Source organism: Armigeres subalbatus, chromosome 3 (assembly GCF_024139115.2).
Source record: "Armigeres subalbatus isolate Guangzhou_Male chromosome 3, GZ_Asu_2, whole genome shotgun sequence".
NCBI lineage: Eukaryota > Metazoa > Arthropoda > Insecta > Diptera > Culicidae > Armigeres > Armigeres subalbatus.
In genome coordinates, this window is record NC_085141.1 from 71,989,291 (window position 1) to 72,277,648 (window position 288,358).

General features: G+C 39.1%; 9 protein-coding genes and 2 long non-coding RNA genes across 12 annotated transcripts in view; 5 read left to right on the plus strand and 6 right to left on the minus strand.

The window, feature by feature from the left end:
- The first annotated feature begins 15,445 nt into the window (after positions 1-15,445).
- LOC134221720 (uncharacterized) lies at positions 15,446-17,755 on the plus strand. The gene is made up of 3 exons (XM_062700908.1): positions 15,446-15,457; positions 16,523-17,521; positions 17,661-17,755. Exons 2-3 carry the CDS (start codon positions 16,570-16,572, stop codon positions 17,753-17,755), a joined length of 1,047 nt encoding a protein of 348 aa, XP_062556892.1. The 5' UTR covers positions 15,446-15,457; positions 16,523-16,569.
- A 7,638-nt stretch (positions 17,756-25,393) lies between these two features.
- On the minus strand, positions 25,394-125,186 carry LOC134226163 (protein neuralized-like). 2 transcript variants are annotated; one of them, XM_062706758.1, is made up of 3 exons: positions 124,710-125,186; positions 27,191-28,788; positions 25,394-26,977 (listed from the first exon to the last, which is right to left on the minus strand). In XM_062706758.1, exons 1-3 carry the CDS (start codon positions 124,732-124,734, stop codon positions 26,642-26,644), a joined length of 1,959 nt encoding a protein of 652 aa, XP_062562742.1. In that variant the 5' UTR covers positions 124,735-125,186; the 3' UTR covers positions 25,394-26,641. The 2 variants fall into 2 exon arrangements, with proteins under 2 accessions (XP_062562742.1, XP_062562741.1); XM_062706757.1 differs by lacking the exon at positions 124,710-125,186 and adding an exon at positions 31,581-32,335.
- Positions 125,187-126,538: 1,352 nt separating this feature from the next.
- Positions 126,539-130,982, plus strand: LOC134228007 (small ribosomal subunit protein uS10m-like). The gene is made up of 3 exons (XM_062709761.1): positions 126,539-126,681; positions 126,739-126,998; positions 130,650-130,982. Exons 1-3 carry the CDS (start codon positions 126,673-126,675, stop codon positions 130,897-130,899), a joined length of 519 nt encoding a protein of 172 aa, XP_062565745.1. The 5' UTR covers positions 126,539-126,672; the 3' UTR covers positions 130,900-130,982.
- An 801-nt stretch (positions 130,983-131,783) lies between these two features.
- Positions 131,784-132,307, minus strand: LOC134227311 (uncharacterized). The gene is made up of 3 exons (XR_009983651.1): positions 132,204-132,307; positions 132,054-132,145; positions 131,784-131,998 (listed from the first exon to the last, which is right to left on the minus strand). It is a non-coding gene; the product is annotated as an uncharacterized LOC134227311 (long non-coding RNA).
- A 988-nt stretch (positions 132,308-133,295) lies between these two features.
- LOC134221721 (uncharacterized) lies at positions 133,296-139,385 on the minus strand. The gene is made up of 5 exons (XM_062700909.1): positions 139,359-139,385; positions 139,209-139,300; positions 134,346-139,153; positions 133,474-134,284; positions 133,296-133,385 (listed from the first exon to the last, which is right to left on the minus strand). The coding sequence occupies exons 3-5, from the start codon at positions 138,749-138,751 to the stop codon at positions 133,296-133,298; spliced, it is 5,307 nt and encodes a 1,768-aa protein (XP_062556893.1). The 5' UTR covers positions 138,752-139,153; positions 139,209-139,300; positions 139,359-139,385.
- A 1,476-nt stretch (positions 139,386-140,861) lies between these two features.
- On the plus strand, positions 140,862-142,434 carry LOC134228031 (interleukin enhancer-binding factor 2 homolog). Its single transcript, XM_062709793.1, has 2 exons — positions 140,862-140,991; positions 141,087-142,434. Exon 2 carries the CDS (start codon positions 141,109-141,111, stop codon positions 142,300-142,302), a length of 1,194 nt encoding a protein of 397 aa, XP_062565777.1. The 5' UTR covers positions 140,862-140,991; positions 141,087-141,108; the 3' UTR covers positions 142,303-142,434.
- Positions 142,435-142,804: 370 nt separating this feature from the next.
- LOC134228032 (uncharacterized) lies at positions 142,805-144,350 on the plus strand. Its single transcript, XM_062709795.1, has 3 exons — positions 142,805-142,964; positions 143,031-143,328; positions 143,394-144,350. Exons 1-3 carry the CDS (start codon positions 142,959-142,961, stop codon positions 143,963-143,965), a joined length of 876 nt encoding a protein of 291 aa, XP_062565779.1. The 5' UTR covers positions 142,805-142,958; the 3' UTR covers positions 143,966-144,350.
- A 3,487-nt stretch (positions 144,351-147,837) lies between these two features.
- Positions 147,838-148,891, minus strand: LOC134227415 (proteasome subunit alpha type-2-like). The gene is given in 4 exon segments (XM_062708863.1): positions 147,838-148,108; positions 148,111-148,253; positions 148,315-148,647; positions 148,702-148,891. Coding segments are annotated over 4 exon segments (702 nt in total). The 5' UTR covers positions 148,743-148,891; the 3' UTR covers positions 147,838-147,923.
- A 13,707-nt stretch (positions 148,892-162,598) lies between these two features.
- LOC134221253 (uncharacterized) lies at positions 162,599-164,792 on the minus strand. The gene is made up of 4 exons (XR_009982291.1): positions 164,660-164,792; positions 164,451-164,603; positions 163,979-164,386; positions 162,599-163,914 (listed from the first exon to the last, which is right to left on the minus strand). It is a non-coding gene; the product is annotated as an uncharacterized LOC134221253 (long non-coding RNA).
- A 7,477-nt stretch (positions 164,793-172,269) lies between these two features.
- Positions 172,270-288,358, plus strand: part of LOC134227932 (RNA-binding protein Musashi homolog 1-like) — a 145,303-nt gene continuing 29,214 nt past the window's right edge. The window contains exons 1-3 of the mRNA XM_062709643.1: positions 172,270-172,848; positions 194,677-195,057; positions 252,272-252,292. Of these exons, the coding sequence (XP_062565627.1) occupies positions 194,960-195,057; positions 252,272-252,292 (119 nt within the window). The 5' untranslated portion in view covers positions 172,270-172,848; positions 194,677-194,959. The remainder of the gene's footprint in view (positions 172,849-194,676; positions 195,058-252,271; positions 252,293-288,358) is intronic.
- The window catches only part of LOC134227800 (uncharacterized), a 37,452-nt gene continuing 10,749 nt past the window's right edge, over positions 261,656-288,358 (minus strand). The window contains exon 4 of the mRNA XM_062709479.1: positions 261,656-262,324. Coding sequence (XP_062565463.1) covers positions 262,235-262,324 — 90 coding nt within the window. The 3' untranslated portion in view covers positions 261,656-262,234. The remainder of the gene's footprint in view (positions 262,325-288,358) is intronic.

Consider the following 288,358-nt stretch of genomic DNA (forward strand, 5'->3'; position numbering starts at 1 on the left):
GATTGAAACTCGGTAATTCTGCTCGATACAACATGAAAGAAATGTACATAAAGAACTAATAGGCGAGTATCGGCAGTATAAAGCCCTAGCAAAATGTATCTAATCAAAGCAAGATAATATGGATCTTTAAACTGAAATTCTGCAAAGATTCTCCACTAGTATTCTTACCATGTCTGGTGGAGCTAAGTTGACGAACAAAAAATTACAAGTCTGCCGAAAACAAAAACTCTCCGTTGAAACTGACATCACCATGCAATAATACTTCGGCCCTTCGGGATGATATTAGCTTAATTTGTTAATTGGTAAATTGATTATCTTTATACTCGCATAATGGCATGGAAAAAATATAAGTCAAAAACGTCTGAAGAATAGAACTTTCTAGAAACAAAAAGTCTACTTCACAAATAACTTTTTAGTAACTGAATCAAGGTAACGATCTGATGCGTTAATTCCGAGACACTCTTCATAAAATAAGTAAATCGTATGTTGATGTAGATTTGTTCATTCAGATAATTTGGATCAGTGAAGATGGGTAGGGCGGAATCCCTGTTTTTTGGGTAATTTTCAGATTATTTTTATATTTCGATTTATTTGGTGAAGACACACGAGTTTATTAAAGGGAAAACTTAACTTGTCAGCCTTCATGGACTCTCATTTTCTCGGGTAGTCATGCGGCTTCGACTGACAGCAATTATGCACGCAAAATAAACTAAAGAATTAAACAATGGCCAAGTAAACTTCAATTTAACAAATAAAATAAATCAAAATCAACGATCATTTATGGTTAACTTTCTCCTTTGCTATTTTGTTTGACAATATTTAATTTCAACAGTGGGAATGGGACCGTAACAAACCGACAAATGGCAACTAAGCCTAATCACGGTAAATTACTTTTACTAGAACTAAATACCGCAGAGTTTACCTTGCAAAATTATTTTTCGCACACATATTCTCAAACGAAGCAAATTAGGCTGTGTACCAGTGGCTATAGTACCAGTTGTCGCACTAGTGCTTTATATGCCAAATGGCCAATCACATCACCACAAAACAAGTTCCGATCAAAAAAGCATATTCATATGAAACGACCTTTGATCTCCCCCAAAACAAGCAAAGCGTAATTGTAAAAATTGAATTTGCTTAATTTTTGACGTCCTTTGCACCAGTTGTCGCACTAGTGGTCCCAATTTGGCCAATCCCATAAGAAAACAATGGGATTTGCCAAATTGGGAACCAAAATTAAGAATAGTGCCACAACTGGTGCATGCGTTCCTATTAGTCAATTTTTAGGATTATAACAAATTGTATTGTGGGTTTCACAGCTGTTCTAAGGAGCAGGAAGTGAAACCTTTCGCTTGATATATAAAGTCCACTTATTTAAAAAAATAGTTGTTCTCATGTATGACAACGATTGGTACACCCACCCTAACTGATTTTTTTTATTCATCGAAAATGCAAACCCGATTACGTCGTATAAAAAATATCGAAAAAGTTTTCCGACAAAAATCGTTCTCCTGTGGTTCTGATTCTGATTATTTTTGCCTTTCTCGTATATAAAGTATACGAAGAGGCTATAGCATCACTCTAAAGCCGAACTTTTGATAGAAGGCTCGGAAATCCATAGTGTTATATACCAATCGACTTAGCTCGACGAATTGAGGTGATGTCTGTATGTGTACAAAATGTAAGACACACTTTTTTTTATTACTAAGCATTATCCGATTTGATCGCAACAAGTTTCGATCGACGCGGAATGTGGTCTAGTTGTTGATTGACTCGATCAGCTAATTAAAAATTGACTCGATCGGCCATTGCGTTCCAGTGTTCTTGAAAAAAACATTTTTTTTTTATGCCAAAGGTCACCTCTTTGAAAAAACTTCATTATCGAAATTTGTTTCACAGAAACTGCTCCAACGCAATTAGATATGAATTGATGGAAATAGTAAAATCCCCCTAAAGAGCTATTTTGGCCTCTCTTATTTGTTTTTCTCATTTTTATAATGCACGAGAAAGGCACCACCAATGCTAGGTGGATTAATCTGGAATTTTTCGTTCTATAAACGTTAACCCCAATTTTGTAATATGTCTTCACCGATTTTTTTCCAGATTTTTTTTTTCGAAGTAGAACCGTTCAGTATTTGCGTTGCTCATCTTTTAACCAGTAATTATTATAAGAAAGTGAACCTTAAGCGTCAAAATCAAAATCGTCAAAAGCGTAATCGTATCGATGTTTAATAAAAAAGTTGTTTTTGCCTTCAATTTTGATTAAAAAAAAGCAGAAAGTTGTATCCGAGACACAACCGCAATATAATTTGACGTAGGATTACGTAAAGTTAAAAATATTTAATTTTGTAAATTCTGAATATGTTTACTCAAGCATTTCCACAGTTATTAACTGACGCTAATCTAAGGTGAATTCATCGTTGCGGTGGAACTGCTGTCATTAGTCGTACCATGTGGCTTTTCAGTATGAATTCCAGACCAACATTTGAAAAGGGTGTAACAGCCAAACTTTATTCCTTCTGATTCTTCGTCTATATATAAAACTATATATGTGGACGAAGAATCAGAAGGAATAAATTTTGGCTGTTAAGCCCTTGTCAAATGTTGGTCTAGAGATTATTATAAGAGAACGAAAACGTTTTTCACTTTGTCTGGTATGTAATAGTGGTCCGAAAAAGGATCGCTTTATTTCCAATTATGCGCAACCACTGGAAACAGTAAAACCAAAATCTGAATTGTGTTCAGCCATTCGATGATTTGTGACTGGAACGCTACAAACGCAACTTTCTGCCCTCATCAAGCGTTTATGTTTTGCAGCATGGTAGGCTCGTAAGAAAAATCTGGGAACTTTTTTCAAATGGGCGTAATTGATTCTGAGCTTGATTTTTGGAATGATGATTGTGCTCTTAATTCAAACTATTTTCGTCAACTAACGTACCCAACAGAAAGAAAAGGTTGCGATCTGTAACGTCAGTCGAGCGAAATATGCTGAATAGAGAGAGTTAGCATTTTTTCTGGGTTTTTCAACCCCCATCACCCCATGTAAGATTTCCTATTCAAATATTTTTTTATTTATATGCAACGTAAGAAAATGGCAGACCCCCCTTCCCCTCATAAGTGCTTACGTAATTAGTGTACAACCCCTTGGTACCTGGACGAAAGCTTTTAAATATACTGAGGGTATTGAAATGGATATTGGTTTTAAATTCACTCTGTACGAAACAATCAGAGTAAAACACAGATGCGGCCCGCGGGCCGCACTGTAATTTTACTTTGATCAAGCCGTACGGAGTAATTTTAACATTAATATTTGTTTTAATATCCTCAGCTGTTCAAAGCAGAAATCAATCTTCCGTATTTTGCTATTACCCCTGTGAAACTTCAAACAGGCCTTATCCTCAGGCCAAGTTATTTTTGATCATAACTTGATGCAAATATGCTATCACTGGTATGCAGAATATTATACAACTTTTTTTGCACAACAGGTTTAGTCACAAGGAGTTGTTGAAACAATAATGCACCATGCGTCTCCATATGCCTCTATGCTTATATGGTGAAAATGTGAAAAATGTGTTACTTACTTTTACTTATGGATCCTGTACACCTCCGGTGGTGCAAAGGGCCGACTTGAAAGATCTCCATCCTGAGCGATGCCCGGCTATCGCTTTAACCTGTTGCCAGGTTAGATTTCGGTCGACTTCTTTTATTTCTTTATTGAGGCTTCTCCGCCATGAGCCTCTGGGTCTGCCTCTGCTGCGATGTCCCGCTGGGTTCCAGTCTAATGCTTGCTTACAGATTTCGTTTCCGCCCCTACGTAGAGTGTGGCCGACCCAGCCCCACTTCCGATCCCGAATTTCTGTTGTTATCGGCCTCTGGTGACAACGACGATGGAGCTCGTTGTTTGAGATCCAGTTGTGAGGCCACCAGGCCCGAATTATATACCGCAGGCATCTGTTAATGAACACCTGCAGCCGTTGAGTGTTCTTCACTGATACACACCATGTTTCGCTAGCGTATAACAGCACAGATTTCACGTTAGAGTTGAAAATTCGTATTTTGGTGCGTTCACTTATCTGCCTGTTTTTCCAGATATTTCTTAAACTCGCAAAGGCAGCCCTTGCTTTCTTGATCCGTGCGCCTATGTCGATCTTGGTACCGCCGTCTGACGCCATTTGGCTACCAAGATATTGGAAGCTTTCAACATTCTCCACTGGTTGCCCGGCTACTGTGAAACTGGAAGGAGTCACCGTGTTTACATCCAACGATTTGGTTTTGTTGACGTTGATGACTAAACCTGCCGAGGAGGAGCGATCAGCAAGGTCGTTGAGCTTACTCTGCATATCAGAGCGCCGTTGCGCGAGTAGTGCAACGTCATCCGCCAATTCGAAGTCGTTTAGGTGCTCCATGGTTATAGGCTGCCATAACAGCCCGCGATTTGGTTCACGGTCAATCGCATCTACCAGAATCTCATCGATTACGATGAGGAACAGTAACGGTGATAGAATACATCCTTGCCTCACACCAGCTACGACCCGGATAGGGTCAGACAGGACCCCATTGTGCAGCACTCTACACGAAAAGGCCTCGTACTGTGCTTCGATGAGGCCGATGATTTTCTCAGGAACCCCCTTGCGTCTCAGGGCGCCCCACATATTCTCGTGATTGAGACGGTCAAAAGCTTTTTCGTAGTCAATGAATACCAAGTAAAGGGACTCTTGGAATTCGTTGACCTGCTCCAAAATGATGCGGAGCGTGACAATATGGTCCACACAGGATCTTCCGGCACGGAATCCGGCTTGCTGCCGCCGGAGAGTCGCATCGATCTTCTCCTGAATCCGGGCTAGGATAATTTTGCACAGAACTTTGAGAACGGTACACAGCAACATAATGCCTCGCCAGTTATCGCATACAGTCAGGTCACCCTTTTTGGGCACCTTCACTAAGATACCTTGCATCCAGTCGACCGGGAAAGTTGCGGTGTCCCAGATATTACGAAATAAACGATGCAGTAGTTGAGCGGATGTCATGGGGTCGGCTTTGAGCATCTCGGCTGATATGCGGTTGACCCCTGGGGCTTTATTCGATTTCATGCTTTGGATGGCTGTTTGAATCTCTAGCAGTGATGGAGCTTCGGTATTGACACGTGTTATACGTCGGATCCTAGGCAGATCATGCCGAGGTGGTGATGGCCTGGTTGGCACTTGAAAAAGTTGTTCGAAGTGCTCGAACCAGCGTTTCAGCTGGTCAGTTGGGTCGGTCAATAACTGATCATTCGCGTCTTTCACAGGCATCGTTGCATTCATCTTCGCCCAGCTTAAGCGTCGTGAGATATCGTAGAGGAGGCGAATGTCCCCGGTAGCGGCGGCTCTCTCTCCTTCGTCGGCCAGAGAGTCTGCCCACGCTCGCTTGTCCCGTCGACATGAGCATTTTACTTCCTTCTCAAGAGCCGTGTATCGTTGACGGGCTAAGACTTTGGCTCCTCTGGTTTTCGATCGCTCTATCGCGGCTTTGGCTTCTCTTCGCTCCTCTACCTTCCTCCAGGTCTCATCGGTGATCCATTGTTTTCTCTGGGTGCGTAGTTCGCCCAGATTGTTCTCGCTGGTGGCGATGAAGGCATTCTTGATGGCGGTCCGTTGGTCTTCCACGCTGCCACCTTCCGGAATATCTGCAGCACGCGTCTCCAGTTCTTCAACGAAGGACCGTTTCACCGTGGCATCTTCCAGTCGGCGTGTGTTGAATCGTCGTCCAACTCTTTCCTCCTGCCGACGAATCCGCGCAATGCGCAGGCGTATTTCGCCGATGAGGAGGTGATGATCAGACGCGATATCGGCACTACGTTTATTCCGTACATCAAGAAGGCTCCGTTTCCATTTTCGGCTGATGCAGATGTGGTCGATTTGATTTTCTGTAAAGCCGTCACAGGAGACCCACGTGACCTTGTGAACCGGTCGATGAGGGAAGAGCGATCCCCCGATCACCATGTCGTTATTACCACAAAATTCTGTGAACAGCTCTCCGTTTTCGCTCATTTCTCCGAGACCATGGCGTCCCATAATGCGCTCATGGTTCGAGTTGTCGGATCCGATCTTCGCATTGAAGTCGCCCAAACAGATCTTGATATCACCCTTCGGAATTCTATCTACGACGGCATTGAGTTGACTGTAGAAGTTCTCTTTGTCTTGCAGATCAGCAGCATCGGTTGGCGCATAACATTGGATTATAGTAAGGTTTCGGACCCGTGTTCTAAATCTGGCAACGATTATCCTTTCACTTATAGGTTCCCACTTCATAAGCGCAGAGTGTGCCTGAGCGCTTAGTAGGAAGCCAACTCCGCGATGCCGGGGAGCGTGTTCACCTCGTAAACCAGAGTATAGAGACGGCGTTCTGTGTTCTCCAAAGTTTGGCCAACGGACTTCACTCAGTCCCAGGATCTCAAGCTTCATGCGGCGTGCCTCATTGGCAAGTTGTGCCAATTTACCCTGCTGGGCTAGGGTTAAAACGTTCCATGTTCCTATTCGTGTCCGTTGTTTCGCGCTAAGAGTCGTCGCCGTAAAATCAGTCCGTATTCTTTCATTATCGGATTCTCGAACAAATTGATGTTTCGGGAACAGTAGGTTGTTGGCCCAAGGTTCCCTATCCACCGGGATGGGGCTGCCATCTTAGGTATAGCTTCCGGGGAATAGCATTTCATACTCAGCCGCTGGATGCCAGAACAGACGCTGTTGGAGCCGCACCTCCTTGGTGGACAGACGCTCGATCAGTCGGGTCAAATTTGTTTAAAGTCCCACCCAACACCAGGACTAGGCTAGTGCGCTTTGAGCGGCACACGGTCGCTTTGATAGGGCCTGCTTGGGGACACATGCAGCTTTTTATAGAAGTTCAACAGAGCCCACTGTCGAACCCCACCACATCCTAGGCAGACCCCACAGTACGCACCCTCTCACTCTAGCTGATGTCAGAAGGACAACAGTGCCCAGGCTGCACTACCAGCTAAGTACGCAACCCTTGGCTGGCGGTCAATTGTCATCGGAAGACCCGTGGAAGCGTGAGTATTGGAACTTGTGAGGACCAGAGCTATGTTAGGCGCCCCTTCCCGGATGTCAACTCACCATTTCGCAGCCCTGAAAAATGTGTTGGCATAAAAATCTCATAATCTCCAAAAGTAACAAAGTTTTCTTCGACAAAGTTTTCAGGAGAAGTTTTGCTACAACATTTGTGAAAACACAAACCTTGTAAAGCAGAAAACATATTTTTTCAACTCACTTTTATGAGGATCGATCATTAAGGGGTGATTCAAATATGACATCCACTACTTTTTGATATTTCTAGACGATGCTGGGTCATTAGGCCGAAGGCCATTAGGCCGAATGGTCATTAGGCCGAACGGTCATTAGGCCGAATGAGAACTGGGGAGTGAGAAGTGAGTAGTGCGAAATGAGGAAGAAGTAGAACGTAAGAAGAAAAAAAGAAAAAGGAGGAATAAGTAAAAGGGAAGAAGGAAGACGGAAGAAGGAAGAAGGAAGGAGGAAGGAGGAAGGAGGAAGGAGAAAAAAGAAAGAAAGAAGAAGAAAGAAGGCAGACGGGAGAAAGAGGAAAGGAAACGGGAGAAAGAAGAAAGCAGAAGGAAGAAGGTAGAAGGAAAAGAGGAGAAAAAAGATGAGAAAAGTAAGAATGAAGAAGGAAAAATTAAGAAGGAAGAAGGAAAAAGGAAGATGGAAGAAGGAAGTGGAAGAGGAAGAAGGAAGAAGGAAAAAGAAAGAAGAAATAAGGAAGAAAGAAAAAGTAAGATGGAAGAAGGAAGGAAAAAGGAAGAAGAAGAAATGAGGAAGAAGGAAGAAAGAAGAAGGAAGAAAGAAGAAGTAAAAAAGAAGAAGTAAGAAGAAAGAAGAAAGAAGGAAGACGGGACTAAGAACGAAAAACCCGGAAGAAAGCAGAAAGAAGAAAGAAGAAGGAAGAGGGAAGAAGAATGAAGAAGGAAGAAGAAAGAAAGTAGAAGGAAGAGGGAAGAAGAAAGAAGGAAGAAAGAAGAAGGAAATATAAAAGAGAAGAAGAAAGACGGAAAAAGAAGGAAGACGAAAGAAGGAAGAAGTAAGAAGGCAGAAGGAAGAAGGAAAAAGGAAGAATGAAGAAGGAAGAAGGAAGAAAGAAGAAGGAAATATAAAAGAGAAGAAGAAAGACGGAAAAAGAAGGAAGAAAGTAGAAGGAAGAAGAAAGAAGAAATAGGGAAGAAGAAAGATGGAAGAAAGAAGAAGGAAAAAGAAAGAAAAAAGGAAGAAGGAAGAAGAAGGAGGAAGAAAAGAAGGACGAAGGAAGAAGGGAGGAAGAAGAAGGAAGAAGGAACAAGGGAGAAAGAAAAAAGAATAAGGAAGAAGCAATAAGAAAGACGGAAGAAGGAAGAAAGAAGCAGGAAGACGGAAGAAGGGAAAAGAAAAAATAAAGAAGGAGGAAGGAAGAAGGAAGATGGAAGAAGGAAGAAGGAAGAAGGAAGAAGGAAGAAGAAAGAATGAAGAAGGAAGAAGGATGAGGGAAAGATAAAGAAGGAAGAAGGAAGGTGGAAGAAAGAAGAAGGAAGATGGAAGATGAAAGATGAAAAAAGGAAGAAGGGAGAAGGAAGAAAGAATTCCTCCTGTTTCACTTCTTGCTTCTTTTTGCTAATTCGGCCTAATGACCTTCGGCCTAATGGCCTGACACCTTTCTAGACCCTCCCTCTCCCCTCTGTCGCGCTATTTTTGTATACCGAGTGTATGCACTGTCACAAAATCTTAGACCCCTTTCCCCCCTAAAACATGTGACATCATTATTGAACGATCTCTAAGCTGAATATCTCAAAAGAAGCGCATTAACTTACTGATAAAATGTCTGGAAGGCACCATTACGCTAAATCGCATAATAAAAGTACTATTAAATAAACGCGCTAGAAGAATGATTTTCGCCACTGTGCGTGGGAGCGTCGTGTACTTTTCTCCCCTATACTGCAGCTTACCGCAAGTCAGACTTATCTGTATATTGACACCATATCCAGATATGTCTGACTTGCGGTTAGCGGCAGTATAGTCACTGGTGTTGCGGGAATGCAATCGATGCCATTAGTCAACAGTGGTAAAGATTAGCAAATATCCTACTAGAATTCAATTAGAGCAATGTTATACACTTGGCGAACAGGGTGGCCCGGTTATTTCTAAGCGGCGTGGCCAGAGTAGGGGAAGGGGAGGCAATATGCCCTAGCTAAGCAAACACTGCTTTATTGTCTTATTTGTAACGCTATTCATGGGTATTTTTACATTATGCATCAGTTAAACAAGATAGCTAGTTGATGCCATTCAAAAATTGTCAAAAATCTCAATCATATTGATAACATTCACATTTCAAAAAAGTGGTGATATTCTGTTGCCGGAAAACTCATGAGGCAAAACGCCTTTTAGCTGGCAGCTCCTAGGGAACAAAGCACCACGCGTCGGCGAATCAGCATTCTGGTATGGATAGTGCGTGGAGACGCAAGTACATTGTAGGTTAATGCCACTAGGGCGTTTTTCCTCGCCAAAATGTTAGATGTTTCTTCAAAATGTGAAAATTTTCGGTTTTTCCCACCTTCCCATACACTATTTTGAAACTTTTTTGCCTAACCTACATAATTTTAGATCTAGTTTTGTTACGGACATTTTAATGACAGTAAATATGAGGGAAACCACAAAAGGCGTTTTGCCTCGGGGGTGGTGGCGGCGTTCTGGGGGCCTCTTCCCCTAATACTTGTACTGCTTTACAGATCTAACATTGCAAGATCGACTTTTTTCATAAACTTTGTCAATATTAAAATTTAACGTCAAGGAAAAAAAACTACCGCTTTTCAAATCACCGAAAAATTTATATGAGCAAAATTAATGTATCTTTAAAACAGTATGTTACTGACTGTCAATTACCAACCAGAGCTCTACAAGTTACATCTTGTAATATCTACGTCGAAAATGAAACGCAAAAAAATTTAAGTACCTATGTTTTTGAAAAAAGCTAAGCACATGAGTGAATTCGAATGCGATTAGTTTAGTCAAAAACTAATAGGACATAGACCAATGCAAACTCTAACTTAACCTTACTTATTTTGACAGTTCACAGAGCTTGTTTACAAGGTTTACAAAATCGATGAGGGGAAAATTAAAATTCTAGAGTGCTTTGAGAATAGGTCGTATGTGCAAAAGAGAGTCTCTCTTTGGTTCCATTCTCTTGTGATTATTACAAAACTATACAAAAGTTTACTTCGGATTTTTTGACGGATATCTAAAGGCAATAACTTTGTCTAGCGTGCTGTAGTGAAAATGTAGCAGAAAATTCAAAACTAGCGGATCTATTAGCGAAAGAGAGCGTGACCAAAGAGAGTCTCTCTTTTGCACATACGACCTATTCTCAAAGCAATCTAGAATTTATGTTTTTAGTTTCAAAATTGCTGTGTTATTTTAATTGCTCCGAATATTTCAGTTATATTCTTTGCATTCAGCATGAAATTAATCGCAAAGGACATCTACATGCGAATAAAATGACGAAACAATTTTATCAAAAGCTTCGCCAGAGGCTAAGTCCCGGTGAAAAAGCTCTGTGAATTGTCAACCTACGTCATCATGCACTGGTCTATTGTGCGATTTGTTTTTGCATAAAAACTGATTTTCGTCAAACCTTTAAATTCGGATATGATGATAACAATATTTGATTTTCAACTTTGCTGGAAAAGAAAAATGCTTTTCTCAAATCTGTGAGAGAAATAAATGCGTAGGTGTAGAAAAATGTAATTCCGGCAATATATACTTTGGAAGTAGAATAAATATAAGTTATTGTTCAGCAAAAACTTCAGCAAAACACTTCAAATCGCACGTCCGATAGAAAATTTATTTTTCCTTTACTCGGGTACGTTCCTGACGAAGTTAAGATTTCATTGAGAGTGGAATTTTGCGGCACTTTGCTTGCAATTTCAGTGCGTTTTTTTTAACACAATAACCAATTTTGCGAAGGTATTTATTAACGACCTACTTTTTCATACCAAGGAAATGATTGCTTAAATGACCATTATGCAACCCAAATGATTTGCATAAAATCCATTATAACACTCATTCGGGTGTTATAATGGAAAACCAACATTAGAACAGTAGTTACTTGATTACATTTTATTCAATTCGCATGGGTGCTTGTTCAAATATTGTATTATTTGCATCACGTAATAAAATAAATAGATTGATGAACATTACATCAAAATTCTTCAAAGGCAAGTTTATCTATCGCTTCATGGTTTGTCGAGCTACTCAATGTGGCACGATAACAAAGAATCTGATTGTTTCCTTTAGCTACATGTTTATTGGTAAAAAAGATCACGTGAAGTAAATCCAACGGTACCGTTTTGGTCCAGATTTATGATATTAAGGCCCATTTTTCGTCGTTGCAATAAAAAGTGTGCAACTCATGCTGAAAAAATCATCTTTCTGCAACTAGTTGCGCAAACTCCTATTAAGCAACCATTTCATTGGTATGGAAAAGTAGGCCGTTTGATCACTTTTACAAGAACTGTTGAATCAGGTATTATGATTCGGAATTGCAAAAATATTTTTTTTGCATTTCCTGATCATAATACCTGGTTTACAGTTGACATTTGAGTGATGAAACGGCCTACTTTTCCATACCAATGAAATGGGTGCTTTAATGAACATTATGCAACTCAAATGGGTTGCATAAAATCTATTATAGCACTCATTTGGGTGCTTTAATGAAAAACCATCATTAGTACAGTAGTTACATGACCTTATTTAGCTCAATTAGCTTGGGTGAGTGTTCAAATAGTGTATTCTCCGTGTCACATAATAAATTAAATAATTTGATGGGCATGACATCAAATTCTTCAAAGGCAGGTTTTTCTATCGCTTCATAGTCTGTCGAGCATACAATGTGGCACGATAACATGGAATATGTTTGTTTCCTGCAGCACCATGATATTTTAGCAAGATTGGTCATGTAAATTGTACCATTTTGGTACGGATTTATCATATTAAAGCCTATTTTTCGTCATTGCAAAAAATAGCGTGTGCAACTCGTTGCAAAACTCGATTTTTTCAGCACTCGTTGTATTTATCCAACTCGGCAAGCCTCGTTGGATAAACGTACAACTCGTGCTGAAAAAATCATCTTTTTGCAACTAGTTGCACAAACTACTATTTCAGCATTTTTCCTAACACAAAGTACGTCACGCTTTTGGAGTTTTAGGGCATGAAGAATGACAAGGAAAAAATAGGGACTGAGTGAGGTTCGTGTGACATACCTAACGGATCTTCACTAAATAATTAAAATCCTTTCCTAATTGAGTTTCCTAGTATTCTGTTTCGTGCTCAAAATAAGATGAAGGGCACTTCGATTTTGTGGTTTTTGCCAAAAACTTTTTGGTCACAGGTAAAAATCAAAGTTATATAAAAAAGTTGTCTTTATTATGCGCAATTATTATTTTTCCCAAAAATGTCTTCTCCAAAACATTGTGTAAGAATATGCGGGATGTGGTATTTATTTCGGCTTCTTCACAATTTCAGTTTATCATAGAAAAATCCTTATTCAGAGGTTTTTGAAATATTTTGTTTTGTTTTTGACAAACAAATTTGACTTATAAACTTGATGAAATGATTCAAGAAATTGTATATATGTATACACTTTATCTCCAGCCTGAAATCATTTTTTGTACGGAAATTCATCATTTATTGATTAGGAGATCAAGGAATTCTGAGACTCTTCGGTTTTAATCTTATTATCTTCGTTCTAATCGTACTATCGATCCAAAAATGTTCTCAATATAGTACCATTATACAAGCAATTGGCCAAACATATGTATATTATCGAAACCATAAGCCAAGATATTAGCAAGCAAAATAGTTCAGCGATAATATTCGAAGTTTTAAATGCAGACAACCCAAGGTGTTGTTACAACGTTTGAGCAAAATACAATAGTTTCGATGTACCTGTGCAAGGATTAGCATAAAATTTCATAGGTCAACCTCAGCCAAGAAAGATCAAGAAAAGAAGCGAAATGGAACAAATGAAGAATAAAAATCCGCAGCAAATTACCAGGAATTTTCTCCCACCAACGTATATCTCTAAAGCGAAACAACAGAGTATGAAACAGTAGTGTTATTTTAGCACAACACAAGCAGTCATTGGCTTATATTGCAATGCTAGTAATAGTAAACATTCGTCTATACATTGGAGGTGTAAAGCAAAAATATTACTAACAAAACTATAGAACTACAGAAGAAAGTTTAAAATTATCTTCGATTGGCGGCTAAGATTATTTAAAACGGATAGCAGTACGAAACGAATAGAGTTTTGAGAAAGAGAGCGTAATAATAGGATATTTATTTTCATAAAATATAATATGTACAGTTTGGTTAATCATAAATTGTTCGATTTAATCTAGAAGAATAAAAAAACGAGAAAACTGATCCTGGCGGAAGGATAATCACAGAAGTGACTGAGAATTGTGTACATTCAGAAATGTAAATGTTACCTATTTAAGAAAAAGGAATGTAACGAATGCAATTGTTCCAATGAAGAAAAAACACACGCAAAGCAGTACAGAAATATATGTTTTTGAAAAATGAAATCATGGTATTTTTTTTCCTATTCGATAACTGGGCTAGCGTGCAGAGTCACAACTGTCGTGGGAATTCCCTAGGTATGGCTATGATCGGTGTTTTACATTTAAGGAATTCGCAGAAAAAAATAAAGTCTCAAAACTCATGAATGATTCAAATCAAGCATGGGAAGAATTTTCACCGAACATCTACAAAAGAAATCCATTAATGAGTTGAATCGGGTCAAAGATCATCCACCCCCCTTTAGAACAATGTTGGTCCTCCCCTAGAAGTTTCAAATTTTAATAGTAATAACCGTGGTTCAAAAAAAATTAAATAATTATCTACTGAAATAGATTGAAGACAATTAGCGTTATTTATTTATCATCAGACTAAGGCCGGAGTGGCCTGTGCTGCACATAAAAGACTTCTCCATTCAGCTCGGTCCATGGCTGCACGTCGTCCTCCACCTGATCGATCCACCTTGCCCGCTGTGCACCTCGCCTTCTTGTTCCCGTCGGATCATTGTCGAGAGCCATTTTCACCGGATTACTGTCCAATATTCTGGCTACGTACCTGGCCCACCACAGTTTTCCGATTTTCGCGGTGTGAACGATGGATGGTTCTCCCAACAGCTGATGCAACTCGTGGTTCATTCGCCTCCTCCACGTACCGTCCGCCATCTGCACCCCACCATAGATGGTACGCAACACTTTCCTTTCGAAAACTCCCAGTGCGCGTTGGTCCTCCACGAGCATCGTCCAGGTCTCGTGTCCGTAGAGAACTACCGGTCTTATAAGCGTTTTGTAGATAGTCAGTTTGGTACGGCGGCGAACTCTATTCGATCGGAGCGTCTTGCGGAGTCCAAAGTACGTACGATTTCCAGCCACTATGCGTCTCCGAATTTCTCTGCTGGTATCGTTATCGGCGGTCACCAGTGAGCCCACGAATTCTTCAACCACCTCGATTTCGTCACCACCGATAGAAACTCGTGGTGGGTGGCTCACATTGACCTCTCTTGAGCCTCTTCCTATCATGTACTTCGTCTTCGACGTGTTGATGTCTAGTCCAATCCGTTTAGCTTCGCTTTTCAGTCTGATGTAGGCTTCCTCCATCCTCTCAAAGTTACGTGCCATGATATCAATGTCGTCGGCGAAACCAAATAACTGGACGGACTTCGTGAAAATCGTACCACTCGTGTCAAACCCTGCCCTTCGTATTACTCCCTCCAAAGCGATGTTGAATAGCAGACACGAAAGACCATCACCTTGCCGTAACCCTCTACGGGTTTCGAAGGGACGCGAGAATGCCCCTGAAACTCGAATTACGCACATCATCCGATCCATCGTCGCCTTGATCAACCGTATCAGTTTATCCGGAAATCCGTTTTCGTGCATTAGCTGCCATAGCTGGTCCCGATCAATTGTATCATATGCGGCTTTGAAGTCGATAAATAGATGATGTGTGGGCACGTTGTATTCACGGCATTTCTGCAATACCTGACGTATGGCGAACACCTGGTCTGTGGTAGAGCGTTTACCCATAAATCCCGCCTGGTACTGCCCCACGAACTCTCTTGCAATTGGTGTTTTTTTTTTTTTGTTGTTGGGATTTTAACCACTGCGACCATTACGTTGATCTATTGTGGTATACCCCTTTTTAGTGTTGCATCTATTCAGAATAGCTAGTTACCATTTAGGGTTACCGCCATTGTCTGTCGATGCGAAGAACCCCAATCTGGTTATGCGGGGTGACTCGACATATTACCCGCCACTCTATATTCTAATGTATCTATGTCGACACATCCATATTGAAGCGAGGTCGATCGGAAGCAGGCACGGTCATAACGTGAGTTGGCATCCGAACAGGTAGGACGTGTTGCAGCAGAGTTCTTAGCGAGCGTAATGGGTGATTTCCTGATGGCGGCTGGCATCTTCACATCTGGCGACCGTGGCAGGTTGTTCGCTGCCTTATCACAGCGAAATTAAACGACCGGTTATAATAATCAAACGCCTAGTGAAAGGAAATCACTCATTGCGCAGGCCAAGTGAAAATACGATCCAGTAACATTTCTTTTCAAAATGGCTGCCAGAATGGCTATCAGTTTGAAGCGTACAAAAATGTGGGTGAAAAAAAAGTTGAATCTAAAGCAAGCAAGTCAAAAAAATGAGCACAGGTTTCCAAAAAAAACATAATTTGGTTTGAGGTGAATTTGTGTACAGAAGGCGTTAAATGTGGAAAAACACGGACTGCTGTACCTATCAGGATTTTTTTTGTAAACGGCTTGAATAAAAAAAAAGCGAGTTGGGAGGACCGCTGAATTGAAAGGAAAGCGAGTTGGGAGGACCGCTGGATTGAAAGAGAAACGTTGACTTGAATAGAAGCGAGTTGGGAGGACCGCTGAATTAAAAAAAAAAGCGAGTTGGGAGAACCGCTGCTTTCAAAGAAAAGCGAGTTGGGAGGACCGCTTGATTGAAATGTTAGGAAAATGAAAAAAGCGAGTTGGGAGGACCGCTGGATTGAAAGAGAAACGTTGACTTGAATAGAAGCGAGTTGGGAGGACCGCTGAATTAAAAAAGCGAGTTGGGAGAACCGCTGCTTTCAAAGAAAAGCGAGTTGGGAGGATCGTTTGATTGAAGAGTTAGAAAGTCCCCTTAAAATTGAATATTTAAATTATTCGTTGAATTACTGATAGCAACGGCATTGTTGAGTTGTATTGTGGTGCCAGGAAACGAATTTATTCGAACAAAAAAAAAATACCCTGAAGAAAACTACAGATTTTTTTTGTTGCTCTATTTATTCAATAATGTAAGCACATTTTGATAACATGTATGCTTTAGTTATCTCTAACGCAACGACAGATATGCCATTCTTGTAGCTTGATCACTTATATAATGTATGACAATCGACTGAAATATTTCTTTCGTCACCAGTAACACAGCTAATAAAATCAGCAAACGAGAAAGGATTAAAAAGGAAAATGTACTCTCCGGGAAAATATGTGCGTGCCCCACCAGCCAGTTCCGAAAGCGATACGGATGATGTGATGGAATTCAGTGATCTGAACGGACTGTACGTACGCCCTCGTCCCGACCGACATGCATCTTGTGAAGAAGAGGTGGCCGGTGAATCCGATGAGTTTGCGCATTACTCATGTGTAGCGCCGGATCCTGAGCTCGAACTGCGAGAACGAGTCAAAGAACTTGAAAACGCCATCAAGGAATTGTCTAAGGACCGTGACGGCCATCATGCGATTCTATCCAAGCACCATATCGGCCACCATAAGGAAAGCAGTCCGACCATACCATACATCGCACCACTCACGCCATCCGAGATCGCAGCTGAAGGGACTATCCGCTGGGACAATATTACTCATTTTCCGAAAAATGTTCCGGCCACAAAGATGTGGGAAGCTTGGACATGCTTCATCGAAGACTTCGAAATAGCTTCATCATTGTCGAACGTCAGGAACCCAAAGCGCCGAGTGGAACTTCTTTTGTTGTCAATGGGTGAGGAATTGAAAAGCGATGTCCGAGCTGCGAAGCTTCATCCCGATCCAGAAGAAGAAGGGTGCTACGAGATTTTTGTGAAAAATATCGATAATTACCTCAAGTCAATGACTGACCCTGCAGCGGAGCATGAAAGCTTTTCAAACATGCGCCAAGAGGAAGGTGAGTCTGCTGTAAACTTCCATGCAAGATTAACTAGGAAGGTACAGCTATGCGGTTATAGTCCGGATGACCAAGACCGTTTCGTTAGGACTCAGCTTCTGAGGGGACTTCGAAATCAAGAACTCAAGAAGGCTTCCCGCATGTACGGCCACGACTCCAATTTCATCGTGCAATCTGCCACTCGTGCGGAAGCTTTCCAGGCTGAGTCTGCATCGCCGGTTGTAGAGTCCAACGCAATAGCAGCAGAGGGAACCCAGAATCGTAGCGTCCCAGCTAGATTTATGCGCAGATCTGAAGATCAACGAAGGAATGGAAATCCACCGAAGAGTTTCCATGCTAACAGAATGCCATTCAGAAGAGATAGATATCAATCTCAAGCACAAGTGAGTCGACGTAACAGGTGCCCTAGTTGCTACCGTTCATTCCACCGGGGCGCTGAATGCCCTGCAAAACGGAAGAATTGTAATTCGTGTGGTGCACTTGGACATTTCGTAGTGGCTTGCCGTAACCGTCATGTCAACGTAGTCAAGGATGAGGAGCTTCCACGGAACACCGTCGACGAGAGATCCAGTGAACAGGTAATCGATCAGTAACCTATATGATAAAGAGAATTTAATAAACGCGTTTGTTTTGTGAATGTGTTATTTATATCTGTAAAATTATGTCCATTTTAGCAAATAAATGCTCTCTCGCTCCAAGATGTGTTGATCGATTGTAGAGTTGGTTCGTCTCGTCCGATTTCATTCTTGATCGATTCAGGAGCTGACGCGAATGTCTTAGGAGGCACCGACTGGGACAACTTGAAGTCGCAGGTCGACGCTGGGGATGTTCAGCTTATTCCGCTCAAGCGACCAAAATGTAATCTGCGAGCGTACGCCTCCAGCAATGCAATGGTGGTCGAGTTTGCTTTCACAACAATTGAAGCGATTGGATGTTCAAAACCTACTATCCCCGCCGATTTCCTCGTTGTCAGGGATGGAAAGCGATCATTGCTTGGAAGAACCACAGCCAGCGATATGGAGCTCCTGAAAGTAGGACAATCGATTAATAGTTGTGATTCGAGCATTTTTCCGAAAATGCCTGGAGTTAAGGTGAAGTTTAGTGTTGACGAATCAATAAGCCCAGTACGTAATGCGTACTACAATATCCCAGCTGCATATCGTGACGGTGCACGACAGAGACTCGAAGAAATGGAGACTCGAGGGATAATTGAAAAAGTTAGCACTGCACCCCAATGGATAAGTGGGATGTCCGCAGTTCCTAAGGGAAATAAAGACTTTCGCTTGGTGGTGAACATGCGGGCACCTAACAAAGCCATCAAGCGAGAGTATTTTCGGATGCCATCTATTGACGAGATGAGGATAAAATTGCATGGTGCTAAGTTCTTCTCTAAGCTCGATCTTTGCAATGCCTTCTACCATCTTGAATTGAGTGAAGAGTCAAGAGATCTGACGACGTTCCTATCAGAAAATGGGATGTACCGTTTCACCCGCTTAATGTTTGGTGTGAACTGTGCGCCGGAAATATTCCAGCGAGAAATGATGCGCGTTCTCAAAGACATTAAAAACAAAATAGTGTACATAGATGATATATTACTATTCGCCGACACCATCGAAGAGCTTAGAAAGACAGTTGCACGTGTATTGCAAATATTGCGCATGAATAACCTCTCATTGAATACCGATAAATGCGAGTTCGATAAAACGCATTTAAAGTTTTTGGGTCATGAGCTCAATGAAACCGGATTCAATATCGACGAAAATAAGGTCAAAGATATCCAAAATTCCGGCAGCCGACTACCGCATCGGAACTAAGAAGTTTTCTTGGGCTCGCGTCTTTTGTGAGTCCATATATTAAGGATTTCGCTGAGATTTCCAGCCCACTGTGGGCAGTAATTTCATCACCAAACTGGACTTGGCAGGAGGAGTGGCATTCGAGTTAATCAAGGATCGCATAATTCATTCCACAGTATCCCTTGGCTTCTTCTCGCAAAATGACAAGACCTTCCTATATACAGACGCCTCACCGCGTGCATTGGGAGCTGTTCTTGTGCAACAGAATCAAGATGGCAGTAATCGAATTATTAGTTTCGCTTCGAAGTCGTTAACCCCAACAGAAAAGAAGTACGCGCAAAACCAGCGAGAGGCTTTGAGTGCCGTATGGGCAGTGGAGCATTTCTCCTACTTTCTGTTGGGGAGACACTTTGTACTTCGCACAGATGCACAGGGATGGCATTTATTTTGAGACGGACTCGCGAGGAATCGAAAAGGGCCCTGACAAGAGCTGACGGTTGGGCTTTACGCCTGAGCCCATATAATTACGATATAGAGTACATTCGAGGCCATGAAAACATTGCGGATCCTTTGTCGCGTCTTTATGAAGGAGAAGACGAAGTATTTAATGAGGAAGTGAGTCCTTGGGAAATTTGTCCTTTGGAAACACATTCACCAGCATTTCTTACTGAGGAAGAAATACGAGAATCGACGAAAAAGGACGATGTTCTTCTCCAGGTAAATTTTATAATTATTCCCCCATGTAACGCATTATGCTATATTTTATATTTTATATAGGTTATTGGTTCAATCGAAACTGAGAAATGGTCGAAGAGTCTTCTGCGGTACAAAGCTATTGCAGACGATCTTCGCTATTCGGATGGGATAATAAGTAAAAATGGCTGTGCTGTTATTCCTCGAGATCTACAAGAAAAGGCGCTTCAAATCGCACATGCAGGCCATCCACTTGAAGCCAAATTCAAAAGTATCTTGAGGAAACGTGTTTGGTGGCCAGGAATGTCCAGTGACGCAGAAAAGTGGGTCAAATCATGTGTTTCGTGTGTAGTTAATGGCAGACCAGAGAGGCCGACTCCCATGCAAAGGTTATTCGCTCCCAAAGCAGTTTGGGAAACGATAGCCTTGGATTTTAACGGTCCATATAACAAATTCGGGAATGTGTTGATTTTGGTTGTAATTGATTTGAGGTCAAGATATGCAGTAGCACGGGTGGTAAAATCGACAAAGTTTGAACATACCAAAGCAGTTTTAGATTCCATTTTCGACAGGGAAGGTTTCCCCAGGGCGATAAAGACGGATAACGGACCACCCTTTAATGGAGAAGACTACGCAAAGTATTGTTCGGAACGTGGTATCCAAGTCATATTTTCCACACCCTTCTATCCACAGCAAAATGGATTGGTAGAAGGGTTCATGAAGGTTGTTAATAAAGTCATGTGCACCGCAGTGTCTGCAGGAACTAATTACCAACAGGAACTGCAGGCTGCAGTCTAAGCATATAATGCCGCGGACCAAACAACCACAAAACTACCGCCGGAAGAGGTACTTTTGGGCCGTAAAATTAAACGTGGATTATCACTCATTCATCACGGGAAGTCAAATTGCGATGACAATGTATTAGATGCACGTGATCGTGATGCAAAGCTGCAGTCGAAGCAACGTGAGGACGCTCGACGCGGGGCTAGGGCTTGTAGAGTAAAGCCAGGCGACACAGTGGTCGTAGAATGTCAATCGAGAACCAAAGGGGACAGTAGATTTAGTATGAAACGATACGTTGTTTTGGAGGAACGCAATAGTAGCTTGGTTCTCTGTGATTCCGATGGTCAACAACTTCGCCGCCATGTATCTCAAACAAAAAAAGTTCAAGAATGGCGGGATGAAAAGCCAGCGAGTGAGAAAGGAGCAGATCCGTACCTGGTTCCAGTAGCGCCGAGCATAGATGACCGTACTGAACGCCCAAAACGGGACAGAAGAACCCCATCTCACTTGTCGTCATACGTTCGCTCGATAGAGGGAAATCCGTAGCCTGTGGAAGAAAGAGATGCTCCAGGTGAAAAAACTTACAATTCATGAAATAATTAAATATTAATGTTAATACTTACGTTCGCTAAACACCAATTAAAATAGATAACTGCTTGATAAGTGCGTTTCATTTTTTTTCCACTGACTTTTTTTCCAGCTTGAAAAAAAACATCTTCTTGCTGTGGAGTCTACGGAGGAAATGATTTTCTAGCTGTTATTGCGTTACTATGCCAAGTCAATTAAGAGGCATGACATACTTTTTTCTTCTACAGCTACTTTGTTGATGATACCACGTACATTATGTGCAATCACGTGGTGATGTGCATAAACTTACATAAGGATATGTTCTTATAATGTTGGTCATCAATAGGTAACATAAATTTTTCTATAGAGGAGAAGGAGGATATGCGGGGTGACTCGACATATTACCCGCCACTCTATATTCTAATGTATCTATGTCGACACATCCATATTGACCATTGCACGAGTCAAATTCTCCATATAAAAAAAATTGTAAACATTGCCCTCATGAGAAGTCACTCCCATTTAAACACGGGTAAAAAAAATGTAAACATTGCCCTCATATGGTATCCGATGACGTCATGATGCAATCGTTAATTGAAGCGAGGTCGATCGGAAGCAGGCACGGTCATAACGTGAGTTGGCATCCGAACAGGTAGGACGTGTTGCAGCAGAGTTCTTAGCGAGCGTAATGGGTGATTTCCTGATGGCGGTTAGGAGGTTAGTTGGTTAGTTGGTTAAAGCACCAGTCTAGCGTACTGTAGGGTCATGGGTTCGAGTCCCATCGAAGGGAAAGTGGTTACCTCCAATACATTTTTCAAATCAATATCTTCCACATAACGTACATATTCACATATGAGTTTCCATAACATTGTAAATTAACGTCCAAGTCGGGTGGTTTAATCCCCGGAAATAGGCAATTAACTTTGATTGAACCAAAAAACCAGTTTGAATTTTTCACTTGCCTCACTTGTGGGGTAAGTAAAAAATAATTTTAAAGAAGTTTTTTTTTCAATATAAGATATTTTATGCAAATGATATTTAAACTGAATAGAGCATAACTATGATCTGTTGTGATGCTTTTTGACACTTGAAATCATGAAAGTCAAAGGGCATTAGAGTGCCTCCATTAAACGGTTTCCATTATTTTTTTTCTTCACTTCAACTTTTTGAAATTTAATATCTCATCTCCATTTGTGTCTAACACTACTTTATATTTCAGGTTTATAGTAAAATAATGAACGTTGGCGATAATGCAGAAAAAATATCTTTGAAATTTTCATCAAATTCATCAGTATTATGTTTCATTAACAATCCACTTAGGATTTCAGTAGAAACATCAACAAATGGCTAAATCTTCTAAATTTTGGCTAAATAAATCATAATTGTTGATATACTTGCAATAGTAGTGATTTTTGTATTTTATCTCTATAAATACCATTTTTTCACGAATTATTTATCAAACATAAATTATTTAATACACTGACACGCTTTGCATTGGTTTCTGGTTTAGTATTACCACGTATCACTGTAATAACCAAAAGCATTCGAATGAGTTCGAATTGGTAAATTTTCACTTGCCCCACCAGTGGTAAAAAAAACAGGCAAAGCAATAAAATATGTTTTTCAAAATGTTTGGAATTCAAAACTACAAGGAAACCCAACCTATCAATGCATTAATTGAATGTGTTATGGAAACCAACATAAAAAATATTTGTATTTATTGACACACAAAAGAACTTGAACCGTTTGTTTGAGAAACTGCTTATGTAACATTTGTGGCCAAAATGAGATTTATATATATTCTGAATCCCCGTCCAAAAATGCATTTTCTTCAAAAACACGCAAAAAAAAAACGAAAAAAAAATTGTTCAGGAATGTATGATTTTTTTTCGTTTGTTTGAGAAACTACATATGTCCACGTACTTTGAAGAGCAATTTTGGAGTACTGCTTAGATCTTTTGCACTGAAAATGCCCCAGAGTGTTGAGTTCTGCCAAAAGCTATTGATCTGTATCGAAGAAATCGAAAGATTCGGTGCAAATTTGCTCATAAAACAGTTTTTTGTTGTTTTCTCGAAATAGTGTGAAATGGACTTATGCAGTTTCTCAAACAAATGATTCACTTGTGCAAAAGATAAACTTGGAAGGTTAATAAACTTTTACTTTCGCATGTTGAAATGGTTCATTATTTCATGTTTCACTTATTAAATAATACGCATTGATTTAAATGGCCTTTTATGATTGTGAAATGAAATTGAATAATTCTGCGTTTCATCAGTGAAATACTTGCATTTTTTCGCTTACCCCGCTGTACCTTATATCCCTCTGCTTCTAACCCCCTCAATTATTAGGGGAAGGTTGGGAGGTGGGGAGACTTAATCCCCGGGGAGACTAGATGACCCCCTGTCTTATCTAGAACTAAACTAGTTTTGTTCTAGCGTATTTTTAGTACAGGTCCTCTAGACAAATGACCTTTATGAGGTAAGTTATTTTTTGGATTGACAACCTTGTTTATTCTGCAGGGCGATTTGTATGTTTTGACCATCCTAAAGATTTTTGTATTGGCCTCGCAAAATTTGAACAACTTTTCATAACTACCTAAACCAAATGCTTTCATTTTATCACTGCACAAAGCCATACATATGCTTAATGATCTGCACTGATGAAAATGTCAACATTCCATCAAAGTTTAAGGATATTTGGATAGCCATCACTCGAGATCAGTACAATCAAAGTTAATTGCCTATTTCCGGGTGTAAAACACCCGGAAGAGGTTCGCAGTGTGCCATGACTAGAGTTAGAAGTGTATTTTTTCGCTGCAACAGTTTTTTTTTTTTCGAGTTTAAGCCGATATGTGTTCCAACCTTCCAGGACTCGCTGGAGTCATGCAGTCTCGCCTCTGTTGTGCACGACAAGCGAACTTTTTTAGGTACTGTTGTACTTTTTACAACGGTGCGAGTCCTCGAGGGTTAAATAAGTGATTTACTAAGTAAAAACTGTATATATCTACATTTGGAATTTGGCAACATGTTCGACAATTGCACAAATCGAGTTACAGACATAGTAACATTCTAAGTAGTTAACCCTTTATAAGGCAGTGGCAACTATATTGCCACCAACAAATTATATTTTTTTCTACTTATTAACAAGGGCTCTACTTATTATTTCCCATGTAGTGGCTTTATTTGCTTCCTAGTAACACCCCAGATGAATTTGAGCCTTAAAAAATTGAAATGTCAATTTGAGAACAGTTTTTTTTACGAACAGATCGAGTGGAAGAAGGATTTTTAGTTATAACTCGTTAAAAAAACGACAAAGATATATTTTTTCCCGTTGGTATTAATTATTTTGAATCTCCTGTGTGAGATTATTACGTGATTAGCGTGAAAAAATCTTTGCCGTTCTGTTACTTGGTTTTTGGATTTTTGACGAAATTGTGTTTTTTTCCCAAGGGTCCCCAACAAAAGCGGGAACAAAAGCGCAAATTTTTTTTTCACTTATAATGCGTTTTCCAACTAGGACTCTTCACCAAAAAAAGTAACGTGCCTTGATTTGACTGGTTTTACGTAAAACCTAATTTTTAAAAATCTTTTATTTATTTTTTTTTGTTGCCTGTTTTCCCGCATGCCGGGCAGTGGCAACTATATTGCCACTAATGTTGTCCCGCTTGCCGGGAATTGTCAACTATATTGTCATTAATGTTGTCCCGCTTGACGGTCGCAACTATATTGCCACCAATTTTCCAATGTTTCTGAACTGTTTAGTGTATATCAAACATACATTTGACTTTAATACCATGTCAACATTGTGTCCTATTGTTGTTTTTGTTAATTTATTGTTTAGATTCGTCTGCCTTATAAAGGGTTAAAACAGTGACCCATTCTCACCCCCATTTGACCCATTGTCACCCCTGGCGACGGTAACGTAAAATCGGCATGAAACTTTTGAGCAAAGTTAGGCAGTATACAGATTACTCGGAATCAACTGTTTGACGCCACACTACTCGATTCGCAGCCATATCCCTTTATACCCAACAATCGCCAAGTCGTATTGCAGCTAATCGGTCCACCTAGCTCGCTGCGCTCCACGCCTTCTTGTACCAGTCGGATCTGGGCCAAACACCATCTTTGCAGGGTTTCCTTCCAATTTAGGTCAGCTTCTGAAAACAAGGTTCGCTGTGGAGTTGGACAAGCGTCACTCGAAAACTCCTAATACCACTGGTATTATGAGCGTAGACGTTGAAGATTTAGAAGGAACAGGGCAGTGATATCTGTTGAAATGATTCCACTCGTTTGTAAGTTAATTTTAGCACTGTCAAGACAACGTGTTATCTTGATTGTTGTTATTCAGCTAACTTTTTAAAAATATGTTTGTTTTTTCCTAACTGTAAATGCGTTCATAACAATAAATTAATAGAATGTGTCAACTATCTGTCTCCCGTTGCATTCCTAATCCTACTATACATAATATTGTTTTATCGAATAAAGTTTGTTCATACGAAAGATACCTACTATTGGTACATGCTTTCAATCTTCACTTCTGGCCTATTTGTTGACTTTTGTCAACTCTGTCATGTCCTTTGATATTGTATCTATATCTAAATTTGTATATTTGTTATACAATGCTGATAGGAGATTCAAGATTGAGAGATAAGTTATCATTGTGTAGATAGAAATGGACGCAAAATAATAAATAAGTGCCCTGGTAGGTCTGTAGCAAAACCGGCAGAGCACAGCCTCAGTTCCTCACCAGGGGGTTCTTAAAGTAAGTTTTCCTTTGGGGTTATCGCTCTCTGCTACAATATAATTCATTTTTATCTTGACTAGAAAGTATCAATTTTGCAGATTAGATATAGCCTTGTTTAATTTTACATAATGAAAATCTAGATTGGGAAATGAAACTGTTTTTGATAAGGTTTAAGCAGTGAAGAATAATTTGATTTCACTTCTCATTGCTATGCGATTTCTCACTCATCATTTTACTACCTTGTTCATTTATTTTATGTGTTTCAAACTAGGAAGTAATGTACTTTTTTGGCAATCTTCCAACTACTGACCTTCTGATTGCAACTTTTGTTGCTTGTTCTAATAACGACTATGCAAATTTTCAATTTTTGGTTTGATTAGTGTTTATTTTCTCCCTATGAAAAACAGATACCTTACAAACTAGATAATGCATTCGTCAACGATTTCGACAGAAAACGAAACTAAACAAAACCCATTTGTAGGGCTACAATTCCCATCTCGCACCACATCTTGGCTTCCTTTTTCCCACCCACTAATTTTGACTACTTGATAATTTACTTGCATAAAATATAAGTGTTTTAGTATGACCAGAATTTTTTCCGAAAGTCCACAGATGGTTCGCTTACCGAGTTCCGCTTGAATCTTTTTGTAAAGTTTTTGGATTATAAATCACATATATACTTGTTATGCCTCCTTCCCGTCATTCACATTGAATGAAAGGTAAGTTTTTTTGGTATCGTGACTGACTGATAATTAACGGTGCCGGCAAATGTCACCAACTCGCAACGGATTCCGCACGATTTTAGGATTTGTAGGTGCGAATCACGTCCCGAATGACAGCACGACATAGCGGACAGTGTCCACCTCCGATGCCGCGCCACTGTTTAATCGCACAATCATAGCACATGCACATGTGACCACACATGTATAGGACCGAGTCGATCGGCTTCTCGAAGCAAATGGTACAGTCTACCCCGGTCGAACTGTAGATCGGAGGGTTCACTCCGATGGACGGGGTTGGCACGGGCGTTGAGGAACAGGAACTGCTAGGCTGGCAGGAGGGGGCATTGTTGGTGACTGCTGCGGCAGCAGCCGCAAGGGTGTTATAGTTGGATGCATTGTTGTAAGCGGGCATGGGCTGCAAAAAGAGCGGAAGAATAAATTTATGATTAGATCGTTGAATATAGAGATATCACAAAACTAACAGAAAATCAGCGTTTTCATGTTCGAAACAAAGCATTCAATTTCATTCGATATTCAAAGTTATAAAAAACGTGTTGAAATAAATAAATGCTTATCGAACATTGTAAACCTGCTTCTACAGTGAAATGAATATGAAATAGTTATTTACCTCAGTGTAATTGTAAGCCGGAAGGATTTCACCCGTTCCAGTTGAACCGGAGTGCGAGGACAACGATAAAGTTGAGAGCGGGACCGACAGCGTTGAAGCAGAACTCGGAAGACCACGGGACACGATGGTGGCTTGGGCTTGTTGGACCGAAGGTTGCGAGGAGGCAGGTGAGATGATGTCTGTTGGGGGCAGATTCACCACCAGCACGGTTCCACCGGGGTTAATTTGAATCATATCAGGCCGAATAGTGGCCGTTGGCTGAGCTTGTTGGCATGTGGATTGAACCTGTAAACTACGTTGGCTGGTCGAAGCTGTCATTGCTCGGGATTCGGGATACAGAGCCGAGCAGGAAGCAGCCGCGATGGGAGTAGCAATTGCGTGGCTGAATAGGCGAACGCTTTGAGTTGATCCGTAGACGTCCAGGAAAGCCCACATCTGCAGGCTTTGATCGATATGCATGATCACAGATGGGGCGCCGCCATTCTTGCTGATAGAAACTTCACCATTGGCCGAAATCGAGAAGCATAATTCGTCTCCACGGACCAGCGTGGAAGCGACATCTTTGCTGACGACCCAGTATTCTGGACGATCTAATAACAAATCAGAGTCGTCGGGTAGATCGGAAAGCTGTAGGTTGGCTGGATCACACGACGTAAGCCCGAGTGCCAAAGAGCCGACAAACATGGTGTCGGTCTTCAGGATTTGTATAATTAGCTTTTCGCCAATCTTAATGGGACGGGGAGTGAATACGTATCCTTGGCAAAATTCCGTTTCAGCACGAGTTGCTACGGTACGGTCAGGCGAGAACTTAATGTTACGACCTCGGATTGGATGGAACGGAAGAGGTAGTAGTCCTGGTGCCGGACTGTTGTAACGCTGGGCGGCTGAGCTGATTACTGACGGCATAGGAACTGGACGTTCTTCCAGCAGCTGCTGGTTGTGTTGATTGATACTGAGAGATTCCAACTGAGGTACGATTTCTTGATCGGCAGAACGACGACCGCAGGATTGCTGTTGGTTATGATGGTGATGATGTTGGTGCTGTTGTTGCTGCTGATGGTGTTGTTGTTGCTGGAACATGTAAATACGCGAATCTAGGAACTCGATAGCCGTGGAGTTGCCGTACACGTCAATTACGGCCCACAATGGACCTCGAGAATCAACATCGGTGATGAACACCCCCTTTTCTTCTCCATTAATGCCAAAGTGAACATCTCCGGAGGGTGTGACATAGTAGAACAGTACGTTATTACGATAACAGTATCGCTCGTTTAGGGCTTTGGCCCAGAATCCGGGCTTGTTGGTAAGATCCGGGCATGCATACTTCGGCAGATTGCCACGTAGTGTGGCTGGGTCATTGCAGGTGAACCCGAAACGAATCACTCCACTCCAGTTATTGGAGATGTCGATAAATTTAACGCAAACTCGTTCGTTGACCCGCACAGGTCGAGCACTGAATGCGATTCCCTTGCAGAAGGATTCATATCGTCGAGCTACGGTACCATCGCGTGAGATCCTAATGTTATCGCCATGCACATTGTGGAACTGCAGCGGCGGTAGATTGTTTGGACCCGGACAGGACGATGCATTGCGTGGAACTGTAAAAAAAGGAAAAATACATACATTATTATAAATGGAAGACTGCTAAAGGCAGGTGATATGCTTTCAAATGAAGGAAACTAAGACAGATCTGCAATCTCTAAAACAGAGAAGCAAGAGGAGAATGTAGAAGGATCGGAAATGCTACTTCCGATTTCCTTTGACCTATGTTATAAGTGCTGGCACCGACCCTCAACAAGCGGATTCAAATTCCATTTTCTTTTTTTTTTTTTCAACATCCGCCGCAAGTCGATTGAGCACGTACCGAACGATAGCTTCAAGTGTGCGTTTACTCATTTCCCCTTGTCGTCATTTAGTTCTTGCGGTATGAACATCACACGTGCTTAATGCTTGAACCGTTGGCTTTCATTCAATTATATCTTAATAGCTTCCGTCGCCGTCGTCTTCTTCGTCGTTGCGGTCATATGATAAGAATCAACCATCATCGATGCTATTGGATGGTAACAAAACGCAAACATATCGCGGTTCGGTCACCGACACGTTCTAAATTTTAAGACTCTTTTAATTCCGACAAATCCCAAAAGTATTGATAGACATACTCTAATTACATACATCTGTACTTTTTCGCATCTTTACCCTCGTGATCCAATGCGGTGATTCCTATTACGCCCTCACATTCTCCCCGAAAGACGAAATCCATTACGCAAAAATCCCTTCGGAGAATAGTTCACTCTGGGCAAACCGAGAACCGAGACAGATGTTGATTGAAAATGTAAATAACCGAAACCAACCAAGAGACTGCCAGTCACTATCCAAGCAAGGCGAAAAGAAAAAATCGCATAGACGACGAAGGGACGCCTTTTACGTTTCTTCTTCATCTATAGATTCCCTTCTCTATTCGGAACCCCTCCAGGGCGAAAGGAAGTCTGTCTTCCGATGTTTGTGGACAGCTGGCTTTTCCATCATCTCTTAGGGGTTGGAATTCGGGAAATATAAAATTAACGTGAAGAGTGACGATCGGAAAGATCGTTCGATCGCATGTAACAGCAAGGAACCACTGCATCTTCAACGTAAACATCTGCGTCTCGCAGACCGAATACGGAGAAAGTTACCGATTATAAAAGAGGAAAAACTAATTCCAATTTCCTTTTGGTAAGTACTGACGAACGCGCGTGGAGCAGACCTCTATTATTGGATGAAAACGCCAATCAAAGAAAAGAAATTAAAGTTGCATTGGTTGCGTTTACCATTATTACTAAGTTACCCAAACGATCGCGCGCCACGCGTTTAAGTCGCCGCCACCGTCGCGTCAGACCGGCGGCGGCTAGCAGGCACGCGTGCGACATTTCGCCTTATGGCGATTGCTCCGAAGATGCACTTTCTCACTGCTCGACCAAATGGCGATCCACGGGTAGGCAGGTAGCTAACCTTGTTACAAGAACTGTAGAGTGCTTCGGTGTCGGAATAATAATCAGATTGAATGACGAAGACGATCGAGGTTCCCACCGTTAGTTCTGCTTGCTGGTCGTCGCCGATAGTCTTCGCCCTGTTGTCATCCTCCAAGTCGCCGTCGGTTCCAGTAGAAATGCAATAAAAATTTGATGTGAAACGGAGGCGCACATACCGGGAAACAAACTGAGCTGAGCTGAACTGAACCGGAGCAGAAAGCGAAGAGCGACAAGTTGAAGAAAACAATTTTATATCACATCGCATGAGCGAATTAATTATTTGATATTATTATTATTCAGCAGAGTTCAGTGACGGTGGCGACGCTGGGAGGAATTTTGATGGAGATATTCCTTGAGCTTGAGAGGGCGCTGAAGTGAGGAAGGAAGCATGGTTGAGAAACTCCAATGATCGTAAGTCGTCGAATGAATTGAGCTGAATGGTGGCGATTGGGACCGAGACTGGAGCTGGAGGATGGCGACGACCTCGTCGTCCACTTTACAAACTACCAGGAATGCCGGTGTCGTCATCCGGGACCGGAATCAAGTCTCGCCGAGCCAAACGTTTTTTATTTATCTCGGACTAACGTGCGATTGGAAGCGTAGCATAGTTTAACGTCCGGCCCAGAAACAAAGCAGGATGTAAAAAAAAAATTGGGAGAATGACATATAGTTTGTATTCTTTAGATTGTATTTCTGATAAATGACTAAAAAGTAATTGAATGTAATTTTTTTTTCGCAGGTAATGAATTATAGTTCATAGAAACTTTTGTGCTTATTTGTGCTAAAATCCCCTTTCTAGTTGAAATTATCTTCGCATGTCAGCTACTCGGCCATGCTACGCATAATTGTTCAATGATTGCTTATAACAATAAGATTTCATGAATTGAGTATTTTTCAAATTTCTGCATGTCCTTCCTATTAATGATAATGATATACATAGATATCAGCCTCATATTTAGTTTTCCATCAGTAGTATCATTTCGTTCTTTTGCAGTGACATAGGACAATTATTCGTAAAAATGTAGTATACCCCTTTTACCTACAAACATGCTGGGAAAAGGTAATGGTGGTAACCGAATCCAACGGGAAAAAGCATACAACGCTCAAGCGCGCAATAATGTTACAACCGAGCGAACACCCATCAAAGGGGGAACTACTCGCTCCGATAAGTATGAATGACGGCCCTTTCGCCGCGTACCTCACCCGCCCCTTGGAAAACCAACCAACTTAGCCAGACAGTTAACGAACTAGAACCGGCAGCACGATAGAGGGGAAGAAAAGTTCGTTACACACCGTTGACACAAGAGGCGCAGGCCACGAAAATTGCAGCTGCCGTTGCAGCGATGCAATGCATGAGGTACCAGTAAATCAAAGCTACTAACCTAGTCCCATCCGTTTTTTGATCTTCTTCAGGACTTTCATCTTGTTCTTGATGGGCGAGAAGATGTTGTCGTTGGTCTTCTTGCAACTCGGCTGGCACTCGACTGCTGCACCGGCACCGGAACCGATCACGACGTTCAATACACCCATAGGGGCCAAAGATATGGGGGCCTAGTTAGTGTCCGAGAGGAAGAACTTGGCGCTTCAGGCACTATATCTCACACACACTGTTCGCGTTCCGCGACTGAATTAATCACACATAACAGTTTCTTTTCCTGCAAGGTTCCCACATTCACAGAAACTCCTTTGGGGCAAAACTCGCGGGGGAGAGAGGGCTCGCGCACGTTCGCACACACGATCAATCGATCGTTCGTCTTGCGTTTTGTTTTTCCACGACTTTCTTTTAACTCTTCCTTCACGATTTCTGTGTACTCTTTGGGGCTTCTTGTTATTCCATGTATTCCTTTATGACGATAAATAGTTTCGCGTATACTGATGTTCCCACAGTCAGTACTCTAATCACTAAATGCACATTCACTTGCTCTCGATGATAAGCTGACGAACTGATAAACAACTTCCGGAGCACAATCACTTTCTTCTACGATCGTGCACAAAGTCCTTGATAAACTGCGTGTCGCAGGATACAACTATTTGCAACTTATAAACTAAATTCCCTCACAACCCAACTAGTCGGAGAGACGGAAAGAATAGTAGGTCTTTACCGTTGGACGGCTTGCTCAGAACTGATGATCGAAACACAACTCTCTTGCGTATTTCGACTCGAACCGTAGCATTATGCTTCACCCGGTTCAGCTGTCTCCCTTGCTCTTTCCCAATGACGACGAAAACGACGCTTATGTACAAAAGCAGATACCCAAGAGCGCAAGCTGTGGCCGGCTGGTTGCATATGCTCACTCATGCTTCCATCTGCTCGGTTTCCACCGTTTCGTCCTTCCTCCTCCTTGTTTCCCATCCCTAGGATCGGTCCTACCGGAGAAGTGCATCCCAAAAAAGAAAGACGAAAACAACATTAGACGACAAGAGACCGTAGGTGCGCGAACGTAGAAAGATTCCCCATATAGATCGCGCGCGGTTGGCTTTGGAAGAGCCCATCATAAACCCCCCTCGACAGCGGCAAGCAAACCATCGTATCACTTTGTCATGAGAAAAAAAAAGGTTCCCGCTGGAGAGAGTACTTCCCAGCTTGTGTTCCGCGCATCACACAGTCCAAAGAGAAAATACCTAAATGAACAAGTTCAAAATGTCGTGTGAACATCGGGGGATCATGTAAGGTTCCATGTTCCAACTAGACCTCCCCCCATCGACGATCCTCTGCTCCAACCGTTACCTTCAGCAACCTTATCAAGTAAAACCACATGATTTGCACTAGTAATTTGTTGTTCATAAGAAATAGTGCTATGATAATTGAAGCCCATTTGACTGTAACCAGTAATTCAAAGGAGCAGAATCTAGTTGATCGAAGTTATTTCATTCTTTAAGAGTTTTAATCAGTTAAATCCATTTTTTCACAGAATTGAATACAACAGACACATAAGGTCTTAACGATTTGAAATTTATTTTCTAAAATTGACTTTCAGTAACAATGCAGGATCTCTGCATGGTCAGACAGATACTGTGTGGGTCAATGTGGCTCATACGAGATGGTCGCTAATGCTTGACCGTAGCCCTTAAGTGAGTTGACTAAGGGCTGAGCGGTTGTTACGGCTTGCACTTGTGTTCTATTAAGATCGAAATGTTGTGGAGTATTCTTCATAGTCTCCCCTGATGTTTTGTTGAAAAGGGGGATAAAGACTAGTGCAAAGTGTTCTGGAATTAGTGAGTCGGGTTAGAATGTCTATGACACTCATCCCCACAGCATTTGAGTTACCCCTTTCAGGTGTCTACTTGCAGAGTTCCATTTTTCCCTTATCAAAAAAAAAACTTACTAGATTGTCACACGTTCCATGCTAAGAATATAAAATCGCTGCTTGCACAACAATGGATAGCACAGGCAATGATACAAACGGATGAGTCGATCCATACATAATTTGACCCTTGATAAATAGACCCTTGCAGTTTTTGTAAGTCATTTTTGCTTTGGATGTAATAATAATGGATTTATAATGTTCTTGAAGATAGAAAGTTACTCTTCAAGTGTACTATGGATCCATCGTAAGTGCAACAATGTACTATTGATCCATCATAACGATCCTAGTGATCCATCGTAAGTGCAACAATATTTTGTGCCTTGCAAAAGAATGACATCTTTCGTAATCATTTTCCACGGCTCTCATATAAGGTAAATTCTCCCATATTAATAACAGCCCGTATATTAATTCCAACCGTCAATGAACCGAATTGAAAATAAATTTAATTAAAATACCTCACATCGAACGTACACAAAAATGAATAAACCACATTCTTCAATGTTTGGAATATTTTTCAAAACTCCGTTTGAGTAATGTAATGTCAGTTCACAAGACTCAAATAATTAAAAACAAAATTATGAAACACATTTATTTTCATTTTCCTACCTCTGAGCTGCTCGATTGCTACTAGCAGATTCATCTGTTTTCACGACGTTGTTTTCCACTCAATTTGAAGCTAAAGCAAATGTATCCTTTCAAAATTCACTTCACAACACATAAATCACATCCAGGGTTTGCAGAAATCGCTCTCAATAGATAACGAACAACGATAAAAGAGAGGCAAAAACTGTTCCGAGTCATAACAACCCATGATAACAAATGTATCAAACTCAGGCATTGCATTTTATCCCATCATTCGATCTTCTGAGCAAAGATACTGATGATATCCAGGGATATCGATCTTAGTTATCTATCTGCTCAATAAACAAAGTGCAATGTTCGCCATGGAGAAACATTTTTTCACTGTTTTTGTTGTAGCAACGCCCTCGCAACGTGAACAAACCCCGAAACACGCTGGCTATCTGGATCATCATTGAATGCTCAAATGAAAATATCTTTCCAGAGTGCTCTTTGATTAGGGATAATAACTTTGCATAAGCAAAGATAATATCCTGTGCTCAGATGATATTGCAATGCCTGATTCAAACTTGTATACAAGTGCGAAAAACAAAATCGGATAGGCAGCCCCCACAGAAAAATGGTGATCCTCGCTTTATTTTCGCTCCTTTTGTGTTGGTTTTTTTTTTGTTGGGGCGTAGGACCACTGCGTCCATTGAGTTGAACTTTTGTGGTATACCCCTTTTTGCTATTAACTGCGCATCTTGTAAGTTGATCACCATTTCTCAAGTAAACAACCTGAGGCGCGTCTGTTCCCAGTCCGACAAAAATGAATTAATAAAACTCACTACCTTTCCAGGATTTGCGTTCCAAATTTCACATGGTTGCATAAAGCCACTATTTAGAAATTTGGATCTACATTTGTACAATGCATAACAACTGCAAAGCAGATGTTCCGAGGTTTCACGTTCCATGCTACAGAAACGACAGATATCATTCTGAACCTGGCCAATATTTTTCAAATGATATCTACTCGGGCAGTGTCCGGTTATTAGGCCAGTAAAGGTACAAAGAGCCCTCTTATTGAGCTCCAAAATCTTGTTGGTTATTGAAACATTTGGAATTATAAATCTCTTTGATTAAGCACACTTTTTGACGACCATCCAGTTGGTCATCAACCTTTGTGCTTCCCAGGATTTCAATTCCATTTTTATGGTACAGTATGATATACCACAGAAAGGTTCTGGGCCAATGAACTGTATGTTTGAACCTTGTTTCGCAAGCTCGTCTGCCTTTTCATTACCTTCAATGCCACAGTGTCCTGGAACCCAGTATAGGTTTACGGAGTTCTCTTGGCACACCTTTCGCAATGAAAGAATGCATTCCCAGACAAGTTTTGACGTACATTTAAAGCTACTCAATGCTTTGAGTGCCGCTTGACTATCAGAGAAAATACAAATATTTGCATATCTATAATTCCTCTTAAGACAGACATTAACACATTTCATTATAGCAAAAATCTCCGCTTGAAACACTGTTGGATAGTTTCCCATTGCAACTGAGATCGCTACCCCAGGGCCGAAGATTCCTGCTCCCGTTTTTGTTCCAATTTTTGAGCCATCTGTAAAGAATTTTATGGAACCGTCACGAACAGTGGGACCTCCGACTTCCCAATCCATACGTGATGGCTCACATATATTATAAGGAATGTCATAGTTCTCCACAGGTTTCATCCAGTCTCCATTCATATTCATTACTGGCCCATATTGGAAATTTTGTGAAATACTCAAGTGGCCAACTAAGTCTCCTGGCTTGAATAATTTCAATCGTTTGAGTTTTTGCATATTCTTTTCCGCTTCTAACTGCACGAATTCATGCAATGGTAGCAGATTTAGAATTGCATCTAACGATTTTGAAGGAGTGCTACGCATCGCTCCCGTTATAGCAATGGACACTAACCTTTGCAGTTTTGTCAGCTTCTTCTGTGCAGTAGCCTCTTTTGTTTTTGGCCACCACACAAGAGCAGCATATGTCAGCTTTGGACGAATAATGGCAGTGTAATTATTCATTTTTGGTCTTAAACCCCATTTTCTTCCAAATGTTTTAGAGCATACCCAGAACGCACTGGTTGCCTTATCGATCGCATACTCAATTTGAGCATTCCAGTTCATTTTGGAATCCAGAATGACTCCCAGGTATTTGACCTGTACACTAAGTTGAATTTCTAGTCCTAGTAGCCTAAAAGCTGTTAGACTAAATTTCCTTCTCCTAGTGAATGGTACAATCACAATTTTAGATGGATTAATGCTAAGGCCCTCCTGAATACACCATAAATGCGTAAATTTTAGGGCCCATTGCATTCTCTCTGAAATGATATTGTCAAATCGCCCCCTCACTATGATGACTATATCATCGGCAAAGCCTACAACCTCGAAACCTTTTTCTTCTAAGCTTCTTAAAAGATCGTCTACCACTAAGGACCACATTAGTGGTGAGAGGACTCCTCCTTGAGGACAACCTTTCGTTGCCCATACTGTAATAGACGAACTTCCCAGCTCTGAAGAGATTTCCCTTTTTGCAAGCATGGTGTGAATCCATTTGATAATGTTCGTGTCAAAGTTTCTTTTCTTCATGGCACGATCCATTGACGAATAAGAAGCGTTATCGAATGCTCCTTCGATTTTTATAAATGAACAAAGCGCTATTTCCTTTGCCGATAGAGCTTTTTCCACCTTAGACACCACTGTATGAAGTGCCGAAATTGTCGACTTACTTACCAACACTTACTTGTGTTGGTTACTGCACAGCTGTGTAGAACGAGTTGAAATGCATCATCGGAGCCAGTGCTCCGCGCATTTGGAGCTTTCTAAAAGAAATTTATTATGGGGTACAGCAGCCGAATTCCGAAGCTCCAAGAAAAAAATAAAAAATTTCTTTATAAATAGAGATTTATAAATTCTCTTTCTCTTTCCAAAAATTTCTTCTCTTCATACCGTATTCCGATAGACTGAAGAGAAAGAAAAAACTAAAATTTCTTGTGAAGAAAAATATTAGTTCACAAATTTTCCACTAGATGTCTTTTGACAACTATTTGCATACCGATTGTTCAAAACATCATCATATCGAAAATAAAACTTGCTTTCGCTTATCGTTACCAAAATAATAAGGGGAAAAATGATAAATATTCAATCTAGTGATTAAAAAAAATGTGCAGTTACAGCATCATTGTTGTGATTTCCAACTATATGAAAATAACGAATGCTCTAACTTTATCACCTCGCATACACCGAACCATCAACATTTAACTTAGCTTTAGCTTAGCTTTAGCTTAGCTTTAGCTTCGCTTTAGCTTCGCTTTTAACTTAGCTTTAACAACTTTAGCTTAGCTTTAGCTTAGCTTTAGCTTAGCAACACTCTGCCAGCCCCAGCACAGCTTAGCCCTGTTAGCTTTAGCTTAGCTGGCACCAGCTTTAGCTTAGCTTTAGCAGCACAGCTGGCTTTGAGCTTTAGCTTTAACAGCAGGCTGAGCCCAGCAGCTTAAGCAACTTTAGCTTAGCAGGCTTAGCTAGCAGGCTTTAAACAGCTGAGCAGCTGACAGGCTGAGCAGGCTGAGCAGGCTGCAGGCAGGCTGAGGCAGGCTGAGGCAGGCAGGCTGAGCCAGGCTGAGCCTCAGGCTTCAGGCCTGCAGGCAGGCAGCTCAGCCCTGTTAGCTGAGCAGGCTGAGCAGGCTGAGGCGGCTGAGCTGACCCAGGCTGCCGGGCTGTTCGCACCCAGCCCCGGGCTGGGCCAGCTGACGGGGCTGTGGCTGTTGAGCCAGGCTGACCCGGCTGGGCTGCGGGCTTTAGGCAGGCTGGCTGGGGCGGGCACGTTCCAGGGCCCCAGGAGCTCGCAGGGCTGAGCCAGGCGGGCTGGGGCCCAGCTGGGCCCTGGGCTGAGGCTGGGGGCTGCAGCGGCTTGCCCAGCGGGCTGAACCAGGACTGAAGCGAAACCACCCAGGCTGAAGCAGCTTTAGCTGAGGCAAAACTTTGAGGCTCCTGAAACCCCAGGCACTGACCCAGCTGTTGAACCCAGGCTGAGCTGCCTGACAACCCCGTGGCTGGTGAGCGCACGAGCAGGGACGCTGAAACCTGTCAAAGCTGGCAGCTGCTGGAGCCAGGCACAGGCGGGCACTGAGCAGGCTTTGAGCTGGTCTGAGCCAAACAGCTCCTGGTGAGCACCACTCCTGAAGCCAAGCTGTAGCACACCTGCACACTGAGCACCAGGCAGCTCAACTGAGCAGGCTGGAGCCCTGAGCTCCTGAGGCTTCCTCAGCTGAGCCAGCAGCACTGAGCAGGCTGTTCCAGGCCCCAGGCAGGCTGAGCGGCTGAGCAGGCTGAGCCAGGCACCTGAGCCCAGGCTGGGCGAGCTGAGTGGGCACAGGCCAGGCTGAGGCCCAGCTCAGGCACAGCCACTGGGCTGAGACCAGGCTGGAGGCAGGCTGAGCCCAGGCTGAGCCAGGCTGAGCGGGCGGGGCACCAGGCTGTTCCAGGCCCCTGAGCGGGGCTAAACCCACCCTGGTGAGCAGGCCCAGGCTGTTAGCTTCCCACCCGGGCAGGCCACCTGAGACGCAGCCCAGGCTGAGGCTTCACTCCAGGCTGTTCAGGCAGGCTGAGCCAGGGCTGGGGCCCTGGGCGCGGACACTTAGACGGGCTGAGCAGCTCTGAGCACCCCAGCTGGGGCTGAGCCACTGGGGCAGCTGACAGCCCCAGCTTAGCAGGGCTTAGCCTTTAGCTTCAGCTGGGAGCTTAGCTTTGGGCCTTTACTTAGCTTAGCTTAGCTTAGCCTAGCTTAGCTTTAGCTTAGCTTTAGCTAGCTTTGTAGCTGAAGCTTTGGCTTAGCTTTAAGCTTAGCTTTAAGCAACAGCTTTAGCTTAGCTTTATTAGCTTAACTGCTTTAAGCTTTAGCTTAACTTTAACTAGCTTAGCTTTAGCTTAACTTTAGCTTTAGCTTAGCTTTAGCTTAGCTTTAGCTTAGCTTTAGCTTAGCTTTAGCTTAGCTTTAGCTTAGCTTTAGCTTAGCTTTAGCTTAGCTTTAGCTTAGCTTTAGCTTTTGAAATCTGCGTACTTTTTATTATGATAGTTGATTGTGTACATATGTGTCATGATATTTGAATAATTCGGATGTTTTGGAATGTTTGTCTTGAAAAAATGTAAAATAATCAATCAAACACGATTCTTCTTCTTTCTCAATGGCTCTACATTCCATCTGCAACTTGGCCTGATTTTAAACTTAGCGTTCTATTAGCATTTCCACAATTATTTATTGAAATCTTTTCCATGCTTGCCATTGCTTGAGTATATATTTTGAGTATTTATTAAGTACAATGGATGCATACCCAGGGAACCGAGAACATTTTCACATTATTTTCCACACATTATGAGATTGGAGACTCAATTATACCGTCAAATTTCATCCCAGAAAAATCTCTTATCGAATTTCTCCCACCAAAAGTTGGAAGAAATTTAAATTCTCGTTTTCTTTTTCATCTGTCAAAAAATTTCTTCCACACTTTCGTCGGAATTCCAAAATAAGAAAATTTTGAAAATCTCTTCGAGAATCTCTTTTCTTACAAGAGATTTTTGACCGGAATTCGGCTGCAGCTTCCCGAATCAGTTCTTTATCATGACAGCTTGCGAAAAAAAGTCTCTCGCGGTATGCTATATATCGTATATGTATACAGAAATGATAAGTGAGAGACTTGCTCTTTCTCTTTAGGATTCAATCCCTGAGCACATCACATTTTTACTATAATTATAATTATATTTGAAAAACTAACGCGATTTCTTATAGGTTGATATAGGTTTATTTCGAACAACGTCTAAATTATCCTTGTCCGTATTCCAAACTGTTAACATGGCTTGCAGTATCCTCAAGGGTTGCCGACCTACATTTTTATTTAAAAAATGCTTGAAAGAACTTTCACTGTGAAATTCAACTCTTTTGTTTGTTAAACTAGGTATATCGAAAGGATAAATTATGACAAACATAAAATAAAACTGCAATAAAAACTATAATGTTGTAATTATATTTCTAATAATATTTCAGTTGTTCCTACATAAATACAAAACATTGAAGAATTCGGCATCACTGCAATCATATCGTTACGTATACACACGAGTAATAGTGTGCGTAGTTTATGTTGGAAATACAGTCCCATCCCGATTTTGGCAACACTCGTTTTTGTCTACCCCCGATTTTGGCAACACCCGTTTTTGGCAACATTTTCTTCCCGATTTTGGCAACAACCTCAAAAATATTTTTTTATTACTTTTTAGAGTTAAATCCTTTTTATAATTATGTAATAGGATAAACAAAACCAAAAGTGAATGTCATTAAGGTTTATATGCGTACTATGGGCTTTGAACGAATAGTTTCACTGAATTAATGAACCACCACTCATATGACCGCTCATTGCAAACAATGTCTATTAAAACTTTTCTGCTCTTTTTATTCACGTTTTCCATGCCCGTATTCACACTACCCTAATCTAACCAGCCCACCGTAGAATGTCGTATTTTTTGGCATTTCATTGATTTTGTCCTTATCTACGACAACACCTGTCCTTATCCTGACTAACACCATTGTACATAGTACAACTCCTATTAAGCCAAGTCCGCTGTTTACATCACAATGCAACCGATACTGCATAAGTGATCCAGGAACAAGCAACCCCCGTAGGTTTAATTGCTAGTGATTGGCACATTCGATTTTCTAAATGCGCTGTTTAGCCTGAAACTACTGTTTCCTGAATCGTCAACAATCAATAGCCAGACCAAGATGCTAGAGACTCTCCGGCAATCCCAGGGTCGGCTGACTACTGGGTAATCAAGGGGTTTTCACGGTAAACAAAAACTAACAACACAGGAACTTTCACTTTTCTTGTATAATTTATTGGTTCCTAATTGTGGCGTGTGCGTGTTGTTCTGTGTAATCAAATTATGTGTTAATTTTTTAAGTGTAACCTAATTCTAAAGATGGTACCGGTACATACCGCTGCTGCTGTTGATGACGGGGCCGAAATAACCGCCACAGCGACTCCAGTCCAACTGTGCGGCCAGAAATCTCGCCAGAATAGCGAGACAATCTTTGTCCGACGGGGCCAGCGGGCGTTGCTGGACGATGGTGGGTAGGCGTCTTCCCTCGTATGCGCGATCGGCCGGCCGTGGCATAGCCACCTTGGACGGCCGAGAGGGTAACTCCTCCTTGACGATTAGGGCTCTACGGCCCGAGGAATCTTCCGAAGAAGGACGACAGAATCATTTACGTTTTAGGCGCGGAAGCCTGATGGCTTCACGGGCCGAACCGTGTGCTGGACGGAAAGCAGTTCAAAAGATGTAGAAAAAGAGGTCCTAAAGGACAAGCTGGTATTAAGACCGGGTTTTGCAGTGCACAACGTTGAGTTACCTGAACACTTTCCCCCAATGTGTAATCAAGCTCCTGCTAGGAAAAAGGGGGAGGGGGGGGGGTTGGTCACTGCACTTAAAACACGTCTACAGCACACGGACGCCTGATATTAAAGAGGCCGAAGTTGGGCAATGGCTTCTCTTTTAAAACAAATTCCCTTCATAATTCTCCCGCTATTTTGCATTTTGCTTTCATCCAACATGACATTTGCAGAATCATGATGCCATGTTGGATATTTAGCAGCCTTATGTTTAGACAACCCTAACGCTTCTGTGGTAGCTCTGCTGTTTTTACACGAGAAACGTGAAGGCTCCGATACAAACAACAATAAACCTAAACAAAAATCTACAATTTGTAACCAAACGGTTACAAGCCATCAAGTCGTTTTGCTCATTGCGCGCCTCTTTTCTGGTATCAGCCGAGAAACCGTAATTTTATCATTTTATCTGTCTTTCTGCTAAATTCCCGTATAGAAAATAAGCAACAATTTTATTTCAAAGAGTCTTAATTTTTGAAAAATTACGCAAATTTGTTTAGCGATTAATATCAGAATACTGTTGGCTTTTCCATTTTCCTGATGTGTCAATTGCATAACGAGCCTTTTGATTCCAGCATGTTCGCCAACAGTTCAACAGTAATGATAAGAGTTTGGTAATATGCAACCGTAAGGCTCTCGAGCAGGCGTTGATTTAAATCAGATCATGAGAAAAATCGGGTAAATCTAAGCCTACTTGATGCTCTGCCGCGGGGCAAGTTATGAGCTTCCTAAGATCTTTGAAATTGAATGTTCGATAATTAATCGTTCATTGATCTTCAACGCTCACCAATGGGTGATTGAGTGAAGCGAATCACTTGGTAACACAACAATGAGCGACGTTCCGGTGCGCTGATAGAAGAAGTCACTCAAGCATTCCAAAAATGAAGACCTCCATGAGTTTGGAACACTAGTACACTAAATGGGAGGCGTTGGGGGCGAATAAATAAGAACACACGATGAGGTTTGATTGTTTGGTTTCATTGTACTAGAGGAAGCAGGGTACGAATTCAAAAATCGTTGCTAACATGGATACTTCACCACGGCTTGGCTTGTTAGACGGTGTTGCTCATTTGCTATGGATGTAGCATAGATTGCAATAGATCAATGCTCACAATGCTCACTCACACTTCCAATGCCTGCTCTCGCGTGTTCTGTTTGTGATGGCGAAGTATCAGAAGTGGAGTACCTCCTGTGAAGTTCCCATGAGATCGCTGGTGTAATTCTAGCTGCTTCGATAGGCGAGTGATGCGTCACATGTGGTTTTATTATTATTTATTCAGCCTAAGGCCGGAGTGGCCTCTGCGGTACATAACAGTCGTCTCCGTCTACTGCTGTACGTTACCAGTCACGCAGTCTACGGAGGGTCCGTAAATCGTCTTCCACCTGATCGATCCATCTTGATCGCTGCACACCTCGCGCGCCTTATTGTGCCTGTCGGATCGTTGTAGAGAACCATTTTTACTTGCTCGTTGGTCCTCCACAAGCATTGTCCAGATCTCGTACGTACGCAACGTTGCATCTCCGAATTTGTCTGCTGATATCGTTATCGGAGGTCAAGTGAGCCCAAGTCACGAATTCTTCAACCACCTTGATTTTGTCGAATAGCCGTTGTCTTCTCTTGAGCCCACTTCGTCTTCAACGTGTTAATCACTTTCATGGAGAACTGGAGTGCGATGAGCTGCAGCGAGCACCAGTAGGTTGACTGCTATCGAGTGTCAGAGGTGGCATGCCGCAAATGGTCTTCCAGCTTCCACTTGGCCACACTATCACTCGTCGTGCGAGGTGCACATAGTGCGCATAGATCAATCATTGCCGCCTGAAATATTCCTGGGTTGAGTGCTAGGAGACCGACTAGTGCAAAGGGATTTGGTTTTAGTGAGTCGAGTGTAGTTAACCCATACTCACACTACATTGGATACGCTTGACCAATGTGCAGAATGGAGATTTACCATTTTACCATTTTCTAAAACAATGGAACGTCTTATGCCTTGCGCTCGTTTTTTTCCATAATGTCAGCGAAAATTGTGCACAGAACTTTACTCTTAATCACACCGACCACAAGAAAGTTTGCCTCCATAAAAATTCATTATATAAGAATTCGAAATTTGTAGCACATTTAGTCATCTTGTATCCGTCGGATCGCTATTTGATTTATATAGTGAGTTATGATAAAAACAAGCATTTTCGGTGGACTAAAACTTATATGAGATGTCAGATTGAAATCAGCACTTCAATGGACTACTATAGAAACGTTTTTTTATTACTACATTTTTTGTAAGGACATGGCCGACGCTATTATTAATTTCAAATATTATTTATTATTGAATTTGTATTATGAAATTGGCTAATTAGTTACATTATGTTTTGATTACCATTCTTGAGTTTGTTTCAATTTTGTTTGAGCTACAATCTCCGAGTTATGAATAACATCGCAAAAATGACAATTATGATGCACGTGCATCACTTAAACATGCTCCACATTCTTTATAGTAACATATTCTAAGTATTTAGCTTCAATCAAGTAAATAAAAAAAATTGAAATTTTGTATGAAATTTTTTTCCAGTTTTTGGCAACATCTCCATTTGCCAACATTAAAATCCAGTCGTGTTGCCAAAATCGGGAAGGGACTGTAATATTAATGAAATAGGTACAGGCATAGGTTTAACTGTTTTTGAATGGGTGCATAGTGGTGATGATGTTTTTCAGTTAAATACTTCATTAACGTGATATTAATTACATTTTTGAAGTCACCAAATTGTTCTCAATTAAATATTATGTGAACGCACGGTTCCTGATAATTGGGTGAGAAATCAATGTACTTTATGTGCACATTGTCTTATTGTTATTGATATAGGAACAGATACCCTATGTGTAAAAATTATTTGGGGAAATGTTCCCATCTCCATCTCACTGTATGTAAATTCATCTCATCTTAAAACAAAGATATAAAACATCAATTTCATCGAATATTTTCGTTAACATGCGTGCTCACTGCTGAAAAAATCACAAAAATAATAAACAAACCAATTTTTTTTATCTTTTCGATTTTTCCCACTGTGCACTACTTTTGACGAATAAAACGCGAGAAAATAACGAAACGCAATGACCGATCGACCGATCGATAGATTTTAATAGCGAAAAATTTGACCGCATTCCGCATCGAATTCAACCTGTTGCAAACAAATCGAATAATGCTGAGTATCAAAAAGTGTGTCTCACTTTTTTTACACTCAGTCGGTTGATCCCATTTCCCGGGATATGACCCCCCCCCCCCCCCCCTCAGGCTTACTAATAGTTTTTATGATCACACACAATTTTTATTTGCATTGAACGCCCAACGCAAAGGGGAATTCGCTCACAAAGAAATCACAAGGCTAAAGTACTGACTGATACTTCTACCAGCAACTGCAGCTCTCTTATATTTAAACAACAAGTATCTACAATTTATCGCTAGCTAACAATATTCCTTGATATTACAAAAGAGCAGATACATCTAACTGGCGCATTATTCCTACTTATCTTTCGTCTACATCGGAGTCGCACACTATCCGATACATATTTCTGCATTTCTCTACACAGCCTGAAATATTTTGTAAATTTACATTCATTTTGATGCACATATTTGGAGCATAAAAAAGGACGCAAAAATAAACGTTTTAATTTTAAATCTTAAATGATTTAATTCATTGATTGATGTGAAAATAGTTTTAATACATCAAATAAAGTTTATATTTGCATTTCTATTTTATTTTACGCGTAAGGGGTCGTTCAAAAATGATGTCACAGGTTTTAGGGGGAAGGAGGTCTAAGATTTTGTGACAGTACATGTACTAGGTATACAAAAAAGCTAGACAGAGGAGGGAAAGGGGTCTAGAAATTCCAAAAAGTAGTGGACGTCATATTTGAATCGCCCCTAGTTTAATTTCCATTACATAGTGCGCACGCCCCCCGTTAATCTCCTCGGTCCTCCTAACACCGAGCTAGTCATCTGAGCTCTTCGTCCCCTATGTTTATGTTTTGCTCCGAGTTCCTTCAGGACTTCTACTGACCAGCTCTGAATGTTTTGAATTAAAAGCTGGTCTTAGACTTTTGCTGACCTGCCCCGATAAATGCGGTACGACGCTACCCATGATTAACGCAGTCAAATCATGATCCCACCGCGCTACGCGACTGTTACAGCCGATTCATGGATCCCGTACAGCGACTACGTGAAAGATTAGTTACCGTCGTAGAGGGTGACAATGGGTCACTGTTTCAACTACATAGAATACTTGTAGAATAGATTTAATGTATCTGAGGAAAAGTAAACTGAATTATAAGAAACCTTTTTGAACGATTTTGTCATCCGACCTTCAGACTGTCGGTGAAGGCGCTGATCCATTCTCACCCCCAGACCAAATGTCCCCCCGACGACGGTACTTAATTAATCTTTGATGAAGTCTTTGGGACTAGTTTATCGATACTAAGTTCAAGATCTGGAACCATTCCTGGGTCTATCGTTAATGAATAGGGGGAGCTGTAACTGCTGGTAGAAGTATCAGTCATAACCTGCAATGAAGTATAGTCTACAGCGAGGTGTCTGACACTACCTACCCGAGTAGACGAAAATAGCTCAATAATATCAAATGTTGATAAGATAGCAAAATGAGATATGGACATGATTGATATAAGAGATTGTGGGCAGCAGGGACTATGTCCAAGGGCTTGACGATCCCTCCCCAGGCCATCTGCGAGTTGTGGGGCTTGCCTAGGATGTGGTGGGGTTTGACAGTGGGCCCTGTTAAACCTCTATAAAAAGCTGCATGTATCCGCAAGTAGGCCCCACCAAAGCGACCGTGTGCCGCTCAAAGCGCACAAGCCCAAGTCCTGGTATTAGGTGGGACGCTAAACAGCCCTGACACGACGGCCCTCCGACGAGACAGGAGGTTTGCGCTGGCCCAATAAGCCGCCTAGAAAACCAATCATTACGAACAATATAAGAGATAATGCGACTCGATATAATCGGCAAAGACCTAGGCGACGAATACAGGATCACGATTGGAAGCTTGGAACATGGAATTGCAAGTCGCTAGGTTTCGCAGGTTGCGACAGGATGATCTACGATGAATTACATCCCCGCAACTTCGACGTCGTGGCGCTGCAGGAGATTTGCTGGACAGGACAGAAAGTGTGGAAAAGCGGGCATCGAGCGGCTACCTTCTACCAAAGCTGTGGCACCACCAACGAGCTGGGAACCGGCTTCATAGTGCTGGGAAAGATGCGCCAACGCGTGATTGGGTGGCAGCCAATCAACGCAAGGATGTGCAAGCTGAGGATTAAAGGCCGTTTCTTCAACTATAGCATCATCAACGTGCACTGCCCACACGAAGGGAGACCCGACGACGAGAAAGAAGCGTTCTACGCACAGCTGGAGCAGACATACGATGGATGCCCACTGCGGGACGTCAAAATCGTCATCGGTGACATGAAGGCACAGGTAGGAAGGAAGGAAATGTGTAGACCGGTCATCGGACCGGATAGTCTGCACACCGTATCGAATGACAACGGCCAACGATGCATAAACTTCGCAGCCTCCCGCGGAATGGTAGTCCGAAGCACCTTCTTTCCCCGCAAAAATATCCACAAGGCCACATGGAGATCACCTAACCAAGAAACGGAAAACCAAATCGACCACGTTCTAATCGACGGTAAATTCTTCTCCGACATCACGAACGTACGCACTTACCGCAGTGCGAATATTGAATCCGACCACTACCTCGTTGCAGTATGCCTGCGCTCAAAACTCTCGACGGTGTACAACACGCGTCGAAGTCGGACGCCGCGGCTTAACATTGGGCGGCTACAAGATGGTAGACTAGCCCAAGAATACGCGCAGCAGCTGGAAGTGGCACTTCCATCGGAAGAGCAGCTAGGCGCAGCGTCTCTTGAAGATGGCTGGAGAGATATTCGATCCGCCATTGGTAGCACCGCAACCGCTGCACTTGGCACGGTGCCCCCGGATCAGAGAAACGACTGGTATGACGGCGAATGTTAGCAGTTAGTGGAAGAGAAGAATGCAGCATGGGCGAGATTGCGGCAACACTACACGACGGCGAACGAGGTACGTTATAAACGGGCGCGGAACAGACAAAACTCGATTTTCCGGAGGAAAAAGCGCCAGCAGGAAGATCGAGACCGTGAAGAAACGGAGCAACTGTACCGCGCTAATAACACACGAAAGTTCTATGAGAAGTTAAACCGTTAACGTAAGGGCCACGTGCCACAGCCTGATATGTGTAAGGACATAAACGGGAACCTTCTTACGAACGAGCGTGAGGTGATCCGAAGGTGGCGGCAGCACTACGAAGAACACCTGAATGGCGATGTGGCAAACGAAGATGGCGGTATGGTGATGGACCTGGGAGAACGCGCGCAGGACATAATTCTACCGGCTCCGGATCTCCAGGAAATCCAGGAGGAGATTGGCCGGCTGAAGAACAACAAAGCCCCTGGGGTTGACCAACTACCAGGAGAGCTATTTAAACACGGTGGTGAGGCACTGGCTAGAGCGCTGCACTGGGTCATTACAAAGATTTGGGAGGAGGAAGTTTTGCCGCAGGAGTGGATGGAAGGTGTCGTGTGTCCCATCTACAAAAAGAGCGATAAGCTGGATTGCAGCAACTACCGCGCAATCACATTGCTGAACGCCGCCTACAAGGTACTCTCCCAAATTTTATGCCGTCGACTAGCACCAACTGCAAGGGAGTTCGTGGGGCAGTACCAGGCGGGTTTTATGGGCGAACGCTCCACCACGGACCAGGTGTTCGCCATTCGCCAAGTACTGCAGAAATGCCGCGAATACAACGTGCCCACACATCATCTATTCATCGACTTCAAAGCCGCATATGGTACAATCGATCGGGACCAGCTATGGCAGCTAATGCACGAACACGGTTTTCCGGATAAACTGACACGGTTGATCAAAGCGACGATGGATCGGGTGATGTGCGTAGTTCGAGTTTCAGGGGCATTCTCGAGTCCCTTCGAAACCCGCAGAGGGTTACGGCAAGGTGATGGTCTTTCGTGTTTGCTATTCAACATCGCTTTGCGTAATACGAAGAGCAGGGATTAACACGAGTGGTACAATTTTCAATAAGTCCGTCCAGCTATTTGGTTTCGCCGACGACATAGATATTATGGCACGTAACTTTGAGAAGATGGAGGAAGCCTACATCAGACTGAAGAGGGAAGCTAAGCGGATCGGACTAGTCATCAACACGTCGAAGACGAAGTAATGATAGGAAGAGGTTCAAGAGAAGAGCTACCCACCGCGAGTTTGCATCGGTGGTGACGAAATCGAGGTGGTAGAAGAATTTGTGTACTTGGGCTCACTGGTGACTGCCGAAAATGACACCAGCAGAGAAATTCGGAGACGCATAGTGGCTGGAAATCGTACGTACTTTGGACTCCGCAAGATGCTCCGATCGAACAGAGTTCGCCGCCGTACCAAACTGACAATCTACAAAACGCTAATTAGACCGGTAGTCCTCTACGGACACGAGACCTGGACGATGCTCGTGGAGGACCAACGCGCACTTGGAGTTTTCGAAAGGAAAGTGCTGCGTACCATCTATGGTGGGGTGCAGATGGCGGACGGTACGTGGAGGAGGCGAATGAACCACGAATTGCATCAGCTCAAATATACTCTATTACCAATATAGTCCACTTTGGCTGATTTCGAAAGACAACACAGTAGCGCCGCGGTGTCACAAAAGGCAAGCAATGTAGTGCGAGGACATAACGAGGGGTGCTCAAACGTATGATGCAATATGCAGTATGACATGTCTAAATAATGTGTTAGAAATCATCATATGATTGCATTTTGATATCTGAGTTTGCAAATAAAATATTGAAAAATGTAATTCAAATTGGTAAAAATTGTTATATTACTGTAATTTTTCCAATCATTACACCCCTTGGCTATCGTTTTCAGACGTTAGTTGCCTTTTGTGGCGCAAGATGGTGTAATTGTGCTGTCCGCTGCCTAATGTATGGGGATTCTCGAAGTGGACTATATTGTTAATCTACTATATTTGATCAGCTGTTGGGAGAACCATCCATCGTTCACACCGCGAAAATCGGACGACTGCGATGGGCCGGGCACGTAGCCAGAATGTCGGACAGTAACCCGGTGAAAATGGTTCTCGACAACGATCCGACGGGCACAAGAAGGCGAGGTGCGCAGCGGGCAAGGTGGATCGATCAGGTGGAAGATGACTTGCGGACCCTCCGTAGACTGCGTGGCTGGCGACGTGTTGCCATGGACCGAGCCGAATGGAGAAGACTCTTACATACCGCACAGGCCACTTCGGCCTTAGTCTGAATAAATAAAATAATAATGATATAAGATATAAAAGATCAGACGACAATATCAATATTTTGCACTAAAATATCATGAGGATATCAAGATATGTTATTTGTAATAAGTGATCGATATTAAGTGCCATTAGTTTGTTCTTATCCATATCATATCTTGATATTTAAATGATATTTAGGTGCAAATTTTTGATATTGTTGCTTGTTCTTTTATCTCTTATATCAATCAAGTCCATATCAAGTTTTGTTATTCTGTTCATGGCTTCTGCCCGGGTAGTATTGCCACAGAAAATACGCTGCTTGAATGAAAACATAGAAATGGTCCACATCCAAAATAAAATAGAAACAATCAAGCCTACTTCGACGGACAGCGAACGCGTCTTTTCAATTTTGGCGAACATTTCTCGCGCTTAGTTTCATAGGGGCGTAACTGTATTGATCGATTTCTCTTAATCGATTTTATATTTTGTTAATAACTCAATTGTTTCAAAAGCTACAACCGTGATTATTGATTCTGGTGCAAGATACATTCATCCTTTATCGCACCAAACCATTGAATCATCGACAAACTAGTGCAATTCGCTAAAATAATAATAAAAAAAGACGAAAAGATATCGATCAATACAGTTACGCCCCTATGAAACTAAGTGCGAGATTTGTTCCAGAAACCCTACACGGAACCGTGAAACAACACTTAACGGTTCCTTTCACTCAAATCCGCCCTTGCGTGGAAGAAGCCAAAAACAAGTAAAATGCGAAAAAATCCGGTGAGTACTTTGCCTTTACTCCCGTGTTGAACTTTCACCCACTATGAAGTTTCACCAACTCAAATTTATGTTATTTTCACTCACTCGAGACTATAGTGAAAACAACTCAAATTTGGCTTCTTTCACGGAACTGCACACGTTGAGTCGATGCAGCTCTCTTTGTTTATAATATCATTCATGAGAGGGAGTGAGAAAACTACCTAATATTGAGTTAAAAATTTGAACTTCGTACTCAAAGTTGAGTTCTTTAAACTTTTTTTTAGGTTCTTTATTTTTTCCGTGTACTTCCCTATACAAACGCAAATACTATTTGCTTTTTGAAATCAAGCCAAGGATCGATTTAAATTGAAAGTGAATTTAGTTTCAATTTGAATTCTGTATCATCTGCCCTCCTTAGCCGTGCGGTAAGACGCGCGGCTACAAAGCAAGACCATGCTGAGGGTGGCTGGGTTCGATTCCCGGTGCCGGTCTAGGCAATTTTCGGATTGGAAATTGTCTCGATTTCCTTGGGCATAAAAGTATCATCGTGCTAGCCTCATGATATACGAATGCAAAAATGGTAACCTGGCTTAGAAACCTCGCAGTTAATAACTGTGGAAGTGCTTAATGAACACTAAGCTGCGAGGCGGCTCTGTCCCAGTGTGGGGATGTAATGCCAATAAGAAGAAGAAGATCATCTGGCCTTTCTTAAATATGAACTTCAGCCCTAAACTCCGAAACAAACTTTTTCAAAACAAAAATATAATGTTTTCAAAACATCTCAAATTCCCGGGATCCCTTCTTCACAAAATTTAGAGGTCACATGCGGCTGAGTTGTGAAATGTACAGAATTTTCACTCATACTTAACCAAGCTTCTCAAACAATATTTTTTCCGGATAGATTGGTTGACAACTCGTAAGCACCGGCTCGCTGGGTAATTTAATTTTGCGCTGCTTATTTCTGCTTCTCGTGAATTCTCCGGATAACTTTTTTCAATCACATAAACAAAAAATTAGGGACGTGACGGGACTCGAACCCAATACAGTTTTGAAATTGTTTAGAGCATCAGATGCAATCAATTTGGACAGGGTCCCTTTTTAAAGCCCCAGAACCAGACCATTTCATCTAGCTGGAAACAGTCAAATCTACTGTTTTTTTATGAGTCATTTATAGAATTATCTGACATTATAGAAGCAGTATAAGCGAACAAAAAATATTTTTACACGCTATTTTTATAAAACACGATTTCTGTTACAGCCAATTCGTTTATAAATACTTGTGAAATTTGCTACAAGAAAATCGATTAAGAAAGTAATGTTTCAGCTTTCCGGACTTTTATTTAATGGGACTTGCGTTCAACTTTTTGAATGATGACTGGACTGGTTGCTTTATGCTTTATTAATGCTTTATTGAACGAGAAAAACAAAAAAAATAAGTTGTAATTAATGTAAAAGAAAGTCATTGTAAACGATTTGACTCATTTTCGACTTACGGACTTTAAACGCCATTTAATTCCATCCAAGTCCTTTCTGAGCTCAGCCCCAGCTCCAGTGATCTTCGCTGAACGCCAAAGGTCATGGGAGCTTCTTCGCTCGATTTCCCTTTGCAAGCATCAATAAATTCATTGGTGGTGTGCCTAATGTAGGTACGGTTTGCATTGCAGCGCCAGGCCAGCCACCACCGATAGGTAATAAGTGAACTCGTGCACGGTGCTGCTGCAATTGCTGAGCAGTGCGCTCAGCCCCGCTCTGGAGATGACTCGGGGAAGCAATTTAGCACTGAAATACAGTTACGATGACGAGTTTGTTGGATTCTCACGATTTCTTTCCAGTTCCGACGGTGCCGACAGCTAAAGGTTGGGAAATCTAACTACATACGGACTCACTCTAGGGTTCCGGAAAATATGGTTTGCGGTATGTTAATAGGTAGTTAATGGGTCGAATGATGGGCAAGTCCCAATTTGAGAATAAGAATAAGTCTAGAATAAGTCTGCCGCGCAAGCAATCGAGTTAGTTTACAAAATATTTTATTTTATCAAAATTGATCAAAGCTTTGAAAACCATGGAATCTTTTTTTTTTGTTCGTTTTGTTTTTGTACAATTATTACATCTATTGTTTTAGTAAGGTCTGAGATAGCTTAAATCGACAAAGCCTAAGAAGGTGAATTCATAGAGTATCATTGTGCACACTATACAAATTCATGCAGATGATTAGCATCGATAATTTCCAAATAATAGTTGCGGAAGAATATCTCTAAACATAAAAAATAAACTTTCACTCAAACGTAAGTCAAACAAAAATGTAAATGTAAGTATAATCTCGATCAACCCACATACATATAGTTATCGACAGCAATTATCGAGCAGCAGTGGCAGCAGCTTCAACATGTCAAATTTTGACAGATTCAGTTGATCCCACATGCATGCACAATTCACTACCCACGAGTACTACAATGTTTGCACGAAACGCTATAAATCAAATCAAGACCAATTAAAGAATCATTTGTAGCTCAATCACTCTCGCCTCACCAGTGCTTCCACTGTTTTTAGAGTCAATTTATCAGCTGAAGATATCTCACCGTCTTCGTCGCACAGACTTTCATTCGCACAATTCAGATGGCAAAAATAAGCATTCGTAAACAACAAAATTTTAAAGGTTACTTATACCTATGATAATAATATTTGTAATATTATTTTGCTTCGTATATATTACAACTCTTAGATTTGGAAAGAAAAAATTCAAACCAAACTTTAAATAAATTTAAATATTACCAAGCAAGAGGTGGTACTTTTTATTTCTTGCCTGTCAGAAGAAAATCTCTCGGGCTGAAAAATTTTACCATTTAGTCAAGACATAGTGTATCAATGTGATACGTGATAATTGTTGAAGTAGACCTCCAGCAATTTATTTTTTGTGACCAAATGTTTTAAAATTTTTACTGAACATTCTTTGCATATGAGAGGATTTTGTGACTTATTTTAATAAAATCAACGAAACTCTCTTTACAATAATTAGATCCAGGATTCAAGCTGACTAACATTTTTTTTTAATGTAGAAGTATGTTTAGCACAATTTAGTGCATCTGTTGAAATATCACAAAATATAAAATTCAGCGTTCTTGTGTTTTGTAACCAATTACAACTATTTTTGTATATTTTTTCCGCAAGATTGAAGAATCATCTCACCGTACACCTTTCGGCAAGCATTACATATATGAACAGAGGCGAACTCGCACAAATCCATATTCATACGAGCGGCCCATCCACACGTAGCTTAAAACAAAGACCTTCAGCACGACGTTCGTTTAATTGACAGGTAATGAAAACCAATTTCACCAATAAAAACGAGTGAGCGGGCGAAAATAACACCAGTCAGTCATCAGATAAAGGGTAGCCATCGTACCACAGTGAGGCGCAGTAGCAGATCGCGGTGCGGAATAAATAAAAACAACTTCACGGTTGGTACTCTACCTACACACCTCTTACCGTACCTTAGCCTTAGTTCAATCTCGGCGGCACACAGATTGCAACCACCAAGTGATCCAAGTCCAAGTTTCGAGCGCGTGGGAACCAAACTCTTCGCTCATGTACACAAACTAATCATCTTACATAATCATTGGTCGGGTCGGATCGTCCGTCGGGGGCTGTTTTACGGGGTAGTCTTTGATCAGGTAGTCTCACTCTCCCTGCCGTGTGTATCTATCGTCTGGTGGAACAAGTTCGAATGAACTGCGTCCAAGCTGCAAATATCGCGACTTGCCATCAATTATCGGACGAGAGAGACCTCTCCTAGATCTCCAACTCGTGTCGTCGTGGTGCAGCGACTACGTCAAAAGTTGAGTCATATACATTCGCACACAATCAGACGGGATCATGCGGATGAGGATCTGGCTGTTTGACACAAAACAGATCCCAAACGACCGAGATCGATTTGATATTGTTTGAAATTGCACGATCGTGGTAAAGATCGTTACCCAAGTTGACGCGGCTGGTAAATTTCATATTGATTCCTGGAAGTCGAACTGAGCGATTATGTTGGATTGCGGCTCTGCTTAGCGCCATGGGAAAAGATCTAGTCGGATGGCACTTTCGGTTTATGGATGCTTAGTGAAATTATTCAAAAAGCACCCAAATACGTCGTGAAGTGGAGACACGCTCGCACGGAATATTATGACAACGAAGACGGGTTTGAAAATGTCCCGGGGCTGCACGAGCTCTCTAGTGGAGCGAGAAGACGAAGTTCGAAAATCAATCACTTCACAGATTGCACCTCTAACTCGTTCATTAAAGTATTTTCCCATGCATATATTTCGCTAGCTAACTGACGACGGCGGGCTCCGCCATCTTTCTCCGTTCTCCTATTCAGTGCCAGGTCCTCAATCTGTAGGTTATTACGTGGAGAATACAATTTTCACAGTGGAGTGTTACTCCTGCAAAAGTTTAAGCGATTTTTTTTTACACCAAGTTGTAAGATGTAAGGTTTCCAGTAGAAATTATTTTCTCATTATCTAATTTCCCGATTAGAAGTACCTGCATAACTTTTGCATATCGCCATCTGGTTTGCGATTTGCCCAAGTCAAAGTGAAGTTTACACACTAAGTTTTTCTTTTTCAAGCTCGGAAAAATCGGGCACCGCCGTTGCTCAGTAAGTTTAAAAATTGAACTTCGCCAAAAAAGTCGTTTATTACTGATTGTTATCAACCAAACAAACTTTCGTTTTGGATTTCAAAGCCGCGCTCCAAATTATTGCAAAAATTTCTTCACTGTCGATCATAAGGGATCCCAAACTTCAGTTAATTTTTGGTTGCATCTTGAAGCGCGGTCCGGGAAAGAAATTATTGAGATTTTTCTAAACTGACCAATTCCTTCTGGAACAAACATCTCCAGGACTCCAAACAAACTTTCGTTTTGGATTTCAAAGCCGCGTTCCAATTTTTTTCAAAAATTTCTTCACTACTGATCATAAGGGATCCCAAACTTCAGTTAATTTTTGGTTGCATCTTGAAGCGCGGTATGGGAAATAAATTGTTGAGATTTTTCTAAACGGACCAATTTCTTTTGGACTCTATCTCCAGGACTCCAAACAAACTTTCGTTTTGGATTTCAAAGCCGCGTTCCATTTTTTTTTTATTTCTTCACTATCAATCATAAGGGATCCCAAACTTCAGTTAATTTTTGGTTGCATCTTGAAGCGCGGTCCGGGAAAGAAACTAATGAGATTTTTCTAAACGGATCAATTTCTTGTGGAACAAACATCTCCAAGACTCCAAACAAACTTTCGTTCTTGATTTCAAAGCCGCGCTCCAACTTTTTTATGAATTTCTTTACTATCAATCATAAGGGATCCCAAACTTCAGTTAATTTTTGGTTGCATCTTGAAGCGTGGTCCGGGAAGAAAAAGTGAGTAGGCTTTGAACGGAACGGAAGCATTTTTTCGCGTGTGACAGATTTTTTCCCGAAAAAAGTTATTTTTCAATTGTAGCACTAATAAGTGTAAAGTGTAAGTGTAAATCTAGAATAAAACCTAGCTGAAATAGGCACTGATGCTGTACAGGAAAACCGTTATTTGGAGTATCCTGGCATTTTGCGGGAACCAAAATGCCGGAGAGAAAGTGAATGAAGCATATTTACCCCGTTATGATCGCCCACTGCTGATTAGGACCTGCTGATAATCGCTGGAAGTGTGATATCTTATCTGTACAACGAACCCAACTGAAGCCCGTAGCAGAAAGCTGATCAGTGACAAACGAAACTCTTGAGTGCGTTTCAGGTTTCTTCTTTAGATGATGTTGCTGTGTATCACTCGGACTAAACTAAGTACCAGTTTTTATTTATATATTTATTCACATATTCAACCTCTGCGTTACCTACAGCTGTTTTTGTATGTTAACTGACCAAAAGATTTTTTCAAAGAATCGCAAACCCTTAAATTATATCTTGAATCTCATACACAGGGTGGTGGGTACCGTCAACTGGGGGGAAGATGATCATTGAGGTGAAGATGATCATTTGATGTGTCAGTCAAAAGTGCCAAATTTTTTTATGAAACGGTAGTCAACAATATTTTCCGTTCAAGTAATGTTTAGCGGTAGAAATCCGAGTTTTTCGATTATAATCATGAAAATGTATTTTGTGGAAGAAAGAGAGAGATAGTCATAAATGACACTATTTAAGTTTCAAATATTGACTTCGTAGACTTCTTTACGTAGTAAATTCAATATTCATACAAATAACCAAGAGTATTTTGACTACTATGTCATAATGATTTTAGTAGAGCTGTCTTGATCAACTTCACCCCAAACCAGATTACTCAAAAAATGTGTGATAATTTTATTTAATTTAATAAATGCGAACGCATTTCAAAAAACTAAAGCTGTTGATTATTGCAACGTATAGCAGTACATGTTTTGAAAATATTTGTTTCGATTTAAAATGTAAACACACATTGTTATTGCATGTTTTGTCTTAAAATGATCATCTTCCCCAGTTGACGGTATTAACTGTTTCCGCAAAATTTCAAAAATTTAAAACTATAGAAATTCAGAATTAGTCGAAAATTACGAAAGAACAAGAAATCGCTTTAATTTTGTTATTTAGTAAATCTATATTCTTTTTCGGGGAAGGGGAGAAACTTTTCCCCTGTTTTTCCGCAATCGGAAAAAAAATTGTTCTAGCATATTTCAGTAGAGTCCCTCCAGACAAGTGATCACTATGTAGTGCCTTTTTTCGGATTGCCAACTGTACTAACTTTACTGGCCGGTATGGGTGTTTGGACCCCCTAGAGATTATTTTAGTAGCCACGCAAAATTTGAATAATTTTTACTTCAGCCAATTCTACTATTTTGTTTACAGCTCAAAGACAAACATATACAACATGAGCTATTGTGATAAAAATACATTCCTTCACAATTTCAGGACATTCTGATTTTAAATAAGTCGTCAATTTAATATTGAGACACGCATTAGTCAGCAATATAAAAACTAGGCGAAAAAATATAACAAATAAATAAATTTGATCTCAGATGTGTAATTTTAAGTAGATTTGAAAAATTTAATGAAGTATTGGCTCGAACAATATGTATTGAGTAGATGTCATAGGAAGGAAGAAAAGTTTCCCTAAATTCATAGATTGCATGTTTTCCCCGAATTTCATAACACATTTCTTTCATAAATATGAACAGCAAGTCGAGAAATTGGAGTGCTTCTAACTATTAATTACAAACCAAATTTCATAAAGAGGGTTCAACATCTTCAGGAATACTCCTAAAAATAGAGTGTATGTCAAGAACAATAACATTTTCCAGATATACATTGTCTTCACGAGAGTATGTGCGATACCCGCATGATTTATCAATTTTTGACTGTGAAACACCAGAATGAGAAGATTTTACGATTCGGTTAGCATTATTGTTTAAAATTTGTTAACCTTCTTGAAAAAAGAATGCATCAGAACCCATATAACCTTTTTTTTTTACCAAAACAAAAGTCTTCATCTCGATGTGAAGGCAATATTCCCAATTAAAATTATACACTATTGTTCCTACACTGAATTTATTTCATAATGTACGAGGCATTCTGGCGTACTTTTAGCATCTAAACAGCACGACAAAGCTTTGAAACTATTTATCGGAAGGATATAGAGACTATAACATAATAATTTAACTTGATTAGGAAATAAATAAGGGGAAGGGGAGTGTAATAAACTTTCTTTTCTTTCTCGTTTCAGAGAGCGAGCATTGGCGCTTAAACCTAGGCTAATTAGCCAGGGCAAGTTTAATAGCTTTGCCCAGGCTTGGCATTGATCATGATAGTCATTGGATGCTTAGTTTTTTCTCCTACTGATCGTCATCACCAAACGCAACGTTAGCAACCATATCTCATACCCAAAAGCCATAACATCGCGACCAAGAAACCACTGGTAACCATAATAAGTTTTTTCATTCCTTGACCTTCAGTGGCTCTGACCGTTGTCAGTTTGATGGTCGCGACCAATATGTTCTCCACCTTTTATCTATCTATTTATAGCTTATGTAAACACTTTTGCCAGAGCTCGCACTAGTTCAATTCGTCAAGAAACTATTCAATATAAACTAAAACTAATATATATCAAAATAAGGATCAATTAAAAATTCAAATAATTACAGTAAAAAATATTGATTAAAAATATACTGTAGGATCGAATTCAGGACCTCAAGATCTGCTGGCTGAAACGCTAGCATTTGTGCCAATTCAGATCCGTGAAGGTTGAGCACTATAAAGCCATGATAAGACAAATAAATCACAGGTAACTTTGCCTTCATGCCGTTGGTTACCTATTCACTGCATTGAACTTTGCGACCGTCCTTTATCTATTCAGCGAGGGTCATTCTCTGAAAAACATCGTTCTCGCCATCCATGGTAACGAGACGGGCTCATTCAGCGAAGAGTCTTTTCACACATGGGCTGGGAGATAAACCAGAGACAAACAAATAATATTCCCGTCCTGACAACGCGGATTTGTAATTAAAGGAGCCTATTGCGATTGAATGATCCTGCAAGTGAAACGTTGATATTTATTGTTTGACTATGACTAAGGACGGTGATCAATCACAAGCCTGGCTTTGCCCCATCCCAGGGAAATCATCAATGGAGTGACATAAATTTCTTAGCATGGTCACTTCCAACGTTCGTTCAATCTTATTATATCATTTGCTTATAATGATATTCCTAAACTATATCCCTACCCACCATCCAACTCCTTGACATCTATGAGGGCGTCGGTGAGTCGCTGGCCTCTCGTTAAGTAGATGTCATATCAACATTTCCTTCCCTTCCCTAGTAACGGAGAAGATGGGCGTGACCAGTAATGGTAGCTTTCATGCTTTATCATTTTAGACCCCCAATCGGATTGCTATTAAGTCCCAAATATAATTCATAAGCAGCTGGGGTAAGAAAGTTAAAGAATATACATGACAGCTATCAGTATACAATCTACGAAATACTCCGCAACGCAACGCAACGCAACGCAACGCATCTTGAAGCGCGGTCCGGGAAAGAAATTTGTGAGATTTTTATAAACGCACCAATTTCTTCAGGAACAAACATCTCCAAAACTTTCGTTTTGGATTTCAAAGCCGCGTTCCATTTTTTTCAAAAATTTCTTCACTACTGATCATAAGGGATCCCAAACTTCAGTTAATTTTTGGTTGCATCTTAAAGCGCGGTCCAGGAAAGAAATTAGTGAGATTTTTTCTAAACTGACCAATTTTTTCTGGAACAAACATCTTTAGGATTCCAAACAAACTTTCGTTTTGGATTTCAAAGCCGCGTTCCAGTTTTTCCAAAAACTACTTCGCTACTGATCATAAGGGATCCCAAACTTCAGTTGATTTTTGGTTGCATCTTGAAGCGCGGTCCGGGAAAGAAATTATTGAGATTTTTATAAACGGACCAATTTCTTCTGGAACAAACATCTCCAGGACTCCAAACAAACTTTCGTTTTAGATTTCAAAGCCGCGTTCCTTTTTTTTCGAAAATTACTTCGCTACTGATCATAAGGGATCCCAAACTTCAGTAAAGCTTTGGTTGCATGCAGAAGCGCGGTCCGGGAAAGAATTTTATGGGATTTTTCTTCCTGGAACAAACATCTTCAGGACTCCAAACAAACTTTGATTTTGGATTACAAAACTCTGTTCCAACACGGCTTTTCAATGCAAAGCCAAAGTTTGTATGTAGTTCTGTGAATGGTCAGTCTAGAAGATGTTGATCGATATCGAACATTTCTAATTAATTATTTCACTAGCTTGTGCTTCAAGATGCAATAAAAAAATAATCAAAGTTTGGGGTCCCTAATAAGCCAAGTAGAAGCATGTACGAGGCATTGACAGGGCTGGTAGCGATGAATGCCGTTCAAAATAGTGACTTTAGTGACCAACGATGACAAAAAAGTGACCAAATAGTGACTTTCAATTGCAGAAAAAGTGACCAAATAGTGACTTTTGTATGAAGTTTTGAACAAGGTATAGAACTACAAGTTGCAGCATTGTTATGGTATAATTCGTAGATTGCAAACTAGTGTTTTTATTTTTGAAATCCTTATGTAGAATGCTATCAGAAATCAAGAAAAACAACAAAAGCATGAGGATTCCTGCTGGCGACGCCCATTTTTATCGTAAGGAGGGAGATGATGGAAACAAGAGGCCAGTGACTGAGACACTATCATACTTAAGTACCACGGAGTTGGATATTGAGGATGATTTTCATTGGATCAGCCACAAGCTAGCAATGTGACCATGTTACCTCATATCAAGAAACACACCATGAGATAGTACCTACCCGGCGTCACGGAAACGGGTAGTGAGTTCAAGTTGTGTCCCATAATTATGTCGATAATTACAACATCATTTGTTGTTTAATGTGAGCTCGAAGTTTTGTGTATACAGCTAAAGAATGATATAAAATTATCTAATTGATTTCTAGACGGTGTACTGTTTAGACTCTTCTTCTTCTTCTTATTGGCATTACATCCCCACACTGGGACAGAGCCGCCTCGCAGCTTAGTGTTCATCAAGCACTTCCACTGTTTTTAACTGGGAGGTTTCTGAGCTAGGTTACCATTTTTCCATTCGTATATCATGAGGCTAACACGATGATACTTTTATGCCCAGGGAAGTCGAGACAATTTCCAATCCGAAAATTGTCTAGACCGGCTCAGGGAATCGAACCCAGCCACCCTCAGCATGGTCTTGCTTTGTAGCCGCGCGTCTTACCGCACGGCTAAGGAGGGCCCCCCAAGCAGCACAAATTGTTTCACTACTGAACATTTCACTGTGTTGCAACTATTCGGGAAGAAACAATCTTTGCGTATGTGCCATCAAATATAACTCTCTTGCAATCTAAAAAGCGCAAGAGGTGGAGCCTACGGAAACATCCTTCGATTACAGTAAAATTGCAATAATGTTGCAAAATACCGGAAAAAATAAAATAAAATATAAAACTGGATTCGATTTATGGATTTTGTGATTGATAGTCCTTCACTCTACCACAGCACCATTCAACACTTCGAAGGGACTGCATGTTGACTCACAATAAAAACCATACGATTATGAAGTTTTGTACTCGGGTTTCTTGTTACTTGATTGCACCATCACAGGAAAAAATGTGAGTTGTCGAAACATTGAACGATGCTAAATTAAACATGAAGACACATTCAACTTTTCTGCAACTTAATTTAAACAAACAATTTAATTTTGAAAGACGCATTGAAGTTACATGGTAAAAATATGCAACTTAATGATTTTGTTTCGTGTTTGTAACATGAAGTGCAGTATTCTTTGTTTGTTTGTTTCCAAATGTCAAACACGTACTGCATTGCAATTTTAATGAAACATTGATCACAATTCGAACGTTTTTGACATCTTGATGCAACTTTTTCGTGCTTTGATGTTTTTCCAATGCCTTTAATGAAACTGAATAGAAACAAGGTGCTTTTAGGAAGATGTTGCGTGTGCTACTTGGGCCCTATTGTTTAGACTCACAAAGCTTTTAAATCTTTGGTAGGACCATTTGTTTGAAAAATATAAAGTGATTAAAATAATGAAGAAGTTTTAAAATTACGATTATACCTGTTATTAAGCTATATAGTTTATTAACAAATTTTAATGAAGTTTTTGAGATTTTGAACTCGACGTGGCATTTGGAGGAAAATTTTGAAAATCCAATAAAATCATGGTCTCTTATTAGAAATTCAAAAATTCCTATAAACTTTAATTTCTAAATGGCAGACTTTAGTATTAAAGTTTATTAAAAATGGGTGGCCAAATAATCTGGAGTTAAACAATCTGTTTAATCTAATTGGTTTTTTTTTTCGATCAGCATTTCAAATCCACACTAGTTTTTTGGGTATATTTTCTTAATTGCTAATAAACAGAATATTTTTATAGAAATGTGATAGGGTAACGGCTGTATTTTGAACCGGGCTCATATTTTGGACCACCTAGCTGAATTTTGCATTTATTTCACACAAAACTAAATAAAACATGCAACATTCAAGTTTTATTGCAAAAAGAAACTATCCATAAGGTATGTCCTACATTTCTTTCTTATAAAATGTAGCCATAATTAAGAATATTTTCACGCATTTACCCATTCCGGCTAGATTAGACCAAAACCAAGACGACATTGTAAAATGGAATTCATCTTTAAAAAGCTGTAAGTTTATTTGTTCATAAATTTAAAACATGTGAATGATGTTATTGACCTATAAGAACCTAATTGAAACAGTTTCAGACCTGGAGCAAAACATTACAAGTTTAAAAACAGTATTCTGAGGCATGTCCAAAATAGGTTCATTCTTCATTGGACCTTCATTGAACATATTTCCGACATATCTTCTTTTTAAGTTCTAGATCTCTTAAACTTTTTCTTTCTTGCTACTAGAGGTGAGCCAGCCAATAGCTGATAGCCTCTTAAATGGAAATAATAATAATAAAAACTTTTGTTTTTACCAAATCATTTTTTTCTCTAGTATCAAACCATTAATAAATGACCGTTCATACCCAATTTATAAATTACCGTTCATTGATGTAAGTCCTTGAAAAATGTCTTTTAAATCAACATGTAACTGTTTTTATTATTTCCATACAAAAATAGTCAAGAAAGCTCCATGACAATCTTTGCTAGAGCTTTCCGTCCGTGCTGCTTGCCAATGGAACAGAGTTCCGTGTTCTACGATTATGTTTCGTTTAGAAAAAAAAAAAATGCGCAAGGAGCAAGGAAGAAGCAACCCACTTCTATCAAGGACGCAAATGGAACAGATCGGTAAACTACATAAAAATATGGCAGGGCCATATGGGCCGCACGTTTTGCTTTGAAGATGCTGTACCGAGTGGTATTGAAATTGATTAGTTGGTATTGTTCTAAGCTTTTGAGTGCTTATAAAAATGTATTGCTTAACAAAGACTTTAATGATGAAACGTCAAAAATGCTGGGGAACACTAATTCAATCTAATAGTAACATAACTTTGCAAGCAATTAAAAATTATTCGAGTGGTCCAAAATATGTTAAATAGGTGGTCCAAAATAAAAAAGGTGGCCCAAAATAAAATCTTACATATCTTCAGAATTTATGAGATTTTGGTTCTTTCGGTGGGATTTACAAACTTTTTACCTACAAATCCTACCTAGCATTCACCACATTTTAGTTGCGTAGGGAACTGATCAAGAATTATTACAAAATCTAACTTTTATTCGAAAAATTGTTCGTCCATCTCCTAAAGTGGTCCAAAATACCTCCCTTACCCTATTTCTGACATAATTTCAATCAAAAAGTTCTGAATGACTTCTAATTTTTTTTTTCGAGACTGATCTCGAAGGGTCGCAAGATGGATTTAACAACCATTTAACAATCATAATGTATTTTCTGCCATCGACGCCGTTATCGCATATTATTCTTCCTGACGTTGAGAAACATCAAACATCATTGTCATGTGATGAAACTGAAGCTGCTCACTATATTTGTCACCGGAGGGAATTAACGCTCACCAGCAGACGTGGTTCTGGTACCAATACTCCTAAATTCTGTACTCTTTACTTGAGGTTCACTTTTCGCATTTTAACAAATTCAATTCGTGAAGGAAAAGATCATAGTTGAGATGCATCGGAATGAACCTCACGATTTTCACAACACACTTGGATCTTCTTGGGTGCCAATTTTTCAAATTTAATATATTGCTACCTGATTCACATTTGATTTGGTTGATGATGAGCATGATGACCGTGCATTTCCGTAGTTGCTACTCCAGAACAATCGCAATTCCACAGGGAACCAAGGCAAGGGATTTGCTCTCCAACCTCAATGTGTACAATCCGAGAGCTCTTGTATTTAAAATGGTTTTATCGAGGATGGGAAGGCATTGATGATGCAGTTACTCGCTCACTGGAACCGAAAATACCTCTGCGCACTTGCCACGAGTTCATGTGGAATCTTATTGGAATCTGGGGGTGCGGTTTTTATGGCATAGGTTCGTCTTGGTTAACGGGTTGCCACCCTTTCATATCTAAATTGGACGTGAGAAACGAGCTTTTTCGCTCATATTAAACCGCTAGAACTAGTCAAGATGTAGGTAGAACATAGAAGATGGAAACAGTATGAAAGCCCACTTCCAGTTCTAGCAATTGCTAGAAGATAAGAAATATATGGAAAGATATAAAGTAGAAGAAATGGAACGGGCCTGGGATTGAACCCACGACCTTCTTCCTAAGAGGCAGAAGTGGTAGCCATATGACCACCAAGCCCATTTACACATTTGATTTGGATGATCATAATAGGTACGAATGATTTTTATTTTGAGCTTTTTTACAACAGGTGTTGCAAAAATAGTGACTTTAGTGACCATTTTCCGAAAAATAGTGACTTTAGTGACTTTTGGATGCAAATAGTGACTTTTTAGTGACTAGACTCAAAATAGTGACCAAGTCACTAAAAAGTGACTCGCTACCATGCCTGCATTGAAGATGGCCTCTTTTGCTCTTTGCTGTGCGGCCCTTAATGGTAAGCATGCTGAAAACAACTGATCTAGAACATCCTTTTCGTGCATATTTGTAACGTATCAATCATATCTTTACTTTAGAACACATCGGCATGATGAGATGCTAACGGTTTAACCAGATGTAGTTGACTAACAACGATATGAACTACAAAACAATTTGGAGCGCCAGAAGCATTTGGGTAGGGCAAAACTGAATTGCAAATACTACTCTTGGACTAATGTCGTTTTCGGTTTTAGACCTGGGTCAGGTCCGACCCCGACTCTGAATAACCGAAAGAAAAACGAATCGGGATCGAGTCAGTATGATGGTGTTAGTGAGATCTCAAGCCCTATCATCTGTTTTGTTTTCAGTTCGCACTTTTATCAGCTGGCAGAAATATAAATATTTTATCAGATTTTATACAGATTTTATCTTTTGCATTTTGTTATTAGTGTTATTTTGTTTCTTATTATATAAATTGAATGGGGAAGTCAGATTTTTCTTCTGTTAATTGTTTATTTCAAAAATGACAGTTAATCCATCAATAAATTTATGTGATTAGAAGCTTGGTATGAATGGCGACGGCAATGTGGATTGCCGTGAAGGAATTTTGGCGCTCTGGAACACTACCGGTGATTATGCCAATCCGTGTTTCCCGATAAACTGTTATACTGGTTCTGTGTGGCGTTCTGGATAACAGTGATTGTGTTTCATTTGAATTATCAATTATGCCATTTAAATGCAATAGAACAAGAAAATATGGAAACACTTTGTAAAAAATCCAATAGAAAATTTATTGAGATTTGTGGCCTTTTATTTTAAAACAAAGAATCAAATCCCACAAGAGTTGACTAACATTTTTGTATTATCCTCCCAAATATACAAGAAAGGCAAATAATTTTTCTCTACATAATTTTCCACTACATAACAGGAGATTCAACATAATAAATATCAACGGGGTAAAATATGTCTTTGTCGTTTTTTTAACGAATTACAACTAAAAATCCTTCTTCCACTCTAAAATTATGCTCAATCCGTATAAAACTGTTCCTAAATTTACATTTGAATTTATTTTCTGGCCAAGTATCATCTGGAGTGTTACTGTGTAGCAAATATACGTATACCCTCTGCAAGGTGAATAATTAATAAAACTATTGTAAATAATCAGAAAAACGTATCATTTGTTGATGGCAATATAGTTATAACTGCCTTATTTAGAGGGTAATACATTATGTTTATATTCTTCAAATCCGTAACCTTAAACAAATTATTCACAGAGCTGCAATAACGAATAAAATAATGGTATGAACATTTTGGTATAAATAATAATCCGATACTCCGGTACGCTATTTTCCCATTGAGAGAGCAATTATACCTAAAGCATATCATCGAATACACAACGTAATAGTGAATAAATAGCAGCTACAGCTACCTTCTCGTCACTGCATTTATCAATCACATTTTCATCAAAATTTTTACATATATATATATATATATATTTAAAGTCAAATACCCTTCCGTGACTTTCATGTTTTCATTTTCCTTTAGCGTAAACATAAACACCTGTTTGACAGTTTGTGTTCGAATGTATTGGTGAACCTAGGTTCGATCTCGATAAATCGGCAGAGCGAACCTCATTCGTTTTGGGTCGGATCTGGTGCGGATCGCGATCCAACCTGAACGAATAACCGAACGTTTTGACAGCTGTTAGAGCGGATCCGGGGCAGAACTAGGTTCGACCCAGCAATAACCGAAAACGACATAAGTATGTAAGCCTGTATGGACATAAACAGTCCCATATAAGGTGTAGTTTTACGGGAAGACCAAACGATCGAAACTCCAGGATAATTTGGAGAAACCTAGAACATTTTTAGTAATACTTACTGTAGCATGCCTGTTCACATTTCTGAGCTTAATCCTAAAAAAAAAACAGAATCAACATTGATTGAAAAAACGACGATAATACTGAATTAACATGAATGCATACCCGTAAGTTAGGCAATTATTGGTCAACCAGCAACGTTTGATATTTCTCTTGGCTTGAACATCCCTAATTTTCCATACAAACTTGCGTCTTGGATTTTAATGCCAAGTTCTAATTTTTTTTTTTCAAAAATTCTTTCACCAGGGGTCACTAGAGATCCCAAACCTCAGTTATTTTTTGGATTCATTCTGAAGCAGTTTTTTTTCATAATTTGTTGCGCAGTGTAATTTACGATGCAGCTAGTTGAAATTGAACTTAAAGATGCAATTGCGGCTTTAGAGGAGTGTACCGAAGAGCAATAGCCTGCCGAGAATACCTGCCGATACTTTTTCTTTGTAACAAAAATGTATTCAGAGCATGAGTGAGTTGAATCAAAACGGTACCTTTCGTATAAGCATAAAAGACGAGCGGAAATAGTCATCTATTCATGGGGGTTGCACGAAAACAGATTTCGGGATAAACTGAAGTTACCAGTACTAGAGGCCACAACTGGTAGACTGATGTGCGTTGCGTAGATCATGTTTAAGGACAAACCGATGGCATAATCGTTCGTGATAGGCGGATTATTGTGATTTTTGTTGGATAAAAATACCATTACTACCGGTTAATAAGAAAGACTATATTCTACACTACGTCAAAACATGTTGACTTCATGTGTTCAAGAAAGCAAGAAACCCAAATTACTGTAGGCGAAAAACCTGTAATAACAGGCTAATGCGGACAACGCAATGGTTCAATAAATAGCAAAACTGAACTTGGCAGCATATTACACGTCGCTTGTACTGAATCTTTGTGAAAAAATTTCCGATCATCAGCAACCGAAATATAAGTTTTATTAAGATCTCGACCAAAATCAAGTATGGTGGCACTCGGAAAAACAAACAAAAATACAAAAAATAATACTTGAGAATCTTCTGAGCATGACGTGCTCAGACTGGATATCAATGACGGCATCATGCAGAGAAATCAATTCAGAATTAGGAATACAAAACTTGCGTTCATTGTGTAACATTTTCTATTCATTCCCGCCCCGTCATGGCTCTTACATTCGCTGTAAGCCATAACCGCACACTGTCTTCCTCTGTCAGCAAAACATTATCTTTCGCAAGCAGAACTTGCACAACCAACAAGACATTGCGGCCCGCTCAACTTCCTTTTGGCACAGCGAAATTGATTCACACGACACGGAGTCTTGGCTTTGATTGCAATCGCAATAGCGTCTGCTCACGGTGTGATGCGACTCGACCGAGTTAAATGACTAAGTTCCATCCAAACCCGGCACAGGCCAGCAATCGCAAATTCCGCAGAAGTGCTTTCATGCTCTCTCACACTTTTTCTGATTACCATTCAACCGAAACCGACAACTTTCGGTGGACTCTTGGAATACAGAGCTTCCTCAAAAAGTGCGTAGCAAAAGATTTGCTCATACAATTCGAAAAAAACAATAAGTTTCACCTAAAGATTTTAATTATTTGTAATTATCAATTTATTACAAAAGTGTCTTTTTTACATTTTTTCTCAAATCCGTTTATTTACAAAAGAAAGACTCAGATACATACATACGCTACGTTAGGGATCTTAGATTTGACACAACAGTGAGATGAATTGAATTTTAAATAAACATAAATCGTTAATCAAACATTCGAAAATACACTGCTTGAGAAGAATCTAACAAATGACGATAGAATCAATGGCACAAATCATTACCGCATATCAATGACCAAACTGTGTAACATAAAACTTGTGAGATTTGGGTTAGGATGCATTTCATTGGGGGCCTGATTGGAAGCGATTGCTCTCTTTCTCCCTCTCTGTTCATAACCAAACAAGAGACAAACTTCGGCGATGCAGGTCTTGAAAATCTCAACTCTATCAAATCACAACTCAATGAGCGAAAAACTTGGAGCAGAAAATACATACTGGAGGAGTTTTATAAGTGAGATGAAGCATTTTGATGCAGGGGTCTCCCCATTTCAGTTGAACAGCCCAGTAGATGTAGCTTGGTTCGTTCTCAGTGATACTGTGCTTTTATTTATTTATTAGAGAACCATAAATACAGCTCATTGTTTACAAGCTCTTTGGACGCTTCTTCTAGCTGTGGGAAAAAGCGAGAGGAGATACCTACCACCACCTCAACCCTATCTTCATTTCTTCCTCACAATCAAGGAGAAGCTCAAGCAATCCCACGAGCCAAGTTCCTCATGCCACCATCACCATCAGTGACAGGCGAGTATCGAATGTGGGTCTCGCTGATCATCGCACCGTTGTTCCTAAGTAATATAGTATTAACAATCGTTTAAAAGTGAATCATCCTTCTCATTCATGGTTAGACCCTTACGGTTTCAGGTGGACGCAGCAACGATAAAATTGATGGCGCAACGAAGAATTTGGAATAAGTCTCTGCCATATCCCACTGTCTTTGAGACAGTGTGTTGCTGAGATATGTTGAGTGGTTTCAAAAAGCGAGTTGTGGAATTAGCGTACGTCATAACAGGCAACGATGAGTTTGAAGATAGGTTGGTGACTAATGTATACAGGGACGGACACAATTCAGAGAAAGGGGGGATATAGCCTTTCCATGCATAATTTATAAACAAGATTAAATCACCTAAGAGATGATTACAGATTGTTTGTATGTCAGTTTGCACATTGCCTGTGGCACTTACAAATTAGCATAATCGTGGTCATCAATTAAAATATCATATAAAATCTTGACTTTTATAATTCAGTAAGGTTTCAATACAAGAAATGTACAGACACTGTATTTAAATGATACAAAATTGTAAGATTTCAATACAGGTTGAATTGAAATCTTCCGCAATTGTATATGCTAAAATTTTATAAAGGTTCTCTATGGTTCTTATGCAAAACTGTATTAAAATATGCCATCCGCTGGTTGGGTGTACTATATTAGTAGGTAATTGTAGTATATTTAAATTCTATCCTTTTTAAATTTAGCATTTTTTTTTTTGTAAAAAATCAAAGATTATTTCAACTTGAAAGCATTTTCGTCACAATCAGTACAAATAACAAGATTACATGGAATGAAACAACAATAAGGGTCACATACCATGATACCCCACCTTGCATCACTGCTGTTTCATACATTTGCATGTGAAGATATTACACTAACAACCCAATAGCGCTAACAGCCAATAGTGCTTGAAATGATTTTGGGAAGAGAAATTAATTCCACACCTCTAATGGCAACCACATATTTACACGATGAGTGAAGCTAATATGCATGGCGACCGCATCTATGTGGTTATTGGAAATAATTGGTTTCCGAAACCTGAACGCTTGATGGCGGTATGGTGTGAATTGAGGGAAGAATGTGTGCAATTGAAGAACGTGTTGACGATGCGTGTTATTTCTAGGAAATGTGGGAGTCGATGTCGGTATTTATGTTCATCGGCCAAGTACGGAGCCAGCGTTACACATGTTAAAAAAATCTTGGTCAAAAATGAGCAACATTGACCTACACCAACTAAATGCGGTATTTCTTGTAGGGCGCGTTTTAAATACACAAATATAGTAAGAATGGCTTTTAGAAACTATAATAAAAACTCTTGAAACTTAACTTTTTCTGTCCTCAAAACCACTGCTGTGTTAATCTAGCACATTGATGAGTAACAATCTCTAATCGTACATTGACTAGCCATTGTGGGAACGTTGTTTAGTATGCTCGGAACACTGCGAGTACGTGCTCATTAGTCGCGCAACCGTTTAGGCAGAGAAAATCGACGCAAATCTAGTGGACGGACACCCATTCTGGGAACTTCAATCGTCGACCTCAAGAAGGTGTATGGTTCGATGATTTATTGAGGTCGAGGTTGATTGAAGAAATGATTTGTTGATGAATCGTGAAAGGTTTCCACGAGTTTGGTTGTTGACTTGTTTGAAATATATTTCGTATTGGTATAGTACATGTGTTGAAAAAATATTTCATTCAGTGATACATTTATGTGATTCCAACATAGGACGTTCCGATATTTCATATTATCGATATTGGATTCCATGAGAATAAAAGATTTTTTCCTTTATTATCTAGGCTGGCTTGTCTCGTGAATGAAAGATCGATACTATCGATATATTTTATTAAAACACCGATATTGAAGTGTCACATGATAATACAAACGTGATAAAATTTAAAAGATATTCAAAAAATTCAGACGAATTCCGCATAAAAATTCGGAAGATTTTTCCGTGAAAATATGTTCGAAAAATTTGTTCGAATTTAAAAGAATTCTAGCGGAAATTCTAAAAAGATTCTTATTGAAATTCTGATGAATTATCCGGGGAAATTTAGACACTCACGTGCAAATACCGGAGAAACCAATTCCAAATATTTGACTCCAAATGAGAAAAGTTTTCCTAAACATACCCAGGATTTTTGTTATGAATTTTCACGGGAAATTTTTCGGTATTTCCAAAAATCTCTGATATTCTTCAAAATAAAATTTCTTTTCATATTCTTCAAAATTTCCACGGAAACGTTTTCGGAAATTTTACGGAGAATTCTTCGGAATTTTCAAGAACAAATTCCGGAAATTTCCACGGAAAATTCGTTTTTTTAAAAAGGTTATCAGAGTTTTCACGAAAAAGCAGTAGGAATTTCCATGAAAAATCTCCAGAATTTAAACGACAAAATTCTTCGGAATAGGCCCTCAAAATTCTTCGTAATTATCAGAAAAAAAAATCTTCGAAGTTTTCACGGAAGGAGTGTCAAAATTTCAATGGAAAAATCGACTAAATTTTCAAGGAAATTTTTTCGGAATATCCACGGAAGATTGTTTCGAACTGCCAAGGGAAAACATACGGAATCCCTAGTATGAATTTTTTACGAGAAATTCTTCGAAGCAATCACGAAAAATCAACGGAGTTTACACTACCGTCGGATTTTCCACGGGAAATGCTTCAAAATTTCAAAAAAATTTAAAAAAAATTCAAGGTAGACACTAAAGAACTTCTGCGTAAAAATACACGGAACTCCCATGGGAAAATGTTCATAATTTACACTGGAAATTTTTTCAAGATTTCAACAGCAAATTCTTCGAGATTTCCACGAAAGTTTTTCAGAAATTCCACATAGGAGAATCGTCAGAATTTCCACGGAAAATTCTTTGGAGTTTCAACGGAAAATTCTTCGTAATTTCCTCAGAAAAATCTTCAGAATATTCACTGAAAAATCGTCCAATTCCGACGGAAAATCGTTATAGGAAATTTTATAGAATATCCACGAGAAATTCTTTGGAATCTTTAAGAGAAATTATGCGAAGTTTCCAGGTAAAAATCTTAAAAAAATTCCACGGAAAAAAATTAAATTCTTTGATAAATCCATGAACTTTTTTGTACAGTTCTACATTCACGAAAAGTCTACGAAGTTTCCTCGAAAAAATCGTCAGAATTTCCACGGATAATTCTTCTAAATGTTCACAGAAGATTCGTCAGAATTTCCACAGGAAACTCTTCGGAATTTCCGCGGAAAACACTATTAAAATTAAATTCGGAATTTAATCGCAGAAGTCATAATATTCACTGAAAGACGTCGGATTTTGCACGGAGAACCGTCAGAATTCCACATGAAATTCTTTGGAATTTCCACGAAGAATTCTTTCTACGGTTCCTACGGTAAGTTCTTCGGAATTTCCACCAAATTCCACAAAACACCCTTGAATCGTAGGAACTTCCACGAAAAATCGTTAGATTTTTAATGGAATCTTTTAGGAATTCCAATGAAAAACTCTCGAAATTTGTATGGGAAATTCTTCAAAGTTTTCACGGCAAAACCGTCGGAGATTTTACAGAAACTTGTCAAAATTTCCACGGGAAATTGTTTGAAATTTTACAAGCAGGAAAAGAATATTTTAATTATTACGTCAGAAACGTCAGAAATTCGTCAGAAACTCATTTTTTGTTTGTGCAAATCGTCAAAAATTTCATGGAAAATATTACGTAGATGGAGTTGCAGAGATAAACATATTCATATCCACATATCCACGTAAAAGCGAAAGCTTAGCGACATCAACTGAAAAATTGCTGGATTATTACCTCCAGGAAACGTACCAGAAACCTCCTCAACGTACTCTAAGCTACGGAAAATGTTGAACATTTCTCGCTTAACTTTTCAAAAATACCTAAGTAACATTTTTTCCATGAATTAATTTGAATAGCGCAATCAACAGAAAAACATGAAAGCTTTTGATTGCAGTGCTCAAATTAATTAATGAAAAAAATGTTACTTAGGTCCCTTTGAAAAGTTAAGCGAGATTTTTTTCTGCTTGATAGGAGAACATGAACGCAAGGTTCGTAAAGCGTTTCTGGATTTTTTTTCAACACTGCTGGCATGTTTACCCGGCTTCAAAACACATGCTGTCTTTATTTACGCGACAAGTTACAGCGCACAATAATCCTTAAAAATAAATGCATAAGGTCATATGATCATTTGGAATAATATCTTAGAATACTTTCCGCCAACTGAACCGTCGGGCTGCGAAATGGTGAGTTGACATCCGGGAAGGGGCGCCTAACATAGCTCTGGTCCTCACAAGTTCCAATACTCACGCTTCCACGGGTCTTCCGATGACAATTGGCCGCCAGCTAAGGGTTGCGTACTTAGCTGGTAGTTGCAGCCTGGGCACTGTTGTCCTTCTGACATCAGCTAGAGTGAGAGGGTGCGTCCTGTGGGGTCTGCCTAGGATGTGGTGGGGTTCGACAGTGGGCTCTGTTGAACTTCTATAAAAAGCTGCATGTGTCCCCAAGCAGGCCCTATCAAAGCGACCGTGTGCCGCTCAAATCGCACTAGCCTAGTCCTGGTGTTGGGTGGGACTTTAAACAAATTTGACCCGACTGATCGAGCGTCTGTTCACCAAGGAGGTGCGGCTCCAACAGCGTCTGTTCTGGCATCCAGCGGCTGAGTATGAAATGCTATTCCCCAGAAGCTATACCTAAGATGGCAGCCCCATCCCGGTGGATAGGAAACCTTGAGCCAACAACCTACTGTTCCCGAAACATCAATTTGTTCGAGAATCCGATAATGAAAGAATAATACGGACTGATTTTACGGCGACGACTCTTAGCGCGAAACAACGGGCACGAATAGGAACATGAAACGTTTTAACCCTAGCTCAGCAGGGTAAATTAGCACAATTTGCCAATGAAGCACGCTGCATTTGGCTTGAGATCCTGAGACTGAGTGGAGTCCGTTGCGTTGGCCAAACTTTTGAGAACACAGAACGCCATCGGGACAAGTTCTGCTAACTCTGGTTTACGAGGTGAACACGCTCCCCGGCATCGCGGAGTTGGCTTCTTGCTAAGCGCTCAGGCACACTCTGCGCTTATGAAGTGGGAACCTATAAGTAAAAGGATAATCGTTGCCAGATTTAGAACACGGGTCCGAAACCTTACTATAATCCAATGTTATGCGCCAACCGATGCTGCCGATCTGCAAGACAAAGAGAACTTCTACAGTCAACTCAATGCCGTCGTAGATAGAATTCCGAAGGGTGATATCAAGATCTGTTTAGGCGACTTCAATGCGAAGATCGGATCCGACAACTCGAACCATGAGCGCATTATGGGACGCCATGGTCTCGGAGAAATGAGCGAAAACGGAGAGCTGTTCGCAGAATTTTGTGGTAATAACGACATGGTGATCGGGGGATCGCTCTTCCTCATCGACCGGTTCACAAGGTCACGTGGGTCTCACGTGACGGCTTTACAGAAAATCAAATCGGCCACATCTGCATCAGCCGAAAATGGAAACGGAGCCTTCTTGTTGTACGGAATAAACGTAGTGCCGATATCGCGTCTGATCATCACCTCCTCATCGGCGAAATACGCCTGCGCATTGCGCGGATTCGTCGGCAGGAGGAAAGAGTTGGACGACGATTCAACACACGCCGACTGGAAGATGCCACGGTAAAACGGTCCTTCGTTGAAGAACTGGAGACGCGTGCTGCAGATATTCCGGAAGGTGGCAGCGTGGAAGACCAATGGACCGCCATCAAGAATGCCTTCATCGCCACCAGCGAGAACAATCTGGGCGAACTACGCACCCATAGAAAACAATGGATCACCGATGAGACCTGGAGGAAGATAGAGGAGCGAAGAGAAGCCAAAGCCGCGATAGAGCGATCGAAAACAAGGGGAGCCAAAGTCTTAGCCCGTCAACGATATGCGGCTCTTGAGAAGGAAGTAAAACGCTCATGTCGACGGGACAAGCGAGCGTGGGCAGACTCTCTGGCCGACGAAGGAGAGAGAGCCGCCGCAACCGGGGACATTCGCCTCCTCTACGATATCTCACGACGCTTAAGCGGGGCGAAGATGAATGCAACGATGCGCGAATGATCAGTTATTGACCGACCCAACTGACCAGCTGAAACGCTGGTTCGAGCACCTCGAACAACTTTTTCAAGTGCCAGCCAGGCCATTACCACCTCGGCATGATCTGCCTAGGATCCGACGTACAACACGCGTCAATACCGAAGCTTCATCACTGCTAGAGATTACAACAGCCATCCAAAGCATGAAATCGAATAAAGCGAAGCCTCAATAAAGAAATAAAAGAAGTCGACCAAAATCTAACCTGGCAACAGGTTAAAGCGATAGCCGGGCAACGCTCAGGATGGAGATCTTTCAAGTCGGCCCTTTGCACCACCGGAGGTGTACAGGATCCATAAGTAAGTAAGTAAGTAACTGAACCGTAAAGATGGTGTTGTAAAAGAATTATCTCCTGTCAAGTCTGAAAGAGCAGAACCAGTAGTATCGATTCATAGTCGGCTACTGCGATAAAACCAGCAGAATTAAATGTCTTTATAATGTGTTCTTCGAAAATATTCAAAGGAATAAAATAACATTTTATTTTAGATGTGAAAAATCATTTTGTACTATGCTTTAAAATTCAATTTGAGATTAAAACCTAGATTAATTCACGGTGATAGAGCCTTTCTAGTGTGATAAAAAATAGTATTTTGCCATAACTTTTGAGCCCATAATCCGAACTGTCCAATAGGAATAATGGGACAAGATTCTGCGTCGAATGAAACTTGTTGCGGGCAAATTGGCTAAGATTAAGTGCCTATAAAATTAGTGAGAATTTTTCTTGTAAGAAGATGTATTTTGCTCATAAGTTTGAATCCCATAGACTGAATTGGTCAATTTTTAAAACGAAACAATGGGACAGGATTTTGCGTCGAATGCAACATGTTGCGAGCAAATTGATTAGGGATAAGTGCCTAAAAAATGAGTGAGATTAGTTTGCGCACACACATACACACACACACACCGACATCACTTCAATTCGTCGAGCTGAGTCGATCGGTATATAACACGAACGTGCAGCCTTTACGTATACGATAAAGGCACGCTGCGGCCCGCTTCGACAGTTGAAGGATTTCACGCAGAATGACACACCGACCAAACTTGATGATAGTTGATTTGATTGAAACTTGTCACATATTTTCGGTATTGGAGAAAGATAAACTAATTTAAAAAAATCGACCTTCGAGTAATTTATGAAAAGGTCGTATGTGTTTTCGAGCAAATTAATTTTAAAAAAATGGATCTCAGAAACCGTCCATGGTACGAAAAAAACTTTCTGAGAACAAACTGTATGGGACTAATAGGGTTTTATGGAGAAAATATAACACAGGTAAAAAAAATATTTTACACAGAAAAAAAATCGAAATTCAAATAAAAATATTGAAATATCTCGAAAACTCATATTTATATTTTCATCGAATTTTTACCACAAAAACTTGACTTCAAAATACACATTTTAACGACATCAGGTCAATGGACAGGTTAAAAATAAAAAAAATTTGGTGGAAACTATTTTTGGCTCTTTTTTGAAGCACTAAGTATTTACAAGAAAACACATGTATTTGACGCCGAATTATGATTCCTTGGTCAATTTTGAACAAAAAAGCTGGTACATATTTTCTTCCTAAGTATTACCGTTTTTGAGATATTTCAAATTTTAATTTTCGAAAACTGAAAAAAAGTTTGTGTTCCGCCCTTTTCAAAACTTACTCGCGATTCTCCATCACCAACACTAAGTTTCCCGATTCGTGCATGAAATTTCTAAAATTTATACATGAACATCAAGATAGTTGTGCACACAAACAGCTTCCTGTATGGTCTTGAAGGGTTCAATGGTGCGAACGTTTAGAGGTAATCATACCATCTACCAGAGCTGCGGCAACACACACGAGCTGGGAACAGCTTTCATAGTGATGGGCGACATGCAAAGGCGCGTGATCGGGTGGTGGCCGATCAATGAAAGAATGTGCAGGTTGAGGATCAAAGGCCGGTTCTTCAACTTCAGCATAATCAACGTCCATAGCCCACACTCCGGAAGCACTGATGATGATAAGGACGCATTCTACGCGCAGCTGGAACGTGAGTACGACAGCTGCCCAAGCCACGACGTCAAAATCATCATAGGAGATTTGAACGCTCAGGTTGGCCAAGAGGAGGAGTTTAGACCGACTATTGGAAAGTTCAGCGCTCACCGGCTGACGAACGAAAACGGCCTACGACTAATTGATTTCGCCGCCTCCAAGAATATGGCCATTCGCAGCACCTACTTCCAACACAGCCTCCCATATCGGTACACCTGGAGATCACCACTGCAGACAGAATCACAAATCGACCACGTTCTGATTGATGGACGGCACTTCTCTGACATTATCGACGTCAGGACATATCGTGGCGCTAACATCGACTCTGACCACTATCTGGTGATGGTTTAACTGCGCCCAAAACTATCCGTCATCAACAATGTTCGGTACCGACGACCGCCGCGGTACGACCTAGAGCGACTGAAGCAACCTGATGTCGCCACTGCATACGCGCAGCATCTCGAGGCAGCGTTGCCGAAAGAGGGTGAGCTCGATGGGGCCCCTCTTGAGGACTGCTGGAATACAGTCAAAGCAGCCATTAACGACGCAGCGGAGAACAAGGTCGGGTATACGGGACGAAGTCGACGGAACGATTGGTTCGACGAAGAGTGCAGACAGATTCTGGAGGATAAGGACGCTGCGCGGGCGGTCACGCTGCAGCAAGGTACCCGGCAGAACGTGGAACGTTATAGACAGAAGCGGAGACAGCAGACCCGCCTTTTTCAGGAGAAGAAACGCCGCCTGGAAGAAGCGGAGTGCGAGGAGATGGAACAGCTGTGCCGTTCTCAAGAAACACGCAAGTTCTATCAGAAGCTCAACGCATCCCGCAAAGGCTTCGTGCCGCGAGCCGAAATGTGCCGGGATAAGGATGGGAGCATCTTGACGGACGAACGTGTGGTGATCGAAAGGTGGAAGAAGCACTATAAGGAACATTTGAATGGCGCTGAGAGTACAGGCACTGAAAGTCAAGGCAGCGGAGGAGATGACTACGTCAGTTCAGCGGACGATGGAAGCCAACCAGCCCCACCTTGAGGGAAGTTAAGGATGCCATTCAACAGCTAAAGACCAATAAAGCAGCTGGTAAGGATGGCATCGGAGCTGAGCTCATCAAGATGGGCCCGGAAAAGCTGGCCACTTGCCTGCACAAACTGATAGTCAGAATCTGGGAAACCGAACAGCTACCGGAGGAGTGGAAGGAAGGGGTTATATGCCCCATCTACAAGAAAGGCGACAAACTGGAGTGTGAGAACTTTCGAGCGATCACCATCCTTAATGCCGCCTACAAAGTGATATCCCAGATCATCTTCCGTCGTCTGTCACCATTAGTGAACGAGTTCGTGGGAAGTTATCAAGCCGGCTTCGTTGACGGCCGCTCGACAACGGACCAGATCTTTACTGTACGGCAAATCCTTCAAAAATGCCGTGAATACCAGGTCCCAACGCACCATCTGTTCGTTGATTTCAAGGCGGCATACGACAGTATAAACCGCGTAGAGCTATGGAAAATTATGGACGAGAACAGCTTCCCTGGGAAGCTTACCAGACTGATCAAAGCAACGGTGGATGGTGTGCAAAACTGTGTGAAGATTTCGGGCGAACACTCCAGTTCGTTCGAATCGCGCCGGGGGCTAAGACAAGGTGATGGACTTTCGTGCCTGTTGTTCAACATTGCGCTAGAAGGTGTCATGCGGAGAGCCGGGTGTAACAGCCGGGGTACGATTTTCAACAGATCCAGTCAATTTATTTGCTTCGCGGATGACATGGACATTGTCGGCCGAACATTTGCAAAGGTGGCAGAACTGTACACCCGCCTGAAACGTGAAGCAACAAAAGTTGGACTGGTGGTGAATGCGTCAAAGACAAAGTACATGCTTGTGGGCGGAATCGAGCGCGACAGGGCCCGCCTGGGAAGCAGTGTTACGATAGACGGGGATACCTTCGAGGTGGTCGAGGAATTCGTCTACCTCGGATCCTTGCTAACGGCTGACAACAACGTTAGTCGTGAAATACGAAGGCGCATCATCTGTGGAAGTCGGGCCTACTACGGGCTCCAGAAGAAACTGCGGTCGAAAAAGATTCGCCACCGCACCAAATGTGTCATGTACAAGACGCTTATAAGACCGGTTGTCCTCTACGGTCATGAAACATGGACAATGCTCGAGGAGGACTTGCAAGCCCTCGGAGTATTCGAGAGACGGGTGCTTAGGACCATCTTTGGCGGTGTGCAAGAAGACGGTGTGTGGCGGCGAAGAATGAACCATGAGCTCGTCCAACTCTACGGCGAACCCAGTATCCAGAAGGTAGCTAAAGCCGGAAGGGTACGATGGGCAGGACACGTTGCAAGAATGCCGGACAGCAACCCTGCAAAGATGGTGTTCGCTTCCGATCCGGCAGGTACGAGACGGCGTGGAGCGCAGCGAGCGAGATGGGCAGACCAGGTGCAGAACGACCTGGCGAGCGTGGGGCGTATCCGAGGATGGAGAGATGCGGCCTCGAACCGTGTATTGTGGCGTCAAATTGTTGATTCAGTGTTATCTGTTTAGATGTTAACTAAATAAATGAAATGAATGGTCTTGAAAACATAGTATAGTGTTGTGATAATCGAAAAAGAAAGGAAGCAAAGAGAGACTCTTTTTTGCACATACAACCTATTCTCAAAGCAATCAAGAGTAATCATTTTCTATGATTTATCATTATTAATACCAGACTAAGGCCGGAGTGGCCTGAGCAATACATAAAAGTCTTCTCCATTCAGCTCGGTCCAACCACGCAGTCTGCGGAGGATCGGCAAATCGACCTCCACCTGATCGATCCACCTGTGCACCTCGCCTTCTTATTCCCGTCAGATCGTAGTCGAGAACCATTTTCACCGGATTACTGTCCGACATTCTGGCTACATGCCTGGCCCACCGCAGTCGTCCGATTTTCGCGGTGTGAACGATGGATGGTTGTACCAGCAGCTCATGCAACTCGTGGTTCATTCGCCTCCTCCACGTACCGTCCGCCATCCGACCCCACCATAGATGGTACGCAACACTTTCCTTTGGAAAACTCCCAGTGCGCGTTGGTCCTCCACGAGCATCGACCAGGTCTCGTGTCCGTAGAGAACTACCGGTCTAATAAGCGTTTTGTAGATAGTCAGTTTGGTACGGCGGCGAACTCTATTCGATCGGAGCGTCTTGCGGAGTCCAAAGTACGTACGATTTCCAGCCACTATACGTCTCCGAATTTCTCTGCTGGTATCGTTATCGGCGGTGAGTGAGACCACCCGAGCAGCACACATGTTGCACAAAAGATTCTGTGACCCATACACAACCAAATTTAGTCACATTTGAGTTGTTGCAACCAAATCCTGCTGGATTGTGCTGCTAGGGCAAGTACACGAATTCTTCAGCCACCTCGATTTCGTCACCACCGATAGAAACTCGTGGTGGGTGGCTTACATTGACCTCTCTTGAGCCTCTTCCTATCATGAACTTCGTCTTCGACGTGTTGATGACTAGTCCAATCCGTTTAGCATCGCTTTTCAGTCTGATGTAGGCTTCCTCCATCTTCTCAAAGTTACGTGCTATAATATCTATGTCGAAACCAAATAGCTGGACGGACTTATTGAAAATTGTACCACTCGTGTTAATCCCTGCTCTTTGTATTACCCCTTCCAAGCGATGTTGAATAGACACGAAAGACCATCACCTTGCCGTAACCCTCTGCGCGTTTCTAATGGACTCGAGAATGCCCCTAAAACTCGAACTACGCACATCACCCGAACCATCGTCGCTTTGATCAACCGTGTCAGTTTATCCGGAAATCCGTGTTCGTGCATTAGCTATCATAGCTGGTCCCGATCGATTATATCGTATGCGGCTTTGAAGTCGATGAATAGATGATGTGTGGGAACGTTGTATTCGCGGCATTTATGCAGTACTTGGCGAATGGCGAACACCTGATCCGTGGTGGAGCGTTCGCCCATAAAGCCCGCCTGGTACTGCCCCACGAACTCCCTTGCAATTGGTGCTAGTCGAACGCATTTAACAAACAAACCACATATGATAGCAAAAACCGCGGATATAACTCTGTCGTTTGTCCTTAGTGTGAATCTGAAATAAATAAGAAAATATTCTACAAAAATCCTACCAGATGCTATCGCTAATTCTTCGCTAGTCCCACTTCCATTTCATTCTTTTTCCTCCTACATATGTTTTCCATTCATCACCACGAATGAAATTCCTACATAATTACAAATTAATACGCCGAGAGGAAGACGAATTTTCTTAGTTTTCTGCTTTTTTCATCCTTGGTTCCGTTTCTGATCCCTACGCAGTCGGTCCCTGTTTATTAAATACGTTTCCTGTCTGAAATTTCAAGGTAGGATCAAGCAACAGCAGCAGCAGCAAAGAGAAAAAATCGGAAGTATTTCCTTTCGAATACACCCCCGGTCTCACAGATGCAGTCTACGTTCTCATTGTCCTCGTCGTCGTGTTCTTCCCGTTCGAATATCCTGTTCAAATGCATGAACATCCCCTCTCTGGTGCTGGTTTATTGACCTTCGACGCGACTCTCCGTGTGTATATTGACTTTGTCTAATCTATTGCCTTTTTTCTGCTCCTCGAGCTTCTGCAAAAGGATGTATGGAAAATGCATTTACTTACTCGACACTGTTATTTACCGAGGAAAGTATCTCCATAGCGCATAGTCAGCGTAGAAAATAGGATAAACTAGAACCTATATTTAGTGTGAAAACATCTGGTCGCGCCGTTTTACTTTATGACTGATTGCTGCCTGCAGCTAACAACGGATGGGATAGGGGGATTTCCTTGTTTTACCATCGCTCTGCAATCCATCACAAAAAGGAAAAGTAAAGGTAAGGGACGTGAATGCAAATGATTTCATTTTCTACAGCGAGTGAGTAAGCTTGCACATTTTCTTCGCATTTTAATGCGCTCGGTCCGGCAGGGATGGATGCAAAGAATCCGAAGGAGCGCGCCATAATGAGATGCAAACACATCTGGCGTCAAGAATTACAGCGGCCCGAAAGGTAATAAGGGTGGAACTTTTAAATGTGTTTCTTCTAAATTTATTACTGTATTGATTCTGTATTTCATTCTGAAACATTATCAAAGTTCACAATATGTCAGTTATTTCGATTACGTCTCATGTATTATTCATATTTTTTGGCATGTAGTTTTAGTATTTTCACATGACATGTTTAATCCATAAACGAACTTTTTATAGGAGGTCCGGAAATCCATTGTGTTTTTTTACTATTCTCGTATACTAAAAGTACGAAGCGGCAATCACTTTCCATTCGGAAAACGGAAAACATTTGAGGATTTATTCTAATAGATAGTCTTGGATTTGACAAAATATCACCAGAATTATTGCAGATTTACAAGACAGAATGTTGAAGAGAACAACAGAAATTAACAGAAAAGTTTGTAAATGAATCATAAAGGTGGGAAACAAAGTTTCACTTCAAATGTTTACCGTTTAATGGCCGGACTTGTATATTTTTTGTCCGATACTGCATGTGGGAAATACATTTATTGCCTCTGCATACAGTTAGTTTGAGAAAGTCAAAAACATTATTTCAATTCCATATACACCCAACCACAACGAACAGATTATGAATGCACCACGCTTTTGAATCTACCAAGAACGGCACGAAACCTAAAAGGATGGAGTTTGGTCAAGGTATTGTTTTATTGCATACCGTATTTTTTGGTATGTTTATCTGCATATATTGCAAACTCTCGGAGGTGTTGTCGTCCTTGAGGTTCTCACCACAGGCTGAAAAATAATCCCCAGATGTGGCGCTTTGGAAGTTTGCATGACCTCTAATTATCCAATCGATATTTCTTATCCTATTTTCATGTTGATTAGCATACCTATTATAATACTTTCCAACGTTGAACAGCAGACTTAATGACTAGGTATGTTTCTATGGAAATTTTAACCGTAAAATTTATTATCCAGATTTTTTGGAACTTAAACGAGCGCCATATGATGGGTCCGGCCTAGCTGCCAACTGTATACAATGATGTTAGGAAAGCATGGGAAAATTCTATCGTAAAACCGAACAAAAAGGAAAGCAAAGATGCGTTCTATTATTTATTTTAGGTAAGTTCGAAAAGGTAGTTCTTTTTATTGGGAAAGGAAATTTCAGCTTCCCACTGCTATTCAGTCGTATCAAATATGTTCGGTTTTGTCATCAGCACATGTACGGGGTTGCTCCCACGAAGATGGGTGTAGTCAGTTTAAAAATAATGTTGAAAATTCGAAGTTAAAAAAACGTTAACCTCAGAAAAAATCTAAAAGTGGAAGAATTGGAAAGCAGAGCGTAAGTAGATTGAATAATATTTTTTGCTTTGGATATCGAGACCGTGGCGAGGAACAATTGCAATTTTAAAAGCCTACAAAGGATGAATATAGAGAACGACGAAGTTGATTGATTTTTTAAGTTTTAAATAGAATAATGCAAGTTGTAGTATAAGGTTGAAGGATTGAGTATATGAAGGTCAGATGTATATTTTTGGCATTGTTGTTCATAAACAGAAATGCATTACATAAGAGTGATGGAAGTCAATTCATATAATTTTCGAGAAAATTCCAAACCTAAAAAAATCTATTCTGTATAAAATATTGGGATATAAAGAAGGCTGCACAATTCTGATGGAAAAAACATCAACTTAGTTATGCAGATAATGTATAAAATTTATATAATGATTGTATTGGTATCTAGTAAATTTGGCATAATTTTATACAAATTTTGCAAGGTTCCTATAAACAAAACTGAAAAAAAAATCTGGAATCCGCGGGTTGAGCGCACCACCAATGATATTTCAGAATTGTTTATGTGTGAACATCCGCATTCGTTGCCCAGAAAGACCAACTGGAACTGCTAGCTTGTAAAAAAAGTGGCAGAAAAATAAACCAGCTGAAGTTTCCTGTGAAAAGAGTTGGCAGAGTAGTATAAATGTGTTTCCAAAGAAAATATATTTTTACCATCAACCGAACGAATCGGAAAAATATTAAATTTCATTTTAGAAAACATGCTGTAGTAGCGCTACCACAGTGTCAACAATTGCAACTCTGCACATGATTCCTGATCTATTCCCTTTTGCTTTTGGTTTGGTTTGTTTTTAGAAATGGAACGAAAAACGCTCACTCACTCATGTTTCATTGGACAAAACAGCTGTTCGAGAAAACATTAAAAAAAAAACAACGTGCTGCTCTCGATGCAGAGGACAATATTGTAGTCGTGCAGTGCGTTTTTACTGCATTGAACCAAACGCGCGAAACGTATCAATGTCCGTACGTCTGTTGGACCAAGAAGAATCGCAACACTGACTGGAAGGTAAGTGATCGATTCCTCGACGCTTCCAAAGCCCAAGAAGGTAAACACAGAAGTGCATCTGGCGTGCGACCACGCTCGGTCCCTTATGTATTGTGGAAAGGAATCGAAGAGTTTGGAGCGATTGTCGATTTCGGATCGCACATATGTTTACGATGCGTTTTACCATTAGAGAAACATGGAACAGGACGACGATGAGGAGATAACCAAGGGTGCATACAGGGTAGAAGAGCGTAGAGGACCCTTTTCGTGTTTTCGCAAGATGCACCACAGCATGTTTTAGGTTGAGTAAATTATGAGATGTTTTTGACAAAATTAGGTAAATCAGGCAACATAATGGAATAAATACAGAAATAACATTTGATGTATAGGGCGATCAAAAACTGATTGAAATGATTAACTCATTTATCGGTGATACAAAGATAACTCTTTTTCATAATGAAAATAATAGAAGATTAACATTATTCATTGGGTGTTTTGCAAAAATTTAAGCTGGGGTCCCATTTGAAATATAATTTTAGTTTAGTCTATTTTAAGATGGTGCCCTGTGCAGGGAGCCGAAAATAAAATGGCAACACACTAAAAGTGCTATATTTTTTGTCTTAAGGACATTTCAAGCCTGCACACAATGAGCTAAGGGCAAAAATTTAAATTTCTTTGAATACGCTTTAATATTTTCAAAAAATATCTAGAGAAAACAAAAAGTTAATTTAACAATTAAACATCACAATGCTGGAATATTAGACTATTTCATACAGCACAATCGAAAAAAGGACATAATAGTAAAGACGAAGTACATGATAGGAAGAGGTTCATGAAAAGACAATGTCAGCAACCCATCGCGAGTTTGCATCGGTGATGAAGAAATCGATGTGGCAGAATAATTTGTGTACTTGGGCTCACTGGTGACTGCCGAAAATGATCTTCTTCTTATTGGCATTACATCCCCCACTGGAACATTGCCGCCTCGCTGCTTAGTGTCCATTCAGCAATTCCACAGTTGGTAATTGCGAGGTTTCTAAGCCAGGTTACCATTTTTGCATTTGCAGGGTTGTTACGGAGATCCTGAAATATTTTCCGCGCCAAATCCGCGCCGACCAAAAATCAAATTCGCGCCATTTCCGCGCGACATGAAATCCATTCCGCGCCAAATCCGCGCGACTTAGAACTAAATTCGTGAAATATCGCTGGAAAGTTATTCGGTAATGCATTTGGGAATTTTGACGTGAGTTAAGTAAATTCTTCTCTCTTAAAACAACATGCGAAAAATCTTCAGAGCCTATTTGCGGAAATCTCTTCATGAATTTCTGCGGAAATCGCTTTAGAATTTTTTGCAGAAATTGAAGAAAGTTCGCAGATATTCCTCCAAAATTTTTTAAATAATTTTTCGGATTTTAAATGCTGCAAAAATCCTCTTTAGGCTGTGGAAATTTATTTACAAAGAATTTATACAAGGGTCCTCGTATGCCTCTTTTGTTTTTTTTTAAAGAGGTTAAATTGTTTTCTGTTGATAATCCTGTAAAAATACTATCGATGTTGTTCAAAAATATCACAAAAACCTTCAGAAATAACTTTTGAGAGTCATCTTATAATATTTGAACGTCTTTCTATAGAAGCACTTATTAAAATGATACAGCTGCATCAAATCAAACAACCTTTTTGTGTTTTCAATTGTTGTATAAGCCCTTATTCGTTTTAGATAAATATTTTGATTTCATATTTTATATTGAATGGCCCATCGCTATTGAAAAATTCCTGACGAAAAAACTTTTAAAAAATGATATGATATATCATGCTAAGTGTTTCATCGTAAAAGAAATAATCAGAAACTGACAAATATCTCGGAATTTCAAAGAAATTGACAAGGTGAAAATGGGTGTCCATGTCCTTCAATAGACATATTTTGTGATGTTTCAGAATAGATTAAAAATGGCAACAAGTGGCGTCCCTCTCCTCATAACATTTGATTGAAGAATTCTTAAGAATATAAAAGCCTTTCTTGTGGGCAGCAGGGACTATGTCCAAGGGCTTGACGATCCCTCCCCAGGCCATCTGCGAGTTGTGGCGCCTGCCTAGGATTTGGTGGGGTTTCACAGTGGGCCCTGTTAAACCTCTATAAAAAGCCGCAAGCAGACTCCGCCAAAGCGACTGTGTGCCGCTCAAAGCGCACAAGCCCTGGTGTTAGGTGGGACGCTAAACAGCCCTGACACGACGGCCCTCCGACGAGACAGGAGGTTTGCACAAGCCCAATAAGCCGCCTTTAAAAACAACTATTACGAACGACATAGAAGATAATACGACTCGATACAATCGGCAAACCTAGGCGACGAATAAGGGCGAAGCCAGAGTAAACGCGACGTGCGATGCGACGCGACGCGACCGTGCAATTTGACAGCCTGTTGATAATGATTCTTTTAACGTGAGTCGCGTCGCGTCGCATCGCACGTCGCGTCTACTCTGGCTTGCCCCTAAAGGATCACGATTGGAAGCTTGGAACATGGCTTCGCAGGTTGCAACAGAATAATCTACGATGAATTACATCCCCGCAACTTCGACGTCGTAGCGCTGCAGGAAATCTGCTGGACAGGACAGAAAGTGTGGAAAAGCGGGCCTTCTACCAAAGCTGTGGCACCACCAACGAGCTGGGAACCGGCTTCATAGTGCTGGGTAAGATGCGTCATCGTGTGATTGGGTGGTAGCCAATCAACGCAAGGATGTGCAAGCTGAGGATTAAAGGCCGTTTCTTCAACTATAGCATCATCAACGTGCACTGCCCACACGAAGGGAGATCCGACGACGAGAAAGAAGCGTTCTATGCGCAGCTGGAGCAGAAATACGATGGATGCCCACTGCGGGACGTCAAAATCGTCATCGGTGACATGAACGCTCAGGTAGGAAGGGAGGAAATGTATAGACCGGACATCGGACCGGATAGTCTGCATACCGTATCGAAAGACAACAGCCAACGATGCATAAACTTTGCAGCCTCCCGCGGAATGGTGGTCCGAAGCACTTTCTTCCCCCGCAAGAATATCCACAAGGCCACCTGGAAATCACCTAATCAAGTAACGGAAAACCAAATCGGCCACGTTCTAATCGACGGTAAATTTTTCTCCGACATCAAGAACGTACGCACTTACCGCAGTGCGAATATTGAATCCGACCACTACCTCGTTGCAGTATGTCTGCGCTCAAAACTCTCGACGGTAATCAACACACGTCGGAGTCGTCCGCCGCGGCTAAACATTGAGCGGCTAAAGACGGTAGACTAGCCCAAGACTACGCACAGCAGCTGGAAGTGGCACTCCCAACGGAAGAGCAGCTAGGCGCAGCATCTCTTGAAGATGGCTGGAGAGATATTCGATCCGCCATTGGAAGCACCGCAACCGCTGCACTAGGCACGGTGGCTCCGGATCAGAGAAACGACTGCAACACCGCACGAGGGCGAACGAGGCACGATACAAACGGGCGCGGAACAGACAAAACTCGATTTTCCGGAGGAAAAAGCGCCAGCAGGAAGATCGAGACCGTGAAGAGACGGAGGAACTGTACCGCGCTAATAACGCACGAAAGTTCTATGAGAAGTTGAACCGTTCACGTAAGGGCCACGTGCCACAGCCCGATATGTGTAAGGACATAAACGGGAACCTTCTTACAAACGAGCGTGAGGTGATCCAAAGGTGGCGGAAGCACACCTGAATGACGATATGGCAGACAACAGTGGCGGTATGGTAATGAACCGAGGAGCACGCGCGCAGGACATGCGACTTTCGGCTCCGAATCTCCAGAAAATCCAGGAGGAGATCGGCCGGCTGAAAAACAACAAAGCCCCTGGAGTTGACCAACTACTAGGAGAGCTGTTTAAACACGGTGGTGAAGCACTGGCTAGAGCGCTGCACTGGGTGATTACCAAGGTTTGGGAGGATGAGGTTCAGCCGCAGGAGTGGATGGAAGGTGTCGTGTGTCCCATCTACAAAAAGGGCGATAAGCTGGATTGTAGCAACTACCGCGCAATCACTTTGCTGAACGCCGCCTACAAGGTACTCTCCCAAATTTTATGCCGTCGACTAACACCAATTGCAAGAGAGTTCGTGGGGCAGTACCAGGCGGGATTTATGGGTGAACGCTCTACCACAGACCAGGTGTTCGCCATACGTCAGGTATTGCAGAAATGCCGCGAATACAACGTGCCCACACATCATCTATTTATCGGCTTCAAAGCCGCATATTTTTTTTGTGTCTTTATTAAGGAGACTTTCAGCCCGAGGCTGGCTCGTCTCCGAAAGCCGCATAAAGCGATCGGGACCAGCTATGGCAGCTAATGCACGAAAACGGATTTCCGGATAAACTGATACGGTTGATCAAGGCGACGATGGATCGGGTGATGTGCGTAGTTCGAGTTTCAGGGTTACGGCAAGGTGATGGTCTTTCGTGTCTGCTATTCAACATCGCTTTGGAGGGAGTAATACGAAGGGCAGGGATTGGCACGAGTGGTACGATTTTCACGAAGTCCGTCCAGTTATTTGGTTTCGCCGACGACATTGATATCATGGCACGTAACTTTGAGAGAATGGAGGAAGCCTAAATCAGACTGAAAAGCGAAGCTAAGTGGATTGGACTAGTCATCAACACGTCGAAGACGAAGTACATGATAGGAAGAGGCTCAAGGGAGGTCAATGTAAGCCACCCACCGCGAGTTTCTATCGGTGGTGACGAAATCGAGGTGGTTGAAGAATTCGTGTACTTGGGCTCACTGGTGACCACCGATAACGATACCAGCAGAGAAATTCGGAGGCGCATAGTGGCTGGAAATCGTACGTACTTTGGACTCCGTAAGACGCTCCGATCGAATAGAGTTCGCCGCCGTACCAAACTGACTATCTACAAAACGCTTATAAGACCGGTAGTTCTCTACGGACACGAGACATGGACGATGCTCGTGGAGGACCAACGCGCACTGGGAGTTTTTGAAAGGAAAGTGTTACGTACCATCTATGGTGGGGTGCAGATGGCGGACGGTACGTGGAGGAGGCGAATGAACCACGAGTTGCATCAGCTGTTGGGAGAACCATCCATCGTTCACGCCGCGAAAATCGGAAGACTGCGGTGGGCCGGGCATGTAGCCAGAATGTCGGACAGTAATCCGGTGAAAATGGTTCTCGACAACGATCCGACGGGAACAAGAAGGCGAGGTGCACAGCGGGCAAGGTGGATCGATCAGGTGGAGGACGATTTGCGGACCCTCCGCAGACTGCGTGGTTGGCGAAGCGCGGCCATGGACCGAGCTGAATGGAGAAGACTTTTATGTGCAGCACAGGCCACTCCGGCCTTAGTCTGATAATAAATAAATAAATAAGAGCCTTTCAATAAGGGCTTGGACATATCCGATTAATAATGTTACTACCCTTCAAACGTAGGCTCAACAACAAGCCCATCGAGAAAGATATAAAACTAATTTACAGACAAACGTCCTTAGATCTAGTATTTATTAAATTTTCATGGCCTTGGCATGGCCTTGCTTTATAGCCGTGCATCTTACCGCTAGGCTGAGGAAGGCCCCGAAAATGATACCAGCAAAAAAATTTGGAGACGCATAGTAGCTGGAAATCACACGTACTTTGGATTCCGCAAAACGCTCCGATCGAATAGAGTTCGCCGTCGTACCAAACTGGCTATCTACAAAACGCTCATTAGACGATGCTCGTGGAGGACCAACGCGCACTTGAAGTTTTTGAAAGGAAAGTGCTGCGTACCACCTATGGTGGGGTGCAGATGGCGAACGGTACGTGAAGGAGGCGAATGAACCACGAGTTGCATGACCTGCTGACCACACTACGAAAATCGGACGAATGCGGTGGGCCGGGCTCGTAGCCAGAATGTCGAACAGTAACCCGGTGAAAATGATTCCCGACAGGCTCAAGAAGGCGAGGTGCGCAGCGGGCAAGGTGGATCGATCAGGTGGAAGATGACTTGCGCACCCTACGTAGACTGCGTGGTTGGCAACGTGTAGCTATGGACCGAGCCGAATGGAGAAGACTCTTATGTAATGCACAAGCCACTACGTCTGAAAAATTAAAAGGAAACCTCCAGATGGAATATGCATTTTTTTGTTGTAGGGTGGATTTGCTAAAATTGGACACGACAAATGTTCAATTAATTTATACTTTCGTTCCAGGTTATGCTCTGCGATTGGACAACCATTAAGTAAAGAGGATGAATGATTTGATAAGTATGTGGGCCTTTTTGGGAATACATAATCCAGTAGAAAGTGGCTGCATTTGAAGCGTTTTATGGGTTTTTTGTTTACATTTTGTTGCCTAATAATTTATTTCCTCTTTTTTCAGGTTTTTGTATATTCTGCATAAAGTTGAGAAACCCCAAGATATCGGAGAGATAGTCCCAGGTTATTTCCAAGGCACGATACGTGCCTGGGCAAGTTTCGCTTCATTTGAGTAAGGGAAATGCATGTCGCGAGGTCTACTTTTGGTAAAGGAACGGGTTATTATGATGCTTTGCTGGAAGGATGCAGGCCGTTCGTTGAACTATATGATTCATATGAGGCTCAGTCCGGTCAGGAAATCAACAAAGGCCCATTGACGTAACAGATCCACTTGAAAACCGGTGGAAACCGACCAGCGTTCATGTGGTACCAGCAAGTATAAACTACGCCACACGGCGGAGCACGGTTCATATGCTAATATATTCATTGTTCTAAGTTTGAAGACTAAGGTCAACTCTTTATATAACATACATCAGATTTAACTGTACTTCTGCGTAGCTTTCCTGCAGAGCCATTTTTTCATTTCCGTTGTTTAGTGGCCACCCGTTAGATACCCATAATTGCATTATTCATATATGTTATCATTATACTATATTTGCGGAACCGTTTTCACGGAAATAACCATAGCTCTGATATGGTTATGAGATTCTTGATCCACAGCCAGCTTTGGTCAGCAAATGAGTTCTAGTTTCTTGGGTATGCATAAAAAATAATGAAAATAAACGTCTCATAAAGTGACAAAATGAAGAGTGAGATTCAGAATGAGAACAGAAATCTAGCAGAGTTTCTGCGTCCTATGGTTCCAGGTTTACCAAAATCGGATTATGTTATGCAAAATTATGCTAATCCGAAATTCGATAAAAAATTTGCCTATCTCAACCTTTTTATTCTAACCCCTGATAAAGGACTTCTATAAGTAATCTGTAATCAACACGAAGGACCCCCACCCCCTCCATTAGTCCAAAGTAGAAATGACTCTTAAGACCTCTCACGGAGTCATTCAAAATACCTGCCTTAGGGCTCAATAACGCAATTTTACAATTACCCACTTCCCCATTCTAATAATAGAATGTTTTTATATAGACTCTACATCTGACTTTACTTTTCATAAGAAATTATATCTGGACTAAGTTCAAAAATCAACCTACGCAATGTTATAATTATTGAATCATAAAGCGCTCAATTGCAGCCGGTCTATTGCAAAAAAATAATTGAAAATTTGTCCTCTTTCTAACGAGCTTAAGGAGAAAATGGCTGGAATCCAATTAAGTTTTACCTTGCATTTTTAGAGGCACCAATTTCAACAAAGAAGGGACGAATAACTGTCATTTTTTATTTTGGCTTTGCTGCGTCTCAGAAAGCATAGAATATAAAGATGGCAGCTGCTCGTTGCTTCAGTATTGGTAGTGGTGCCCTTGAAAACGCGAGGTGAAACAATATTGGATATTACCATGAAAAATAGCCTTCTGTGTTAGAGCCGAACATTGATGATAGTATTGGTATTACAGCTGATAGAAGAGGAAATATAACTATCGTGAAGTCACGTAGAGACTCGCACATTTATACTCTTTTACACGGCACGAAAAGAAAAATTGGAAGTGCGTTTTTTTTTCGTGTGGATTGACTTCAAAATATTCCTTCGCTCGCAAGAGAACAAAAAACCGCTCTATTCGCAACACCTAACGAAAAACTGTGAAATTATAACAAGAGAATGTAAAATATTTTTAAATTTTCTTTCAACCTTTAATCTATTGATTCATAAGGATATTTTTATGATTCTCTTCTGGGACGCCTTGGAAAAATTCAAAACGACCCAACACGCATTTGAACATATGGCAACAACGTTGTAACATAAACAAGGAGAATCGTAGAAAAATAGTCCATAAATATCAAACTAAACCAAAGCAAAACTGTCGATTTCCTGACACATTTCCTTTGTTTATGCCACAGTTTAACCGTGTTGAGTAATCCAGCATTTAACTCGGACTGAAATCTTCTGAACTCATACAATGTTTGCGGTAATTGAATGTTAACAAAAAAGGAATCAATTTTGTTTTTTCGTGAATTGGAATTTAAAGTTTTCACGATCTTCCCGGGTTGATGATTTTTATGACACAACTACAAAAATATTGGCGTACCACCTCAACTGTATGTGAGAATTTCTGGGAAAATATAAGGGATGATGCAGATCTATGAGAAGTTTGAAACGTTGTGAGAAATCTTGATGATACCTTTCTCGTTCATTGTTAAATTAAAAGAGAAGCACATGAGATAGATATTGGGGCCCTTTTCTGTTTGTATATAGCATTCAGTAAAAAAAATCACACGAAAGTTGCTGCGGCAGAACCGCCTCTTCAAAAAAAACTTGGTAAATAACCAGCGCAGCGACTGAGTCTGAGCGCATTACCACCGTGTGTAAGTAGCTCTCCTGGTAGTTAACTGGAGATGATGAGCTGAAAAAAAATATGCCCTGCGTGCGTGCTGCCAGGTTCGTCTCCATAATGCCAACGTTGTCTGCCACAAACAATAATTGAAAGTTGAATACCAAAACTGTTTGATGATTGCATAATTCGGAATTCTTCCTCCTGATAAATCGATGGTTGGCTCTATCCATTAGGGTCATTTGACCACAAATAAGCTTTTATTTTATTTCGGGGGCAGCAGGAACAATGTCCAAGGGCTTAACGATCCCTCCCCAGGCCATCTGCGATTTGTGGTGCCTGCATAGAATTTGGTGGGATTTGACAGGGGGATCTGTTAAACTTTTATAAAAAGCTGCATGGAACTGCAAGTAGGCTCCACTAAAGCGACCGTGTGCCGCTCAAAGCGCATAAACCCAAGTCCTGGTGTTAGGTGGAACGCTAAACCAGGGGACTGAAGAGAAGGCTAATACGCCTACCCACCATTCATTCAATATGACGTACAATATTTTTGGTTTAATTTCGTTTAATTCATAATAACAAAGCATCGGAGGTATCGACGGGCTATTTTTAGATAACAAATATTCGCTCTCCATTGCAACACCACTGAACCGGAGTGAATCTTTCCACTTTTACAAAACGGTAGGGGAAGTGGTTCGGTTGTGGACACACCCACGTATCTTTTGTCAGAAAGCAAAACTGTTATTCTGCAAATCGTTCGAGTGAAAAAATCGAGAGATTGGGTGAAAATCGCTTGTCGGAAATTGGATTGAAGTATGCCGGAAAAGCAATCGCTGTGACTGAAATACGTGCAACATCTCGTTAATTTAAATCAAATAAAAGCTAATTTAAACGATGTTTTAAGCAGAAATGAATCCCATTGCAGTATTACACGGCCCATAAAATTCAGGAAAAGTTGCTTCCTGTCATAAATATCAATACTGTCAAGTCTAAGTGGATGCTCAACAAGCACGAAGTTTATATGAGCAAAATCGACTAGTTGGCGCTGTAGTCATTCAATCCCGCTCATTATTGACATTTACAATCTTTACATTATTTCAAAAACCGCGAGTGATTTTGTCAAATATCAAAAAAGTTATAAATATGTGAAGCGTTAAGCGTTGGTTTTTCAGCTGGGGGAAAACGCGCCATCCAGCTATTATACATGCAGAATCGATCGGATCGATGTGCTTCGATTTACTTGATTTTTTCGATACTAGTTTTATAATTGACTGAACTTAAATACCTCACTACCTTCTCCGATCAATTTGTATGCAAATTTGTTGGATGGAGCGTTTCACCACGGCTTGGAAAAGTAATTTTATTTATTTTTTTCATCTAGGTAAAACTTTTTTGTTTTTTAAACCATCGCTGTTTTCGGGGGCCTCTTTGTAATAATGTTAAAAAAAAGTAAATGTTAATAAAGAGCGGAATGAAATGACTACAGCGCCACCTAGAGGTAAACTAGCCTTTCGGTACAACTTTGTTGAACGAGAAAAGCAAAAGTGGAAAGTATGCATATATTTAGTCGATTTTTTCCCATATAAACTTCATGCTCGTTGATCATCCACTTATACTTGACGGATCTGGCTGATTTCTGCATATTAACACACGTCACAATAAGACTGAGCGTTATCGGGACAGGATAAATAGCTGCACGGATCAGAGTTCACCTTGCTAAGTGATTGCAATACTTGCAATCTACATTAGATGAAAAGCAGAAATTTCATTATTTGATTGCCACAAACGCAAGTCACCTTACTTTTTATTAAACTGAAAATGCAAAACTTAGCCAGACATATTTTTATAAAAAGGGTATTGCTGAAAAAGAAAAATTATACATATAAAAACTTTCTATAAGCTTCATACGATCGATATGTTGTTCGAAAGCTTAATCAAGAAACGGAAGCATTTGTGCCGAAATGTTCAAAATTTGTCCGACCTATAGCGCAATGTGCATCAATGAGAGAAATCCTATGCACGAAGCATTACCCTAAAAACACGAACGACAGTGAACCCATCGTTCAACCTGAATGCAGCATGGGAAGCGAATGTGGAACGGCAAGCAGGGAACGTAAAGCCCAAAGAGGATCACCTAAAAAGGATCATCGGAGACGTAGCAGCCGGCAGCAGGCCGCTTCGCATCGAAACAATTATGCTGGCTGTGGCAGCCACGCGACTTTGACCAATCAGAAAGCAGCATTTTACGAGCAGTCGCACGTCTGCTGCCACTATTTGTGACTATAGCGCTGTTGATGCTGATATTAGTTTGGATGCTTATTCCTCGAAAACAACTGCCGTCTTACGAATATATAAACCTATGAAGAAATCCGAATCATCGTCGAACTGCGCACTGCACTCTTTCTGAAGGTAGACAGAATACACTCCGCAGATGTTTTACATGTAAAACGATGGTGATTGTGCCGTATTTTGAGGAGAGCGCGGCGCTATCAACTGCCCGTATGGGTACATTTTTGGGATCGTGCAAAATAAAGTGAAGCGATCATCAAGGTTCCGTTCGAGCTATCAAGAAAGCACCTTGCGCATCCTGGTAGGTTATTATCAGCAGCAGCAGGTAGCGCCCGGAATGATAAATTATTAACGGTCCCAAGTCATTGAAGAACTACCCACTCGATAGAAACTTGTTTTGTTTCGGCGTAAACTCAAACATTGCGTCGCGGCAAAATTAGTGTTGCAGCTTGGCGTTGGCACATGTCGGCTCCTCAAAAGTGGAGTAAATGGAGTAGTGGTGTTTGGGAGACGGGAAGGTACATTGGAAATTCTGTCGCGTGGGTCAACTTACTGCCTACGTAAAGATAAGACGAACATCAGCAGCGAAGGGAACCGAGCAGCTGCCGTTGCCACGAGGTTGTAAATATTTGAATAGTGACAGTTTGCGATCCTCAAACTAACAACTTGCACTGCGTTTACGTCGGTTCGATCAATGCACACCCGCTGTCACGGTGGGTTCCCTTACCGAGCAGGCGGCTTAAAGCAAATAGGAACAGCTTAGATATTTACACAATTTGGGCGAAATTAGATAACTAATCAGCACTGTATGTAGATATGGTAGCTATGTATTTTGTACAATCTTCTTCTCTCCTTTACTGGTACGACAACCCACAATTAGGACGTTGCTGCGAGCTGACAACTTTTGTTCATTACCAATAAGGTTTCTATGCCTAGATGTGGGATAATAGTAAGAAGAGAAAGATAATAAATTTCTTTACCATGACCATTGACACATTTTTAGATGATAATTAAATTAGCACATTTTCACTACTACTTACATATACAGGTGATTCAAACACACTGTGAAATTGGCTAAAATTGGTGTCATTTGATGATTGCTCATCCAACAACATGAAGCATTATGAACGAAAAAAAATATATGTTCGAGATGATTATGGCAAAGATCAAGTGATTACTCTGACAGAAAATAAAACATTATTCATGGATAAATTGTCCGAAAGAGATTTTCAAAATTCAGAAGAATGTTTCAAAATAGAGACACTAAGCACATTAGGCACTTCACAGTATTACAGTTTCTACGTTACAATATCTACTCTATGAATAACGACAGATAACTAAATTTATTTGAATTTCTGTATTTGTGGACTGTGACTATCAATCGAGATCAACATATTCCTAAATTAAATTATCGGAAAATTTCATAACAGTAAACCCTTTTCAGGCTCATTTTTTTCTATTTAGTATTGCCCCGTACAATTGTTTTCACGATTCATAACAGATAACTGATAAAACAAGTTGAAAAATATTTTTGTTAGAAAGTCAAGATCATCCAAACTGTCATTGATAAGATAATTTTGGGGTACTCTAGGCAATTCAAACTGTTGTTGAGTTCCAACCTTGCGATTTACAACACATACAGTTCCCTTTTTTTTGTTACTCGTTGTAACTATCTCGTTGTTTTGTTACTTATTGTTGTCTCGATGTTTATTCAATTATATTCGCCATATCTCATGAAAGATCAACCGATTCCGTAATTTGGAGTCGAGAATGTTTTCCACCAAATCCTAGGCCGTACCTAGAATCAAACTAGCTACCTCCGGATCGGAAATCCTACGCTGTGTTTTTATCCTTCCAGAAGATATGAAGAACAGATAGGGGAAATCGCCAAATGAATATATTTCGAGCACTTACGTGACAAAAACGCTACTTTTACAGCTAAAGTCCTGAACTCAATGACAGTTTGGATGACGTAGATTATTCCAAAACTAAACCTTTGAGTAATAAGAAAAGCTACCTCTACATCTTTTGATCGCATATCGAATGAAGGAAGGTCGTGATATGTATACCATCACAATTATTGTCCTCCGTTCGCTTTCAAATCGACTTCTATAAAACATTATTCATGCCTGCCGTATCCTAACGAAACTGTCAAATATTCAAATCTATACTTCTGCCTCTAATTCTATCATGAACAGGTACGTCTAAGTTTGAAAGAAGATATTAGCATTTCCATATCATAAAAAAACTAAGTTATTAGCAATGTTCAACATAAAAACTATCTTGAATTAAAAAAAAAATCCATGGAAAAGAACGCAACTTTTGATAAATTAACAATAAATCACACTAACCAACAAAACTTTTTTTCGCTCCCTTCTACAATTTGCCAGCCAGAGCCAGTGATCCAGATCTGATCCGGATCTTTTATACGGATCGGATCTCTAGATCAAAACGTAAGGATAATGAAAAATGGTGAAACGGTTGCAATTCTGGACCACACTTCTGATTGTTTGGCTGATCTGAATGTTTGAATACGGCTGAGTAATACAACAAATAGATCTCCTACTTCAATTATCTTACTAATATTTATTTCAAAAACAAAAAACCTTATCAAGCAACTTTCGCAGGCACGAAATCGCCAACAGTGTTGTGAATGCATCTGCTAAAATGAATAACTAATGAAACATTGTCAGGCAAGAAAATATATGGATAGCAGCTTGCTAAAATAACTGTTCATTTTTTAAGTTATTAAGTGCATAATCTTTTCTTCCCGTTTTCTCGGAAGCATGTGCGTTCAATCCTGTCGCGAATTTCCGACAATTATTGCCATTCTTTCTCCGACCTCCGTTCGCTTTCTGGCTGATACCATTTATCAATCAACTTTTATCGGAACACCATATGCAGTGAGTACTCTTCCGACGATCTTCGCTGGCCACATTGTCCACCACGTCTCGAAGTAGGTAATGACCAATCAAAAAACAAGTTCTGCCATCACCTTCTAGAGATCGGAAGCATATGCAAAGTTATTTCAGGATCAGGTTAAAAAGAAGAAAAAACAACCAAAATGCACTATGCTGTAGCGCACAGTGGGTCAAAATTTCAAAAATAAAAAGTTTTGGAAAAGAAATTTAAAAAACTTTTTTAAAGTGCATCCTAAATTAATATTCTGAAATTCCTAACCTTTTCCTGGCTAAAAAAACATATTTTGGAGTGGTATTGTAGCCATTGCCTTTCTTCATCATTGATCAATTTGTGCACTCAGTATACCAGAAAGACAGCGCGGTACTTGTTTTCTATTGTGAATTCAATTAAAAAAATAAAGAATAAAACTGATAAACAAACAATGAGTACAAGAAATTTCGTTTTAAAAAATGCATCTAAAAAAATTTTTGCTACTGCTTAACAGAGAACACAATTTTGCCCTTCTTACTCTATGTTTCGGAATTCGTCCCTTTGGTTTACCCACGAGCGAACACCCGTCACCACTATCAGCAGACAACAGCTGAAGAAAATTTACACCCCGCGTGCAGTCATTCGGTTCGGGAAGGGAACAGTTTGAAACAAAGGCGAAAGACGAAATTTGGTTTATTAAGAGTGCAAGCTGTTTCGTCTTTAGCTGGGCATTATTTTGCGCTTTGGTTTTGTTTTCAACCTACCAGATGAAGACAATTTTAGAGGATCCGAAGGGCAATTAACTCCATACACACTGCATCGTAGTGCGTGAGCAACTAGACGAAGCAGATGACCGAATTTGAATCACCATCAACCAGTCACACGCTATTTTACGAACCTGTAGACAAATGTGAGAATAACGAATGTACTTTTATTAAACAACGATTTTTCATCATAATATAATATCAGGTTGATTGACCTGAATAAGAACCACGTTCGTATTCTTTCAGTTACCATGGACTAGGAATGCTGGTAAATTGTAGATTATTTTGCCAAAACAACTGATTCGCACATAAAACATGTTTAAGTTATTTTGCTTAAAGACCTTCTCTTCTTCTTCTTTTTTTTTTCTTTATTTAAGTGTATTCTTCTTCTTTGTTGGCATTACTTCCCCCACTGGGATAATTATCCACTTCATTACTCACTTCTTAAGTTATTAACTGCAAGGTATCTCAGCCCATTTTACCATTTTTGGATTCCTAATACGATGATAATTGTATGTCAAGGGAAGTTGAGACAATTTTCAATTCAAAAATTCCTAGATTGATCGGGAATCGAATTCCGTCACCCTCAGTATGGTCTTGCTTTGTAGTCGCATCTAACCGCTAGGCAAAGGAGGGCCCCTAATATTAAAGAACTTGTTTGTAAAACAATTAGGGACCTCCTTTAAAAAGAAACAATTTCAATAAAATTCGCTCTGCATTAATTTTTATTTCTAACATTGTCAAAGTAAAAGTAGATTATCCAGAGCATTTTTTTTTCATTTTATTACGAATATCGAATTCATAAACTGACACATTACTCAGTAGCACTACATTTAATATCCAGTAAGCTAACCACGAAGTTACTTTTTTCTATTTGTTTAACATGTGGATTACATAACATAGTCTAATTTTAAAAGGTTTAAAATAACTCAAAAAAAAAACACGTAACCAAAATTATTCAAGTTTAACCATTAGCACTAAACCAACCATTAAGTCAACCCACAGCCGAAAGCAGACATCAGCCTACAATCAAGTTGTTTCAGATAGCGTTCTACCACCTACTAACATCCTTCGCTCGACCATGACGCCCTCCACGCCGGGCATAAAGTATGTTATGCGCCCAGCCATATCCACCAAAGGACTATAATAAGTAACTTATTCATGAGTTTCATGCCCTTCTATCGCGTCCGCTGAGTAATACATATTGATATAGCGCACAGCAACTAGTAGCACTTGGAGTAGCGTGCAACAGTTGTAGTACTTAAATCCTGGATCTATCCAACCAAGGAAAAAGACACTTTGACTAGTGGTGCTTTCGGATTAAAGTATTCTAACTACTAGTGCATGTGAATCTTTGAAAATTTCCTAGACCGGACGGGGAATCCAACCCAGTCCCCTTCATCATGGCCTTGCTTTATAGCCGCGCGTTTTACCTCACGACTAAGGAAGGCCCAAACATTAATGTACAACAAGTCCACAATCCGGATGACTTGGAAACCTCAAGCAATGCAATGTCAAAAATTTCTATTTATTTCAAATGGTTTTAAAATATTGAGATTTATGAAACATTCAGATCTACATTCAGGGGTGGCATTGTGCATATCAACTCGAAACGAGCAAACCATACAAACTGTCATACAAAAGAGCTCAATCTTTTCAAGTAGCAATATTTTTTTCAAATCATATATATTATTTATAAAAAATACATTAGCGCTAAGTATTCTGGACTTTGTAAATTTGTGTTTTTCTCTTCGTAAGATTTTCTTTATGTTTTAAGAAAATGTTTTGTAAAACATTATTTAAGAATAATTTGAAAAAATCATTTTAGAGCATTTTAGTTCAAAATGTTTGAGATTTCAGATTGCATGGGTTCCTGTTCCCAATGCCATAAGTACCATAAGAATAATAAAATCTTTTAACGCTCCATGGGGTTTAGGGTTTGTTCTGGTCTCCCTTCCTGCGTGCGAACATTGCATTGGTATATATGTACACATTTATGGTGCCAGTGGAAATACCGGAAAAATAGCGACACACTTTTGTTCTTGATAAAATATAACTCGCGTGGCACGACGCGGTTGGTTTGCATTCGCGCCGTTTTTTTTTTTCTTCCTTCAATGGAATATGACTTGGACAAAATTAATGCGAAATTCTCTGCATGTGTTAACTCTTGCCTACCATATGTATGCGGGAGAATATTAGTGGGGGTATGTCGGCGGCACAGATAGAAGGCACATTTTTTCATTATTCAATGATCCGGGAGAAAAGACAGATGCAAAGAACCCGTCTGCTGCTGGCTATTATTCGTTTATTTTATTAGTTATTGCAAATGCGAATAAACCGGAGTGTGACAAAATAAATAGCTGCTTGCGGGTAGATATGCATCAATGTGCTTTTCATTCGAGTCTATTATCATCTGCATTTAAGGAATATAATACAGAGGGACATACTAATTTGAATTTGACGAGATGATAACAATCACGAATAAAACAAATATAAATAATATGCTTGGTTGTATAGTATTCTGATGACGATTTCTACTAGTAAAAGTAGAGTAAGGTAAAACATAGAACTGGAATAAAGTCGATTTTTATTAAGAAAAACGCGTAAATCTGGCCCATAGAAATTCACTGAGTTGTTTATAACCATTTTCAAGGTTTGTAAGTCATCCAAGAACTCCTTGAAAACTAGACCTACGGATCAACCAGCGTAACGATGAACTTCTCACTTGAGACTTTCAGCGAAATAGCCCCATTCTGGTCCACGCTGAGTGGTTTATTAAAACTTTCAAGGTATGTGCTGCCTATGATAGCATATCAGTCCCATCTTTGCTGGATTTCCTATTCATATGCGATTTTGGACAATGTACGTCATCGAAGCATTAATTTTGGGCCCTCCTTAGCCGTGCGGTAAGACGCGCGGCTACAAAGCAAGACCATGCTGAGGGTGGCTGGGTTCGATTCCCGGTGCCGGTCTAGGCAATTTTCGGATTGGAAATTGTTTCGACTTCCCTGGGCATAAAAGTATCATCGTGTTAGCCTCATGATATACGAATCCAAAAATTGTAATATGGCTTAAACATCTCGCAGTTAATAACTGTGAAAGTGCTTAATGAACACTAAGCTGCGAGGCGGCTCTGTCCCAGTGTGGGGATGTAATGCCAATAAGAAGAAGAAGAAGAAGAAGAAGAAGAAGAAGAAGAAGGTCATCGAAGCGTGACGCTGGACTTTCCATGTGTGACTTTTAGCGAAATAGCCCCATTCTGATCCATAGAAACACTCTGGGAGGTTATAATACGCATCTTTCAAGGTTTATCGGTTATTCAAGAACTCTCCTTGGAGTACAGACCTTCGGTTCAACCAGCGTAATGATGAGCTTCTCACATGTGACTACTAGCCAAATAGCTCCATTCTGGTCCAAAGAAACACGCTGGATAATACAGCGTAACGACCAACGTCGCATGCGTGGCTTCAAGAGAAACAGCCTCATTGTGTTATATGGAAACACGTTGGGCTGGTTTTCATCATGTCCAAGGTTTGTAGGTCGCCCAAGAGTTGGAGTGCAGACATATAGATTATAATACGCAGTGCTGTTAAATTTGATGTACGTGTCATTTGACTAATTTGTCCATAACTTTTGTCAAAAGCACATTTCACTCAATATTCTAGGATGAATCCATAACGCTTGAGTGGTCCTATATTTTTATCCAAACCCGAGCAGGAGCGACGACCTTGATAAAAGAAATTGGTATGAACTAGCCTTGCATAAGTGTTTTTTTTTTGTATTTTAATTGAGGAGACTTTCAACCCAGGCTGGCTCATCTCCGAGTTTGCATAAGTGGTAAAATACCTAAAATTAATACCAAAAATTATTATGCAAAATACTTTAGGCATAACATGCTTGGGTATTTCAATAACATTATTATTATTATTTATTCAGACTAAGGCCGAAGTGGCCTGTGCGGTATATTAGAGTCTTCTTCATTCGGCTCGGTCCATAGCTACACGTCGCCATCCACACAGTATACGGAGGGTCCGCAAGTCATCTCCCACCTGATCGCACCTTTACCCGCTGTGCACCTCGCCTTTTTGTGCCCGTCGGATCGTTGTCGAGAACCATTTTAACCGGGTTACTGTCCGACATTCTGGCTACGTGCCCGGCCCACCGCAGTCGTCCGATTTCGCGGTGTGAACGATGGATGGTCCTTCCAACAGCCATGCAACTCGTGGTTCATTCGCCTCCACCACGTACCGTCCGCCATCTGCACCCCACCATAGATGGTACGCAGAACTTTCCTTTCGAAAACTCCAAGTGCGCTCCTCCACGAGCATTGTCCAGGTCTCGTGTCCGCAGAGGACTACCGGTCTAATGAGCGTTTTGTAGATAGTCAGTTTGGTACGGCGGCGAACTCTATTCGATCGGAGCCACTATGCGTCTCCGAATTTCTCTGCTGGTATCATTTTCGGCAGTCACCAGTGCGCCCAAGTACACAAATTCTTCTACCACCTCGATTTCGTCACTACCGATGCCAATTCGCGGTGGGTGGCTCACATTGTCTTCTCTTGAACCTCTTCCTATCATGTACTTCGTCTTCGACGTGTTGGTGACTAGTCCGATCCGCTTGGCTTCCCTCTTCAGTCTGATGTAGGCTTCCTCCATCTTCTCAAAGTTACGTGCCATAATATCTATGTCGTCGGCGAAGCCAAATATCTGGACGGACTTATTGAAAATTGTACCACTGGTGTTAATCCCTGCTCTTCGTATTACCCCTTCCAAAGCGATGTTGAATAGCAGACACGAAAGACCATCACCAGAATGCCCCTGAAACTCGAACTACGCACATCACCCGATCCATCATCGCTTTGATCAACCATGTCAGTTCATCCGGAAATCCGTGTTCGTGCATCAGCTACCATAGCTGGTCCCGATCGATTGTATCATATGCGGCTTTGAAGTTGATGAATAGATGATGTGTGGGCACGTTGTATTCGCGGCATTTCTGCAGTACTTGGCGAATGGCGAACACCTGATTCGTGGTGGAGCGTTCGCCCATAAAACCCGCCTGGTACTGCTCCACGAACTCCCTTGCAATTGGTGCTAGTCGACGGCATAAAATTTGGGAGAGTACCTTGTAGGCGGCGTTCAGCAATATGATTGCGCGGTAGTTGCTACAATCCAGCTTATCGTCCTTTTTGTAGATGGGACACACGACACCTTCCATCCACTCCTGCGGCAAAACTTCCTCCTCCCAAATCTTGGTAATGACCCAGTACAACGCTCTAGCCAGTGGCTCACCACCGTCTTTAAATAGCTCTTCCTGGTAGTTGGTCAACCCCAGGGGCTTTGTTGTTCTTCAGCCGGTCAATCTCCTCCTGGATTTCCTGGAGATCCGGAGCCGGTAAAATTATGTCCTGCGCGCATTCTCCCAGGTCCATCACCATACCGCCATCTTCGTCTGCCACATCGCCATTCAGGTGTTCTTCGTAGTGCTGCCGCCACCTTTGGATCACCTCACGCTCGTTCGTAAGAAGGTTCCCGTTTATGTCCTTACACATATCAGGCTTTGGTACGTGGCCCTTACGTGAACGGTTCAGCTTCTCATAGAACTTTCGTGTGTTATTGGCGCGGTACAGTTGCTCCGTCTCTTCACGGTCTTGATCTTCCTGCTGGCGCTTTTTTCTCCGGAAAATCAAGTTTTGTCTGTTCCGCGCCCGTTTACATCGTGCCTCGTTCGCCCTCGTGCGGTGTTGCAGCAATCTCGCCCATGCTGCATTCTTCTCTTCTACTAACTGCTCACATTCCCCGTCATGTGCAGTGCACAGGTTGCACATGTGGACGCGACGCCTCTGTACATTCTGCCTGATACGCCCTTTTCAAATGTTGGTCTGAATTATCATTTTATTGTGACTATTGACACGCGTTCGGTGTGAAATGTTGTCAAAGCAGATTCGATGGATGCGGGAAATCGACTGATATCCCATCGTTATTAGCTTGTTATGGAACAACTTCTCCAGCCTTTGTATAATTGGTAATTCGTACGTGTATTAATGGAATAGTGTGGGTTCAAGTCCCACCGGCAGCCAAAACTTTTTTAGCAATCTATGCTTTTCAGAGTCAATAAAATTGAATGGTTAGTTTTGATAAAAAAAACAGTGAAAAACGATTACTCACTCACTGCCCACGCATTGAAATCACCTGCTACCTGAGTTACTGGGCACGTGCTTCAGTTGGTGGTGCTTGAGACGCGTATTTAGCTGTCTCGTATGAGCGAAGTAGGTGATGCGCTTCTAAATCGTGCGCCTCCTGCTAGTTGCTATGTACCTCATGGGCAGCACATGCGATCCGTCTCATGCGCTGGTCGCATGAGCTGATATCCTAGGAGCTGATTATCTAGTAACCCTAGTGATGAAGCGCTAAGAAAAATAAACAGAGGCAAGAAAAAATGCACTGATACGTTTTGACAACCACACAGGCATGGGATGGGATGAAGCTCCTAATAAATTAAAGGACGATTGCAGCTGATTCAATGGCGAAATATCTTTAGCTGGCGAGGACAGACTAGATGCTGGACGTCAAAGAAAAATTAATTCGTTGCCGCAGTGAAATTTTTTCATTGATGGAATAGTCGAACTAGGTATATGCATGTGAAATAAGTGCACATATACTGTGAAGGTTTTATAAATAGAGTTGTGGGAATTTGTTAATCATTCTTGATGGAGGCAACCGTAAAATTGCCAGATACAGCCCTCAATTGTAGAAGTATTTTCTTTAGAAGTAGTTTTTTTTAATTCTGATAATCCTTTAGCTGAATTGATATGTGACGGTAATACGTGCTTTCCAACGTTAAATTATTTCGACATTGTTGTTTCAAAAGGGCGAAAGTCGCAAACGTAAACATTGACTTCTTCTGCTGATTTTAGGAAGGTTAGAGACTTCTGGCGGTATTTTCCACTTCCGTTCGATAGAAGGCGCGGAGCGCCACCAGTTCCAAGTGGTTGTTAGCTGGGAGCGGTCCTAGTTGTCGAGGAATTTGCAGGAAAAGGCATTGTTTACGTTTGCGACATTGGCCCTTATGAAACAACCGTGTCGATTTGAATCTCATGCTAATTTTATTGATCGCACTCCGTCTACTGTCAAATAAATGGTTGACTCCGAAATTATCGTGATTGAAAGATGTAACACCTGGAGCCTGAATATGCATGGATCACACCACATATTCGCTTTGTTCCTGTTCCGCTTGCGCTCAGTCAAGCTCATTATATTTGTCGATTTGAGGATCTGGAGAGCATGTGATTCGAGGTTGGCGTTCAAGTTATTAAAATTTGTTAGCTTGAACCTCACTTGAAACAAGCATCATGCACTTTTTGTTGGTGGATGCATCAAAAAACCATGGATACGAACTAGCATTATCATCTAAAAACATTTCGTTATTTCGAGGGAGCGCATGAGACAGCGCCCGGCGACGGGCGCGGGGCACGCGCACATGGTTTTTCTAAGGTGTCACATTTTCTGCTCGCTCAAAATTTTTATTCATGCGTCCCTTTACTGCTCAGCACACTTTGATTCTAATGTTCTATGAGCTAAATTGGTAAGAGTCTCAGTAGCACATATTTGTACGCATGAGATAAAAGTAACTCTGCCTGCTACAACTACTGGGTTTAAACCAGTTAGTCTCACCGCAAGAATATCGACTACCCTAGTGTACTGCTCTATACTCTATCTAGGAGGACAGTAACAACCACAAAGTAGACTCCGTTTACCTTTGCTATGACAAAACCCTCATCGTCAGGAGATGATTTTGTAGGGGTATCTGAATGGGGTATCGCCCACAAGTCCAGATTCCCACCATACCGGACTTGTCCGCTATCCAGCTGCTGTTTCCAATAGAGATGCGGTATGGGTTGGACAGCAAGGTAACATCAGCTTTGCACTCAATAGCCGACAGTAGTGGTTTGCAGTGGTTTAAGTTAGCTGTGTTACTTGCATGTCTGGACCCTTCTAGAGGCCGGACAGGCCTGAGCACCGGTAAGATGCCTGTTGTCTGTGCCCGGAGGACAGATGCTGACAGGTGCGAGCTTGGTGGTTTTCCGCTTTACACCTACGGCATACCTTACTGCGGTCAGGCCACTTGCAGTCATAGGATTTATGACCGTGGGCAAGGCACCAGTAACAGGTCTATGTATGTATGTATGTATGTTCGCTAACTACTTTTAAAACACTTGGTCGATTTCAACCAAATTTAGTACACACAAACTCTATCCGAATTTGGGAAATCCCTTGGGAAATTGGGGAAGGATATGAGGTTGGCTTTGGAAAACGAGCAATTCAGTGTAACTCCCAATCCCCAGGACCGATTTCAACCAAATTTTGTACACACATTTACTATGAGAAGACGATCACATAGAAGGGTAATTTAGGGAGGGGTCTAAAAGGAGGGGAATTGTTCAGAAAACGGGCAATTCAGAGTAAATTCTGAGCCCCAGGATAGATTTCAACCAAATTTGGTACACACATTCTCTATCCTAAGGAATAACTACCAAAGGGTAAAAAGGCGATAAAAAGTAGTGAAACATGACGTTTCCAACTCAAAAAAATGTATTGGAGGTAACTACTTTCCTTCGATGGGACTCGAACCCACGACCATCAGTACGCTAGACTGGTGCTTTAACCAACTAAGCTAAAGATTCCCAAATTAAATTAGTAGCCGCTAAGTTGCGAAGGTCGACGAAGGTCCTTCGTAGCTTAATTGGTTAAAGCACCAGTCTAGCGTACTGAGGGTCGTGGGTTTGAGTCCCACCGAAGAAAGGAAAGTAGTTACCTCCAATACGTTTTTCAAATTATAATCTTCCACATAATGTACATATTTCCATCTGATTTTTCAGAACTTTGTAAATTAATGTCCAAGTCGGACTAAGTCGAAAAAAGGCAATTAACTTTGATTGAACTGAAATATTCAATATATGTATATTCATATATTCAATATTGAATTCAACAAAAATGTTTGTAAGCCCTGAAATGGCAAACAAAGTAACTTGAAGGCGCGTTCAGCAGTGCCTTCAAGCGCAGCAGCCAGTGCCTCACTACCACATTGAAGCAGCTCTCCTTGTTGATCAAACCCCAGGAGCTCTGTAGTTTCAGCCGGCCAATCTCCTTCTAAATTTCCTGGATGTCCGGAGCTGGAAACCTTCTATCCTGTGCGCGTGCTACGAGCCTCGTTTCCCTGCTGCCATCGTTGGTCGTAGGGACCATTGTATCTAGTTCGGAATGCGATTTGGCGCGAAATGCGTTATAATGAGGCGTCATTATCTTGTCTTGTAGGCTGGTTTCGAAGCTTTTTTTTTTGTGTCTTTATTAAAGAGACTTTCAGCCCGAGGCTGGCTCGTCTCCGAGTTGGTTTCGAAGCTGACGACATGAATCTCCTAGCTCCAGAGCGCTGATTAATTAGGAAAAAGCGGATACGAATTTGGTGGATCTGCTAAACCCTCTGACTGATTAGGGGCCGTCCACAAAGTACGTCACTCCTCTAGGGGGGGGGGGGGTTCTGAGCAGCGTGACAATCCATACAAAAATTTTGGGGGTTTGTTACAAAAAACGTGACGAAGGGGGGAGGGGGGGTTGAAAATCGCCAATTTTTGCGTGACGTACTTTAAGGATCTTCCCTTAGAGCTATGTGTAAAAGTGAGATTCCGAAATGCCAAACGCAATTGAATCACATCTGGAAGTGCTTAATGAATACTAAGCTGCGATGCGGCTCTGTCCCAGTGTGGGAATGTAATAAGATGAAGAAGAAGATAAGTTATTTTGGGACCCTCCTTAGCCGTGTGGTAAGATGCGCGGCTACAAAGCAAGACCAAGCTGAGGGTGGCTGGGTTAGATTCCCGGTGCCGGTCTAGGCAATTTTCAATTTGGAAATTGTTTCGATTTCACTGGGCATAAAAAAGTATCATCGTGTTTGCCTCATGATATAAATGGAAAGAAATGGTAACTTGGCTTAGAAACCTCGCAGCACAGATAACAGATATTTAGGCTAGAACAATTTTTTTCGAAACTCCTGTGTAAACTTTTGAATTGATATACGTTGGCCCACTACTGCCATCTACTCAACTGATTGCGGCAGTACAAAATTTATTACAATTTGACAGTTCTGGGAAAGCCTAAACACATTTTAAGTCTTTTTCAAGCAAATTCTCATTTAAACAGTCTTTAAAATCCAAGTTTTATGGATGTAACCTAAAGCCTTCTGCATTTAATTATATTTAAAATAGAAATCTCTTATTATAAGGCAATGCATATTAAAATTCTATCATTTTTTTGAGACAAAATTTGATAAAACATTTGAATTAGATACTTACGCCCCATATCCATTCCAACCAAGACTTATTTTTTATCTGACCGGTAAATCACTAAATAATAAAATTGTCCAAAATTAGGTTCGTTCTCTGTGATAGTTTAGGACCTTTTGTATGTATTTCGTCTACGCACATGAAAGCAAGCTGCATTGCTAGCATTGATGCATTTGCGCTCGCAAACTCATCATATAAGATAAGTATCATCCCTCTAGCTAGCAGATCGTATTCGTATCCTTTTGTACGGGTGGCTCAGGTAACTAAGGTAAAATAGCATGAAAGCAAAAGAAAGAAAAAGTCTTGCGGTTTTATTTCTTCCCTACCTTATGCAAGGGATATCGACAAAAAGTACCGTATGCCACGCGCCAGGGAGATGATTTGCAGGAAAAAGGTGTCAAAATGGCATTCATCGATACGAATTAAAAGTAGTGCCATATGTTATCGATGTACAACCGATGAATTATTGAAACGAACTGCAGATTGTGTTTCATAATAGGGGGAAAGACGGCTTTGGCAGGTTTTGTTCTTTTATTGGCAGGGGGGTTTTTGTCGACCAAATTTTATGAAATTTGGCCCAATGTTCTTTGATATGCAAAGAATGTTTAGGCCAAATTTGAGCATAGTCAGACATAAAAAACCCCCCTACCAATAATAGAACAAAACCTGCCAAAGCCGTCATTCCCCCTACTTAGAGAGGATGAGTTTGTATTTAAAGTTGAGAGATGTGTATCTGCCATGGTGAAAGTTAAGACAAAATTGGAACTAGTGAAATTCCTTAAATATTCGAATGAAAATGAAAATCACAATTTTCGTACTTTATCGATCTTTAATAAGGCACTAAGGGATATCGATAAAACATTTTTTGAAGGTAACTATGCAAACAGAAATAAAATTCACTCTGTATAAAACTTGATTCATCCGGACCTCTGGTACGGTATTATGTATTTTACAACTGATTTTTATATGCGCATATTCTGTACGGAGAATTTATTGACAGAGTGTACCTTAAATCACCAATTCAATTCACACGGCAGCGGCTCCATAAACAATTTAGTTTAAGCTCATGGTGTATATTACAAGAGATAACAAGCCACCAGGCTTCTTAAATGTAAGAAATAAGCAACGAAATTTGGATATTTTTTGCTAAATTTTTAAACCGTATTGCTATTACACAAAACATCACTCCTGAATCAGTCCGGATCATATGTATGATATGTTCTTCACTCTTCTTGTCCTCAATCATTCAGGGAACATACACAAATTACGTTTTAGGAAAAAGGAAGAGATTTAAGAAAAGTGACAATCGAAGATATTTTTGGAAGATTTCATTCGAAAAGTGTGGGTTAAAAATGAGCATTTTTTCGTGACGTAAACAATGGATCTTCCCTTAATGGAGCTTCTGCGCTCATACGTCCTATCCTGATGTCATCTCTTACAGGATCATTGAACATATGCTGAAAACGCGACATACGTGCTACTGGCAGATAGATGCTGTTCATGAACTGGAAACTGTGTTGAGTTTTCATCATGCTCTCTCCCTCCTGTTTCCGTCGCCGTGTGAGAACGGCGATCGGAGCAAAGATCACATCAAGCATATGCAGACAACATAGTGATGGGGACGATATGTGAAGCGCACCATAAGCCAAGCGAACGAGGATGGAAAGGAAACGCCAACTTCCGTTCCGTGCGCGTGCCATCGGTTTATTTACGATCACTTTGTTTTGGGCTATCTTCTTGAGCCCATTTATGTACTCACATACGTCTGTCCTCACCCGGTTGCCTTCAGAGCCGCTAATTTCCTCTTGTATATGGAGAAAGCCGACGCTCCGGAACAACAGATTGAGCCCCCTTCATTGCCACAAAACAGAAGCGTGCCTGATGTCAGGCTTTTTTATGCGATCTGATCAGTTCGGTACTGCACCTAGATTCCGCTCCACATTCCCCCGGCCGTTCGAAGCTACTCAACATAAGCATGGCTACTTCCTTTTTTCATCAAGCATTTTTTGTGTGTTGTTTCATTATCCAAATCACCATAACACATCATCGCATCGTCATGGTCGTGACCAAGTGCGTGTCTTGGGGGAGACCTACCGCTATCAGTCGGTCAGGCAGCCATCCGATTCGGTAATGCACCACCGACAAAGCGTGACTGCGAACGATGTTCGAGTACATATGGATAGAATAATGAGTTCCCTACGTATTCTAAGAATTATTTCTAGACGACGCGATAGAAAGGGTTCATCAAGTACTTCATTAAGATACTTGAACGAAGATAAACGTAATGATAACTATCAGGTATTTCTGTAAAACATTTGAAAAAAATGAGACATTATATATCCGATTGGAATTATGTGCCAGTGCTATAAACAAAAAAGGAAAATATTTTTTTCACAAATTCTCTCGAAAAAAGTTGTAAATATTCATTTTGAAATATGGACGTTATTCGGGACGTATTTGTGATTTGGGAGAATCTGATTTTGTAAACAAACATTGCAAAACAAATTTCTGCTGATTCAAGCATGAAATCAGGAAATTAGTTCAGGAAAAAAAAACGCTTGCATTCTACGGAATCCATGAAACAATATTTGTTTACAAAATAAGCTACGCCTAAATAGCAAACCAGTTCCGAATTCTGCAATTTAGTTATTAGGAATTGTAACTCAACTTGTAAATAATCATCGAGCAATATTTGACAGATTCAATTCAATTGATCCTCTCATCAAAAACATTACCTTGGGGGCCTTTCTCAAATTACGTAACGCTGAAGGGGGGGAGGTAATCAAGCCGAGCGATACGATCCATACAAACACATTAAACCTTCCATACAAAAAGTGTTACGAGGGGGAGGGTGGGGGTCCAAAATCACAACATTTAGCGTTAAGTAATTTTAGAAAGAACCCTACCATGTTCACTCTATTTTTCAACATATATGAACTGCAATACTACATCGGAACGACACTATCATCTTGATCACGCCCGAAAACACTTGGAAAATCGATTTACCTACGCAATATGTCGTTTCTATTGCACAACGGGACGGTCTTCAGGGAGACCGCTATTTTTCTTCTCCCTATGCGCACCATCATCTCATTCCACTCCTGTACATGTTATCCTAGAGACAGCTGGCACGGTACAAGAGTAACACAAAACATCCAAATTATGGCACAACCTGGCCATCGTTATGTTACTTCTTCCCAATCGTATTTAGGATGCACAAGCAGCACAAGGATAAGAGTAAAGACGGCTACAAAGTGAGCATCCAAACACGACGAAATAGTGAAAAAGCAATGCGCTGATCCTGTAGCACATGTCCAGAACAGTTAGTGTAAGAAATCGAATTCGCTCAGCTTCGTTTGGACCCCCGGCCGAAGTATGCCAAGAAAAGATTATCGATGCTTGGGAAGAGGAAGAAACCATAGGACACATATTGTTCAAGACCAACGAAACTAATGAAGAATGTGCAGAATATTATTGTTTCCCAGCGCTGTCACCGTGGGATATGACCCTTGGAGAGGTTTCCCTTTTGAGGCTGCAATGCGTGAGAAAATTTGCTCCAGCATACCTGACGGAATCAGATGCGACGACAGTAGCAGCACACCTGAAATTGGCAAGACAAAAGGCTTGCATCTAGTTCGATGCTTTTGTTAGCCGGTACATTTTTATATTTCGTGCTACAAGTTTAGGATAGCAGCCGGTGGTGTCCAGTAGAGTTTAGAAAATTTAACGCGCAGGTGAGCTCTTTCCAGATGGTCGCATATATTTGACATACATCGCATAGACCAAAAGGTTAGAATCAGAGCAACAAAAGTAAGCACTAATTTAGTGAAACAAATGTATTCTAAATGAACCCGGTCTCCGTATTTCTTAATGGGTAATAATTTCCCTGAAAATCTGCAGAAGTCAAGTTAATTACGAGACACTGAGGTCGGTGTTAATGATTGGGTGAACATACGTATCGTTTAGTCTTGTATTGATTAAAATGTCTGTCAGTTACTTACCTACATTTTCCATATTTAATCATTTCTAACCGATCATGGATTGATTCAATGGGCAATCAATCTATAATGCCGGTGAATTTGTGCTAATGGCTAGCAAGAACTTGTAAATGTTGGGCAACCCGAGTTCATCTACTCGCTCAATAATATCAAATTTTGATTAGACAGCAAAAAGAGATATGAACATCATTGATATAAGTAAGAGACGATAAAAGTAAGACGACAATATCAATATTTTGCACTACAATATCATGAGGAGATCAAGTTAAGCTATTTGTGAAAAGTGATCAATATCATGTCGTGCCATTAGTTAACTCTCATTCATATCTTGATATTTCGGTGGCAATTTTTGGTATTGTTGCCTATTCTTCTATCAATCAAGTCCATATCATGTTTTTTGTTATTCTGTTCATGGCTTCTGCCCGGGAGCATAGCACATTGTATAAGCTGAAGCTCGGTGAAAATGAACTACAATGATTCGCACAGCCGAGGTCGGTGTATAGATTTAAGTGAGTACTATCCCACTTTGGTAAATTTTACATCTGTTTAGGGGATTTACACTAAGTACGTAAAAGTTTACGGATCGAGAGAGGTCTTTATAAATGGAGCTGCCCTAGTGCATAGATTTGCTCCCTAAAGATAAACATTAGGAATAATTTTACAAAACCAAAAACCCGTGAGAAAAAATCGAGAAAGCCTCAACCATCTGCTTCAAATTTCCTCTTTATTCGAAGAAACTCTTCTACTGCCATCAACAGGATAAACTGCTGTGCACTTGTTTCATCAGTCTCGTTTACGTTTTGCCTATCTCAATTTTCTCTTTAGAAGCTGTAACCTTTCCGATTCCGACTGCTTTCAGTTCGTTTCTTGCGCAGCACACCGTGACAGGTGTAAAGCACACACGCTCGATTCGACCGGACGCGGATTCAAATAAAACCGAAGGATATCTTTACCTGCGTGCACCCTCTGTTGACTTGGAAGGAATCATCAGGATAATCACAAAGCGGATGTCGTCGATTGGTTCCTTCTTGAGGAATTATTTCGAAAAGCAAATCGTTCACGGTTTAGCATAGGCAATACTCGGTTCAATAATTCCAAAGCAAAACAATAATTGTGGTATAAAACTGGAGCTACTGATGGTTTTCATGATCATCATGCGAAAGCGAAAACAAAAGCATTTTCATTTTCACAAGTTCAAATAAAATGTAGCGGGCTTCTGGTCATCTCTCCCATTACAAGCGCCTATGATGGGAATATTTATTTTGGTTCGAAAGCTAAATTTCTAAAACATTTTAATAGATTTGAGCAAACAACGATGACTAGTCGATAAAATGATTACATTCATTTGTCATAAGACGAGTTTAGTATTATTCCACTTATTTCCGCCACGTTGTAATCTTCACAGTTACGTATTTTGACCTCAACTGTAAGGCCATGTACAGTGTCTCGTACTTGATTTGACTTGAAGAAAACTACCTTATTTACCTGTACCACTAATCACATTTACAATAGTGGGCTCCGTGGCCGTGTGGTTTGCGACGTCGATCAGCTAGACGCATGTGCTATGGAGTGTGGGTCAGATTCCCGCCCTGGTAAGAAGGAAACTTTTCGTGATCAAAAAATGCTCTACTAATCCACTGGGTGTTATATGTCTTGTCCGTTGTCTCATGCTAAACACACACGCTCCTCTAATGTGAACGTGTACTATACACATGTGGAAGTGCTGACCTGACAAATGGATTGTGAGGCGTCTTATTTTGGAATCTTGGGCTCATTCAGTAGCCGCTAAGTTGCGAAGGCCGACGGAGGTACTTCGTAGCTTAGTTGGTTAAAAGCACAAGTACTGCGTAATGAGAGTCGTAGGTTCGAGTCTCATCGAAGGAAAGTAGATACCTCCAATACATCTTTCAAATCATAATCCTCCACATAACGTACATATTCACATCTGAGTTTCCAGAACATTGTAAATTAATATCCAAGTTTAATACCCGGAAAATAAGCAATTATTTTTGATTAAACTGTAGATTAGTTTAGCTACCTGGCGTAGAATAAATAGCAGTATGGAAAAACGCAAACTTCATTCAATGGAGTGAGATTAAGGTTTTTCTGAACTATTTTGGGACTACAATTAACGGTGCAAAACATAGGCTCGATTGGTTGCGTTCCAGCTTTCCGTATCCCGTTTTAAATTTATATGGAAATTAGTATGGGAAAACGTACTTTTTTCCATTTTTGCTCTTAGCGGATTCACTTTATCGTCAATCACGTGACTCAATAAGTGAGTATATAGCCCGCATTTTTCCCGATATAGTTTTAAGATATAAACTAAAAATATATATTCAAGCATCGAAAAAAAATGTCAAATGATTATACATATTTTATTTTAGAAGTTCTTTTAATTGAACTTTCCCGTCAAATTTTTTATCTCGTTTTATTATCATTATCTCAGTCAATTCTTTGACATATTTTACATCGACATTCCCGAACAAACCGCATATTTTTTTTAACTCTTCTTCTTCATTGGTATTACATCCCCCACTGAGACATTTCCGCCTCGCAGCACTTCCACAGTTACTAACTGCGAGGTTTCTAAGCCAAGTTACCATTTCTGCTTTCGTATATCATGAGGCTAACACGATGATACTTTTATGCCCAGGGAAGTCGAGACAATTTCCAAACCGAAAATTGCCTAGACCGGCACCGGGAATCGAACCTAGCCACCCTCAGCATGGCTAAGGAGGGCCCCTCTTACTATTGAAAAAATCTAAAGTTGACCTTAAATAAATTAAGAATCGAATAACTTTTTTGTTTTTTAACTAAATCACTCACGGTTTTTGCGAGCCTTATCATGATAATGGAAAGATTGTAAATATCACTAATGAGCGGGATTGAATAACTACAGCGCCACCTAGAGGTTAAAGAGTGGAAAGTATGCATTTTTCCATATATTTAGTCGATTTTTCCCATATAAAATTCATGCTTGTTGAGCACCCACTTAGACTTGACGGATCTGGCTGAAATTTTCACAGTAGCTTCTGGGAGCAAAAAACTTTATTTTCAGGGATACGTCTCGAACAAATGATTTTGATTTTTTCATATAAGGGTGGTCCACTTTAATCCTGATCTTTTTATGGCATCGTACTTTATTTTATTATCTATACCAATCTTTCCTTAATATTTATGCTGATTTATGAGTACACATTCTTTATTAATTTAAAACAATTTTCTAGTACAGCGTGGTATCACCAGTACCATGTGATAGAATCAAGATGTTAGCAACAAATGACCAGAGATTGTAGAATTATCTGCCCTGACATTGAACATAATTGCCCACACAACAGTCTCCAGACAAAACTTGAGTCGCTTTCAAAAGCATCTCCTTCTTTGAAATGGTATTAGCTGCTGTTTCTCGGAGATTCTCATGATCTCAGAAACCTTCCAAAGAGTAGCTGACATGTTGCTTTCCACCCAGACTTGACATCAATAAATTCTGGTTCCAATTACTCTTTTTATTAAACTTTTGACAAGGGTAGATAGTTACTCGAATGAAAATGATGCCATTGGTCTTTCTTTTTTGGAATTCACGTACAAATGGCTCAACGGATGCCACCGATGTTACGAAAAAACCCAGATTAATCCACCTAGCGTTGGTGGTGCCTTTCTCGCATTTAATTAAGACACCAACCTTATATGGGGTTGTTATGGTCTGATGTACCATTTTCTTCATAACCTTTTAACGCAATAACCGATCGTTATCAAATTCAATAGTGATCAAAAAGGCTTTGTCCCCTGTCGAATGCAACTTGTTGCGAGAAAATCGGTTAAGGATTACTATACGAAAAGTTGTCTAATGTTTTATATAGCTTTTGTGCACACACATACACACACATACACACACATACATACACACGGACAGACAGACATGTGCTCAGCTCGTCGAGCTGAGTCGATTGGTATATAATACTATGGGTCTCAGAGGCTTCTTTAAAAAGTTCGTTTTGGGAGTGAAATGATAGCCTTTCGGTACAACTTAGTTGTACGAGAAAGGCAAAAAGTTAGTTGAATACTTTTGTATTTAGCTGAAATACAGTAATGTAATGAAAAGTGTACAAAAAGGTTGGTCAAAAAAGACGTTTCCAATTTTTTTATGAGCCGCCCTCTTATTCGATTCTATTTGATGCCCGGATGATCTGGACAAAATTTCAGTCAAATCGGTCAACATTAGGGCGATGCTAAACTAGTTGGAAGTATGAAATTGGAAAAACGTACGCAGAAACATCGAAAAACAGTGATTTGCATTTAAATGGCACAATCTACGATGAAGAACTATGACACTCATCCAGTTTTTGAAGAATTGAATACAGAATGTAATGCTGAAAACCGCGAGAAGATTAGAGTTTATTAGGCATAGTTAGTAGCATTTTACTGGAGTGTGGTTCGGGCAAATAGCGTTACCCTAGAAAAGAAAATAATTTTCCCATACAACAGTCAGTTTACATAAAGCATGATTTCACCCAATGAAAATGAAAATCTAAGCACATGGCCGGACGTCGTCCAATAAATAAAGGTTATTCCACTTCTTGATGTCAAGTAATGGAATTAAATAGAACAGTTAGAAAGTAGACCCATTGATAAACCAGAAAGTAGACCCATTGAATAAGAAGAAGAAAATTATAAACAACTATTCCTATATGGGCCCGTACACATATTACGTAAGTACTTATGGGGGAAGGGGGGGTCATTTTATTACGCACCATATAAATAAAAAATCATTTGTATGAAAAATATCTTACAATGGAGGGGGGGGTCAAAAAACCCAGAAAAAATGCTTACGTAATATGTGTACGACCCCTATGGTTGCATCAAACAAGTCGGATATTGTGGTTTCAAACTTCAATGTTGTTGGTTCGACATGTTCACATGCTTTATTCAATTGAATTGATATGAAATTTGCGAGAAAGAATCCACGTGTCTTGAAGGGATTCGAACCCTCAACCTCCTACTCTCTAGATAGGCGTGATAACCCTTACACAACAAGACCACTTAAAGGTCACGTATGCGGAAAAGCCATCAGAATCCGAGTACCAACGCGGTTAGCTCTTTTTTGCTCTGATTTTTTTTTAGTTATGATAGCGTTCATTCTTCTCCGAGCGTATGGAAGAGTGGACAAATGAGCTTGTTTTTCATTTCTGGGAAATATTCCCATCAGCAGCCAAAAGGATTCCCATCTGAATCCGAGAGGAATTCTTATTAGAATCAGAGAAAAATTCTCTCTGGAATTTCTACAGAACTCCTTTCAGGATCATAGAAATATTCCAACCGGAATCCAGAAGAATTCATACTGGATTTCTTCCGGTATCGTTGAGGAATTTAGGAATTTGTTGGGGGTACCCTTCATAATCTATCGAGGAACCGCTTCAGAATCTCACGTTGATTTGCTTCGGAAATCTTTCGGAATCGTTCGAAGATTTGTTTCGGAATTCCTTGACGACTTGTTTCAGAATCCTTCAATGATTTCCTTCGGAACTAGTTGAATATTTATTTCGGAGTCTCTCGACGTTTACATCGGAATCCTTCAATGATTTGCTTCGGAATCCCTCTGACGATTTGCTTTGGAATCATTCAACGATTCACTTCGAAATACATCGACGGTTTGCTTCGGAATTCCTCGAAGATTTAGTTCGGAGTGCCGCGACGATTTACTTCGGAATCCCTTGACAAATTGCTTCGGAATCATTCGACGATTTGCTTCGAAATCCTTCGATAATTTGCTTCGGAATCCCTCAAAGATTTACTTCAACATGTGTGCAGTCAATCGTCTAAACGCATGTGCTGTGGAGTGTGGGTTCGCCCCCGTAAGGAGAAAACTTTTCGTGAAGCGAAAAGTCCTTCACTGGTCCCACTAGGTGTTGTGTAAATGTCCTGTCCTCATGCTAGATGTTAAATGTTCAGTCTGTGCGACCTCTGGTCGAAGACGGTGGAACATTCATGTTGGAATTCCTGGAGGATTTCTAACGGAATCTCTGGAACATTTCCGTCGGAACTACTGAAACATTCGCATCGGAATTCCTGGATGATTCCATTCGGAATCTCTAAAAGAAACTCATTCCTGGAATATTCCCTTATTCTCTAAATGTTGATAATATAGCAAAATAAGATATGGGCATGATTATAAGAGACAAAATATCAGGCGGCAATATCAACATTATGCACTAAAATATCATGAGGAAATCAAGCTATGCTATTTGTAAGAAGTGATCAATATCATATGTTATTAGTTTGTTCTTATCCATAACATATCTTGGTATTTAAATGATATTTCGGTGATTTTTTTGAATTTGTGCCTGTTCTTTTATCTTGTATATCAATAGAGTCTCCAAAAGCAAGATCATACTCATACCATCCATACCATACCATCTACCAGAGCTGCGGCAATACACCCGTGCTGGGAGCAGCTTTCATAGTGATGAGTGATATGCGAATGCGCGTGGCCGATCAATGAGAGAATAAGCAGGTTGTGGTTCAAAGGTCGGTTTTCAACATTAGTATAATTAACAACATTAGCATAGTCCACACTCCGGAAGCACTGATGTCAATAAGGGCGCATTCTACCCCCTACAAGAGATTTGGACGCTCTGGTTGGCCAAAAGGAGGAGTTCAGACCGACTTTTGGCAAGTCTAGTACCCACTGGCTGACAAACGAAAATGGACTACGATTAATCGCCACACCTATTTCCAACACAGACTTCCGTTTACTTCCGATACACCTGAAGATCACCACCGCAGACATAATCACAAATCGACCACGCTTTGATTGATGGGCAGCACTCCTTCGACATTATCGACGTCACGTCCTAGGGCTTCCTTTCCCGGAAACGATTTCCCGGGAAATCATATTTCCCGGGATTCCCGATTCCCGGGATTTATGTATCAGTTTCCCGAATTTCCCGGGAAATGAACATACTGAAATATTTTGTAACAATTGTCTTTTTTTTTAAATTTGATGATAACGGATTTTGGGGTATCATTTTTTACTAACATCATCTCACTATTTATTTCGCTTTTGAAGTTTAAGAATTTAAGTTATAACTTGAAATGCAACAGAATCATATGGTGCATTTCAGCACGTGTTGAAGAGAGGCGAGACAAAGAATCAGTTTGTATCTAACGTTCGTTTATTCATTAGGTCCAAACGTCGATAAGCGTTGTGAAGTCGAATTAAAAAATTAGTAAACCATCTTAGACGAGTTAAGTAACCTCCATTTAATTCCACCAATTATTTCGATATCTTTGCAGATACGTTTTCGACCACGCACAGATATCGAAATAATTGGTGGAATTAAATGGAGGTTACTTAATTCGTCTTAGACGGTTGAATACATTCCACTAAAAAAGAGCTTAAAATATTTTTTCTAAAAATTTAGTGTCTGTGGTGAAACAGCAGAGCTACCAATGTTCGCAGATATTCAGGCAATAGTAGTGACCGCTTTGGCAGGTTTGTCCTATTATCGTCAAAGGTTTTTTAAGACCTTCAATTCTTTTTGATTCAATTCCCGAACAGACTCATATTCCGAAGACTCGTTTGTATTTTGAGATATTTCATTTGAATATTTTAGAATATTGGTGGACTAACAGATCTTGATGGAAAAACAGATTTTAGGTATTTAGTATGCGATCATTATAACTGTCTTACAACAAATCTCGCTTAACTTTTCAAAAGGATCTAAGTAACATTTTTTTCATGAATTGATTTGAATAGCGCAATCAACAGAACAACGTGAGTGTTATTGATTGCAATATTCAAATTTCAAATTAATTCATGATAAAAATGTTACTTAGGTCCTTTTGAAAAGTTAAGCGAGAAATGCTCGCAAAACTTTTGCAATTGTATGCGTTTAAGGTGCTGTTAGCAATTTCGCAAAGTTTGACTGAAAAAAAAAATTATAGTCAGGATCATTAAAGTACGACAATCAAGCACTCGCCTTAAAGCTCTTTTTTTATTTCGAATGGAAGAATTCTCATTTCAAATATTTCATTCACCTGCTTTAAATACAAAATGTGTTCAACTGGACGAAAATGTGTTCAAGTGGACGAAAATGTTTTCAAGTGGACGAAAATGTGCTCAAGTGGACGAAAATGTGTTCAAGTGGACGTACACGAATAAAAATGGTTTATCCTTCAAAGTTGACCAGATGATTCTATGCACTAAAAAAAGTCGTCGAGTATAAGAATAGTTCATGTTAGGAATATTTTGGCGATAATAGAAGAGAATCTCTCGAATCCGTCGTTGTCCAAAAACTGGAAAAAAATGCGGATACAACCTGAAAAAGTTTTTTTTTTAATTATGGAAAGGTAGCACATAGCGGAGCTCATCAGGACACTGCAGATCTTACTCTTGAGCTAGAGCAGATACTGATACTTATTTCGAACTGAACAAAAACTTTCTCAGGCTTTCAACAACTTTTTCATCATTTGAGGACAAAATAGCAAGCATCTCTGATGTCGAATGTATATTTTCGAAATCATATTTTACGACAAAATTTAAACTACGATTTTGAACTAGTTTCGAGGGTTTTTTTTATTTCCCGGGATCCCGGGAAATCCCGGGAAATTATTATTTTATTTCCCGTTTCCCGGGTAGTTGATTCCCGGGAAAAATGGAAGCCCCACGACATATCGTGGCGCTAACTTCGACACTGACCACTATCTGGTGGTGGTTAAATTGCACCTAAAACTGTCCGTCATCAACAATGTATAGTACTGCCGGCCGCTCGATATGACCTGGAGCGACTGAAGCAACCGCAGTGCCGTCTATTTCAGGAGAAAAATGCCGCCTGGAAGAAGTGGAATGCGAGAAGATGGAACTGATATGCCGTTATCATGAAACACGCAAGTTCTATCAAAGGCTCAACGCATCTCGCCAAGGCTTCGTGCCGCGACCCGAGATGGGCAAGGATAAGAATAGGAGCATCTTCATTGACGAACGTGTTGTGATCGAAAGGAGGAAGCATCAATTCGAGGAACACCTAAATGGCGCTGAGAGTACAGCCAGCGGCGGAGACGACTACTTCAGTTCAACGAACGATAGAAGCCAACCAGTCCCCCACCTTGCCTTGAGAGAAATTAAGGATGCCATCCAACAACTCAAGAACAATAAAGCAGGACATATCCATGGTTTTGGAGCTGAACTCATTAAGATGGGCCCGTACAAGTTGGAACTTTTTTCTGCAAAGGTTGATAATTGTCAGAAACTGGGAAACAGAACAACTACCGGAGAAGTGGAAGGAAAGGGTTATATGCAACATCTACAAGAAAGGCGACAAGCTGGAGTGTGAGAACGATTCGAGCGATTACTATCTTAAATGATTTTTAACAGATTATTTGTTTCCCGGATGATATGGTCATAGTTGGCCCGAATATTTGAAAAGGTGGCAGAACTGTACACCCGCCTCAAACCTGAGGTTTCAAAAGTTGGACTGATGATGAATGAATCGAAGATAAAGTACATGTAGTTGTAGGCGAAACCGAGTGCGACAGGGCCCGCCTGGGTTACCTTACCTTTAACGGCTGATAGGGGAACGGTTCGGCACTTCATCCCATAGCTCCTATTTCCATCCCATCAAAAACAAAGCAATGAAAAGGAATTTGGTAATTTTTGTATTTTTTTTTTCAGCAGTAAGCACGCGTGTTAGCAAAAAGAAGCGACGAGATTGGTGCTGTATTTCTTTGTTTTGCGATGAGATGAATATGTTCAGTGAGATGGAAAAAGGAACAGTTCCCCTAGCTGGGCTGACCATGCTCGATTTAGCGAGCGCGGTGGGCAACCGAGAATTGAAATGTGGCAACAAACCGTGTATTGTTTCCTTCAAAAATTCTCGCTTAACTTTTCAAAAGGACCTAAGTAACATTTTTTTCATGATTTAATTTGAATACTGCAATCAATAGCTTTCATGGTGTTCTGTTGATTGCGCTATTCAAATTAAATCATGAAAAAAATGTTACTTAGGTCCTTTTGAAAAGTTAAGCGAGAATTATTTATTCATTGTTAACTTTTGATAACTTGTAATGTAATCTGAATGTAATCTAATACCACAGACAAACAGACATAACACATTGAACATTTTCTCATCAAATGTATCGTCGTACGAACACTAACGACATCTGTTGTTTTCACATAGTTGGGCAAGTCACGAATCAGATGGCGTTAGTGGGAAAACGTCAAACTCGAGCAAATCCGATGGGCGCGCCTCTTGTGACCGATTGGCCAACTGATGATTATTTGAATTAACCAGTAAATCAGTGAACGATGAGAACTTCATAAGTGTTATGTCTGTTTGTCTGTGCTAATACTAATAATGACACACTGGTGGTACTTTTACCATGGCAAAAGAATCTTGAAACAAATGCCATACCAATAATTATTTCCATCAAAGATAGTCTTGGAAATATTTTCTTGTCGTCTTGTACCACGGTACAAATACGACAGTGTCTTTACTATAAATAAATGAAATGAATGACTGTAGTAAAAAAATTCCAGCAACAGCAAAACAAGCTAAGTGTGTAAAAAAAATTAATGTTGAATGTTTCAGCATAGATGGTAATAATCCACTAATAATCACATAGGTACTAGGTATTTGAAAACATCATTCACCCAGCAGGGTAATGACCTCAAACAACATTCCAACTGGATTTTCGCTAAACGAAAAAGCCTGATCCATATTTGCGATATTTGCAAGTTTTGTGTGACATTCTTATTGAATTTTATTCGGATGCTGTAACAAAATATTATTATGTAAGGCTATCTCATCTTGTCGCTGGTTGCTCTAACTAGAGCAAAACCTTTAAAATTGATAGCGAGAAAAAAACTACTTACCAGAATTGCTGATGGTTTGCCCCATGTTGTAATCATTAGAGTATTATCCAATCAACGATTATTTCGATTGAAATCAGTCCGGCCGCTCACAGATAGAATACCTTCACTCTCACTGATGCCACGGATCATATTAGTATGGTGATCGTGGAAAAAACACCTTCATCTTGTTTAAAATTGCACAAACAGCATTTACAGAACTTCGGGATATTTTTTGTTATTGTTGTTCTTTTCACAGCCGCTTTTCTTGTTCTTTAACTTGAACTTTGCACTTTTCAATCTATGGTTTTGATTTTCCACACAGGTTTTTGGAAGAAAAACCTGCATCATATGCACGGTATACGGATTGTCTTCATTACAACAGAATATGTGGTTCTTTTTAAACTTTTTTCGAACCGGTAAACTTGAAAAACACTTGAAACAAAATCATTCACACCGCCGACCCGTCACTTGAATTCCAATTGGTTTGCATTTTCTTCGACAGGGCTGAGTATTAGGGTGGATCTGAATAATACAAAATTATGGATCCATATATTTATTCAGGGAATCATTTTTTCTTGAATGCGCATGCATGCAAAACAAGCGACAAAAGAGAGATAAAAATGACAAAGATTCGAAAAATTTAGTCAGCAACAAAAAAGAAGACATTTTTGTTGCTAACTTTCCATCCCGCTATGCATTATCTCTATAGCAAATTTTGGCTATAGCTATTTTAAATTGCTATCATACACGTAAAAAAATTTAATGTTATTTATTATTAATATTTCTAATACCTTTTTGCCAAAGCAGGCGCTTGATGATATGTATAAGAAAAAACTTATACATCGCATTAGTCACATACATTCCGAAACTTATACTTTTCATTAACTTATGAATGTTATTAGCTTTTTGGTATGGGATCATCGGGATCATTCATTAGGTGGCATAATAAAGAGTATAAGTATTTTCGAATGGTTTTTTGCCAAAACATATAAGGTTATTTTTTTACGTGTAGCTTCTGCTTTAATGAAAATATTTGAGAATCTAACTATGATTACAAAATTAGCATCGTATTCTGGGAAATATTAGAGCATTGATTCTTGTGATTCTTGTCATATTGTGTTTGGGTTCTGATAAAGGTTTATTGCGAGGTGCGTTTGTCAGTAACAAACTCTGTTGACGACAAAGAGTATATTGTTAGGCGTTGCTCGAATATTGATTCCCTGTCCATAATAAAGCAATATAAGCCCCGGGACCCCTCTAACATTATTATGGAAACCAACGGAACAGAACCTCAAGGGTTCATTCATAACGCTAAAATTGATCATTTTTAACTCTCACCCACCTCCATTTACGTTGTTTGTATGGGACGCTTCTAAAATTCCAACGACAATAAAATGAAAGAAAAATGTTTAAGCAGTAATTTTTGATGGCAGATTTTATGCAACTGTAATTGGAATGGAACACCCTAAGTTCATTTAGCCTGACAGCATCCTCACGACACGCCTGGTGCCGAGGCATGTGCAAAAGCAAAAGGGGCAAAGACAAGTCGTTTCGAGAGCAATGCCAAAAAGCGCGTATATATGTGTACACAATCTGTTACTTTCATCCCGATATAAGAAATTTTAAGTTAGGACTTTAATACTTTAAGAAGAAAACGTCATATATCTACAGGTATCGATGTGCAATTGGTGACTTTGTGGACTGAACTGAATAGTATGCTATTTTTGTATAATTGTAGGTATTTAATTATAGGCCTTAATAGAACTGTATTCCTTTTTTTCAGTACAGTGACATGCGATGATTTTATATTGAGAAACATCGCATGCAAACTGTCATCATAATTTTATTTTGCTCACATTCCTTTTCCTTCTTTCATTCGAAAGACGTGCGAGGTGCGAAGAGCGTGTGAAGTGTTGTGTATTTTCTGCTGGTCGTGTTAAATAATCAATTTCTATCCAATTATTAAAATATTTTTACTTTTAAAATGTTCAAAGTAAGTTATATGGTCAATAATCTAAATTGTTTAATAACCCAATCAATTCCCTTGTAGCTTTTGAATCTGCACCAGAGGCTGAATTCGGCACCTTTTTGGCCGGCTATAGCCCGCTTATGCTCGACTCAAGTGACCGCATCGGTTCCGGTTCAATCGCCGAGCTCTGCTTTGGTCACACCAGGCGATTCCGATGTGCCGGATAAACTTTACAGCCGGCTGGAACTTCAAATGAAAGGTATAGATCCAGAGGTTATGAAGAGCTACGCCTATTTTGCCAAAACCGCCGCGGAACACTTGGACATCGAAGTCGGAAAGCAGTAAGTATCATTAGGTATATAAGGCGGGCTCGAATAAAAAAAATAATAACACAAGGTTTTAGGCCAAAATCTATGTGAAATGCACTTTTTGAAGATTAATTTTCGAGTCAGTAACGCAATCCAGATAGGCGTCCCGCGTTTCGCATTAGACATTAGACTTGTCGAAATCGGCAATTCTCGAGTCATTCGAAACGCAGAATAAGCACTATGTTAACGACAAGGAATCTAAGAGCACAAACCAACCACATAAGTTATTTTAATATTGTTTGATTTGGTATTACGTCTTTCATTTTGGTATAGATCAGAAATGAGAAAAATGAAACTGCGTACCCACTGTATGCCCTCATGTAGATATTTGTCGTGGACAATATACATTCGCCTCTCCACATCTCGATTTTAAAGGGGCTATCAAGAATCGATATAAGGAGAGATCGACCTGCATAATGAAAAACAATGTTAGGGTGTATGGCTCAATCCTTATGTCGAATTCGCTTTTAACCCTGGTCAGTGCCAACCCGAACCCTGAACCCTTTTTCGGGGACGATGGAATTATTTTATTATTATTTATTCAGACTAAGGCCGAAGTGGCCTGTGCGGTATATAAGAGTCTTCTCCATTCGGCTCGGTCCATGGCTACACGTCGCCAACCACGCAGTCTACGGAGGGTCCGCAAGTCATCTTCCACCTGATCGATCCACCTTGCCCGCTGCGCACCTCGCCTTCTTGTACCCGTCGGATCGTTGTCGAGAACCATTTTCACCGGGTTATTGTCCGACATTCTGGCTACGTGCCCGGCCCACCGCAATCGTCCGATTTTCGCGGTGTGAACGATGGATGGTTCTCCCAACAGCTGATGCAACTCGTGGTTCATTCGCCTCCTTCACGTACCGCCCGCCATCTGCACCCCACCATAGATGGTACGCAGCACTTTCCTTTCGAAAACTCCGAGTGCGCGTTGGTCCTCCACGAGCATCGTCCAGGTCTCGTGTCCGCAGAGGTCTACCGGTCTAATGAGCGTTTTGTAGATTGTCAGTTTGGTACAGCGGCGAACTCTATTCGATCGGAGCGTCTTGCGGAGTCCAAAGTATGTACGATTTCCAGCCACTATACGTCTCCGAATTTCTCTGCTGGTATCATTTTCGGCAGTCACCAGTGAGCCCAAGTACACAAATTCTTCTACCACCTCGATTTCGTCACCACCGATGCCAACTCGCGGTGGGTGGCTCACATTGTCTTCTCTTGAACCTCTTCCTATCATGTACTTCGTCTTCGACGTGTTGATGACTAGTCCGATCCGCTTGGCTTCCCTCTTCAGTCTGATGTAGGCTTCCTAAATCTTCTCAAAGTTACGTGCCATAATATCTATGTCGTCGGCGAAGCCAAATAGTTGGACGGACTTATTGAAAATTGTACCACTCGTGTTAATCCTTGCTCTTCGTATTACCCCTTCCAAAGCGATGTTGAATAGCAGACACGAAAGACCATCACCTTGCAGTAACCCTCTGGGGTTTTCTAAGGGACTCGAGAATGCCCCTGAAACTCGAACTACGCACATCACCCGATCCATCGTCGCTTTGATCAACCGTGTCAGTTTATCCGGAAATCCGTTTTCGTGCATTAGCTGCCATAGCGATTGTATCATATGCGGCTTTGAAGTCGATGAATAGATGATGTGTGGGCACTTGTGCAATACTTGGCGAATGGCGAAAACCTGGTCCGTGGTGGAGCGTTCGCCCATAAAACCCGCCTGGTACTGCCCCACGAACTCCCTTGCAATTGGTGCTAGTCGACGGCATAAAACGATGGAATTAAAAAGCATTTTTTACGTTACGCGTTTTGGCTTACTTCTCTTCAGCCATCATCAGACGTAATTCGCTAATGTGACCATTTCCCTCTCTCAGTCAAATTAAAAAGAGTTGTTTAGGAATTCATCCCGAAGTTCGTTCAGGATTTCCGAAAAATCTTGTCTGGAACATAAAACAGGAACATTTTGTTGCTAACTTTTTACTCTTCTATGTTACATTTTCTCGTAATCAAATTTCTAATATCGTATAGGTACAGTGTTAGCTTTTTTCGAAATATTTGGGAATCTGTTCTTGATTACAAAAATAGCATCATATACGGCGAATGATTCTTGTCATATTGTGTTCGGATTCTGATAAAGACTTGTTGCGCCATTACTTATTAACCAGATCAGTTAATAACAAAGAGTATATTGATAACGAAAATTAGTTGCAGCTTTTTAGTGGAATGTCTTCACTTGTCATAAGACTAGTTAGTAGTATCCCATTTAATTTCACCACCTAATTGTATACGTAATAGGATCTCAACAGTAAGGACGTCTTCAGTATCTGGTATCTGTTGTCTAGTCAAGTACACGGGACACTGAGACGGTTTTATATGGTTTTACTATTGAGGTCGAAATACGTATCTGTAAAGTTACAATAAAGCTTTAGAATTAAATGGGACTGTATTAAGTTGTCTTAAGACAAGGAAAGAGTATCAGTATAAAAGGCCGAATCACAAAAGGCCGAACCACAGAAGGCCGAATCACAAAAGGCCGAAAATGTTCTAGCATACCACAAAGCGCCGAAACCCCAAAAGGCCGAACCACGAAAGGCCGAATAACACAAAAGGCCGAATCATTACAAAAGTTACAATCTTTCAACCAAGAGAACTTAGAATACTCACAAATTTACGTTTACTTTTATTATGGTGCCCCATTAAGAAAAACTTGTCCACGTGTTTTGCAACTACTAGCAGCGATCTAATCAATCTTATTCAGTTGAGGTATTTAACGTCAGTTCAACGTCGAAGCTCAATCTTTCAATTGAAAGAAGTTGTATGACGGTGTTTACAGAGTCAATTTGAATCCTTATTATATTCCATAATAGATCAATCTTCATTGCAGTAATGAAAGGATGAACATAACTGAACACTGTATACGTATAAATATTAGCACTTTAAAGTAACGGAGTAATCCAAGAGCTCCAAGTAGTATTGGGAAAAGTTAAATTCCTAAATCTAATGCAAGAGCCCAAGTTAAATTCCACCGGATTCATGGCTCACAGAATCGAATTGCCGATTTGCATTAATGTAGGAGTTGTGCGCTTCATGACGCATGGTTGTGCTAATGATGCGCACTACTCATGATCTAATTGCGACATCAGAAGCTAAACAAAATCAAAATTTCAAATTATTATGCTTTTAACTAAAAGCTGTATAACTTACGGTAACGCGGTGTTCTTAAATGTATTTCATTTTCTCCCAATTTAAGAGAAACTGATTTCACAAGACTTTAGTGAGAAATCACAAAATAATCCGAATATTCTAAATTATATTAAGTATTTAAATAAAAAAAGTTTGAATTAAATCGGCAGACCAACAAAGTGGACCGGAGCGAGCGCGCGCTCGCTCCGGTCCACTTTGTTGGTCTGCCGATTTCATTCGGCCTTTTGTGATTCGGCCTTTCGTGGTTTCGGCCTTTTGTGATTCGGCCTTATGTGATTTCGGCCTTTTGTGGTTTCGGCCTTTTGTGCATTCGGCCTTTTTTGCTTTCGGCCTTTTGTAATTCGGCCATTCGTGATTCGGCCTTTCGTAGTAGACCCATATTTTTGATTATTGATTGTTATTATTATTCTGTGTTTTTAGCTGGGCGCTGCGAAAATCCGTCAAAGATCGGTTGACCCTGTTGAAATCTGTGCACGTCTATAAGAAACATCGGGTGCAGTACGAAATCCGAAACTACTATCGATTTATGCACTTCCACAAGCTAACCGGATCAACGATGGAAACCTTTCTAGAGTATATTGAGCGAAATCTACCGGAAGGGGTGGCCCTCAAGGTAACAAAGGTAGAGCTACAGACACTACCCGAGCATTTGAACTCAGAGGGAGCGTGAAAGTTGAAGGTTTGAAACTGTCATTAGAAATTAGTATCAAATTAAAAATATATATAAGGGCTCGTGCGCACCTTTGTAACCTCTCTTCTGGTTTTAATTTCAAACGACATTACAATCCCTTGTTAAATCCTGAAGAAGATGACATATGTAGCATCCTGGTACATTGTCTATGATCGGATATCAGTCTCATATTGAAAATTTTCATATCTTAATATTTGCTCTGAATTTTTCATTCTCTCACTTCACTTTCATACACTTTTTTGATTCTTGTATTTAATTTTTGAAGCGGGCGCCCAAATATCAAAAATCGTTTGCAGCAAATAAAAATGGTAAATCGATTCTTTTATTTATTTAAGGTCAACTTTTCCATATAGCAATTTTAAAATTTTAAACAAAAAAATAAAAAAAAAGATGTTATTTTGTGTTAGCAATTTTATGTTTTAATAAAATAGATTGACGGTAAATAGAAGGAATTTAAAGGAAGAATTTCAGATTATCGGTTTTTGTTTTTTATTTTAAAATTAGAGGCTTAAAAAATGTGGGTTCTTTGGGAAAGCTGACTTTAAATAAGCCAAAGAATCGATTGAGCGAATAAAATTTGTTGACGGGAAAGGTCACGCAGCATAATTTCGAATGATTAGACCAAAAATAAATATTGTTGAATTCAATAATAAATCTATTGTTAAGTTAATAGCCTTTGATTGTTAAAACTACAGAGTTATTAGATTGAATCAACAATATTACTGTTGAAAGTCGTTTCAACGGGAGTTATTTTCCGAAATACTATTCTTCGACCGGCAGGAAATACAAACGCAAACAGCTCGGTTTTGGAAGAATATAATTTTCCTGTTGAATGACATATTATGTTGTGTATCAGTTATAATATTCTTAACGTTAACTATTTGTGTGATAGGGGGTAAATTATTTTAATTCATTATTAGTTCATAGCATCTGTTCCGTTTGAAAAGTGTGGGGTGAACCCCTGTGCAAGAAGTGACATAGAATTGACAATGAACTTTATGAGCACTTACGTTTAGTTCCTGTATATAATCACAATTGCTTCGTTCTGGAACTACTGCATGTGCTGGACTCGAGCGGCCTAATGATAGATTAATGAGCATAATTCATGTTGCACTCATAATTATCAATCTCACCTGTGTAGTCTAGTACTTCTTCACAATGATTGGCGGTACTCTAACAGTCTAACGGTTGGGAATTCAACTTGCGGGCACTAGTAGTGTAAAACCTAGTTATGAATCACATATCGGTTATTTATCTGATTCGGTATAACATTTATGGCTTACCGGCTCTAAATTATTATCACCGCTTCAAACTACTTTATAGAAAAGGCTACGACTATGGGAAACAAATTATTCTTAATTGTTTGGAAATATCAGTTCGCTTTGGCTTGCTAACTATCTATCTTTGTTTTTATCCTCTATTCTCCTCTTATCTATTATCATACCTCCCATGTGGTGATTGATAGCCTCCCGTATTTAGAAAAACTTTAAAGTGTAGTAGTAGATTTATTAAGGTGATACTGGAAGGTGCGCTAGACGCGCGTCGGCTAACACTCCCCCCAGGTATGTTGACTGTGGGTTAACTTACTCTTTGTCGCACCTAATGTCTAGAATCGCTATTTTTGTCGCTGGGCGATCATATACCCCATTCGATGTCCTCACCGTTGCGGACCGAACTTGTCCATCTCTACTTACTTTGGTGGCGATAACTTTCCCCTTCGGCCAACAGTTGCGGGGTAGTTTAGGATCGGCAATAATGACGACATCTCCTACGGCGATCGGCTGCACGTGTTCAAACCATTTGCTCCTGCGGGTAATTTCTGGCAGGTAGCTCGTTACCCAGCGCCTCCAGAATTGGTTTGCCAGGATTTTGGATTTTAGCCATAGGATAGCGGTTTCGATCCATTAGATGAACCAAGTAAAAAGTGGTTCGGTGTCAGCGCTGGTGCCGAGTCGTCGTCAAGCGGCACGTGAGATAGGGGCCGCGAGTTCACGGTGTTCTCAACTTCGGTCAGCAAATTCCGAAGTACTTCGTCAGAAGGCCTTACTGACGAACACACTACAGCTAGGTTGGTTTTGACAGTGCGGATCAACCGCTCCCAGCTGCCACCCATATGTGGTGTGAGAGGTGGATTGAAGACCCACTCGATTCCGGAACTCCCAAATTCCTTCATGAATTCGCGTTCGTTCATGACTTCGTTGATCTGCATCAATTCTCTATTTGCACCAACAAAGTTTGTGCCGCGGTCGCTGTAGACCTTCTGTGGTATGCCACGGCGGGCCATAAGGTTTCGAAAGGCCATAATGCAGGAGCTTGTGCTAAGGGGTGAGCGACTTCCAGGTGGATCGCTCGGATAGTCAGGCACGTTGCAAGCATTACCCACCGCTTTTCCACTCTTCTGCCGACTGTGACTTCGATTGGGCCGAAATAGTCAATTCCGACGTGCGTAAATGCTCGTGAGAATGCTGCGAGGCGGGCGGGCGGAAGATCCGCCATGAATGGTGGGTTTGGAACTGCGTGCTGGTTTTTGCACTGCTGGCAATCTTTACGCACCTGCTTATAGCAAACACGCAAGTGAGGGATGCGATACTTCTGGCGGATTTCATTTATTACCGTTTCGTGGTTGTGGTGATGGTATTTGCGGTGGTAGTGTGCCACTATCAGGCGGGTGATGTGGTGTTTTTGCGGAAGAATGACTGGGTTCTTGGCATCATCAGTGGCGTAGTGACATGCAGCAATGCGGGTTCGCATGCGCATGATTTCGTTATCGTCTAGCCAGGGTGTCAGCTGATACAATGGGCTAGATTTCGGAACGGTCATCGTGGCTTCGGGTCGTTTAGTTGGATTTTGCAGCGTCGTCATCTCATCGGGATAGGATTCTTGTTGGCAGAGTCGAATAATGGTACGTTCGGCTTTGAGGAGATGCTTCGCCTCAAATGAACCGGTTGCTGTAGGTGTTCCTCGGCTTTTGTTGAGGCAATTATCGATGAATCTGTGGACGTATGCGACAACCTTGCGTAGTCTCTCCCATGTCGAGAAGTTGTTGACGCAGAGCACTGACTCCGGAAGAGTGTGGTGTACCAGAAGCGATGTACGTAATTCATTGTCGGTCGAATCTTTGTGATTGTGCGGTTCCGGCCAGTCATCTTCAGGGCATCGAAGAAAGTCAGGACCATTGAACCACCTGTCTTCAGATGACAATTCTGGAAGACTACTCCACTTGGTGGCGTCATCTGCAGGATTTTGCTTGCCAGGGATCCATCTCCATTCGTGTGCTTCGGATATTTCGAGGATTTCGCTGATCCTGTGGCCGACGTATTGGCTGTATCGCCGATGGTCCGAGTTGATCCAGCAAAGAACGTTTCTGGAATCAGACCAGTACAGCTTACGAAGGATCCTGAAGGTTAGCGCCTCTTGGACGGTACGCGATAACCGTGCACCAACCACGGTGGCTGGAACTCGAAGCTATCGTGGTATCGAAGTAAATTTCAGCGAGCAACTCGGCATTTGGCTGCGACAATGCAATGGAGCAGGAAAAGTATCCGTCGCGTACGAAGCGAAGATAGCAGATGGCGGCCGTGCCGTTCTCGCTGGCATCTACCATTGTGTGTAGCTGCACTTCGTCGGCTTCCCTTGTAGGGTACTGGGAACTGTAGCACCGGGGAATCCTCACTCGTTCAACTCTTGGGAGCACCTTCAACCAGGTAAGCCATTTTTCATAGGAGTCGTTGTCAATATGTTCGTCCCATTGTACACCGGATCGCCATATTTGTTGCAGCAGGATCTTTAAATACGACAGAAAATGAGAAATCAGCCCTAGCGGATCGAAGATGGTCATCAAGACACGTAGAACTTCCCGCTTCGTTGGCCTTCGTTCACCTCCTAACAGAGCCGGATCGTAGCGATTCCATCCAACTTTGTAAGTGAAAACATCATCGGTCGTGTTCCACCACATGCCTAAAACCTTCTCCGTGGCTAGTTCGGAGGACAGATCAAGACATTTCTCGCTGATGCCCACCTCGTGTAGTGCTGCCAAAACCTTCCTCGAGTTACTGATCCAGTTTCGAATCACAAATCCGCCTTGCTGATGGACATATCTTACGTCCTTGGCCAACTGGATGGCTTGCTCTTCGGAGTCTACGCTGACCAGCATATCGTCAACGTAGTGGGACTTTATGATGGCTTGATGCGCCTCTGGATACTCATTCGCGAATTGGTCGGCATTGGTGTTCTTCACGAACTGCGCAGTAGTTGGAGAGCAACATGCCCCGAATGTCATTACCTGCATGGCGTACACTTCCGTTTCACCACGTTCGTTCTTCCAGTAAAAACACTGAGAGAATTGGTCTTCTGCGCGGATTTGAACCTGGTGAAACATTTCACTGATATCGCCGGTGAGTCCGATGCGACGTTCCCGGAACTGAAGAAGGATCGTGAGAAGCTTGCACAGTAGATCGGGTCCTTTGAGGAGGGCTGAATTAAGTGAAATGCCGTGGGCGCTAGCAGCCGCGTCCCACACTATTCGTACCATGCCAGGTTTGTTTGGATTGGTTACGAAAATTGGTAGATACCATCGAGGCACTTTCCGGCTAATTTCCTCCTCGCTGAGCTTCCTGATGTAGCCTTTTGCTAGATACTCCTCGATTTTTGATTGCAGAGTCGTCTGCAGATCTGGTTCCTTCTCCATCCGTTTGTTCAAGCATTGGAGTCGCCGCTGCGCCATGAATTGACTATGTGGAAGGCGGGTGTCATCATATCGCCACAATAGCCCGGACTCATACCGATCATTCCGGCGGTGAGTGAGCGAATTGAGCAACGTGAGTGCACGTTGATCTTCGACGGATAGTAGCAGTTTGTCCGGTTTGGTAACTCCGAGGCTATCAAGAGAGAAGTACTCTTTCATCGCTTGGTGGAGATTCTCGTCTGCTTCTGTGTTACATGGACAGATGTGGAAGCTGTAGTGGTGTAGATTTGCTCCGTGCCCATCGCCCTGTCCTCCACAGATTGTCCAGCCCAACCGTGACTTCACTGCGATCGGCTGCCCAAACTCTCCTTCTCTGCTTTTCAAGACGAGGCCCAGATGAGCATGCTTTGTTCCGATCAGAATACGTGGCTGCACATCTCGATAGGAATCAATCGGCAAATCTCGGAGGTGTGGATACTCCTCGCAGAATTTGGTCATGTCCAACGTCTGTTGCGGTAGCTTCAGTTCCTTCACCGTTCGCACATCGTTGAGATCGAACCGCTTGCTTCCCACCTTGGCTCCAGTGATTTGAAGATTGTAGGCTCGGGAATCCGGTTCACAGCGTTCAGTTCCCCCGGTCCACCGCAAACACAGCGGTCTTTCGACACCATCTAGCTGGAGCACATCAGCAAGGTCTTGATCGAGCAGGGTAAGCTCGGAACCCTCGTCTAGGAAGGCGTACGTGTGAACTACATTAGTTTTCCCGTACAGTACGACAGGGAGATAGCGAAATAGTGCTGAGCTGGTAGCCGATTGATGAGTGTTGCATCCGGATGGACTCGGGCAGAGTGGAGCGGACGGTCCACTCCCTTTTTCGACCACGACTGCGTCGCTCTGAGGATTCGCCTTTGAATCGTTGTGCAGCAGCTCATGATGCCGGTAGGTGCACCCATTTTTTCCGCATGGCTTGGCGTTGCAGTACCCTTTATGCGTACGAAGACAGGTACGACAGAACCCGAACTCCCTGATAACAGCCCAGCGTGATTCTCGGGAGAGTTCCAAAAAGCGCCTACACTTGTCGGCGGATTTGCAGTTTTCTTTACAGATTGGGCAACCCTGCTTCGCCGGATTTGGTTTTGAGGTCGAATCTTCCTTCAGCAAAGTTTTATTATTCTCCTCGATAGACGGTGTCTCGGAATGGGCGCTGAGGTACGCATTACCTTTTTTGGAGCCACGAGCTTCGCTATGGGTAAGCTTTTCAGACTGCATCGACGGCGGAAACGTGACGACACTGGCGGCTTCTGCTAGGGCGTAGATCCAGCTGCTGAAAGTCGCCAGGTTAGCTGTAGGCATCGTTAAACGATGCTGCGCCCAGTTGAGTTTGAGCGATGGTGGTAGCTTGCTAACCAGCTGGTGAAGTAACGTGACGTTGTACATATACTCCTGCAGTCCACACGCGTCTACGGTGGCACAGAAGTTTTGTACGTGTACGGCGAAATCGACCAGTGTGCCCAACTTGTCTTCCCTGATAGCCGGTAGAGCGCTCACTTTCCCTATCAGCGACTGAATGATGACTTCGGGTTGCCCGAACATCATCCTCAAGGTAGACAGAATGCCTGTTACGTTCCCGGGGAACATTAAACGACTTTTTACAGCTTCGTAAGCTTTCCCTTTCAGACTTTTCTGTAGCCGAACTAAGTTCTCCTCTTCGGTGAACCCACACATCACGGTCGTACGATTGAGCATTGACAGGAATATCGGCCACTCTTCAGGATTCCCGGAAAACGTTGGTAAATCCCTAGGAACGGCTTGTCTGGCCGCCACTTGGGAACGAGAAAGCTGGAATTCGTCTCGAGACTCCTCGTGAAACGATCCGGGAAAGGCGTGGATGCCGCTTTGAAGGTTCGGCTGATGAACTCCAGTAGAACAGGCCGGTGGAGCTAGGACTTGTCCATCGAAGGTAGTAGAATTAAATGGCGGCCTTATCGTTGAGCTGTATGGATTGCCTACTAGATAGGAAGGCTGTCCTTGACGGAATTGATTGGAGAATCTTGATTGCGATGGCTGCCTTGCAGTTACGGTTGCCGGGTGAAATTGTTGGAATTGGGAGGATCGCAGACCGATTTCCGCATTACTAGTGAATCCGGCTTGGGCATCTGATTCGAAACGAATGCGTTGCTGTTCGAACCGCCCGTTAGGGTGAGTTGACTCCGTGTTGTCAAGGGGGCGGTGTAGGTTATCTCTGTGACAACCATCCGCTTCCGATTCAATTTGCTGTGCTTGGCATGCTCTCTGTACCCATTCGCCCACTCGGTTCGACGTTTCGCTGCGGCTTTTCGATCCTTTCTCACTTCTTCTTGACCCCTTCTCGCTCAACGCTTCTTCTAGCAGTCGGTACTTCTCTTCCAGGAACTTACGATGCTCATCCGCTGCTTTCGCTTCGGCGATTCTACGCCGCTCTTCCTGCTGCTTCTGAAATTCTCTTTCCTCCTGTAGTCGCATAAGCCCTAGCTTTGCACGTTTTACCGCCGACTTCTCCGATGACGAAATGGAGCACTCTGACAATGCTTTGGCGGCGTCCACAACCGGAAGGTCCACATTCCGACTGTTTCCATCAGGAAACTCCCACTGCTGCTTCTGCTGATCGGTCTTTGTTTGACCGATCGCGGGTGTTGGCGCACTGTTAACGGGATTTTGATCCAGAGAGGTGGATGTTCGAACTCCATTTGCTGCAGGAATCACTAGATTCGTGCGCGTGCTTGTTACGATGTTACCGATTGGCTGGTTTCTCGTTGACCTGCGATCCCGATTGTCGTCATCCTGCTTGGCGACGTTTTCCGAAGCCGCCTTAGTTCGCTGGACCCATGTCGCTGTAACGCAGTTAGTACAACTCCAGCTCTTGTCGGCGATGTCTCCGGATACACCCACACAGGAGAAATGGAACCACCCGTCGCATTTGTCACACTGGACCATCTCCTTCGTATCCGCTCCTCTGCACGTCTTGCACGAAAATCCCTCCACAGTTTCATCCACCACTACTACCTCTGGAATCTCACTACCACCAGCACTTTGACCACCCACATCTGACTTTTTGCGCGCACCTTTATCCTTCTTGTCGCCCGATTTAGCACTTCCACGATTAGACATCACGCTCGACTCAGTCACCAAACGTCCGATAAACGAAAATTATATAATGTTGAAAGTCGTTTCAACGGGAGTTATTTTCCGAAATACTATTCTTCGACCGGCAGGAAATACAAACGCAAACAGCTCGGTTTTGGAAGAATATAATTTTCCTGTTGAATGACATATTATGTTGTGTATCAGTTATAATATTCTTAACGTTAACTATTTGTGTGATAGGGGGTAAATTATTTTAATTCATTATTAGTTCATAGCATCTGTTCCGTTTGAAAAGTGTGGGGTGAACCCCTGTGCAAGAAGTGACATAGAATTGACAATGAACTTTATGAGCACTTACGTTTAGTTCCTGTATATAATCACAATTGCTTCGTTCTGGAACTACTGCATGTGCTGGACTCGAGCGGCCTAATGATAGATTAATGAGCATAATTCATGTTGCACTCATAATTATCAATCTCACCTGTGTAGTCTAGTACTTCTTCACAATGATTGGCGGTACTCTAACAGTCTAACGGTTGGGAATTCAACTTGCGGGCACTAGTAGTGTAAAACCTAGTTATGAATCACATATCGGTTATTTATCTGATTCGGTATAACATTTATGGCTTACCGGCTCTAAATTATTATCACCGCTTCAAACTACTTTATAGAAAAGGCTATGACTATGGGAAACAAATTATTCTTAATTGTTTGGAAATATCAGTTCGCTTTGGCTTGCTAACTATCTATCTTTGTTTTTATCCTCTATTCTCCTCTTATCTATTATCATACCTCCCATGTGGTGATTGATAGCCTCCCGTATTTAGAAAAACTTTAAAGTGTAGTAGTAGATTTATTAAGGTGATACTGGAAGGTGCGCTAGACGCGCGTCGGCTAACAATTACTTTTATTTCAACAATATTTATTGTTGTTTCAAAACTGTTCACTTACCAATCAGAGTGTATTTTTTTAGGCGTAATAATTTGATTAAATTTGACGAAGCGTAATCAAAAGATAAAAGTACTCGATTCTTTACTTAATTATAGCGAAGTTATATGCATATTTTCAAGTGAATTCGAAAGTTCGCCAGCAATGAATCACAGGTAAATAAAATCGTCAATAAATGTGAAAACAAGCTTTTACATAAACATTTTATCCAATTCTTTACAGTGCCGTCCGAAGACTTAAAAAAAACATTCCAAGTTCCGATCCCAAGATGATTAATGTGGATTATATATGCATTTATCTTCCAGCATTGCTATCCCTGCTGTTCGTTGAATCACCGCCTCGGTAGTAACGATGCTCTGGAGGCAATTAAATTGATTGAAATGTGATCTATATCTATACTAATGAAGGAATAAATTAATAACTGAACTAGTTTGTTTTTCATTATTATATTTTCTAAAAACATCAACAATCACGATATATTAAAATGCATTATTATTGTTTCAACAATAATATATTGTTGAATCAATCGACTATATATCATTGAGTTGATAATAAAGGAACAATTATTTCAACAATAATATTGTTGAATCAACAATAATGTGGCTCAAATCATCGAACGTTCCTATTGTAGAAACAACAATATTTCGGATTGATTCAAAAGAAAAATATTATTAGCCCTGAGTTAACAATATTTATTGTTGAATTTGAACTGAAATATTATTGTTTCAACAATATATTTCTGTGCGTGGTCAATTGAATCTGCTAAACGTAAAGCTTGGGCAGAAAATTGGAAAATTTTTGGTTGGCGCCTGGTGCGATTTGGCAGAACCCCGGCCATCTCGTATTATACAACAAAGTTTCACTCCAAAATCGAACTTTTTATAGAAGGCTCGGAGACTGATGGTGGACCCAATCGAATCATCTTGTCAAACTTAACAAATATCTGTCAGTTCGTGTGTATGTGCGTGTGTGCATTTTCATGTGTGAAACCATTAGCCTAAACCAAGACCAAAACCAAACCATATTAAAAATGGTCAAATTACCGGGGGTTTATGGATTTTTTTTTTGAAATTTTATAAAATATCTCAAGTTTACGGTAATCGAAAAGGTCCACGAATAAAGTGCTCGCCACCAGATAGCGCCTAAAATCCAAAATATGTCTTCCTTGATGCGACCCTGTATTCGGCCATATTTTAAATCTGTCAAACTTTTTCCTCCGTCAGTCGGCAAGCCGTGCTTTGTAAAAAAAATTGGATCTCGATTTTCTCAACAAATTACTGTGCCTGTTTGTTCCATCAATCTGAATTTTAAATCGGGTAAGTTTTTCTATCACATACAGTTGTTATCTATAAAACATAGGCATTGTATTTTTTTTTTTCTTTCGCCTTAAATGATCGATTTGCCGGTGTAGCCAAACACCATCTCCAAGCAAAATGGTACGCACAGGTATGATGCGTGGTGGTGGCCGCGGCGGAATGGGAATGCGTGGCATGCGTGGAGCTCCCTTCATGCACAAGAAAACCTTCCTCCCCCGCCATCCATTCGACTTGACTTTGGCGGAACCAGCTTTCCCGAGAGTTTCCAATGCCCCCGATGATTCCGTTCTGACCAATGCCCTACTCAAGCGCAGTCAAGATTTAACCCCCTCCCAGCAGGAGCAGACGGCCATATCGAACTTGGTTACCAAGGTGCAGGGCGTTTTGGACAACTTGGTTATTGCCCCGGGCGATTTCAACAAATGCCAGTTGGATGAAGTACGTCAGGTGGGGTCCTTCAAGAAAGGAACGATGATGGCCGGTCACAATGTGGCAGATATTGTGATTATCTTGAAGACACTTCCGACAAAGGACGTAGCTGAAGCACTCGGCAAAAAAGTGGAAGAAGACATCCAAAAGTCGATGAAAACCGAGGTGGTTCCGAAAGCGGAAGCCATTGCATTGGAGTACAATGAAAAGGGTTTCGAAATTTGGAATTCGCTAGCAAGAGTTCGTTGTTTGGTGGCCACACTGCCACAAAACATTCGTAAACTGGACGCAGAAAAACATTTGGACTTTAAGGTAGTACAGAGCCATCTGGCCTCCATCCGTCATGCTCGTTGGTTCGAGGAGAATGCACATCATTCCACCATCAAGGTATTAATACGTATCCTTAAGGACTTGTCGAACCGGTTTGATGGTTTTGCGCCATTAAACCCTTGGATCTGCGATTTGCTGGCACATTCCGCAATCATGAACAATCCAAGTCGCCAAGCACTCCCCGTCAATTTGGCTTTCCGAAGAATATTCCAACTGTTGGCCTCCGGTTTATTTGTGCCGGGATCGGCCGGTATCACTGATCCGTGTGAGGTGGGGCACATTCGAGCTCACACATCCATGAATCTGGTTCAACAGGATGAGTGCTGTATGACGGCGCAAACCTTGGTCCGGGTGCTGGCCCACGGGGGATACAAACACATTCTTGGATTTGTGGAAAACACCACCGTAGCGAAGGAAATGTCCGTTTGGGACGGAGTTGTGGTTTCACCGATGGAACCAGCATACGAGAAGCCCGCGGAAAAGAAAGATGATGAAGAGGAGGATATGGAATGTGTCGAAGAATCTACCATGGAGGAGGATAACGGTGAGTAAATGACAGTTGTCCAAACTTGACAAGAATTTGCATTATTTCCAAATTGTGTATGGAATCTTTCTCTTAAGAGTATAACGTAGTTTAAGTACGAAGCATAATTTATCAATAAACTTTCAAGTGTGAGAAATAAATAGTGGCTCTACATTGAAAGAATCGCCTCAAATATATTTTATTGAATTTACCTTGATTATGAACGTATTAATAAATGTTGATTCATCAGACATCTTTACGTTGATAGAATATAATTCAACTGGGCTCCCTTTAAGCGAGGTTTACTGGCGTTTGGATTTAACAACACATTGAGTTGACCCCAACAAATATCGAAGCAAAATCAGGATGTATTTAAAAAGCTATGAAATTAGTATAGACCGCGAAATTATTGCTGAGTTTTGAAATCAACGTGAGCAGAATTAGAAACTGTACCAATCAATGATGTAGGTTTGACTTGCATCCAAACTTGCATGCAATAATGGCGGTTTATTATGGTTTACCGTTTTGGAAAAGCTTCGGAAAATCTCACATTTTCCCGTTCATAGCTCTTGTGAGAGGAAATTCTCTCATCATTACAAACAGCTGTCAAAGGTTTTCCTCCATCCGTGAGTTCTTTCATCAGAATCGATTGATAGCGTAAATAATTTGCACTTTCTGTGTGAAAATGGGGGTGAGTTTTCCTTTATTATTTAGATGATTTTGATGTAAAATACGATATCGAATGAAACACTTTCAGAAATCTCCACCTCAGTTTTTAGAGGAAAAGTACGACCTGGCGAAATGCGAGATGTACAACGAGAAGAACTCGTTTGCGTTCTGGATTGTGATGATTTTGTTGTTCTCGTTGGCACTAGGCAATCTGTGCCTTACCATGACCATCACCGGGATTCTGAAGATCTACAAAGGCATGGAGAATATCGAGCTGATCCAAGGCGAAGAAACGGTGAAGTTCTTCGGAGACATCGATTTCGATCGGCTGTACAAGCGGGATGGAAAACTGGAAGGTTTCCACGATGAACCAATGGAGATTAGTGGTATGACTGAGTTAAAAATATGGGTATAAAAAGGGGATTCCGAGTTGACTAAATTTCGTTCGTAGGTGAAAATGCGCCCGTGTCAATAAACTTGGTGAATCGAAATGGACACTCACACAACAAGATCCACTTCTCCAAGAATGGTAGCTTGCTAAAAGGTTTGAGCCATTTCGAAGTTAAAGATGCCGTTACGGGGCGGCAGGTGTTTTCCACTTCTCGGCCGACGTACAACATGCCTGAAGGGGCTATGATGTTACACACAAACTTGGTTAGCGCCAGCAGAATTGCTTCACCAATAAACAGCACGCTTAAATTTCAAACACGGAACAGGTTCACCCTCAAGGGAACCGAAGGAACGCGACTTGAGGCAAAGGAAATATTCTGGACGGCAGATCAAAATATTTTTCTCAAGTCGGACAACGGAAGTATGGTGATTACCGGTGGGAATGGAGTGTACATCAATGTTAACAGTATTCCGATCGTGCAGAGTGAACATGGACCGAAAACGGGAAGTAGTCAATACAAGTTGTGCGTTTGCTACCCGCAAGGCAAGATCTTCCGCGTTCCGGTTCCGAAGTCACACAATATGCGAGTGAATTGTGCCCATTTCGGTGGCCGGATCGATCCGTGTGCATAAGTCGGATAGTTTATTGGTCGTATCTAGTCTAATAACTCATGTAGTAATTCACAATATCTTCACTGTTTTGAATCAATCACAACGGTTTGTATAAATCAAACTGGAACATTAAACTATGAAACTGAAATAAGGTAACGTCGTAGCCTAAGAAATAATGTTGGCCTATCACACAAATTAACCAGTTATCCTACAACAATTAACAACGTTTGTGAGAAACTGGTCATCGGTGCTTGAAAAAAATGTACCAAAATTATTTCAATCCATATCGTAATAATTATATAACTTTACAGCTAAAAAAATGCAATAAATTAACATGAAAAAAAAATACTTGTTTATTTTTTTGGTCATATTAAGGTTCGCTCAAACACACGCGACGAATTTATGTACGTAATTCCCTCCGATTCAGTTGCAACAGCGTTTTCTTGGACGACATGTTTCGTGTACGGCGGACAAACTGCTTCGAAAAGAATTATGCAACGGTATCATCAAAGCGAAGATAATATTTAGTAGAGAACCCGGAAGAGGCCGCAGGCTTTGTGGAAGGCCGCGTACACGATGGCTTTTTGCAGTTGAAGAGGACCTGAGGGTGCTCAATGTTCAGGGCGACTGGAAGCGATTGGCCAAGGATCGAGTCCAGTGGAGAAGGATACTCCATTCGGCGTAGGTTCATCGAAGAGCTGTAGCCCATCAAGTATCAAGTATCATCAAAGGCCTGATGCAGAGGTTTCTACTCTCTTAAGTCCCGCCAGTAAACCTTCAATAAAATAATATATTACAGATGTATGAGTGAATTATAATTATTATTCAATACTAGCAGACCCAACGAACTTCGTTTCACCTTAAGTTAATTTATTCTCTGATTAGTTCTCGACTTATGCAGAAATTTATTTGTAATTGTAATTTTATTGAATTTTATTTGTTATCAAAAAAAGGGGCCTCGAATCATCTTAAGAACCTTCCCAGACCCAAAAACCTCTGCATACAAGTTTTCATGCCGATCGGTTTGGTAGTTTCCTAGTCTATAAGGGTCAGACAGACAGAAATTCATTTATATATATATTATATATAGCAGACCAGTCAAACTTCGTCTAGCCCAAAATTAATTAGGTAGCACAAACATTTATTTTGTATTCACAATTTAAGTTTTAATGTTTGCTCTGCGATTCGATTTCATTTGGCAGAACAATCGCCAAAACTTCTTTTTTTCACTTCCCATATTGGATTCAATTTGCTTGATTAGTTCCCGAGTTATGGAGAAATGTGTGTTTTATTTGTATGGGAGCCGCCCTTCATCTTCTACAGCGGGGAGTGGTCACCGTTACTGTCATATACATATTTCGATTCTATAACATTCCCCAGAAAACCATTTCCCAGAATGCACCATATCCCAGATTTTTTTTTCATACCTTTAAGCAATGTTACAGTGGATATTGGTCCCATGTATGCTGGGATTCCTGTGTACATGGGACAGTTCTGCGTGTAACGACAGTATTTATAAATTTAATCAAATTTTATCCAATGAAACTGTGTATTTTTATTAGTTCGAGTAAATTCATATTTTAAAAGAAGGCATCACCCACTTGTTTGCTATACTCCGGGCTAACGCGTGATTTGAAAGAAGGCATATTTCAGGAAAATGTATGAGTCAAAAGAATGTATCACTCATTTGATTTCTCCGAGCAAATGCTTATTTCAAAAGAAGGAATCATTCGGAGCCTTGTATTTTTGGTAAATTCGTGCCTTTCAATAAGGAATTATTTACTTATTTTTTATATTCTTGTGCCTTATTTTGGACAAACTTGTGCGTAGCACACAAAAATTATAGACTGATTTGGCCTATTTAGGAAAAATGCGCGTTTTAAAAGAAGGAATCATCGACTTAATTGCCTTGTTCCGGGCAAATGCGTGGGTCCCTATAGACCTGTGCAGGAGTTCATCAAATTCACTCACCCGATGGATTTTGACATTTGAGCGGGTCGTCTTCTCGAACAAAAGTTCATTTTGCGTTCATTATGCGACCCGCTCAAACGTCATAATTTCTTGGGGGAGTTCATTTTGCGTTAGTCTATTTGTTTCCTCAATCAAGGCGTGCTTCAAAATAAGAAGATTTTTTTTTCAATGAAAAAGAAGAAATCTGCTTAAAAATTTTCCCTGGCCCCAAAAACCACTGCATACAAATTTTCACGTCGATTGGTTCAGTAGTTTCCGAGTCTATAAGGTCCAGACAGACAGAAATTCATTTTCATGTAGGGGAAATGACGGCTTTGGCAGGTTTTGTTCTAATATTGGCAGGGGGGTTTTTATGACTGACTAGGCTCAAATTTGGCTTAAGCATTCTTTGCATATCAAAGAATATTGTGGCTAAATTTCATAAAATTTGGTTGACATAAACCCCCCTGCCAATACTAGAACAAAACCTGCCAAAGCCGTCTTTCCCCCTATCTATATAATAAAAATGAAATGGTCTGTGTTCGTATCCGCATAACTCGAAAACGGCTGGATAGATTTTCTTCATTCCTTCGGCAGATATATTCATTATCGTTTCCGACGGGTTTATATGATAATTCCTCATGCAAAAATCATCACGTCGATTAAATAGTGGGATACTAAAATTAAGATTCGTATGGGAATTTCGCATGGGCAGCGCAGAACGCGCATTTTCCCCTACTATGCAGGACAACGTCTGCCGGGTCGACTAGTAGAAGATAAAGGCTGGACATGCTGGACAATTTATTCTAGCACTATTCAATCCACCGGTGAATATTTCTGGAGGCTGTTAAGGCGGTGGGAAAGACATCGCCTTTGGGTGGCATGTACATGGCCGCTGTGCTCGGGGCGCTGTATAGCGATAGCACAGACAAACAGACATAACACTCGACAAATATCCATCCATAATCACTAGTTGGTCAATCGACCACTCGTGGCGCGCGCATCGGATTTGCTCGTGTTTGTCGTTTGCACACTACCGCCATCTGGTTCGTGGTTTGCCCAACTAACTAAAATCAACAGATGTCGTTAGTGTTTGAACGACGATGAATTTGATGAGTGAATGTTCAATGTGTTATGTCTCTTTGTCTGTGGCGATAGTATTTCTGGGACAGTTTGGATTAAGTTTTAATCAGGGTTTGAATCCAAAAGAAAATCACAAAGTCTCATGGCCGTATAAAGCCACCGGAAGAATCAGAGTAGTATACAGCGCGAGTTTTGTTTTCGTTCGCAGACTACGGGACTTAAGCTGGTTACGAAGTCCGTAATAACCCCTATTTTCAGTTGCAATACGCCTTTTCACCTCGCGGGTAACATCATTATCGCACGTCACTAATGTTCCAAGATACACAAATTCTTCTACCACTTCAAATTTTTCACCATCCAGCACCATTTCGCTACCACCACCACTAATGAACCCACGTTGATTGCCAGCGACCATGTACTTGCATGCCATTGACAGACTCATAAAACCTCCGCATATCGTTCTGCTCCATTTTTTCCTGGGCCTATTATAGGTACAACGAATTAATATTAAGCCATTATTCACTTTCACACTCAACTATCGGATTTTCTGTGTTTTAATTTTATCGAATGACACAGCCGTAGCTTATTCCTCCGTAATAACTTCAGGCACGATGTAAGCCACACCGAGGCGCTCCACTAAACATTGTGGTATCCAGAATTTTACGTTTCCTGACTCTATTTCCACCAGAAGATTGGCGGCTTGAGCGCATCAATTCGAAATTGACGGTAATGATTTGTTGATAGACATTTGGTATCAGCAATATTTAACTTCCCTAATTAGATGTATCCTGGATCTACCTATTCCCTCGATTTATTTTAAACGTTTGGAATTTTTCGAGCATGCAAATAATATACGTTACTAAATCAACCACTAAGGATTTATTGATATACCAAAAAAGCATCAGAATAATCAGTTCAGCACTTATTTCGCTATCATATTAAAAGTTTACGGAATATTAGCCAAATAGTCCTTGACGTCGGATGGGTCCAATCGGCGGAACCCACTAGCATCGCAAATGCCAACCTCGATGTTGTCAGCATTCATCTGCCCTTCAAATCCTTCCTTCAGCGTAAGAATTGCTGTATGGACGGCATCGTCCAATTCCAAATCCTCGCTGTAACGCTTCTCTAAAATGTCTTACCGTTGATGGCATTTTTGCCCATGGCAGTTGCCTTCCAAGCAAAGTACGCTCCCGATGGGTCACATTGGAACAAATAGGGGCGACCCTCATCCCATCCGCAGATTAATAGCGATACTCCAAACGGACGGACACCACTGAAAGAAAAATTACCCTTAGGATAATCACCATACTGACCATAACCTTCAAAAAACTTACCCGGATTGTGTATATTCCTGCATTACATTGGCAATTTTCTGCACTAGCTGCGAAGTCGGAATCGGCTCACGGTAGGTCAAATAATAATTCTGCGCAATCTTCCGCGCTTGCTTGACCAACAGCCGATAATCGGGCCCCATTCCGGAGTAAATCATCCCGATGTGGTTCGTGACCATCTCTACTTTGTGAACGCTGTGTTCATCATAGAGAATCGACTTCTGTTTGTTCTCGGTGGCAATCACCACGCCATTAGATGCTTTTATGCCGACCGATGGTGCCCCGGCAGACACTGCGGCCAATGCATATTCAATTTGCACCAACTTACCGGAAGGGCTGTAATTAGAGGCTTATTAAAAACATACGAAGATAATTTTTGTTAAAACTTACCTAAAAGTGGTTAACGAAAAGCTGTAACGTTCCGATGCCATTATCAGGCACTTTTCACGCTACTAATCACGATATTTTCGAGTCAAAATCAATCCGATTAAAATGGAAATGTGTCTGCAATGATCAAAGCGTTTTCAGTACGCCATGTACGAAAGCGACGAAAACAGCTTATTCACGAATAATGACAGATTGAAAGCAAGACGGTGAGTATATACGCTTTATACTCACCGTCTTGCTTTCAATCTGTCATTATTCGTGAATAAGCTGTTTTCGTCGCTTTCGTTCCGTATACGGAACATGGCGTACTGAAAACGCTTTGATCATTGCAGACCAACCCCGTGGCAAGAGGTGCTTCTCAGCGTAGCGAACATCTTCATGAATATGTCCAGCATACATTTTGAAAAGTACTTCTTCCGAATCGTGCGTTTACAAACAACTAGATTTTATCCAAAATATTGTTGGCTACACATTTTCAATTTGGTCAAAAATAATACCAGCTTTTATGGTCATGTAAATATAATCCTAAAACATCTTTCAGCACACCATTTATTTCTTTTCAATTTCACTAATGAATGTTGTTAGATTTGCATCCCCGGACCATTTCAACTGTAAAGCTCGCCACAGTATAAACAATAATAATATCTTTTGTTTGATTTGGAGCGCGGGAACAAGTTACGAAATATGATTTCGTGTAGCGTTTGATTTCACCTGTCGATTCACTCCAATTCGTAGGTTTATTATATTTTAGCATCAAATAACATAATTCCCATGGCCAAAGATGTGAATCTTGCAAATTATTTTGAAAACAATTTTCAGATTTAACCAAAACAAATAGTAAACAAAATACATGATGTTTATTTTCGTACAATAACAACGGACGGTAATGAGCTACCGTCCGTGGACATATTGGCTATTGTCAAACCCACCCCTGGCGTCCTATACTATCATAGGGGTTTGACAATGGCCACCGCAATTAAGCTGTTTAATTGACCATTGTGAAGTGAAAGGTCAAACCCCTTATGATAGTATAGGACGCCAGGGGGGTGTTGCAGACACATTTCCACAACCCCGTGGCAAGAGGTGCTTCTCAGCGTAGCGAACATCTTCATGAATATGTCCAGCATACATTTTGAAAAGTACTTCTTACGAATCGTGCGTTTACAAACAACTAGATTTTATCCAAAATATTGTTGGCTACACATTTTCAATTTGGTCAAAAATAATACCAGCTTTTATGGTCATGTAAATATAATCCTAAAACATCTTTCAGCACACCATTTATTTCTTTTCAATTTCACTAATGAATGTTGTTAGATTTGCATCCCCGGACCATTTCAACTGTAAAGCTCGCCACAGTATAAACAATAATAATATCTTTTGTTTGATTTGGAGCGCGGGAACAAGTTACGAAATATGATTTCGTGTAGCGTTTGATTTCACCTGTCGATTCACTCCAATTCGTAGGTTTATTATATTTTAGCATCAAATAACATAATTCCCATGGCCAAAGATGTGAATCTTGCAAATTATTTTGAAAACAATTTTCAGATTTAACCAAAACAAATAGTAAACAAAATACATGATGTTTATTTTCGTACAATAACAACGGACGGTAATGAGCTACCGTCCGTGGACATGGTGGCTATTGTCAAACCCCTTATGATAGTATAGGACGCCAGGGGGGTGCATTTCCACTTTAATCGGATTGATAAGTGAGATATTAAGGGAGTCGTGAGCATCGGGCTCTCACTATTGTGAATAGGCCTTTTCATGTGACGCTGCCCGGACTGCACTTGTTTATATTTATTGTTATTGTCGGCGTAGCACCAAGTTAGAATTCGGAAATCGGGACTTCCGAACCGAACTTTCTTCCGAAGTTTTATTTGTCAAACTAATTGATGCATTGTTTAGCGCATCTTTAGGCGAATCCAGCGCACTACTTCCGAAGTTGAAGTAAAATCCAACTTCGGTATAAAAAGCGGTATAAATTTATTCCGGATACACAATATATATTGTTCAATACGGGAAGCCAATGTTGAGTTTTAATACCTGAGGTCGAAATTGAGTGAATTGAACTTACATTTGGGTAAATAAATTTTCCGTTGGGTACTTTTTTAACATGGGAGCACAGACAAACAGACATAACACTCGCTAGTACTTCCATCGCACACCTCAACGGTGAATTCAAATTCATCATTAGTGTGGAACGTTTCCGATCATGTTGTGGTGGCGCCACTGAAGCGTTCGTCAAGCGCTTGAAAATATTGAACTGTCACTCGATTTGTTTTGTTTGACTGTATAAATACACATGATTAAAGATTTCAACAGAAACATTTCTTTGCTTTCCAAAGCAACAAGAGCAGTAAAACAGTTTAGAACAACTTCGTTACTTGTCCAATTTACCATCACTTGTGGGCTGTTTTTGTAAAGCACATATCGATTTATTGTTACCGGATACTCGAAAGAATTGCGGGCACCGGAACCTCGTCCCAAACGTATCACTTCTTGGACAAAACTAGGGACTGGATATCAAATTCAAAAAGAAAGGACATTCTTTACGAAGACGACAATGAAATGCGTTTAGTTTCATATTATGAGGTTTATTTATTTTGTGGAAACATGTTTAAAACTGAACCTAGAACAGAAATATACAAAAAAAACCTGAATTTGGTTTCCTGTCTTCCTATTATAATTCTCTGTATCACCTCGCTACAAAAGCGAATCCTTTTCCTTGTTGTAAAATGAATAGAAAAATGAAGAGCCATTTTCATTTCGCATTTTCACATTGCTTACAATATCTATCACACCGACTTCGATTTCCAAATCCAATTCCACCCTTTTCAACATTCAACAGATTTATTTATTCACATCTGCATACAAATTATTTAAAAAACGCCCAGTTGCGGTGAAAATATTCGCTAGCAAGTGAATTCTGCTAAATCTGAAATAAAATCACAAATAATTATTATTACGATTTAGTAGTTTTTGCCTACTTATTTCATATACTTACTTGGTCTGTTTCCTGCTATAGCTCGTAGATTGTCGCTTTTCATCGTCGGACTTTGGCTATAAATTTGAATATTCAAAGTTATTTGCAACGTATCAAGGAGGCTTTTTTGTTTGTTTTTGACAACTGATTTGTAGAGCGACGGGGGAGCACCCACCAGTCAGAAATTAATTCCGGTGCTAGGGATTCCCCTCTAGCAATTGAATCCTTTGGAACCTGTATTATAGATGGCGTGAGCGTGAAGGCAAAATAATTGGAACTATGTTTTTTAGAAAATTTGTTCATAGTGTTATGTCTGTTAGTCTGTGATGGGAGTAAAGGCAAACTACTTCGACCCTACTTACTCAATTTTGGCTTCCCGTACGGATGTACGAGGTTGGGTGAATTAAACTCACTATTGGGTAGTTTATTTCTTCCGTGTGGGGAAAAAATCCGCGGACCAAATTCCCGAGGCTACATTTATGGCAGGAAGAGCAAAATTCCGCTATTAGGGGGTTCACTATTGGGCATTTTACCCTAGCTGTGTAGCGCGAAAAATGTTAGTTTGTTTTGTTTTTGCTCTTTGGAAAAAGAAATGTCTTATTTTGTTTCCAACTGTGCGTTGCGGGCACCAAGTTGTAGTTTTATTTGACAGCTATAAATTTTATAACATCAAGCACACTCTGAGGCAAATCTATGCTAACTGCGTTTCTCCTGGTTGACCCCACGCTAGTTTACGTGCAGTTTATACTCGATTAGTATACACGCTAACCTGGACCTACCCAGAATCATGTCAAAGTGACCCAGATTCGGCAAAACCGTGGTTACTCTAATTTGGGTTCTGGTACCTAAACTCAAATCTGGGTAACCGACAAGCAAAAAATCTGGGTAACCGGTACCCAGCTATTTTCGCTCCAGAAAATTATTATTGAGTAAAAAATGTTAAAGAAAACAATTTCCCCATACGCATATCACTTGCCGGCTGTGCCGACAATGCTCCGCTGCCATTCATTTGACCATGCTTACCTTTTTCTTGCTGCATTCAGCAAAATCCCCTAGCATTTACTCCGGCATACGACGTCGACGCCATGTTGTTATATCCGAAAATGTTTAAGTCCCCGGTTACCCAGATTTCGGGTTCGTCTGACTCAGATCCATTTTGTTGCCATACCCAGATTTTGACAACTGCTAACATTGAAAAAATCCGGGTACAAACGACCCGGCCACTGGGCTATTTCAAGTTAGCGTGTATAGCTTCCGTATCCTCGCCGTGTAACGATTTAATTTTTTTTCTCTTTATTAAAGTGTTTTTTTAATTTTAAAAGAACGATTTAATCTTGCATAGATTATTTTTTTACTCTAGAGATAAGTGACGTTTAGCGCTCGCACACTAATGTGCAATTCGTCATGTGTGATTACATGTTTGTACATTACATGTTTTCCTTCTGCTCATAACCTCAAAAATGATCGGGTCATCACAATGATTTCAAAAGAGTCAAAAAATATATGGAAATATACTCATTTTTACCCAATCTTTGCTGAGTTGCACCATCTTGGAGTGTTTGTTTTCCTTTTATCGCTACTCACACACTCGGACGTGAGAATCTCAATTCTTCTTCTTCTTATTGGCATTACATCCCCACACTTGGACAGAGCCGCCACACAGCTTAGTGTTCATTAAGCACTTTCACAGTATAGATAGTGGAATCTATAGATGAGCGAAAGCATGGCTGAGTCGATTTTTTTGCCCGTGCACACGCGCATATGACGTCACAGCCCTTAACGTTTCCATTGAAATCGTGACGTCATGCTCGTTTGGAGACACGTTTGACAGTTCGTTTGGAGACAGAGGATTTATCTTCGCTCATCTATATATTCCACTATCTATATTCCACAGTTATTAACTGCGAGGTTTCTAAGCCAGGTTACCATTTTTGCATTCGTATATCATGAGGCCAGCACGATGATACTTTTATGCCCGGGGAAGTCGAGACAATTTCCAATCCGAAAATTGCCTAGACCGGCACCGGGAATCGAACCCAGCCACCCTCAGCATGGTCTTGCTTTGTAGCCGCGCGTCTTACCGCACGGCTAAGGAGAATCTTACTATAGCTTAGTATAAACTTTGAAAATATGAAAAATGATTCGTTCATTATTACAGGTTTAATTCTCGCGTAACATATGATTACGGCTTATAAACCAAAACCATGATTTTCGATTTTCTAGCATTAACGATTGCCTTGTTAATGAATCTTCATGCTAGGTAAAACTCCGTTTTTGATATTCCTTAAAAACACTTTTATTGCTTTTTGAGTAAACGTCTCATGAACCATTTGCACCATAGTGGTTTTTAGGTTCTTTATTTGGCGCCCTTAACTACCATGCTGAGCGTTTTGATTTGGTTTTTAGGCCGTTTACTTTTTATTGTTTATTTGAAAATTTGGCTTTAAGATATTTTAAAATGCATATTCTTACAAGGTTATCAATATATAGCATAGCAGAACTGCTCTGGTTGACAAATCTAAACAAACCCGAAGATATTACTAGCTTTGAGTGAACGGCTGAAAAGCCAGACGTGCTGCCGGAAATGCGAGTGAACGGTGCGATTTTAGTTTTAGCTGAAATTTTGTAGATTTCGAATAGTGTTTCAATTATGTAATCTAAATTTGCTGTTACAATATAACCATTTACGTATAGCATTAACGTGCATTTAGCAATGGAATGAGTTTTTACTTCAATAAATGAATTAAATAGAATGAATGAATAGAAAACTTGAACCATTGACGAATACATAGACGGAGTGGTGGCCATTTTTTCGGGCACCACTATATACCCCTGGGGAGTGACGGATTACAATTATTACAATCACTCGACCATTGAGAAGCCCCTCAATTCAAATCACGTCAGTTTGACAACAGTTGTCATTTCCATTTTTGTTTACCTCCTGCGTTTCTGATTCAACAATCAATTCGGCATCAACATTTCAAAAGGGCGGAACTGACAATTGTAAACAAATCTAGTTTTCATTGTAATTAGATATAAAACATCAAAATTAATAATCTAAATCAATATGTTTCATAAAAATATCTATAATACTATATCCGCACTACGATTTATTGAATAACATGTTATTCGCGCTTTGGTGTTATTCGGCCAATAACATGTTTTTCGAAGGTAATATTCCCATACATTTCTGGCAGCCGAATAACACCTTTGAAAAACATGTTATTGCGAATAACATGATACAACTGATCGAATTTGCTGCTCGACTGAAGGCCGAAGGCCCTGCGTATGTTTTCTAGCATTCAAGTGGAATGTCATTTCGTGAGTCCAATTCAAGCATAATTTTTCATAACGACGTATGTAACAAAAGTAAACAAAACGGGGTTTTTAATACAACGTGACAATCACACGCGGCTTTATATAATACGCATCGATTTTACTGATTTCAGATCTTAAAATTCTCGCTTAACTTTTCAAAAGGACCTAAGTAACATTTTTTTCATTATTTAATTTGAATAGTGCAATCAACAGACCAATATGAAAGCTTTTGATTGCCGTACTCAAATTTATTCATGAAAAAAATGTTACTTAGGTCCTTTTGAAAAGTTAAGCGAGAATTCTTTAATTTAATCTTTTTGCGAATCGACGTATGTAAAAATTTCTATTTTTGAAGTCTCACTGTTACATACGTCGCTTTAACATATGGGAACTAAGAGCGACCTATGTAACAAAAAAGCAAAACAAAACAAAACTGCAGTTGCGTCAATCGTGCACTATGGAAAACCGACCAATGTACAGCGACGTATGTGCAGCATTCCGGTGTATGTATAATTTTATCGTTTTTCATAAGGAATTTGAATGAACTGGGCTTTACTGTGAAGCACGCTTATTACGTGTCTTGTAATGATGCATGCCAGCGTAAAAAAGTATTGAAAAAAGATTTAGTTTTAAAACAGTTTTAGAAAAAGTTTTGCCAACTTTCAGCAGAGGATTTCTCGAATCCTCATATTTGTTACATACGTCGTTATGAAAAATTATGCTTGAATTGGATTTTACGGAACGTCATTCTTGATTTGTTGTTTAGCTATCGTGTTTTTCTCAACAGCCGTTGCTAATGAAAATTTGTGGAAAGGGCACTGGGCAGTAAACCACAGAAAAATTAAAATACGGAGCAGAACTGGCCCCGAACATTAGTGAAGACAAAGTGAAAAACTAGGAAAACAACGTATGGGTACGAGTATACTGTGCCTGAATCAGACCGTGAGTTTTGGACATTTCCAGGCCGAGAAAAATGTTGCGCAGCAAGAACCATCCGAAGGCGATGTTTCGCGAGATTTTCATTACGAATTCGATGGTACCCAGGAAGCGATGATGATTATAGACATCCCAACAAACATTCACTAGTTGAACTAACATCAGTGTGATGATTTAATTCAGCGCTGTGTTGAATTATGTTTGTACTATTTCTTATCACAACTTCTGTTCAAGCTTTGTTCACACAATTTTGGCGAAGTTATACAACTATAACATCTCATTTTGAAAAACAACTTTATTAACTGATTCGTTAAACCTTTAATAAGCATTTTACTAAGCCTCAATTCAGCTACATGTGAATTCTTCGAAAATAATAACGCATAGAAGGTAACATCAGTAAGATCTCCAATGAACGTATTTTGAAGCAATTGCTATTTTCATATGATCATTTTAAAATTTTCCTAAATCGGGTCTCGAACTGCTGTCATTTGATCATCCGCCGGTAACGTTGTCATCCGCGCCATCCTTGATTTGTTAGATATGGCTCACTCAATGCATAACATAAATAATCTTATTGCTGAATATGAATCATAATTGGACTCTTATTCAATAAGTCGATCTGTCAAACTACAGTTTGTTAATAACTGTACAAGATTTTTATTTCAACCATTGTTCAGCCAGTCATAACCATCGCACACTAGGAAAAATACGTAAAAATAATGTCGATAAACGATAAAATAAAATCCGCCCCCAATGCTATTTATGAATTTATGAAAATAAAATCAATGTATATTCGGCCTTCCTCAGAATCTCTTGATAATCGCTTGCGATATGATTGTCAAATGCTAAGATTATTCCAATTTCCCCGGCATAAAGATCAACATCCATGCGATAATATTGGGATTCCACACATCAAAGATTCAATAATTTCCCGATGTTATTCAACGGCGTTATGTCCGGCTTTTAGTAAATTTCGTTAGTTAGTAAAAAATTAGTTCAGCATGATTTTTTTTATTGCTCTAGCAGTTTTGTTCGTTATAATCTCCGACACTTTAATAAATCACGAAAATAAAAAGCATGTCTTGAAAATAAATCTTTATTTTTCTATAAATCAAATTTCCCAAATCTAGAATCCAGATTTTCTCTCAAACTGAAAAAGCATGTTTTTTTCCACTGTGCGATAGATCAGATAAATGTGAAATCCAATGGTTAAGAAGGACAAAGGTTAAGAAGGATGTCTAATGCCTGCTTATTAACTTACTATTCAAACTCAATTCGACCACCCTTTCAGAGCATCACATCATAGTCGAACAGAGAACTTTAAAAATCATTAGTTCAGTACATTGTTAAACTTCCCCAATGTGCTGAAATGTGATAAAACGAAAACGTAAGTTCGACTTCAAATAAAGGTAGTAAACAAATAAATAGGCCATGTCCAATATTAGTTTGATTAAATGCTGAAATGAAATCTGTCTAGCAAATTATTCAGCATCCATTTTATTCAGCTATGAAGATCACTAATAAACAACAGTTCAACCTAGATGCTTATTTGTAGCTTGTCGTTGTTTGTTGGGATGCCCCAAAAGTACCGGATGCGATGCGATCATGGGAGAAATAAACGGTTACTGTTTAGTACATTCATGTAAGTTGTTATAAACTGTGTTAGTTGCTACAGTAAGAAGAAGCTTTGACACCGAAACAGAAACACAACTTGGCTATTTCTTGTGAGAATAGTTACTAACTACTCTACTAATCTAAATTGATAAACAAAACTAAAGTAAAATGAAATCAAAATTGAAATAAAAATGAGGTTGATTTAAATCTTAATTTGGTTTCAATTAAAATGAGCAAATATAAACTACAATGAAATTGTTTTTAAAATTATAAATTGAGTTTTTATAGATTAAAAATAATATTAATTAAAATTGAAGAAAATTTTTATGTGAGTTGAATTAAAACTAAATTGAAATTAAATAAAGCTTAAATTAAAATGAATTGCAATTACATGTAAGTTAAGAAAAACCTAATCTGAAATAGACTTGGGAATAAATTTAAACAAATTGATTCTGTTTTTCAATTAAATTGAAAAAAATTTAAAATAAATTGAATTAAATTTAAGTTGAATGATTTTAAACAAATTTTGTTAAAATAAAAGTTCAATCAGGCCGGAATAAATATAAATTCCTTTATTTCTACTATATTGGTCTAACGGAGGGGTGGAAACAAAAGATATTTTAGTTACTAGATAAATATTGTCGCTGTCGTCGCTGTCCGGAACATCTTTTGCTTGCGAGGATAGGGGAGCTAAATGTCAAAGAAGGAAAATCCATACGATTTGACAGCTTGGTACCCAACATGTTCCGGACAGCAGATCAAAGGGAACCGAAGCGATAATCTTTATCTAGTAACTAAAATATCTTTTGTGGAAACTTAATTAAAATAAAACAATATTTTATAATAACTGGGTGAGTATGTAGTTGAAAGATTGTTCGATGCGATTTGATCCATTTCCCGGCCTACCGATAACTACTGATTTTTCTTCAGCCAGGCTACCGATTCATCAAAAAATAATCTGGTCACCCTACTGTGAACTGCTGTAAACAGCTCAAATGCTACTCCCACTCGGAATTCAGTAAAGTAAAGTAAAGTCGCGATCGCAAGACGAAAAACCCAGATGAATCCACCTAGCGGTGATGGTGCCTTTCTCGTTCGTTCAAAAGGTTTGGAAAAATCTCAAATAACACCAATATGTGGAGAAAACTTGGAGAACATTTTAGGGGTGGAAATTCATATAATTGCAACTTTATTTTTATTGATTATAATTCATATTAACAATTATAAATGAACTTCAGTACTTTGTTTGTTAACCATTTTTCAGAATTGTTCAAAAATTCGTGTTGGCATCGAATAAACAAGGTTTTGTAACATTGTCAAAGAGATTTTTTGTCATTCTTCCCTTACAGCCACTTGTAGCTCTCGAACCGTTCCAAATTGCCGTCCTCCACTGTAAACCCGTCTGGCTAGGATTCCCCAAAGATTTTCAATGGGATTGAGATCCAGACTCCGCGCTGGCCACACCAAAAGGGTTATGTCCCGCTCCGAAAACCATTGTTTGGACACCTTGCTCACGTGAATTGCAGCGTTATCCTGCTGGAAAATGAAGTCATTGTCCATTACATCCTCTGTGAACGGTATCAACATACAATCCAGTAGTTCAATATAGTTGTCCGACTTCATTCTGGTGGAAATGGTAGCACTATTCGTTTTTCCTTTGCATGAGAATGCCGCCCACACCACGAGACTACCACCTCCAAAATTTCGGCTTAGTTTTACCTCGGAATTTTTTCTCAGGTCATGCCAATAATACGCACAGCAGTCCGGACCATCGAGGTTAATGGTATAGGACCGGAGTCAGTCACAATATGGTGACTGCAACTAGATGTGTTGGACTTGGGTAGCTTGGGGAATAGATGTAGTCTAAGTGCTAAAAAGTGAGCTAGACTTTTTAAACTCTTTTCACAATAAATAGTAATTTGACCATAACATCTAAGCCCATAGTCCGATCTGGCCAATTTTCAATAAGAAAATATGAGACATTTTGCATCGAATGCAATTTAATGCGAGCAAATCGGTTGAGGAAAAGTGCCTGAAAAATGAGTGAGTTTTTTTTGCGATTGATCCATAAAAAATGGTATAATTTTTGATCCCATAGTCCGATATGTCCAATTTTCAATAGGAAACAACGGGACAGGATTCTACGTCGAATGCAACTTGTTGTGAGCAAATCGGTTGAGGATAAGTGCCCGAAAATGAGTGACATTTTTACGCGATTTTTCGTATGAATTTGTATTTTGGCCATAACTTTCGATCCCATAGTTCGATCTGGCCAATTTCAAATAGGAAACAATGGGACAGGATTCTGCGTCGAATGCAATTTGTTGCGAGCAAATCGGTTGAGGATAAGTGCTCGAAAAATGAGTTACATTTTACACGCGATTTTTTCGTATGAATTTGTTTTTTGGCCATAACTTTCGATCCCATAGTTCGATCTGGCCAATTTCAAATAGGAAACAATGGGACAGGATTCTGCGTCGAATGCAATTTGTTGCGAGCAAATCGGTTGAGAATAAGTGCTCGAAAAATGAGTTACATTTTACACGCGATTTTTTCGTATGAATTTGTATTTTGGCCATAACTTTCGATCCTATAGTTCGATCTGGCCAATTTCAAATAGTACACAATGGGACAGGATTCTGCATCGAATGCAACTTGTTGCGAGCAAATCGGTTGAGAATAAGTGCCCGAAAAATGAGTGACATTTTTTACGCGATTTTTTCGTATGAATTTGTATTTTGGCCATAACTTCTGATCCCATAGTCCGATCTGACCAATTTCAAATAGGAAACAATGGGACAGGGTTCTGTGTCGAATGCAACTTGTTGCGAGCAAATCGGTTGAGGATAAGTGCTCGAAAAATGAGTGACATTTTTTACGCGATTTTTTCGTATGAATTTGTATTTTGGCCATAACTTCTGATCCCATAATCCGATCTGACCAATTTCAAATAGGAAACAATGGGACAAGATTCTGCGTCGAATGCAACTTGTTGCGAGCAAATCGGTTGAGGATAAGTGCCCGAAAAATGAGTGACACTTTTTACGCGATTTTTTCGTATGAATTTGTATTTTGGCCATAACTTCTGATCCCATAGTCCGATCTGACCAATTTCAAATAGGAGACAATGGGACAGGATTCTGCGTCGAATGCAACTTGTTGTGAGCAAATCGGTTGAGGATAAGTGCCCGAAAAATGAGTGACATTTTTTGAGTAGTTTTGCGCACACACACACACACACATACACACACACACACAGACATCACCTCGATTCGTCGAACTGAGTCGATTGGTATATAACACTATGGGTCTCCGGGCCTTCTATAAAAAGTTTATTTTTGGAGCGATCATATAGCCTTTACCGTATACTTAGTATACGAGAAAGGCAAAAACCGAGCGAATATCATACATCCACCGTCGGAAATACCCAACGTGAAGCTCCCACATCGAGGACAATAGCAAGCAACCACCCTGTGACATGGATCGACACGAAAACCTGGAGAAACAACGCCTTGAATACCAACGTCACTTGAAAGCCAGCCGGTAAGTAATTGCACTATAAACTCTGCGCTATTTTCATACTGTTATACATTTATACATTACATACATTTCCTGTTATTTTAGCCTGATGAACATGGAAAACCTCCGAAAAACACAAAGTGTCCAACGAACACTTGGCAATGCCCGCAACCAGTAAAGCCAGTGGTCGTCAGATGAACATTCGGACTGCTCCATATACTGAACCTATCACCAATGTGGTCCCCACAACGCGCATAGAGTGAGCAAAATCTCGTCAGCAAATCGACAGCTGCCCAGCAAATCGGAACACTCTCGGATGATGGACAATCGGCAGCACATGGACATCCACAGCTCAAGGGCGGATTCGCAATAGAAAGTCCCTATTATGGACCACCTTGGTAAAGACTCAGGGTGGCCATTGAACCAGGAAACAGACGGGAAATTGAAGTCATCGGCAAAAAAAGCGGAAAGACCCGGAAATTTCATGCCGGGAAAAATAAATTCTCGTTAAGTAATATTTGAAATTCTTCAACGTTTGTAATGAAGTTCAACTTCATAAGAAAATGTTTTATTCTTTAATGCTCATTCCTCAGGCGCATTCAAAATGAATTATTTGATTTTAGTACATGGTATTTGTGAGGTACAAAAATTAAATAGATCTTCCTCAGATCCATTTTGAGTTCTTCTTCTTCTTATTGGCATTACATCCCCACACTGGGACAGAGCCGCCTCGCAGCTTAGTGTTCATTGAGCACTTCCACAGTTATTAACTGCGAGGTTTCTAAGCCAAATTACCATTTTTGCATTCGTATATCATGAGGCTAACACGATGATACTTTTATGCCCAGGGAAGTCGAGATAATTTACAATCCGAGAATTGCCTAGACCGGCACCGGGAATCGAATCCAGCCACCCTCAGCATGGTCTTGCTTAGTAACCGCGCGTCTTACCGCACGGCTAAGGAGGGCCCCTTTTTGAGTTATTACTAGATTGCAGTTTCGAGTGACATCATAAATATTTTGTCAAATATCGAAATACTCGTTGTTTTGAATAAATGTATTTAACTCTAAATTATTTCTATAGTGTTCAAGACTTCTATTATTTGATTGTTATTTTAAATTGCAATAAAAATTATGATGAGACTATACACTGTTTTATTACTCCATTACTAAGTTCTCTAAGTAAAAACATCTATTTAATTTATAAGAGAGAATTGTGTCTTTCCTTCTTTCCCCACAGCTTCATCAAATTCTCAGGAAGGTATCATGATTCCAGTTGAAAATTGAATTTCGAATTCACAAAAACCGATTTTATTCGCGTTTAACTTATAGTGCACATTGTTCGCAACCAGATGTGCTATGCAGCGCACCAGATGCGCAGTAATGAACTTGCGACTAATAGGAGAAAAATTGATTGACGTGAGTTAAAAAATTCGATTTTGACCTGCACATATGATATTCTCGAATAAGAACAGTCTGAATAAGATTAAACTGAGGGCTAAACATTCAAAATGTTCGGCTATATTTTAAGATACTATAGGTTTTTACTGCTATCTGTAAACATCATGCTCTAAGAAGGAACTGGCATGCAATGTCCATTGGCTCTGTCAGAAACTTACGAAAGTTTTGCAACTAAGAATCAAACGAATAGTAATTATGTGCTAATGTGGAACTTGAAATTAAAAAAAAGACTGGAATTGACCAGTAAATCAGTGAACGATGCAAATTTGACGAGTGTTGTGTCTGTTTGTCTGTGCACACTCAATAGCACATGCGCCTAGAACGATTGACGTCGCTAACCGCACGGCCACTAAGCCCACAATTTGAAATTTTGAAGCCAAAACTTGAAATTTTGAATGTGAATATGCTCTCATTTTTTATCTAGAAAGTGATAATATTCAATTTCAATGATAAAAAGAAAAGTTGTGAATAGCTCTTCCCAAAAGAAAAACTTTTTTATTGGTAATTGTACATATATTACGTAAACTATTTTTATGAGTTTTTCGAACCCAACTCCTTCATCTAAGTTTTTTTTTTCATATACATGTTTTTCAGTTATATAATGCGTAAGAGAACGACAGACCACCCCTCCCCCCTAAGTGCTTACGTAATATGTAGTATGGCCTTCAATGTGTTTTAACTATCTAGAATTTGTTCAAAAAATTTGAAAATAAAATAAAACCATTTTTTAGAAACATTATACTGCCATTCTATACATAATTGTCCCATGTTACCTTTGAAGAAAAATCTTAAACTCGAGTCAATTTGTCCCACTTAAAAAAAGAAGTTGTTGTTTGATGATAAAAGAGAATGAAAACCGAATAAATAATTAGTAATTCGTTTTATGTTCTGAAAAAGTTTTGCCTACGCTCATAATATTTCAAAAATATTTGTTAAATTTCAAGATCCAATTGATTGGTGGGACAAATTGATTCGAGTTTGAATTTTTTCATCAACGGTAACATGGGACAATTATGCATAGAACGGCTGTGGCAAACGAGATCTTGTTTCCTACTTATATCTCTATTTCTCCTATTCCTGAGACTCCTATAAATAGTGATCTTACCAGCAAAGAACAAATTGTACTTCTTTTGAAAAAAGTTATCAACCGCGCTGCCGATCTCTAATTCCGTTCCCGAACGCCTGTTCAATTTCCTTCTCGCAGCCTTGAAGTCAGCATTATCCTTCGAACATTTATCTTTAATTCAATTCCGACATTTTGGGATCCATCATCAAATGCTCGAATTTGCTCAGTCATGTTCTCATATGGTGTCGTATATGTATTTTATAGGATAGATCATATTTTCCTGCATGAACCGTGGATAATTATCGCGAGAGCTGTAACAAATCATTAATGATTAGGTTAAAATGTCATGCCAGTTATGGAATATTAACAATTTACCTGTGTTGTTTGTATAATGGTGGTAGTATGACTCCCTGCCGTTCCTTGAGCTGTACCAATCGCCTTTCGTTTCCTTATTCACTGCCACATTCCTCTTCGGTGCCAGTAGTTTCAGATGAATTATCTCCATCCTTCACTGCCTTTTTTTCTTTTCCGGTGATGCAATATTGAACACTTCTAGAAATTGCGTTATCCAACTCAGGCAGCTCCAACGACTTGATTCCCTTCCGGTATCAACGGGTAGGAGATGGTTTCCGAATTTACTGGAATCATTGGAATCTTCATGGCTGCTTTGTTTATAATATTTATGAAGTTCAAGGAAAACATTTCTGTCGTTCGAGGTAGTTTTCGATTACCACGATTCCTACGGTGAAGTCTTTCTGCCTTGGAGTCGTCAGTTTCATGGATCTGGGATTATTAAAATAAATATGTAAATGTACTTCGAATATATTAATTAAGCCATATTACTTACACGGAAGAAATAAACGGATCGATCGCAGCCAGATGGAAGATGATTTGCGGACCCTCTGCGTCCGCCGACTGTGTGGCTGGTGACGCTCAATTCGAACGGGATGGAGACAAGTGTGATGACGGGTTTCTGCGGAATGAGTTGCAATAAAGAAGCCTGAAACAAAATACAAATTAATCATTGTTTTATCATTCCAAGACCAAAATACTTACATTTGTTACGGCCCCACGTTTGTTAAAAAGGGTTCAGCAGCAGATTCTACACCCCGCACAAAGAAACATATTAATTTTAAAACAGAATAATATTTATTTTTGCACGATTCACAACCGAAACGACGACGCAAGGTGAGGGAGAAAAACAAACAGACAAACTGTCAAAACGTTGAGAGGGGTAAGTCAGCGCTCGTAAAATAAATATTTATGTAATTCGTCACCCACGAGGGGTATTTTCTTCAAAATGAAGAAGAAGACATGGTGCCCGATTTTCTGATGGCTTTGTACCGGACATTTCGGTCTATGTATTCGTCAATGCTTGAACCTCATTTTTCTCCGTTCAGCATAGTTGGCTTTTCGGCCGTCATCATATGTTGCTCGAGAATTGGACTATTTCTGAGTGCAGTTACAAAAGATATTTTAGTTACTAGATAAAGATTGTCGCTTCGGTTCCCTTTGTTCTGCTGTCCGGTACATGTTGGGTACCAAGCTGTCAAATCGTATGGATTTTCCTTCTTTGACATTTAGCTCCCCTATCCTCGCCAGGAAAAGATGTTCCGGACAGCGACAATCTTTATCTAGTAACTAAAATATCTTATGCAGTAACAAACTGAAACTGCAACTTCAGCATTATGGGACCGGCCTAATGCTGGTCTCGGAATAGGAAATCATCCCAGCAAACAAGGTTACTCTAACTTGACCCTAACATGAGTGTAACCTGTTAGAAAGTTACTCTAATTTTCTCACTAACGTTAGGGTAAAATTAGACTAAAATTAGACAGATCTGCAACACTTTTGTTAGATATGTTTATGTAAGTTGCATAATTTAATCTAACCTGTTAGCCTCACTTTAGTATAACGTTAGCAATGTTTCGCAGTGAGCGGTTAGGGAGTTGTGAGGGTTGTTTTGAAAGGGCTTTCATGCTGATTTATTTACATTCAGCTGTCATCCGAGGCAGAATGTATATATATGCCTAGTGAAAGTACATAATATACATAACTGCCTCGAGTAACAGATGAATGTAAATAAAATATCAATAAAAATCGTCTTAGAAATTTTCTGTATTTACCAAAATAATTGCTATACATTTAGATTAACCACATTTAGCTGAATTAAGGTAATGTATTATGAAATTATAATTTTATCTTTATCCTAACCCGTGTTTTACAATGTATAGACTATAGGAAGGAGGCAGTTTTGCAATTTTTTTAAATTAAAATTAAATTAAAATTAAATTAAAATTAAATTAAAATTAAATTAAAATTAAATTAAAATTAAATTAAAATTAAATTAAAATTAAATTAAAATTAAATTAAAATTAAATTAAAATTAAATTAAAATTAAATTAAAATTAAATTAAAATTAAATTAAAATTAAATTAAAATTAAATTAAAATTAAATTAAAATTAAATTAAAATTAAATTAAAATTAAATTAAAATTAAATTAAAATTAAATTAAAATTAAATTAAAATTAAATTAAAATTAAATTAAAATTAAATTAAAATTAAATTAAAATTAAATTAAAATTAAATTAAAATTAAATTAAAATTAAATTAAAATTAAATTAAAATTAAATTAAAATTAAATTAAAATTAAATTAAAATTAAATTAAAATTAAATTAAAATTAAATTAAAATTAAATTAAAATTAAATTAAAATTAAATTAAAATTAAATTAAAATTAAATTAAAATTAAATTAAAATTAAATTAAAATTAAATTAAAATTAAATTAAAATTAAATTAAAATTAAATTAAAATTAAATTAAAATTAAATTAAAATTAAATTAAAATTAAATTAAAATTAAATTAAAATTAAATTAAAATTAAATTAAAATTAAATTAAAATTAAATTAAAATTAAATTAAAATTAAATTAAAATTAAATTAAAATTAAATTAAAATTAAATTAAAATTAAATTAAAATTAAATTAAAATTAAATTAAAATTAAATTAAAATTAAATTTTAATTTAAATTAAAATTAAATTAAAATTAAATTAAAATTAAATTAAAATTAAATTAAAATTAAATTAAAATTAAATTAAAATTAAATTAAAATTAAATTAAAATTAAATTAAAATTAAATTAAAATTAAATTAAAATTAAATTAAAATTAAATTAAAATTAAATTAAAATTAAATTAAAATTAAATTAAAATTAAATTAAAATTAAATTAAAATTAAATTAAAATTAAATTAAAATTAAATTAAAATTAAATTAAAATTAAATTAAAATTAAATTAAAATTAAATTAAAATTAAATTAAAATTAAATTAAAATTAAATTAAAATTAAATTAAAATTAAATTAAAATTAAATTAAAATTAAATTAAAATTAAATTAAAATTAAATTAAAATTAAATTAAAATTAAATTAAAATTAAATTAAAATTAAATTAAAATTAAATTAAAATTAAATTAAAATTAAATTAAAATTAAATTAAAATTAAATTAAAATTAAATTAAAATTAAATTAAAATTAAATTAAAATTAAATTAAAATTAAATTAAAATTAAATTAAAATTAAATTAAAATTAAATTAAAATTAAATTAAAATTAAATTAAAATTAAATTAAAATTAAATTAAAATTAAATTAAAATTAAATTAAAATTAAATTAAAATTAAATTAAAATTAAATTAAAATTAAATTAAAATTAAATTAAAATTAAATTAAAATTAAATTAAAATTAAATTAAAATTAAATTAAAATTAAATTAAAATTAAATTAAAATTAAATTAAAATTAAATTAAAATTAAATTAAAATTAAATTAAAATTAAATTAAAATTAAATTAAAATTAAATTAAAATTAAATTAAAATTAAATTAAAATTAAATTAAAATTAAATTAAAATTAAATTAAAATTAAATTAAAATTAAATTAAAATTAAATTAAAATTAAATTAAAATTAAATTAAAATTAAATTAAAATTAAATTAAAATTAAATTAAATTAAATTAAATTAAAATTAAATTAAAATTAAATTAAAATTAAATTAAAATTAAATTAAAATTAAATTAAAATTAAATTAAAATTAAATTAAAATTAAATTAAAATTAAATTAAAATTAAATTAAAATTAAATTAAAATTAAATTAAAATTAAATTAAAATTAAATTAAAATTAAATTAAAATTAAATTAAAATTAAATTAAAATTAAATTAAAATTAAATTAAAATTAAATTAAAATTAAATTAAAATTAAATTAAAATTAAATTAAAATTAAATTAAAATTAAATTAAAATTAAATTAAAATTAAATTAAAATTAAATTAAAATTAAATTAAAATTAAATTAAAATTAAAATTAAATTAAAATTAAATTAAAATTAAATTAAAATTAAATTAAAATTAAATTAAAATTAAATTAAAATTAAATTAAAATTAAATTAAAATTAAATTAAAAATTAAATTAAAATTAAATTAAAATTAAATTAAAATTAAATTAAAATTAAATTAAAATTAAATTAAAATTAAATTAAAATTAAATTAAAATTAAATTAAAATTAAATTAAAATTAAATTAAAATTAAATTAAAATTAAATTAAAATTAAATTAAAATTAAATTAAAATTAAATTAAAATTAAATTAAAATTAAATTAAAATTAAATTAAAATTAAATTAAAATTAAATTAAAATTAAATTAAAATTAAATTAAAATTAAATTAAAATTAAATTAAAATTAAATTAAAATTAAATTAAAATTAAATTAAAATTAAATTAAAATTAAATTAAAATTAAATTAAAATTAAATTAAAATTAAATTAAAATTAAATTAAAATTAAATTAAAATTAAATTAAAATTAAATTAAAATTAAATTAAAATTAAATTAAAATTAAATTAAAATTAAATTAAAATTAAATTAAAATTAAATTAAAATTAAATTAAAATTAAATTAAAATTAAATTAAAATTAAATTAAAATTAAATTAAAATTAAATTAAAATTAAATTAAAATTAAATTAAAATTAAATTAAAATTAAATTACCTAAATTAAAATTAAAATTAAATTAAAATTAAATTAAAATTAAATTAAAATTAAATTAAAATTAAATTAAAATTAAATTAAAATTAAATTAAAATTAAATTAAAATTAAATTAAAATTAAATTAAAATTAAATTAAAATTAAATTAAAATTAAATTAAAAATTAAATTAAAATTAAATTAAAATTAAATTAAAATTAAATTAAAATTAAATTAAAATTAAATTAAAATTAAATTAAAATTAAATTAAAATTAAATTAAAATTAAATTAAAATTAAATTAAAATTAAATTAAAATTAAATTAAAATTAAATTAAAATTAAATTAAAATTAAATTAAAATTAAATTAAAATTAAATTAAAATTAAATTAAAATTAAATTAAAATTAAATTAAAATTAAATTAAAATTAAATTAAAATTAAATTAAAATTAAATTAAAATTAAATTAAAATTAAATTAAAATTAAATTAAAATTAAATTAAAATTAAATTAAAATTAAATTAAAATTAAATTAAAATTAAATTAAAATTAAATTAAAATTAAATTAAAATTAAATTAAAATTAAATTAAAATTAAATTAAAATTAAATTAAAATTAAATTAAAATTAAATTAAAATTAAATTAAAATTAAATTAAAATTAAATTAAAATTAAATTAAAATTAAATTAAAATTAAATTAAAATTAAATTAAAATTAAATTAAAATTAAATTAAAATTAAATTAAAATTAAATTAAAATTAAATTAAAATTAAATTAAAATTAAATTAAAATTAAATTAAAATTAAATTAAAATTAAATTAAAATTAAATTAAAATTAAATTAAAATTAAATTAAAATTAAATTAAAATTAAATTAAAATTAAATTAAAATTAAATTAAAATTAAATTAAAATTAAATTAAAATTAAATTAAAATTAAATTAAAATTAAATTAAAATTAAATTAAAATTAAATTAAAATTAAATTAAAATTAAATTAAAATTAAATTAAAATTAAATTAAAATTAAATTAAAATTAAATTAAAATTAAATTAAAATTAAATTAAAATTAAATTAAAATTAAATTAAATTAAATTAAAATTAAATTAAAATTAAATTAAAATTAAATTAAAATTAAATTAAAATTAAATTAAAATTAAATTAAAATTAAATTAAAATTAAATTAAAATTAAATTAAAATTAAATTAAAATTAAATTAAAATTAAATTAAAATTAAATTAAAATTAAATTAAAATTAAATTAAAATTAAATTAAAATTAAATTAAAATTAAATTAAAATTAAATTAAAATTAAATTAAAATTAAATTAAAATTAAATTAAAATTAAATTAAAATTAAATTAAAATTAAATTAAAATTAAATTAAAATTAAATTAAAATTAAATTAAAATTAAATTAAAATTAAATTAAAATTAAATTAAAATTAAATTAAAATTAAATTAAAATTAAATTAAAATTAAATTAAAACACCAGTAGTCGTCTTCAGCCAGCGCAAATTACTCGCATTGATACCGTTACGAACAACTGTTTTGGGTATGTGCAACTGAAATTATGCCCATGTCGTTGCATCACACATTGAATTTTGAGAAGTGTAGAAAGGCCTCTATCCATCGACCTGAGATCCCTTTAACCCAACAACAAAACTCTTCACTAAACTAAAACTATCCTGCGTATCTTGGGTGTATCCATCTTCATGCACTGTTCCATCGTCAGGCTGACTGCGCCCGTCTCCAGGATCGTGGCTTCTCAGGATGCAACCAGCGTGACCTAGAAAATAGAAAAGAATCCAGTTTGAGAAATCATATCATGTGCTCAAAACCCACCAAAAGCACTAGGGTAAGGGAGGACCACTGAGTGCAAATTCTTCTTGGTGATCCAAAATAAGAGCCCCGGTAAAGGTGGTCCAAAACTGTCCAAAATACATCCTTCACCCTATCAACCCATATGGAATTCACAGGAATAAATCCCAGATAATATCATAGAGTAAACACCATTGTAATTTTTAGAGAAATTGACAGGAAATCGCAATGGAGTTCATGGAAGTATTGATGGGCAAACGGATATGGATATCCCAGAGATAGTTTTTGTGAAGAATTCACGGAGACACTGCTGGAGGTATTTATTTCAGTATTTATAGAGAAATACCTTTCGAGTCTATCAATCATCAATAATCGAAACCCAGCAAATGTGGGACAGATATACGATTTTAGTATAGAGATAAGATTCATGTCTGATTACAATATCACCTCAATAATTTCTCATCAAGCCATCACTTACCGGAACGGACTCGAATTCATTCTGCGCAGCAGTTTTTCCTGCCTCAGCCAACCGTCGCGTCCTTTTTTCGCTTTACGACGAAACTTTTCCACGTCGGTGCATTGACGCATTCAATTTTTTGTCGCATTGCTTTCGCTCCTGTAGAAACGAGGTCATTCTCGGCCTTTGACCACCGTTTTTACAAGCGCTGGTCTCAAAAGTCTATCTTTATGCACCTAAGCAATGATCGCCATGAAATATTTCTGGTGCAGTTCATTTTCTCTGTCCATCGCTGGCTCCATTTTGCTTTTATCCACAGCAGCTTCTATTGCCTACTCCCGAAAAAACCGCAAAATTCAGGTGCACTATCGAATCTGAAAGAAAATAAATTAAAATTGCTGTTCAAACTAAAACAAAAATTACGGATTACTTTTCCATGATTACTGGCGTATACCTGAGATGCAGTACCATCAAGGCGATCAAGACTTGATCCAGAAACAAAACGCATTTTCTTTTTTCTTTGTTTTGTTTTGAGCTGTCAGCAAGTCAACATAGCGCGAAAAAAAGAAAGATAACATAACATTTTTTACGTTTTATGTTTCTTGAAGGGAAGCATAACTAACATCCCCTAACCAGTGTCTAACCTCTAACTAAAAGTGCCTCTGGGATTGCACACGCACACCAAACAAAACCTCTATGGTGAGTCCAATGGAATGAGATGAGATGAGAAGCGAGAATTATCTGCTAGCGTGCTCACACCGTTCACACAAACATAAAATTGTGTATCCTAAACAATTTAATAATATTGACAAAACTATTGTGTCACAATTTGATGCACCAAAGACTTTTAAGCACTTTATTGCAACGTTTGATTTTGTTCTATAAATTATAGAACAAAATCACACGTTGCAAAAAAGTGCTTAAAGACTATAATAATAGTCCATAATATCTATAATGCAGTCTGTTTATTAAAATTTGCTTACAGTCATTTAAAATTTGTCTATCTATTCTATGACTTATATCATGGAGAAATTTCAGAACCAAAATCATCGTCCTTTTATGTTTAGCTGCAGAATTTCATCAAGATTGATGAATTTTTCCTATAAACGGGCCTATAAACGCTATGGCTATAGGGCACTGCACGGACTGCTTTGTCTCTTTCTCGCTGCAAAGAAATTAGAAAACAATAAGGCCAGTAAACGTCAAAATTTATGAGGAACGAAAGAGAAAGAGATGTTTCCGTGCAGTGCCCTATAGTCAATGTTGCTTGACGACGGCGGCGAGTGCCGACTGCCTGTTTATGTTGAACATGAGCGTCGACTTCGATACTCGTCCGGTTTGAACGTCCCTTCTCACTTAGCTCTAGATCAGAACGTCGCGTGCACTCGAGGAGAGCGAATGTGTTTTTCCGTTGTTTGTCATCGCCCGTCGTCGTCGCCGTCTGCCGTCGTCGCCGTTTTTTCCAGCATAATCTCTCATTATAAAAGTGCATTTTGTGTCGTGCTGCGGAGGTAGCGTCCGGCCAAAGGTGTTTAGCGCTCATAGGAGCCTGGTTTTATTTTCCTTCTTTTGTTGTGCAGTTTTATTCGCGGGGATCTAGAAGAACAACGCGCCGAGTCGAGGTCAGAAGAGTTCGAAAGTGCTGAAGCAAAAGCGAATAAAACGGAGTTCTACGCTGCTTCCTTGTGTTGTACGTTATCCTCTTGGTTTTAAGTGTGTGGACATTCGAAAGATACAAAAGATTATTTTCACTTCATTTTGCGATCGCTTTGAGATCCAACTAATATCTTTGGAAGCTAACCTCCGTTTTCATGTGTAGTGATTGTTGCCTGGAAGCAGCAGAAACAAAACGAAACAGCCAAACAAATTGTTACCAGAAGAACAGGAAAACGGAAACGAATAATCGATTACAAAACAACATTTGCTGATTTCTCCTGCAGGAAGATAATCTCGCTGGAATTGGTTTGTGATTTTCCATTTTTTCTCCCATGTACCTCTCCCACATCTGATTGTATAACATTTTTATGCAGAATGAGAAAACTTTTAGAAACGAATGTAAAATACGATTCTGGAGAATGATTATCGTACACTTGAAAACAACGAGAGTAGTCATTAAAAGCTATGGGAATGGTGGTAGGGGTTTTTTATGCCTCTAGTAAATCGTTTGACGCAATAGGTATTTTTGTTGAATTGATTTTTCTCCTACAATAAGAGAACCCATTCTCGCAGTTTTTTTTTGCTATGCTGTCTTGGTTTCTTTCATCATTGGTAGTTTTTCCAGTTCTCGCTCGCATATTTTTCCTCCATTCATTTTTTTTCTGTCTTCCTGTTCTCATCACATCACAACGAACAAACCGAACGAATGGTGCTTCGGCTTATGACGGTGGTGGTGTTTAGTCGCAGTCGTCGTCGTCGCCTACTATTCTTTTCCTCTTGATGCTGCTATGCTTTGCGACCCCCGATGGCACATCAAATACGACGGATAAACTGCCTGGGTTGCCAGGAGGTTTTAAAAATATGTAATACACATATTCTGAATGCGTTATGTAACTGGTGAAATCGTTAGATCTTTTTTTTTATTAATGTGACCTAATTAGTAGGTTTACATTCAATGAAACAGAAAAATGTGATTACAAAATCTTCAAATCATCCAGAACAAGTTTCAATAATATTATCAATTCAGTAGAAAACCGAATTAGCCGCCAGCGAAGTTGGATTTTTCTCACAATCCATACGTTAAATCTAATTTCGGAAGTGATGCGAAATTTTTTTCGAAAATCTTGCTACAATCTGTACCATATTTCATCGACCTCAACTGGAAAAATCTATCTACGATCAACAGAAAATTACTTTATAAGTGCAGGTATGTGGTTTTACTAGAAGGTCTTGTAGTCGGTGTCCATACGGATAAATCTTTTGATTTGTTTAATATTACCGTACTACTACATGGGTCACACACAATTAAATATCTTTCTCTCATTTTTTGGTTGTTTCAGTTATTAATTTAGAATCTATGGGTATTTATCTACTAAAGTTTATCAATGTAGGCCTCGATTCATTGATAAACATTAGCACTCATCCGGATGTTACAAACAAACAAACTTTTTACATTTCCCCTAAGCGAATTACATTGAGGAAATATAATGAAATAGATGATAACTATCTGTGCATCATTCATTCATGTTGGCTTTCTTAATGGAGACCACCAACTATATTTTCTTTGCTACTGAAGACCGAAGAGAACGCTGATAAAAAATACAACTCTGAACTAAGCCAGTAAATTTTATAAGGAATTGATAAAAAGCTTATAATGCGTCTCGTTCTTTCACTTTATATCCAGCTTGCTGAAGCAACAGGATTCTAAAATTTCGATTCCAAACATGAAACATATTTGTTCACTATGAGGCTTCTTAATTGTCAAGATGTATTTTGGGAGATAAAGTTGTCATGATATATTTTCCTACAAATAGTTAGGTTCACATGCAATGGATTTTGAGATTTAAGTGTATTTCATTTTGTGCACTCGGATTCCTCGTGTTTAAAGGCCTCAAATTAAAAAAATGGTTTACATGCGGTTTCACGAAATTGTTGGAGTGTACACAGATTTTTATGTAGCATATCCATGGCGTGAAAACATATTCCAAGGTAATACTAAACACAGCACTTCTGGCAAGAAGTTGATGGGGTTGTCTTCGAAAAACGTTGAACGCGTTTATTTCGCTTTAATATTGTGTATCCGGAATAAATTTATACCGCTTTTTATACCGAAGTTGGATTTTTCTCCAGATACAGGCAACTTTTCCAACTTCGGAAGTAGTGCGCTGGATTCCCCTAAAGATGCGCTAAACAACGCATCCATTAGTTTGACAGATAAAACTTCGGAAGAAAGTTCGGTTCGGAAGTCCGGACTTCCGAATTCTAAGTTGGTGCTACGCCGACAATAACAGCTCGGTGATCGCATTCCTATAACATCAAATTGTGAAATATTTAAAAAACCTGAACCGAGAAACCTATTCTATAGAAAAATATTTGATGTTAATTTGTTTGTAGAATGCTAATGATTGCCTTTGTTTTTCAATACGTTGAGGCCTACATTGATTAAAACATGTAAATATTTTCTACCTCTTAAATACCAAAAAAGAGTCACTAGGCCGCCATTTTCGAGCGCAAAATACTGGATACACTGGTCGTAAGATTCTCTTTTGAAATTTTGCCACAAGATTATGTATTGATTTTCTTACGATTCTCTAATGAAATGCATTTCATACGACAATCTTATGAAATATTTTCATTTTGCTTACAAAAAGTGTAACCCGGTTTCGAATCATGGACGTCGTGGGCAGCAAAATAATAAAACCATGTAGAAGTATTAAAACGGACGATGGGACGAAAAGTTATTTCTATTTTTTCCATTTCATCGTTTATTTTAGTTAACAATCTGCACACAAATTATTCAGAACTCTTTAAGAGCTTGTTTATATTAGTAAACAATACCGTGGATAATATAATTTCGGATATATTCAAACTTCATACGCTTCAATTCGCATGAGAAATTTTCTGAAACTGAATATCGTCGAAATGTTTCATCACCATTATTCGTTTCGCCAGCAAGTTTTCCAATTGTGATCTCACACATAGTTTACGTTATTTTCAGCAAGTTATACAAAGGATGCAATGTAGAAGATAAAATTGGTATTCATTTACGGTAGTAATTTAACAAACTTAAGTTGGAGTTAGTTGGAGATATAATAATAAGTTGGATTTCAACTACGACTTATTTTTGGGTCATTAGCTTTTTCTATTGTGGGAATTTTGTCGGGACACGGCTGTACGTCGCCAGCCATGCAATCTACGGAGAGTCCATATAATTTGTCTTCCACCTGATCGATCCACTTGTGCCCTTCGTTGTAGTTGTCGAGAACCATTTTCACCGGATTACTGTACGACATTCCGGCTACGTGCCCAGCCCATCGCAGTAGTCGTATTTTCGCGGTGGGAACAACAGCTGATGCAACTCGTGGTTTCTTCGCCTTCTCCGCGTGCCATCCACCATCTGTACCCATAGATGGTACACGACACTTTTCTTTCGAAAACTCCAGATGCGCATTGGTCCTCCACGAGCATTGTCCAGGCCTCGTGTTCGTAGCCGACTACCGTTCTAATGAGCCTTTTGTAGATAGTTTGGTATGGTGGTAAACTCTATTCGATCGGATCGTTTTACGGAGTCCAAAGCACGTACGACACCTTCAATCCACTCCTGCGGCAGAACCTCATTCTCCCAAACCTTGGTAATTACTCAGTGCAATGCTCTAGCAAGTGCCTCATCACCGTGTTTGATTAGCTGTCCTGGTAGTTGGTCAAAACTTTACGAATAAACAAAGACAGTTTAGTCCAACGCAAAATGACGCTTGTTAGTTGACATGTGCATGAGCATGTCCAATTAGTGTTACATGATACTAGACGCGTAATCTGGCCTTTGAAAACACGGCGTGTTCAGTAGAACAATATTATCACAAAAAAATGAGCATGGCTAAAATTTCAACTACGTGAAAATATAGCTTCTTATCTTTCATTTCCTGGGTATTTTAAAAAAATCTACCGAGGGGTCCCGAACAACTTTTTTTTCCTTTTCAAATGGAACCTGCATTCTAATCTAATACCAGCTGCCAGTCACGAGTCCCTCACGAGTTGAGTCGTCATTTATTTTTTTAACTATTTTTCATGAATTAAATACAAGGAATGAATATTCTTCATGTTCTTTTATTTTGAACCTAATTTTAAAGGCTCAAATATGGAAATGCATGACGGAGCCAAAATTATTAAGTTCAACATTTGGCTAGCAAACAAACTGCTTCGCAAGGGTTGAACCCACTAATATTTTTAACAGTGTTTGTTTGGTTTCAATTTTATACTTTTTGGATTTAAATGAAAATTAGCGAAATTCGTAGAAATTATTCCAGATAATTGAGAAATTTCAAATTGATTGTTTGAGCTCAAAAACGACAGGATTCCGACATTCAAGACATAACGATTTCTGAAAACCTAATGATTTTTTATAACATTTCCAAGATAATATAAAACTATTTTAACCTACCGAGATAAGCATGCCAAGACCATGCTGCAGGTGGCTGAGTTGTATTCCCGGTTCGGTCTAGGAAATGTTTAGGTTGGACATTTCCTCGGCATTTCTATGTGGGATGGTTTTATAAAGATATTTTTGTTTTGAAAGTAAGGAATACATTTTATTCTATGGAGTTTTTATAAATATTAACGGGGCTTAATAATTAGTAAAGCTTTTCTAAATTACGCTTCTGATCATTGTTGAGCTAGATTTTTTCCACTAGATAGATGAATAAAAGTAAAGCTCATCGATTACTTCAAAGTCTGGTGGTTGTACCAAGAGTCATGAAAATAAGTGTCTTTTTAGAAGAAGATCCATTTGATGCATAGGGCAGGAGATTGATTTTCAATTTAGATTTTATTAGAGTCATCCCTTCAGAACGATTTTTGTGTCTAAAAATTCAAACTCTTCTCCAAAAACTTCTAAAACTACCCTGGTTCTGATCGTCCAGGTTTTGTGTTTGCGTTTTATGTTGGTGGTATTCGGCTTGACCATATAATTGAACGTCATTGAAAGTGATTGCCAAAAGCAAAATAGCAATAATGCGACAACACAATGAAAAGTGGACTAATTTTTAAATTGGTAATGAATTTCGAGTGAAAATAATCGTTTCGAATGAGTATTTCTCCAAGCTCACGCAGTGCAATATCATAGAAAGTTGCATGTTTGCCACAACATTTGTAGTAAAATGAATTTGCTTGTCTGGATGAATCACTCGTTCTCATCAACTATGCATCGCAGCGATATGATCTCTAGGACAAAATACAGTACATATTTTTAAGTTTTTTTTATACCCATGTCACTTTTTGTTGAAATCAGAAGAGATTTTATTTTAAACTAAAAGCTAGATATTTACTTCCATTTTTGCCTTTATTGTGCACTTAGCATGACTCATTTTTGCGCTCATCTGTTTACCGTATATCAATTGAAATCTGATTTCTATTTGAATGAGGTATTAAGGATTTCTATGAGCATGTTGGATAGTTTTTAGTGATAAATTGAAGTTACACAATCAAAAATACGACAGAAAAAAAGTGTAAAAAGTGAATTAGGCCGTTAGAAATATTTAATTGACTTTTTGTACTACTGGTCTCCGAAAGGTCAAGGGGGGGGATAATAAAAAATAAATATTAAAATGAAAAAAATCAAAAAACTCCTCGGATTTGTTAAAGAATGTTTTGGAAATCCTCAAAATTATCCGAATTTTATTTTGTTGCCCCCTCAAAATATTATTTTTTGTCAGAAAAAATCCAAGGGGGGGGGAGACAAAATTACTTACTTACTTATGGATCCTGTACACCTCCGGTGGTGCAAAGGGCCGACTTGAAAGATCTCCATCCTGAGCGATGCCCGGCTATCGCTTTAACCTGTTGCCAGGTTAGATTTCGGTCGACTACTTTTATTTCTTTATTGAGGCTTCGCCGCCATGAGCTTCTGGGTCTGCCTCTGCTGCGATGTCGAGACAAAATAGATTTTAAAAATTTGTATCGGCCTTATGTCTATCTACATTACTTCTCCTTCTTCGTTTTGGCATTACATTCCCCACTAAGACATTGCCGCCTCACAGTTGAGTGTTCAATCAGCACTTCCACAGTTATTAACTGCGAGGTTTCTAAGCCAAGTTACCATTTTTTTACCATCAAATTTACCACCAAAGCTTCAATTTTGGTATATATTCGGGAAAGAATTGGGTGTATATGTGCATAAGATGACGATGCAGAGCATAATCTCCATCCAAGCCTTTCTTAGCTGTTTGCAGGGGATAACATAAATATCTCGAGTTCGGCTTCGTCATGCACTTTGACGCTTGAGCTCCAACAAACTATTAATTTAGACTATAACTTGGTAATTTCGGTACCCCTGAGTTTATATACGATTATTGGAATAAAAAATCCAGGAATCTCATTTTAAATGGGACGCGGTAAATAATAATAGTTGGTCTTCCAACTACAAAGATCCGTTTCAGGGAGAGAAAAAAGTTGTTCGAGACCCCTCGGTAGATTTTTTTCAAATAGTCACGAAATGAAAGCTTAAGAGCTATATTTTCACGTAGTGAAAGTTTTGGCGATGCTCATTTTTTTGTCATAAAGGTCCCCCATACACACGCCGTGAAAATGATTATTCTATTGAGTTTTTAAAAATCAATGTGTTGTAGCAATGTTTATGTTAATTTGATATCAGTTTCATATGATTTGTCAAATGTTCCTCAACTCGACATTTCTATAACTCAATGGTTTCTTCAATATCAAATCATGAAGGGTTGAAAAGTTACGATATTTGCGGAAATGCACTTGTCAGTAAGTTTCTTTCAAATCACGTAAAGAGATTAAATTTCTTTGCATACCGAGTAAATGCCAACACTGGATCGGGTATTTTGTTCTTTTCTTCATTGCCGTACACTCAGAAATAAATTTATACTAAATAGCTTAAAAGTCATTCTAAATGGCTATTCGCCTGGTTGACCCCAAATTCGTATTCCAACCAACAATACCGGAATAGTATAACTTTAAGAAAAACATTCGCTAGTATAAGTAGGCTTTATAACTTTTTAGATTATTTTGGATATGTTTACAGTTTCTAGGTTATGTTCGTCTTTTGTTTTTTTTATTGTCAAAATGAAAATAAAAACTAAAGCATGAATTTTGCACAGAGAAAGTTTAGTTTTATTAACATCATTTGATGATCAGATATGCCGATGAGAATAGATCGCACTTAGGGCCATCTGGAGGTAGTAAGCTGGATGTAAATGAGTGTGCCTGGCCTTGGTCCTGTGCTGGTTTGTCTTTCGAGGATAGAGAATTCGGATCGAAAGACATTGTCCACTTCCCGCAGGTAGACACATTTTGCACGATGCAGTATGATACATAGCCTGCCGAATGAGATATATCAAAATGTCAGTCGAGGAATATGAAATTTATCAGTTGCGCTTACCAGTATCACTCCGTTCCGTATAAATCATCAGATGGTTATCGAGTTCCGGCAAGATCTTTGTTAGTCAGCTCGCGCCAATAGGAAACCATTAGTTTGGTGCCCGGCATATACGTGAAAATGACCATCTTTACAATCGCATATCAGACGAAGCATCAACGTGTACAACAGTACTTCAAGGTTTCAAGCTATGCGGTGTTCCTCCATTTTATCAGGGCTGATAGCAAGATGAATAGCTACCCGCTGCAAGCCGAAAAGTTGTAGATTACGATTATGCGCTGTCATCTCAGGTTTGCGCGGCTATCTTTTAAAAAAAATCACTTTAATTTATGTTTGTTCTGCATATGCAAAAAAAAATAATACTCCTTACAATTTCGCCAGCAGCGTAGCTCATGATAACGAAATCAAATATCCTTCCCAGAGTAACTTTGCCGCTGTTCCCGCTTGCCTTGATGGGATAAAGCCGGTGCTGGCCGCTCCTTCTTCGTCGAATCTCATCAGGTTCTAGTGGTTGCGGTGTTCAGAGGTTTACCCTCCCAGTGGTAAAAAAAACCAATAACAGACCGAAAACTTTCAAATTTGAAATTTTCAAAACAAAATTTTCAACGCTTCGACTTCACTGGACTATAGAGCAATGGAGAAAATGGCGTAAATGGAAGAAAATATAAAATTCCGCAAAAGACAAAATACTAACACAAATAAGTTCGCGTTATTCCAACTTAGTATAATTAATAATTCTGGATAGTATACTTTTTATACTTTGTAAAGTATAACAGTGAAAAATGTCTGAATAGGTTAATTTCAAATCTTTTACGGATTTATTTTATTTCTGAGTGTAGGTGAGTGCGGGTTGCTACAACACTAACACAGTCGCATCCGGCAGCTGCTGCAGCATTGTAGAGCGAGAGGATTAATTGGGCTGTTCTTGTTATTATTGAAGCTATGAATTCTATATAAAACTCCATACTCCGTTTGATCCGCACGATGAAAATCCGCAACAGCAAAGCGGTCGTTCTACACATAGTTGTCTCATATTAACCATTTATTTGAGCACTTCTTATGAGACAAGCTAGTGCAATCTCATTGGATTGCACCTCTCTTGTTTGTAATTTTACCGAAGCGTATTTTGACCTTAATGTAATAGGTTTAGATTGGGGAAGCGAGAAAGTCGCTCGATATGAAGGTCTAAACACCTTCGTTCAATTGACTTGAACGAGATCATATTTAAATATTGATTTATACTGAGTTGACCAATTCACTTGCTTTGTTAAAACAGTAAGTACTGAATAATTGAAACTATTCCATGAATGGTTAATTTCTATTCGGGATTTTCGGGATTTTCCGTGCTTGACTCGACTTTCATGTTTTGTCTTCTTTGAGTTAACTTGAGTTAACCTCCGTGGAACAGGCAGGCATTCCTTTGTAATTGATTACCATTATTTTTTTCGAAGGTGGGTACATATTATATTTTTTTACAACGGTGCGAATTTCATGATAAAAACTGACGAAATGCAAAAAAAAACAAACCAAACTTTCATTGAATTATACGCGCATAGCAGTCCTGTTTTTCAAGAATTCGCCATGAAGCTAGTAAAACTGAATTGGCAGTATAGAGAGGTGTAACGAAGCGCAACAGCCTTCCGGAAATACTTATTGGTTCCGTATCCATTAGAGTAAGAATTTAGATAAATGGATTTTTCGCATATATATCCAACATATTGCTATTTATATCATACTTTATCCGACACCAATATTGAATGGGTGTATGGATTATATTACTCCTAATAGCTCGCTATTGTTGTGTAATTAAAATCGATCCTTTTGATGAGCTAATCATAGATAACAATATTATAAATTTGAGTAAAAGCGTGTTTAGCGTTTCATTATTTTGTTTTTCCTGTTGAGGGCAACATGCGGCAATGGGTACAATAACAGAGCAGATGTGCGATTTGGTACCGCGTCAGGCAGAAACAGCACCAAAAACGTTCACGCATACACTCAGACATAGTCAGTGTTTTTCCAAATTCTCACGCAGCTTTATTGAACAAGCGCTCTCGCATGTAGCAGCATAGCACGACAATGCGAATCGTATCCCGCTTCTGCTGGTCATTCTCAGCCGTACGATGATCATTGTCGTGAAATTCAGAGCACTATTCGGAAGAAGTTGGACTGAATTTTAGAACAGAAGAGAAAAAACGAGAATGTTTGTTTTCATAAGGAATTTCGGAACGAAACTTGTTTATTATTACTATCATGCCAATCTGCTATCAGTTTGTCAAGGTTTGCGTTCGAAATTTGAATTTATAATTTAGTGTATGGGAGTATAAATAGCACTATAATTTGTCACATAATCAAAAAAGAATCACTTTGCATAAGACGAGTTTGTACAATCTCATTTATTTAATTCCACCACTTAATTGTACCTTGACAGATACGTAGTTCGACCTCAACAGTAAGGTCGTCTAGTCGAGTCAAGTACGAGACACTGAAGACGACCTTACTGTTGAGGTCGAAATACGTGTCTGTCAAGGTACAATTAGGTGGTGGAATTAAATGGGATTGTACAAACTCATCTTATGACAAGTGAAGACATTCCACTAAAAAGCTCAAAATAATTTTCTTAACAAAAAAGAATGCCAATATTCCACCTTTTTGATTGTAAGTATGATTCCATGATTCTATGTTCGATACCTTCATAACCGCAATAATCACAAGCAAAATATCCGAAAAAATATTGTTTTATTACTGTGACGCTTCCCATAGATTTCTTTTTTCAATACCGACAAATAGAGGGTGGATTGTTGAATGAAACAGTGCAAGCTCCTTTACGATAATGATCCAAAATTATTTATCATTAAATACTAAATATGAGATATCATTTATAAAAGCCAATTTCCTTCCCGTTTCTAGACGTAAAAATACAGACCCCATTTGATTTTGGAACACAAATTTATTTTGCCTTTCTCGTATGCAAAGAATACGTAAAGGCTATAGGATTACTTCGAGGCTGCAAGGCTTGGAGATCCGTAGTTCTGTATACAAATTGACTCATCTCGACAAAATGAGGTGATGTCTGTATGTTCACGCAGAGAAATGTTTTTTAAACTCAATGATATTATGTATAAAAACAACAAAAATAATTATTGTTCCCCGGCTAATAATTTTATTTGTTGAATTCAACAAAAAATCAGATTTGATTAGACGAAAAATATTGTTGTTTCTACAATGTTCCAAAACAACAAACAAAATAAAAATTGTTGAATTTACAATATATTTTTTTGTTTGTACAAAAAATATTTTTAATGCAAAAAGATAAATTTTTGCTTTCAACAATATTTTTCTTAAATTCAAAAAAAAAATATTATAATCAAAAATTTATTTTAAATGTTATATAAAATTTCTTGTGATTATCAATTATTTTATTTTTGGATAGGTTTCGTGTGGAAAATAAAATCACAATAATTATATTTGTATTTTTTTTTTTCAAATATTTACTCCACAAACTAGTTACACTGGATTACAGTAGAAACAACAATGAAAATTTTTGAATTGAATATATTTCAGTTTTGATTTTAAAAATAAAATATATGGGTTTAAAAAATATTTCAATAATTTTATTTTTTAGTTCAGAAAGGTAGATTTTCTCTGCGTGTTTGTAATAGAAAAACGTAAAGTGCTAATTTGACCTCTCTTATATGTTTTTCTTATTTTTACAATACGCGAGAAAGGCATCACCAACGCTAGGTGGATTAATGTGGGTTTTTATTTTTGGTATTTTTTTTCAAAATAATATAAATATCATTATTTGCGAAAAAAATGGTTGGATTCTAAAACCGGCTAAAAAAACCGTAGAAATAAAACGCTTAGATTTCAAAATCAGCGTGAAAAGTTTCACAGTGAGTCTAGCGTCATAATATTTGAAGAAATGTGAAGTATCATGAGAAAACTAAAACCATTCGATTCAGCAACACAAACGTTTCTAACGTGTTGCCAAAATCGAATGAATCTGTAAAGCAAAAATCTCGGTTTCTTTTGACTAGCATGCGTACTTATTCACTAAAACTAAATTCATTCAGTCATTAATTTTCTTTTTGCCGAGCTGAGTCCATTAGTATTAAACATTATGGGTCTACGAGCATTCTATAGAAAAATCTCTTCGGGAGTGAATTAAGAGCCTTTCAGTACACCTTTATTCCACAAAAAAAGCAAAAAAAGATCGATAAATAAATAACGAGTCCATTTGTCTTGGACAGAATGAATATGGAAATTTGCATCTTTTGTCTTGTAGGAGAAAAGTACAACTAGATCTTATAATCCAACTATAATGAATTTTTATAACAAACTAGTCAGTGCAACCTCGTTTCCTCGTATTTCATTTGAATAAATGAAGGAAAACAGCTAGGTGTGATGCGATCGTTCATCTATGAAAAAACAGCTTCTTAATTAATGCAAAGAAACTTGATTCAATTTTAATACGCTATACAACGTAAACTTCAAACCGCGGACCGCACACTAATATTCCTATACGTATATATCTTACTACCATCTTTGCTCCCCTGTGTGCCTGTCTAGAAAGAAGGCTTTTGCGGTTGTCATGTGGTGGGCTGATATTCATGCTGATGCTTTTGCTCTGTATACGCCGCAAACCGAAAACTTTATTTCCGACCAACAGCCTTCCAGTTAGCCAAATATGGTGGCAACAATCGAATATTGAAACTTTTCATTCTGTGTGTCGGCGAGCGGAACGCCAGAAGCAGGAAGCGTCCATCCCCAAGCGACTGATCGGAACTGCCAGAAAGCAAGCTAAGAAAATGAAAATTCAAACCCGGAGCTGGCGCTTGGCGAAAAATATAGCATGTAATGATTAATTTTATGAGATTTTTGTGTTACACTCCACCAACAACGATAAAACACTCATGGGAAGAATTGATTGAACAATTTGATTTACGATTCTCAAAAGCGAACGAGTACCAATTTTGGTTCATAAAATCTGTTAATTTTTTTTTCGAGGATTAGTGACATCTTCTTCTACTTCTTCTATGGCTTTACATTCAAACTGGAACTTGGCCTGCTTTTCAACTTGGTATTTTTTTAGCATTTCCTCGGTTATTAATTGAAAGCTTTCTATGTCCGCCAATGTATTAATGAGGATCAGAGACCAAAGTATTCTTGAAGCGTCTTCACAGTTATTAAATTTGTCATATTTAAATGCTCGTATCATATGGAATTCATATGTCAAGGAAAATCGAGAAAATCTTCCACCGTACAACTTCTACATTTGAACGCAGCGAATCTTACTGCTGAGCTGAGAATCTTTCCTTAATTATCCGAACGAATAGTGTGTTCGCGTCCAGTTGAAGTGAAATTTATTATAGTTACTTGCCTTTCCCCACCATGCTGCGAACAAAGAGTTCCATAATATAATATTGGCTAATTTACGAATTTTTGTTTGGGAAAAAGCATAGCGATTCGAATCAAATCAGATCCCAACTAACAAGTGTTTTCATGGTAACGCAATTGTTTTAATTTGCAAATTAATAAAGAGTATTGAACAGCATTGAGTGTTGCAAAATTGTGGGAGGAGTGTACGCTCGATATTTTTATTTTTTCACACTTACAGCGGACCGTGCCTATATTCAGTTTGTTCCCTTTCTACAGCGCAATAACGATTTTTCATCAAATGTTAGACATTGACGGTTATTGAATAAATTATGTCAAATTTTAACTACCATTTGGCGCCTTCATCAGATTTTCCTCAATTTTGGTAACTAATGACTAATGCAAAGTTGAAGTATACTTATATACTACACTGTTTGGTGACAGAATAGCATTTCTCAACATTTTGCAACAGGATTTCTAAACAATCAGTGCATATCATCACAGTATATGGTGTTCTATTTTATATTTCACTAAAACAACTTTATCTATTGGCTTACTTTTTACTTATGGATCCTGTACACCTCCGGTGGTGCAAAGGGCCGACTTGAAAGATCTCCATCCTGAGCGTTGCCCGGCTATCGCTTTAACCTGTTGCCAGGTTAGATTTCGGTCGACTTCTTTTATTTCTTTATTGAGGCTTCGCCGCCATGAGCCTCTGGGTCTGCCTCTGCTGCGATGTCCCGCTGGGTTCCAGTCTACTGCTTGTTTACAGATTTCGTTTCCGCCCCTACGTAGAGTGTGGCCGACCCATCCCCTCTCCCGATCCCGAATTTCAGTTGCTATCGGCCTCTGATGACAACAAAGATGGAGATCGTAGTTTAAGATCCAGTTGTGAGGCCACCAGGCCCGAAGTATATACCGCAGGCATCTGTTAATGAACACCTGCAGCCGTTGAGTGTTCTCCACTGATACACATCATGTTTCGCTAGCGTATAACAGCACAGATTTTACGTTAGAGTTGAAAATTCGTATTTTGGCGCGTTCACTTATCTGCCTGTTTTTCCAGATATTTCTTGAACTCGCAAAGGCAGCCCTTACTTTCTTGATCCGTGCGCCTATGTCGATCTTGGTATCGCCGTCTGACGCCATTTGGTTTTCCAAGATATTGGAAGCTTTCAACATTCTGCACTGGTTGCCCGGCTACTGTGAAACTGGAAGGAGTCACCGTGTTTACATCCAACGATTTGGTTTTGCTAACGTTGATGCCTAAGCCTGCCGAAGAGGAGCGCTCGGCAAGGTCGTTGAGCTTACTCTGCATATCAGAGCGCCGTTGCGCGAGGAGTGCAACGTCATCAGCTAATTCGAAGTCATTGCCATGGTTATAGGCTGCCATAACAGCCCGCGGTTTGGTTCACGGTCAATCGCATCTACCAGAATCTCGTCGATTACGATGAGGAACAGTAACGGTGATAGAATACATCCTTGCCTCACACCAGCAACGACCCGGATAGGGTCGGACAGGACCCCATTGTGCAGCACTCTACACGAAAAGGCCTCGTACTGTGCTTCGATGAGGCCGATGATTTTCTCAGGAACCCCCTTGCGTCTCAGGGCGCCCCACATATTCTCGTGATTGAGACGGTCGAATGCTTTTTCGTAGTCAATGAATACCAAGTAAAGGGACTCTTGGAATTCGTTGATCTGCTCCAGAATAAGTCGTAGCGTGACAATATGGTCCACACAGGATCTTCTGGCACGGAATCCGGCCTGCTGCCGCCGGAGAGTCGCATCGATCTTCTCCCGAATCCGGGCTAGGATAATTTTGCATAGAACTTTGGGAACGGTACACAGCAACATAATGCCTCGCCAGTTATCGCATACAGTCAGGTCACCCTTTTTGGGCACCTTCACTAAGATACCTTGCATCCAGTCGACCGGGAAAGTTGCGGTGTCCCAGATATTGCGAAATAAACGATGCAACGGTTGAGGGGATGTCAGGGGGTCAGATTTGAGCATCTCGGCTGGCATGCGATCGACCCCTGGGGCTTTGTTCGATTTTATTCTTTGTGTGGCTGTTTGAATCTCTAGTAGTGATAGAGCTGCGGAATTGACGCGTGTTATACGTCGGATCCTAGCCTAGGATTCCTAGGCAGATCATGCCGAAGTGGTGATGGCCTGGCTGGCACTGGCAAAAAGTGGTTCGAGTTGCTCGAACTAGCGTTTCAGCTGGTCAGTTGGGTCGGTCAATAACTGATCATTCGCGTCTTTCACAGGCATCGTTGCATTCATCTTTTCCCCGCTTAAGCGTCGTGAGATATCGTAGAGGATGCGAATGTCCCCGGTTGCGGCGGCCCTCTCTCTTCTTCGTCGGCCAGAGAGTGTGCCCACGCTTTTACTTCCTTCTCAAGAGCCGCGTATCGTTGACGGGCTAAGACTTTGGCTCCTTTGGTTTTTGATCGCTCTATCGCGGCTTTGGCTTCTCTTCGCTCCTCTATCTTCCTCCAGATCTCATCGGTGATCCATTGTTTTCTCTGGGTGCGCAGTTCGCCCAGATTGTTCTCGCTGCCACCTTCCGGAATATCTGCAGCACGCGTCTCCAGTTCTTCAACGAAGGACTGTTTCGCCGTGGCATCGTCCAGTCGGCGTGTGTTGAATCATCGTCCAACTCTTTCCTCCTGCCGACGAATCCGCGCAATGCGCAGGCGTATTTCGCCGATATGGAGGTGATGATCAGACGCGATATTGGCGAAATATATTTTTTTTTTGTAAGTCATTTCTACAAACGCGGCAATTGAATTTTATTCCTACATGAAAATTGGAAAAATGAACGAATCATAAAGAGAATGTGATTCGTTCGACGCTGCTTATACTGTCGCTAATCGCAAGTCGAGCACATCTGTATGTGGGCGTCCATATACAGATGTGCTCGACTTGCGGTTAGCGGCAGTATAGGTATGTAATGAATAGGAAATACAGCAAAGATGGGACTGATATACAGAAGATAGACAAAACGGTTGCGTTTCATAAAATTCTTATTTATTTATTTACTAGCAGACCCGACGAACTTCGTTTCGCCTCTGATTAGTTCTCGAGTTTTTTAATTAAGGCCGGTGTGGCCTGTGCAGTACACAAAAGTCTTCTCCATTCAGCTCGGTTCATGGCTGCACGTCCGTCGCCAACCACGCAGTCTGTGGAGGGTACGCAAATCGTCTTCCATCTAATCGATCCACCTTGCCCGCCGTGTACCTCGCCTTCTTGTTCCCGTCGGATCGTTGTCGAGAATTATTTTCACCGGATTACTGTCCGACATTCTGGCTACGTGCCCGACCCACCGCAGTCTTCTGATTTTCGTAGTGTGAACGATGGATGGTTCTCCCAACAGCTGATGCAACATGTGGTTCATTCGCCTCCACCACGTACCGTTTGCCATCTGCACCCCAGCATAGATGGTACATAAATCCCGCCTGATATTGCCCCTCGAACTATACAAAAAATGTAAGAAAAGCTTACAAAATTGTTAGATACTTATACAATACTAGTCGACCCGGCAGACGTTGTCCTGCATAGTAGGCGAAAATGCGCGTTATGAACTGCCCATGCAAAATGCCCATACGATTCTTAATTTTAGTTTTTCACGATTTACTCAACTTTATACGTGATTTTCGCATAAGGAAATATTATATAAACCCGTCGGAAACGATAACGAACATATTTGCTGAGGGAAAGAAGAAAATCCATCCAGCCGTTTTCTAGTTATGCGGATACGAACACAGACCATTTCATTTTTATTATATAGATTTGTATAAGAATCTAGCAATTTCGCATATGCCCAGTTCTTATACAGGTTGTTTTGGTATATTCTTATACAGAATTGTTGGAAAATCTAACAACCGCCGGTTGCGTGTACTTATGATAGTGTCGCTAAGTAGGTGGCCTCTCGTTAAGTAAGTATTACATCAACACTTCCTTCCTCTCCCTAGTTACGGTGAAGACGGGCGTGACAAGTAGTAGTGTTCCTCATGCTTTTGTTATTTTTATCTAAGTCTGGAATCAAGGACCACTCCCCTTCTTGATTTCTGATAGCATTCTAGATAGGATTTCAAAAATCAAAAGTAAAACATGAGTATCACTAGTGTCCAAACTACGAATTACACCGTAACAATGCTAATGCTAGTTCTAATGCTCGGAAATTTGCCACAGCTTTGGCTAAAAAAACAGAACACAAGTCTGGTAGGCGGAAAGACAGACCTAAATTCCTTTCAGAAACGATCCCTATCCCGACTTTGCCTTCAGCCTTGGATCTGCGGTGTATCGGACAATCGGAGAAGAGTATTTATTCGAGATTCTTTGGTTAAAGAGGGTCTCAGTCTAAGTCTTGTTTGGGTCCTTTTTAAGGCAGTTTTTTGTCTTTATGAGAAAGACTTGCAGCCCGAGGCTGTTCTTGAGAGTGAGGTTTATCTTCGGTTTTCTTCTCCGCCAGATGTTCGGCCTCGGGCGGTGGACAAATCAAAGTCCTTTTCATCACTCTATTTTTAACGGGATAGAAATGGGAGTTATGAGATAAAGTGCCGAAACGTTACCCTATGTCAGCGGTTCTCAACCTTTTTCTTGAGAGGTACCCCTTCGAACGTTTGCATTAATTGAGGTACCCCCTTTCGAAAATAGGCTTCCAATCCTCTTGAAAAAGTAATTCCGAGCCCTTTGAAGGGAAGCTCCTTTCAGCTTTTGAATTCCTACTAAAGTCGGTTTCCACGCCTCTTGATTAACGGCTTCTGAGCCTCTTGTAGATAGGCTTCCGAATCTTTTGAAGGTTACCTCCTTACCTTAGTTTTCGAATCACTTAAAAGGAGGCTTCCTTTGCATCTTGAAAGGACGCTTCTGAGCCTCTTGAAAGTATGCTTCCAAGCCTCTTTAAGAAGAATTCTGAGCTTCTTGGAGCGAGGCTTCCGAGCATCTTGAAAGGAGGCTTCCGAACCACTTAAAAGTAGACTTCCGAGCCTCTTGAAAGCAGGCTTCTGAGCCTCTTGAAAGGAGGCATAGTTTCTTGAAAGGAGGCAACCTAACCACTTGGAAGGAGGCTTCCAAACCTCTCGAAAAGAGGTTTCCTAGCCTCTCAAAAGGAGATTACCGAGCCTCTTGGAAAAAGGCTTCAGAGCCTAATGAAAAGAGGCTTTTGAGCTTCTTGAAAGGAGGCTTCTGAGCCTCTTTAAAGGACGCTTCTGAGCCTTTTGAAAGGAGGCTTCCAAGCCTCTTGAAAGGAGGCTTCAAGCCTCTTGAAAGGAGGCTTGAGTCTTTGAAAGGAGGCTTGAGCCTTTTGAAAGGAGGCTTGAGCCTCTTGAAAGGAGGCTTCTGAGCCTCTTGAAAGGAGGCTTCTGAGCCTCTTGAAAGGAGGCTTCTGAGCCTCTTGAAAGGAGGCTTCTGAGCCTCTTGAAAGGAGGCTTCTGAGCCTCTTGAAAGGAGGCTTCTGAGCCTCTTGAAAGGAGGTTTCTGAGCCTCTTGAACGGAGGTTTCTGAGCCTCTTGAAAGGAGGTTTCTGAGCCTCTTGAAAGGAGGTTTCTGAGCCTCTTGAAAGGAGGCTTCGGAGCCTCTTGAAAGGAGGCTTCTGAGCCTCTTGAAAGGAGGCTTCTGAGCCTCTTGAAAGGAGGCTTCTGAGCTTCTTGAAGAGAGGCATCTGAGCCTCTTGAAAGGCGGCTACTGAGCCTCTTGAAAGGAAACTTCTGAGCCTCTTGAAAGGAGGCTTCCAAGCCTCTTAGAAGAAGGCTTCCGAGCCTCTTCAAAGAAGGCTTCCGAGCCTCTTGAAAGGATTTTGAAAGGAGGCTTACGAGCCTCTTGAAAGGAGACTTTTGAGCCTTAAGAAAAGAAGGCTTTTGAACTTCTTGAAAGGGGGCTTCCGAGCGTCTTGAAAGAAGGCTTCCGAGCCTCTTGAAAGAAGGTTTCTGAGCCTCTAGAAAGGAGGCTTCCGAGACTCTTGAAAGGAGGATTTTGAGCCTCTTGAAAGCGACTTCCGAGCCTTTTGAAAGGAGGCTTCCGAGCCTCTTGAAAGGAGACCTTCAAGCTGCTTGGAATAAGGCTTCCGAGAAGCGTAGAAGGATGCTTCTAATCCTCTTGCAACGAAGCAATCGAGCTTTAGTGAAAAAAAAATCATTTTGTTCATTTGATGTTTTGTTCGTTTGATCTTTTGTTCCGCAGCCCTTCATACATTGTGCTGATTGTGGAAGGCAGAATTCAATTAGGATTTATTGATCGCATTGCATATTGTGTACAATATAAATTTTTGAAATAAAAAAATACACAATCATCAAAACTTTATCAATGAGTTTTGATTGAAATTGTAATACGTCCGCCATTATGCATTTTTGTCCGAGGTACCCCCTAGGACCAGCGAAGGTACCCCCAGGGGTACATGTACCCCAGGTTGAGAACCACTGCCATATGTGGATGCTATTTTTTTGACGCAGTCTTCGAAGTTATAGTAAGTCAGTTCAAGATCATTAAGGGGGCGGCTGCTTCTAGCCTTATCCGCCATCGTGAGACGCATGAGGTTGTCCGTGACCGAATAGTGATTTGGGCGTTACTTATTTTGCAAACGAACATTGTTTCAAGGATTTCGGAGAATACAAGCGTTTTTATCCTAAACTAGTTTCCTTATCTGGTATCAAAAAGCTTAATCTCTCGGATGCATTCCGCAGTTTTCTTATGTAATGCTTACCTCAGCAGGAATGCCTTCCAATGTTTGAAAGTTAAATTCATGTCCAGACTCTAGAGTAACTTTCAAAAGTTTCATGCTTTTTTCGTCGGAATCTCGTTCCTGTCCAATGTGCGAAGAAGGCTCGATGAGCTTCAGATGGCCACTTTCGCATATCGCTGTATATATGTTCCCTACTTTTTGTAGATAATTGATTTTTTTTTCCAAATTGTCGCTTACTATTTGTTTATGTTTTTCGATCATTTAGTGTTTTTGATAATATTTTATGTAGAACATTAATACATAGAAACCTCCTCCTGGATAAAAATAACAAAATCATTCGACGCTGATGTTAGGAAGACAAATTGTGGATGATGCCATCTTTCTGGGGTCTGCACTTAGTTCTTACCACAAAACATACATATTTATGCAATAGCGGGTTGGAATGTTGTGAATATAATATAGGATAAAGTTTAACGTTAGATTACATTATGGCATACATTATAGAAAACATGTGAAATATGTGAAATTCAAATTCTATCCCTTCGAATGAAGATCATAAAAAGAAAGTAAATTCACAGAGATACCCACCAAAAACTTTGTCACGGTTTTTAAAGTACTCAGGAAAGCTGAGTATTACTGGTGCTTTCATAGATATTCTTGATTTCCTGAGATCAATCAAGCCATTATTTGCTGGAAATCTTACCAACCGATTGAAAAATGTGATCAATTCATTCCGCGCTGGGCTGGGAGACCTGCGGAGGGTCGCAAATGTATAATTAATTCGATACACACACCGTGCGGCGGACCCTCAGCCGTCAACTTAGTACTAGTGGGAGCAATTCTCGCTCGCAAATTCCTTTTGTTTTTGACTTGTTCGTCTATCGAATACTATCGCTGCTACCCACCCAGAATCTACTGGCTTATCCCACTCATACTACTAGACGAGCGATGGATTAACACTATAGTTGGAAACGATTTTCCCAAGCCCAGCCACTTGTTGAAGGTTGCGCGAGGCGAGCACTATTCTAATCTTACAACACATTCAACGGTCGCTTCGTCATAGCCGTGCCTGTTGTTGCAGAGTCAGATGGTTGACTGCTGCTGCTGCAATACTGCAAACAGCAAAAGCTGGATCGAGGTGGAAGGCGCGCGCTCGCGCGTTCGTCCGATGGCGCGGGTAGATTGGTTCCCGCCAGAGATCGGATAACTGCTAGCATAGTCTAAGCGATAGGGTGGAACTAATTTCAGACTTGAACCTGGATTAAGCATAGGGTACCCGTTGACCGTGAAACTTTCTAGTTCAATTGGTGGTACGACACGCAAGAATACAGATTCTAATGGGGAATGTTTCTATCCCGGTCCATTTGGCGATTTTTTTAACTTTTACTGAAAACAAATTCGCATTAGTTTTCTTCGTTATCTCACCCTATTGAGCATTGCATTAACAACGTCGCACGTACCTATTCGTACGCGCACGACACCAGAGAGGAACAGGCGGCGTTCTGTTTGTCGTAGTGGCGTAATATAATTTTGTTGCAAACATTCGTCTTCCTAGTTTCGTAGGTGCCCAACTAGTTTTGTATACTAGAGTTAGAATAGTATCAAAGTCAGTAGATTTTAAAATAGCGATATTACATTCATCAACCATAAGTTGATGTAGGTTTTGTTAGCTCACAATTATATACAGGTTGTCTGCAAATTATCCGTTCAGATGTCAACAGTTTGCTTCTACAGAGCAAACAAAGAATATAATTGACACACTAAGGAGCTCTGTGGCTATCGCAACACAGCAGTCTATAACCAATGTACTTTCTGTCAATATGTACATACTATCAGCTATAATTTGTTTCTTACTTATAGGATAATAGCCAACTATTGATTTGATCCTCATAAATCGGGTTGTCTCTCACAAATCGGGGGCCCTCCTTAGCCGTGCGGTAAGATGTGCGGCTACAAAGCAAGACCATGCTGAATGTGGCTGGGTTCGATTTCTGGTGCCGGTCTAGACAATTTTCGGATTGGAAATTTTCTCGATTTCCCTGGGCATAAAAGTATCATCGTGTTACCCTCATGATTTGCGTCTCTTTTCATCATCTTTCATTTTTGTCATCAATGTTTATGGAACAAAACAAAATAGGCTGTTTAACCGGGTAAAATGTGTGATTTTATAAAAAAAAATGATTTTTGTTTTTTCGTCTCCGAACGTTTGTCATAAATAACGTCGTCGTTTATTAATCGTCAATTTAATTCTAATCAAACTCGTGGAACTACAAAACTACTGAATACCGTCTTTCAAAGTAAAATCGCTGGGATCGGACTCTGAAGCCTAACAAGACATGTTCGAGATACGTTTTACCCTTTATCCATTCGTTCGTTTAATGACTACTCTGTGTTGAAATCATTCTCCAGACAGCAGCCTCCTTAGAGCTTTCCGTCGTACTAGCGAGTATGTCTTCTCTAGAGATTGTTAGTGTGTTTGTTAATAGCAACATATACGTAAATGCTCTTTTAGCTCTCCGATTGTCGGTCGGTCCGCTGACCGCCAGAACCTAGTAATAATTATCTTAATAGCGATACTCTCGTACTTGTAAATTATCTTTAATCTACATAGACGTTGTTTTCTAGTTCACATATATATATTTTTTCTTTATTTTTTCTCTCTATTACCATCTAGCAAACCGAAACGGCAGAACCTAACTAGCGAGTATACGAAACACAAACCTAGATCGTACCAAGAGATCGTTTCCTAGTGTATTTTGGTAGTGCGTTTGAAAACTGCAAGTAGTGTGGAATCCAAAACAAAGCTGTACTGTAGTGTGGAAAATCTGGTAACCAGTATTTATACATATATAGAAATCGGAGAATTTTGTTGAGCGCATCCCCAGTAGAAAGCAAAACAGAAAGCAAGATAACCGAAAACAAACACCTATTACACAGTAGAAAAATTTGAAAAAAAAATGCTGTTTGAAAATCCTGTCGCGGCCGCAAAAATGTTTCCATACAGTGTACCTCCGCCGATTCAAGGTGCAGCAGCGGTCCCGGTGCAAAATTTAAGGTTTGTGGAAAAATCCTTTCTTTTTTTCTTTCTCTCACATCAAAGATATCACTCTCTCTGTCTTATGTGTTTACACATCGTTTCCTGCTTTCCTTTGATTAATGCAATGGCTCCAAACATATCGTTGGTGTATGTGTCTTTTTAGTGATTCTAACTTTTTCCCGAAGCTCTAACACCAAACTGGTGGATGTGATCCTAAAAGTATGTTTTGGCAAAGTTGCAATAATTTGCAGCTAAATGTATGCACAGCTTTGTCACCCACACATAAAATAACAACCATTGATTTGAATTGCGAGGATGTGAATGGATGTGAGGCAAATGGTGTGTCCTTTTTGTATTTATGCTGGTATAAATTGCCTGTCCTACACTGGTTTGTCTCGTATCTATGAAGGTAGTTTCTACCTTGATTTATTTGTTGCAACATATAATGGATTTTGCTTTTGTACCTTTCGGACCCGGATCATCATTTCACTTATTTCTCCGACTGTCAGGTAGATTTCATTTGAAGCGTTTGTTTTAGAGAAATTGAACCCTGATCACGTCAAATTTGTGACACAAATTTGTGTGCTGTTTCATCAATTTGGACGAAACAAGAAACTGTTTTGTAAGTGGAACGTTTCAGTGGTTTAATTTGTGAAGATGGGTCTTAAAGATTTACTGTGGACAGTGGCTTTATGAAATTTTGACTAAAACCAGATCAGAACCAGATTTTTTCATGAAATTCAAACTTTTCTAGAAAAATAATAAGCTTCTATATCAATGGTATTCGACGGGTATGCATAAATACGTTGAGCATAAAATTTATTTTATTTTATTTAATATGTTAGACATAATAAATTGTATTACGCCAATTAACCGATATACCAAATATTCTTTATGACTATTATTGCCAGTTTTTTTTAAACATTCTGAAAATCGGGCACATCAATCTTTAAAATATAATACGATTAGATATCTGAAAAAAAAAAGATTTTCCAACTTTCTTTACAAAATTGTGAGAAAATGTGACTCCCGCTGTTTGGGTAGGACTAGTTCACTACCATATTTTCAAAACGACTTATCTACTTTTGTTAGCAAAGATTGAAACGTCTATTTAAGGAATCTGACAAAATTTCACCGCAAACCAACACCAGAAGCGTTCGCCTACGTTTTGAGAATTTGGTATTGAGTTGATTCATTTTCTTTATGTACTTTATCCCCCAGGGTTTCCAGTAGATATGCGAGCAAAGGCGTAGGATTGCCAATCCGGAGATGCCAAGTTCGATTCTCGGTCCGCTCTAGGATGTTTTCGGGTTGGAACCATTCTCGACTTCCTGGGATAGTGTATCCATTGTGTTTGCCACACCATGTATCTGGTGGACATAGAAAAGCTTCTAATTAATAACTGAGGAAATGCTAATAGAATATAAAAAGCATGCCAAGTTCCAGTTGGAATGTAGAGCTATTGAAGAAGAAGATGTACTTTATAATAATACTGCGTTAATCATCAATACATACAAAAATAAATTTAAACTAGTACCTGGATCTCTTGGTTTTGCCAATGTATAACGCCGAAGGCTCGAATGAATTGGTGCTTTGCACCAATGATGCTGGGTTCCTTTTTTGAAGGGTTCGAAAATAGCTTCTCGTTTCAGATTTAGCTTCCTTCATAATTGTTACACCACACCTATCTATATGTGTGGCAACGTTAAGGTTTGCTCTTCTTCGTATGTTGTACAGTATGTGTCAGTAAAATTGTATAAAAATTTAGAAATGTTTGAAATAATATCATATTATGATTCAATCGGTTTGATATGTATATCGATAGTAAAAGGTAGTATTTTAAATAGTGTACACGTTTGGATATTTTATGAGCATAATATTTTGGAGATGGTAGAATAGATACTTTACGTTCCGTAGATAGTGAATATTTCGTAGTGTTATTTTATCCTATTTCTTAACAAGTCTGAACATTGAAACAGTGAATGGAACAATACGAGCACAAAGTAACTCATTTTAGGCAACTTTCTTATTGTTCACGCCCAGTCTACCAATTAGATCAGTCACGGCATTGAACGAGTTTTTAATGAGACTTACAGAAAAGTCTGTTACAATGAATCATCATTTTCGTTCATAAACTGTGTTTAAATCTGCGACGAAATGATGAACCTTGTCAATGTTTCAGGGTGCAAAATGCAAACAATAAATTTTCTGGAATTCCCATTTTTTTTGCTAGTGCACGCTGCACATTTCACGTCGTACGATATTTCATTTTTCGCGTTCAATCTGAGCTATGTCCTATAAGATATTTTCGATCTTTTGCACATTTGCCTCTGCCGTCTTTTCTCAAATCGCTCTTATGGCTGATGGCCAGGTACCTGTAGCTTCTTGGCCGGTCAAGGAAGAGTATTTATAGCCCATTATGAAATTTCTGTCCTTGCGTTGTTTGATTTTCTATAGATCGAAGCTAGCTTCCCAACACGTTACAGGAGAACGAGATATATATTTCGGAAAATATTTTTTCTCTTCAAATCACTACTCGGTGCGGCGGATCGCATTACAAAGTCGATTCCGTTATATATGTAATAATTGCTATATTTTGAGGAGGGACTCGTTTGAATCTTGTGTCTTGTGGGAGGCGGCGTGGAAGCTGTCAAACACGCGAAAATGACAGTCTGACAATCGCAGCGTTAACATTGTCCGTACCCCGTTGTTGGTCGTACGGAAAAAGCGCAGATTTGTGTTCTCATCAAACCTCCAATCTCGCGCTACGGCAATCGCTGGCATAGACATAAATGCGGTGTGAACGATCCGATAGTAGAGTGCTCTCATGTTTGCTGTGTTATATTATACTATTGGCCGACTATGATGCAGAGCAATAATGTTGCTTGTGGTATTGCTGTTGGATGCTACTGCCTGTCATTCACTTACTAGAAGGCTGTGTCGTTGGCACTGGCTATGACTGACGAACGTCATTCGACTGTAAGTTCATTAAAGTTGATGAATCGACTGTTTCATGCGCTATTTTCCAACTGGCCGCCTCTAGGTTTCCTACTTTGTATGTAACATCGTTTGTTCTAGCTACTACACTATCGTCGCATTACCACTCTTATCCATCAATTTATTAGAGCGATAATCAATACGATAAATTGAAGCATACAGTCAAACATCCTTGAGTCGATATTGAAGGGACCATCAACTCATGGAAATAATGAGATGTGGAATGTAAAATTCTTAGTTGGCTATAACCCAAGAAATTTTTTTTAATATTGAATAGTTTGCTTCCATGAGTCGATATCGAGTCATAGAACATCGACTCATGGAGGTTTGACTGTATTCATCATCATAAATATCAGTGCATGCCAAATATTAAACATAAGTTGAACTCGTTGAAAGATAATAATTTTTTTTAACAATTCTTGTGTTTCTTTGTTCAACGTTAAAAATTGGTTTAGCCCTAGAAGGATATTAAGATCACGAGAACAACACGTGATAAAAGTAATCTGAGAGCAAATTTCAAACATGAATTTTGATATCATATTACTCTATATCACGTGACTTGTTTTAGAACCTTGTTTTAGAACCAAAAAAACTTTTATTAGAACCAAAACTCTTGGATTGGAATTATTAATAAATTAATCTCAATTCCTCAAAATTATTAATAAATTAATCTCAATTCCTCAAAATTATTAATAAATTAATCTCAATTAATCTCAACATCGCGGTTTGATGACGTAACCGGATTTGCTGTATGCTGTTTGCAGCTGATGGAATTATTGAGCAGGTCTGGATACTCAAAAAATGACCGTTATAAATCCCTTTAAATATAATAAAAGCGTAGGAAAAACCTCTCCAGGTGTTGTTTTGTCAATCCTGTATTTCGCTGCAGCATCCCAGCAACAGATCACCAACTAAAACGATTTCCGCCACACAGAACCAGTATTAAAAACGTTAGCCGCTCGAATCTTATCAGACAAACCAGTTTCCGAAAATTAACAGTCCCGACATTTTTAATCAATTCAATCAACAAGAAATATGCATCCATTTTTCACACGACCTCTATCAGCAGCAGTTGTCTGCTGAAAAGAATCTGGTTCAGTTTTAAATGTCACGACCCTCTATGGCAAGACGACCCACCAGACGACCCCACGGGTTCTTATTGTACACAAAACACCGGTATCTACTCGGATGCGGACGAAAGATCCATTCCGTAGCTATATTTTCCGGTTAAAGTACCTAATCTAATCTTATAAGCACGCACCCGTACAATGGATTCACAACTCAGGTCACTTTTACAAATGACCTGTGTTGGGAAACAGTATGTGTGAACTTTATTTCTATTTTTTCGCATAGTCGTTAACAGAAAAGAAATTTTGAAGCATACATTCTGTAATGATGATGATGATGATGATACAGAGATTTGCTCCAATAATAGCAGCAACAACCGGATTTCTATTCTGTTCGGTTGAACCTCCGAGGGTCTGTATGTGTATGTGTACACACATTCTTTTACTCTCGAACGGCACGTCCTTCCCCTTGGCAAAATTAATTCTTGAAAGAAACTCTACACAAAGAAAATTGTGAGGGGGTGAGTTGGTCCATATGATGATGGACCAGGGTCGCAGCCACCCTATGGAATGAGATATTTCGAGTTTTGGAAAACTGGATCTTTCCCTATGACATACTCCACAGCATGGTGGTCGTCGTTTGACCTCGAAGCAAGCACCTTTTCAAGACCTCTTCCTTCGCTCTCACATGTTGGTCGGCATCGTTCCGTCACCGCCGGTTAATGACGTAGTTTTTTTACTGCCGGTTTTATTTTGTCCTTTGTCGACAACTGGGTGAGTTCGAGGTCGATAGCGGTAGAGAGCAACCATTGTCAGCGAAGTGGATGTTGATAGGGCTCCACCGGCGTGCGTCAAAGAACGCTCGACGGCAGCTGCTGCTTAAGGAATGGATCAGGTTCTGCTAGAGACCACTGCTGCCGAGTGGCATTATCGTTATAATGTTGGGCGAGAACAAAAGCGGGAGACTTCGATGCTGTTGCAAACAAACGCTAACAGAGCAGCCGCAACAGCAGGCAAACAGGACGATATGCGGCATATGCGGCGTCGGACCATCTGCCTGCACCACCGCCGTCGATGGGTGTTTGCGCTAGCTGGCGATGCTCCCCTCGAAAATGAGGAAAAAAGGTACCTGCATTAATCCAACTTAGGAACGATTGGATTGCTCTCTCATCAGATTTTTTTTTTATTTGTGTAAACTATAATAATAATAATCTTCTAATACATAAAAATGAATTTCTGTCTGTCTGAACCTTATAGACTCCGAAACTACTGAACCGATCGGCGTGAAAATTTGCATGCAGAGGTTTTTGGGGCCGGGGAAGGTTCTTAAAATGGTTCGAGACCCCTCCTCCCTTTGGGAAGGGGGACTCCCATACAAATGAAACACAAATTACTTCACAACTCGAGAATTAATCAGATAATAAATCAATTTTAGGCGAAACAAAGTTCGTCGGGTCTGCTAGTGATAAAATAAAACTTAAGGGCAAACTTTACAGCATCAATTCAAAGCCGCTAACTGGAGCACCTCGCGTTTCCGATGACAGCAGTGTCTTTCTCGTGCATCATAAAATATGATAAGAAAAGCTCACTGAAGAGGTCGAAATAGCACTTTAGGGCGATAGATTTTATTACTTTCATTAGTTTACATTTATGTTCATTCATTTTAACGAATTGCAGAGATTTCTTAAACATATGTTAGATTATAAATATTGTTTTTCAAGTTTTTTTTTGTTCTGCCCTTAAATTTAACTGATTTTTTTGCTAATTCAAGCTAATAAGGGCGAATATCGCACGAGAGGATTCTCTTCGTCGACCTCCCTTCTTTTGAATAAAAGTGACAAGTAGCTGATTTCTTTGTGGTTTATCACCTCAGAACGATAGAAAACAATGCGAACTTACATTCTGAGGTGATAAACTGCAAATAAATTCTCTGCTTGACACTTTTCTTCAAATGAGGAGAAGTCGGCGAAGAAAATTCTCTATTCGCCCTTTTACCAGATAGTTAGTAATTTTTTCCACTGGTTTAATTAAACCATGTAGCAATTACAATGTTTTAAACTTAAACTGAAGTTAACCTAATTTATTCATCTCTTAGACTAGGTGTTCCGTGTTTTCTTAACACAATCATTCTTATTTGCTTTGATAGATTTTTAGTTTCTCATTAATATATTTCAATTGCCTCTGGCAGTTAGGATTTTTCTACTGGTTTAATTACAACATGTAGCAATCACAATGTTTTAAACTTAAATTAAAGTTACCCTAATTTATACTAAGCGTAAAAGGAGCTAATCGATGCAGTAGAAGATTGCAACGATCTTTGTCTAAAATTGGAAATTATTTTGTTGAACATTTGCTGCAATGTCTCAATATTAGAAATTCTATGAAGTTCATTGGTACAATACCACGGAGGCAACTTCAGAATAATTTTCCAATTTTTTTTTTGAATCCTCTAAAGTGCCTTCTTTCTGGTATTTTTGAATCCTCTGAAAGTGCCTTCTTTCTGGTAGTGCAGCAACTAGTCCGTATTGGTACAGCATACGACATGGCTGGTCTAAAAATTTGTTTGTAAATCAAAAGTTTGTTCTTAAGACATAGTTTTGATTTTCTGTTTATAAGTGGATATAGACACTTAATATATATGTTACATTTGGATTGAATGACTTCAATGTGACTATTGAAAGTTAATTTTTGATCTAGCAGAAGTCCTAAATATTTCGCTTCGCTAGACTAATTAATTGGAACCCCATTCATAGTGAAAATATGTTTGCTAGAAGGTTTCAAATAAGAAGCTGGAAGCATCTGCAAATAAAGACAGTCATCTGCAAACAAAGATAGTAGAAGTAAAACCACCAGCTCTTACAAATAATCTATCAGATTTAGAATTCTAATAGTTTACCTGCAGTGAGCGATCTGATAAATAATTTTGGATCAGTTTAATAATGTACAGAGGAAAATTTAAACTCACCAATTTTACAATCAAACCTTCATGCCAAACATTGTCTCTATATCAAGAAGAGGAATATCCGAATATCCTTCAGATTTGTTGAGCCTAATTAAATTCGTAACTCTTAATGATGAGTGATTGAATGCCCATGGCGAAAACCAAATTGCTCATCAGCAAAAATAGAATTGTCATTAATATGAACCATCATTAATATGAACCATTTAAAATAATCTTTTCAAACAGTTTGCTTATTGAAGAAAGCAAACTGATTGGGCGATAACTAGCAGCCTCAGCTGGATTTTTGTCCGGCTTCAAAATTGGAACAACTTAGGCGTTTTTCCATTTATCTGGGAGGTTCTTCTTCTTCTTATAGGCATTACATCCCCACACTGGGACAGAGCCGCCTCGCAGCTTAGTGTTCATTAAGCACTTCCACAGTTATTAACTGCGAGGTTTCTTAGCCAGGTTACCATTTTTGCATTCGTATATCATGAGGCTAACACGATGATACTTTTATGCCCAGGGAAGTCGAGACAATTTCCAATCCGAAAATTGCCTAGACCGGCACCGGGAATCGAACCATGCCACCCTCAGCATGGTCTTGCTTTGTAGCCGCGCGTCTTACCGCACGGCTAAGGAGGGCCCCTAATCTTATCTGGGAGGTATGCCAATTGAAAACATTTGTTAAATAAATTAACCAGAAAGGATAAAGAGCTCTCATGAAGTTTTTGATAAATATGTAGAAAATACCATCATCACCCGGAGCATTCATATTTTTAAATTTTCTAGTAATAGATCCCACTTCATCCAAACAAGTTCCCAACAAAGGGTCAAAAACATTCTCTTGATTGAGAATGTCTTCGAAGCTCCGTGTAACCTGTTCCTCAATTGGACTAGTGAGACCTAGACCTTCGCCTCACTTCTCACGGATCAGTAGCTGAAGATCGTCATCAATAATAATGGAGTTGAATTTAATTTCATTTTTAGGAATTGCAATGCTTCTGGCTTCGACAATTACATTTGTCAAAGATACGATAGCATTATCAATATCACTTTTGGTATCGAGAGGAATGTCAACATCAAAATACAAAATCTCTATCAATAAACGTTTTATATAAATCCCAATCAGTTGATAATTAAAAGTAGAGCTGATTGGATTGTTACTGGCTTCCTGTGAGATTTCAAATGTCACAGGAAGGTGATCAGAGTCAAAGTCAGCATGAGTTACCAACAACTGACTTGAATCCTTTAAAACGAAATCAATAGTCGAAGGATTTCGACTGGAAGAAAAACAAGTTGGTCCATTGGGATATTGAATAGTGTAACATCCCGCAGAACAGTCTTCACATAAAATTTTACCATTGGAATTGAAGCCACCAATTATGAAAAATTTGGATTTGTTGCGAGTTAGAATTTGAAGATCAGCTCTCAACAAATTCCTTTGCTGCCCATTGCATTGGAAAGGCAAGTAGGCAGCAATAAAAGAGAATTGTCCAAAATTTATTTCAACAGAAACTCCCAAGGTTTCGAAAACTTTGGTTTCAAACGAAGAATATAATTTATGTTTGATACGTCTATTAATGATAATGGCGACCCCACCACAGGCGCTGTCAAGACGATCATTTTGGTAAATAAAATAATTTGGATCTCTTTCAATGAAAAGACCAGGTTTTAAATATGTTTCAGTTATAATGGCAATGTGCACATTATGAACTGTTAGGAAGTTGAATAATTCATCTTTCTTACCCTTTAAGGGCATTCCAATTTAAAATTTTCAAAGAATTATTTGGATCCATTAAAACGAAGTCCAGTAACAATATTTTGAGTAAATTTGATACCAACCTGAATAGCTTCAGTTTTGGTATTTGCTTTGAACAATGGCATCAATCACTTGTCACTTGTCATTTCTTAACAATGGCATCAATCATGTGATGCATTTATTCAATTAGAAAATCAAAGTCGGAAGCAGACATGCAGACATGGAATTCAAACAACGAACCATTTGGCAGAGTTGTAGAAAAACCTTCGCACTAGGAGTCCACCATACAACACATTTTGAAATTCAGCTTCTGGAATGAGTTATTGACAAACTAAGTACTAAATGATCGAACGCAAATTACTAAATGATCGATAATATCCTTGGGTATGCAGTCCATTTTAGGGACTTAACTTAGACTTCAGGCATTCAGTCTGCAAGGATGCGATGTCTTATAATTTTGCTGAAAAATCAAATTAATAGTACCGTCGTCGGGGGTGACAATGGGTCAAATGGGGGTGAGAATGGGTCACTGTTTCAACCACTTAGAATGCTTGTAGAATTAATTGAATGTATCTGAGGGCAAGAAAACTAAAATATAAGAGACCTTTTTGAACGATTTTGTTATCCGACCTCCAGGCTGTCGGTGAGAGCGATGACCCATTCTCACCCCCCAGACCCATTGTCACCCCCTATGGCGGTACGAAACATAAATATTGTATGGTAAATCTCATCTACTCAACGACAAATCAAAATTTTGTGGTGTCCCACCTTTCACGAAAAGTGATCGATGACCGAAACCATCATTGATTACCATACTCTTCTTTAAAATCAAAACAGTAATCCATCCAACCGAAATGAATAATAAGCTGACTGTGTGAGTGCACATAAATTTGCTTCCTGATGTTCTGATGCGACTCCCAGCCAAGCTAAGCTTCGTCATTCATTCTAGAGTGCTTCTGGCAGGCACAAGAAAGAGAGAACGAACAAACCGAACGAGTCCTGCTGTTCATTGAACCTCCCTCAAGTCTCGGTCGGAACATCCGCACCACAGCTGGGTTAAGCATTCTGTCAAACTCGAAACGTGATGAAGAAAGCATTGGCTGGTGACTCGACTATTTTCAAACTATTCGCACTGGAGTGCTGCCTGCTTCCAATTGGATGAGTCGCAAAAACTAGAGTGAGCTCGCTCGGCAAGCATCCTGTCGTTCTACGTTTTCATCGACAATGTTTGTGTGCTCTGCGAAGTCAAAATCAAACAATCGATTAGTCGTAAGACATGAATTCATGTTAATCATGTTAAGCTCCAAAAACAAAAAATACCTAAACAAGTATTATTGAACTTGATTGATTTTTTTCTTTTAGAAAACTGTTGAACTTGGATTAGATTGGAATTATGTAACCTCATTTACTACACAAACTTTCCGTTGTAATCATATGGTCTCACGTCTGTAGTTTCTTTACTCCAGTACAAATGGTCGTCACTTTTATGCAATAATCAAACCTGGGCGAAGGAACTCTTCGATGGTCTCCGCGCAGTGGTCTATTGGGGGCGACGGAAGACGACGGTATGTTGCAAATCCAAACCAGATCTCGGTGCTAAATGTCTTTGGCTGTTGCCCCTTTGCTTCAGTGCTTCGAAGCTTTGCTTTCTAGCTCTGTACGACTGAAAAGCAGGATGGTATGAGCGTGCAATGGTTTGTAGAGCAGCAATATCCAAACGAGGGAAGATCAGTTGGACAACGGCTGTGAGTACCGAGTAGACTGATTCATAATTAAAACGAATAAGAATTTTACTCGTTCATTGTTCGGCTTGCCTTTAATGTTGTCTACGGAAAACAAGTGCTAGATTTGCTGTGCAATACGTTGATGCATTCTATTTTTAGTTTTTGCATCTGAAATACACAATGAATAAAATTTTCATCATCCTCTACCCATCAATCAATTAATTGTCAGGCAAAATATGTTTGGCTGCAAATCGAGATTCCGCGAGGGCTACGCAGGTATATGACCATTACTGAAATCAATTCTGTTCTTATTTCTATTTTGATCCAATAGTGTAATTCTGTTTGTTCCTCAAATATATGATGTGTTGCCAGTTAATTCGTGAGGAATACTCCATCAATGTTTCAGAAATTTGGGAACCCAACTGATTTAGATTTTGGATGAATTACCAGATGTTGAGGTGCGTGTGCATCTCTGAATTTCCGATCCACGAGTATGGCCTACATTAAAAAACGACTACTAACTACTCAAACTAAACTAACTACAGTGGAACTTATTAGATTTATGTGTTGTTGTGTATCCAATTAAAGTGATATGTTTACTAGTTCAAGTGTTATTAACTATTTCGTGTAAATTATCTTATTTGTATGGTAATATTCAGAATTTGGTATGTTCTCATACATAATTGTGAGAAAATTTAACATCTACTGATTGGGTGTCCAATTAGCTCAGCGGTAAAATGAGGACCTATAAGGCAGAGAATACCAGCATGATCCTTTTTCCCTATTTTGTAGTTATGTCAAGTCAACGCAGCATTACGCTGTAATGCAATCGCTACGCATTGACTACCAACGTTTTCCCAATGCGATATTATGGTTCTGATGAATCGTACTACCGTATTAGGACAGCTTTAAGTGGTATGCGCCAAGATCTTTATTTGGAAGGTATATAATTTTGCAAGTACTTAATAAATACATAGGGTGTTTTGAAACGTTCAGACTGCCTCCCAATTAGGGTCCTTTATTTTTCTAATGTTCCCAAGATTTGAGTTCATTTCTAAGGGATACACTCATATACACCACAAAATGGTAAATTGTCGAGATGAATCAAGTCTTGCCAGTATGTCTGCTAATATTCGTTGTCTTCAATTCCACAGTAACCACAATAACAATGATAGAGGTTCACTTCGTTACGACCACCCAAGGTTTGGAGTGACTGAACACATTCCCAGACGAGTTTAGATGATTGAACAATAAACACATTCTTTTCACAATATCTTTTCGTTTTAGTTGTAGAACATATTCTAAGCTGATCATATTTTTATATTTTTATGTTCCAGGATTATTGTTCAAACGTGTTTGACGACAGGTGAACTTGTCAGCAGTGTTGCCAGTTTCCATGATTTCCCCCACCCACCCCCTCGTAACGCTTGTGGTATGAAAGAGTTCTAAAATTTGTATGGGATGTAACGCTTTGCCAGGTACCCTCCCACATCCTAGAGCGTTGTGTAATTCGTAAATTGGACTTGAATCAAATTCACAGTTTTTTTTGTCAATATTTCAAAACGTTCCAAAGTAGAACAATAAAGATAATATTATGATATTAATGGGTAACACGAAAGAGATTGATTATTTTTTCGATATTTTACATGTTTTTGCTATATACATCCCTGTCTGCTGCGATAGGGGATGATCAGGGTTTGCAAAAATCGCTTTCAATAGATAACGAACAATGATAAAAGAAAGGCAAACAATATTTGGAATCACTTCAAGTCATGAAAACAAGTTGATCGAATCTGTACACAAGTGCGGAAAAAAACAAAACGCATTGTTCTCGCTCATTGTGGAAAACAAGTTAAAATGCAACATCAGAACCCGTGCTCGCTGTGGAAAACAGATTAAAAGGCAATATCAGAACCCGTGTCCCGTGTTTGGAGCTTTTTAAAACGAATTTATCATGGGCAGGGTCGGTTTTAGCCGGATGGTGGCCCCGGTCTGACAGTTTGTGGGGGCCTCAAAAAGGTTGGTTTTAGTACATTGGTACCCCCTCTCTCCCAGCACCACCTCCCCCCTTCAGTTGTTTATAATGACAGCTTGTCTCTCACGGTATGCTACACATAGCAAATGTATACAGAGATGATGGGGTCGCTAATTTCGTAAGCACTTATGGGGGAGGGGGAGCCATGTTCTTACGCTCCATATAAATAAGGGTTTGAATCCAAAGGAGAATGAGATAATCTCTCACTTATCATGTCTGTATACGCTCTCGATATAGCATACCGGGCCCTCCTTAGCTGTGCGGTAAGACGTGCGGCTACAAAGTAAAATCATGCTGTGGGTGGCTGAGTTCGAGTCCCGGTGCCGGTCTAGGCAATTTTCGGATTGGAAATTGTCTCGACTTCCCTGGGCATAAAAGTATCATCGTGTTAGCCTCATGATATACGAATGCAAAAATGGTAACTTGGCTTAGAAACCTCGCAGTTAATAACTGTGGAAGTGCCTTATGAACACTAAGCTGCGAGGCGGCTCTGTCCCAGTGTGGGGATGTAATGCCAATAAGAAGAAGAAAAAGAAGAAGATAACATACCGTGAAAGATTTTTTTCGGTAGCTGTTACAATAATGAATTGATTCGGCGGGCTACAACCCATGATAAATTTCTTTCCATGAGCCTCAATTGCGGGGGGCACCGGTTCTTATGATGCATTTCAACTCGTTTTACACAGCTGTGCGAAAAAAATATGGCCCCCAACATGAAATGAGTGAGAACAAAGCGTTTTATCAAATCCCATCGGTGGGGGTCGCCTATCCGAATCAGTTTTTTTCCAACTTATATACAAGTGCGATAGTTTTGTTTTCATGGCTTGTTATGATTAGAAGAGGTTTTTGTCTCTCTTTTATCGTTGTTCGTTATCTATTGAGAGCAATTTCTGCAAATCCTGAAAAAAATATTTGTAGGGAAAAAATCTTACATGGGGGGAGCGGGGGTTGAAAAACACAGAAAAATCGCTTATGCAATTACCTACACGGAAGAAAAAAGTACCCAAAATTGAGTATTTTTAAACTTACTTTTGAGTTATTTTTTCTCTTCTCTTTCATCCACTCTTTCTTTTGTTGTCAAAAACAAAAGAGCCAAACAATCCAACGACGCCAGTTCAATACGGGAAGCCAATTTTGAGTTTTATTACCTGAGGTCGAAATTGAGTGAATTAAACTTACATTTGGGTAAATAAATTTTCCGTTGGGTACTTTTTTAACATGGGAGTAAAGGCAAACTACTTCGACCCTACTTACTCAATTTTGGCTTCCCGTACGGATGTTCGAGGTTGGGTGAATTAAACTCACTATTGGGTAGTTTATTTCTTCCGTGTAGTGTACGGCCCTAAGTGAGAGATTTTTAATACTTTTTTGGATTCAAACATTGAGAATGATTGATGATTGCTTGCATACGACGCTGCCGACGACGTGAAACCGGCGACGTCGTTGGCATGCGCGTTGGGCTTGGGAGAAGGAAAATTTTTCACTTGGTTTCATTTTTGAAGAATCGGCGCTAAATGAGCGCTATATGATTCGATAATTTATTAATAAGCAGATTGAGATTCAAACTTAGGTCTTTTACCTTTTCTGGTAAAAGGATAGTCAGGTGTGGTTTTTATATCAAAAATAAATTGCTCGGTGATAACCGGAGTAAGAAGGTGGGTAATTGTAAGATTGTATTGATGAACAGCAAGGCAGCCACTTTGAATTAAACCGTGAGAGGCTTTAATTACAGTCAACGCGGGTAAGATTGTTCCACAATTTCAATACCTTGCATAGAATGCTGTATAATGGAATTAACGTATCTAAGAACAAGAAAACTAAAATAGACGAGCTCGGTGGGCTAATGGCCATCGCTTTATTTTATAAGCAGGAGGTCGTGGGTTTAATTCCAGGCTCGGCTCTTCCCTACTTTTGTATTTCTATTTCAGCTCTTTTAGTGTTTCACGTTCTATCAACACAATTCTTACTGTTATCCAGGAGTTAAAGACAGAAGCCAGCTCGCTGACAGATGATTTACTTACTATTACTTCTTTTTCTTTATTTGTGTGGAAACCGTGGAAACTCAACAAAAAACTCGGAAGCAACATTTTACACTCCAATAAAAACTTGTTTGAATTTGCTGTTTTTAATGTCTGTTATATGTCTTATTTGTCATATTGGAAACGATTCTCATGAAAATATTTTTTTTTATTTTACGAACTATCACTTTTAAGCTTAGTTTAGTTTGAATTAGTTCAGAAATTGAGAAATATCTGAAAACACTACACAGGTTGAAGAATTGATCATGCGACACCTCTGGTTGCCGTTTGCATAAGAGCACGTTTGTTTTTTCGGCGCTAGTGAGTAAACTAATGTTATTGTAAAGTAATATTTGTAGCACATCCAAAATAATATTTCAAGTTGAATTCAATTTCCAAAAACGTGGTACGCTGGAAAGGGCATGCAAAACCCTACAAATTTGTATAACGGTATCCAGGAAAACCTTACTTTTGTGTTTGTGTATCATCATTGTTTTCGATAACTGCTGGATAGCAGCAAGAGTTGTTAAAAAGTTTACCATAGCGGATCTTCTTTACATACTTAGGGTTACTGCTCCTGGACTTCATCTCAAAGCTCCGATGTTATCCCTTGAAAAGCAAAGCAATGAAGGAATTTGATTCGTTTTTTTTTTAATTTTTGTGATGTTTTTCAGCATTGAGCACGCATGTGAGCAGAAAAAAAGGAACGAAACTAGTGCTGCATTTCTTTGTTTCGCGATAAGATGAATATACGTTCAGTGGGATGGAACACGGAACAGTTCCCCTACGTATCACAAAATTATATACCTGAACTTCTTCCCAATTATAAACATTTTTTATTGATACATTTGATGTGTTTCACTTGGCCAACTCACCTAAGCCCTGCGGTTGGTGAGCCTATTTTTTTACACTGCATTTGTTTGTTTATAATTTTTCCCTGAGTTTTTTCATCGATAAACAAATTCACTTAGGTATGTGCTCAAGGCTTCTATATTTATAATTAATGTACGTATCTATTTTAAGGGCAAAGCTGACTTGAAAAGATTGCAGTATCCAGCAAGAATATTACTTCGAACATTATTCAAATCTATGACAAGAGTTAATGAGGTGCTCATGTTTTCCGCCTCACTAATTAAATTTGAGATAAAATTCTCATTTAGTTTTTTGCTGGGATTATTTTTAGTTCCTCTGAGTTGATTTCCAGCCTTATATTCAAATATTATTTCCATGATGTGATCAGTGATAGCACGCCATATGTAGACATATTTCATCTGATTCATATCAATATTTTATTTTTTCCGAAAATATATGGCAACACAAAAGGTTATATCAAAAACATTTTGCCTGAATGGCATTTGATCTCTACTTCTTATCCTAATCCGATTCACTAAATGTTCAGGTACCGTCGTCGGGGGTGACAATGGGTCAAATGGGGGTGAGAATGGGTCACTGTTTCAAGTTCTTAGAATGCTTGTAGAAAAGATTGAATGTATCTGTGGGCAAGAAGACTAAAATATAAGAGACCTTTTTGAACGATTTTGGTATCCGACCTCCACGCTGCCGGTGAGAGCGATGACCCACTCTCACCCCCCAGACCCATTATCACCCCCGATGGCGGTAGAAAATGTTTTTGCTTTGTGTTCGATGTGCGTGCTGTTTAAGATATTTTTCCAAAAACTTCATTCTACATAGTTGGATGGATGGAATGGATGAAATTAATAATTTTGGACCAGTCTAAATTATCGAAGTAACAACGGTCTGCAGCGCAGGGGTGGTTAGAAAGGCTAGATTCGGGTACAGCATGGATGATATTTATAGTTCCACTTGGTACCAAGCGATACGGGTATTAGCAATTCGGTGGAGCCTAGCTTGCGGTAACAATCGTATTAAAATCTCTTTTTTCTGTAGGGGTTACCACCCTTTATACTTGTGACACATATATGATACCAATATCACTGTACAGCATAAAATCATATGTCTGTCACCCAGAATCACGCTGGTATCACGATAGCACGATGATTTCCGTACCCTGCCCTTCGACCGTTGTATGGTACGAAACAGAACATAATTTGTTGTTTGAAATGTCAAATAAGCCGTTTGACATATGAAATTAAAACAAACATTTCAAGCATAATTTTTCATAACGACGTATGTAACAATTATGAGGATTCGAGAAATCCTTTGCAGAAAGTTGGCAAAACTTTTTCTAAAACTGTTTTAAAACTAAATCTTTTTTCAATACTTTTTTCCGCTGGCATGCATCATTACATGACACGTAATAAGCGTGCTTCACAGCAAAGCTCAGTTCATTCAAATTCACTGTGAAAAACGATAAAATTATACATACACCGGTATGCTACACGTACGTCGGTGTACATTGGTCGGTTTTCCATAGTTGCACGATTGACGCAACTGCAGTTTTGTTTTGTTTTGCTTTTTTTTGTTACATAGGTCGCTCTCAGTTCCCATATGTTAAAGCGACGTATGTAACAGTGAGACTTCAAAAATAGAAATTTTTACATACGTCGATTCGCAAAAAGATCGAATTAAAGAATTTTAAGATCTAAAATCAGTAAAATCGATGCGTATTATTTAAAGCCGCGTGTGATTGTCACGTTGTATTAAAAACCCCGTTTTGTTTACTTTTGTTACATACGTCGTTATGAAAAATTTTGCTTGATTTGCAAGCTGACTGAGTAAAAATCGTTTTTCTGCAATTCCGGATGATTTTTTTCACAACAATGGCATAATAATTATTCGTAAGCCCATTATTTGCTACAATTTTGCTCTGAAGATGTCTTTATATTGATTTTGCCAGTTCTTGGGTTGTTTCCGGGATGATCTACCTTCACTTTTACATTATATTCAATGGTTTGAGTTCTGTATGTGATTTCATACATGTTGTGCAGGGATCCCATAGGTTTTAATTGATATGAGGTCTGGGGATTGGAAAGTATGGGAGATCTTTGATTTGCCATTAGTCAGCATCTACTTTTTTAGATGGGAAGAATGTTTTGTACCATTGTTTTGGACAAATACAAAATTAGATCTATGACCCAATTGAACGGTGCTGGCTTTATCCTTCAAAATGTCCACATGAATATCATAGAATAGAGGGAATAACGTCAGCAGAAATAATAGCCAGAACTCGCATATTTCTGCTAAAATACCTATACGAAGAATTGGAAAACTATGACGTTTTCATATCGATGAATGAACTGCTGATGCGAATTTACAATTTATTCAAAAAATATGGGTAAATATTTTTTAATACTCATAAAGTAACAGTAGTAACAGTTTATGATTTCTATACATTTTGAGGAAAAATATAGTTTTGGAAAGCGGTAGAATCAGTTTCAAAGCAAGCTGTCAAATTGATACAACGGTGGAAATGAAAGATGTATGTCATCTTGTCACTGTACGCGTACAGCGTGATATGAAAATCATTATGCGGAAATCATATGTTTGTCGATAGTATTACACTCGGCCACACTAGTGTATGTGATGTCGATAGAAATATGCCATCCGACAGGGGCGCATAAAATTTGCCTGTCTAGCATAATACCATGTAAACGACCGTGCTGTTGGTCTTGCTCCCCCAACTCGAACGATTAGACTCTTGAGCGTGAAAGGACGGAAAGACGAATGGACGCAAGATATAAAGAACTGAGCTGAGAAATTAAATCACAGCCACAGCAAGCAAGCAACCATGAATATCAATGGTAATAATAAGAATAATGGCAGCAGCAAAGGTAAGTAGTGTAGCAGCGTTGCTAACTACAAAAATCAACATACAGCCATGAACTCTTTAAGATTCGGAACGATATTGGTTTTTTTGTTGTTGTTGGAAACCGTCGTTCAAGTTCGCAAAACTATACCTACCTAAGCGATATTCTTAATCGAATTATACGTTACTGTCAATGTAATTTTTCGTGCCTATCTATTTTAAAACCGTGAATTTAATTTGGGACTTCACATCACTTCATCGTTCCCATAATTTACTTTTCAAAAACAAATGAATAAAAAGCAAATTAACCCGTTTCTCATTCTTTGGTTATTGAAGCGATTGAGCAACGCCTATTAATGAACGGGATCGAGTAAATTGATGCTTTATTCTTTAATTAAGATGTTTATTGGAACGTAAGATGGAAATCACCAGTCAATCGGACTTGTTACTGACAAACGTACGAGGCAAACAACTTGGAAGAATGAACTGAGATTTGGCGTGATTTTGCGGTTAGTTCAACGCAATAAATAAATTTCGGGAAATGTAACTATGATAGTATCCAAAAGGCAATCTAAAGGCGAGTTCGCTTATATTCCAATTAGTACAAAACTCCGTGCATCATTCTTGCATAACTTTCCTGGAGACAAAAAAAAACAAAGTTTTCATTATTACTCTAGACAATGTATCTGCCAGCTCTGTCCAGAGAATGATTGAAAAAAAAAAACCGGTATGAACACACATTCCAGTAAAGATCAAGTTCTGAAAGCTTTCATTTGGCCGAACAAAAATCAAATCCTAATGAACCAGTTGATGAGCGAGCTCGCATTAATTCCTCTCATCTCCTCATCAACGGTGATCCCACCGCCGAACCAACGAAACAAGTCGAGGGTATGTACGTACGTACAGTGAACCGACCTAGACGTGTGGTTACAGAAAAAAAAACGGATGTAGAACTCTGGGGTGCGGTATAATACGGGGCACGGCGGACACTCTGTGGAGGTCGGCACGGCACAGCATCAATGCGCGGATTTTCGTTTCACTTTTTTTCCCCAATGTAACACAATCTCCTCTGCCTCTCTGTCTCTCGGCTTAGGCTTTGGTGGTTTAACGTGGTGGAAGATCCTTGAATCAGCACTGTGTGCTTGTTTCTTTTTTTTCTGCTTTGCTTTGCTGCTCAACAACCTCCATTCATCCACCACTTTGCAGATGGTGGCTGACGGCAATGATGATGATTGGCGGCCCTGAATCCGAACTGAGAACAATGTGAGACCATGCTACTGCCATTACACAGTCAGTTCAAACTTCCAGCAGCAAATTTCCGCTTTTCGAGATTGAATTTGCGTCAATTTTTGTGCAGTCGATCTTTAGATGAATATAATTCTTGGACCGCTGGGGAGATTTGATTTGCTATTATTATTATTTGATAGAGTCCATTAACAGTTGTTGGAAGAGATGATTTCAAATGTTGGCTCCAAAGGTTTTCTTGTTGCATTTCTAATAGATATTAGATATGTACTTTGGTCGACTTTTGCTATCCACATCTGATATGATGTACTAAACAAATAAAATAAACTACCTATGAATAAAATAATTGATTATTTCATGATTATTAACTCCTGCCAGTGATACTTCCCTTCTCATAATTAGTTAACTCGGGCACCATTTCAGTCTTAACTAATTAAAGTGGTAACCAACAACAAACGAATCCAATAATTTTTCCGTTCATTGCAATTTGCTCTCAAATTTATTAAACACTAGTCGACCCGGCAGACGTTGTCCTGCATAGTAGGCGTAAATACTCATGGTCAATTTCCATACGAATCTTATTTTAGTATTTCACGATTTACTCAAACTCATTCGTAATTTTTGCATGAGGAAATATCATATAAACCCGTCGGAAACGATAATGAACATATCTGCTGAAGTAATGAAGAAAATCCATCCAGCCGTTTTCGAGTTATGCGGATACGAACACAGACCATTTCATTTTTATATATATAGACAAGTCGACCCGGCATACGTTGTCCTGCATAGTAGGCGAAAATGTGCGTTGCGAACTGCTTATGCAGAATTCCCATACGAATCTTTGTTTCAGTATTTCACGATTTGCTCAACTTTACATATGATTTTCACATGAGGAAATATAATATAAACCCGTCGGAAACGATGACGAACATATTTGCTGAAGGAATGAAGAAAATCCATCCAGCCGTTTTCGAGTTATGCGGATACGAACACAGACCATTTCATTTTTATATATAAGAAGAAGAATAGATATTATAGCACATTGATATATAAACAAAAAATTACAAGCACATTGTTTTTATGTTTAAAGTTTTGAATTTTATGTAAAAAAAATTTGGCGGACAATTTCGTAATTGGTTTCTGCTAAAATTGATTTATTTAGCGAGCGAGGTGGGCTGACCAGGTACAGAACAACTTGGCGAGCGTGATGCACATTCGAGGATGGAGCGTCAAATTGTTGATTCAGTGTTATCTGTTTAGATGCAAGCTAAATAAATGAAATGATTTATGTATGTATGTATGGAAATTTTGTTTTTTTTTCAATAGATTTTTTTATGGAAAATTATTCTTTATAATAGTAATTTTTACTTCTAAAAGTGTTCATATATTTTTGTTTCTTGATTTTTTTAATGGATGGTTTATGGAAATTTTGCAATATTTAGGGATATTTTGTAATTATTTATTGCTTCTACCCTGAATTCTTTATTGGCTACTTCTCAATTTTTTGTGTGGAATATTTTTAATTTTATTTTGCTACCAATCAAATTAATATTTTAAATATTAACCCAAATATGTATTGTAGTTTGAAGAAATATAGTCAAATAAGTACAAAACAATCTTGTTTACCTAAATACAGCGCTGGAGTAGATTTTAATTCGAAAGTCAAGTAATTCTTGCCAGGTAATACAAATTGAATACACTCTTCAGATTTTACTTATGTTTTTTTTAAATGGTCCATCTATATACCGTTTCCCCTTATTCTAGAACCAGTTCCCCACTGGCGTTTCTTATTTCATTTTTTTTCTTCTTGTGAGACCTGTAGTATCAAACATGAACGAAGCGCTTTTGATGAAGACTCGAACACAAACGTAACGACTGGATCGATTCCTGACTGTCGGCAATAGAGACGAATAAAAGACAAGATTCACTGAGATGCACGCTGGGTATTGTGAATGGATCAGCAATGTACACTACCTCGCTGTATAGCAGCACACAGTTCTTATTTCCTTTAACGCACATATCATCCCAGCGAGGGCAACAGTTGTCGGTCGTAACGTGACCCTTAAAAGTTCATAGCCTTTTTGCTCAACCTCCGATGTGTTGTGGATTTGTGCATATTCGCAATTTCAATACTGCCAATAACAGTTTTGCACTGGATCCGACTGGATGATCTTCTCGGCTGAGGAAAACAACCATCTTGAACGGGATGGCGAACAAAATGCGTTTTTGTTTAAACATTGCAAAACGGTGATTCATTGCTGTATGTGAACTAAATAAATTCCATTGGTTCTGACACGTGATTAATAAGTTAATTGGATGTTGTTTTTCTCGGCTTTATCATTTGAGCTGGCGCAGTGCAACCGTGCTTTCATTCTAGCGTCCTTCATGCTTTTCAGTACGTATGCCATTTATTTAAGTAGTAAACATTTTTGTTGTGACTAAACAATGATGGTTGAACTCATTTACTACATATTTTAAAATATACTGAACTGCATGTTGTGAATTAAAAGGCGATGATTTCTCAAATATCCCGAACCGTAAGATGCGCGCTTGAGCTAAGAAAGTCTCCGCCCTTATGAAGCTGGAGATGGCTGGGTGCAATTTCCAGTCCGGTCTAGGGAATATTCTCGACTTTCTGGAGCAAAAAAGTATCATCGTGTTAGCCTCATGATATGAAATGCAAAAACAGTTGCTTGTGGGTGTGCAATGTCAATAAAGAGAGAAAAAAGGTTGGAAGCGGTCGACTTTTTCAAGTGTCATTGTTCTGATAGATACCTGGATACCTGTTTGGCTACATCGTCAATACATTTTACCTTTCGTATTGTAGATCTCCATAATCGTTCTACTTGGTCGATGCTCATTCAGATTACACCGCGTGCAGCAAGCGTGTTCGAGGCCTTCTAAGAAGTCGTCGGCCTCTATCCGATTCTCTGTTAAATACTGTTCGCCATTCTCTCTTCCGACATTTGTACTTAGTGATAAGCCCACTCAAATCTGCCATATTTTATATGATGTACAACATTGTCTTCTTTTACACTTGATAGCTCGTATTTCATTTGCGCCACAGACCATTTTTTAGTTTCCCACCGAGTGTTGTACGCGAAGCTTTTTGCTCGAAAAATCCGAAAGCTTGTCCGTAAAGAATAACTGATAGAATCAGAGTTTTACACAGAGCAAATTTCGCTTCCGTCTGCATGTTGCTGGAACTAAGCTGGTTATGTAAGCCATAGAAGCCCCTATTCGCAGCATCTATACGTTTTCTTACTTCACGAGAAATGTCATTATCACATGGCACAAGCTTTCGAAGGTAAACAACTTCAAACACATCCTTATCAAGCAATACCTTTGGATCTACCTCTATCTCTACCCGCAACCATGTAGATTGTCTTGGTATAGTTAAACCTATCCTTGCCATCTCCCTCTTTAGTTGGACAAAAGCCTCCACTATTGCTCTGCGATCGACTTCAATGAGGTCCAGAAGCATATGCGACCGTGTGATGGAAGTGTCATTCTTTTGCACGCCACATCTCCTAATCGCCCTCTCGAATGCAATTTTGAACAATAAATTTGAAAATCATCCTGCTTCAATTCATCTGAGGTCACAAACGAGTCTTACACCTCGTCTCCAATTCGAATACTTGATTTCGAGCCATCAAGCGTTACACGTATCAGCCTTATCAGTTTCGCTGGCGAACCATGTTCAAACATTATCTGCCACATCTCACTTCTTTTCACTGAATCATACGTTGCTTTGAAATCAATGAACAGATGGTGCGTAAGCTGTACTTGCGGAATTTATTGCGGCTGAGCAAATGATCGGGTCCTGCAAAAAACCTGAGTGGTATTTGCCGACGAAGGATTCCTCAAGCGGTCTCAGTTGGTTAAACAGAATACGTGACAGAATTTTGTATGCCGAGTTTAGAAGAATGATCCCGTGTACTTCCCAGCAGCTTTACTGATTGTCAATAAATTTAGAGCTTTATTAATCTCATCAAGGGTTGATGGTTCGATAGCTTGACCGTCGCCGAGTATGCCCATCCAGCTTCTTAACACACTTTCGTTTTCATCGTTCAACATATACTCGAAGTGTTCCTAACACCTGGCTGCCACCATAGTCTTGTCTGTCAGCAAATTGCCCTCTAAGTCATTGCACATGGCTGGTTTTGGAGGAGTTCCCGCTTTCGAGGAGCTTCTTGTCGGAGTAGGCTAGATGCGCCCTCGGAGACTATCCGAGTTGTTCGCGATCGCGACCGAGGCGGGCGCTAAACTGCTGCTAACCGCAAGTCGAGCACATCTGTATATGGGGCTCCATATACAGATGTGCTCGACTTGCGGTTAGCGGCAGTAAATGGCTCAATGAATAAGGTGAGAGCTGAATGGCTCATGGCAATCAAAACTCGGTTATTGGTGTAGGCTAGGCCCACCGCCGGGGATCAGCTGAGTAGATTGTGGCGTGCGACTGCACTAGGCTCCGGGTCGTCGGGGCACCAGTGAACCGGAAGTTATCCCCACCCGGAATCCATGGATTGACCTCGGAACTCGTCCGGTCACCCGTTGAGACTTCCGACGTCGGGGAACTCCCCGTCGAAGTAGGATTGATCCACCACCGGGGACTATCCGAGTAGTTCGCGACCAATGCGTGAGCTATATGGCTCAACGGTTAAGCAAGAAGCTAAAAGGCTCTGTGCATGGGAAATCGGTTAATCGGAGTAGGCTAGGTCCACCGCCGGGGACCAGTTGAGTAGATCGTAGCGTGCGAATGCACCGGCTTCGGGTCGTCGGGGCATCACTGAACCGGAAGCTTTCTCAAACCGGAATCTTTGGTCTGACCTCGGCACTCGTCCGTTCACCCGTTGAAGTGAGAATGTGTTGAAATGTGAATGGATCTATGAAAAAAATGAACATGTTAACCAGGTGAAAGTGTAGTGTTGGCAATGTAATAGCCATCCACGGATGCGGGTCGTCGGTATCGGGGGAGCTTCCGCCGCGGTGGGACTTCCCGTCGGAGTAGGATAGATCCGCCGCCGGAGACTATCTGAGTAGCTTGCGAGTACGTTGAGAGCTAAATGGCCCTAAAAAGATAAAGAAATTAAGATGTGGTACTGAATGGCACAAAGAAAAAATAAAGGGCTCAACGCTTTTGTGTGCTTGTTGGCAAGGTAGCCAAAGGGCTCAGACGTAGAACAAAACATCGAGAGAAGGTACTGTGAGGAGTACTTTCAGTACTGCTTTCCCCCGCAGAAGTAATACTGTAAGGTAGTCCCAGGAGGAACAGGGCATTAGAAGAGAGGGTAACTCAAGTAACTTTCTGTTACTTGGGTGGGTTTAGTGGAACCGGCGGTCTGGCCTTTTGCCTACTGCGTCAGCCCCACTCCCTGAGTGATAATTTTAGGTGTCTGTATGCAAATTTGCCTTCATCCCTATATACATATAAAAAAAAACATGGCAGGCACTGACGCACTCTTATGCCGCGCGCCATTTACAGTCGCCTTAAACTTCCGCATTCGTTTCCATTCATGTTTTCCTGAGCTTCAGTTATCACATCCTCTTCGTGCTGCCTTTTGTTTCTGCGGTTAGTTCTTTTGTCTGCTGCCCCTTCTACACTGTACCGTTCTCTATTGTATCGGGTACAAGCCACTGGCATCCGATTCCTGGTAGCATTTTCTCGTCCGTCATTCGATGGCATTTATCATCGAACCAATCATTTTGTTGGCGTTGTTGTGCAGTCCGAAATACTTCCTGCGCTGTGTTGGTTCTATTTGTGAACAAGTGCCGCTACTGGGGGCCAAGTGTGTTGTGGATATGCTTACTTGTGAAATAGGTACTGTTGATTGCCTCCCCTCTAGCAGCAGCAAAGGTCAAAGTCCCAGACCATTATCGTTGGAATCAAAATGAAGGCTTTCCGTACCAATAACAGGGCGAAAGAAGCGTTTGCACGTTTGCATCCCCGATAGCATTCTTTACATCATTTATTGGACACTCTCCGTATGCCTCAAGGTTCTCATATAACGCATCCTTCATGTCATCCAGATTATCGTCCGTTAGAGCATACATGCTGATCAGGCTGTAGCTAGAGGATTTCATTCTCAATATGTAAATGCAGTCGGTTATCAGCTTCCACCTGATAACACGCTTCATGTGCTTCCCGATTATCATGAAGCCAACTCCACGTTCCGCTCTGTCAGCGCAGCCATAGTAGATTGCGACAGGATCAAACTTCCGCAGGTCATGAACCAGGAGCCCAAATCGTGCGGATTTATTCAAAGTTCTCATGTTTAAAGATCCGACCTTAGTCCCTCGCTGAAACTCGCACGATGATCAGCCGCCTATAACATGAGGAAGGGACGCTATTGTGAGTCGCTTCTAACATGAAGAAAAGGCGTTCGATTAGTACCCCCTCCTCTTCCTTATCAGCATACAACCATAATTCTCACTGAGGTTGGTTGCCCGATATTTTCTGAAGTTGCTCGTACTCCTGCCGACACCACGGGGATATAGTTGCTGGGTGAGAGGCTTGGGACTACTTTATTCCTTAACGTGTGCGAAGCATCAACGTTACGTATAACCCAACATTCACTTACCTGTTAACAAGAGCTAATATAAGACAATCGTTTGCATATAAATTTTGATTTGTTTAGTGAAATTTTTTTACTTGTCAGTACTAACAGACTAATTCTTGTCCTGTAATACGGTAGATCACTTTGACGTAGTGTGCTACGGTGTACGATCTACCAAAAAGATTCCTAGCTTAATCCATTTTTCGAGCAAGGGCAAAAAGTTGTGGTAATTAAGGATTAATCGTATTTAGTCCTCGTTATCAACAACAGTGTTTGGAATATCACAACATTAACTTTACCCTGCAGATATTTGAAAGACTCGAATTTCAACCATTTGAGGCTAAACTGTATGCAGCAGAAGCAACTTTTCAGCAATAAGTTGAAAAAACCTCGGTGCCTATCCTAGACTGATCTGACTGCTGGAAAAAATGAGTTAGGGGTTTTAATGCGTACTAACTCTTCACGAACTGTTAACAATGGTAGTGAGAGGAACACACAGAAATTCTTGTTACTCAACAATTGTTTTCTCAACACGGGTAAAAATCCGTTCCCGGAAATGAGAAAATAATTCATGATTTCATGAATCCAACGTGTTTTCATGTTATGAAAATACACCATGAATATAAATCATGATTTCATGATTTATTTTCGCGTAACGCAACCAATGCGTTACGATTTGGTTGTTGAGATCGAAAAATAAAAAAAAGTTCAACAGGGGTTTTGAACTCGAGTACACCGAGTGAGAGTCCGGCGTGCTACCTTTCAGCCGTTCTCACTTCTTGGGAAGGGAGTGTTCGAAGTATAACCGGTTATGCATTTTGTCGACTGTTGAAGATTGCGCAGTACCATGAATAATGTTCCTGAAATCATGAACTGGCATGATTCATAATTTCATGATTTTTTATTCATGATTGTGGGTATGCATTTGTTTCCGTGAAGAAAGGATTGATTTCCTATTGACAAAGCCTTCAATGGGATTGCTCTCTGTGAAGGATCTAAATAGCGGGACCTTGTCATTATGGTTTTGAGAAAACAAGAACTGTATCGAAACCAACATTGCATTGCTTCTCAATATTAATGGAATAATTCGACATGTACTTATACACTAAGGATACGGATAATCAATGTTACAATAGATCTAATGGTCGGAATGGCACATCCGAACAGAAAAAATAATACTATTCTATTTAATTCTACCATTCAAAAAACAATTACAAGACAAAAATCATTGGAGACGGCAAAGCTGTTGAGATCGAAATGTGTACATTCACTCATCGGATGTCAGATTTGACTGTTTACAGAGGTGATAAGTGAGATTTTCATTTCTCTCTGGATTCAATTCCTGTTCATATCTATTTATGCACATATGTGTTATAGCTATAGAATATCATCAGTTACTGGATTGATGATTAGATGGAGCTGCTACACGAAAACTTGGGTAATTTTCAATAGGTGTTTGGTATGATTTGGCAGGACCACGGCCATGTTGTTTTGTCGTTTTCGGACATAAAGAATGCATATGCAAATTTTATGGCAAATTAAAAACTAAAAAAGTGACCTTCAAATTCGAATTAATAGAATCGCTCGTATGTATTATAATTTTTCAGCTTCAGAGTTCGCATCTTGATGGCTTCCAGTGTTCACTTTTCTTCCGAATCAGATTTATCAAATCTGCTAAACATGCAATAAACGGTTTTGAGATTGAAATTCAGTTTGGCACACAGTCATACTAATTTTTTCCACCATTAAAAATATAGGTGGACAAATGCTTGGATCTCTGTTTCTCTGTGACACTACATTTGAAACACATCGCAAAACAAGTATCAGAAGTCATGTTTTGCTGTATTTGCCAATCTATAACCATATCTATTTTTGATGGCAGAGTACCATATCCAGCAGTAAATAGAGCAGTGGGGGTGTCTGGTCGATGTGGACAAATTCACATTCTATGCAAATTTATGTATGAATGTAAAACTTTAGCTCCCAAAAAAATGCTTCATAGCGGCAGCACACGGTGAATATGGCGTCAACCAGCGTACACGTTCTGCTACCTGTGTAAACAGGTTGGTGGAACGAGTTCAGAACTTTTCAGTTCCTTGAACGGGTCCAAGTTTTGGTGGAAGGAAAGATCGACAAGTCAATACACATTCAACCAGAATGAAGCAAGTATTTTTGAAGTTCAGCAGCCATCTTTTAACTTCTACAAAGGTTGACAAACCGACGTGAATAGAAATTCACTTTCTGAAGAGCATTCGAAACATCGTTACCTGCGCTGAAAAAGCCATAGAATCAACAACTGAATACCTACTGGTTGTGACATTCGCCTTTTACCGCACCTCAAGAGTATACGAACCCAACGAGAACGGCCAATAAACTTTGCCTGTTTAAAGCACAACGACGAAGACACATGAAACCTTAGTTTATTTTATCCTTTCATAGTAACTATGAAGCCATGGAAGAAAAACCGTCTCACTTGCCGATAATAGTGAGCACCGGGAAGAAACCTTCTTGTGCTACATCTTTCGGTTCGTTGATTTTCTTTCACGACGTCGTTCTCGCATTGAAATTATGGCGAATTCTTAGGGTTCCCCGTCGTACCAGTCATGACTTCTCCGGTGTCGGCGTTTTCGCTCTCTTCATCACAACCTTCACCACCACTTCCCGATAGTTGAAGGTTGGGGGTTCACATTTTTATTGTGAGCTTGGGAAAAAATGTCGAGGGGCCAAGTAATTGAGAAATTTAATCGCATTAGTGTATAATTTACTGCTGCAAGCGGATCATCTGATTTGAAATTTGAGAGTTTGAAATGAAATGTGTTTGGGATTTATTCGTTTCCATGTGTAATGGTTCATAGTATATTTTCAGAGACTCATACGTTTTTCGAGTCGTGTCTAGAAACATTAAAGACGGGATAACTGTTGAGGTTGATATACGTATCTGTATAGTTACAATCAAGTAGTGAAAACAAATGAGCTTGATCATGCTTAATCAAGTTGAATTCGTAGTTGCTACTTCGATAAAGCATCAAAGATTTTGCAAGGCAAAACACCTTCGCATCACAAAGCTACGATTGAATTACATATATCCTTACGTAGTACAACATGTATCAGTAAATATTGTTACTTTTGTGAAATGTAAAAATTACTAATAATAATTGTTGAGATTTTCTATTCAAGCATTTGCTTCAATAGATCAAATTATTGTATTTCCTCTAGTCCATGCCCAGCTTATTCAACGTGTTGATCGGAGTAGCCAATTTATTGCCTCCTCATCCAATCAAGTCTAAATCGCAGTTTCATATTTGAAATTAATAAACGAAGGCCATTTTTTGTCGTGTTACTCAACCTAATTTGCATGAGTTTAGACTGAATTTACTATTTATAATTCAAATCTCCTGATTTTTTTATTTTTCTGTACACTGTCCTGGTTTTGTATTTACTTTATTTCCAAAAAAAATGAAACCTTCAAAATATCATAGAAAGAGGAACTTCGAGTAAAATAAAGCTTAGCCCATAACTGTTTGCCAATGAATTCTCCCCTACAGCTTTTCTCAATTACTCGTCCGGAGTTTTTATACCGAAAATGATCACCGATGTCGCTACTCGAAATCTATTATTCAAATAAGCCATCACAAATTCGCAATTTAATTTATTTTCTCGCATCAGGTCGTCTTGTTGTCGTCTCATCGGTTTACCCCTCGAAACCGGTCCTTGCCTTCGTGTCGCAGTCGTCTACCGAATATGTATGACGTCTCTTCGATTTTGGCCAGAGATTTACCTCCAGTCCAGCCAGCAGTCATCTTGAGCACCGCATCGGTTGCTTTTGGTCCGTGCTCTGATTATGCTTCTTTCGTTTCTCTTTCGTTCAGGTCCTCCCCCGCCGTTTACCGATCATGTGGTCGAGCTTCCTGCCTGGCAGCCTCTGTTCTCGCTCTTTACATTTTATTCCAAACACGCTGGTTCTCATTCGCTTTTCAGGTTCTTCAACAATTACTTTCGATCTCTTTGTGCGCTTTTGCTGGATTGAATTGCTTGTTGGCTTGGGCGTTCTTCCTGATGTCGTGCTTTTGCTAGACAATAGCAACAGCGCAAGATGTGGTCAGTCGGTTGCCCCGACAGGCACATTTCTGCAAGCCAATACAGCAAACTATACGAATACATCAGTTCTACTTTTCTTGATTTGGGCAAAGGGTATGAATATCACTTGAAAATTAGTATTTGGAGTTCCACAATTAGACTCGATTCAGAATGTCTATGGTTAACCGATTTGACTCTAAAACAATCTATTTATCACTGCAAATCATATCCATATTAAATCTCCCTAGTAACATTTTGGTTTTATGCTGGTTTTATAACACTCTTGAAGAGTAAATTATGGTCTTCAAGAGCGTTATAAAACTTAAAATGTTTCTTGAGCTACTTGTATTATCTACTTCTTCAATAGCTGTACATTCCAACTGGAGTTTGGTTTGCTTTTCAACTTAGTGTTCTTTTATTATTTCTACACTTATTAATTGGATGTGCACACAAGAGTGTGGCAAAAAAAATTCTAAGACCGAGATGCGAACTTCCCATCGCAAGGCTAACTGGAGACCCGTTTCGATTATAGAAAACCAAAAGAATAGCTTCTCATGAATACTTCGAAATGTGCAATTTATAAGCTGCGATGCGGTGAGTAAAGGGCAGAAACAGACGGCATCGCTCTGTTGCTCTGTCTCTATGCTCCCCTTCTTGACCACCCGTTTGAAATGTCAGAACCGCGAGACTGAATTGGTATTCTCTTGTCGACATACGTTTGCGTCATTTACAACCGATTCACAGCACCGCCACTTTTTGCTGTGCAACAACTTGGTGGGAGTCAGAGATGCCGATAAGCTGGTGTAGATGCAAACAAAGTGAGGGGATGCTAGCTGTGGCTTTTGGGAGACGGAAAGCAGCCGCAGAGCCCATTGTGTATCAATGGAAGAGAATGTGTTTTGAATTTTCGCTATTTCCATTTCTGATCTCCAGTGCATGTGAGACTCTGTTGGCGTCTGCCACCATATCTAATAAAGGATTATTTTCATGAGCAATTCCGCATAAACAAACTCATATCATATAGAACAATTATTGTTCAAAAAAGTGTTGACAATCGATGTCTATTACGAAATCGTACGTTAAATGTTTGTTGTGTATTTCGTAGTTTTTTGGAAGCAACATGAGCACATGGTTGGGCTTCAGTAGTACTCATATCACTTTCAAGCATAAAAGACACTAACATGGGAAGCTTTCGGCTTCGTCTCAACATTTCTCGCACTAGACATGGTATGTACTCAACAATCTGTTCGAATACAGACAAAGAGACATAAACATCTACGAGCACGTGCAAGAGAGAGCTTTTTTATATCATTAAAGCTCAAATCTTTCACTGCTCTGGGAGTGCCTATATCTCTCACCCCCAGATTGAAATTACTTCAGAAAGCAAAGAAGGATGCAGGAAAAGTGTCTTCAGCACTGCTCCAACTCATCCAACTATAACCCTATGAACGTTATGTGTACGAAACAAACCTTCTCATTCAAGCTTTCACTATATCATAGTGTCGAGCCAGCTTCAGAGTGGCATTACGGTATTATTATTGGTTTTGCTCTCGATGTCTACTTCTTATTGTTTATTTGTCTTTATCTTTTGTTGACGGTGTATAGATCAGATATTCCCAACGTTTTGGACTCACGAGACATTTAGCTTCTTCTTTTTTTAAAAGCTTTGAGTTATAATACTTTAATACCTCCAAGGTCGTGGGTATCGACAACATGGCTTCCGACCGGACTGCAGAACCAGCTCAAACTTTGCTGGCCCTTCGAGGAAGTAAAACACTCAGAACTTGTCTCCTCGGACATCTCGCGTTCAATCGTACATGGACACCCCTAAAATTGAACCAGTTAGTTGCTAGGACCAGAGTGTAAAATAATCGAAATTTTTTAGTGAAGTCCATTTTTCTTCATTTGTCAGTTCACTTCCGACACATTCATAGTCGGCTCTGGACAGTCAATATTCAGTTGAGTATTAGTCATTGAATATTTATCCACATTTTACAAATTGATAAATTATCTGAAATCTGAATACGTTTCAAATGAGTAAAGTGATTTATCATACAGGACTGAATCCGATTTTAATCCGCGAGGCACTTTCAGCGGTAAACATGAACATAAACAATGATAATTATGTTTATTTTTCTGCACATTTCATTCAGTGACAGTCGAATGAATGAGTTCGTGGAGTAGTCGTCTGATTATGTCATTCTATGTTTTGAATATATACAGGGTGTTTGTTTCCTGAGTGTGCATATTTTGGGGGCAGCTTGGGGACTCCAAAACATGAAAAAGTGCCCATGGAACATAGGGTCGGAAATCACTGCTAAGTGAGTTATTCAAAATTCTATGTTTTATTTTATGGTCAACTTTATCAACCTCTATCTCATTAACCATTGATCGTATAATCTCAGTCAGCACACAGAACGAAAGCTTAAAGTCTAAGCTTTTTGAGCTTCGTTGACCTTATGTTGATAAAAGTGGTTTTAGGTACAGTAATTATGTAAACTTTCGAAAAAGTGTCAAAAATGACGTGCTTTTTTCTTATAATTTAGTGATTTTTTCATATACCCATTGGATATTATGAAACCTTTCTTCTACAAAACATTCTTATGCTTCTTTGCTTCCAAAATGTCCTTTGGTGGAACATTGTATGATTTGTAGTTTACCCGTAATTTTCAATTTAAAATAATTAAGAAAAATCATCGAACAGCAATTTTCATCGCGATGTTTGCTTCAAAATGTTGGTTGGCAACCCTACCTGTTCGGGCGTTCGTTGCCTGCACGTGGTGCGATCGGTTGTAAACACCATGCATGCCACTAATGCCGTGCAGAAGTGAGGTTCAAAAAACAATGGATCAGCTGATAGAAAAATTTGTTATTTTTTAATCAGGGCGTAAATTGTTTAAAAAAATCGCACGTTTGTGTGATTAACTTTGAAGAGCGTAAGTGTTAAATTTGCAAACTATCCACGCTGTCTGATGTAAGGCTTATCTGTTAGAAGCGGCCATAATTTATTTACAGATAATGCTTTTTCATCAGTAATTAACTATCATTTTTATTTTGTTTTCGCCCAAATCGGATGATACCTTGATAATAAAATCCGACGCATGTAGGCAAACGATTGACGAATGACTTCGTATTTGACTTGTTTGCTTCTGGTAGGGTGGAAAATTTTCATTCAGTTGTAGTCGTCCTGCGGTGACGATATGGCACGATTTGTTTATGCGGGTGCTTTACTTTTTTGGAATTATTTTAATTTCAGTGATTCCGGGTCATGGACATTTTAGTGTATTCTTAGATTGTACGACAATTCCCCGAAAACCAATTCCCCGAATGCAATTTACCCGAATGAAATTTCCCCGAATAACAATTCCCCGAACGTAACACTTCCCCGAATGTAACAATTCCCCGAATGCAACATTTTCCCGAATGTAACATTTTCCCGAATTGTTTCCACAGTGCAGATAAAACTAAAACTGAAAAAGGAATCTGCGTCATTTAACATAAAGTCGCATAATTGGCTTTTAACATAATTTTGAGTTGCAACAAACACGGGACAACTCGCTTAAAAATTAAAAAAAAAAGATGCTGGAACATTGGGCCGAAGACAATTATGCCGAATCGTCATTAGGCCGAGTGAGAAGTAAGAAGTGAGGAATGAGTGAAGAGTAGTGAAAAGTGAGACATGAGAAGTGAGAAGAGCGTAATGAGAAGTGAGAAATGAGAAGTGAGAAGTGAGTAGTGAGTAGTGGGAAGTGAGAAGTGAGAAGTGAGAAGTGAAAAGTAAGATATGAGAAGTAAGTACAGTAAGTAAGTACATAGTAAGAAGTGAAAAGTATGGAGTAAGAAGTGAGAAGTGAGAAGTGAAAAATCTGATGCAAGAAGTGTTATGTGAGGAGCGAGAAAGGGGGAAATACGAAGTGAGATGTAGGAAGAGAGAATGGAAAAAAAGGAAGAAGGAGAGAGATAAAGGAAGAAAATTAATGCGTCTTCCGGTATAAGGTGACAGAAAGGGATAATGTTTTTTATAATCGCTTCGCCCGGTATTAGGGGAAGACAAGTTATAATTCCTTCTTAAAATGAACACGTTTGCCCGATATAAGACAAACAGGGTAGATGGACCCTTCTTCAATTGTACACGTTTGCCTGGAGTAAAGCGAAGGAAAGAGATAATGCCTTCCTTGAATGATCGCGTTTACGAAGTATAAGGACAATGGAGGAGATATTGCCTTCTTTGAATGAACACGTCAATTTTTTTCGGTTTATATAATTGATATTTATTGCTAGATGCGATCTCATTTATTATATCTATTCCAGCCAAACTCGTCTACATCAAAGGAAGAGACTACATTTATCATAACCTTATTGCAGGCAAATTCCTACTTCTTAAAAGGTAATTTCATTCTACTTTGCCTTATTTCGAGCTAACGCATAACTTTAATGAATTGATCACATCTACCGTTTCCATATACCATGTAGATTTGAATTGATCACATCTACCGTTTCCATATACCATGTAGATACAGATTTTTAAAGAAGGAATAACATTCACTTCTTCATTATTCTGGAAAAACACCTACTTTCAAAGTAGAGGTCAAATTAATCCATTGCGTTAAATCCGAGTAGATGTACTACTTTTAAAGAAGGGATCACATTCACAGTTGCCTTATTCCGGGCATACGCAATATTTTTTTAAGGATTCATATCCGCGATTACAGTAACTTCTTAAGAAGAGATAGACCTTACATAGGACAGGAGTTTGATTTCACAAATTTTTACCATGATGCTTTCAAACGGCATTTCTGTTCACGATTCTGCTCCACCAAATAAATTCAGCCTATGTTCGACTATTTTAGAAAAAAATGAATAGGAAAACACTTTATTATAATATCTTTATAATTTAACAATAAGATATATAACAGTAAGGAAGATCAAGGGGATACAATACTATCGAGTGATTTGGTCATGTTCGGCATCTCCAAAGAGACACTCTGGAACAAATCTTTGAACGCTGCTCTGTTCGGGCGCCAATAGTCGATGACAATTATGTGTTTGCAAAAACTACTGTCTTTTCGGGGATTTGTTACATTCGGGGAAATGTTACATTCGGGGAATTGTTACATTCGGGGAAATTGCATTCGGGGAATTGTTACATTCGGGGAAATTGCATTCGGGAAAATTGCATTCGGGGAATTGGTTTTCGGGGAATTGTCGTACAATCGTATTCTTAAACTAAACAAAATGGTATTTATGGGAATCCGATTAAGAGTCGTCCGTGGGTACTTTCGGGAGGAGTGATGCATGAGAATTCGACTAATCAATTTATTTTTGAAATTTCTATGAACTTGTGGGATTTTTTGGGCTCTTGTGAATTCGGTTGTTTTAATGAAACTACAATCCCATTTAGAAATAGGATTGAATCTCCTGAGAGTCTTTGTGGGTTTTGGGAATCCGGGTGCATGTGGATAGATTTATAAGACTCTGGATGGATTCTGGAGAAACCTGCGTGGATTCGTAAAAATCCGGGAACAATGAGTTTTTGGTGACATTTTTATTTTTAAATTTCCGCGTTCAAAAATCCCGGAGGATTCTAAGGAATCCCGGAGGATTCTAAGGAATCCCGGAGGATTCTAAGGAATCCCGGAGGATTCTAAGGAATCCCGGAGGATTCTAAGGAATCCCGGAGGATTCTGAGGAATCCCGGAGGATTTTAAATTTCCGCGTTCAAAAATCCCGGAGGATTCTAAGGAATCCCGGAGGATTCTAAGGAATCCCGGAGGATTCTAAGGAATCCCGGAGGATTCTAAGGAATCCCGGAGGATTCTAAGGAATCCCGGAGGATTCTAAGGAATCCCGGAGGATTCTAAGGAATCGCGGAGGATTCTAAGGAATCCCGGAGGATTCTAAGGAATCCCGGAGGATTCTAAGGAATCCCGGAGGATTCTAAGGAATCCCGGAGGATTCTAAGGAATCCCGGAGGATTCTAAGGAATCCCGGAGGATTCTAAGGAATCCCGGAGGATTCTAAGGAATCCCGGAGGATTCGATGAGATTCCGGAGGATTCTAAGGAATCCCGGAGGATTCTAAGGAATCCCGGAGGATTCTAAGGAATCCCGGAGGATTCTAAGGAATCCCGGAGGATTCTAAGGAATCCCGGAGGATTCTAAGGAATCCCGGAGGATTCTAAGGAATCCCGGAGGATTCTAAGGAATCCCGGAGGATTCTAAGGAATCCCGGAGGATTCTAAGGAATCCCGGAGGATTCTAAGGAATCCCGGAGGATTCTAAGGAATCCCGGAGGATTCTAAGGAATCCCGGAGGATTCTAAGGAATCCCGGAGGATTCTTAGGAATCCCGGAGGATTCTAAGGAATCCCGGAGGATTCTAAGGAATCCCGGAGGATTCTTAGGAATCCCGGAGGATTCTTAGGAATCCCGGAGGATTCTTAGGAATCCCGGAGGATTCTTAGGAATCCCGGAGGATTCTTAGGAATCCCGGAGGATTCTTAGGAATCCCGGAGGATTCTTAGGAATCCCGGAGGATTCTTAGGAATCCCGGAGGATTCTTAGGAATCCCGGAGGATTCTTAGGAATCCCGGAGGATTCTTAGGAATCCCGGAGGATTCTTAGGAACCTGGAGGATTCTTAGGAATCCCGGAGGATTCTTAGGAATCCCGGAGGATTCTTAGGAATCCCGGAGGATTCTTAGGAATCCCGGAGGATTCTTAGGAATCCCGGAGGATTCTTAGGAATCCCGGAGGATTCTTAGGAATCCCGGAGGATTCTTAGGAATCCCGGAGGATTCTTAGGAATCCCGGAGGATTCTTAGGAATCCCGGAGGATTCTTAGGAATCCCGGAGGATTCTTAGGAATCCTGGAGGATTCTTAGGAATCCCGGAGGATTCTTAGGAATCCCGGAGGATTCTTAGGAATCCCGGAGGATTCTTAGGAATCCCGGAGGATTCTTAGGAATCCGGGAGGATTCTTAGGAATCCCGGAGGATTCTTAGGAATCCCGGAGGATTCTTAGGAATCCCGGAGGATTCTTAGGAATCCCGGAGGATTCTTAGGAATCCCGGAGGATTCTTAGGAATCCCGGAGGATTCTTAGGAATCCCGGAGGATTCTTAGGAATCCCGGAGGATTCTTAGGAATCCCGGAGGATTCTTAGGAATCCCGGAGGATTCTTAGGAATCCCGGAGGATTCTTAGGAATCGGAGGATTCTTAGGAATCCCGGAGGATTCTTAGGAATCCCGGAGGATTCTTAGGAATCCCGGAGGATTCTTAGGAATCCCGGAGGATTCTTAGGAATCCCGGAGGATTCTTAAGAATCCCGGAGGATTCTTAGGAATCCCGGAGGATTCTTAGGAATCCCGGAGGATTCTTAGGAACCCCGGAGGATTCTTAGGAATCCCGGAGGATTCTAAGGAATCCCGAAGGATTCTTAGGAATCCCGGAGGATTCTAAGGAATCCCGGAGGATTCTAAGGAATCCCGGAGGATTCTAAGGAATCCCGGAGGATTCTAAGGAATCCCGGAGGATTCTAAGGAATCCCGGAGGATTCTAAGGAATCCCGGAGGATTCTAAGGAATCCCGGAGGATTCTAAGGAATCCCGGAGGATTCTAAGGAATCCCGGAGGATTCTTAGGAAACCCGGAGGATTCTTAGGAATCCCGGAGGATTCTTAGGAATCCCGGAGGATTCTTAGGAATCCCGGAGGATTCTTAGGAATCCCGGAGGATTCTTAGGAATCCCGGAGGATTCTTAGGAATCCCGGAGGATTCTTAGGAATCCCGGAGGATTCTTAGGAATCCCGGAGGATTCTTAGGAATCCCGGAGGATTCTTAGGAATCCCGGAGGATTCTTAGGAATCCCGGAGGATTCTTAGGAATCCCGGAGGATTCTTAGGAATCCCGGAGGATTCTTAGGAATCGGAGGATTCTTAGGAATCCCGGAGGATTCTTAGGAATCCCGGAGGATTCTTAGGAATCCCGGAGGATTCTTAGGAATCCCGGAGGATTCTTAGGAATCCCGGAGGATTCTTAGGAATCCCGGAGGATTCTTAGGAATCCCGGAGGATTCTTAGGAATCCCGGAGGATTCTTAGGAATCCCGGAGGATTCTTAGGAATCCCGGAGGATTCTTAGGAATCCCGGAGGATTCTTAGGAATCCCGGAGGATTCTTAGGAATCCGGAGGATTCTTAGGAATCCCGGAGGATTCTTAGGAATCCCGGAGGATTCTTAGGAATCCCGGAGGATTCTTAGGAATCCCGGAGGATTCTTAGGAATCCCGGAGGATTCTTAGGAATCCCGGAGGATTCTTAGGAATCCCGGAGGATTCTTAGGAATCCCGGAGGATTCTTAGGAATCCCGGAGGATTCTTAGGAATCCCGGAGGATTCTTAGGAATCCCGGAGGATTCTTAGGAACCGGAGGATTCTTAGGAATCCGGAGGATTCTAAGAAATCCTGGAGGATTCTTAGGAATCCCGGAGGATTCTTAGGAATCCCGGAGGATTCTTAGGAATCCCGGAGGATTCTTAGGAATCCCGGAGGATTCTTAGGAATCCCGGAGGATTCTTAGGAATCCCGGAGGATTCTTAGGAATCCCGGAGGATTCTTAGGAATCCCGGAGGATTCTTAGGAATCCCGGAGGATTCTTAGGAATCCCGGAGGATTCTTAGGAATCCCGGAGGATTCTTAGGAATCCCGGAGGATTCTTAGGAATCCCGGAGCTTAGGAATCCCGGAGGAGTCTTAGGAATCCCGGAGGATTCTTAGGAATCCCGGAATATTCTTAGGAATCCCGGAGGAATCTGAGCAATCCCGGAGGATTCTTAGGAACCCGGAGGATTCTTAGAATCCCGGAGGATTCTTAGGAATCCCGGAGGATTCTAGGAACCGGAGGATTCTTAGGAATCCCGGAGAATTCTTAGGAATCCCGGAGGATTCTAAGGAATCCCGGAGGATTCTAAGGAATCCCGGAGGATTCTAAGGAATACCGGAGGATTCTAAGGAATCCCGGAGGATTCTAAGGAATCCCGGAGGATTCTAAGGAATCCCGGAGGATTCTAAGGAATCCCGGAGGATTCTAAGGAATCCCGGAGGATTCTAAGGAATCCCGGAGGATTCTAAGGAATCCCGGAGGATTCTAAGGAATCCCGGAGGATTCTAAGGAATCCCGGAGGATTCTAAGGAATCCCGGAGGATTCTAAGGAATCCCGGAGGATTCTAAGGAATCCCGGAGGATTCTAAGGAATCCCGGAGGATTCTAAGGAATCCCGGAGGATTCTAAGGAATCCCGGAGGATTCTAAGGAATCCCGGAGGATTCTAAGGAATCCCGGAGGATTCTAAGGAATCCCGGAGGATTCCCGAGTGAATCCCGGAGGATTCCCGAGTGAATCCCGGAGGTTTCTAAGGAAGCCCGGAGGTTTCTAAGCACCCCGGGAGGATTCTAAGGAATCCCGGGAGGTTCCAAGGAAACCCGGGGGATTCCAAAGAATCCCGGAGGATTCTAAGGAATCCCGGAGGATTCTCATCCCGGAGGATTCTAGGAATCCCGGAGGATTCTTAGGAATCCCGGAGGATTCTTAATCCCGGAGGATTCTTAGGAATCCCGGATTCTTAGAATCCCGGAGGATTCTTAGGAATCCCGGAGGATTCTTAGGAATCCCGGAGGATTCTTAGAATCCCGGAGGATTCTGAATCCCGGAGGATTCTTAGGAATCCCGGAGGACTTAGAATCCTGGAGGATTCTTAGGAATCCCGGAGGATTCTTAGGAATCCCGGAGGATTCTTGAATCCGGAGGAACCGGAGGATTCTTAGGAATCCCGGATTCCTCAGGATTCTCAGCATCCTCCGGGATTCCTCAGAATCTCCGACTCCTCAGAATCCTCCGGGATTCCTCAGAACTCCGGGATTCCTCAGAATCCTCCGGGATTCCTCAGAATCCTCCGATTCCTCAGAATCCTCCGGGATTCCTCAGAATCCTCCGGGATTCCTCAGAACTCCGGGATTCCTCAGAATCCTCCGGGATTCCTCAGAATCCTCCGGGATTCCTCAGAATCCTCCGGGATTCCTCAGAATCCTCCGGGATTCCTCAGAATCCTCCGATTCCTCAGAATCCTCCGGGATTCCTCAGAATCCTCCGGGATTCCTCAGAATCCTTCGGGATTCCTCAGAATCTTCGATTCCTCAGAATCCTTCGGGATTCCTCAGAATCCTTCGATTCCTCAGAATCCTCCGGGATTCCTCAGAATCCCCAGGTTCCTCAGAATCCCCCTGATTCCTCAGAACTCTGGGATTCCTCAGAATCCCCAGGATTCCTCAGAACTCCCCGGGATTCCTCAGAACTCTGGAATTCCTCAGAATCCCTGAATTCCTCAGAATCCCTGGATTCCTCAGAATCCCCCGGGATTCCTCAGAACTCCCCGATTCCTCAGAATCCCCCGGGATTCCTCAGAATCCCCCGGGATTCCTCAGAATCCCCCGGGATTCCTCAGAATCCCCCGGGATTCCTCAGAATCCCCCGGGATTCCTCAGAATCCCCCGGGATTCCTTAGAATCCCCCGGGATTCCTTAGAATCCCCCGGGATTCCTTAGAATCCCCCGGGATTCCTTAGAATCCCCCGGGATTCCTCAGAATCCCCCGGGATTCCTCAGAATCCCCCGGGATTCCTCAGAATCCCCCGGGATTCCTCAGAATCCCCCGGGATTCCTCAGAATCCTCCGGGATTCCTCAGAATCCTCCGGGATTCCTCAGAATCCTCCGGGATTCCTCAGAATCCTCCGGGATTCCTCAGAATCCTCCGGGATTCCTCAGAATCCTCCGGGATTCCTCAGAATCCTCCGGGATTCCTCAGAATCCTCCGGGATTCCTCAGAATCCTCCGGGATTCCTTAGAATCCTCCGGGATTTTTGAACGCGGAAATTTAAAATCCTCCGGGATTCCTTAGAATCCTCCGGGATTCCTTAGAATCCTCCGGGATTCCTTAGAATCCTCCGGGATTCCTTAGAATCCTCCGGGATTCCTTAGAATCCTCCGGGATTCCTTAGAATCCTCCGGGATTCCTTAGAATCCTCCGGGATTTTTGAACGCGGAAATTTAAAAATAAAAATGTCACCAAAAACTCATTGTTCCCGGATTTTTACGAATCCACGCAAGTTTCTCCAGAATCCATCCAGAGTCTTAAAAATCTATCCACATGCACCCGGATTCCCAAAACCCACAAAGACTCTCAGGAGATTCAATCCTATTTCTAAAAAGATTGTAGTTTCATTAAAACAACCGAATTCACAAGAGCCCAAAAAATCCCACAAGTTCATAGAAATTTCAAAAATAAATTGATTAGTCGAATTCTCATGCATCACTCCTCCCGAAAGTACCCACGGACGACTCTTAATCGGATTCCCATAAATACCATTTTGTTTAGTTTAAGAATACACTAAAATGTCCATGACCCGGAATCACTGAAATTAAAATAATTCCAAAAAAGTAAAGCACCCGCATAAACAAATCGTGCCATATCGTCACCGCAGGACGACTACAACTGAATGAAAATTTTCCACCCTACCAGAAGCAAACAAGTCAAATACGAAGTCATTCGTCAATCGTTTGCCTACATGCGTCGGATTTTATTATCAAGGTATCATCCGATTTGGGCGAAAACAAAATAAAAATGATAGTTAATTACTGATGAAAAAGCATTATCTGTAAATAAATTATGGCCGCTTCTAACAGATAAACCTTACATCAGACAGCGTGGATAGTTTGCAAATTTAACACTTACGCTCTTCAAAGTTAATCACACAAACGTGCGATTTTTTTAAACAATTTACGCCCTGATTAAAAAAATAACAAATTTTTCTATCAGCTGATCCATTGTTTTTTGAACCTCACTTCTGCACGGCATTAGTGGCATGCATGGTGTTTACAAACGATCGCACCACGTGCAGGCAACGAACGCCCGAACAGGTAGGGTTGCCAACCAACATTTTGAAGCAAACATCGCGATGAAAATTGCTGTTCGATGATTTTTCTTAATTATTTTAAATTGAAAATTACGGGTAAACTACAAATCATACAATGTTCCACCAAAGGACATTTTGGAAGCAAAGAAGCATAAGAATGTTTTGTAGAAGAAATTTTTTCATAATATCGAATGTATTGATGAAAAAATCACTAAATTATAAGAAAAAGGCACGTTATTTTTGACACTTTTTCGAAAGTTTGCATAATTACTGTACTTAAAACCACTTTTATCAACATAAGGTCAACGAAGCTCAAAAAGCTTAGACTTTAAGCTTTCGTTCTGTGTGCTGACTGAGATTATACGATCAATGGTTAATGAGATAGAGGTTGGTAAAGTTGACCAAAAATTAAAACATAGAATTTTGAATAACTCACTTAGCAGTGATTTCCGACCCTATGTTCCATGGGCACTTTTTCATGTTTTGGAGTCCCCAAGCTGCCCCCAAAATATGCACACTCAGGAAACAAACACCCTGTATGCAATGTTTGTCAAAATTCAGACCGTTGCTTCATGAAGATGAATATTTTTAGCTCTGGCTAGGACAATTAGGATAGGATAACAACCATCCCAAGCATAAGAAACCCATCCCAAGCATCAAAACCCATCCCAAGCATAAAGAGTTCTGGGAGTTTCCATCGACCGGGTCTTGCTAGTTCATCGAAAACTTTTTGAAGTTCTTGTCTAAATGTTCAACCAATACGTTCGGTTTGCTTCTGGGTTACACTCCTCCACACCTGCCAAATCTGCCTTTTTGCTGCCGTGTACAGGTGGTTATCATCCATATCATGCGAAATCTTTGGAATGCACAATACAGTGGAACATGTTTCGTGCCAATGTCCCAAATATCAAATTCTTTGGGAAGCCTACGGAATCCCTACCAGCGTTAGGGACAACACTATCAGCCTCGCAGCCCCTTATCTGCTTCCTTGAAGAAGGGGTCTGTACCGCCATATTTTATAAACATCAACTTTCGTAGGATTTCCATGTTGCTCAACTGGACTATATGTTCTACGATCGGAGGCAAACCTTCCTGGGTTATCCAGGAAGTCCCCTCCCCCTTCCCAAAAACCGGGCAACCCGGGCAATAAGTCCCATTTTCGGATATTGAATCGTTAAACTCACGACAAAGTCAGCTTGGAGGTCGTCACCCCCAACCCTATCACCAAATCCGCTCCATCTTTTACAAGCTACCCGAGCAAAGCTTGAGAGCAAAACGATAACTCGTTTTGATGTTGTGAAATCCCCGAATATGATTACTTAATTTGATATCTTTTTGGTCGTTTTAACGGTTAAAATAACAAAATGTATAGCAGAAAAATCTTACTGTGACATCAAATCGAAAACTATTCCTGCTATCGATGAGAGCAAATCGAAAACTAAATTTGATATTGGTTCCAATAACAAAATAAGTACACAGTTTGATGTTTGATGTCAGAGATCATACAATTTAGAAATCTACAGCAAAATGAGATCAAAATATGTAATCAATCATGATGATTTATATTTGAAAACAAATTATGATTTCAATTTGATGTCGAAATCAAAATGTGTTTTCTATATGCTCTCATTATGTTTTCAGACTTTGCTCGGGTAGCTAGCGACCGGCTAGCTTTCTGGCAGTTCAATAGGAATTCCAAAAGCTGCCATCGGAACACTCAAAATGTTCTGTTGCTATAAAGTCAGCGTTCTGATAAGCTGTAGCAAGTGTAGCTTCCACACCTTCCGCCAAACCGGCGTACCGATCATTGCCCGCTTCGGAAATGGTTTTCGCTTTGAATATTTTTTAACCGGCAGTCAAACAATAATAATTGCCTTTCCACCCTTGTTTTGGTTGTGTATTTATATGTGTGAGAGATTGTATGAGAGTAGAATCACTTTTATCCATTACCGCAGATAATCATTTGGGACTAATCACTATCTCTTAGATGGAAGCAATGCACTCTCCAATAGTTGAGATCTGTCCTGGCCACGCCCTTGCGAATTCTGAGGGGAAGGATGGTTAGTTGGACACCTACTTAAGAAAGATGCAGAGAACTCTACGAGCTCTCATAGGTGAAACGGGAGGTTTTGAGATTGTATGGAAGGTTATAACAGTAGGAATCGTTTTGGTAAAACGTGAAACACAGAACGGACTAAGATAGAAAAACAAAGTAGGAAAGGGATTAGCCTGGAATTGAATCAACGACCTCTTGCTTATAAGGCAGAAGTGGTAGCCACTAGACCACTGAGCTCGTTACCTGATTTGTGAAGAATAGCATAGTTACGGTGTACTTCGTAGATTGGACACTAGTGATACTCATGTTTTTCTTTTAAAATCCTTATTCAGATTGCTATCAGAAATCAAGATGGGTGTGGTCCTTGATTTCAATCTACAGGGTGGCCACTGAACCGGGAAAACCGGGAATTAACCGGGAATCAGATATAACCGGGAAAAACCGGGAAATAGCATAGCATAGCATAGCATATGTGATTGTACAAATCGTGGGTGGCTATACAATGCTCAATTCAAGCTCCATCTGGAAGAAGGGCGAATGTCGCAAGAGGAGACTCTCCCCGTCGACCCCCCCTCCCTTAAACAAAAGTGATAAGCAGCAGATCTCTCTGTGGTTTATCACTTCAGAACGAAAGAAAACAATGCGAACTTGAATTCTGAGGTGATAAACTGCAAAGAAACTCCCTGCCTGTCACTTTCATTCAAATGAGGGGAAATCGACGAAGAGAACCCTCTATCGCGACACCCGCCCCCTTACCAGACAGAGCTTGAATTGAACAATCTACTGTATATTGTCGCAAATTGGTACTTGGGATTAGTACCTTTTCCTATACAGTAGCAGTTGTATACCTGGCCACGTCCTTACAATCACGGAAGGAAGGGAAGGAATGTTAGTTCAACATCTACTAGTGAAGATGCAGGGAACCCATACTACCTTCATAGATGTCTCGGGAAGGAAAATTTGTGTTAGTGGGAAAGGTGAATAATAGGGAGCTCTATTCGACAATATAGAGCGTTTGTCAATAACAGTATATGCTGTAAAAGTAATAAAATATATTCATCAATTTACTTATGAACCGTCCTAAGGGAAAAACAAAACAAAACACAAAATTTCGGCGAATGGCGCGATCGTTCTGCCGTCCGAAACAAGAGCCAACACGCACTGAACTAATTAACTTTATTACCGGCCGCGCAATGCAAAACACGAAATTTCGGCAAATCGCGCGGTCGTTCTGCCGTCCGAAACAAGAGCCAACACGCACAGAACCGGGAAATAACCGGAAATTTGATTTGTAGTTTAGTTTCGATAGACTAAATAAAAGCTATAATCAACTAATTAACTTCTCGTCTGTTTTAAAAAAAAATTTGATAATTGTTTACATTTAAAATCTAAGATTCATGAAATGCTGTTCGAATGAGTTTTGTTATCAAATTGTTATAGTTTTTTTTTTATAGCTCAGAAATCTCAATTTTTCCTTGATTTCTCAACAATTGAAAAGTTGCTTCGTTTTCAGCATAACAACACAGAAATTCCTTGTCAATCATAGGTTTTAGTAATCACGTCTTAACTCAAGAATTATGTTTACAGAAACTTATCAATCTTTTAAAAATATTTTTTTTCGGATTTTCTGGAAGATTTTGCCCTTATTATTGAGGGTTATGAGTTTGAGTCCCATCGAAGGAAAGTGGTTACCTCCAATACACTTTTCAAATAAAAATCTTCCACATAATGTACATATTTACATCGGAGATTTTCAGAGAACTGTCAATAAATAAAAATTAATCTCAAGTGCCAGAGATTTCAGAAATTTCAGGAATAAATTTTTCAGTTCAAATATTGAAGAAATCATAATCGATAACCCTTTTGCTTCTAAGATCCTTCCACGTATCCCAGCTTTCTTCTCGAAATACAAATATACAAATACATTAGCTCTTAAATCTGCTTAGTGTTATATGTTTCTTAGTTAAAACTTTTAAATTGTTTCTATTCAAGAAAACACACTTACCATCTATAAATCTATAAATCTGATTGATAATTTTAGAAAATTGTATCAGTATTACAGAATTTCCAAAATATTAAAAATCATTCTAAAGATAAGATATTAAAGAGAGTATATGAAGAAGTATATCTGAATTTAAGATTTTTTTCAAACACATGGTGGTTTGTAAAACCATTAGCGATACTCCATTTCTTATAAAATGCTTTCTCTAAAAGCATCAAGCATTTTAAAATACACTTTGAAACTCTCAGAGAAATCTGACAAAAATGTTTCTTGAACTTTCTCGTTTTTGAAAAATGATTCCGATTTTAAGTATGAACGTTTAGAAATCATTTAATTTTTTCTTAAATCAATACTAGCTCAAGTTCCTAAAGCATTTTATTTTTTACTTCTACCTACAGAGCAAAAAGATTGATAAATAGCTGACTCTGTAGTTCTGTGGGCATCAGTCTCAGCAGTCTACAATAGATGTACTTTCTGGCAATTCTGAGTGTCATATTATGGGTAAAAAGATTATTAGTCTCTGTAAATGTTTGGTGAGTTTTTTCTACCCAAAAAAAAATCCCTTCCAACTTACCGGATTTGAATCGAATTTATCATTCGTCACTGCTAGGTGAATTAATCTGTTTTTTTTTATCCTTGCATATGGAGTGAAGCTGCACTGCAAGCTATGTGGTCTGCGGGCCGTAATTTGGGTAATCCTGGTATGAATGGCCTTTAATCATTTCTATTTGAATGCCGTATTGGTATTTTACAAAGTCTTCTGCTTGGAGTATCGAGAAAGATGATTAAAAAGTCGAATCAGAAATCACGGATCTGTTCACATAAGTTTCGTAACAAATTAAGCTCCCTATCAGCTTGTTACTATTTCTCCATACTTGTCACTTCTATTCATTTGTACACTCATTTTTTTGTTATATCCTTCCTTATTAAGCTCAACATATCCTTGAGGTATCCTACAAACACACATGTGGGACAAAAAGGTATTTTATCTTCATAATGATAATCCCACCGGATAGCCGCTCACATTTACCCTCACTCAAAATGCCTTGTGGTCTTTGTGATAAGCCCAGTAAAAAGGCGAAGCAGGTGTCAATCGACTGCCCTACATTCGTATGGCGAACTTTACCCGACCTTAAAACTTTTGTTGGGTCTCACACAATAACAACCAAAAAATAATTTTGGTCAGGCAAACCAATTAATGCATGCACTACCATTGACAACACGCTGGATGGACGCCAATTCCTGCTGGATTCAAGAAGTCCATCCCAACGAGAGTATGACATGCTGTTTTACATGAATGTTGTGTATGGGGGGTATGTGTGCTAAGTCATGGCTTTTGTTTTGGTTGGGAGTTGAGGCTCTGGCTGACCTAGACCGAGTGGATAAGTGGCGATGGTTACTATATCAGCTGCCACCATTGAGTTTTTTTGTTTCACATGACAAAGTAAACATAAGGCAGACAACTACTGTAGACAGTTAAATGGTTTTTGAAAATGTCACTAATCCATTACGGTTCATAGATGAAAGGGGTGTAGGTGTCTGATAAACAAGCAATCAAATGAGCGTCACTGAATAAATCGGTTCGATAGCTGAAAATGTGTCCTTTTCCACGGGACTATTAAACTATAGCTTCTATGAGATGTCTTTTGTTTACTACAAACTCCGTTATCGAGAAAAAATAATCAATGTTTTACAATGATGGGACCCTAGGGATCCCATGTTTCGATTCAATGTTCCACACTTGTCCACGACTTTTGTTGTCACAGTATGTATATGAGATCGAACGATATAAATACTGACATTACAACGGTCCTTTTATAACAGTCCTTTTCGATAGTATAATATTTATTCAAGAGGACTGCTGCTTGAGAAGCTGCGAACCACTCGTTATCCTTATGGGGGGAGTAAATTGTGTAACATATCCCGCATAACGACTGATGATAACAACAACAGAAGAATGGGTGCATTCAAAAATGGAAAAAACAAACTGTTTTTTGAGTTGGTTAGGGGCTGTCCATATCCCACGTGGACAGTTCAGGGGGGAGGGGTGTATGACAAATGTACACGGTTCATACAATTTTTTGAAGATTTATATGAGTAGTTGTCCACGCTGGGAATCTAAAACTGACCAAAACCTGCCCACGTGGTATATGGACAGCCCCTTAGATGTTGAGGAAAATTATACATGAGGAGACCGTTCGGGGATAAAACTTTTCACCGGAAGGATGAAACCGAAGAGTAACCGGCGAACATTCAAGGTTGGATGTAATTCAAAAGCAGAAATGAAATGTTGTGAAGGCAACACAATCGTGAACGCCAGAAGAGTTTACAACCAAGCACAAATCGGGCGATGTTTCATAGAAATTTCCTGCCTTTCTCCGTAATTTGAGGTGCACCGAACGGCTGTACGCTCACCCTTTATGTTGTTTGTTCACCCGTGACACAGGGGGGGTACATTACCATGACAAAATTGATCTTTTCCAAAATTGTAGCATGAATTGCAATCCATATATGTTAATATATAGAATTATGCAATAACAAAGTAACATGTATAATACAACTAATCCAATAATAGTTGCACTTTTGAAATTTGCTTTTTAAATTAGACTTAACAGTGCACAAGAAAGGCACCATCTCTTCTCGGTTGACTTTGGTGGTATAACAATGCTACAAACACATTTGTGTATATTGTGGGGGTGGTATTTTTATGCGATTGTGTTATCATTGTGTTTCCAAAGGCTTTTGTTGTATTACCTAGAGAAACACTGAATACAGTTGCTGCCTCTGATCTGATTCTCGTAAATACCGGATTAACAGAACAGTGAAATTTCCATGAAAAATTCGTACCGGCCGATTGTTTGGATTAATGCTTACTATTTCACGAGTTTAGTAGAAGAGAAGTAATGAATGCGTAAAACCCGATCCAGCAATAACATTGTTAAGGATTGAATATAGCTAGTAATACAGGATGGGGAAATATTATCCGTGTTTATTCTCTTAGTTGAATCTTTATTATTCGCATATTGAATCTTCTATATATAAACATGAAATGGTCTGGTTCGTATTCGCATAATTTGAAAACGGCTCGATGGATTTTCTCCTTTGCTTTAGCAAATCTGTTCGCTATACAGTGTGTCAAAAAATTGTGATGGTTCGGATATAAAATCACTTATAAAACCTTAAATAGGAATGAATGAATAAAAATAAACGTCATATTCGTTTAAAAAAAAGTACGATATATGCTTGCTTATGTCTTTCAGCATTTAATTCAACAAATAAACAGTCCAATCTTTCCATTGAGCTCATAAACAGAGAAAAAAGTTTAGAACTTTATAATAATTATTGGTATTTCCATTTTTTGCTACAATTAAATACGCTCCGAAGATGCTTTTTCATGGATTTTGCTAGTTTCTGGGGAGATGTTCTGTCACTTTTACATGAGAACCTTCTATAAGTTCTGTTTCGTGTAACCTGGAACTTTCTGTGCAAGGATCCCACATATTTACAATGGGGTTGAGTTCTTGAGATTGCGGAGGATGCTGTTTGACATGACATTGTATAGAAGTCACTCTTTGACGAAATTGGAAAAATGTTCTAAACCGTTGCTTTAGACAAATTGAAAATTGGATTTATGACTCAATTTAGCGGTCTAAATAAATGATACAATCTATAGTTCTATAGTTAAACGTTAGGTTTTTGGTGGCGTTTGCACTAAAGCCACCCCAAACCATAACATGACCCTTAGGGTAGTTCACACTTATATAAAAAAACAAAATCAAAAGAGTGGAAATTATGCCTTTTTCCATATAAGGTACACTGCTCAAAAAAAAAAATAAGGTACACTGGGGGAAGTGGAAAAAGGGGGGTAAGTGTAAAAATCGACTCGAAAAAATGGAATTGTACATACTTTACAGTTTTTACCACATCATAACATCATGCAATGTTATACTTTGATGCTCTCACTAATACTAAGTTGGAATTTGTATAACACATACACTAACACGGTTAACGCTAACTGTTATTTTAGGTTTCGCGAAAAATTTATATTTGCATTCATAAAATCAATTCTTATTTGAACCATTTGTTCTTTTTTCAAGTGAATTTATATCACAGGAGACTATTATAATACAATTAAACTAATCCCATTCAATTGGTAGTGGTTTGTACCAAGAAAGCTTTTACACTTACACATTTTACACTTACCCCAGGTATCAAACACTGCGGGGGAAGTGGATAATGTTCTAATTACGCAATTTTTTCTTCCCTCCAGGGTTTATTTCGATAGCTGTGAATCTTAATATGTTCCTTCTTTGTTATCATTGTGATTCCAGTGGTGAATGGACTCATATAAATGAGAAAATGCCTGATTAATCCACTTATCGGTATTGATGCCTTTCACATGTTTTACATATGAAAAACCCAGATTAATCCACCTAGCGGTGATGGTGCCTTTCTCGTTCGTTCAAAAGGTTTGGAAAAATCTCAAATAACACCAATATGTGGATTGGTCTTATTTTTCATATTTTTTTATATGCATAAAAAAAATTCTCGCCAAACGCAATTTGTTGCAAACAAATCGGATGAGCAAGGCTCCGTCAGACGTTGCAAGCAAATCACTCGTGCGAGCGAATGATTTCTGAGAGCACTCGCAATTGCAGTCACACGTAGCAATTTTTTACTGTAAGCAAATGACAGATTTACTCTCATGCAAATATAAACAAAAACGAAAAACTTGTTTTTCGGCCACAAAATCTAATTTCATTCCTATTTTTGCAGTGCAACACTGCCACCTGAAAACGTTTTCAATTTTGCGAGCGAAAAATTTTCTAGTGCTGCACTAGCAAGCGCAATTTCGTTTCTGCAAGCGAGCGTTTGCTTACGAGTTGTCATTTGTTTGCATGCAATCACTTTCAGTGTAGTCAGACAGGAAAATTTTTGACAGTTGTCGCTTTCTGCGAGCAAAATGCTCGTTGCGAGTGATTTGCTTGCAACGTCTGACGGCACCTTAAGAGCAAAAAATGGCATTTTATTTTGTAGTTTTAAAATTAGTATTTTTGCCATAACTTTTGACCCAATTGTACGATCCGGCCAAGTTTCTATAGGAAACAATGGGACAAGATTCTGCGTAGAATGCAATCTGTTGCAACCTGAGAAGCACACATCTTGCACATCAATCACAGTAACTTATATATGACCGGATTCAGTCACTATATGGTTACTGCAACCAGATTTGTTGAACTTGTGTTGCTTGGGGGGGAATAGATGAAGTCTAAGTGCTGAAAAAATGAGCTAGACTTTTTTGAACTCTTTTTCACAATAAATAGTAATTTGACCATAATATCTAAGCCCATAGTCCGATCTGGCCAATTTTCAATAAGAAAATATGAGACATTCTGCGTCGAATGCAATTTAATGCGAGTAAATCGGTTGAGAATAAGTGCCCGAAAAATGAGTGACATTTTTTTAGCGATTTTTCCATAAAAAAAATGGTATAATTTTCGATCCCATAGTCCGATATGGCCAATTTTCAATAGGAAACAACGGGACAGGATTCTACGTCGAATGCAACTTGTTGTGAGCAAATCGGTTGAGGATAAGTGTCCGAAAAATGAGTGACATTTTTTACGCGATTTTTTCGTAGGATTTTGTATTTTGGCCATAACTTTCGATCCCATAGTCCGATGTGGCCAATTTCAAATAGGAAACAATGGGACAGGATTCTGCGTCGAATGCAATTTGTTGCGAGCAAATCGGTTGAGGATAAATGCCCGAAAAATGAGTGACATTTTTCACGCGATTTTTTCGTAGGATTTTGTATTTTGGCCATAACTTTCGATCCCATAGTTCGATCTGGCCAATTTAGAAAAGGAGACAGTGGGACAGGATTCTACGTCGAATGCAACTTATTCCGAGCAAATCGGTTGAGGATAAGTGCCCGAAAAATGAGTGATATTTTTACATGATTTTTCGTATGATTTTGTGTTTTGGCCATAACGTTTGATCCCATAGTCCGATCTGGCCAATTTCAAATAGGAAACAATGGGACAGGATTCTGCGTCGAATGCAACTTGTTGCGAGCAAATCGGTTGAGGATAAGTGCCCGAAAAATGAGTGACATTTTTTACGCAATTTTTCGTAGGATTTTGTATTTTGGCCATAACTTTCGATCCCATAGTTCGATCTGGCCAGTTTCAAATAGGAAACAATGGGACAGGATTCTGCGTCGAATGCAACTTGTTGCGAGCAAATCGGTTGAGGATAAGTGTCCGAAAAATGAGTGACATTTTTACGCGATTTTTCGTAGGTTTTTGTATTTTGGCCATAACTCTCGATCCCATAGTTCGATCTGGCCAATTTCAAATAGGAAACAATGGGACAGGATTCTGCGTCGAATGCAACTTGTTGCGAGCAAATCGGTTGAGGATAAGTGTCCGAAAAATGAGTGACATTTTTTACGCGATTTTTTCGTATGTATTTATATTTTGGCCATAACTCTCGATCCCATAGTTCGATCTGGCCAATTTCAAATAGGAAACAATGGGACAGGATTCTGCGTCGAATGCAACTTGTTGCGAGCAAATCGGTTGAGGATAAGTGCCCGAAAAATGAGTGACATTTTGTTGAGTAGTTTTGCGCACACACACACACACACACACACACACACACACACACACACACACACACACACACACACACACACACACACACAGACATCACCTCAATTCGTCGAACTGAGTCGATTGGTATATAACACTATGGGTCTCCGGGCCTTCTATAAAAAGTTTGTTTTTGGAGCGATCATATAGCCTTTACCGTATACTTAGTATACGAGAAAGGCAAACAATATATAAGAAAGTTAAAAATAGCACTGATAGGTAAATATATTATATAATTCACATAAATTTTTATTCATAACAAGTTTCGCTGTTAAATGCAATTTTTTTGCGAACAAATTGGTAAAGGACAAGTGCTTAAGAATAGCTGATAATTTTGTACGTGCTTTGCGCACACACATACATACAAATACGCACATACAGACATCATCTCAATTCGTTAAACTAAGTTGATTAGTTTATAACCCTGTAAGTCCCATTTTTCCTTTAAAAAGTTCATCTTTGGGGCGAACATATAGACTTTATGTACACTTAGTGTTCGAGAAGGCAAAACCAGCCCTCCTCTAGCTATTACGAGAATTCCTTGAGGATCTATTCCGTTAAGGTAATGAAATTATTCCACAAAAGATACTCAGAGCAATTATCGTATTGATTTTAGTTATATGTAACTACTCATCACTATTGAAGGTCAAGGCAACATGGGTTTTCCACTTACCCCATCCCACTAGGGTAAGTGGAAAAACAACTCCTAATTTTAAAATCTATTTCCATAAATTCCAAGCGACCAAAATGGTATGAATTACCACACAGTTGGTGCAAAATTGACTGTTTTTGATAGCCCATTTTGATTGAACGCATTTAAATCATTTAAACTGGTTTTACACTAATTCAAACATGCACTATCGATTTTTCCTTTTCCACTTCCCCCAGTGTACCTTACATTGGATTCTGTTTTTACACGATTTACATTTTCTCAATTTTGCACTCATCCGAAATGTTTATCGCATATTAATTACCATGTGATTGATGATATTAATTACCATTGAATTATTTAGGATTTTTTAAAACATGTTGCAAAGACTTTGTCACACGATCAAAACTACGGGCGAAAAAAAAAATCGTGTAAAAACAGAATCCTGTGTATATAGCAGGCATTGCAATATCATCTGAGCACAGGATATTATCTTTACTTGTGCAAGGATATTATCCCTAATCAAAGAGCACTCTGGAAAGATATTATCATTTGAGCACTTGATGATGATCCTGATAGCCATCGCGATTCGGGGTTTGTTCACGTTGTGAGGGCGTTGCTACAACAAAAGAAGTGAAAAAATGTTTCTCCATGGTGAACGTTGGTGAGCAGATAGATAACTAAGATCGATATCCCAGCATATCATCAGTATCTTTGCTCAGAAGATCGAATGATGGGATAAATTGCAATGCCTGGTATTTAGTACTTTTTTCTCATTTAAACTTCATGCTTGTTGAGTACCCACTTAAATAGACTTGACGGATCTGGCTGAAATCCTTACAGTAGCATCTGGGAGTAAAAGCATGATTTTCAGGGGGTACACGTCTCGAAAAAAAAATTTGATTTTTTTTTTCAAATAAGTGTGGTCCATCTTAATGACCACCACTACGCTTTACAATCTTTGCTTTTCTACAGGAAGAGCATTGCGCTTGAGTTTTTCCCGCAGAATCGCATCGTTTCGCTCATTCGCTGAAAAATGAATACGCTCCAAAAAGCGTTATAACCCGACCGAAGCGTAATTTATGTTTACGATTCATTATCCATTGTTTTAAGCAAAGCATGTTAATTTGATGAATTCAACAAAGAAGTACGCGTAAAAATCCTGCAATGGTGCAAATCGCAAGTCGAATCATGAACGATTCTCTGGCCCATGAGTCGGGTGGGGGTTGACTCACGCTTTATTTGAATCATGGATGACATTTGAGACTTTGTGTTTTTCGCAACACTGATCCAATCCTGGTTTACGTTATACCCTAACCAGTCCTTCGGTCCGGAAAAAGTTAAATTTTTTCTCGTCCATGAATATGACATTCTACCATTTTGCGGCTCAGCTACATATTTTTTTGCTCCATATCGCTTATTCATATTCTTGGCAGTTATGAATGGATTCTTCCTAGAACTGCAACCACGGTATCCCTCAACGACCACTATGTCCGACAACGACCAACAGACAAAGGTCGTTCAAAAATGACGTCCACAGTTTGAGGGGGGAGGACTCAATACTGTGTGACAGTGCATATACTCGGTATACAAAAAGCGTGACAGAGGGTGGGGGTTCGTCTAAAAATCGCAAAAAGTAGTGGACGTGATATTTGAATCGCCTCAAATATTTTTTTCAAATTTTGAATGCTTTGAAAAGTCACAAAAAGTTAGCAATTTTAAGTAGCTAACTTTGTTAATTTTGTGCCTGCACTTTGAAATTCGGTTTAGGTTTATTGGTTAAAACAACGTCAAAGCTGGTAGTAATTTGGGGCCATTTTCCACTCGGCATGTTGTTTGTTACATTCAGTTTTACAAGCTCTACAATAATCTTAATATAAATGCGAATATTGCGAATACAGTTCTGTTTCCACGCCATTCTGTTTGACATTCGAAGTATAAGGGTTCGGTTTGCTTAAACCTTCACATTATTTTTGTGTGGTTTTATTTTGCATACGTGCTTTCGTCTCGTAAAAAATAGGGTCTAGTGTTGATATTCGCACTTACGGCGAGAGAAAAGCGCCGCCAGCTTCATTGATTTGATGGATCGATCACTCCCTGGAGCAAATCACCCCAAGGTCCCAGTTCACGTCTTAATAGGAATGTGATAAAGGGGAGCGTTGATTGTATCCCCAACGCTTGCCGCCGTCCCCGCGCCGGTAGCAACGAGTGCGGTATATTCCCACGAAGACGAACCCTCGCCGTCGCAGAAGCATTTCAATATCCTTGTCGAATGTTTCTAGCTTCCCACGAACACTCGCATATCCTTCTAATGATGAGTTTGTACGTGCGGATGTGCATGATACTGTGGGAGCTGCTCCGGGTGGCTATGGCGGTTATACGACTAACTGCGCTGCTGCAGCCATTGAATTCTTCGAATGGAAAAATCGATCGATTTTTTTTCTCCTGCTGTTTTGCAAATACACCCTCTCGTCGACCAAATAGCTCTATGCCAGGTGACTTGCCCGAGCATACCGTACTTACAGAAGCTGGTGCAAAGGTTAGCGGTAACGACGAGAGGGGCTTCCATTCAGGTGAATACATTTTGCTGGTCGGGGATTGGCGAAGATGTTTGCTTTCGTAATAGAAAATCTCACAATTATCTGACCATAATAAATTTGACGTATAACGTAGGTTGTTATAATCTGTAGAAGAGGTTAGTTCTCTGGCTTGCTATAAACAAAATATTTTACTATCGTTATTAATCGCAACATACATCCTACTGGTACTTAACTAAGCATTATTAGATTGCACGAAATTTGATTGGATTTCAAAACAAAACAACTTATCTTATTCTGAATCCAAATCTTAAAGCAAAACAAGGATCCGCAAATTTCAGCTTCCGTAGAACGACCATTTTCCTCAGTGAAGATAATGAGCATTTTCCAATAATCTCCAACAATTTTCTAACTCTGTACCGGTTGGAAAAAATTGATTGAAGTTTTTTTTTTCCGGAAAATCTATAAATGTCTCCTCGTCCGGGGCTGACTTAGCGTTGACCAAAAGCTAGAGAAGCAGAAGATGGCTACGAAAAGTCTGGTTATCATCGTTTTCGGATTACGAACGAGAATCAATGCGAAATTACTCTCATAAAAAGGGGTTGCGAATGATAAGATATACTCTTGGGTACCCTTATTACCTTCTCTTTCCGAAACGGAATATCTCCGCAGGTGAAATGGTGTATGGTTTCGTCGGTCGGTGGTGCGGGTTAGAACTCAGATCTTAAAGACGGTGTATTATATGCTTGTTAAAGCTTTCTTCATCCTGCAGTAATGGTTTGAGTTTATATTCAATTATATCTATAGTTTTTTCCTACTTGGATTTGGTCACATCTTGCATGACCGTTTTTGTACATGAAAAGCATGAATGATACTTGACGTTCTCATCGACTAGGTTTATCAAAATAGAACTAGCATCTCGAAAAAGTCAGTTTTTTTTGTTGAATGTATGTAGTACGAATTTGGCAACGTATGAAATAAAAAGCTTCTTCCTATTGGCTTCTTCGGTAAGGTACTTTTGTTTGATAGAAATATGGCACTGTACTTATCATATACTACCTGTCTGTCCTGTGCACAATAACAACCGGTACTAACGTCTATAGCATAGTGTTCATTATATAGCATCAAATGTCTTTCCATGTTTTACTGAGCGTCTCGTCTAATACAAGAAGATACAATTATAAAACTTTGTCTTCTCTTTTCTCTGTTTTTGCTGATATAGATTGCATGGAACTACTTTTAGGTAAGTAGCACATCAGAGTTTGAGTTTGATGACCGCAATACAATGTACCAGCCGATATGTCATTTTTGATCTGGCTTTTGATATCTTCCTTCATGATGGTACATAACCATCTTTGTAACAAAGAACAGAAAGTTCGATTATCGGCGTAAATCAATTTGCAAATGTCGCTATCAAAGATAACTAAAAAGCAATTTTACAAGTTTGAAAACGGATCATAAATTAGAATGACGTTTACCGAACAAAACTCAACTCACCACTATCTTCAACTTAGATTCGAGCTTGAATACATATCCTAAACTTTGCGAACTCATATCTGCGATGGTTTCTCGAAATTTGTCATCGCTGATGGGTTCTATTCTCAGTAGTCGTGCAAACGATGAAGACAATGTTGATTTTATGGCCACACATAATTAGTTTCCATTCCAATTCGACAGGTAGCTTAAATGTGTTACCTCAAGCAAGTCACAGCTTGTGAGACAATAGTTTTTTTTATTATAATGTAGTTTCTATTTGACTTGCCCTAAATTTTTAAAGCTAAAATTATGCAAAGAGTGTGTAGCATAGCATCATTGGCTTGGCAAAAATGGACTCTAAAAGTCTTATGAAGTCCGTTCATAAATTATTTTCAGAAAGGGAGGCGTTTGACATAGCAGAAAGTTAAAAATCGTTATTTTTGCTTTCTGTATTAAATGGGTCTTCCCTGTAACCTGTAACGCTGAATAGACACATTAACGTAACGGTGTGTTACGAAGTAAGATTGATCATGGTCACATTGACAGCTTCAGGCAAATCCTTATCCAACGAATAACTTACCCGAATGATTGAATGACATTTTATTAATTAGTTTATTCACTTCTTCCGCTTAGTTATGGTGAACTAGCAGTAATATTTTTGGTCATAGACAGGAATAAATGATCCCTCCCCTTCTTGATTTTCAATAGCATTATAGATAGTGATTTAAAAAATCAGAAGGGTTATATACAAGACACGACCGCATGACGTAAACTACGTTCTAATTAGAAGTTCCATCAGTCTACTATGGGTATACCCCGTTAGGCATAAAGACTTTTGGCATAATGGACGTTAGACATAACGGACGATAGGCATAATGGACGTTAGGCATAAAATGACCCAAAGAACAGTCTATGACATAAAGAAGGCTGAATTATACCAAACGTCCATTATGCCTAACGTACATTACACCTATCGTCCGTTATGCCTAACGTCAATTATGCCTAACGTACTTATGCCTAACGTCGCGGACCCGTCTACTATAATGGAAGTACGGTTAGACTTTCAAATGTTTATATCAACGAATGTCGTCGAGTAGTTGAATGTTTTTTCGTATGATTATTTAAAAAATAGATTGACGTAGTCGAACGACTACTCCATCGACTGTCACTGAGCTGAGAATGCTTACTCCTCACGGAATCCAAACTTAAAAGCACTCTCGTTTTCAAGGGCACACCATTCAATGCGGAAGTAACGCACAACTGTCTTTTTTATTATTTTACGCATGCTGCGACGCAACAAAGCAGAAATACCTAATGAAAATGAGAGTTGTGCGTTGCTTCCTTATTGAGTGATGTGCCCTTGGAAACGCGAACACTTCTAAATCTGGATCCCGTGAGGATTGACCTTACAATATTCCACTTCATGAAGCTGCCGATTGTTGATAAATATCGATATTGATTTTTGATAAATGATTGTCGATTGTCACGGAGAGTGCTTGCTATGTGCAGAAAAAACATAATTAGCATTGTTTATTGTTTACGTCTACCTATGAAATTGTTTCACGAACGTAAATCGAGCTCATTTCTGTGTGATACATAAAAAATACATAAAATGGCCGGGGTTCTGCCAAATCACACCAAGCGCCAGCAAAAAATATCCATTTTTCTAGCCAAACTTTTGGTTAGCAGATCTAACTGATCACAAATAGTACCGGGTATCCCTCTGTCTCAAAACTGTGGATATCCTTCAACAAATGTGCGTATGAATTGATATAAAATAATTTCCGTTTCCTTTTTGCGGACAAAATATCACAAGTCAGTCAAAAAGTCGCTTGGTCCGGTTTGGCTGAAACCCGAGCAAATATAATATATAACATAAAAATACATAAAACGCGTTTAAATTTGAAATAATATATAAATTTGTAGAATGTTCATAAATATTCAATGACCAATATTCAACCGAATATTGACAGTCCAATGCCGACTATGAATGTGTCTGGAAGTGAGCTCACAACCCAAGCACCACGCTTGTCATAAACGAGCTGCTGTAACCTATCTACGAGCAAAGCCAGTCATATATGAGTTGCTGCAACTGAATCGGTCTGAATTGTGCTACTCGGGAAGTGAAGAAAGTTGGACATTACCAAACAATTTTGGTTATTTTACTGTCTGCTAGATACTATCAAGGAGTGTAATTGTCGCTGATAAATGCAAAAAACAAACAACAAAAGAGAACAGTGATAACTCTTTGTACTCATTGGCAGATGATTAGGATAATGTTGCGTTCCACTTTATCTGCAACAAATATGGAAGATAATGACTAAAATAAAAAAATAGAAATTTTCCATAATAAAATAGCGAATTGCCAGTCAAGAAATCATGGTAAGAGCAATAAATAAATGTAAAATCTCCACAAATAATGCAAAATTTCAATAATTAATTAAGAATTTTTCACAAAACAAAAACTAAATTGGCACGCTTAATGGCAAAAATTTGAATTATAAAAGAAGAATGTTTCATGAAATCACAATGTTCCGCGGAAAAAATGCAAAATTTCCCTAAATCAATATTAGCTATAAACAATTACAAATTTTCCACAAAAACTTTCCACGAAAAAATAATAAAGAGCAATAAATAATTAAGATTTCCATAAATAGATATAAAACCTAGAATCATCCACCTAGCGGTGATGGAGCCTTTCTCGTGTGTTATAAAAATAGTATTTCGGCCTTTTTTTTTTCAGGAGATGTTCTAAAAAAATCTCCAAGAACTCCCCCGGAAATTCATTTGGAAATCATTCAAGAAAATTTCCAAGAAAGTCCTGCCGGAAGTTGTCTAATCATTTCACTCCCAGAAAATTAATCAATTTCGTGGAAATTATGTATTATTAAGTTCCAGAAGTTTCTCTAGAAATCCATTGATCAATTCCTCCGGATTTTTTTTACACAAATTTGCTTTGAAATTTCCACAGAAATTCATCAAGTTTTTCTCCCAAGAAATCCTCCAGGAAGTGCTCCGGTAAATTACTCTTTCAGGGATAATTTACAATGATTTGTTGTGGAAATATCTGAAGAAGTTCCTGAAAGATTTCATGAAGAAATTCCTGAAGGGTTTCCTAAAAAAAATCCTAAAATGTGCTCAATAAATTCCTGAAAAACAGTTTCCTATTTTTTTAAAGATTGTTTATAACAAATAACTTAATGTATCGCCGAGCATACGTTGTGTAGCAAGTAAACACATTTTCCCAAATGCTAGTTGCATTTTATGGTAGGTCACCTTTTAATGATTTCGATTTATTCACTTTATCATAAATTAGAATGAAAAATGAATAATTGTATTGTGTCTGTAAGTGAATAATTGTTATATAAACTTGGCTGAATTTCCGACAGCTAGGTAAAACTAAACTAAACAATTTAAATGCTCTTATGAAAAATATACGAAACTCATTTACGTACTGCTTTAAAAGTTCTTCACTAACCATTGGCGTGATCAATTTCCATACGGCGGGGCGCTGATTTATATTTAACGACGGTGACGGCGTGAAATTATCATCGGCGGCGGCGCACATGTCTAGTAAAATTGTTGTAAATTAAGAAATGAATTCAAATTTCAAGTTTCGCCATTGAGTGGCATGTTACATTACATATCTCTGATTCTATTTCATTTTCTAGATACGGTAAAGGTAGGCGTGGCCGGGCGTAGTTAGTCTCATGCTTTTGTTATTTTTGTCTTAAAATTGAAATCGAGGATGCAACCCGTTGTTGATTTTTCATAGTGTTTTAGAAAATGACTTTTCGAACATAGTGTTTTTTTTTTGGGACACCCTAGTGCTGAAGTGGAAATATAGCGAAAAATGCAAAACTATCTTATTTATTAGCAAAAGAGAGCCTTTCTTTTGCACATACGACCGATGTGCTTCCGTAAAGGTGTGGGCCAAAGTGCTCCAAGTCTGTATTAGTCGAAAAAATTACGCAAACGTGAGTATGCCAGACGTGACGTCACATTCGGTCGCCATCGGTCATCTTCGGCAACCCAGCTGAGAGTTTCTCAAAAGAGCGAATGTTCGTTGAACAAATACTACCTTAGGGTTTGGACCACACCTGTAGTGAGGCCCATCGGCATACGACCTATTCTCAAAGCAATCTAGAATTATTGAACTAGCACTCTTAAGCTTAATTTGAGTTCAAGCCGGGAAATGAGACAGGCTCTTCTTCTTATTGGCATTCCATCACCAACTGGGATATTGTTGCCTCGCTGATTAGTGTTTATTCAATACTTCCACAGTTATTAACCGCGAATTTTCTAAGCCAAGTTATCATTTTTGCATTCGTATATCCGTATATCATGAGGCTAACACGATGATACTTTTATGCCCAGGGAAGTCGAGATAATTTCCAAATCGAAAATTGCTTAGACCCCTGAACACACACACACACACACGTTTCGAGTTACTAGTCTAATGTGAGAAGATAAAAAGGAAATCAAAATTCAGTTGCTATAACTTTCTCCAACATTTCATGCATGAAATAAGAATCGCGTTTAGGAGCTGCTACCAGTAGTTCAAACCATGATACGATTTAAAGTTGTTAAGTTTTTGCAATGCAATTAAGTATAAATAGGGAAAATGACGGCTCGCTTCGGCAGGTTTTGTTCTATTATTGTCAGGGGGTTTTCTGTAACTAATTATGCACAAATTTGGCCTGCACAAATTGGAACATTGTGGCCAAATTTCATAAAATTTGGTCAACGAAAACACCCCTGACAATAATGAGTAGAACAAAACCTGCCAACGCCATCATTTCCCCTATGTGAATCTAGAATATTTTAAGTACGGGAAGATCCATTAATTACGTAACGCAAAAATTGGGCATTTTCAACCCCCCCTCCCCCCTACGTCACACTTTGTATGACACATCTGAAATTTTTGCAAGGATTGTCACACTTCGACCAACCCCCCCCTCCCCCCTCTAAGCGTTACGTAATTTGTGGACGCTCCCTAAGATATGTTTTTGTCAGGGTTCGTAATGCTCACTCAATCTCAGGAGCACATGATTTTCCCTCACGTAAGTTTTCGGGGAGAAATCGCTTTTCGGGAAAGAAAAACAGCCTGGAGAGTGATAACAATTTTTCGCTCACTTCGATTGCCGCTAAACGTTGGTTTGCTCCTTTTCTTTCATATTCGAGTCTTTTCGTGGCATCATAAATGCAAATGGTAGTAGCTTATGTGGAACAAATAACTTAACGCTTTTCATACCAATATTGTGGTGGTGTGGCTAAAGGAAGCGCATCCCCACAGCTATTATTGTTACTATTCTGGGTTCGAATCCCAGCGCGGTCAAACAATTTTGTAATTGTTCTGCGATAATTCTCGCGAAAAGTGAGTGAGAGGTAAAAGTAATGAAACGAAAAAGGATTTTCATCTAATAGGCAAGATTTTCGTTCATTTTCCAATGCTAATTCTAGAGAAAAGATGGATGGGTGAAAGATGATCCTCAACATAAACAACGAAACAAGATTTTCCTTTGGCCCGAAAAACGCTTGCTTTGGTCTCATTGAAATGAAAAGTCGAAACCCTGGTTTTTGTTAAATATCTTGGCTGTGCATATGCACAGCACATGTTTCGAAATGGACAAATTGATATGAAATTTGCGAAAAAGAATCCACGTGTCTTGGAGGGACTCGAACACTCAACCTCCTACTATCTAGATAGGCGTGATAACTTCTACACAACAAGACCACTTAAAGGTCACGTTTGCGGATATTTTACTAAGCTTAAACAAAACTAGAGTTACGTTTCAGGGTTGTTACGACTATGCGAATTTCGTGATTTTCGCGAATTGGGCGTGGATTTACATACCAATTTTGGGGTTTCGCGCGGATTTAGTTTTTGGTGAAAATTAATAAAATTAAATGCTAGATCTCAGGACGTTTATTCGAAATGTATTTATATGTCTATCTAGATGGGCTTTATCGAAATTTATTTATTGGTTTTTTTCGGTGATAATTATACTACTCAAAGCCAAAGGGAGTAGAAAAAAGTAATGAAGATACAGATTCGATTGACACCGCAAGCGAGCGGCAAGTGTGAAATGAATAGAAACTGAACCCGAATGCTTCCAAAACTCAGCTTATAATTTTCCCACATAAGCCGAGAGCTTCTTATTTGAAACCTTCTAGCAGACATATTGTCACTATGAATGGGGTTCCAATTAATTGGTCTAGCAAAGCCAAATACTTAGGACTTCTGCTGGACCAAAAACTAACTTTTAAAAATCACATTGAAGGCCTTCAAGCCAAATGTAACAAATATATTAAGTGTCTATATCCACTTATAAACAGAAAATTAAAACTTTGTCTTAAGAACAAATTTTTGATTTACAAACAAATTTTTAGACCAGCCATGTTGTATGCTGTGCCAATATGGACTAGTTGCTGCAATACCAGAAAGAAGGAACTTCAGAAGATTCAAAATAAAATTTTGAAAATGATTCTGAAGTTGCCTCCGTGGTATAGTACCAATGAACTTCATAGAATTTCTAATATTGAGACATTGCAACAAATGTCCAACAAAATAATTTCCAATTTTAGACAAAAATCGTTGCAATCTTCTATTGCAACGATTAGCTCCTTGTACCCTTAGTATAAATTAGGTTAAGTTTAGTTTAAGTAGAAAACATTATAATTCCTACGTGGTTCAATTCAACCAGAGGAAATATCCTAACTGCCAGAGGCAATTGAAATGTATTAATAATAACTAAAAACGTAACATAGCAAATAAGGATGATAGTGTTAATAAAACACGGAACACCTAGTCTAAGAGATGAATGAATGTATTAGATAATTAGCAAATAAAATTGGTTAACAAAAAAAAATTGAAACTGAAGATTAGCAGAGGGCCATACTAGAGAACAAGCATTATTGAAATCGTTGTTATTCTGCCTGGTAGAAGAATGGTAATTAAATTTTACTGTACTATTTCGCGGAACCGTATGCATAGCAAGACTCAAGCCAAGATGGTGGAAGACTATTAACATTATTTTTCGGATATGTCCAAGACCTTATTGAATGGCATGCAGTTTACACTCTTAAGTATTGTTTTAACAAATGTTATGAGAAGAGGAAAGCCACTTGTCATTTTAAATCTATTCTGAACCATGACGTACACAAAAAACATGTCTATTGAAGGACATGAACACCCATTTTCATGTCAGTTTCTTTGTAATTTCGAGATAGGCTACATGTACCAGTCGTGGTTATAGCACCAGTTGTCGCACCAGTGGATTATACACCAAGTGGCACATCACATCACCACAAAACGTTTTTTGATCAATGAAACATATTCATATCCCGAGCAGCACAAGACAGACAAAAATGGTTGCAGCAACTTGAATGTGACTAGATCTGGTCACATATAAGTTGCCGTAGCCTATGTGAAACATGTGTGCTGCTAGGGATGACACGATAACACCATTAATCTCCTCCAAATCAAAGAAACCATAATTCAGTTCAATCAAAGTTAATTGCCTATTTCCGGGGATTAAACCACCCGACTTGGACGTTAATTTACAATGTTTTCAAACCATAATTGTAAAACATGATTTTTCTTAATTTTTGTCGTCCTTTGCACCAGTTGTCGCACTAGTGGTCCCATTATGGTCAATCCCATAAAAAAAACAATGGGCTGTGTCATAATAGGAACCAAAATTAAGAATAGTGCCACCACTACATGCGTTCCTATTATGGACTAGGCAATTTTACTTACTACTTAATACTTACACACTTAACTCATTTCACCGTATTCGGTAAATTTTACCGAAATCTCAACAGCAGAACTGTTCGGTAATTTATTTTACAGATTTTTTGTAATTTTTTCCATTGCTCAACTGTCAAAATCACCGAAAATCAGTTAAATTATTTACCGAACAGTTCTGCTGTTGAGATTTCGGTAAAATTTTACCGAATTCGGCGATTTATTTTAAGTGTGTAGTATACGAGAAAGGCAAAAATAGTTGTTCAGTTTTTTTGCCTAAAAATAATATTTTGAGAGGGCAACAACGAAATTGGATAATTTTGAGATATTCCAAAACATTCTTTAACAAATCCAAAGAGTTTTTAAGATTTTTTTGTTTTTAATGTTTATTTTTTATTATGCCTTGACATTTCGGAGACCAGTTGGACATAATTTTAATTAAATATTTGTAACGGCCCAATCTTTTAAAAACGAGCTTGTAGAGAAGACGTTCAGTAAATTGTGATAAGAAAATGGTATTCGCTTAGAATTTAGTTCTAAGCCGCGTGGAAATGGCGCGGATTTGATTTTAGTCGACGCGGAAAATATTTCAGGATTTCCGTAACAATCCTGCGTTTAGTAATTTTAATACATATGATTCAATTTGAATTACCACTCTAAATGTTTTAAAGATGATTTGTTTATGTCTTGTTCTTCTTCTTCTTCTTCTTATTGCCTTTACATCCCCCACTGGGACATTGCCGCCTTGCTGCTTAGTGTTCATTTAGCACTTCCATAGTTATTAACCGCATGGTTTCTAAGCCAATATACCATTTTTGCATTCGCTAACATGCTCAGGGAAGTCGAGACAGCTTCCAAACCAAAAATTGCCTAGACCAGCACCGGGAATCGCACCCAGCCACCCTCAGCATTTGTTTATGTACGGCATCATAAAAGCCATCCTGCAATTTAACAAACTGAGTAGTTTATAATGTTCAATATTTAAGACATGAATTTTGTTTGTAAAATGTACCGCCAGTTGCATATTTATTTATATTTAAAGTGGTGATGCAATCCACGATTCTCCGGGGACCAAGCACAAATGGGATTAGCAAAGCTATAAAACTATTCTTCAGTCCAATCATCCAATTAACTTCAGGGCACCCTCCACTTCAGCACCCAATGATTCTCGAATGTCGTTCCATCCACTGGAAGAATCAATTACCTTCCCGGTCGTCGCTAGAGCTGCGTTTTATGTAACGTCTAACGTTACATCATAAATTCCAATATTGAACCCAAACGCAAGAAATTGGATTAAAACATGAAACACCTAGCGAGCTTGCTTTTAACTAACGGACGTGCACGAGTCGAAGTTGAAACACGGAAAGGGCTATGTCATCTATGTAGAAGAACGACGACCAAGTCTAGAGCTTCGCTAATCTCACTGGGTCACGATTCGCTTAGATCACGAATCGAGAGTGAGATAGAACAATAAACTTGTAAGCTGTATTATATTGTGTAGTATTGACTAGCTCTTCCAACAACAGCGCAGGATACTATGAGGGAAAATAATTTATTGGCTGAAAACATCTAATACCACGTTCAGACTACGAATTGAACAACATGTCATTAAAATGTTCGGCTTGAGAAATGCCATCAAAATAGCTCAGTAGCATGTAAAAAGCCCGTAGTCTGAACATAGTATAACACTACTGCTGTTGCATTTTGACATCCACAAGTCATGAGTAACGACCGCTACTGATGCGGTTGCACTGTGCATTTTCCAGATAGCATAGATGGAACGTGGCAACTATTTGGAGAAGTACGCGTGTAGATAGAATAGTGTTGTAAAATGACGGATATGCTCGTATTAATTAATTGAAGCTGCGTTGTGTAGTATTATTACTATTATCAGTGTGAGACATTTGCATCAAAGATCTTGTCAGCAATATCTACAGGATATGTTGCTGTACAATCATCTTAAGATTCATTCTTCTCGTACTCCTCCCGGTAGGAAAGTGCCTCGTTCAATTCCGGCATCGCTTTGTACTCCTGGTTGAAAACGCGCATCTGCAACGAAATGGGGAAGAATAACCGTACATAATTTGAGTAAATTGTGCTGTAAAATATATCAATTAGGTAGATTAAATCTAATTTGCATCAATTTTTCAAAATTTGCTTAACAAACTGTCGTCGACGGGAATAAAATTAATCAATCATTCAAAACGAAAATCAAATGCTGCGGAACATAGCGCCCACTAAAGCATACCTAAACTGTCGCTTTATCATCAATTTAATGCAGAGGGGTTCTCAATATATATTTTTTGGATAGTGCCTAGACTATATATAGGAAGCAAACATGTGAAATTGCAACTGATGTTGACGATAAACGGGTTGAAAACTGCTGTACGAAACTGCCGTGTTTGTCACGTTTTATGTGCTTGGAAAAACACTGAATATTAGTGAGCTTTGGTACGTAACCGTCAAGTCCTTCTCAACGACAGGGATGGATCAAGAACTTAACATCAAAATCAAAATTTTGGTTTAAACTTCTTGGTTGCTTCTTCAATGATAATCCTTCGCATATTAATTAAGAGATATGATGCTTTCATGCTAAAGTGTTCTCAAAGTCTTTCGATTTCTTTTGTTTTTGCAAAAAAAGACAAATGTCTGATCCATACCTGAGAAGCAGACCTGGATAAACGGTACGTCGAAGCTTCTATTCGTGCACGTTCCCACCTAACAACACAATCAGTTCGGTTGATGCGTTTGTTTACTGGAACAAAACAAATAAATATTCGCATACAGAACTTTTATTTTTTCGGTTCGCTATCCATGTCAGGCACTAGCTTCTAGGTGCTGTTGGATTCCGTCGATTTCGTTTTCTATATTCTTGGATCGGGCAATGGGTCCTCGTTTTCGGCAGGGAGTCTGTCTATTCCGAAGGAACAGCAAGAAGAAGACGTTTAGTGTCATAACAAAGTTTTATTGCACTGTTTTGGCTTTTGCTGCATGTATATTTTGTCGCCTTTAATGCTGTAGCTCTTTGTAATGTCATTGTGCCATGAGGGTTAGATGTACTCTCAAAAAGGATATGCTTAGACATATTTATCGGCTGGAGTTAGTTATGTGGTGGATGGTTAGGGTTACTAACGAAATGGGATCATTCTTATTGTATGTGGATGTAGTTTTAGTATACGGTTTGAATACTATACTCATTGATAGGCCGGAATTCGAGGACGTTTTAGCCTGATTCTAGATTTATCGAAGAATTTTTCGATTTTACATTTTTTTCGACTTCTTTGTGCTTGTCCCCACACAAAAAGCATAATCGTGTAGGCATAGAAAGCCTTTAATTGGTAACAAATAAAGTAACTAAAAGAATGCTAGTTTCAATTGGAACTTACAGGCATGATGGAATAGAAAAATAATATTTGGTTTCGGTAATCCTTCATCCGTATTGAAATAATCTTCCCTAGTGTGAAAGTGCATTCGACTGGGAAAGCTTACAAGTTTGATTATTTGTATGGCTGCGGTATACGCGAACCACACCTAACGATTAGGTAACATAGTCGTTGTCGTCGTCATCGGTGTCGCAGTTCATAGGCTTACAGAACTTGGGATCCGGTCCGTTCTGCACCGTAGAACGTCCTTTGAGGACTTGAAATTGGATTATGGCCCTCTTTGTCGACGTCATTGTCCTCACCTGCGCATATCGACTTCCTGGGAAGCGTTAGCCAACAACATGGAAGGTGGTTGCTGTTGTTGTTCTCGAAGAAGGAAAAGGATTTAAAGTTGTGTGTTTTGTAAAAACGAAGCGATAGAAAACTTTTTCTCTTTCGAACCCTCTTCATGGCAAAAGCGGGACGAAAATTTAATTACCGGTGCATATTGGTTGCGGAGTATTCCAAGCAAACCACCTACATTCAGCCCCATGCTGTTCAACCAGCTTTGTAGTTCGTTCTAACGAAATGATGATTCCAAGTGGAAAGAAGCTTTTCTATGGCTTTATTCACCGCATAAGCAGGGAAGTAAGCTAAAAATAACCCCCAGTTAGCGGTGAATGCACATGTGTGGTGCTGTATAGTCAGCTAGCGATCCCTATCGGGTCGGACGGGTGTCAGATTGAAAGCACAGCGTTACAGGGTGAGTGTATCTTCGGCTATGTCTATTCAACATAAACCACACCAAGTGTCTACAGAATTTGTCAGTCAAGCTTACGTCGAGTTGCTACTGTTGGTGGAAGTATTTTTCGACAGGAACCGGTACCGCCAAAGTTTTTTTTTTAAATTTCTTCATTATAGTGTAATTTAGCCTTTTGATGGTAGTGCGCCACCTCGCATAAGCTTTTGCAAAGCCATAATAGAATCACTAGCCATAATAAATAATAAAACACTAGTTTGCAAAGTAGTAGTTTGTGATGATGAAAAAAGATTATTTTTTCAGCACAAGTTGTACGTTTATGGATAATATGTACTACGAGTGCTAAGAAAATCGAGTTTGTGTGTTATAATGGTTTTTTTGCAATTCCTGATCATAATATCTGGTTTACAGTTCGTCTTCGAGTGATAAAACGGCCTACTTTTCCATACCAACGAAATGGGTGCTTTAATGAACATTATGCAACTCAAATGGGTTGCATAATATTCATTATAACACTCATTTGGGTGCTATAATGAAAAACTAACATCAGAACAGTTGTTACATGACTACATTTTGCTGAATTAGCATGGGTAAGTGTTCACATAGTGTATTCTCTACGTCGCGTAATAAATGGAATAGTTTGATGGACATGATATCAAAAATTTCCAAAGACAAGTACATCTATCACTTCACGGCTTATCGAACTATGCGTGTGCAACTCGTTGCAAAACTCGATTTTTTCAGCACTCGTAGTATTTATCCAACTCGGCAAGCCTCGTTGGATAAACGTACAACTCGTGCTGAAAAAATCATCTTTTTGCAACTTGTTGCACAAACTACTATTATGCACCTCATTTGAGTTGCATAATGTTAATTAAAGCACCCATTTCGTTGGTATAGAAAAGTAGGTTGTTTTATCACTCAAAGATGAACTGTAAACCAGGTAGGTATTATGATCAGGAATTGCAAAAAAAGAATAAGAAATCCGATGGTTTTTATGTTATGGATTTTCTAACGGATTATAATAAACATTGGCGTAGTAATCTTATTATTCCTCTTACGTTCTGACGTTTCGGTGCGAATTTGGAACCTTCTTCAAGGTTCCAGATCCGGTTTGAAAAGTCGTAACAAAATCATTCGAGTAAATAGTTACAATGCTTCGCAAAGAACAGTACGCTTATTGATAGTTTTTATGTCATTTATTTACCTTTCATTTCCTACCCTCTTGACGACTCTTGAGCAAAGAACATAATGTTTTTAGTGTCGAAAATTACCGATTAGTGGAATTAAATGGAAAGTACTAAACTCGTCTTAGACGGTTGAATACATTCCACTAAAAAGGGCTTACAATATTTTTTTTCTGACTATGCTGCCCCTCACCGCAAGTCAGTCCCATCTGTGTATGGATGCCATGGCACTGACTAGCGGTTAGCAGCAGTATTCGTTTCTGTGGTTTTAGTAAATCAATGTAATGTGTTTATTGCCGATTCACGATTTGTGGAAAAATATACGACTATGACCCCTCACCGTGTAGTATAGTATTCACGCAAAATTAAGGATGATAATTTATATTCCGCGCCCGGCACGCATTGTAACCGTCGTCATACGGAAAATTCAATTAATGAAATTAATGATCGATTGAATCGTAAATGAATGCGACGGTTTGTTGTTTCTGGATTGCAAGATCCGGACTGCTATGGCTTTTGATATCGTTTGCGATTTATGCGCCTCAAGGAAAAACGCACCGGTCGAATAATTTCTGCTCAGCAAGCGACGACATGCATGGGAATTAATTCATTTCGACAGAGTACTCCCATCCAAGACAGCGCGATTCTACCCGTGCTGTTCGCTGCGATGATGGTTGGGTATAGGGTGAATGCGTCCTTAGTGAACGAAGATGTCATAGAGATGGTAGCACTTCACTGTTGGTTCCTTCACCCTAGTGAGTGTAATCTTGTTTGCAGTTGGATATATGAGTGTTCCGTTTCTTCTAAGCTCTGCGTAGATTGCGCTAATCGACGCTAATGGGAACAATCTGTTGGTCGGTATAGTGGAGTGAAATAAGAGCGTGATCGCTTGTTCGCTCAAGAAGAGGGCGCTCGGGGTAGTCGTAGTATCAAATCGTGGTTCTTGTTGCGTGCAGGCCGTCTAATGGAATTGGGACCAGCTGGTGGAGATGGCAACCCAATAGCAAGACTCACTAATTGGGGTGCCCCATTAGCGGGAGGTCATGGATCTTGATATGGGCAGAGGATGATTTGTAAGCTTGTGGTAAATTAGGGAACCGCGTTTGGAGGTATCAGTTTCGATTAACAAATCTTGGAGCATCCATAAAAGTATGTTATCACGTATCATGGTTTACCATGCAACAATGATTGTATATGTTTTATATAAAAAGCGTAAAAGAGTTTAATATTTTTGAACTAAACATTGTAATTATTATATGACGTCGTCAATGAATCTTTCCTTCATAAAACTTGTTTCGTATTATACCGCTGCAAATGAACTGAAGTGAAAATGGTTATGATACCAATCTCACATCAGTACTCCATATAGTTGTAAATCAATCCTTCAATCATAATCAATTTCCCTTGGATATCTATTCATTTCCATCTGAAACTTGGCCAGCGATTCAACTTAGTGTTTTATTGACATTCCACATTCATCAATTGGAAGTTTTTCTATGCTTGTCGTTGTGTAAATGGCCAGCACAATTAAAACACTTCTGCCCAAACACTTATGATCGCAATACTAACATTCTTTTTCAACCCTTATTCTTCAAATTATTAATTTGTTCTATTTCATTTTTCATTTCAGGTATGTATTCAGTGGTTAAACATTGCCGTAAAAACAGGTGTTGTATATCATATTCTATTTTCTGCCGAAAAACTCAAATGTCAGGTTAATTTAATAATTAATTTGCGAAAAAATTGCAAAATCTTAGTTAACGTCTTTTGACTTCTTTGGATTTTTGATTTTCTAAAAATATTAAACGAAAAAAATACCAAACTTGAAACAGAAAGTTGCCATTCAACTATCAACAATGGTGATAATGGCAATATGATAGTAATTAAAATTTACGATACAATTCTTGTTTCAAAATATCCAAAGTAGGTCCAGATTTGTCAAAATAATCCCCGCACGGCGGTATGACCATTCAAGTAGGCAAATTTTGCAAAATAATATTATCTGAGTGCTGTTCCATAGAAGGTTTACCATTATAGCACTGAACATTATGCGACTGATATTTGAAGTGTGCGCCGGTTCAGTAATCCTCATCGGTGACGGTGGCTTGAATCGGTGGGCAATATATTATTGCAACTGATGTTGGGAAAATTTTCAAAATTCAAGATTTTAGTTTTTATGCTTTTTTTCCGGATTCAGAATTTTTGGATTTCAAAAGATTCTAGCTTAAATCTTCAGGTTTCTTTTTGCAATTTCCTCGGGAAGCTCTTCAAAATTTACTTAAAAAATTATTTGGAATTTTCGACAAATTCGGCTGGATTTCCTCGGCCAATTCTTTGTTATTTATGCTGCATATTTTTTGCAATTCTTCTAGAGTTCCTTAGCAAAAAATTCCGAGTTTCTTCGGGAATTACTCGGAAAACTCTTCGTATTTTTTCGGCAGATTCTTTGAAGTTCTCTCGGAAAAGTCTTCAGAAGTTCCTCTGTAAAATCATTGTAATTTTTCCGGGAAATTTCTTAACTTCCTCGCTCCTCGGAAAATTTGTGTGCCCATCATTTATTCAATATGGCGTTCAATGTTTTCGTTTGTATTTCATTAAATACATGATAACAAAGCTTCGGAGGTATCGACGAGCTAATTTTTGACATAAAATAGATTACAAATACAGAGGACTTGCTAAACCACAACTAATAGCACGTTTTCGTCAAGTAACTCTTCTTTCCGATAATTAACACTAAGGGGCCGAGAAAATATTTGAATTTTCTCGGGAAATTTCACTTCGGGAAATTCAACTTTGCACTACTATAACTTCGTTCACTTGATGTTTTCAACATAACTTAAATTGTCGTTTATACAATGTCTCTGTAAAAGATAAACAACTTTAGCAACATATATGAGAAAAAAATTGTCTTCCTTTCTGCTCAGATTTTGTTGGTCGAAAATAATATCTTGAGGGACAACAATTAAATTTCAAAAGAAGTTCCAAGAAAGGAAATCCAAGGGTTGTTAAGAAAATTATTTTGAGCTTTTTAGTGGAATGTCTTCACTTGTCATAAGACGAGTGTGTATAATCCCATTTAATTCCACCACTTAATTGTACCTTGACAGATACGTATTTCGAGCTCAACAGTAACCTCACTGTTGCGATCGAAATACGTATCAGTAAAGGTACAATTAAGAGGTGGAAGTAAATGGCATTGTACAAACCCATCTTATGACAAGTGAAATCCAAGGAGTACCGTAATCCGGGGGAATATTGATCATTTTTTTTATTGTTTTGTAAATATTTCCCCCGTAAGCAAAATCATAGCTCTTTTCATATTTTTAAAACGAGTATTGCTACATGTAGAGCGTATAAGGTTGTTGTTTTTGATTATTTGATCATTTTAAACTTGTTTTAAAAATGATTTTTGTCGAGTTTTTTTTATTTTTACGAGCTTTTTTTGTTGTTATACATGTTCTGAGTACTTTTTTGGCAGCTTGCTGTGAGTTCAAAAATTAATGTTGATTTTATTGTTCAAATTTTGGCGAAAATTAAATGCAATTTCATCCTAAGACTATATCATTCAGCAGCAAATTTAGTCAAGATTAAGATACCTAAATCACAATAAGTAATTGTGATAACAGAAAATAATATTTTATTCATTTCTTGTAAATGGTGAAACTGATCAATGTTACCCCGCTGATCAATGTTCCCCCGGATTACGGTACCGAAAGGCTATATGATTGCTCCAAAAAAGAACTTTTGTTAGGGCCTTTTAAACCATAATGTTATATACCTATGGACGCAGCTCGACGAACTGAGGTGATGTCTGTATGTGTGTATGTGCACAAATTTTGAAGACACACTTTTTGGAACTTTTGTTTGTCCTATTGTTTGCAATTGATAATTGACCCAGTCGGACATTGGATTTCGGAATTATTAAAAAATCATGGTTTTCCCTAGGTCCCCCCCCCCCCGTTGGAAAAAAAAATCTAAAAATTGATTTTTTTTTCAAAAATGGTGGCAATGCATTTCAATCAATGCAAAATGATCGGAAACATGTGATCTATCCACTAAAGGGCTTTTTTTACCTTTCTAATGTGATTTTTTTTTTCAATATATTTTATGATGCACGAGAAGAGCATCATCACTGCTAGGTGGATAAATCGGGGTTTTCAATGCTTATTTTCAATTCTGCACCCCACTTATTTTTAAATCTATCCCACTATGCGGCGTGGTGCGGCTGCTGTAATGGTCGTTATAACACTCATAGGCCGTTTTATCACCCAAACACGGATCGTAAAACAGAATATTATGATTGCAAGAGAAGTTCCTTTACTTCAAACAGGTGACATCCAACACACAATCAAAGTCGCCAGTTCATCATAAACTTGATTTGACGGCGATTTAATAATCAATTTGAAATCTCAAAAATTGAATAACGTGTCATATTCACCTGCATTGGTGTAACTAACTGCATAATAACTTCTGCATTCGAGATGCTTATTGTACTGGTTAGTTAGTGAACTTTAGAACATATGTTTCTTAACAGATTTGCTATAGTGACAGAAAAAGAGTGTAGAAAAGTACTGCTAGAAAAATCTAGTTGTGGGGAAAGGAAGGAAATGGAAACGGTATAGAGAACATATCCTATTTCAACATCATAATCAACACACTCAGTTACTACTTCGTTTGCATTTGAAGGGCGCTGTTAGGATGGGAGATTTTTTACCCAACAGTTTGGCTGTTTAATGTTCGGTAAAACTTACCGAATACTGTAGAGTAACTATTCCAAGTATGTATCATCACAGTTGTGACTAATTTCCGTTGCCGTTGGCTACCTTCGGTACCATCACCAACGCTTCCAAAGTTTCATACCACAAACATGCGGTTTACCAGCACACTGGAGTGGGAAAGACAAAAAGTCGATTGCGATTCCCAACTTTCCTGGGCTTGTTTTCAGCTTCATAGCTAAACGATTTCGCAGTAGCTGTTGCAGGAGGAGGCCCAGCAACTCTTCGTATAGATCTGATGTGAGATATTCGTACATGCTTCGAGAATATCATCAATTTGTCAAGGTTTGATAAGGATGAGTTCAAGTGTCACTACAAGTAGCTACCGTCTGTGTTGACATCGATGAACGACAATGGCTAAAATCAGCGTCGAAGTACTCTCGTGTGTTTGTGCCGAACTGGATAGACTATAAACCAAGCATGGGGCAATCGTATGGGAAAAGAATGTATATAGTCGACCGTATTGGATCTGGCAAACCAACCGAATACGGCTGGTGAATGGTGATAGGGCCCTTTTTAGATAGCCGATAGAACACTACCCCTCTACCCCTTGACAATAAGAAAGCAATCACTAATAGAAGGAAAAATGTTAATAAACGCAGTAATGGTTTGCACAGAGTCGAGAAAACTAACTTGCACAGTTGCCGTCGACTAACCGCAAAGGATTCAGGCATTGCAAGAAAGTAACTTTGTTTAACTTGTGTAAAACAATAAAAAGTTTTGAAAATTCATCAAAATTGAAATAAATTGAATACAACACAATCCATATTGAAACTAAATGCATTTGTGATCCAAATTAATTTCGATTGCAATCTTGCTCCGAATACGCTCATGAAACTTAAAGTTTTTCAATACCTACATATTTTTTGCTGTGTCGGTCCAGAAAATGGAATTTTCTTGCAGACGACAATTCGGTTGGATTGGTTTTTATCGCGACTGGGGTTTCTTGATGGACCGAGCGATACATATACTAGCAGGTCCACAAGGATGGAGGAGGTATGTTGCTATGTTCTGGTTTTTTTTTCCTGGCCGTGGTTGACTTCAAAAGGGAATGAGCCGAGACAGTCACAGCGTGACATGGGGGATGATATCGAGCAAACGGCTTCATAAATCATCTTGAAAACTAGGGGATATCCTCGTTGGTTTGTTTCTGATGGTTTCTTGATTAGTCGATATATAAATAAATAAAATGGCGTCGCTCACGGTATCAAACTCACGCTTGCTTTCAAATGTTTATGTACAGCACTTAGTTTTTGGTTTCGCTTTGGCGGATAGGTTCAGCACGTGATGATACCATTCGACAACTACAAAATGTTACAGGATGATATTACATAGATGCGTGAAAGGAAAATTTAGAACATTAAGCCCAGTATTCAAGGCAGCTATAATATAGAAGATTTTTTTAAATACATGGAAAATTAGCAATTTTTTAAACCCTTATTTGACTTAGAAAAATTACTGAACTAACAAAAATGTTGATTTCCGGTTTCAAAAACTTTCGAGTAAGTCGTTGAAACCTAGCAATCAATAACTGCTGTAGAAGTGCTTAATACTTACTAAGCCTGCAGGCGGCAATGTCCGAGTTGGTTTGCCAGATCTTGGATTCAATGCATATTTAGAAGAGACAAACTGTTTTTATTGAATTTGTATATTTGGTATCCTAAAATCTACCTTACATTTCTTTAAAAATGCTATAAACTCGAGATACAGTATACGATAAGTTTGTTTTCTTGAAATCTGATAGACCATCAGGATTATCAGCAGGGGTTAGCAAATTCGGATCCCAATTCCCAATGTTACACATTTTGACAAACAACTAAATATTCACAGCGCAGTGATTGAACATTATGTCGTTTCCAGCATTCCGTGACTTGCCACCACTCATAAACCAAGCTACCTAGTTTAGCAAGGTCTTGTTGCCGTCTAGGAAGCCTCCCGGGGGAAGTTTAATTTAAAATCAATAAAGTTTGATCGATTTAATATCTGTTGCTAGTGTCTACATAGAACAGAATCAACAACAACAACCGCAACTTGAACATTCTGCCAGTACATATCCAAAACAGGCAATCGACCGTTAACAGTATGTGTTATAATAATAAAAAAAAATGCAAAAATAAGGTTCTGCGTTTGATTCAATTAAACAATTATACGAAATATCTAACGAATCATGGTTGCTTCTCAAAATATTGCATAGTCATATTCTAGGATTGTTTCAGAATCAAGGATTGTTTCGATTATTTAGTAATGTGGCTTCGATCATTTAGTAGTTTGTCAACATCTCATTCAGGGGAGACGAATTTCAAAATGTGTTGTACGGTAGAGTTTTGGCGTAATGCTTTTTCTACAACTCTGCAGTCCGTTGTTTGAATTTCACTAGTTACTGGATTAAGTGCTAGTTTCAGTAACTTATACTAAATGATTGTTATTTTGATTGTATAACATAGTTACAGCATTCCGATGAATAACATTATGTCAACTTTTTAGAAAGGTTTCAGCTTTTATTAATTTACTAGCTTTATGTACCCGGCCTTGCTCGGAATTGCCAGTTTGATTCGCAGTTTTTTTTTCACAATCGGAAAATGAATAAACCAATTGGTCAACAGGATAATTGCGTTTTCTTATCGATACTTCATCATTTGATCAGAAGAAGGCAGATTTCATTTGAAAACATTGACTGATTTTGAAGAAGGGAGCAAACCCATAATCGCCATATTCCGGGCAAACGTTTATTTCTAAAGAAGGAAAAACATCCACCGATGCCTTATTCCGGGCAAACGTCTATTTTTAAAGAAGGGATCACATTCACCATCCAGAAGGAAACACATTAATCATTGCATGTCACTGGGCAAACCATAATTTCGATAAATGGTTAAATTGATCGATAACTAAACAATACAATGATGAATAAGTATCCGAGATATATAGATAGCTAATAGCTATATGTATCCGGCTTTGCTAGGGACTGAAAAGTAAATTATTCAATTAAAATGTCCAATGCTGTAGCACAAAACCCACAGAGGTAGATCTACCGCTCATAGAATTGTTCCTTTGTATCAATCTATTTTTATATATTTGTTTGGCCCTTCTACCTTTTCAATAAACATCTTCCAAAAATAGAGAATAAGTGTACCAAATCTGGTTGTAATTTATCCTGGGAGTTACACTGAATTGCTCATTTTTAAAGACAACCCCTTCCCCATAATTTCCCTTTTTCCCCAATGACCCTCCCACCTCCTTTGTTATCTTCTCCTTGGGATAGAAAATGTGTAAACCAAATTTGGTTGAAATCGGTCCTGGGAGTTAGGTGTTACACTGAATTGCTCTTTTTCTAAATACAACCCTTCCCCCTTACCCTCCCTTTTTCCCAATGATCATCCTTTGTTATTTTCTCCTTAGGATAGAGAATGTGTGTACCAAATTTGGATGAAATCGGTCCAGGGGTTCAAACGATACACTGAATTGCTTGTTTTCTGAACAATACCCCTCCCCCCAGACCCCTCCCCTCTTTCCCAAATTACACTTCCATATGATCGACTACTCTTAGTGAATATGTGTACAAAATTTGGTTGATATGGGTACTGGGGGTTGGGAGTTACACTGAATTGCTCGTTTTATAAAGACAACCCCTTCCCCCATACCCTCCCTTTTTTAACAATGACCACCCCACCCGCTTTGTTATCTTTTCTTTAGGGTAGAGAATGTGTGTATCAAATTTGGTTGAAATCGGTGCAGGGGTTCAGAATTTACTCTGAATTACCCGTTTTCTGAACAATACCCCTCCCTCCAGACCCCCCCCCTTTCAAAGATTACACTCTCATATGATTGTCTTCTTATATTGAATATGTGTACAAAATTTGGTTGAAATCGGTTCTAGGAGATGCAAGTTACACATAATTGTTCGTTTTCTAAACAAAACCCCTCCCCCTTTTCTAAATGACCCTCCCACCCCCTTTGTCAACTTCCCCTGAGGATAGAGAACGTGTGTACTAAATTTGGTTGAATTCGGCCAAGTGGTTCAGAAGTAGTTAGCGAACATACATACATAGATTGATTTTTATATATATAGATTAGATTTTTTAAAACCAAATTAAAAATCAAGTTTGAAAACTTTTAAAGTAAATTCCTCAACATGGAAAAAAACTTACATGGAACTGTTATTCCAAAAGAGGCAGTAAACATTACAAAAACTGTTGCAAACTGTTGATCGTAATCCTCGATAACCTCCTGACTTCCGCATCTGCATTTTAGCAATTAGTTGTTTTAGATTCGAGATCGATAATTTACAGTACACAAAATATTTCGAAATATTCGGCATTTTAATGACACACGCTGTAGCTCTGTGTTTCGTATAACATTGAAAGGAAACAAAATATCGTCGTCGTCCTCGTCGGAAAAGTTCTATGCACTATCTACGTATAAGCAACTTTTCGTTTCGAAAAACGTAAAGCGCACAGCCATGCACAACAATAACCAGATGGACAGGGCTGCGGCACAGAAAGCCAATGGAAATAAATGAAAAGAAAAAAAACACACAAAAATCATGCAATTGCAGAAATTGACGATTCAAGTCCGACTTTAGACCGGCAGAATACAGCGATAAGGACAGACAGGAAACAGCGAACTTCACCAGTCCACACTGCCGCCTGTCGAGAAGATGGAACATGAAACGGCCGTAAATACACTCCGAACGGCGGCGTCGAATAAAGACCGTTCAGGGTTGGAAGGTATGAGGTTTGCAATGGGGAGCCCACGGGCATTAAACTAGGAAGCATTCGCATTCCGGTACATACGGCTATCAACCGGAATATGAAAGGTTATAAACAAGTATAGAATATGGATGAAAGTTGGACCTTGCAGAGCTTGTCAGTTGGGGAATCCGATTTTTGTGCCATTAAAAATGGCATTTATCAGGTTGTTAGTTTGCTGTTTTATAGTGCAATGTAGTATTTGCGGCAGACTCGGAGCGCTTTACACAACGTGGCATTCTAAGACAAATGGACTTGAAAACAGACCAGATTTAGATAAGGCAAGGATTATGAATCTGAATATTCACCTATCATAAAACCTCGCTGTCAAACCCCATTTTATTGAACCACATGTTTTGAGAGGTAAAGGAAGAGATCGGAGTTGGCAAAACCCTGAAAACTCTCTTACGAAATTAGTGTTCTTCTTCTTCTTCTATGGCTCTACATTTCAACTGAAGAACTTGGTCTACTTTTCAACTTAGTATTCTATTAGAATTTCATCAGTTGTTATTTTAAAGTTTCTCTATACCTACCATTGCATGAGTATGTATCTTGTGTGGCAAGTACAATGGGATACACTATGCCCAGGGAGTCGAGAATGTTTCCCACCAAAAACATCCTAGACAGGACCCAGAATCGAACTCGCCATCTCCGGATTGGCAATCCTACGCCTTTGCTCGCAAGACCTAATTGGAGACGAAATAAGTGTATCGCTTCTTCTATTTGGCTTTCTCATTCTAAATGATGTTTGTTTTATTCTGGTGACATCATTTCTGAATTTAATTTAAAAAAATATGTACATTCTAATTCTTTTTATCCCATCTGGGGGACGTATCACCACAGAAAAACTCCAAGAATAAAACATCAGGTGAAATGGAACTCAATTTAGAATACTAGAGGGGGATTTTATTGTTCCGTTACATTAATAACACTTCACGCATTCCTTGTAAAAAGGGTACATTCCTTTCTCTTCCCCTTTACTTTCCTCTATACCGCCGGTAGCCAGACGCGTGGCAGGCAATCTGATTTACTTTATTAAAAAACCCTGTTGCTGATTAAACTCAAGACAATCGTGCTTAAAGATAAGACACATTTCGCCGAATATGTAAAACTTTTCCTTTTTTTAATTAGGGGAAATTGAAAAATCTTGCACGGCTAAAATTTGTGCCTATTGTTGAACACCCATAAGAAATGCAAGTGCGTTCAACAATAGGTGTTAAACTTTTGTTGAAATTACCGAAATAACTTTCCTTAATAATTAATTCTTAGAACCAACATCGCAAGAAGTTGGTTCATACTAGAAAACATATTACAATTGTAAATTCCTTTGTCTATATATACAAAAATTATTTTGTTATTTCATTGACGGGTAGATCGATTCGCATTTTTTGGCAGATCAATTGGTTGGGGTTCTGCCAAACCGCACCAAACGGCTTTTTGACTGACTTGTGATATTTTGTTCGTATAAGGAAAACGGAAATCATTTCATATCAATTCATACGTACATTTGCTGTAGGATATCCTCAGTTATGGGGATGAGGGATATCCGATACGATTTGCGTTTAATCAAATCTGCTAAACGAAAGCGTGGGCAGAAAAATTAGTATTTTTTGTTGGAGCTTGGTTCGATTTGGTAGAACCCCAACCAATTCATCTTGTAATCCCGAGTGTTTATCTATACGAAAAGTTGATGAATTGAACAAAACAAAAATTTAAAAAAAATCCCTGATTAATCCACCTAGCGGCGTTGGTGCCTTTCTTGTACATCAGATGTACCTAAAATAAAGTGTTAGGTTTTAGCGTGTTTTGCGCATATGAAATATTATTCTTGTCATAAATAGGGCATTCCGTCAAATGAAACCTGTTGCGAGTAAATCGGTAAATGCTAAGTGTTGAAAAGTATGTTTACCAATTTTAGTATACATACACACATACAGACATCACCTCAGTTCGTCGATCAGAGTTGATTGGTATATAACACTATGATGAGTCGCATGGAAATTGATGGAAGGTGAAACGCGCTTGACAGTTTAACCTGACACGAAATTCCGAGCGAAGCTAGTTTGTACAACTAGTAAAAAAAAACTACAAAGCATTAATAGTTGATTTAAACATTAAGTTTGTAAATTAGAAATTATACCGTTATTGTAGGTAATGTTTAAAAGAAGGAGAGAAGTAAACCAATTTTTGTATAATTCGCTTTCGTATGATAGCATGTATAGAAATCCTATAATTTATTAATGACTATGAAAATCCAAAACTGGAAGGCAATCAAACTCATCAAATGCTTTAGCCAAGCAAGCCTTTGGCACAGCAGAGTGCGATTGATTCGCATTCTATACCAGCCCGCCCAGCCTGTTGTTGGGAGGCATGGAGTGCGATCCTCTCGTTTAATAAACAATGTGCACTCGCTTGACTGTGGATATACAACAGTAAAGAACATGTGGAGATTGGACAAATCAAGCATCCGAAAGATATTCAATTTGCAAAAAAGAGAGCTAACCGCGGTGGAGGTTGGTACTCGGATTCTGATGGCTTTTCCGCAAACGTGAACTTAAAGTGGTCTTGTTGTGTAGGGGTTATCACGCCTATCTAGAGAGTAGGAGGTTGAGGGTTCGAGTCCCTCCAAGACACGTGGATTCTTTTTCGCAAATTTCATATCAATTTGTCCATTTCGAAACATGTGCTGTGCATATGCACAGCCAAGATGTTTAACAAAAAAATGGTTTTCGTACGGCCGAGTTGCCGAATAATATGCAATTAATTGTCAAAGCTGGAAGATAGGTCATGCTCCAGTAAAAATAGAGCCATGAACATAGAAGCAAATTCCCATAATAGCACCTTACGAAAAATGCAATCATGCCGTTCTCTAATTTAATAAATATTAATCCATTTAACGTTCAACGCGAACGACGAGTTTTGTTTAATTTACACGTGAGGCTTCCGCTTGAACTTCGCCATTGAGGCACGCTATTGATTCAACATCACACACCTGTTTGGTCATCGTGGTGCTGGCTGTTGACGGTTGACCAAGCCCTCGCCGTGAGTCCCGGTTGAAGCGGGGTCTAATTGTCACCCGTGTTTATGGTTGCGTTCTTGAGCGTTGCATGTCGTCAAACGCTTTTTCAAGTGCGCCTTTTTTGTGGCCCACTAGAGGCAAGGTTAGCTCGCGGGTGCGGGCGAAAGACCACGATTTGACGGGTTCCCACTGATTGCAGGTTCATGAGCTTGTACGTGGTCATATTTTTCTCACGGAAGCAGCAGTTCGCCGTAATGTGGTAAGGAACCAATGGCAAGATGATTAGCATTCTCGAAAGTGAAAGTGTGACTGTGCATGTTTCAACTTGAGGCATTTCGAAGGGGTTGGTGAACTTTTACCGACTTCATTTTTCTCTTTCAATGGGTGATATATTTAGAACGATATTTCCGAGGATTCTCGTTGCATTTGTTTAACGATGCAAATTTTTTCTCAATCTACGGACTTGAAGTTGATACACATATTCCTATCCAAACATAACATAGGAGTAATCGCATTATGTTGCCTATTACAATCCTTATATTTTTTTAATTCCCATCGGTACTATTTTAGTCCCCGAAATGGGGAATGGTTCCATGATTTAATTAATCTAGCGTGTTTCTATGTAGCTAAATTTGCATTTTACCATGGAAGGGTATTGTACAGTGCCATGAATAGGTAATATTTATGGAATCATGAATTGACTAATCTGATTTCATTAATTTGTATCATAAATATTTTCAAGCGTGTAGGATGTCTGTTCGTTTGAAGTTATGGGGATATTACGCAATAAGTATCAATAACTGAAAACACATCGAATGACCAAAACCACCTTTACGTACTCTCAGTGCAAAAGTAAGGCAAACATTTAGTCTTTTGGTCAATAACGAGAATAACAATTCTATACACTTGCATTAATGCTAGTGACTGCGAAAGAAAATACTGTTGAACACCATATAAAGAATAATAAAGAATTTTACATCAGTTTGTTAGATTGTCGCTGCAAACGCTTATTCTGGGAAGGTCGTCCAACGATTCGTAGCTCAGTATACATACCTACTCTATGTTGGTGATTTTTGTATTCGCTTTTAAAATCGATGCCTACCTATCTATGTGGTATACTTGCGGCTGCAAAAATCCACAGATCCAAAACCCGGATCATAAATGCAAATATAGGACAATTTGTTTGTTTTATGTAAGGTTTGATCGATACATATTACACAAAGCTTATTCGGGCATTTTTTACTCTTCATCAAAGACAAACATTGATTCAAAACACCTAAATGTTATTTTACGAGCGGTTGCGTGCTCGCGTTGTCATCACGAAAATGAAAACATCATGTTCGATATGGGCAGATTTCGTGGGAAACATTTGGATGTGAACGCTTTTCAGGTCGTACTTGATAGTGGTCGGCGTATAAAGAAAATTATAAGCTATGTATGTACTAAAATTCGTCGGTTTAATATGCAAAACAGAAAGGAACCCATTTAGCATTGGCGTAAATAAGGGGGGGCCGGGGGGGGCCTGGCCCCCTCCAGACCTACTTGTGGCCCCCCCCAGAAAATTTTGAAAAGTAATTCCAACTTAATCAGTTTTTATTTCATTTACATACCCAACAAGCATTGGAGGATGATAAAGAGCTTATTTCGCCACAATTTGGCTTGTTCAGCTAAAAAAATAGCTTATTCAACCTAAATTGTTTGTTGGGTATTTCCTACATATTTCTTAATTTTGATTATGAATTCTATAAACATATTTTTTGTTGCGTTATCACATCTATTACCATTTGTTCAGCAAAGCATCGAAATATTTAAGTTGGACCCCCGGGAACATTTTCTCGATTTTTAAGCTAAAATCAATGCCGCTTCAAATTCAGTTGCTAGCTTAAAATAATAAATTTGTTCTGTATTTGTTTGACTACCCAACAAACATTCACTAGTTTAACTAACATCAGTGTGATGATTCAATTCAGCACTGTGTTGAATAATGTCTGTATTATTTCTTATCGCAACTTCTGTTCAGGCTTTGTTCACACAATTTTGGAGAAGTTATATAGCTACAACATCTTATTTTGGAAAACAACTTTATTACCTGATTTGTTAAATCTTTAATAAGCATTTTACTTAGCCTTAATTCAGCTACATGTAAATATTTCGAAAATAATAACGTATTAAGTGTAATCATCATCAAGATCTTTATTGAACGTATGTTGATGAAATTTGCTATTTTCATATAATCATTTTAAAATTTTCCTAAATCGGGTCTCGAACTGCTGACATTTGATCATTCGCCGGTAACGTTGTCATCCGCGCCATCCTTGATTCGTAAGTTATGGCCTTCTCGACGCAAACATAAATAATCGTATGGCTGAATATAAATCATGATTGGACTCTTATTCAACAAGTCAATCTGTCAAACTACAGTTTGCTAATAACTGTAGAAGATTTTTATTTCAACCATTGTTCAGCCAGTCATAACCATCGAACACTGGGGGAAAATATATGAAAATAATGTCAAAAAAAATTTATGAGAATTTGATGGATTTATTTTCGACCTTGCTCGGAATCTCTGAATAACCGGTTGCGATATGATTGTGCCATCAATACCACACATGCAGCATTTAAATAACTACACATATCGAAATTTATTTACATATAGAAAACAACTAGTACATATGGAATCTGTAACAAATATGCAATATGGTCGATTTTATATGAATTTGTGTTCGTTTCCGCACATTTTAATACAACTGCATAAATTTTTCTTCGTTGCTCCAGTAATTTTGTTGGTTATAATTTCCAACACCTTCATAGATCAGGAATTTATTATGTATCACGAAATAATTATGAATTGCCCCACGAATATAAAAAGCCTGAGTGTTCTTGAAAATAAATCATTATTTTCCTTCCAAATATCATCAATTCCAGCCATCGCGATTTTCTTTCAAACGGAAAAAAGCATAACCTATTACCTATAATGTTTTCTTCCACTGTGCGATAGATCCGATAAAGGTGAAATCCAATGGTTAAGAAGGACAAAGGTTAAGAAGAATGTCTAATGCTTGCTTAATAATCTACTACTCAAACTCAATTCGACCACCCTTTTAGAGCATCACATCATAGTCGAACATTTATCTGTGAGAATTTAGAAAATCATTAGTTCAGCACATTGATAAACTTCTCCAATGTGCTGAAATGTGATAAAACTAAAACGTTAGTTCGACTTCAAATAAAGGTGGTAAATAAATAAATAGGCCAAGTCGAATATTAGTTGAATCAAATGCTGAAATGAAACCTGTCTAGCGAATTATTCAGGATCCATTTTATTCAACTATGAAGATCACAAATAAACATTAATTCAACTTAGATGCTTATTTGTAGCTTGTCGTTGTTTGTTGGGTAGTGTCCTGGTCGCAGAAACATAAAAACATAATTGTATTAAGATATAAATATTTCTGTTCTATTAAACTACCATCCGCTTCAAAAAAGGCTGAAGCAACTACATCAAAATGAGCACATGTACACAAATCCGGCCAATGAAATTTCGAACGACCATTCTTTCGAAAATCTTCGAGTTAATCGCAAGGTATGCCGCAAAACAGTTGATCAAATTCCTATGGAGCTTTTTGCTCTCGCTATATAATTCTGGCACAGAAAGATATAAAATTATAATCTTTGTTGCAATGACAGAAAAATCAACAACGCATTCCATTGAAAGTATTAGGACAAAACCTAGGCAACCTTCGCACTCACAACAGAGATTGCATTAAAGAAATATTTTTATAATCCTCAAAAGATCTTGTTCCATTTAATTTTATTCTGGAAATGATTTATGATTCATAATTTTATGACTCATGGAATTTATGACTCATAAAAAACACTTTAGGATTCCAAATTTGTGTTCATCGGTATTTAACTATTTCAGCACATAGCATACATTTTGGAATTGCATTATATTGATTATGACAAAATTTCGTGGAATTTATTCCACATCTAAAGAGTTTCAAAAATTTCAAATTTCAAAAAAATCGAGATCTTTATGCATTAAGTAATCATGGAAATGCTTGAAAACTTTCAGAAATATACTTATATCGAATTTCATTTATAGATAATTCGAAGAAGATTCTTGAATCTTAGATTACACACTTATTCACATTTAGTAACATGGAGAAGACAAGTTGACACAGACACAGCGTTTTGAAGCAATCACAGCATCATTGAAAATCAATTGTATTATTCGCGATTTTTTTTATGTTAGTTCTAGGACGTATGAGCGATAAACTTAGTCAAACAATTTCTATTGCAATCCATGCGCACAGTGCTTTAAATCGCCTTTGAAAATTACATCCCACCAGCTGGTGCCATGGCCCCCCCTAGACCGAGACTCTAGTTACGCCTATGCCATTTAGAAGTGAAATTAAATATATTAGGGGGAATGAAGACTTTGCTACATATAGTACGGGGGTATTTTGTTGAACAAAATATATGAAGCTCAGCCACAAAATGCCTTTAAATGTGCCAAAAACTGCATGTCGGTCAAATGTTAGCATAATTCCAGTATCAAATTTTCATAACGACTTATCTACTTTTGTAAACAAAAATTCAAACGTCGATTTGACGAATCTGATAGAACTCCCACGCAAACTAACACCGTTGAGAGGTAGCGGAAACCTTCATCTACGTATTGATGGTGTTGGTTTGCCAATTTTAAAATCTCCATTTCTCGAAAACGAGTTGTTGAAAACAGTCGAAGTTCTAATTTATACATACACTTATCAAACAATTATAATAACACTTGAACTTCGACTGTTTTCAACAACTCGTTTTCGAGAAATGAAGATTTTAAAATTGGTGAGCGAAAACTGGGTGATTTCTGGGTGTCTTTCCCTACGTTACTTTGTCACAGCCGTGCAGCAAAAGTCGAATGACTCGAACTCTATCGGAAACTCGAAGCGTTATATATCAATATCAGCTCAACGAATTCAGCAAATATCTTTCTGATGCTCATTACAAGGAAGGCAGTATAATTACCAGGTGAATTGAATTTGGAATTGAATTTAACTATTAAGGGTTCAGAAGGAATTTTTGCTTAATTGGCTACAAGATGGCTACTTTTATCTATTACTGCAGTAATAATAATCATGAGTATAGAACCCACTGTCGCAAACGCTAAATTCTTCACACCCTTAATTTCATTATCGATTTCACCACGACCACTCACTCTCACACTTCTCAATGCCCAAGGCTGTTTTCTCAACACCACACCTGATGTGACACCATGAGAAAGGATAGTTATGCCATAGATTTATTTCAAGCTACTTGCAAAGCTTATCCACAGCAAAGCTAGACGTGACATCTTCTATTAGGCAACCGCAAGCTTATTGCTCACGGGAATTGGCTCATCGTCAACTCTTAACTTTGTGTTTCTAATGCGTTTCCATAGTTGTACATTGCCTCTGGATTGGATACCAATAAATACCAAATGTATTAATTAGTATATTTTATGGCGGCACAATGATAATCTATGCTAAGAACCGTTGAGCAAATTTCCAATCGGAGCTAGAATTGAACCCGCCACTTTCAGCTTGGATTTACCAACCGAGCAATTAGTGGCCACTTTTTCGAAGCGTGTCATCATCAAGTGTTAATTATATCAAGTAAGTCTAAACATAAGCAGTTGGTGATAACATTCCCTTTTACAATGTCAATCATCTCTTTGTAATCTGGATTAACACCAGCCACCCACTCTCGCCTTATCTATCTAAATTTTCTTTTTTTGCCCATTATATTGTAGGTGGGCGCTGTAAAAAGAGGAAGTTTCATCTTACGTATATGTGTGCGTTATTTCTTCGTTTGTGTTTTCAAGCACTTCTCAACACTTCACAAAATCCGTGCTAATGTTCCTGTCATTGAATAGATTTGCCATAATCCTTTTTTCTGTCTCGATTGCAGTCGAGTATTACAAGGATGGAAAGATATACAATGGGAGAACATTTTCGCTCCAGATCCATGCGTGGGTGGAAGAAGAAAGTTTCTATCAAAAACCTAGTTGTGCTACTCGCCAGGTGATGGCTCTGCAGCTTGAAATTCTTATCATGGCGCCTGGTGGCGCTCCGCATGAATTCCGATAAAAGCTTCAAAGCTTTTGTGGTAGGAGCAAACGTTGAACACATTATTCGTGCGCATGTGCCGATATTTGGTCGAAAATCCTATTAGTTACAGCAGGATGTTTGCGATGGTCACGTGAATACTGAAAACCGGGGATTCTGGCCAGAACGGCATGAAGCAAGCGCATGTTCCAGGACAAGCTTCTGGTATCGTTGTCGTCGTGGCATGCACTTTTTGGGGGGTGCAGATGGCTTCAACTCATTTCACGACGTCCACTTCCTACAGTGAAATTTTCAGTGAGTTTGTTCTGTTATTCGCTACTGCGTGAGTACTTTCAATTTCAATCAAATGGATAAGTAGAGATTTATAAATTTATGTTAGACTCATACACCGTATAGCAAATAGATAGTGATCTAAATAACGTAAACGTAAGTATATTTTGCCATCATAAATTACGATTGATAAATCGACTAATGCATTTGAAAATTAAAAGTGGAACTTAACATCGTTTACGTATTTATTCAAAATTGGATGAGAAAAACATCTTTTTTTTTTGCAGCAAATCAATTTGAAACTTCGTTACAATTTATTGCCTCAGTGTCTTAAAGCCGGTAAAAAGGTTTAACTGGCTTTTAGTAGTTGTTTTTGAATATGTCACGAAAATTTCTTCCCAAAAAACTTGATATTCAATTCTTAATTATATGGAAATGCAAATATCATCTTCCAAACTTAGACGTCCATGTTCAGGATAGAATCAGATGCGAAAGTATAGATTCGAGAGTTCCGTTAGGATACGGCAGGCATGAAGAATGTTTCATAGAAGTTGATTTGATAGCGAGCGGAGGGCAATGTTTGTGATGGCTTAAATATCACGACCTTCCTTCTGTCAGGTTCTTGGCAGATATTTACGGAGATCCGTAATCAAATCTAGACCAAAATATTTGAAAGGGCGTAACATCCAAACCGTAATCATTCCAGCTTCTCGTCCATATATAAAGCTGTATATATACGAAAAACTGGAGCAATTACATTTAGGCTGTTACGTTCTTTTCAAATGTTGAAATTGGAACAAAATTGTGAAACAATATTTTTAAGGAATCCTCTTTTAACAAATCACACAGGTCGAATTAACAACCAACTGCTCTCGATGCATATGAGCTTTTGCTTTTATTTAAACTTAAACTGATTGATTTATTCATACTAATTTTATTCTAATTTTTTGCTTTCATAACTGGAAGCAGAGATGCATTCTGAACAGAACATGAGCCAAAAGCGTGCCTTGGTGTTCTTAGTTTTGAACTCTGAACACAGTTCAGTGTGCACTGGGTTGGTACGCAAACGATCATGGTAACTAAGATTCCTTAGATTTGGAACTATGCAAAAACATACGAGCATGCTTGATTTCTATCCGTTAGATGCCCACGTTTTCATTACTAGCCGAAAAATGAGTAGCATGCCGTCACTTGAATTTGTTTTCCTAGGAGACAAGTTGCTAAGTTAGGTCAGTGCTCTTGAACAGTGTGCTTTTTCTTTTTATTGGCATTACATCCCCAATTGGGACATTGCCGCCTCGCAGCTTAGTGTTCATTAAGCACTTCCACAGTTATTAACTGCGAGGTTTCTAAGCCAAGTTTCCATTTTTGCATTCGTATATCATGAGGCTAACACGATGATACTTTTATGCCCAGGGAAGTCGAGACAATTTCCAAACCGAAAATTACCTAAACCGGCACCGGGAATCGAACCCAGTCACCCTCAGCATGGGCTTGCTTTGTAGATGCGCATCTTACCGCACGGCTAAGGAGGGCCCTGAACAGTGTGCAGTGTTCAGAACTTTTTAAACACGAACACGCGTTCTCGTGTTCAGATGCATCTCTGACTGGAAGTCTTCTGTTACACGATTATTCCTACGATATTGAGTTAGGCTGAGTTCACTATAACATTTAATCATTAGCATAGAATCTAGGCCGTACCAAATAACACAAAACACAAATAACAATACCGAAAATTTTCGCGAAAGTATGTTAGAAGTAAAAGTGTTGAAACGAAAAAAGAAATTCATCAAGTAGGCACGATTTTCGCTTATCTCCCAGGTTCGCTCTAGAGAAAAGAGGGGTGGGAGAAATATGTTTTCACTACAAACTCCGAAAAATGATTTTCCTCCGACTATAAAATCGCTTGATTTTGTCTCATCATTAGTAAAAGTAGGAACCCTGATTATTATTACTCGATGGTTATAACTCGAAAAGCAAAAAAAAAAAAATATAATCATTTTATCGACTAGTTGTCTTTGTTTGCTCCAATCCATTCAAACAACCAGGATACGTTGTCTAGATTTCAAAAGGAGCTAGTGGAATTTTCGTGTTATCTCTTGAAAATGAAAAAGTCTTTGCTTTTGCTTTAAATTGACAATAACATCCCAACTCTTTTGTTACTTCGACCATCTATTATGTTGCTGAAGATCTAATTTAACTTTATTAAAATGCATACTGCTTTAAGGACAATCACGACAGTATCCAAAAATGGCTGCTACAATGACCATCTTAGCCCTCACCTCGCCACAAATGTTAATTATCAGCACATCTGAAAATCATTTTTACGTGCATGCAACAACGGAGCAAAGATGAAAAAGTGGTATTCGGTGTTTCCTGTCGCTTGGTTTTGGAGATGTGTGTTTCTGAAAGCTTGATGTACTTTTTATATTAGATTCTACCACGATTCACAGACAAACAGACTTAACAGATAGAGCACTTACTCATCAAATTCATTGTCGCATAAACGCTAGCGACATCTTTTTTTGTCTTTATTAGAGAGGACTTTCAGCCCGAGGCTGGCTGACGGTACTGAGTTAAACTTGAGCAAAACAATTCGTGCGCCACGAATGATTATTAAAATTGATCGGCAAATCACTCACTGTACAATGAAAAATTTGTGAGTATTCTGTCTGCTTGTCTGTCTCAAGTATACTTGATAGATCTTCTTACTGATAATATTTTAAATCAACATTGAATAATTTCAGAGTCGGCGTCTGAAAAATATAACGACACAGGTTTTTTTTTGACTAGTAAGGAGAAAGACAATATCATTATTTTTGTCTTTCTACTACTTTTCTTATTTTCAAACTCTAAAGGAAAAAAAGTTGTTTCAAAGTATTGTGTTATTCGCATTTTTTTTCATTCTTTATTAGAGTGATTTTTTAAATATAACTTAGAGTTCATCACTTACTGTGTTATTTGTGTGCTACTTGCGTTTTGATTCTGCAAATATGTCTTGAAACTATTACGAGATCAATTCTACCAAATTAGAATAAGGTTCAGGGTTTAAATCCAAAGGAGAATGAAAAATCTCTCACTTATCATGTCCTCTCGCTGGTAGCATACCGTGAGTGACATTTTTCGGAAGCTATTACGATAATGAACTGATTAGGGGGTGTAGTCCATGATAAATTTATTTCAAAAAGCATCAATTGCGGAGGGCACCGGTTCTGATCACGCATTTGTAGGGTATAGTAGGAAATATTAGGACCATTTTTTTCTATATTTTTTAAAATCTCATTTGAAAGGCTTTCCGTCTTAGGACGGCTCACCTCAGGTCTCTCTATATTGATTCGTTAGAAAAGAATTGCAATAATACTTTCAATGGTCATATGATTTTACGAAATTAACGAACGGCGCACGAAATTTAAAAAAGTCCCATTCAAAATTTTCCTTGATTCGAATCTATGATGTCCGACGTGTCGTACTGCTTAACTACCGTAGTACAGTGAACGTTCGCTAATTGTTTTTGCCTTTCTCGTACAACTAAGTTGTACCGAAAGGCTATCATTTCACTCCAAATTCGAACTTTTGATAGAAGTCCCGGAGACCCATAGTGTTATATACCATTCGACTCAGCTCGATGAGCTGAAAAAATGTCTGTCTGTCCGTGTGTGCGTGTGTGTGTGTGTATGTGTGTGCGTGTGTGTGTGCACAAAATGCCATAAAAAACATTAGCCAAATTTCCACATAGAAACTCTTAACCGATTTTCTTGCAACAAGTTGCATCCGACAGAGACTAAAACGCTGTTGATCACTATTGAATTTCATAATAATGGCAAATTGCAAAAAATAGATAATATTAAAATAGTGATG

Bases quoted from the DNA above. Each gene is read 5' to 3' on its own strand.
- LOC134228032 (XM_062709795.1), top strand. The intron at 143,329-143,393 runs GTATGACTGAGT...TTTCGTTCGTAG, and splicing joins TGAACCAATGGAGATTAGTG to GTGAAAATGCGCCCGTGTCA.
- LOC134226163 (XM_062706757.1), bottom strand. From the start codon at position 31,728: ATGGGTGTATTGAACGTCGTGATCGGTTCCGGTGCCGGTGCAGCAGTC. The intron at 28,789-31,580 runs GTTAGTAGCTTT...CTTTTTTTACAG, and splicing joins CAAAAAACGGATGGGACTAG to TTCCACGCAATGCATCGTCC. The intron at 26,978-27,190 runs GTAAATAACTAT...CTCTTTTTGCAG, and splicing joins CGGCTTACAATTACACTGAG to CCCATGCCCGCTTACAACAA.
- LOC134221720 (XM_062700908.1), top strand. From the start codon at position 16,570: ATGTACTCTCCGGGAAAATATGTGCGTGCCCCACCAGCCAGTTCCGAA. The intron at 17,522-17,660 runs GTAGCGTCCCAG...TCGACGTAACAG, and splicing joins AGCAGAGGGAACCCAGAATC to GTGCCCTAGTTGCTACCGTT.
- LOC134228007 (XM_062709761.1), top strand. The intron at 126,999-130,649 runs GTAAGTATCATT...CTGTGTTTTTAG, and splicing joins GACATCGAAGTCGGAAAGCA to CTGGGCGCTGCGAAAATCCG.
- LOC134228031 (XM_062709793.1), top strand. From the start codon at position 141,109: ATGGTACGCACAGGTATGATGCGTGGTGGTGGCCGCGGCGGAATGGGA.
- LOC134221721 (XM_062700909.1), bottom strand. From the start codon at position 138,751: ATGTCTAATCGTGGAAGTGCTAAATCGGGCGACAAGAAGGATAAAGGT. The intron at 134,285-134,345 runs GTACCGTCCAAG...GTCTGATTCCAG, and splicing joins GGTTGGTGCACGGTTATCGC to AAACGTTCTTTGCTGGATCA. The intron at 133,386-133,473 runs GTGCGTAAAGAT...CCCGCCTCGCAG, and splicing joins TGCGTGTTTGCTATAAGCAG to CATTCTCACGAGCATTTACG.